The sequence below is a fragment of the Castor canadensis genome, chromosome 10 (assembly GCF_047511655.1).
Source record: "Castor canadensis chromosome 10, mCasCan1.hap1v2, whole genome shotgun sequence".
Taxonomy (NCBI): Eukaryota; Metazoa; Chordata; class Mammalia; order Rodentia; family Castoridae; genus Castor; species Castor canadensis.
Window position 1 is genome coordinate 82,721,434 of NC_133395.1, and position 214,930 is coordinate 82,936,363.

At 38.2% G+C, this 214,930-nt stretch overlaps 1 protein-coding gene, 1 non-coding gene and 1 pseudogene across 3 annotated transcripts; 1 reads left to right on the top strand and 2 right to left on the bottom strand.

Annotated features, from left to right (window-relative positions):
• Positions 1–37,839: 37,839 nt before the first annotated feature.
• Positions 37,840–37,973, bottom strand: LOC141413239 (small nucleolar RNA SNORA40). Its single transcript, XR_012438037.1, has one exon. It is a non-coding gene; the product is annotated as a small nucleolar RNA SNORA40 (small nucleolar RNA).
• Positions 37,974–40,294: 2,321 nt separating this feature from the next.
• On the bottom strand, positions 40,295–41,559 carry LOC141411330 (large ribosomal subunit protein mL46 pseudogene; annotated as a pseudogene).
• A 33,850-nt stretch (positions 41,560–75,409) lies between these two features.
• On the top strand, positions 75,410–206,393 carry Micu2 (mitochondrial calcium uptake 2). 2 transcript variants are annotated; one of them, XM_020167675.2, is made up of 12 exons: positions 75,410–75,645; positions 120,170–120,308; positions 148,507–148,538; positions 148,638–148,713; positions 160,355–160,402; positions 161,907–161,989; positions 174,092–174,157; positions 192,345–192,442; positions 195,525–195,696; positions 204,030–204,138; positions 204,553–204,710; positions 205,640–206,393. In XM_020167675.2, the coding sequence occupies exons 1-12, from the start codon at positions 75,439–75,441 to the stop codon at positions 205,742–205,744; spliced, it is 1,293 nt and encodes a 430-aa protein (XP_020023264.2). In that variant the 5' UTR covers positions 75,410–75,438; the 3' UTR covers positions 205,745–206,393. The 2 variants fall into 2 exon arrangements, with proteins under 2 accessions (XP_020023264.2, XP_073899800.1); XM_074043699.1 differs by having other exon boundaries at positions 204,556–204,710.
• Positions 206,394–214,930: the final 8,537 nt, after the last annotated feature.

Consider the following 214,930-nt stretch of genomic DNA (forward strand, 5'->3'; position numbering starts at 1 on the left):
CCAACCCCTGCCTCTTTCCTTGTGTGGTGTGGATATGCTCACCATGGGCTCCAGTGAGTTACTGTGAAGATCTGTTTAGATACAGGTTTGTAAACATGGCCTGTAAGGTATACCACAGTGAATCTCATTAATTTATACAATTAATGTGTTAATAATTATAATAATAAAAAGAAATAAGTTGCATTCAAACTTAATCCAATTTCATTTTTTACTGTAAATGAATTTTTGTACTGAAAATTTCATAAGTCTTTAGGTAGCATTCACATAATTTGTTTTGCAAAGAAAAGACAAAAATCCAGGCATGGTGGGACATGCCTGTAATTCCAACTACTGGGAAAGGGAGGAGAATCTTAGTCCTCTGCATCTGCAAAAGCATGAGACCATTTCTAAAAACAAAACTAAAGCACAAAGGTCTGGGAGCGTGGCTCAAGTGGTAGAGCACTTGCCCAGTAAGCTCAAGGCCCTGAGTTCAAACCTCAGTACTGAAAAAATAATAATAATAAATTAGTTTAAAATAATAATAATTTAAAAGACAAAGAGAAAATCTTTTGTTAAAAAAAAGTATGGGGGGAGGAAACCTTAGCTGCAGAGGAACAAAGGTAAGACAATCACATCAGACTTCTCTTCAAAAAGCCATGCGAGCAAGAAGAGAGTGGAATGAAATATTTAAAGGGCTGAAAGAAAAAATTACAATTACAATAATAGAATAGGTTAGTTCAGAGACAAGGTAAAACAAATGGCTCTTAAACATTAGTAAATATGCTCAACTCCACGCATAATAAAATAAATGCAAAATACAACTTTGCCAACATACCATTTTTAGCCTTAAATTTAACAAATATTAAAAAGTTATATGAAACACTGTGTGCAGGCTGGGGTATAGCTTAATAAAGCACTTTCCTAGTATGCACAAGGCTGTGGGTTCAATTCCCAGCACCTCGAAACAAAAAACAAAACCCACAGTCTGTGTTAAGACTTGGTAAGAGTTAGTACTTAGGCCTAGATGGAAATAAATGACAAGGAATGGTGCACAGATCAGGCATGCTCGTGCAGACTGGGAGAGGCTACCATGGCACTGCCTTTGTGAAGAGCATGTCCATAGAGTCTGCTAAAATGTCAAATGCACAGGCCCTTCGATGCAGCAGTCTTTCTTCTAGGAGTTTATCTTCTGTGTCTGCACACATGTGCAAACTCACACTTACCGAATATTCTATACTGCAGTTCTCGTTGCATTAGCAAAAGATTGGAAACAGCCTATATAGCCACCAGCAGTGACTAGTTAAGCAAATTGTTGTCATTCATAAAATAGAATCTTGTGCAGTTTATTCAAAGAAAAAAATGGGGAAGCTCTTTTGGATACTCACATGGAATAACATCCAAAGAATATTGTTATGAAACAATTAAAACCAGTCCATATAAGATGCCACTTTTTATTGCCTAGGGAAATCCTTTATGTTCACAAATATACATGTACTCATGTATTGAAATGCTGCACCATACCCCATAAAGTACAACGACTGTCTCAATTAAAATACATGCACAGTAACAAAAAAAATTAAAAAGAGAGAATCCACAGGTTGTACACTAAAGTTACTTTACTTTTCAAACACAACAAATGCTGGATAGTGTTTAAAACACTCATGAAAAGCCCGTCTGGAATTTTAGTAACTCCCATTAGAATAGCCTTTGATCCTTCCCCAATGCTTTCTGTTAATTATCCTTTTCCAAGACTGTTCCTCTGCTCCTACTTCTCCCCAACTTAACCCTAATTTCTTCTCAGATCTGCCTGTCGTCTCTTCTTCCTTTGTTTCCAACACTGCTTTTTGTTCTCTTCCTTAACAAGGATGCTGGATTTCTTAAGGCATCTGTCTACTTCAACTCCCCTAGGTCCTCTGCTGTCAGTGGTTCAATGGATAGTTAAATGTAAGTCACAGTTTTTGTAATAAGTAAGTGTGACCTGCAAACATAAGACATAAGGACCACAGAAAATCTGTGGAAGCATAAGTTAACTTAAAATGGATAAATTATCATGAGAGGTGTGGCTTAAATTCATAGAAGTCATATATTAAGTATGTTGAAGGAGTGAAAAAGGAAAATGGTGAGGAGAAAATTATTAAGGAGGTACAAACGTTTAACTCCTGTTATCTCTCTGCCAACAAAAAATTTGAACTTTCGTTAAATAATTGCTTTTCTAATTAGATCAGAATTTCTTAGGAGAAAATACCAGAAAATTTTGTTAAGCACATGCTTTGTATAAGACACTGTGCTAGAGTTTGTTTGGAACAGATGTCCACATACAACATGGTTCTGAATCTCATCTCTTATTTTCATATGGCCTGTTTTCATTTATGTTTGCTCTTCCCTTTATTTTCTCCTGCATTTCTCTGTTTTTCATCTGGAATAATTTTTCTTCTCTGTGTTTTTTTTTTCTTTTGGTGTAGCCTACTGGCCAAAAAATCCCTCAATTTTTGTTTTCTGAAATGTGTTCATTTCACCTTTTAGTGATACTTAAACTACTCATATAATTCCTGGTTGGAAATTGACTTAGTCCATTTTCCACTACTCTAACAAAACACTACAGCCTGGGAAAATCATAGACAATAGGCTCATGGCTCTGGAAGCCAAGAAGTCCATTCTCTGGCACCAAGCAAGGGCCTTCATGCTGCATGGTAACACAGAAAAGCACAAGCAAGCACACCAGAGAGAGAAAAACTGGACTGGCAAAGTGGCTCAAGTGGTAGAGCGCCTGCTTAGCAAGGATGAAGCCCTGAGTTCAAAGCCCAGTACTACCAAAAGAAAAACAGAGAGAGAGGCCAAATTCCCCCCTTCTACACTGCATCCTCTCCCACAATAACTAACTCACTCCAGTGACAACAGCCTTAATCAGTTTATGAGGGTGGTGCTTCATGACCTAGCCATCTTTAAATGTCCCATCCCTCAGCATTGTCACAATGGCAATTAAATTATAACATGAATTTTGGAGGAGACATTGGAGTCACAGTAATACATACTTTATTTTACCATGTCAAAGTTGTCATTTTTCTCTCTTTTAGATTCTGTAATTTCTATAACAAATCACCTATAAATTTTGTTGGTGGTATTATTCGGGTAATGGCTTTTATCTCTGGATGCTTTTAAGGGCTTTTGATTTTTTTAGCAGTTAATATGTTGCCCCTAGATATAATTTTCTGTGTGTTTATTCTGTGAAGTATTTGCTGGTCTTCTACAATTATGTTCTCCAGTTTGGGAAATTGTTAGTCATGTTTTTGAATTGATTCTTACCTAGTCTCACTCTTTTCTTTTTCTAAGACTACAATTGTGGGTATGTAAGACCTTTTTCTCCTATTAGACTTTTCCATCTGTATTTCCTATCAACTTCTCTTCTAAGTCACCAATCCTACTTTCTACTGTGTCTATTCCTCTGTTTCTTCGCTAAACTCTGAACTTCAGATAGTGACTTTTGTAATCCTGCACTGTCCATGTGATTTTTTAAGTATATTTCCATCCTCTCGGGGGATTTTCCATTATGTTCACTTGTTCCCCACCTCCTCTCTTGAACATTATTTTAACATTCCTATCTACTGCTCCCCATAGTTTTATCACATGGTCTACTTTTGGTGGTTGGTTGTTGTTTGCCTTTTGCAGTTGCAGTAGTTATCATATGCTAGATACTGGGTAGAAACTCAACATCAAAAAAGAAAGAAAAGCAGTAAGCAGATTGTAAGGTTCTGGTTACATTTAAAAACCCAGCTGGCTTCCCTCTATGGAAGAATTAGTAATATTTACTACATTTGCACAAGTGTACTCTGAGAGTGTCTAGACAACCTTTGTCTCTAAAGGAAGTACTTACAAGGAATAATGCTATCTGCACTTGCAATATAATTCTATTTTACATTTAATACTCTGAAACAAACAATAACAACAACAAAAAAAACGCTGATTTTCAGGGCCAGGCATAGTGGCACGCAACTGTAATCCCAGCTACTCAAAAGACAGAAATAAGAAGATCAAGGTTTGAGGACTCTGGGAAAGGTTAGGGGAGACCCTTATCTGAAAATGAATTAAAAGCAAAAGGACTGGGTGGGGGTGAGGTTGGCATTGGTAGAGAACTTGCCTAGCAAGCTCAAAGCCCTGGGTTCAATTCTCAGTACTGCAAAAAAAAAAATGAATTGTGTTGGGATTAGGTTGTAACTTTAGGAGGACTCAGTGGACTTGCTTTTCCCTGTCCCTTTGGCACAGCCTTCCCAGGCTTTTGATGGAGTGCCAAGTGGGTGTAAGTCTCCTCATTTTGAAAGATTGTGGGAAATCCATCTCCACCCCTCAGAGGGTCAGACCAGCTCTCCAGCCTCCTGGCCTGACAGAGCTTCAAAACCTGGAAAAGGTCTTAGAGGGGAAAACAGCCATGTGCAGAAGGAGGTTTTGTCCCCTACAGGCTTTCTGTTTCTTAAGTACATGGCCTCTGGGTGGTTTCATTTGCCTTTACATATTGTCAGACTCACTCCCAAGAGCTCAGCAAATATTGTGGGAAATCCAGTCCTGAGTTTGAAACACCCAAAGTTTCTGGTTCATCACACTAGCCCTTGTTGTATAAGGCTTTCCTAGCATAATTTTCCCCAGAAGGACCCTCTGCCATACTAAGCCCCATCCTCACCTTATGCCCAGAATCAACAAACGTCCTCAGGACCAGAAACAACCATCAAAACCATCAACTTACTCTGGAACAGTTTTCTCCTGTCTGTAATTTTGTTTGTCTAGAATTGTTTCTTCCTCATCTCTCTGATATTTCCAAAAATCCAATTTTTGTAATTACTCCATTTTTTCCTAGGTGCTACAGTGGATCTACTGGCCTGCCTGGACCAGCTACATTGTATGCAAATATAGGATTTTATTTGTGAAAGTGGGAAACTTATTACATCACAGATTCTACCTTATATTTCACTATTTTTCATTGAATTTATTTTAAATGATACATAAAGATACAAAATTGTACATATTAATAACAAAACTATACATGTATACTTTATGTAATGTTTAAATAGGTCTACCTCTTCAAACATTCATCATTTCTTTTTGTTTTGCTATGTGGGTTTTTTTTGGGGGGAGGAGGAAGGAGTTGAAACAGAGTCAGTCTCACTATGTAACCTAGGCTGGTCTCAAACTTGTGATCCTCCTGCCTCAGCTTCTTGAGAGCTGGGATTACATATGTGTGCCACCACACCCAGCTGTCATCATTTCTTTGTACTAAACATTTTCAAAGCCCTTGTGACTGAAGCTGTACGGCACTTGTCTAGTATGCACGAAGCCCTGGGTTCTATCCCCAGAACCGCCAGGGGAAAAATGCTTTCAAAATCCTTCTTTGTGGCTTTTTGAAATGTAGAGTGTACCATTGTTATCTGTAGTCACCCTTCTGTGTATCTTCACAGAGCTCTGTCGTTTTTAAAGTTCTGAAGTGTTCACTCTCTTGGTTGGACCTGTCCTTGCATCTGCAGTGTATCAGTAAACTAGAGCCCCTGAGTCAGACTTGAATCCCTGACATCACCACACCAATCCCTGACATGACCGTCCCTCCCTGGGAAACGCCAGAAGAGCTTCTCTGGATTCTTCTGAGACCTAGCTTGTTTACCCTCTCTCTTATTTAAAGACATAACAATAAATAAGAGATTATTCACCAAACCAAACAATACAGTCTTCAACAGACTTGCACTGAAGTTGACATTGAATGTTACTACTGAACCAACTTTTAAGATTTAAATAAAGGTGAGTTTACAACATTTATGAAGTAATCACTATAGGCACCATTTTCTACTAAGCTGCTGCCTAGAGAAAATACAAAATTATAAGTAATAAAAGGCTATATCACAGTAAAATTGAACCTTAAATGAACCTCTTGGCACATCAACTCTATGAGTTATGCTGCTATATAAACTCTAGGTAGCTCTCCATCTTCCCAGCATTGCAGTACCAGACAGCTTTACCAAGTTGATCTTCCAAAGAAGAGATCGCACAGCATCTTTAAATATCTTCTTCTAGAGGGCTTATTTATAATTCAACAAAACCCATTTTGCTGAGGAAGAGTAGATGCCATCCAGCTGAGCTGGCCTTTGGTATAGTAGTCAGCAGAACATATGTGGTACCCACTGAAGGAGATCCAGGAAGACCTTGCACCCAAAACTTCTCCCCTAACCTTAACATAATGTAAAGGAAAAAAAATCAAAGGATTTAGAAAGTGAATCTTATTCAAGAACTATCCAGACCAGAAGACACAGTATGCTGCATTGTATTTAAGAATTTGCTTAGGAATCATTGAACAGCCTGGGCTCAAAGGAAAATAGGAAAACATGGTCATTCCCAGTATGCCACATCACGGTATACCATTACTACTGGTGTGACATCTGTATGTGCAATATGCAGGAACCACTTGAAATCTAGGAAGAGAAACCATGTTTAAAAATGATGACAACAGCCTGGCAGAGGTGACACATGTCTGTAATCTCAGTATTATCAGCACTCAGGAGGCTGAGGCAGGAGGACTGCAAGTGTAAGGATAGCCTGTGCTACACAGCCAGGCCCTGTTGAAAGAAAAGGAAGGAAGGAAGGAAGGAAAGAAGGAGGGAGGAAGGGAGGGAGGGAGGGAGAATATCATGTAAAATACACAAAAAGAGACAGGAAGCAATATAAAGCATATTCTTCAGAAGAACTCCTATCTGGCAAACTGGAAAGGCTCTTTAGTAGCACCAAAACCAGGGCTGGGAGTGTGGCTCAATGGCAAAGTACTTGCTTAGCATGCTCAAAGCCCTGAATTCAAGCCCCAGCACCACAAAATATAAATTAGGTAGCCCCAGGGCCAACAGTCTCATCTGTACAGTGGGGATGACAATAACATTTTTCACAAGTTTATTTTGAGGGTAAGAAAAGATAGACCATTTAAAATGCATGGTCCACGCAAGGTAGCAGGATATAAAATCAACATAGAAAAATCATTAGCATTTCTATACACTAACAATGAGCAAACGGAAAAAGAATGTATGAAAACAATTCCATTTACAATAGCCTCAAAAAAAATCAAATACCTAGGTGTAAACCTAACAAAAGATGTGAAAGACCTCTACAAGGAAAACTATACACTTCTGAAGAAAGAGATTGAGGAAGACTATAGAAAGTGGAGAGATCTCCCATGCTCATGGATTGGTAGAATCAACATAGTAAAAATGTCAATACTCCAAAAAGTAATCTACATGTTTATTGCAATTCCCATCAAAATTCCAATGACATTCATTAAAGAGATTGAAAAATCTACCATTAAATTTATATGGAAACACAAGAGGCCACGAATAGCCAAGGCAATACTCAGTCAAAAGAACAATGCAGGAGGTATCACAATACCTGACTTCAAACTATATTACAAAGCAATAACAATAAAAACAGCATGGTACTGGCACAAAAACAGACATGAAGACCAGTGGAACAGAATAGAGAACCCAGATATGAACCCACACAACTATAACCAACTTGTCTTTGACAAAGGAGCTAAAAATATACGATGGAGAAATAGCAGCCTCTTCAACAAAAACTGCTGGGAAAACTGGTTAGCAGTCTGCAAAAAAACTGAAATTAGATCCATGTATATCACCCTATACCAATATTAACTCAAAATGGATCAAGGATCTTAATATCAGACCCCAAACTCTAAAGTTGGTACAGGAAAGAGTAGGAAATACTCTGGAGTTAGTAGGTATAGGTAAGAACTTTCTCAATGAAACCCCAGCAGCACAGCAACTAAGAGATAGCATAGATAAATGGGACCTCATAAAGCTAAAAAGCTTCTGTTCATCAAAAGAAATGGTCTCTAAACTGAAAAGAACACCCACAGAGTGGGAGAAAATATTTGCCAGCTATACGTCAAACAAAGGACTGATAACCAGAATATATAGGGAACTTAAAAAACTAAATTCTCCCAAAACTATTTTTCCTTTTTTTTTTTTTTTCCGGTGCTGGGGACCAAACTCAGGGCCTTGCACTTGCCAGGCAAGCGCTCTTCCACTGAGCTAAATCCCCAACCCCTGCTCCCAAAACTAATGAACCAATAAAGAAATGGGCAAGTGAACTAAACAGAACTTTCTCAAAAGAAGAAATTCAAATGGCCAGAAAACACATGAAAAAATGCTCACCATCTCTAGCAATAAAGGAAATGCAAGTTAAAACCACGCTAAGATTCCACCTCACCCCTGTTAGAATAGCCATCATCAGCAACACCACCAACAACAGGTGTTGGCGAGGATGCGGGGAAAAAGGAACCCTCTTACACTGTTGGTGGGAATGTAGACTAGTACAACCACTCTGGAAAAAAATTTGGAGGCTTCTTAAAAAGCTGGACATCGATCTACCATTTGATCCAGCAATACCACTCTTGGGGATATACCCAAAAGACTGTGACACAGGTTACTCCTGAGGCACCTGCACACCCATGTTTATTGCGGCACTATTCACAATAGCCAAGTTATGGAAACAGCCAAGATGCCCCACCACTGACAAATGGATTAAGAAAATGTGGTATCTATACACAATGGAATTTTATGCTGCCATGAAGAAGAACGAAATGTTATCTTTCGCTGGTAAATGGATGGAATTGGAGAACATCATTCTGAGTGAGGTTAGCCTGGCCCAAAAGACCAAAAATCCTATGTTCTCTCTATGATCTAATGTGGACATTAGATCAAGGGCAAACACAACAAGGGGATTGGACTATGAGCACATGATAAAAGCGAGAGCACACAAGAGAGGGGTGAGGATAGGTAAGACACCTAAAAAATTAGCTAGCATTTGTTGCCCTTAACGCAGAGAAACTAAAGCAGATACCTTAAAAGCAACTGAGGCCAATAGGAAAAGGGGAACAGGAACTAGAGAAAAGGTTAGATCAAAAAGAATTAACCTAGAAGGTAACACCCATGCACAGGAAATCAATGTGAGTCAATGCCCTGTATAGCTATCCTTATCTCAACCAGCAAAAACCCTTGTTCCTTCCTATTATTGCTTATACTCTCTCTACAACAAAATTAGAGATAAGGGCAAAATACTTTCTGCTGGGTATTGAGGGGGTGGGGGGAAGAGGGAGGGGGCGGAGTGGGTGGTAAGGGAGGGGGTGGGGGCAGGGGGGAGAAATGACCCAAGCCTTGTATGCACATATGAATAATAAAAGAAAAAAATAAATAAAAAATAAAAATAAAAAAATAAAATGCATGGTCCTCAAAATAGACTCAATAAAGGAATAATTTTTAATGAGCATAAATTTTGCCTAAACAATAAAGCTGTTTCCAACAGAAAAAGAGAGAAAGAGAGAGAGAGAGAGAGAGAGAGAGAGAGAGAGAGAAGGATGTCTTTGAAGACTAAGTAATAACAAGAAGGATATCAGGGAAAACAATTTAAATACAGTATGAATATCACTATTCAAACCCACATATGCATGGGGTAGGGATTCAGAAGAGAAATCTGGAGGAAAAGGCCAAAATTCTGGCCCTTGTTATGTTAGGATCACAGACTTATTGGCCTTTTTGTCCTCTACTTACCAGATTCGGTAGTGTGAGTTTATAACTTATTTAATGAAAAATTCTTAATTTTGAAAGCTACATGATGACAGCTTATAATAAATTGCCTACTTCCTAGCAGAAACATTCAATATATTGTTTTATATCTTCCAGATCTGTTCCCAATGATCACTAACAATGATTTCATTCAATTCATCATTTACTGAAAGCCATGTTCCAAACCCCAGGAGGAAACAAAATTAATGAGGTGGGGTCCTGTCCTCATTATGACCCAAATGATGACAATGGATGAGCTCCCCCATTGTAGATTAGTTTGAGCATGAAGGATTCCACCAAGGGCATGGGGAAAGAGGGACAGTGAGGAAGGAGGGTGGGGAATGTGAGCGAGGGGAGACAGAGAGAGATTTAGTACCAGATTGGCTTATTCTGTTGTCGGGCCTCCAGGCTGGTAACTCAGGGACAGGAGCTAGCCCTGTTCCTCTTCTTCCTCAGAGAAGGCTCAGTTCTGGTTTTAATGCCTTTTGTAAGAGCTTGGATCTGGAATGTGCCCCAAAGGCTTGGTCCCTAGCTGGTGACATTATTAGAAGATGGTGGAAACTTTGGGAAGTGAGGCCTAATTGGAGGAAGTAGGTGATGAGGGTCCTCGAAGGGTATATTAGGACTGGGCCCCTTCCCCTCACTCTCTCAGCTTCCTGGATCTCTGAGGTAAGCAGCTTCTTCTTCACTGTAGGCTCCTGCCATGATGTTCTGCCTCATTACAGGTCCAGAAACAATGGGGTCACATGACTGTGAACTGAAACCACTGAAATCGTGAACCAAAATCAATCTTTCCTACTTGAAGTTGTTTAGCTCAGGTATTTTGCACAGCTAGGGAAAGCTGACTTATTGACTGAATCCCACAAAGATTATCTAAAATAATTTCCCTTACTTAAAGTCAACTGATGGTAGCTACTTATCACAGCTACCTAGACAAGCATTTGATTAGATTACTGGGGGCTGTGCTTTGGCAGATAGATACAGTAAACTCAGCCCCCCAGTTGCTCAACATTTTTCTTCATTTTCTCCCACTTCTTGGTTTATTTAAAGCCACTAGTGTCTCAGACCCCACCAAATACAGTCCTCTCATAAAGCAGGACACCCTTGTTTATGCCTGCCTTCCTTCCAAAGGCCATCCTGACACAATGCTCCATCATTAAAAAAATAAAACCACTCACTAGAAAACGCAATAACAAGTGCGGACAGTATTTCTGTGATGAGCAGGGTTTTCTTTTAAACCATGCTAGACAGGCATTAGTCTTCTAATGTCAATAACATAGCCAGTGGTAGAGTACTTGCCTGACATGTGCAAGGCCCTGAGTTTGATATCCAGCACCACAAAAAAAGTCAATGAAAAGCAAAATTTGCTTCCTATTGCCCATAATGTCAAATATAGGGAGACAAAGCTGTGATTCCCACACTGTAGACTCCAAATACTTTGTGATTGCTACCCGTTACAAACCTTCATTTTATTGGGCAATCTCTTACTTAGTTACTTACAATCCCTTACTAATTTACACAACTTGCATTATTCATGCCATACGTAGGTAAACCAGTCATTCTTAACCAGGGTGAGTTTAATCCCAGAGGAATTTAGGTAACATCTGGAGGCATGTTTGATTGTCACAATTGGGGTCACTCCCAGGGTTGATATTAAACACCCTACAACACATAGGACAAGCCCCACAACAAAGAGTTATTCAATCCAGCAGGTGTGGTGGGGCACTTCTATAATTCCAGCAGTCAGGAGGCTGAGGCCGGAGGATTGTGAGTTCAAGGTTGGCCTAGGCTACATAGCAAGAGTCTGTCAAAAAAAATTATCCAATCAAATATCTAGACTGAGACACTCCAGTCTAGATCATATGATCATACTAGTATGCCTTCTGTCCTAAATTTTAATCCAATTCCTTAAAAACTAGATCTATGAAGAAAGTAATAAAAATAAAGATTGAAAATACAGTGAAAAACCATGGGATTTCTTTCATTGCTCAATGTATTAATCAAAGTTCTCCATAGTGGGACTGGTGGAGTGGCTCAAGTGGTAGAGCAACTACCTAGCAAGTGTGAGGCCCTGAGTTCAAACCACCGTAGGGCAGAAAAAAAAAATATTCTTGACAGAAACAGAATCAATAGGAGATATATCTATATATATGTAAAGAGGTATATAGATAGATGTGCAAAGATATCAATATCTACATACTCGTAGAGAGAAAAGAGACTTGCTATGAGAAGGTGACTGACAGTCATGAGGGCTGGCAAATCTAAAAATCTGCAGAGCCAGTGACCAGTGAAGGCAGAAGCTGCTGCAGATCCAGGAAGAGCCCATGTCCCAATCCAAAGACCATAGAGCAGGAGAGTTCCCTCTTACTCTGGGAAGGATCAGTCTTTCGCTCTACTTAGGCCTTCTGCTGAGGATAAGGCCCGCCCACATAAGGGCGTGTAATCTGCTTAACTCAGTCGATAGATCTAAATGTTAATTTCACCCAGAAATACCCAGAATAATGTTTGACCATATATCTAAGCACTTCATGAACCACTCAAATTGACATATAAAATTAAGAATCACACCCCTGTCCAGAAAAGAGAAGAAAAATTAGAAATTAATGTTCAATAACAGGGAATTAGTTGAGTGTACTAAGTCAGACACACAGTGACAGACAATGAATTATTATTTTTTAGTATGGTAGAAGAGCAGTTAGTGTCACAGAAAGGTTTCTTAAGTACTCTTGACCAGAGCTCTGAAATCATACACATGAATTCTTACAGAATTTTGAGATATAACTCATCCCAGCCCAGAAACCAGAACCACTAAGTCCTCTGAGGTCCTCCCTTGCCAGAGCCATGAAACAGAATCATGTGGTTGAAGGGAGACTTCACGATGGTACTATCCAAAGGCCCCTAAGAGAAATGTAAGGAAAAATAAAGCAGAGTTGGGGCTGTAGCTCAGTGGTAGAGTATGTGCTTCCCATGCATAAGGCCCTGGGTTTGAACTCCAGCATGGCAAAAAACAAAATACAAAAATCAATGTAGTCTTGTGAAATTTATCAATCCCAAATATAACATATCCTTTAAAAGAAGAAGGAAAAATAAAGTAGTGATTTAGGTTTATCTTAAATTATCAATAGGCACTTTAAAAATAATAAACAAACAGCAAACTAGCATTTGATGCTTATGGAGAAAATACAAACCTATTTCACTCTTGCTATTCTTGCTGGAAGTTGAGATTGCATAGAAGAGACTGACTGACACTCTTCCAAGTATTGTTCCCATGAAAGGGAACCTCAGGAGGAGGTCTGGGTCCTGGCTATACCTCACAATTATGTGTAGAGTTACATAAAATACAGTTACTTGGGACCGGTTTCATATTCACTGTTAGAATTTCCCTCCCCTTCTAGGTCTAAAATTTTTTATAATTTACATGGGTTTATTAATAAATTCTTAGTTATGGGAAACATCAGAGAAAATATATTTGCCCCACACTATAGTTTTATCAAATTCAGATCTGCTTGATTATCCTCTCAAATGCACCATGCATCAATTTGATAGCATCATTCTTTTTTCCCAAGGTCAGAAACTATACACTGTCTTTAAGGACTCCAAGCCATTCACTGATATCAAATACACCCTAACGGTTCAAAGGTTTCCTTCTTTAAATGCACAAAGTAACCCCTATGAAGAATGAACATGAATGAGGACCATCCATCACTGGGGACAGAACTGACCACAAGTCTACAGAACCCAGACAACCACATTAAAATTGTCATCCAAAGTGACCAGAGCCATGGCATAACCTTTGAGTCCTGTGTTTACCTCAAGACTACATTTATAAGTACAAAATTCAAAGAAAGTGCCAACCTCTCTGTAAGTCATTTGAGAGGTGACTAGTGGAAAAGCACTTTTCCCTATAGGGATGATCAGTGATTGGGTTGTTTTTTATTTTTAAAAACTGTTCTGAGGATGTCTAACAAAGTATTTCCGTAATGAGAATAAAATGAATTTAACACTGATTCGATTTTCCAGCATGCCATAGAGGGGAGAATACATGGGACTTCTCCTTTTCTCAATGTGCCCTGGTTTTGTGGGTTTTCTTGACTCACCCCTTTTCCCCAAAGCATTTTCACAGCCATAGGTACATTTAAAGATGATGAAGGCCACTGCCATCATCAAGACCAGGAGGAAGCCGCTAACATAAAATTGTACTTACACTTTTGACTTCTCTTATTTAGACATGCCTAGAGAAAAAAGAAGAAAAAAATTGTATCCAACAGGAAAATTGTGATTTTAAAAAAAAGCTGGGGGTACGGCTCAGTGGTAAGAGTGCTTGTCTTAGCGTGCACAAGGCCCTGGGTTCTATCCTCAGCACCACCACCAAAAAAAAAAAAAAAAAAAAAAGAAGCCTACAACTTCAATTTCTGGTGTGATGTTTTCATAACTACTTCTCTCTCTAAAATTAAGTTTGGGATCAAACAAAATCTTACTAAAGTTATTTCTTGAGTTAATTGCCAACAAGTAAAAGTCACGTTGATTGTTAACTTGATGGATGTCTGGGACCAGGCTTTCAGAACCTAGCTGTGAATTTACAATGTACATCGTGTACCTGTCTACCAACAATGCTTGAGCATTTAAATGCCACCTCACTAGACGGGAACACTCGGCTACTAATGACAAAAATACACTTCTTGTACCACGTGGTGAGTGTGGACTGCCCCAAAGGCTAAGAAAATGCTGGTTCTCATTTCCAGGGTGTGCTCACTGATTAGGGATCTGTCTCTCTTGCTGTGAGTTGTGAGGCCAGTACAAATTCTGACAGAAGCATTTGAGAAGAATGCCCATAAAACACATGAAGGTCCTTCGGTGACAGGGACCACATAAACACGAACGCTGACACAATGGCAGTATCCCTTCCGCAGCAATCTGCATAATCAAAATGTTTTTCTTTAGTTTTTTGGAAAAATCAGTAACTGAAAGACATCTCTATGGGAAAGGTGGGTGAGTTGATCAAAGGACCCTCCTTTCCACCATAACTGGATGCCAAATAAAGGTGCTGCTCTTAAATTACCGCCAGTGACAAGGAGTTCTAGAACTTTCCTGGAATTCACCTAGGATTCTTATTTTAAAATGCACATTCCGCAACACAAAGATGACTACAGTTCACAGCAACTTACATATTTTATAATGAACTAGAAAAGAGGCGTTCAAGGATTCCAATATAAAGAAATGGTCAGTGTGCGAAGTGATGTTTGTGCTAATTATCCAGATTTGATCAGTACATATCTGTGACATATGTGTACAGCTGCTCCTTTAAATGGAAAGAAATTATACATATTGATGGGTGGTACATGACATCCATGTGTAAACATGTGCAACTATGTGTCCATTGAAAATTCTAAAGCTATTAAAAAACACTAAGAAATTACATAAAGGTTCCAGTTCCACATGTCTGGGGAGGGGCAGACATCCAGATTTGTATGTATCGTACCCAAATTTCTCTGATTTGGAGAATAGGTGAGAAGACTGCCACACGTGGTAGCCTTCGACTTGTTTCACCTGTCCTGATTCTTGCTGTTTGATTGGCCTTCTCTTGCCTTCTTAAGCACTGAGTTTGCAAACTTGGCTGAACTTGGGATTTGGCTGGGAGCCCAGCCCCACCCTCAAAGATTCCATGCAAATTGGTCCAAAGCCAGCTCACTTCTGTGCATTTTTGTAAAGCTCCCCAGTAGTCCTAGCATACTCAGCTGCTTTCATCACATATTCACCAGCACCTCAGGAAACTGTCATGGTGCCAATGGCTGGGACCCCAACTCCAGGGCACAACTATGTCAGGGAGATTAAGAACTTTCACATCAAGCAGAAAGCGGTCCCTGTGAACCAAAGCTTGCCCCTCCTTGACACAATCCCAGGGAGGTTCTTATTCCCCACCAAAAGAAATCCAAGCCAACGAAATGAGAACTTTCAGCATGGAAATACTGGAGAGGGTCCGGCCCCCTCGTGAGAGATGTTCTGCTTTAACTAGCCAACAATAAATAGCTAATAAATTCAGAAATACTAAGAAAATTGATACATATTTAATATGTTTATTTATATAGCTATTCTTGGTTATTAAATCAGAACAGTTTTTATAATGGAAAGGGAGCCTTTTCCCGTAATCTACCTGGATATGAACATAATATGTAAGGCATTGCAAAAGCAGTACAGGCTTGTTGTAGAATGTTCCAACAATTCACAAGCGTCAGAAACAAAAAAAGCAAGCTCTCACAGCACAGCACTCACACCAGACCTTTGTCTAAGAACTGACAGATAGCAGGACATTGGTGGCTCACGCCTGTAATCCTAGCTACTCAGGAGGCAGAGATCAGGAGGATCGCAGTTAGGGTCTCAAAAATACTCAACACAGAATAAAAGAGGGGGTTTGGCAGAGTGGCCCAAGTGGTAGAGCACCTTCCTAGCAAACGTGAGGCTCTGAGTTCAAACCCCAGTACCACCAAAAAAAAAGAAGTGACATACATATACATAAGGTTGATCTTTTGTTGCTGTTGTTTTGTTTCTTTGGGACAGGGTCTCCCTATGTAGCCTAGACTGACCTCAAACTCAGGATCCTCCTACCTCAGCCTCCCAACTGTTGAAGGTTGTTCCTTTAAATGAGAATGAATTGTATGCATTGACAAGCTCCTGCACCCTGGATGTCCTTCTGTGTCCAACAGGCAGACAGGCCTCATTTTTGTTCTTGGCCGCTTCCTTTTACACAGAGCTAATGTACTGTAATTTAGCAGTTTTCTCCTAGAACTTGATGCCTGGGTTGCCAACATCTTTTTCCTCCTCTAGCCAATGCCACATGAATATCCTTTAAAACTGAACACAATCCCCTCCTGAAATCAGCACCCCTCTTTGCTCAACTTCATATAATGGAGCACCAAGAAGCCAAGAGATCTGCCCTGGAATTAACCTGAAAGAACTGCCCAAAATGGTGGCTCCTTCAGCAAAGCTGTTGCCCTTGCAATTCTTCCTCAGGAGCCTTCTCTTGCTCGATTATACTATTCACTCCAGATAAAGAAACATGGATTAAGCTACTGCCCAGTACTCAGCCCAGTACAAGAAGCCAGGGATCCAATACTGCAGGGGACACAGTCCCAGCCCTCAAGGAACTCACCATAATGCTGTATGTCAAGTGCCAACCCAGTAACAAACAGTGCAAAGGAGGACCAAGGTGGGTGGAACAGCCTTAAATCCTGATATGAACCTGTGCTTAGACCTTTGCTAATTTTGCCCACCCCCACCAACCAACTTAGCTGCTATCTCAGCTCCTGCCTAACTTGCAAGAGATGAAATCACTCTAAGAACATTTCAAACACTTCTCCTCTGGAAGATACATTATACATATTGACAAAAATAAATTAAAAATATGTATTACACACTCATGTACATTCTGTTCATGTGTACATACATCACACTTAGAAGCGAAGAACCAGCCATGTGAATGGATGTTACATTACTCATTACCTCAAATGGAAAAAAAAATTTCCCTCTGTGTAAGCCCATTGGCTTACAAGTTAGACACAACATATTCACTGGATACACGGGACTATGTATGGTTTACTACTCTATGTGTATCTCTCTAAGACAACGATTCGTTATTTATCTTCAATAAGTTTATAGTTGTTTCAAGTTTTAAAGATAAATAAAGCTTAAAGATTCTTCACGAGTATGATGGCCAATTTTATGTGTTGACTGGGCCGTGAAGTGCCAGATATTTGGTCTGACATTATTTCTGGGCGTGTTTCAAGAATGTTTCTGGATGAGATGAGCATTTTAATTGGGGCGCTGAGTACAGCAGTGTGTCCTCCCTAATGTGAGTGGTGGGCTTCATCCGATCTGTTCTGGGCCTGAATACTATAAAAAGCCAAAAAAGAATTTTCTCTGCCTGCCTGTCTGAGTTGGACATTGGTCTTCTGCCTCAGAACTCGAAGGCAAAGACCATCAACTCTCCTGGTTCTCAAGCCTTCAGACTCAAATTGGAACTACACCATTCACTGTCCTAGGTGGGTCTCCAGCTTGCCACCTGCCTCCATAATTTGTTGCAGTAAGTATACATATATGTGCTTATACATGTGTCCATGCATATATGTATATACATGAGGGTTGGCATCCAAAATTCAAAATGCTCCAAAATCTGAAACTTTTTTAGCTCCCAAGGGAAATTCCACACCATGGAACTTTATCACATGCACAAAATTATTTAAGATATTATTGACAATTATCTTCAAGGTGTTTGGATAAACTATATGTGAAACAAATTAATTTTGTGTTTACACTTTGGTTCCATTCCCAAGATAGCTCATGTATACAAAATATTCCAAAATCACATTTCTGTCTCTCTGCAGATGCCAGACCTGGCCAGTTTCAGGGAAGACCATGTGTAATTTCTCGTTTTTCCTTCTATTGACATCACATTTAGTTCTCTGCCATCCTGCCACAAGTTTGAGCTCAGGTTTCTTTGAATGTATTTGGCTTGGTTTATTTCATATTGTCCTCAAGTGGAAATGGTCCCCAAGATAACAATTCTTCATAGATTTGGACACCCGCAGTAAGTCTCATTTCAACTGTGTCTTCCCAAGCAAAGTGACACTGATTTCCTTACTTCATTTTCATTTTCCTCAGCTTTCAACTTTATACTATATTTCAGATTTCCCATATAACTTTCTTTCTGTTCAAGAGGATGTGCTCCCCAATATGATGGAAGTGTGAGTGTTGCCACGAAGGCCCCTTTGTCCTGTTCACCGATACATTCAAGTTTCGAGAAGTAGGGCTGTTCCATATTAAGTGCTCAATAAAGACTTGTTGACTGACTGACTGAATGTATGTGCTGGTCTCACCCGTCAATGTTCCAGGTGTCATTATCTGACAAATGAACTGATTAAGGATATGTGACAGCCAGACAGGGGTGGCTCACACCCATAATCCCAGCTACTTAGGAGGCTGAGATCAGGAGGATTGAGGTTGGAGGCCACCCTAGGCAAATGCTGCACAAGACCCCATCTACACAATAACCATAGCAAAATGAGTAAGAGGTGTGGCTCAAGCAGTAGTATGCCTACTTTGCAAGCATAAAGCCATGAGTTCAAGCCCCAGTCCCACAAAAAAAAAAAAGTTATGTGTCAAAAACTTCATGGCGCTTGCAAAGGTTATTGGGATACTTGACTGGTCCTTATAGTCACCTGCTTAAATGCAAAGGGGGAACTTGGAACTTATAAGTTCTGTAGAATAATATGTGTGACTACTTTCCCATTTTTTCTCTCTCACTCAAGGTATTTTGTACTCATGAGCCTTGATGTGACAGCAACAACTCAGCCTTCAACCATGTTTTTATTTCTGTGTTCTAAAAGGTGGCGCGACGCCGAGTCCCAGCTGTGCCACTATTGATCAAGAAGCAGACTATTCGGCCTTACAGGTCAATGAACATGTAGTCCTGGATCAGAGACCAATTTTTGAATAAAGGCTAATGCTAACATTTTTATTTTCCTCTGTAAGTGATTCTCTTCTGTTAGACTTTTGTTATAGAGCACTGTGATTTCTAGAATATCCTTGGCTTGGGAAAGCTGGGGTAGATAGACTCTCAGATAAGATAAGCGTTAACTCTTCCACTGTTCCTTTCTACAAGGTAGGTTTGCCATTGTTCCTTAGATTACGCAAAAAAGAGAGAAAAACCTGAAGGAGGAATCTGAGCAACCATGAAGGCTCCATTAGACCTTGGCAGAGGCCCAAAGAGACCACCAAGCATGCTCATAAATGTGCAGTGTCTAATAAAAATGTGATGATTATTACTATTACGCATTTATTGAGCAGCAAAAATGCACTAAATTAAAAAATGTATGCACTCTGCTTTTCATATCTCCTGATGGGTGTGGAGAGACTGCTGGTTGGTTGTTGGCCCACTAGTTGGTACACTGTCCTCTGGCCTGGAGGCTGCCAAGGGTCACCATCCTGCACACATGCTTCAGGTTTGCCCATCTCACCCCACAACTCACACTGGTCCCAGTCAACTGTGGGCCAAATCCAGTGCCTGGGTTGAGTCAGTGTGGGATAAGAATATGCTTACCACAAGTCATTGACTTGTTTTCTATTTCTCCAAAAGAAAGGACTCATTTGCAGCCTCAAAGTGAGGAATTGGCTTCTTAACCCAAAGATCACCCACAAAGGTGATTCAGCCTCCCGTATCTCCTTGTGATTTTCAAATTACCAAGGCAGCCAAATATCCAGGTATGCAAACTCCCATTCTGTTCGGAAAGCAGCAACAAAAATTAGTTCCATGGAGAATTTTAGAACTCCCCCAACAACTATTATTTTACAAGCACTTTACCAACTCTTAGGCAAAGAGTCTTTAAAATATAGCAAATATTTAATGGATAGGAAACCACAAGTCATATTTCAAACCAGAAATGGGTGTTTTGTGAACCGCTCTCTATCTCCATTTTCTGCAATGGAAAGAGTAAAAGACAGCTGGTAGAAAACTCTTCTCTTAAATTAAAGGCGAGAGCTGCTGCTCTCCTTTGCACCTCCTCTTTAAAGCGACACCCTGAAATGCCTCAAGCCAAAACAGAGGGCGAAATGCACAGGACCCAACTTGCTGGGTGTTCTTACCCCAGCACACCTAAGGCCAGCTGCTGAAAAGGTAGCCTCCCTTTCTGCACCTACAATTATTTTTATACACAAATAATATATGTTAAATTGGTCATCTGTGAGCTGAATTCAGTGCTGGCTCATTTTGACCAAATAAGGGATCCTTTTCCAGTGAAATTATATTTTACAAGCAATTTCTGTGTCTGCATGCTATGGCTGAGACAAACACTTAACCCTAAAATTGACAGCAGGGGCTCTCTTTAAAACTCAGGGCAACAGAGCTCCGGTGTGGCTCAGTGGTAAAGTGCTTGCTTGGGACACACAAGGGCCTGGGTCTTGTGAAGACAGAAAAACAAACTTAGAACACTAAATGTGTTTGTGATCTGCTCCATCCTTCATCCTCACTTTTCTAATATGATAAATCAACAGTCAGCAAGACCGCCAAGCCAGTGAGGCATCTAGGATGTAGATTAGGAGGCCCTCCCTATCAGGGGCTATCTGGTGGCAGGCAGGCCCCAGTCAGGAAGTCCCCACACAATTTGAATGTGGGCTACCTCCCTGTCACCTGAGTCCATGTCCTTCAGGGTTCCAATCAGTGTGGCCATGCATAGACAAGGCTGGGCACTAGAACACAGGAAGTAATCCAAGACATGTCTGCATGGGTCACCATGAGCCTTCCTGTCACTTAAACATATGGGGCATATGATACTGGCAGTGCCTGCAGTATCACACATGTCTTGAAACCATGATGGCAAACTGCTTTGACTATTTTAACATTTAAATTTTTGAAGTAGCACGTAACTACGTATTTCTGGGGTACGTTTTAATACATGCATACAATGTTTTGAGTTGGGGGTTTTGCTTTTTTTATTGCTTGTTTGTTTATTTTGCGCTGCTGAGGATGGACCAGAGCCTGGTGCACACAAGGTACCAGTGGTACCAAGTGGTAGGGCAAGAGCCCTACCACTGAGTCACATCCCCAGCTCCAGGAATTCTTTTGAAATCACATTGCGCAGCTCTCACTGCTGGATTGCACCCCTCCTGTGGATTGCCATGGCAAGAACCCGCTCTGGGGTTTGTCCCTAGGTGTCCTCCTGAAGTGTCCACAGTATGTAAATGTGGAAATGAAGGGTTGCTCTGGGCTCTGCTGGATGCGTGTTCTGTGGAGCCCCTGGATGAGAGGACACGTGGAGACATTGGCACACTTTTCACTTCTGTTCCAACTTGTTTTCTGCAGACAGAAACAGTTCATGTTGCCCTGAGTATCTCTTGGCACCCTTGGGAGCCCCCCACCTCTGCAAGTCAGGAACCCCACTTGCAGCCAAGCACACTGCAGCTGCTGGCTGGGGGACACTGTGGCCAGCCTGTCACTGCTCAATGACATTAGTCTCTAGCTGATGCACACGGGTTTAACTGAAAAGGCCATTCTGTAACTGTTGCCATCAGTGCCAGGGCCGTGACATCAGGCAGTGGCCTGAAGCTTTCCTGGAGGCCCAGTTCACTCACGTGGAAGAGCAGGCGCTGCCAGCTCCCAGCTCCAGCCCATTAGGGGGACGCAGCTCGTTAGGGCCCAGCCCTCTCAACACCAATTACCCCTGGATAATGGCCAGGGAACAGGGTACACTGGGACTTCCAGGCTCTGCCACCACCACTCTCATTCATGACCTCTATTGGTCACAGCCACAGAAACAAACAAACCTGACCCTCAAGTCATCTACACAACCAGCCCTGTGATGCACAGCCCAGTTCATTTCACAGCTGCATGTTTTTAGACTTTGAGAGGAAATCTTAAGCATAGCAAAGTAACATAGAAAGTTGTTTTGTTTCATATTTTTCCAACTCCTCTTTATAGTGAGGAAAGAGATTGTGGCAACCAGGCAAGACAAAACCATTATCTCAGAAAAGTTTATGTCTGTAATCTTTGCAGAATTGAAACCCTGACCAGCATGTCCCTCTCCCCTTGTCATGCTCATTGGGGAGCAAAAATGTTGTAGGGGATGAAGAAAGGAAATTTCCCAGAAAGGCAGAAAATATCAAAATTCTCTAAAAATGGCCTTAATGTGCCGACATACTGAACCCACAGGCCTTACAGAGCCCTGGGTGGCAGGGGCTGACTTGAGAATTTTCACCCAATGCCCTTAAAGCTTCACGTCTATGATCTTGCTCTTTTTCTGCCTAGTTCATTCTCTCTCTACTTTGCAATTTCATGCAAAGTTCAGAAGTCAGTTTTTCTTCAGTTTCCAGGTTTCTTCACCCACTCTTACCTGTGGCATGTGTCCCCCACATTATCACACACCAGATCCACTTCTGGGACAGACTGCCCCTTTCTGCCTTCTGGGTACACCTGAAAAGGTGCCAGGTTATGCCTGTGTGAACTTGTTCGTAGAGATGTCTCCATGGAGCTGTAAGAAAATGTATCACTCAATTGTTTCGTGACTTTACAAGAATCAACCAGTTGTTTGCTGTGTTATGTAAAAAGTCTTTCAAATATGCAGAGGCATATTTTGGAGACAGTTATTTTACTGACAGATCTTGTTCATAGGCACTAATGAAGAAGATATTTTTACAGATAATCCAAACAGCTAATATAGTATAAGAATGCTGTTAGCAAAAACATAGCCCATGTTTTTTCAATGTCAAAATCCCGAAGTAAAAACTTATAACTGTTTGGTATGTAATAGGACTGCAAAACTACATGAAATAAGCTCCATAAATGGCAAAACATAAGTCACTCTTCTGTTTAATTTGTGGCAGGATGAAAATATAAATTGTTGCCGCCAGATAGAAAATAAAAATAAGGAATATAGGTGCCCTCTTGTGGACAAATCCAGAACTACCTCTTCCAAATTTCCACCTTTCTGCAAATCAATGTCCCAAACACTGTGCGCCTTTCTAAGGCCAGCCACCCTCTTGATTGTTGCTCAGGTGAGTATTTGTCCTGCTAAACAAGAATTTAATAGTCCCCTTCACTATGAAAGCAGAGGACACAGCTTTTAATTTCAAGTTCTTGGGTTAACTCACCAGACCCACCTACAAGTTACTATTGTCCTGCGTATTCCCTGAGGCTCTTGTACCTAGTGCTTCCCCTGCAGGGACCTCAGACAAAGCCTAGGACCACTCTGAGCTATCTTTGGGTCCTGCCCCTCTCAGGACATACAAAACTCATCATAGCCTTATCACTACACATCTAATATACTAGTCCTTCCCTTTTTACAAACACAGTGCATGAATTTTGTCTTCACTCCATGCAAAGAAGACCTGCAATGAATAAGTTTTGCAACCGTTACCCTCACAGCAATAGTAGTGCTATTCCTATGTTTTGAAAACGTGCTAGGGAGAGAACATTTTTGTGGCATTTGTTAGGATGGGGTTGAATTGCTTCACTGCCTCTCTGTAAGGACAGAGACCATCTCCTCACAACTGCACAGCTTCTGCCGAGCAGGGGGTGCTTCACAACGAGGTATTGCACAACAAATCCCATGTCCACATGCAAATTTGCCTTGCTAGGTGTCAACGTGCACCTGGAGATAGCAACCAGCAAGAGTCCCCCTTGGCCAGCTGTAGGGGAGGGCAAAGGTCACCTTGGAGGCTGCAGTATGGCACAATTGCCTAATGCAGCCTCACCCAAACTTGAGTGAACTTCAGACTCTCCTGGAGAGCTTGTTAAATGCAGGTTTCGGGGACCCACCCTGGAGTCTGTGATTCAGCGGGTCTGGCTGGAGCCCAAGAATTCACATCTTACCAAGTTTCCAAGTGACGCCAATGCTGTTGGTCTGAGGACCCAACTTTGGGAGCGACCTTGTAATGAAAAGAATGATTCCGTTCTCTCCCTGATGGCAGAGTAGAACCCCTGGAGACTGCAAAGATTTGGGTTGTCCAGACCACACCCAGAACAACTGAAATCAGAAAGTCTGTGGGTGAAACTCAGGTAGCAGTAATTTTTAAACCTCCCCAAGCAGAAGGCTTAGTAGGCAAAAAGGTTTTACCAAAGTCTAGTGCCCTATGCCTGACTCCATGTCAGCTACAGAAACAGACACTAATAATGAATCTCTTGACTACAAAGACTTTCTGTCCATGACCTAATGTGAGCTTCAAACAATCCTGAGAAAAGGAAAATCCAAAAAACTTAACTTGGTTTTAGAACAGGGAAGTCAAGGACAAAACATGGTGGCTCAAATCTGTAACTCCAGCTACCTGGGAGATAGAGCTTGAGAGAATCAGGTTCAAGACCAGCCTTGGCAAAAGTTAACAAGACCTCCATCTCAACAAACAAACCAGCTATAGTGGTGCATGTCTGCAATCCCAACAATGTGGGAGGTACAGGTAGGAGAATCTTGGTCCCAAGCTGACCCAGGAAAAGTAACACCGTATTTGAAAAACAACCTAAAGCAAAAAGGGCTGGAGGCACAGGACAAGTGGTAAAGCACTTTCCTGGCAAGTGCAAGGCTGTGAGTTCAAATCCCAGTACCATCAGAGCAAGGGGGAGGGGAGAGAAAGAATGAGAAAGAGAGAAGAGAGCGAGAGAGAGGTCTTGACCTCGTAGAAATGGAATTTTCTACTGTACGAAGTGGAGACTGTGCATGCAGACTCAACGTCCAAATGAGGTAGTACTTACAGACCATGGCAGGCCTGCTCAGAAGAGGCGCCTTGTAAACATTGCTAACCAGTCTTCCCTAGGACTTCTGCTGTCAGGTATTGTCCTTTCTACTATCCCAGAATTGAGCAACCACTGGAAATGACAGGTCCCCACATTAGTCATGTCAATGACACTTCTGGGAGCAGAGTTGGGGCTTATTCCATGGTGCATTGCTGCCCTTACCATAGACAGCATCAAATCCTAGATGATAACACCCAGCAGGGTTGGTTTAACAAACGGCTTGCAGAGGAGCAGCGTCAACACTGAATAGGTTGACACAGAGGTGCACACCAGCCCCCATCAGATTGGTGACAACAGGCTACAGAATTGATCTCCTTCTCCTTTCCAATAGACTATATGAGAGCTAAACATTTCCTAAAGACATTTCCAGGTACACATAGAGCATTTATTTTTATAACAATTTTTTGATGGGATTAAGGTTTGAACTCAGAACTTCACACTTGCAAAGCAAGCACTCTACTGCTTGAGCCACACCTCCAAGTCCATTTTGCTCTATTTACTTTGGAAACGGGGTCTTAAGAACTATTTGCCTGGGCTGGCCTTGAACCTTGATCATCTCAATCTCAGCCTCCCAAGTAGCTAGGATTTCAGGTGTGAGCAACCAGCACCAGCTTATATCACTATTTTTCATTCTCAAGCAAAATCCTCTAGTCATCTTCAATTTAGAGAAACTGGATGGATATCACACAAGAATTATCAATAAAAAGGAAAAAATAAAATATGAAAAAAATTAATAAAGACAGGTAAGGAAAAAAGTATTGGAGGTAGAAAATGTCACTTTGTGATGATTTGGTAAGAAATTATCAAGACTTGATCATTAATAATCCAACATGGTAGGTTATCTTCTTACTAGTCTGTCTTACAGAAAGATAAATTTTTGTAGCCTAATAACAAGTTGTTGTTAAATAATAAAGGTAAAAATCTTTATCTAGAAGAAAGTACTTAACCAGGACTCGGTAGATCAGAGTTCTATGGCTGGCAGTCCAACACAAAACCTTCAAGTCTCTGGGTTCATTTTATTTCCTTTGTAAAATCAGAGTTAGTAAGTCAATTCAAAGATTTCTTTCAAATCTAAAATTATTTAATTTCTTTCAGAAAGGAATTGAGTTGAAATAGAAATTTCAGGGCTGGGGGAGTAGCTCAAATGGTAGAGCACCTGCCTAACAAGCACAAGGCCCTGAGTGAAAAAGCCAATACCACCAAGAAGAAAAAGGAAATTTCAAATTTTATGTTATTCCACTGAAAATTCATCAGTTGGGGGTTCAACTTTTTTTTTTTTTTTTCTCTTTTGGTTTAGCTCTTTGAAAGACCCAATGACTTCTACTGTGACAGGCAGCACAATACTGAATTCAGAGGAAAAATTGGGGGTGAGGTGCGGCTCAGTTCTAGAATGCCTGTCTCATTATGTAAGGCCCTGGGTTTGACCCCCAGCATTGTTTAAAAAACAAACAAACAAAAAAACGTGGACTGTCAAGTTTGGGCCACTCACCTAAGTTCTCTGAGCCTCAATCCCCAGTAGTTAAGAATGGTAACTGCCTCCTACGTTGTTGGGAAGGTTAATACATGTAGATGCTAAAGTACCAGTGCTGCCAGGTAGGTGGCACTTACTATTATTATTATTCACTATTATTATGAGATACTTAAGTGCTAACCAAAAATACTTCGGTTTTATTGTTGATCAGTTTGTCAGACATTTGCAAAACCTCATACCAAAATTTATTATGGGAAAGATTTTTAAATTCTGAGAAAAATTTGAATAGTCATTCAAAAACAAATTAACTTCTGGAGATTCAATCATTCACATTGTTGCATATAATGAATAATCAGGTCTTTCTCTCTTGCCATTAGTACAAATATTAGAATAATAATACCTAGTCCTCTATTCAGTAGCATCTCTTCTTCCAAAGAGACTGATGTATTTCTCAAAAGTATTTTCGTAACTATCTTGGCTAGAGGAAATAATCCCAGTTAAAATAGGATGTGTTTTGTAGGAAACAATAATTATAATGTAGTTTTACAATCTTCAACTTCATTGAGGGGAAAAATGATATACACTCTGTCATCTTCAATATTATTTTTAAAAGCATCACATTTTAAGATAGGCTTTCCTATTAATTATTATTATTAACAATAATAATACTAATTATGATCATTAGCCCTTGGCAGCTGCTCAGACAAAGAAACTAGAGACTCAATAAGCTTCTCCAAGTTTAGCATTTTCATGCAACATGTAATTTTAAAATCCTGAAAATAGATTTAAACACTAGTAATTCTATATTTGTTTCCTTAATAGTGTTGTGATGTAAGAGGTTTCCTTCCTATTGAACTTGTTTCAGCCAGCTGCATACATAGCAATTATTCAGACTTCTGTAACTCACATGAGACATAGAGACAGAGCTCTAATAAACCTTCCAAAGGTCTGGAGTAAAATATATCAATTAATGTGAATCTTGACATATTTTAAAATGCTTCTTCATGCAGCTATTTCACAGTCTAGAAAAAATTGTCTATAAAGCCTCCATATTGTAACATCATGGAAAAAAAGAAGCAACAAAATTAATCATTTTAAAAAGAATTTACAAGAACTAATTCCACTAATAACACACATCCTAAAACTTCTGGAGTTAATAATTCACCTGAGTACTATTATGGATATTTACCAGAGATGAGACTTCAAAGCACAGCACAAACACCTTGTAAAAGTTTCCAAACATCACTTATCTTTCCCAATCCTTTTTGACCCATGTTTTTCAAATACCTTCCTTTAAATTCATATGCACTGCTCTGCACTGTCTCTACCTAAACTTATGTCCACTGTACTCCATTTCACTAATTGTAAAGACTAAATAGGTAGTATCTCCTTATTCCTTAAAGTTCATAAAAATTAGCCAATTAGGGTTTTTTTTTAATCAAAGTAGGCTTTGTAACATCTATTGGTTCTCAAATTCTAATGTAACCTAAGAAAGACATGGAACTTCTTATCCATCAGAATAACAGGTAAGATAGTCTTTAAGATCCCCACATGAATTCTGTTAAATACAATTTTTGCTTCACTGCTGCACTTGCATTGGGCTTACAGTAATTAAGAAGTGGTGAGTATCACTGGGGCTCACCAATACCTACTTATCCTTCCTTCTTGGGTATATGGAAGACTGTACTTCCCAGCTGTCTTTCAGCTGGGGAAGTCACATGACTATTTCTGGAGAGTTAAGAACAAGCAAGATGACAAGGGTCACTCTTGAGTTAACAAAATGAAGATTTCACATTTTATCATCTGCATTCTCTCTAACCTTCTGCTATGAAGACAGAAGACTTGCATTAAGACAGTGGAACCACAAGAATGAAGTAACTTAGCCAGCTTAGCCATAGCACAGAACAAGTACACTGTAGATGCATTCAGGTACTCTGGTATCAGAGTATGGATTGGGAGTTCAACTTCACTATTTAAAACATTGAGATTTTTTTGGAATCATTTAGTACTACAACACAGCTTATCCTAATCTAATTGATTCCGAATGGAAACCTACAAGGAGGAAAAAAGGGCAATAAATTGGCAGCATTGCTCCAGAGGTAAATGTTAATATTAAGTTAACCATGACCAAGGGAGAGGGGTTGAATTAAGATGCAAAGATTTCACCAGGACTCATCAAGAGTCCAAAGAGGGCTGGTGGAGTAGCTCAAGTGGTAGAACATCTGCTAAGCAAGTTCAAACCCCAGTACCACCAAAAATTTTAAAAAGAAAAGAGTCCAAAGACAGCCCCAGCTTCCAGCAGAAGTGTATATGTTCAATTTATGTCTCTAGGCTTTCTCATATGTTAGGATCAACCAAATATGAGCCTTCAAAAATTCACTAAATGAAAAACACACCATGAGTAAGTCATCAGTTACAACAAAAGAATTAGACACTCTAAAATTTCAGATATTTAAATTGTCACCTGAAGGCTACAAAATACTTATGCATAATATTTAGGTGGATGCTCAAAAAATACCAAGCAGTAGAAAATCATCAAAAATAAAACATTTATAATTTATAGATGAAAAGAAAGAATTTTTTTAAATGAGCTAAACAGCAGAAAACATAGCTAAAGGAAAAATCAGCAAATTGGAGGGCTGATCTAAGGAACTTATTCAGAATGCTGCATAAAGAGAGAAGAAAGTAGAAATTTTGAAAGAGGTATTAATAAATATAGGAGAATGGAAAGTAAAATAAATAGGATAGAAAGGAGATAAGGGCTGAGAAGATAATTTTCCAGAACTCCAGACATTCATTCACAGATATTGAAAGCAGCACATTGATTAGACAAGAAACTATTTTTAATTGTGTTTTATGAAGAATTTACTTGATCCACAGTGAGGAGACAGCTCAGATTATCATTCTGCTGGATCAGAAGTTCCTAGGTCATCCTTTACTGCACTAAGATTTCAGAACCAGTTTTGATTTTTCTTAAGGAACTTATTTGGCTTTTTTGTGAGATTTAAGGAATAAGGAGACTCTACTTAGTTGCATTTGTCCAAGAACACATTGAAACATTTGTATTAAACTACTGTTCACAGCAGATAAAAAAGACTATCTTGAAAGCAAAATGGTACATCACTAAGAACCAGGAATTGGATTGCAACATCTCAGAAACAACAATGGAAGCAAAAGAGCCTGTCAGACATATTTAAAATTCTGAGAGTCGGTAATTATCAACCTAGAATTATGTGTCCAGAAAAAAATTATCTTCTGAGAAAGACTTTTAAATAAAGAGATGTCCTGGTGAATTAAAAATTGAGAGTGGATGAGAAAAGAGTCTTAGAAGGAGTATCATAGATGTGGGAAGGAATGGAGTAAATGGTTCATTCAAACTGTAGGAAAACCTAAAGAAACACTTTGTTTGGGGGGAGTCAGGAGCAATGTCTGATTTGTAAAGACAAGAAAAATATATATATATAATAATGAATAAATATAGAAATAAAATATAGAATAATGAAAAATAAAGAACATATGAGCTGGGAGAAAAAACCCAGCCAAAGTGTTCTAAGAATTTGAATTGTTCCTAAAGGGACTACACAGCTAACTAGAAATGCCAAAAAGAAATATTTCAGGGATGTGAGGGCGATCTGCCTGCGACATCTGTCACCCCATTGATCGCCAGGGTTGATTTGGCTGATCTGGCTGGCTAGGCGGGTGTCCCCTTCCTCCCTCACCGCTCCATGTGCGTCCCTCCCGAAGCTGCGCGCTCGGTCGAAGAGGACGACCATGCCCGATAGAGGAGGACCGTTCTTCGGTCAAGGGTATACGAGTAGCTGCGCTCCCCTGCTAGAACCTCCAAACAAGCTCTCAAGAAGTATTTCAGGCACAAAAATAAAATACAACAATTTCTAACCAGCAGACAATGAAAACATAAATTAAATTTTTTTCTTAATCAATATTTTAAAGGCAAAAGAGAAGGGAGAGGAAATGGTACAAAAATCTAGACAAATGAAAAGCACAAAGTAAAATTATTAAAACAATTTTAAATATATCCATAATTATAATAAAAGTAGATCAATTCAGCAACACATCAAAAAGATTATTCACCACGACCAGGTAGGCTTCATCCCAGGGATGCAGGGGTGGTTCAACATACGAAGATCAATAAACGTAATAAACCACATTAACAGAAGCAAAGACAAAAACCACTTGATCATCTCAATAGATGCAGAAAAAGCCTTTGATAAGATCCAACATCATTTCATGATAAAAGCCCTAAGAAAACTAGGAATAGAAGGAAAGTTCCTCAACATTATAAAAGCTATAGATGACAAACCTACAGCCAGCATTATACTTAACGGAGAAAAATTAAAACCATTCCCTCTAAAATCAGGAACCAGACAAGGATGCCCACTATCTCCACTCCTATTCAACATAGTACTGGAATTCCTAGCCAGAGCAATTAGGCAAGAAGAAGGAATAAAAGGAATACAAATAGGTAAAGAAACTGTCAAAATATCCCTATTTGCAGACGACATGATCCTATACCTTAAAGACCCAAAAAACTCTACTCAGAAGCTTCTAGACATCATCAATAGCTATAGCAAGGTAGCAGGATATAAAATCAACATAGAAAAATCATTAGCATTTCTATACACTAACAATGAGCAAACGGAAAAAGAATGTATGAAAACAATTCCATTTACAATAGCCTCAAACAAAATCAAATACCTAGGTGTAAACCTAACAAAAGATGTGAAAGACCTCTACAAGGAAAACTATACACTTCTGAAGAAAGAGATTGAGGAAGACTATAGAAAGTGGAGAGATCTCCCATGCTCATGGATTGGTAGAATCAACATAGTAAAAATGTCGATACTCCCAAAAGTAATCTACATGTTTAATGCAATTCCCATCAAAATTCCAATGACATTCATTAAAGAGATTGAAAAATCTACTGTTAAATTTATATGGAAACACAAGAGGCCACGAATAGCCAAGGCAATACTCAGTCAAAAGAACAATGCAGGAGGTATCACAATACCTGACTTCAAACTATATTACAAAGCAATAACAATAAAAACAGCATGGTACTGGCACAAAAACAGACATGAAGACCAGTGGAACAGAATAGAGGACCCAGATATGAACCCACACAACTATAACCAACTTGTCTTTGACAAAGGAGCTAAAAATATACTATGGAGAAGTAGCAGCCTCTTCAACAAAAACTGCTGGGAAAACTGATTAGCAGTCTGCAAAAAACTGAAACTAGATCCATGTATATCACCCTATACCAAGATTAACTCAAAATGGATCAAGGATCTTAATATCAGACCCCAAACTCTTAAGTTGATACAAGAAAGAGTAGGAAATACTCTGGAGTTAGTAGGTATAGGTAAGAACTTTCTCAAGGAAACCCCAGCAGCATAGCAACTAAGAGATAGCATAGATAAATGGGACCTCATAAAACTAAAAAGCTTCTGTTCATCAAAAGAAATGGTCTCTAAACTGAAGAGAACACCCACAGAGTGGGAGAAAATATTTGCCAAGTATACATCAGACAAAGGACTGATAACCAGAATATACAGGGAATGTAAAAAATTAAATTCTTCCAAAACTAATGAACCAATAAAGAAATGGGCAAGTGAACTAAACAGAACTTTCTCAAAAGAAGAAATACAAATGGCCAGAAAACACATGAAAAAATGCTCACCATCTCTAGCAATAAAGGAAATGCAAATTAAAACCACACTAAGATTCCACCTCACCCCTGTTAGAATAGCCATCATCAGCAACACCACCAACAACAGGTGTTGGCGAGGATGCGGGGAAAAAGGAACCCTCTTACACTGTTGGTGGGAATGTAGACTAGTACAATCACTCTGGAAAAAAATTTGGAGGCTACTTAAAAAGCTGGACATTGATCTACCATTTGATCCAGCAATACCACTCTTGGGGATTTACCCAAAAGACTGTTACTCCAGAGGCACCTGCACATCCATGTTTATTGCGGCACTATTCACAATAGCCAAGTTATGGAAACAGCCAAGATGCCCCAGCACTGACGAATGGATTAAGAAAATGTGGTATCTATACACAATGGAATTTTATGCAGCCATGAAGAAGAACGAAATGTTATCATTCGCTGGTAAATGGATGGAATTGGCGAACATCATTCTGAGTGAGGTTAGCCTGGCTCAAAAAACCAAAAATCATATGTTCTCCCTCATATGTGGACATTAGATCAAGGGCAAACACAACAAGGGGATTGGAATATGAGCACATGATAAAAGCGAGAGCACACAAGGGAGGGGTGAGGATAGGTAAGACACCTAAAAAACTAGCTAGCATTTGTTGCCCTTAACGCAGAGAAACTAAAGCAGATACCTTAAAGCAACTGAGGCCAATAGGAAAAGGGGACCAGGAACTAGAGAAAAGGTTAGATCAAAAAGAATTAACCTAGAAGGTAACACCCACGCACAGGAAATCAATGTGAGTCAATGCCCTGTATAGCTATCCTTATCTCAACCAGCAAAAACCCTTGTTCCTTCCTATTATTGCTTATACTCTCTCTACAACAAAATTAGAAATAAGGGCAAAATAGTTTCTGCTGGGTATTGAGGGGGGGGAGAGGGAGGGGGCGGAGTGGGTGGTAAGGGAGGGGGTGGGGGCAGGGGGGAGAAATGAACTAAGCCTTGTATGCACATATGAATAATAAAAGAAAAATTAAAAATAAATAAATAAATAAATAAATAAAATTGCATACAAAAAGAATAAAAAAAATAAATAACCATGTTCCAGTTATAGAAGACATGACAATCTGCATTATCTTCTCTCCTTTCTGACTAACCCAAGTAATAATGATAATAATAAATAATAATAAAAGTTTGGGGATGTCCAGCAGCAGGTGAGAAGTCACAGTAAAGTTCTGGAGAAAGCAATAGGAATAGAGTGGCAGAAAATGCACAGGCAAGGAACTACACTTGAAGATAAGAAGACTGATGAAGTTCTCCCAACAGAACCTCTGTAGGATCACAATCAACCTAAGATGGGTTGGTATCAGATGACAGGGGATTCAATGGGGGAAAAGAAAACAGAGAAAATACAGCAGAAAACACAAGAGAGTAATTTGGGCTCAAACACCTTAGGCTCTATGAAGGAAGATAGACAGACAGAGATACAAATGAAGATGATAATTATCAAAGTCACTCAAGCAGGTTGATTAGGGATGTTGGGAAAGAGTTCACAGAAGAAGTGGAATTTGACCCAGACCTTAGAGTCAGCATAGGTTATATGAGTACTGGGTGTTTCTTAAAGTTATTTTTGAATTCTTACTCTTCCACAGAATTTTGTATCATTGATGAGGTTTGATTTGGTTTTGGTACTGGAGTTTGAACTCAGGGCCTTGCACTAGCTAGCAAAGGTGCTCTACCACTTGAGTCACTCCGCCAGCCCTTTTTGCTTTAGTTATTCTTCAAGTAGGGTCTCAAACTTATGCCTAGGCTAGCCGGGACCCCATTCTCCTGTGTACATATCTCACTCAGATGGGAAGACAAGCGTATCCCACCACACTTGGATTTTTACTGGTTAAGTTGGATCTTTTGATCTTTTTGTACAGGCTGGCACTGAACACAATCCTTCTGATCTTCTTCTCCAAAATAGCTAGGAGTATTGTCATGAACCACTGCACTGGCCATTGATGAGTTGTTAAAGGTAGATGACAAAGTCTACTGAATTACTAAGGGGAATTACTAATTTTAGGTACTTGATTTACAAAATAGAATTTCATATATATTCATAGCTTTAGTAGGCAAACAGAAGAAGAAAACAAAAGAAACATTTATCAGCAACATACATTCAAATTGTATATAATATATACATATATATTCTAAAAGGAATGTATTTTCACTCTACAGACTATGAAACCCATAAACACCTGAGCCATACTGTACACCCTGTAGATATTTGGCATTAGGAAAGATTCAAAATGTCAACTTATAACTAGAAGGGGAAATTTTAAAAATCATCTTAAAACAATAATAGAATACTTAACTGCAACTTGGGTGTTTATTTTCCTTTAAGTCTTGTTCTAAATCATATACCATTCTTAAATGCAAGGTCATAGAACATCAAAGGAATATTTAAAATATTCCATCCCTTATATTTTACAAATAAGGTAAAGGAGACCGAGAGGTGTTAAATTAGCCCATTAATTGCTGCACTCTTTGTTTAATAAAGATTTTGGTTGAAAGATAACAGTAACGATTCAATTTTATAAGCAGGTATTAAATTAAACTTGGCTTATTTAGAAAGAAGCCTTTGTTTGATTATAGTTGGCACCAATCTGAGAACAAACACCAAATTGCAATGCTCCTGAAGTGGAATTTAATAAAAGTAAATTGTCGTGTGTGCTAGCTTTGCAAATGCAAACTGTGAGTACAAACATCTTATGATAATTACAGTCCTTTCTTCATCTCCATGGTCTTTTTTCCTCCCCAGAAGACATTTTCTTAGACATGTATGTGATCATCTCACTTTTTGTATTTTTTAGGAAGTAATAAGCAGAAAGTACACAGTGCCTTTTATTGAAGTTCAAATGCCTAAGGCATCGAATTGTCCCATTACTGATCGTCTCTTCCTCTTATTCCCCACACCTACAGCATCTCTTCTACCAGGGTTGAAGTAGGCTGTACAGTACAATCTTGGTGCCCTCCATTTTTCAGAATTTATTTTGAGAAGTTAGATAGATTTTCTGGTTAGACACGCTACCAACAGAGCTACCTCATGTACTTAGGCATTTAAGTTCATGCTCCAGAACAATCCCTGGTCTGTGTGGCTCCCCAGCATTTCTGTGCTCATCAGAAGTGAGTTCCCGGATCTTGACTATCTCAGGTTTCCCTCCCACCCCATAACATTTCTGTTTCTCAGCTCAATATGGATGAGATGCTTGTGTGCTAGCACCATCTATGGTTGAAAAAGCAGATGGGCATGTGACACTCATAGGACTACAAATTTGACTACTGTTGCTTGATGACTATCAAATGATACAATCAAAATTTTTTAGATTTCTTTCTTTTTCTCACATTTTATGAGAATATATTAGTTGTACAAAGGGGTTTCGTTATGATGTTTCCATATATGCATTGTACTTTGATCAAATTTCTTTCCACCCTCTGCCCCCTTCTTAAAACAATTTCAACAGGGTTCATTGCTCTATTTCATACACGTGGATAATTTACTTTTGACCATGAGAGTGGACACCCTTGGTCATTCCTAACTTTAGAAGAAATAGTTTTAGGTTTTCCTCATTTAGGACAATGTTGGCTATAGACTTATCATATATAGCCCTTACTATGAGAAATGTTCCTTATATTCCTAGTTTCTTTCTTTCTTTCTTTCTTTCTTTTTTTTTTTTTTTTTTTTTGGTGATGGTACAGGGATTGAAATCGGGGTCTTGCAGTTACCACACAAATGTTCTACCACTCAAGCCACACCCCCAGTCCTATTCCTAGTTTCTTCAAGATTTTTTGCCATGAAGTTTTTTGTCAAAGGTTTTTTCTGCATTTATTGAGATGATGATTTTTGTCCTTTATTTAGTTTATGTACTGTGTTACATTAATTGATTTATATATACTGAAACACTCTTACGTTCCTGGCATGAAAGCAACTTGGTCATTTTTTTTTTATATTTTTAATATATTCTTGAATTCAGTTTGTGAGAATTTTTGCAACTATGTTCAAGGAAACTGGTCTGTAATTTTTTTTGTCATGTCTTTTTCTGGTTTTAGTATCAGGTTAATAATGGCTTCATAGAATAAGTTTGGTAGTATTTCTTCACTTTCTATTTTATGAAACACTTTGAGGAGCATTGGTGTTAGTTATTATTTAAAGGTCTGGTAGAAATCCATGGAAGTTTGAGCTCAGGGCTTCACGCTTGCTAACCAGGCACTTTACCACCTGAGTCATTGTGCCAGCCCATGCTGAGAAACTCTTCACTACTGCTTCAATCTCATAATTTGTTATACATCTATTCAGGTAGTTTATATGCTCTCGGTTCAATTTAGCAGGTCATTATGTATCTGGAAATTTATTTATTTCTTCTAGAGTTTCATCCAGTCTGTTAAAATACAGGTTTTAAAGTATTCCCTGTTGATTTCTCTGGTATTTGTTGTGATCCCCTTTCCTATCTCTAATCCTATTAATGTGCATCCTTTCCCTCTTTTTTTTGGTTAATTTGGCTAAAGGTCTGTCAACCTTGTTTATCTTTTCAAAGAACCAACTCTGTTTCATCGGTTCTTTGTATTACTCTTTAAGTCTCCAGTTCTTTCATTTTCACCCTGATCTTTATTATTTCTTCCTGTCTATTGCTTTTAGATTTGTTTTGTTCTTTTTTTCTAAGGGTTTGAAAAATATCATTAGGTTACTTACTTGAAATTTCTCTGCTTTTTTAATGTAGACCCTCATGGCTATAAACTTTCCTTTTAATACTGTCTTTGCTGCATCACAAAGTCTCTTTTGTTGTGTTTTCACCTTTATTTGCTTCTGAGAATTTTTTTATTTCCTTTCTTATTTCTTCAAATAAAAAATTTTTCTCCATTCAAAAGTGAGTTGTTGGCTGGTGGAGTAGCTCAAGTGGTAGAGCACCTGCTTACAAGCATGAGGCCCCAAGTCAAGCCCCAGCACCACCAAAAAAAAAAAAAAAAAAAAAAAAAATGAGTTGGTCAGTCTCCATGTATTCAAATAGTTTCTGTTGTTACTGATTTTTAGTTTTATTCCATTGTAATCTGATGAAATATAGGAAGTTATTTCAACTTTCTTGTATTTTTTAAGACTTGCATTTATCCTAAAATATTATCTATTTTGGAGAAACTTTCGTGGACAGCCAAGAATGTGTGTTCTGCGGCTGTTGAGTGGAATATTCTGTAGATGTGCATTAAGTCAATTTGATGTATAGCATCAATTAACTGTAAAGTTTCCCTGTTGATTTTTTTTTTGTCTGTATGACCTATCTCTTGGTGAAAGTGAGGTATTAAATTCATCCACCATTATTGATTTGTGGTCTATCTGAGCTTTTATGTCTGGTAGTTTTTTTGTATGAATGCTGATGGTCAGTGTATGTAAGTTTACAATAGTTAATATTCATATGGATAAAGGAAACAATCTGTTTCCTTTATCCATATGAATAGACTTTCTTTGCCTCTTCCAACTAATTTTGGTTTAGAGTATACTTTGTCAGATATGAGGATGGTTACTCCTCCTCCTTGGGGGCTGTATTTGCTTTTTTGTTAGTGAGATGTGTTTTTTTTTTTTAGGCAACAAATAGTTGGATCTTATTTTAGTTTTTTTGTTTTGTTTTATTTTTAATCCTATCTACCAGCCTGTCTCTTCTGGCTGGAGAATTGAGATCATTAACACTCAGAATTACTATTGAAAAGTATATAGTAATTCCTGCCTTTTTTTAGTGTTTGGTTCTTTCCTACTCTTTATTTGCTAATCTACACATTTGGTGAGATTTTTTTCTCTTTTTTCATCATATTCCTTCATATATATATATATATATCAAAACACATACTGTACAATGAGTTCTGGGTTGCAAAGGAGGATTTATTTTTTGCACCTGCCTATAAATCTGATGAGATTTATTTATCCCCATATTTTCAAGGCTGTGTTTATCTTCACCTTCTGTGTATAGAATTCTTGTGCAGTGTTGATTTAGGGATCATTAAGTTTTTGTTTATCATAGAAGGTTTTTATTTCTTCTTCGATTACAGCTTTGCTGGGTACAGTAATCTATGTTGACAGTTATTTTCTTTCAGCGCTTAAAATATATCATTCCATGATCTCCTTAATTTTAAGGTTTCTGTTGAGAAATCTTCTATTATTCTGATGGGTTTGCAGGTTTAAATAGTCTTTCTTTGTTCTCTGTACTTAATGTTTTAACTATAATATGACATGGGAAGTTCTATTATGGTCTTACCTGTTTACAGACTTAAAGACCTCCTTACCTGGATGGGCATCTCTTTCACAGGATTTAGGAAGTCATCTGCTATTACTTTCTTCAATATGTTTTCTATACCTGTAGCTTGCACTTCTTCTCCTTCCTCAATGCCCATGACTCACAGGCATGGTTTTCTAATTCATAGTTCTTACATTTCTGTTTCTACTTCTTCATTATTTTTTATCTTCATCTGATTTTCTATTACATCTACCTTGCCTTCAAACCCTGATAGTCTGTCTTTCATTGAATCCAATCTGTTGAAGGGGATTTCAACTGGATTTTTAAATTTGATATATAGAACTTTTCATTTTCAGAATTTCTATTTTATTTTTTCAGGGTTTCTACATCTTTATTGAATTCTCTTCTCATGTCTTTTATTGTCTTAGTTCATTAAGCTCTTATTTGTATCTTGAGTTCATTTAGCTGCTTGTTTTCTCTTTGAATGCATGTAGCTGTGTTTATTCTTTTTGATTTTGTTAATTTTATATATGTCCTCTTTCATTCTGATGATCATTCTTGTCACCATTCGAGTTCAATATCTGAGATTTCATCCACTTCACTATTATTCAGATTCTTTGTTGTGTGATTGCTGACTTTTAGGGGTCATGCCTTGTTTTTCATATTTCTTGTGTTTCTGCATTGAGATTTGCCCATCTGAATTTAAGTCATTGGTTGGAGGTTTTAATCATCAAAAATCTTTCAGTAGAATTATTCTGTATGTTCTGGCAGGACTGGGTAGTAGCAAGGTTGGTGTGTCATTTCTCACCATTGGCCTGGTATAACCTGGGGTATAACCCAACAAAAACAAATTCACCAATTGAATACCAACCTAGATATTTACATGAAGTTAAAAAAATTGGCAACATCATCTATATTACCAATCACGTTATATATGAAATGGACTAGTGTTCTTATTTAGTACAGTAAGGGGCAGAAAAAAATTATTCGTGTAGGAGTTAAAAATTTGATAGGAAAAATAAGGGAGGCTGAGGGAAGAAATAAGGAAAACCAAAGATGGGGGAAGTGTGTGGACTGAAAGCAAACAAAATAATAGTGTTCAGGAACATAGTTCAATTATTGCGGACCAGAGGCAGCTGCTGGAGTGAGGCAAGGTAGGTCCTATGAGTTAGCAGTAATTCCCAGGGGTTGGGCTGCCCTTTCAGGGTTCTGGTAGAGGAGGGGTGCTTCTAGACATGTGAAGTAGCAGCTGGGGTGGACAAGTCTCTGACAGCACTCTGTCAAGTGCTCCCATTCTAGAAGTCCACACTTTGCCCTGCACAGGGGATCCAGTGGCAGCTCCAGCTTGTCCACAAACAGCTTCCCCCTTTTCTGCCTAGGCCCCCATTTTAATGTTTTATTTGCAAAGTGAGGAGCAAGTACCCTTTGTTACTTCTATATATACATACACTGCTGGATTGGGTGGTGAATTTAAGGCTATAGTCAGCCAACGTGCTTGCTCCCATGCCCTCCCTTTGTCTTGGGCCAGAGACGCAGTTGCCAAGTGGCTTCACACCAGACCAGAGCCAGGTGTGGAGCCTTTGGTCAGTCTGCTTTGCCAAAAGTCTCTTGTGGGCAGTTGTATTTATACATACACACTGAGCTAGGTGGTGCTTTTAGGGTTGTAGCCAGTTATAGGAAAGTCCATCCAGCTTTCTCGCTCCTGCACTCACCTTTTGCCCCAGGTGGAGGAACACAGTCGCCAGGTCTTTACTTCAGCCTGGTACCAGCTTATACTTAGTCCTCTGTGTAATGTTTTGCTTGCATGATCCTTCTGGTCAGAAACAAAATTAAACAAAACCCAAAAAAACTGGGCTGGAATGGTCAAGGGATGGAACAGATACAGTTCTGTTTCCCAGGAGGTGGTTCTGAGCTCAGCCTGCAAGTAATTCTCTTTGCTTCTTCTTTTTTTTTTTTTAAACTGAACTTGTTTATTTTGCATGACTGTTTCAAAACAAGAATAACATGATTCTTTTTTAAATATAAAACACTTTTAAAAAGAAAGGGAGAGAGGCAAAGAAGTCATTATTTCCTAGGCTAAATTAAAACACTTTCATACCAAATGGAAAGGAAAAGAAGAACAAAATGGAAAAGGGCTAAGACCCTATACAGAACCAGGTTTTTCTCATGGACCTACAGGCTTCACAGAACTCAAGGTTTAGGTCAATTTGCTTCCTTCTGTTCTTTCTTCTTGGGACCAGTAAGCCAGTTAACTCACTATAAAGTAATGTGGTTCTCTGCCCCTTAAAAGATGGCTCTCTCTTCACTGGGAGAAGTTCTCAAAGGGCGAGTCAGCTGAGCCCTGCACAATGACAGACTTATTTAATTTTCAGAACATAGCTGCTTGATACTCCCTGCAAGTGGCGGGCAATCACAGGATGCCTTGAGGCTCTAACCCTGGCTTGTCTGAACATCATCCACCGGTAGTCCTGTTCATCAGAGGTCCAGAAGAAATTTCCTAACCTGAGCCAGGTATTTTGGTTTCAAATAGTCCCCCAGATCATCCTTACTGACCCAAACATGATGGCCCTTCTTCCCGGCCTGGGAAAAGTCTCCACTTAGTAGCACTGCTTTGTAGAAGGATACTTTGGCCCCGAGGTTACTCTCTGTCGGACATTGCTTGGGGAAACTTAAACTTGTAGTGGCCACAAGGTGCATTTCCTAGGAACTTGGCTTCCATATTGTTTTCTGAGATTGTGGCCAGGATTCGCTCAGCTGTCCCTCGAAGGGTCTCTCCAGGCTGCCACTCTACCTGGGGCAAAAGCCAAACATCCTGGTCTCCAAGCTTCTGTCTGACTAACAGGACAAGGTTCCTGTCTAGCTTCCGATTCAATGAGGTTCGGTCATTTTGTTTATCCGCTTCTGTTATGCGATCTCCAGGTTTGAACTGTAGGAATTTCTGCTCTCACATTATCTTCCAAATCTTGCACAAGGAATATATCCTGTTCGTCTTGCTCATCATCACAGAGGTCAGCTTTCTTCTTTGCCATTCGCTGGGCTTCATCCAGAGCACGGAGTTCGTGGTCTGAATACAGGCTTTTCTCTATCTCAATCTGCTGTAAAAGAGCCGCCACCTCTTCCTGCAATGGGGTCAGAGGCGTGGAGATTAGCGGTGGCCGCTGCAGAGGAGACCCGCGGCTTGAAGGTGCGGCCTCGAGGCCAGGCTGCGAGAACACAAGCGACCACCGCAGAGCCTCCCGAGCTGCCACCAGCCCCCGGCCACCCCTAACAGAGCTCGCCTCGCGGGCGTCGCCATCTTTTTTCTCTTTGCTTCTTTTATAAGTCTAAAGTTTGGTATCTTTTATTTTCTCTAGCTGCTGTCTGATGCCCTCCCTTTGCTTACTAACTTGCCTGTCTTTTCCTGAAGCAATGTACCTGAGGTTTCCTGGTTCATGGAGACTCAAGAATGTGGTGCGTGTCTGCAATCCTCCGTCTTCCTCCAATTTTATTTTCAATCTATTACACAAGCACTACTGTAGAAGAAGACCTTAAGTAGTTGTACTTTATCTTTGTTTTTATTTAGGACTTACGAACTATTTTCAGTTTTGCCATAGTCCATTGAGCTAATTTTATAAGAGTGAGTATAAACACATATTCCAACCACAAAAAAGGGATTGAAATTCAAAATTAAAAAAACAGCAAGTTAAATAATAAAATCTACCACAAATATATAGACAAATTGTTAGTGTTGCAGCTGACTCAAAAATTGAAGGAAGTAGGCTGCAGGCATGGTTCAAATGGTAGAGTACCTGCCCAGCAAACATGAGGTCTTGAGTTCAAATCCTAGTACCAACCCAAAAAAGTAAATATCTTATGCACATGTGGAAATATTACATTGCACTCTATTAATACACACAATTTATGATTTTATGGATTAGTTAAAATATTTTTTAATTTAAGGGATTTTATATTGATACCAAGTCTTTAACTATTATGACATAAAAATACTTTGATAAGTTTTCCATTTAAACTCCATGAACTGACTTGAAATAAAAATTTAAAGACTTCTTTTTAAAAAAACTTTTTGTCATAGTGCTTTTTTGAAATTCAAACAAAACATAACATCCCTTTTTGTTCTCCACATGCAGATATTGAGTTTTAAGTGTTTAGACTATAAGAATCATGGGGAAAGATGAGATACACTATATTTACAATTTCCATGAACCGTTCAACTTTGACCTTTTCAACTTTGGATTCCAAAAGGATCAATACCAGAGACCCAGAACCAGCCACTCACTGCACAGTTCCTACCGGTAATGAACTCTTAATCTTGGTAGCAACATCAAGAGCTCACACAGTCTTAGCATGTCTTTTAGGCCATCTTCCACCCAAATTAAGGATGCCTTTTGAAATATCCTCAACAAATCCACAATTATATTTTTCTTAGACATATACAGGTTAAAGGTATGCAGCCTCCAAAGAAAGCCCATTCCTTCATCCTCAAAATAAATAAAGCTAGAAACACCTTCCCCTTGACTAGAAGTTCTCCAGAACTACTGGCAAACTTATTTCCCAACTCCTTGGCTGCCTCTTTGACCTGACCATCCCATCCAAATAAGATTACAATATTTTTATGTAATTACAACTTACAACCTTCCAATGATCCCATTATAAAAGATAACCCCACCCCCAAGACTTCTTTCAAGCAGGGCACCAGTGGCTCATGTCTATAATCTTAGTTCCTTGGGAAGTTGAAATCAAGAGTATTGAGGTTTGAGGCTAGCCCAGGAGAATAGTTCATAAGACCCCATCTTCAAAATAATCAGAGCAAAATGGACTGTAGGTGTGACTACGTGGTAGATTGCCTGCTTTGCAAGTGTGAAACCCTGAGTTCTAATCCTAGTCCCACCAAAAACAGACTTCTTTCAATCAACAAATATTATTGTCCCTAGGATCCATGAGGGATTGCTTCCAGGATACCCCCCCAAACCTGTGGATGCTCACAACCCTTATAAAAAATGGCATAAGATTTACATAGAACCTACATACCCTTCTCTATACTTGAATTATCTCTAGATGACTTATACCTCAAACAATGTCAATAGTTGTCATACTGTATTATTTAAGGCATAATGAAAGGGGGAAGGAAGTCTGCACATGTTCAGTACAGACACATGTTAAGGATCATCCCATCTGCTGCCTGGAAGGACCATGTGTCAGAGTAATGCTCTTTCTTTTCGTGTTAAACAGTGAGCTCTCTGTGCAGTGCTGCTCCCCTAACTGCTGAGATTACAGCTAAAATCAATGTCCTGTGTGTATATGGACATGCGTAAAGATCTGAGAGGACTCAGCTGGGGTGTAGCTCAGTGCCTAGATGTTATGCAAGCACTTTATCACTGAACTTGTTTTTTTAAAACAGGGTCTCATTACAGACCTCCAGCTGGAATTTTAATCCTCCTGCTTCAGCCTGGGAGTGCTGGGATTGCAGTCATGTACCACCTCTCCCAGCCACAAACAAATTTTTTCAAGTATTTTTGATCCATGGGTATGGAACCCACTGATGGAGATAACTGACTGTAGTTCTTTAAATTGAGCCCTGAGGGTGGTATAAGCTCCTGTCCCTAGAATCCTTAAGTGTTTTCTTAACCTATTACTGTTTTTCTTTTTTGAATATGTTTTCTTCTTTTGACACAGTCACATTTAGTAAATGATAATGCATTTCTTTCTGTTTTTCCAATTAAGATACAGTCCTTCTAAATGTGGATAATAAAGTATTTCTATAGTATAAAAAGGCTTAGACATCCCTTCCACTATCAAATTCATGCTTTAGTCAATAGTCTTAATCATCAAACTCAAGAACTCAGGCCTAAATTCCAAGTATGCATTTTGCTACCTGCTGGACTTCCCTGCATCAGTGTTTCAAAAGCACATCCCATACCATAAGACTCTCCTCTTCGCCCTGGCTCTTGTTCCTGCATCCTCTTAGACTTCCCTTACCTTTGTCATGGAAATGTCAGGATTCCAATTACTCCAGCTTCTTCCTCATCTTCAACCTCCTCTCAGCTGCCAGGTTTTTTATTTCACCTCTTCCTTGAGCTTTGAATTCTCCTGTCCTAGACATCCTCTCTTCCTGTCCTTAGTCAGGTCATTATTTCCTGACCCTTGGACCATTTTGATAACTTTCAAACTAAACTTCTGGTTCAACAATTAGAAATGTTGATGATTGCCCACTAAATATAGAATGAAGGAGGCTGGGGGTGTGGTTCAAGAGGTAGAGCACTTACCTAGCATACACAAGGCCTTAGGTTCAATCCCCAGCACTGCAAAAATATATATATAGAAAGACAGAGAATGAAGTCCAAATACACCAACCTAGAATTCAAAGCAAACCCCTTTACTCTTAGATTCTTAAGCTTCTTTTCAACCTTATTTTCCACTACACTTCCCTTGGATCATACTTCCAGGTACTGATATTCTCCCAAAATATGTCCTGCTATGTTTAACCTCAACAGTTTTGTTCAACCTGGATGGTAAGTTCTTCCAAGGATGGCTAATACTTGATATATTTGTCATTCTTTTTTTTCCCCACTATTTTTGTTTATTATTGTTGTGAGGGGTGGGGGAACACTAGCATTTACAAAGGTTCTTACAATGTACCAAACATATCATACTTAAATTCACCCCCTCCAGTGCTCTCTTTCATCCCCTCTCCCCTGATTCCTGGAACAGTTTCAACAGGCATCATTTTTGCACTTACATACATGTGTACAAATTATTTGCACTGTATTCATCTTCCTACTCCTTTCCCCACCACCTACCCCTTCCCACCAGTGCCAATCCCTCCCACCAGGGCAGAACCTGTTCCCCCCTCTCTGATTTTGAAGAAGAAAAAGCATAAACGATAATAAGAGAAACATTGCTTTTTTGCTAGTTTGAAATAAATATAGCTATACATGTAGATTCCTTATGTTGTTTCTATGCATATATGTATTACAACCCCAATTGGCTCATCTCAACCAGTCCTCTTCACTTCTCCCTAGTCTCCTTCCCATGGTGGCCTCAGCCAGCTTAAGATTTCTGTATTCATTCCTGTACAGTGAGCACATCAACCACATTCAAGCTTTTGGTTTCCTTCCCTTGCACTATCCCTCCCGTGAGCAGCCTTCCCTTAGTGTGACCCTTGTCCCACAATATTGCTACATTTGTTTTAGGTCTATAATCCAAATATGAGGGAAAATGTGGCTTTTTGCCTTCTGAGCCTGAATAACTTCACTTAAGATGATGTTCTCCAGTTCTCCAGTTCCATCCATTTACCTGCAAATGACAAAATTTCATCCCTCTTTATGGCTGAGTAAAATTCCATTGTGTATAAATACCACATTTTCTTAATCCATTCATCAGTTGTAGGGCATCCTGGCTGTTTCCATAGCTTGGCTATTGTGAATAGCGCTGCAATAAACATAGGTGTACAGATGTCTTTGTAGTAACCTGACTCACATTCCATTGGGTATATCCCCAGGAGTGGGATTGCTGGATCATATGGCAGATCTATGTTTAGATTTTTAAGAAGCCTCCATATTGTTTTCCAGAGTGGTTGTACTAGCTTACATTCCTACCAACATCCTCACCAACATTTGTTGTTGGTGGTGTTCTTGATGGTAGCTATTCTAACAGGATTGAAGTGGAATCTGTGATTTGCATTTCCATTATGGCCAGGGATGGTGAGCATTTTTTCATGTGTTTTTTAACCATTTGGATTTCTTCCTTTGAAAAAGTTCTGTTCAGTTCATTTGCACATTTCTTTATTGGGTCATTGATTTTTTTGGGAGCTTAGTTTTTTGAGCTCCCTGTATATTCTGGTTATCAGTCCCTTGTCTGATGTATAGCTAGCAAAGATTTTCTTCCATTCTTTGGGTGGCCTCTTCAATTTAGGACCATTTCTTTTGTTGTGCAGAAGCATTTTAATTTCATATAATACCATTTGTCAATCCTTCTTCTTAGTTGTTGAGCCACTTGTGTTCTACTGAGGAAGTCCTTGCCTGTGCCAATTGCTTCCAGCATATTCCCTAATGTTTCCTGTACTAGCTTCAAGGTTTCAGGTCTGATATTAAAGTCTTTAATCCACTTGGAGTTGATACTTGTACAGGGTGACAAATACGGATCTAGTTTCAGTTTTCTGGAGGCAGATATCCACTTTTCCCAGTAACATTTGTTGAAGAGGCTGTCTTTTCTCCATTGTATGTTTTTGGCACCTTTGTCAAAAATTAGGGGGGCATAGCTGCATGGTTTCATATCTGTGTCCTCCATTCTGTTCCTCTGGTCTTCGTATCTGTTTTTGTGCCAGTACCATGTCGTTTTTATTGCTAAGGCTCTGAAGTATAGTTTGAAGTTGGGTTATGTGATACCTCCAGCATTGCTCTTTTTGGTCAGAATTGCCTTGGCTATTCGTGGTCTTTTGTGTTTCCAAATGAACTTTAGGATTGATTTTTTAATCTTTGTGATGAATGTCATTGTGGTTTTGATGGGAACTGTGTTGAACATATGGATTACTTATGGTAGTACAGCCATTTTTACTATGTTGATTCTGCCAACTCATGAGCATGGGAGATCTTTCCACTTTCTGTAATTGTCTTTGATTTCTTTCTTCAGTGGTTTATAGTTCTCCTTGTAGAGCTCATTCACATACTTTGTTAAGTTTATTCCTAGGTATTTGATTTTTTTTTGAGGCTATTGTAAATGGAATTATTTTCCTATATTCTTTCTCAATCTGTTCATTGTTGGTGTATAGAAAAGATACTGATTTTTCTAAGTTGATTTCTGTATCCTGCTACTTTGCTGAAGCTGTTTATGTGTCTAGGAGCTTTGAAGTGAAGTTTTTTGGGTCTTTTAGGTATAAGATCATGTCATCTGTGAGTAGGGATAGTTTGACTACTTCTTTACCTATTTGTATTACTTTTATTTCTCTTTCCTGTTTTATTGCTCTATCTAGGAATTGCAAAGCTATGGTGAATAGGAGTGGGGAGAGTTGGCACCTTGTCTCATTCCTGACTTTAGGGGAAATGGTTTCAGTTTTTCCCCATTAAATATGATGTTGGCTATAGGTTTGTCATATACAGCCTTTATAATGTTGAGGTACATTCCTTCTATTCCTAGTTTCATCAGAGCTTTTACCATAAATGGTGTTGAAACTTATCAAAGGCTTTTTCATGGGGAGAAGAAGAAGGCAAGGAAACTTCATTCCTCAAAAGAACAACAATTCAATAGAGGATTTAGTGGGAAATGAAGAAAATGAATACCCAGTTCTTGACCCCAACAGAATAAGGATAAATATCACTAATGAGCTCAACAATGTCCACAAAAAAAAATCTCTCAAAGAGGAAATCATGGATGAGCTCATTGAAATACGTATGGAGAAGTTACAAGAGATAGTTAAACAGAATATACAGAATGATCTCAAGCAATATCAAGACACCACAAATAAAAAACTTAAGAATACACAGAAACAACTAAGTGAACTCAGAGAGGACTTCAACAAACACCAAAGTGAAACAAAGGAGACTATTAAAAACAAAAAAGAGATATGTGAAATAAAGAAGACAACACAAAATATGAAAGAGGAGTTGAACAAAGATTTGGAAAACCTCAGAAAAAAAGAACCAAACAGAAATCCTGGAAATTAAAAGTCCCTGAAATCAAATAAAAAATACCATGAAAGGCCACTCCAGCAGATTAAAACAAGTGGAAAACAGAATGTCAGGCCTTAAAGATAAAATAGATATTAAACAAACAAACAAAAAAAAATAACACCTGAAGAACTCTTAGACAAAAGACCCAAAAGCTGTAAAAGGAATATGCAAGAATTCAATGACCAAACCTGACAATCATGGGCATCAAAGAAGGAGAAGTGTGAGCCAAAAGGATACATAATACAGTCAACAAAATAATAGCAGAGAATTTCCCAAATCTTGAGAAAGGGTTGTCCATTCAGGTACAGGAAGCCTCCAGGACACCAAACAGACTTGCCCAAAATAGAACCTCTCTGTGGCATATTATCATTGAAACAATGAGCACAGAAAACAGGAACGAATGTTGAAGGCTATAAGAGAAAAATGAAACATGTAAAAGTAAACCCAGGTGGGGGGAGAAATGACCCAAACATTGTATGCACATATGAATAAATGAAGAAAAATTGCTAGACATGCAATAAAAGTAAAAAATTTTTAAAAAGTAAACTGATCAAAATAACAGATTTCTCAACAGAAACCTCAAAAGCAATAAGGGCATGGAGTAAGGTATTTTGAGCACTGTAAGGAAAACATTTTCAGCCCTAAGATACTGTACCCAGCAAAACCATCATTCAAAATTGATGGAGGAATAAATCTTCCATGGTAAAAAGAAACTAAAATAACATATGACCAAAAAGCCACCACCACAGAAGATTCTACAAGGAATTCTACACATGGAAGAAAAAAACAAACAAAACCACAAGAGGACAGGAAGTATTAAACCACAGAAGAAAAGACAAGTAATCAGAGAGTAGAATTGAATCAGCTGCACACACTCAAATCCTTAAACAATAAAAACAAATAAATGGCAGGAATCACCAAACACCTATCAATATTATTGGACTCAATGTCCAATATGTTATTGGACTCAACTCCCCCATCAAAAGACATTGTTTGGCAACCTGGATTAAAAAAGATCTGACAATCTGTTGTTTAAAAGAGACTCACCTTATTGACAGAAATAAACACTGGCTTAGGGCAAAAGGCTGGAAGAAAATTTACCAAGCTAATGGCCCCCAAAAACAGGCAGAGTATCAATACTTATATCAGACAAAGTGGACTTCAAACTTACATTAGTCAAAAGAGACAAAGAAGGTAACTTCATATTAATAAAAGGAGCAATACATAAAGAGGAAATAATAATTATCAACTTACATGCACCCAGTATCAGTGTATTCAATGCCATTAAACATGTACTAAAGGACTTAACATCACATATAGACTCCAACACAGTGGTAGAGGGAGACTTTAATATCCCTCTATCACCAACAGATAGGACATTCAGACAAAAAAATCAATAAAGAAATCCTACAACTAAATGACACCATAGATCAAATGGACTTGACAGATGTCTACAAAACATTCCACCATACAACAGCTCAATATATGTTCTTCTCAACAGCCCATGGAACTTTCTCCAAAATAGGCCATATCTTAGGGAACAAAGCAAGTCTCAACAAATCTAAGAAAACTGAAATAACCCCTTGCATACTATCTGATCACAATGCATGAAACTAGAACTCAACAACAAAAGCAGCAGCAGAAAATATGCAAACAATTGGAGGTTGAACAAAACACTGCTCAATGATTATTGGATTATAGAAAAAAGAAGTGAGGAAGTCAAAAAGTCCCTGAAATTTAATGAAAATGAAAACACAACCTATCAGAACGTATGGGACACAGCAAAGACAGTCAAGAGGAAAGTTTATAGCCATGAGTGCATATATTAAAAACAGAAAGATCTCAAATAAACAACCTAATGCTCTTGAACTTCTAGAAAAACAAGAAAAAACTAAACTCAGAATAAGAAAGGGAGAAATAATAAAAATAAGGGCCAAAATCAATGAAATAGAGACCAAAAAAAAAAAAATACAAAGAATCAACAAAACAAATAGCTGGTTCTTTGAAAGAACAAGCAAGATTGACAAACCCCTGGCAAATCTGACTAAAGTGAAGAGGGAAAAGACACAAATTAGTAAAATCAGAAACAGGAAAGGGGAGATAACAACAAACACCAAGGAAATCCAGGGAATCATCAGATACTATTTTGAGAACCTATATTCCAATAAATTGGAAAATCTAGAAGAAATGGAAAATTTTCTAGGTACATATGAACATCTGAAACTAAACCAAGAGAATATTAATCACCTAAACAGATTATAACACACAATGATATTGAAACAGCAATAAAGAGTCTCCCAAAAAAGTAAAATCCAGAACCTGACAGATTCTCCACTGAACTCCATAAGACCTTTAAAGAAGAGCTAATACCAACATTCCTTAAATTTTTCCATGAAATAAAAAGAGAAGGAACACTGCCTAAATCATTTTATGAAACCAGTATTACACTCATCCCAAAACTGGACAAGGACATCCAAAAAGGAGAACTATAGCCAAATCTTCTTAATGAATATTGATGCAGAAATCCTCAATAAAATAATGGCAACACAAACCAACAACATATAGGAAAGACCATACACCATGACCAAGTCAGCTTCATCCCAGGGATGCAGGGATATTTCAAAATATAAAAATCATTGAATGTAATATAGCATGTTAACAGAAGCAAAGACAAAAAACACTTGTCATTTGTGAATTACTAACACAAACTATCCCATGTCTTGTAAGAATACTCCAGTCATAATTAATCCTCCCTCTCGCAATCACTCCCTGAATTTTTGCACCTCTTCTGCAGCATTTACCCTATTTTACCTTGTATCAGTTATTTATATGTGAGTCTTTCTCCTAGTAAACTGCAAAATTCTTAAACTTAGAGACTGTGTCCTATTCATTTCCATATCTTTTTCATATTCTAGCAAAATTCTTTGCTCACAGTGGGTACTTTTAGAAATATTTGAGCTAGGATATTTTTGTCATTGAAATCAGAGCAGATTAACCCACCACCTGAGGGAACCCTGTAGGAAATGCTAAGAGAAGATTTCTTCCCTGTTTTCTTCATTTGTTTTTATGAGTCTACATTGATAATGATATATTGTACATCCTACTATGTGTTACAGAAATGAATAAGACAGGATGGAGGATTTGAGGAAATTGGCTCAAGTAAAACTCAGTTGACATCAGGCAGAAACGATTTTACAAACCTGTTCCTCAGTTAGGCCTAAGAATGCTACATGGGAGTTGCTCTGTTTATAAACAATGGAATTTCACAAAGCACCAATAATCTAAGGCCAATACACCAATGTCCTTTGATCACATATTCCTTCCTTACATTGGGGGCACAAAAAATGAAGATGACAGAGAGATGGAATGGGAAATGGAAGGAGGGCAGAGAAAAGAAGCAAATGGATGGAAAGAGTGGTTCAAGAAAATAAAAGGCACAAGAAGCAACTTCAAAGGACTAGAAGTCATTTATTAACTTGTAGGTGTCCAGCGTGTGCCACACTCACCCTGCGCCCCACGTTGTCTTTGATCTTCCTCGCAGCTCAACCCATCTGCTGCTTGGAAGAGATGGAAGGACCAAAGGTCAGAGTGATGCTATTTCTTCTCGTGTTAAACCACAGTCTCTCTCTGCAGTCCTGCTTCCTTAGGCTGGAATCACAGCTAAAATCAATGACCTGCATGTATCTGTGCATGTGTACAGATTTGAGGAGACTTGGCTGGGGCAAAGCTCAGTGGTAGAGTGTTTGACTAGAACATACAAGGCTTTGGGTTTCAGCCTCAGAGCTGAAAAAAAAATCAGAGGAGACTTTTGTGAGTTGAATTGTGTCTTCCAAAAACATGTGTCCAAGTCATGACTCCTGATATCAGTGAATGTGGCCTCCTAAGAAAATGTGTCAGATGGCATCAAGTTTGTAGATATAATAGGTTAAGATGAGATCATACTGGATTGAAGTGGACCCTAATCCAGTGACTGGTATCTTCATAAGAAAAAGGAGGAGATTTGGACATAGATGCACACACACACAAGACAGTCATGTGACAGAAATAAGTGACACAGTGGCAAGCCAAGGAAGGTCAAGGACTACCAGTCACCACCAGGAGTTAGAAGAGGCAAGGAAGGATTCCTCCTTATAGCCTCTCTGCTGATACTTTAATTTCAGACTTCTGACCTCCACAGCTTTGAGGGAACATACTTCTGTTGTTTTAAGTCACCCAGTTTGCAGTCATTTGTACAGTAGCCTGGATACTGAGGGAACTGAGGATGTTGGGTATTCAGAGATCTTAGACCCAAGAAGAGAACTATAAATGCCTCCTGAGGAAGAAGGTAATCCATTTGGCCCTGCTCACTAAGCAATGTGGTTTGCTCTACTTAGAAAATATTTTGTAATATTAAACTCTAGCCAGGCAATTTCATTTTATTAACGTTTGAAATCTCAACTAGAACAAAGAATCTGTCACTAAAGAGAAGAAAGTAGAAGAGTCAGCCAATACTTGGCATCCAGTAGGTGTTTAATAAATACTGGTTGAATGGAAATAGAATTATCAGAAAATGTCACAAGACATAAAAGCAGAATTTCTGTTCCTGATCCCCAGAGGATGGAGCTTTCAGTGGTCCAAGCTGAGTAACTCAAGAGCATGTCTGCCACCAGGGAGCCACAAAATTCAAGAGTAGTACCTAACATAAAATGTATATGAAGCAACATACTGTGGCATTGCAGAAAGCACTATTTGCACAGGTAAATACAGTGCTTTCCTAAGTGGTGGGTTCTAGGATGAATCTGTGGGGTAATAATAATGTGCAGTCATTACTCATAAAAATGTTGTGGTAGAAAGAATTGACTATGATGTGAACAAATAGTGTTTCATCTTTCTTTCTATGTCCCCACACTTTACTTCTTCAGCATCTGTATTACTTCTTGACAAAGAGAGGGTATGTATTATTAGAAGGCTCTGTCCAAGATGCTGGAACATTCATTCTCCCTCACTGGCAGTACCTGAGAATCTCCTCTTTCCTGGTGTCCAAAGACCTGACCACCCTCTCCACCTGCCCATCCTATTTCCCTCCCATGCAGTTTAACTCCTGTCCTCAAAGCACTCACTGTCTACTTGATGACTTCTAGCAACCACTGGAATCAAACTTTCACTCCCTCTGTGACCCTTGAATGGCACCATCCAATGGAACTTGTGGAATAATGGATGTGCTCTGAATCTGTGCTGTCCACTTGTAGGCACTACATATATGTATTACCGAGCACTGAATGCAACCACAGACCTTGACTTAAACGTTTTACCTAATTTTAATTAAACTTAAATAGCTACAAGTGGCTGGTGCCTACTTTATTGTACCACACAGTTTTGGACTATTTTTATGGAAACTTCAGTCTATTTTATTACTTCCTTCTCCTATCTGCTTCTTACCTCCTGACTAAGATGTGACCAGAGACTGCCATAGGCTCCATCCAATGGGTACAGTCTATCCATTGGCCCTGAAATCTGCAGCCTCTTCCACGGAATGAAGACATTTCCTGCCTCTACTTTGCCTGTGGAGTGACAAATATTTGGGGAACTAATTAAGTCACAAAGAAACCCACTATCCATCCATTTGGGTAATCCATTACTGAAAGGAATTTTAGCTCAAGAATGAATTAACCTGTCTTCACGTGGAATTTTTAGCTGATATTTCCAGTGACCTATAATGTCAGCCTGTCAGCATTTAGAGACTCTTGGGAGCTTCCTAGAAATGAAATTTCTACCATGTCCCTAGAGAACCTGAACTTGCATTTGACTGGGCTACCAAGGACATGTGTTTGCTCACTACAGTATTGAAAGGCACTGGTCTAAACTGTTCAGAATTGACTAAAAAGATAGTAGGCATTATATTTTATAGGACATTTAAATTATTTGTAGAAAGCTCACCAATTAGCATTTAACTATAACTTAAATTTGAGAAGTAGTGTATTGCTGGGGAAAGAGCTAAATTGGGACTAGAAAAAAAATCTAAATTTTCAAGTTTGCCTCTTCCCATTACGTATTGATATAACTTTGGGCAAGGCATTAATTTTGTTTCAATTATTTGTTGTTTTAAAATTGCTATTCATTTAAATATATAAAACGAGAGTTTTCTATTAGTTTTCCCAAACTAGGGTCCACCCTTCTTTAGAATTTCACAAAAAAGTGATGGTAAGACTTCTAATTTTTTCTCTATAATTCTAACATTGAAATTATCCATTTTAACCATGATAAGGTTAGCCAGAATTTTCTCTTTAGCTACCACATCTTCATGGCTTCCCCACATTAAACTCAAGAGTTAAGCTCTCTCAGACATAGAAATTCTCTTATAACTTCCGGGATTGCTATGGATTTAACTATCTTGATTGTAAATGAACCTAAATCCTTCATCTTCAAGCTGTTGTTTGAGCCTGAGTCTTCCTAGTCAGGGCAGATAAGAGACAGCAAATCACCCTTTTCTGAAAAGAGCCTTTATATAAACTTTAGGGGGATTAATTGTCAGTTAGCTCTAGGCAAGACCCTCCAGGAATGGTAAACAGGCTTCCTGCAAGGAGATGTAATGGAAGAGGGAAGTAGAAGTTGACAAAAAATAAAGGTGACCCACTTCACAGTATTGCCTAAGGTCAAAGGCCTTTGCAGTCAAAGACAGAAAAGAAGATGGATAGTTTTTCCTTTGCTTACATTTTTATTCAGCTTCTTTGGGCAGGAGAGAAGGTTGGGCTCTACTATGAATGTAAAGCCTTATTTATTTATTTATTTATTTAATTTCAATGCTGAGGGTGGAAACCAGGGCTTCACTCTGGGTGCTGTACTGAAGAGCTGCACCCCAAACTCCTGTCCTTTCCTTTCTTCTTGACATTAGTGATTTCATACAGTCACTATTTTGTAAAAATCAAAATCAGATCTGTCTCCACTAAGGATACCTAGAAATTTTCCAGTTCCTCAATGTTCTTGGGACTTAGTAAAAACTGTATTTAAATACCACACTGCATCTCAGAGAGAGTGTGATTTTCCTTTAAAAGTTTGTTCCCACGTCCCCTACTTACACCACACACACTTTCAAGTATAATGAAAGCTCTACCTGAGGAGGCAGCAAATCTGGCTCTAATTACAAGGGAGAAAACACTTTACCCAAGGAAACATATTATTTGGTTGTAGCACAAATATGAAATCCATGAAAGGTGGTAACAAGATATAATTTGTGTTCCCGTTTTTTATTTACTAAACAAGCTGTTAGAAGAAAAATTGTTTTAATAGGAACTTACTGTATTCTCATATGTGTTTAATGTTTTATATCCTGACCACGGTGGAGCCTGTAAAAGAACTTCAAATTCCCATGTCAAGTGGAGCACGAAGATTTGGTTTCATTTGCTTTGTTGAGAAATATGCCCCCAAAACCAATTCTCACTTTACTCCCTTCTAGCTCCAACAGCTGCAGAATAGATTAGAAAATGTATTTAACCCAATCTGAAATTTAGAATTTTGATCTCTGAAGAAAGTATTTTGGAAAAGTCTCATGCATGCTAGAAAAAAGGATTTAAAAGCCCTCAATAAGGCTTCAGAAAGTGAGAAGCACTGTGTAATTTTAACAAAGGGCCACTTTCTTTGTCCCACCCCCAAGAATGCTTCAGAGCTATAATACACATCTATTACTCTATATGCAGTATTATACATAGATAAGTAGTGCTTTTTCACAAACTTCACACCCTTATGGGCTCATCATATGACTGTAAACCAAAAGAAACCTTACAGCAACAAATTCAAGTGAACATTTATTTTTTCACATATAAGCAAATGTTATGCGTGTGGATATGTGGTCTGTTTTCTGACTATGCACCCATAGTAACCAGACTTTCAAACCCAACATGTCTTTCTGAAGTCATAGTCATCTGAGTTATTGGCTAAGAAGAGCCCAGATCATAGTGACTTTTCCAAACCAGCCCCAGGGGAGCATCCTGGGTCCCCAGGGAAGTATGCAAATGTTCTAGCTGGCAGGGCCTTGTGTCTGGACCAGTAGCCTGTAAGGTGCATTGCTGTCTTCAGACAGGGCCAATGCCATGACTTATCTGCCCTTACAGCAAGAAGCAATTCATCACTGCCATCATCTCTGAAAGAATCACAACACAGTGCACAGTATCTATTTCTCTGCAGCTGTGGTAATTTTGCTGTTTACACTAGGAAAAAAAAAGAAAAATCTACATCAATAAAATCATTTTACTTCACTAAAAGATTTTCAGTGTAATTTGTTAACACATAACAATGTTCCATTACCAGTGTTAACAGCCCACTGTTGGTTGAGATGGGGATCTCAATAACTTTTTGCCTGGGCTGTTGGCCTCCAACCACAATTTTCCCAGGCTCCCCTTCCAGAGTAGCTGGACAATTTAGAAAGCAGTTCATCTCTGTATTTTTTAATGTGTTTATGTCAGCATCTTTAACAAAAATTTGAGACATTTAAAACAGCATTTTAAAACGGATTTATTTTTTAGTAAGAAAATAGTGACACAAGAAAATAAAGGTAAGAAGTCAGAATAAGGTACAGACAGTCTGATTTAAGATAGTTTGGTCTAGGATTTTTCTACTATACAGGATATATTTATTCTACAGGAGGAGATTCATAGTGACATTTCCAATTAGGCTTATATTGTAATTAGTTACATCACCCCATCATCTCGTCCTCTCAACCCTCTCCCTGCCCCACGTAAAGCAATTGCAAGAGGTTTCTTTGTTCTACTTCATACAGGTATATGAAGTCCATCCACCACATACCCTCACCTTCACCTCCTTCCTTCACCTGCCCCCTCCCACTATTTGGAATTTTTTATTTGTATTATTTCCGATACTTTCTTCTGATGCTGAGCAGTTCTGAGTCAGTTCAGGATCACCAGGGATGCCACCAATGCCACAGCGTGCTGTGCTGCTGAGCTGTGAAGTCTGCAGGCAGGTGTATTCAGTGCAGTCACAATAGTTCCACTTATGATGAGCTAGCTCTTCAGGACCTAACTCCATCTTAAGTTAGGAGCAACTGTACATTATAAAGTTTACCCAGCTACTAGCCATGAGCCACAGAGCTGGCCCTGAGGAGAACACAATCCGTTATAAAATGAAGAGTGTCCATGAGGAAGGGAAGACATACACAGGTGAGAAATCTTTCATTATTACTACAACCGAGAGCGATTTCCTCTCTGGATTCTCCTTAGGGGATACAATATGACTAAATGAGCTGCAACCTCCACCACAGTCTTTTTAACAATATGATATTTATTGAGTTCCATTTTGCTTTCAACAACTGCAGCGTAATGTTAATTCAAGACAGTAAATAATTGAAAGCTAAACTGGAGAGTTTAGGTAGGATATATGAATAGATACCTGGTGTAATAGTTAGGGTATTCATGCCAGCGGCTATAACAACCAACCACAAAGTCTCAGACAGAAAAATCGGTGAAATCTAGATGGTGGTTCTCCTCTGCAGCTGTTCTCCAACAGTTGCTTCCCCTCTAGCTCTTGTCCTCTGGCACACATGGCTTCCAAGGTCACTGCAGCAGATGAAGAGGTAGATGTGGAACAAAGCACACTGGACTGAGGATGGACTCAAGCCAACTCTTCTCACACACCATTGGCCAGTACATGGTGACATGCCACTCCTCACTGCAAGGGAAGCTGGAAGACATCACCTGCGTGTACCTCAGAAGGGGAAAGCAAGATGGGACTTGATGGACTTTATCATCGTCTGTGCCACAGTTGACAATGCTGGGCTGAGCAGATGGAGGGTGACCCACTATGTACTAGTCCTGCAGCTCTTAAAGGGGAGTGGGTCACTAAGATTCCACCTCACCCCTGTTAGAATAGCCATCATTAGCAACACCACTAACAACAGGTGTTGGTGAGGATGTGGAGAAAAAGGAACCTTCTTACACTATTGGTGGGAATGTAAACTAGTACAACCACTCTGGAAAAAAATATGGAGGCTACTCAAAAAGCTAAACATTGATCTACCATTTGATCCAGCAATACCACTCTTGGGGATATACCCAAAAGACTGTGACACAGGCTACTCCAGAGGCACCTGCACACCCATGTTTATTGCAGCACTATTCACAATCGTCAAGTTATGGAAACAGCCAAGATGCCCCACTAATGACAAATAGATTAAGAAAATGTGGTATCTATACACAATGGAATTTTATGCAGCCATGAAGAAGACTGAAATGTTTCATTCACTGGTAAATAGATGGAATTGGAGAACATCATTCTGAGTGAGGTTAGCCTGGCTCAAAAGACCAAAAATCATATGTTCTCCCTCATACGCGGACATTAGATCAAGGGTGAACACAACAAGGGGATTGAACTTTGATCACAAGATAAAAGCGAGAGCACACAAGGGAGGGGTGAGGATAAGTAAGACACCTAAAAAATTAGCTAGCATTTGTTGCCCTCAATGCAGAGAAACTAAAGCAGATACCTTAAAAGCAACTGAGGCCAATAGGAAAAGGGGACCAGGAACTAGAGAAAAGGTTAGATCAAGAAGAATTAACCTAGAAGGTAACATACATGCACAGGAAATTAATGTGAGTCAACTCCCTGTATAGCTATCCTTATCTCAACTAGCAAAAACCCTTATTCCTTCCTATTATTGCCTATACTCTTTCTTCAACAAAATTAGAGATAAGGGCAAAATAGTTTCTGCCTGTTATCGAGGGAGTGGGGGAAGAAGGAGGGGGCGGAGTGGGTGGTAAGGGAAGGGGTGGGGGCAGGGGGGAGAAATGACCCAAGCCTTGTATGCACATATGAATAATAAAAAAATAAAAATAAAAAAAAGGGGGGGAGTGGGTGTTCTGCAAAGAATAAACTACATGATAAGGGAACAAAATATTAAAACTTTTTCTGTATGGCTATATTTTAATCAAACAGAAAGAAAGAAAGAATAATATCCCCCAGGTAACATGGCCTCATGTCACAACAGGTAAGGTGTTCTGAGAAAACTGAGTTCTATGACCCAAAGGAGTTGTATGAGGAATTGCCACTTCTGCAAGTCAAGTAGGTGAATTTTCTGGGTACAATATCCAGTGTTAATGAAAACTAGCCTGGCAAAATGACAGATAACAAACTTTGAAACAGTCCTGCAAAAGTGCTGCAGACAGAAGATGACACTAAAATACAAAATAAGCCAGGTGTGGAGGTGCATGCCTGTATTCCCAGCACTCAGGAGGCTGAGCCAGGAGGAATCTGAATTTGAAGCCACCTTAGGCTCTGTAGTGAGTTTGAGGCCAGCCTAGGCTACAAAGTGAGACCCTCTCTCTAAAACTTGAGAAACAAAATCTACATGTCGCTGATTTTCCTAGTGTTAAGAAACAGACTTGGTAGTTGCCTGTTAACAGCAGCTAGAGTGAATAACCTAAGTAATACACTGCTTACTTATTAATATACCCTATCTAAATTCTCCAGTATAGCTCTCAATTATTTACTGTCTCTCATTGCCATTACTCTGAAGTTGTACAGCAAAATGAAGCTCATTATTAAAGAATTAACTTGTTAATTAAGATACACATAATAAAATAAAATCCCAAAATTTTTGTGAGCAAGGAAAAAATAGTAGGGTTCACACTTCATTCTCTTTATCATAAGATAAAGACAACTATCTTATCAAAGTTGATAAAAAAGATAATTCTCAAGAGGGTTATTTGAAAACTGAGTTTATATCCACTGTCATAAATAATGAACCTAATCCTAAATGTATACTGTGCCTCAAGATATTAGCTATTATTGGAATAGAGTCATGACAAGGATTCAAAATAAGTTATCAGATCACAAAGACAAGCCTCTACAATTAAATGTTTTCCACAATAGTCAATCCAGTCCTTTACAAAATTCTACTCAAGATAAGTGTTCACAAGCTCCTTTTGAAATGTGTCATAAATCACAAAGATAAAAGCTGCAAACCTTTGTTTTTCCTGTCATACTAAAAAGCAATAAAGATAATCTGTTTACTCATTCTTTCAATCATTTAAGAAGTAGCTATTGAATACCTACTGTGGGCTGGGCGTTGCTCTAGGCAACAGAAATTCAGGGTCACTATTTTTTGGCAAAATTCACTGCTCTCAGGAGTTCAAGTGCAGTGGCTCTCAAATGGGTCTGATTCTGTCCCTGGGGGCCATTGGCAACACCAGGAGATATTTTTGCTTTGCACAGCTCGGGAATGGTGAGCTTGGGGCTTGGAGTGTGTTACTATGGACATCTAGTATCCAGTAGAAAGAAGCTGGGGATTCTGCTAAGCACCCTGCAATGGACAGCCACTCACAAATAGAAAAGAAAGAACAGGATTATCTAGCCCAAAGTGTCACTGTCAGTAGTGCTGAGTAAGAACACATCAATGCTTAATTTTATAAGAACAAGATAAAAATGTATTGTGAAATCTTTACTATAGTCTGAATGAGATGGAATGAATCCCACAGTAGTTCTAGTCAATTCATGACAAAGCAAACAACTGTCCCATGACTCACTGACTTTCTTTTACAAAACAAGTGGCTTATATATGTTGTCTATTTCTACAAGCAACTATTAGTGACACAGTAAAAGAAATGGTCTCTAAACTGAAGAGAACACCCAGAGAGTGGACGAAAATACTTGCCAGCTACACATCAAAGGACTGATAACCAGAATATATAGGGAACTTAAAAAACTAAATTCTCCCAAAATTAATGAACCAATAAAGAAATGGGCAAGTGAACTAAACAGGACTTTCTCAAAAGAAGAAATTCAAATGGCCAAAGAAACCATGAAAAAGTGCTCACCATCTCTAGCCATAAAGGAAATGCAAATCAAAACCACACTAAGATTCCACCTCACCCATTAGAATAGCCATCATTAAAAACACCACCACCAACAGGTGTTGGTGAGGATGTGGGGAAAAAAGAGCCCTCTTACACTGCTGGTGGGAATGCAAGATAGTGTACCCACTCTAGAAAACAATATGGAGGGTTCTTAAAAATCTAAACATAGATCTGCCATATGACCCAGCAATCCCACTCCTAGGGATATACCCAAAGGAATGTGACTCAGGAATGTACTCCAGAGGCACCTGCACACCCAGGTTTATTGCAGCACTATTCACAATAGCCAAGTTCTGGAAACAGCCAAGATGTCCAACTACTGACGAATGGATTAAGAAAATGTGGTATTACATGGAAACACACAATGTCACAATGAAACTCCCTTTACAACTATTATATGCTAATAAAAATGTTAAAAATTTAAAAAAAAAAAAAGAGAAAATGTGGTATTTATACACAATGGAATTCTACTCAGCCGTGAAGAAGAATGAAATCTTATCATTGGAAAGTAAATGGATGGAACTGGAGAACATCATTCTGAGCAAGGTTAGCCAGGCTCAGAAGACCAAAAATCACATGTTCTCCCTCATTTGCAGACTTTAGATCTAGGGCAAATACAGCAGTGTAGTTGGTCTTGGGGCACATGATAAGGGAAGAAGCGCACACGGGAGGTATGTTAGGTAAGAAACACAAAACATGATGTCTCCACTGCAGAGGAACTAATACAGAAACTGTATAGCAACAGAAGTCAATATGAGAAGGGGATCAGGAACGAGAGAAATGGTTAGTTAGACATGAATCAACTTGGGTTGTAACACATTTGTACATAGAAGCAATGCTAGGAATCTCTCTGTATAGCTATCCTTATCTCAACTACCAAAAACGCTTTGTCTTTCTTATCATTGCTTATACTCTCTCTTCAACAAAATTAGAGATAAGGGCAGAACAAATTCTGCCTGGAAGTGGGGGGGGGGGAGGAGGGAGGGGGCAGAGGGAGAGGGGAGAAATGGCCCAAACAATGTATGCACATATGAATAAACGAATAAAAAAAGTGTTGAAAAAACCTGTTAGTGACATACTTATTAAAAAAAAAAATACTGACTCTGTCTCCTCAAGGCAAAGCAGACTGAAGGCTGAGGTACTGATAATCACCATCACAATGTAGCTTACAGAAAGGTGACACAGGCAGCTTGAATTCAGTCCATTTCACCACAACCTCTGCCATGACCACAGCGACACATTACAATCAGCTGCAGCTTTTGGATGTTGCTGGCCGAGGAGAGATGAGTATGCATTGCTAGGTGCAGACCTACCTACCCTTTGAGTTCCTGAAGACTACCAGTGTCACTGAGCTCCCATCCTCCTAGCCAGATCTCTAGCATCTCTTGTCACCTTGTGATCATGTCTGTTTCTGTAAGAACCAGTGAATGATAACCATACCAGAGTATTTTTGGTTTTTAGCACAAACTCAGGACAACCCAGTCAACTGGAGAGAGAAGCTTCTACAGGAACTGAGATACCTCTGCCAGGGACCAGAGTCCTACCCTGCTGGGCTCTGTCAGACACATCACCTCTGGGCAGTGGCTGTGTTGCCACATGGTCACACAGTGTGGAATCCTAAAGATCAGGGAGAAAGGAATGAACAATGAAATTGAAATGCTTAAATTTTCTTTTTAAGCAACAGTAAAAAATATCAAAGCTTTTGCCCTTAACTTTGTGACAGTCTTTTGCACAGTCAAGGATAGCTGATGACACTCTGGATGTCCTGATGCCCATGAATGTACTTTAAATTTTCTGCTGAAATATTGGAATCAGAGAACATTTGATTCATTTTTTATTTTTGTTGGTGGTGTTTGGTTCCTGTCCCCTCCCTTTCTCTTACTCACCTGTGTGTGCCACCTTCCCCAACTTTTTTCTGCCCACCATCTTTGATTGGCCTAAGATGTACATTTTACAGTGGAAAGAGAGCAAAGAAATATTTTTTTGGTGGGCTATCCAGAATTTTGGAGATATTATAGCTGACTTGAAAATATTCAAATTCTGCTGGTGTATACAATCTGTTCTATAAATGTGTTTTCACAAAAATCTTTTTTTCAACTTCAAAAATTGTGCTCACTTGTTTTTGTAAGTGTGCTTCTTTTATGACAGACCTCTCACCCTGAAATGTGGAGTTGTTACATATTACTTGCACAACAAATTTTCAATCTTTGCTTTGGTGTCCCCCTAACTTCCTAGTATGTTTTGCAATTTGTACTTTTGTTTCCTAAGTGAGGTGTTATGTATCAATTGGGTTACAAGTGGTATTAAGTGATACAAAAGCAAGGGCTGGGGTGTGGCTCAAGTGGTAGAGTGCTTGCCAAGACCTTGAGTTCAAACTCCTATACCACCTGGTCCATAATGTTTAAGGTTGCAGAAAAGATTTTTTTCCTGAAAGAAAAAAAAATACAAAACCAAAAAAATAGTCAATGTATGAGTTTTCTGAGTCTTCATCTTTTAAAAATACATGATGAAATACACACAATAAGATTACATGAATCTGGAGTTTATCAACAAAGTCTGGTAATCAACATAAAAAGAGAAGACAGAAGTGAAAGAAGATTGTCATGAGTTGGTAATTGTGGAAGTCAGGTTAGAAGTGTAGCAAAGTGACATCTTAGTTTTACTAATTTTGTCAATAGTTAGATTTTCTCATAATAAAAAGCTGAAAAGACACAGTATCATTATTTCAGTACTTCAGCTAATAATACAGTCACTAATTTCTTGACCTATGACTGTAATTCAGAATTAATGTCTACATTAACAGAACATTATATAAGACTTTTGTATCTCTGTCTCGGAAAACTTAAATTAAAAATTTCCAAGTAATCACCACATACCTATCAGTACTAACACTTAATGTTAATGGACTTAATTCCCCCATCAAAAGGCACCATTTGACAAACTGGATTAAAAAGGAAGATCCAACAACTAATTACTTACAGAAGACCCATCTCACTGACAGAAATAAGCATAGGCTTAGGATGAAAGGCTGAAAGAAGATTTACCAAGCCAATGGCCCCCGAAAACAGGCAGGAGTAGTAATACTTATCTCTGACAAAGTAGACTTCAAATCTACATTGATCAAATGAGATAAAGAAGGACATTCCATACTAATAAAAGGGGAAATAGACCAAAAGGAAATAACAATTATCAACCTATATGCACCCAATGTCAACGCACCCAATTTCATCAAACATACCCTGAAGGACCTAAAAGCTTATATTAACTTCAACACAGTGGTCATGGGAGACTTTAACATCCCATTATCATCAATAGATAGGTCATCCAAACAAAAAACCAATGAAGAAATCCTAGATCTAAAATATACCATAGATCAAATGGACCTTGTTGATGTCTACAGAACATTTCATCCAACTTCTACACAATATACATTCTTCTCAGCAGCCCACGGAACCTTCTCCAAAATAGATCATATCCTAGGGCACAAAGCAAGCCTCAGCAAATATAAGAAAATAGAAATTATACCATGCATTCTATCTGATCACAATGCAATAAAACTAGAACTCAACAACAAAAATAAAGACAAAAAACATGCAAACAGCTGGAAACTGAATAACTCATTGCTTAATGAACAGTGGGTCATTGATGAAATAAAAGAGGAAATTAAAAAGTTCCTAGAAGTCAATGAAAATGAAAACACAACCTACCAGAACCTATGGGACACAGCAAAGGCAGTCCTGAGAGGAAAGTTTAGAGCCATGAGTGCATATATTTAAAAGATTGAAAGATCCCAAATCAATGACCTAATGATACATCTCAAACTCCTAGAAAAACAAGAACAAGCAAATCCCAAAATAAATAGGAGAGAAATAATAAAAATAAGAGCTGAAATCAATGAAATAGAAACCAAAAAAACCATACAAAGAATTAATGAAACAAAAAGTTGGTTCTTTGAAAAAATAAACAAGATCAACAGACCCCTGGCAAACCTGATTAAAATGAGAGAAAAAAAACCCAAATTAGTAGAATCAGGAATGCACAAGAAGAGATAACAACAAACATCATGAAGTCCAGGAAATCATCAGAGACTACTTCGAGAATCTATATTCAAATAAATTTGAAAATCTTAAAGAAATGGACAGATTTCTAGATACATATGATCATCCAAAACTGAACCAAGAGGATATTAATCACCTGAATAGATCTATAACACAAAATGAAATTGAAGCAGCAATCAAGAATCTTCCCAAAAAGAGAAGTCCAGGACCTGATGGATTCTCTGAATTCTATCAGACTTTTAAAGAAGAATTGATACCAACCTTCTGTAAACTGTTCCACAAAATAGAAAGGGAAGGAAAACTGCCAAACACATTTTATGAAGCCAGTATTACACTTATCCCAAAACCAGGCAAAGACACCTACAAAAAGAAGAACTATAGGCCAATCTCCTTAAAGAACACTGATGCAAAAGCCCTCAATAAAATAAATGGCAAACCAATTCAACAACACATCAAAAAGATTATTCACCACAACCAAGTAGGCTTCATCCCAGGAATGCAGGGTGGTTCAACATACAAAAATCAATAAATGTAATAAACCACATAAACAGAAGCAAAGACAAAAACCACTTGATCATCTCAATAGATGCAGAAAAAGTCTTTGATAAGATCCAACAATATTTCATGATAAAAGCTCTAAGAAAACTAGGAATAGAAGGAAAGTACCTCAACATTATAAAAGCTATATATGACAAACCTACAGCCAGCATTATACTTAATGGAGAAAAACTGAAACCATTCCCTCTAAAATCAGGAACTAGACAAGGATGCCCACTATCTCCACTCCTATTCAACATAGTACTGGAATTCATAACTAGAGCAATTAGGCAAGAAGAAGAGATAAAAGGAATACAAATAGGTAAAGAAACTGTCAAAATATCCCTATTTGCAGATGATATGATCTTATACTTTAAAGTCCCAAAAAACTCTACTCAAAACCAAGGTAGCAGGATATAAAATCAACATAGAAAAATCATTAGCATTTCTATACACTAACAATGAACAAACTGAGAAAGAATATATGAAAACAATTCCATTTACAATAGCCTAAAAAAAAATCAAATACCTAGGTGTAAACCTAACAAAGGATGTGAAAGACCTCTACAAGGAAAACTATAAACTTCTGAAGAAAGAGATTGAGGAAGAGTATAGAAAGTGGAGAGATTTCCCATGCTCATGGATTAGTAGAATCAACATAGTAAAAATGTCTATACTCCCAAAAGCAACCTACATGTTTAATGCAATTCCCATCAAAATTCCAATGAAATTCATCAAAGAGATTGAAAAATGTACTGTTAAATTTATATGGAAACACAAGAGGCCACGAATAGCCAAGGCAATACTCAGTCAAAAGAACAATGCTGGAGGTATCACAATACCCAACTTCAAACTATATTACAAAGCAATAACAATGAAAACAGCATGGTACTGGCACAAAAACAGACATGAAGACCAGTGGAACAGAATAGAGGACCCAGATATGAAGCCACACAACTATAACCAACTTGTCTTTGACAAAGGAGCTAAAAATATACGATGGAGAAAAGACAGCCTCTTCAACAAAAACTGCTGGGAAAACTGGTTAGCAGTCTGCAAAAAACTGAAACTAGATCCATGTGTATCACCCTATACCAATATTAACTCAAAATGGATCAAGTATTTTAATAACAGACCGACCCCAAACTCTAAAGTTGGTACAGGAAAGAGTAGGAAATACTCTGGAATTATAGGTATAGGCAAGAACTTTCTCAATGGAACCCCAGCAGGACAGCAACTAAGAGATAGCATAGATAAATGGGACTTCATAAAACTAAAAAGCTTCTGCTCAACAAAAGAAATGGTCTCTAAACTGAAGAGAACACCCACAGAGTGGGAGAAAATATTTGCCAGCTACACATCAGACAAAGGACTGATAACCAGAATATATAGGGAACTTAAAAAACTAAATTCTCCCAAAATTAATGAACCAATAAAGAAATGGGCAAGTGAACTAAACAGAACTTTCTCAAAAGAAGAATTTCAAACAGCCAAAAAACACATGAAAAAATGCTCACCATCTCTAGCCATAATGGAAATGCAAAATCAAAACTACACTAAGATTCCACCTCACCCCTCTTAGAATAGCCATAATTAGAAACACCACTAACAACAGGTGTTGGCGAGGATGCAGGGGAAAAAGGAACCCTCATACACTGCTGGTGGGAATGTAAACTAGTACAACCACTCTGAAAAAACATTTGGAGGCTTCGTAAAAATCTAAACATTGATCTACCATATGATCCAGCAATACCGCTCTTGGGGATATACCCAAAAGAATGTGACACAGGTTACTCCAGAAGCATCTGCACACCTATGTTTATTGCGGCACTATTCACAACAGCCAAGTTATAGAAATAGCCAAGATGCCCCACCACTGACGAATGGATTAAGAAAATGTGGTATTTATACACAATGAAATTTTATGCTGCCATGAAGAAGAACAAAATGTTATCATTCGCTGGTAAATGGATGGAATTGGAGAACATCATTCTGAGTGAGGTTAGCCTGGCCCAAAAGACCAAAAATCATATGTTCTCCCTCATATGCGGACATTAGATCAAGGGCAAACACAACAAGAGGATTGGACTTTGATCACATGATAAAGCGAGAGCACACAAGGGAGGTGTGAGGTTAGGTAAGACACCTAAAAAACTAGATAGCAATTGTTGCCCTCTACACAGAGAAACTAAAGCAGATATTTTAAAGCAACTGAGGCCAATAGGATAAGTGGACCAAGAACTGGAGAAAAGGTTAGTTCAAGAAGAATTAACCTAGAAGGTAACACACACGCACAGGAAATTAATGTGAGTCAACTCCCTGAATAGCTATCCTCATCTCAACTAGCAAAAACCCTTGGTCCTTCCTATTATTGCTTATACTCTCTCTTCAACAAAATTAGAGATAAGGGCAAAATAGTTTCTGCCAGGTAGCGAGGGGTAAGGTGGTGTAAGAGAGGGGGCGGTGGTGAAGGGGAGAGAAATGACCCAAACATTGTATGCACATATGAATAAAATAAAAATTAAAAAAAAAATTTCCAAGTAATCTGGGTGTAGTAAGTCAAGGCTGTAATCCTACCTATCAGGAAGTGTGATTCAAGACCAGTCCCTGGGGGAAAAAACTTGGTGAGACACTCACCTCCCAATTTCAACCAATAACTGGGGATGTAGAACACGCCTTTCATCTCAGCTATGCAGGGGAAGCATAAATAGGAAGATCGTGGTCCAGGCCAGCTCAGGCATAAGTAGAAAACTTATTTCAAAAATAACCAAAGCAGAAAGGGCTGGTAGTGGCTCAAATGGTAGAGCACCTGCCTAGCAAATGCAAGGACCTGAGTTCAATCCCTGGTATTGCCAAAAAAAGTTTAACTGAACTCAAAAAAGCCAATTTGATCTCAGTGGTCTCACTAAAATAGTGCTGACATACTTAGAGCGAGCAGAATGCTCATTACGCCTTTAACGATAAAATTTAAATTTTACTTTGTGAAAAGAATTTCATCTTTGTATCAAAGTCTTTACTATGTAGTTTTAAGAATTTAGTTGTAAATGTGAAGGATTACACATTTAATAAATAAATATAAAAACATAAAATGCATAAAAACACATTTAGAAAATAAACAGCAAACATATGTAAATGGAAATATACTACAAACTTTAAAAAATCTCAGCTCTGGGGGCACAATCATTGTATCAGGCCACTGCCTAGGCCTCGGCCCCCAGAGGGAATTTAGTCTTACTTCTCTTGCATCTCCAAGGCATGGTACCATGCCTGACATACTTCACACTCAATACAGTTTGTGAAATGAAAAAAAAAAAAAAGGCACTTTGGAGTGGTAGAGAATAAGAATTTTAGAACTGGAAAAATAAACTAAAACCAGTCTCCTCATTTTCCAACAAGGAGACGGAGGGCCTATGAAGTTTAAATCACACCGCTAATGGATATACGATGAAAGAAATGTTTTAGGAAGACTGAGCTGACATCCATCTATGAAATGCTTCGGAGAAGAAAAAGACTGGAAGCAAAGGCATGTGTTAAGAGACGCTTACAATCATCACAGCAAGAGGTAATGAGAGCATAAACCGGGATGATGAGAAAGGAATGAGAACCAGAGGAGGATTTGAAAGACACAGAAAAGGCTCCTCTGGGCAGTGCTGTCTTGCTGTCAGTGAGACTTCATCTTGACCTATTTCTACACATGCTGGTATCAATCATGATCCCCAGATATTTTTAACCATGGCCCCAAATTGCAGAAAAAGACATAATTAGCAATTCTTTTGACTCATCTAGGGCCTCTGAGAGTGATTCATACCCTCTGCTACACAATTATCCACCATAAATATAGCTCAACTCTAAGTATGCCAAGCAAAGTTTCTTTATAATGTCCATTCATGTGCTGATTGCTCCGTTAATACAGGACTGAGTCCCAGCTCTCTAACTTACTTTTGAGAGTCCCCCATACTTCTCCACCTCCACAAAGATAACCAATCTTAATGCACATTCTTCTGTAATATAGCAGTCAACAGTCTTGCAGAATCAGATCACAATTTTTGTCTCTTCCCCACACATTCCTAGAGCAAAGAAGCACAGGAATTCATAACTTCTTTTAAGATGGCTTGGAAATACAACAGGCAATTGTCTTCAAAAGAAGAATCAGTTGATCTTTTTGCTCCAGACCAGCACTCTACAGGGAGTTACAGTGCTGCTTGTCAGGAGGGCAGAAGATAATTTAGAGAAACCCACTGATAGTGGGTGAGAGAGGCCAGGATAAAGTCAGGACAGACAAAAGCCAAAACTGGGGTGGCATGTCAGAGACGCAAACATCAGTCACAAAGACATGAGTAGGGATGCAGAAAAGAAGGCCTAAATAGCCCAAGGTCACATGTGCAAAGGGACTGACAACTATCCCATATAGTTATGTGCCACATAAGGACATTTCAGTCAATGACAGTTACGTATACAATAGTGGTCCTATAAGATTATCCTGAACTGAAAAATTCTTACTGCCATAGTGTTATTACTGCCAACTGATGTAGGCAACATGTTATTCACATGCTGCTGCTGGTGATGCTGATGCAAACAAACCTACTTCTCTGCCCATAATATAAAAAAAAGGTACAACACATACAATCATGTACGATATGGGATATCTGATAATGATTAGGAACAATGGTGGTACTGGCTTATATATTTACTATATTATACTTTTCGTTGTTATTTTAGAGTGTATTCTACTTGTTTTTTTTTTAGTTTACTGTAAACAGTATGCTGTTTGGCTGACAGAAGCCTCATAATCTCGTGTTCACCCATCTCTTGGCAGCATCATCTTCTCTTGTGCTTGATTTAATCTCATATTGCTTTGCTCATCATGGCCCTAGGAGCAACAGGTCACACCATATATACCAGGTACAGCCCAGGTGTGTAGTACTGCATGATGTTCATACAGCAAAATCACCTAACAATGTATTTCTCAGAATGTGACTCCTTTTTAAGTAGTACATGACAGTATATACCATGGAAATCATTGCACAGTCCCCCTGGCCACCAAGTCACTCCAGACCAGCCCCAAACCAGCCCTTCTGCTCCAAGCATTGTTACCTGGTTCTACCCATACTCTCAGCCCCACTCCTCCTCCTGTCTTGGAGAGCCTCCCTCAGACTCCACCAGCATTCACATGAAGTTTCCTCTTTCCTGCATACTTTTCTCCCAATCCACACACCCTCCTCACTCCATGTAGTTCAATAGTTAAAGACTATCTGGCATTGTTTTGAAATTCAGGCCTACTCTCTCCAGTGAAAATAAAGTTCCTTGTGAGCAGTTTTTTTTTTATGCTGTATCGTTTTTGTTCCACCGCCAGAGAAAAGAGTACAAAGTAAGTGGATTAAGAATGGTATTTTGAAACTATTCGTGTTCCCATTCTGTTTTTCTCTTATTACCATTTAAAACAGACTAGGTGTTCTAGCTGGTGAAGCAGCTGTTCCTTATTTGGGGACTGGTTTATAAACTGCATGGTTGAAAATACATCCCAGTCCAGGGCTCTCTCTACAGCTGGTGATGAAGAAATGAACAAAGCCAAAGCCCAAAAAAACCAATATAGTCAATGTTCTGACACAAATGTCACAGTTGCCAGGAAAGAGTCATACTTAGAATGGCTTAGCCAGCTAGAGTTTTGTTCTATTGTAAGAGTTTGTTTCTTCTGCAAAAGAAAAGTTTGAATACATTAAATCTTAAGTGAGAGTCCTAGAGGCCTGGGCACATAACATGAAAACAAACAAAATTGATTACAAAGCATAGTTTTCCAAGTAAGTTCAAAGATTTTCAGCAAAAGACACTAATTTAAAATGAAGCTTTGTCTTGAAAAATAAATGGCACCAAAGGAACAATATATTTCCGTGTGTGTTTGATGGCCCGAACTTGGAAATGAGTGCCCTACAGTTTCATTTGTGCCATATATCTATTCACTTATTCATATTCTCATTCTTTGGATGTCTAATATATGCTGGGCACTATTCTTACTACGTGCTTGGACAACAAAGAAAAATAAGATATCCTTACTCACAAGGATGTCAAACTGTAGAAGAAATCAAATGTTTTTAAATATGCCAAATGATCTAATAGGAGTATGCACCAATCTTGGGCTTGGGGCCATGACTGGTAATAGATCCTGGTCTCATTAAATGGATAGAGGAACTGTGTGGATTAGAAAGTTTGAAGCAGATGGGTAAAGACTGTAGATTCTGGAAAATGAGAATTAATTACAAGACATCCACAGAGCCCAAACATGTTCTAGAAACTCTACAATCACCAGGGACAGAAATAAGACAGATGCCAACAATCCAGAAAAGCAGGATATATGCCAAGAGCTATCAAAATTAGCAGAGGTGAAAACAGACTAGAGGTCCATACAATCAGGCGAGATACTGAAAAAGTAGGAAGGATAAGACAGGAGTGCTAAGACAGGCTTGTGATCTGGACACATGGACATTCAGTCAAGCTGGTTTGTGATCACAGAGCATGAGTAAGCCAAGTCTCGAAGAAGTTTAATTCACATCTGTCATGAGCCCACCATGTGTCAGGCATCTGGCTAGTCATTTAATAGAAATTGTATCATTTAATCTCTCCACCGCAAGCCATAAGAGAGTCGTTTATAAATGCGAAAATTGAGATTCAGATTAAGTACCTGGACCCAGATCACAGTGATCATCTCCCAAATCACCAATGATGCTTACAGATCAGAAAATTGAGACTCAGATTAAACAACTTGCCCTCAATGACCATCCTGGTAGAGAGAGTATTCAAAGCTTCACTTCTGTCTTATAAATTGGTGCACAGAGAGTCAAGTCCACTTCCTTCCTTCCTGGGAAGGCACATTGAAAGTGGTTGCAGCAGCTGGGGTGAAGTGAAGCAATGCTGAATGCAGATTAATTCAGAGCAGCTGGCAAAGAGGAAGGCAAAAAGGACTAAGGGTGGATAATAACAAAATGATCCAGAGAACTTGCATGAAGTGGTCAAATTATATTTGGAATGGTAGCTTTTTGTTGTTGTTGCTTTTATCTTCCAACCTGTTAAGATGGTAGTGATGACACAATCAGGAGACTTACCACCTTGGACTTGGGCTCCAAGTTACTCAGTGTCTACCAAAGTTTCTAATAGATGGGGATATTTCAGAGGCAGAACAAGGAGCGAATTAGATTTATACAGGAAAGAATGGAAAATCAGAGGCTACAAAATGAATCCAAATACCTATCGCAGGTAAACCATTTCTATCACCAAAAGACCAACCAGGACCGAGGTATTGTTGCATATCTGCATTAGGGAAAATAAACGGGTCCCTGGTGAAAGGGACATAGAGTAGGTGTGCTACTGCACCAAATGCCAGATCAAAACAGTAGTGTCATGTATGTTTTGTTGCAATTAAAAATAAATTTTACATGAGGCCCTGAGTTCAAACCCTAGTACCACAAGTGGTACTTCAATTTGAGCCATTCCACCAGCCCTATTTTTGTGATGGGTTTTTTTCAAGATAGGGTCTCATGAACTATTTGCCTGGGCTGTCTTAGAATCACCATCCTCCTGATCTCTGCTTCCTGAGTAGCTAGGATTACAGGAGTAAGCCTGAGCCACCAGCGCTAGCTCAAAAATTGTTTTTAAAGTGTGCTTAGCTACAAAGGTGAGAAATGTAAGAGAACAATCACCTTTCTTCTCAAGTAAGGGTAATTTACCAGAACCTAGGTAAGCTGATTGATGTTACTTGAAAAGAGCTTGTGAGAGTATTTGTAACTTATTTAAGTTTCTGAATGGCATGGTATGAATGCTGTTTTAAGACTTTTGTGTCTGGCAATACTGGGGTTTGTATCAGGGCTTCGCTCTTGCATAAGCAGGCACTCTATCACTTGAGCCACACATCCAGACCTTTTTGCTCTCGTTATTTTTGAGATAGGGTCTCACTTTTTGCCCAGCCTGGGCTGAGCCACAATGCTCCTATTTTACATTTTTCTTCATAACTGGGACGACAGGCATGCACCACTGTGCCCAGTTCTTTTCCCCATAAGATGGGGGTCTCGCAAACTTTTTTTTGCCTGGTCTGGCCTGGAACCACAATCCTCTGGATTTCAGCACTGTGAGAGAGTAGCTTGGGATAACAGGCAAGCGCCACCATGCCCACAATTGGTTGAGCTGGATTATCATGAACTTTTTGCCCAACCTGGCCTAGGACCTCGATCCTCCCAATCTCAGCATCTCAGGTAGCTAGGATTATAGGTGTGAGCCACTAGCACCCAGATAAGACATTCTTTTTAAAAATGATCTTAACTTTTATTCATTTAATGGTGCAACTTCAAAATATTTAAAACCAAACTGACAAACTAAAATGAAAGACAATCTATAATTATAATTAAAGAGTTTAACAAACCATCTGCTAGGAGAAAGTTCTCCAAAGACAAGACCAGGTGCGTAATTTGTGCAACCCAGTACAAAATGACAAAAGCATTAAACCAAGCATTGGCTAAGCCTGGTGCACCTGTACAGCCAGTCTGACCCATGGGTCTCTTGTGCTTCTGTACGTCTTATAAGCAGAGGGAGGAGGTGACTCTTTCAAGAGCTACAGCAAGACAAAGATGTTTGCTGTACAGTATGATAAAAAATAATATATTCCCCACAACAAATGTTGGACAGGTTTGCTTGTAGCCCCTTATAAAATGATGGGATTCTCTAAGCTAAGGCATACATGGTTGTGAAACAAGTCCAATGCATGTGCAGAATTGATCTAGGTTCACCCTTGTCTCTCTTTTAGGACTTGAGGGCTCTGGAAACCACCCATCTACTGTTTCCTGAGTAATAAATTTCTTTGCCCCATGTCCTCTGCCAGCATTTCTTAGTGGACTGAATTGTGCCCTCTTCCCTCAAACTTACATGTTGAAGTCTTAATACCCAAGTGACTATATCTGGATACAGGGCCTTTTAAAGGAGTAAATAAGGTTAAATGAAGTAGTAGGCTGATGTTCTAACAAGGATACACACACACACACACACACACACACACACACACAAGGAAAGAGTACGGAAAGAGTACATGTTCAGAGAGAAGTCCATGTGAGGCATGACAAAAAGGAGGCATCTGTGAGTTAGGAAGAGAGGTCTCTCTGCAACTAACTCTACCAACACAGTGAGCTGGGACTTCTAGCCTCCATAACCATGAAAACATAATTTTCTATTGTCTAAGACACCTAGTCCGTGTTATTCCGTTTTTGCAGCCTTAGCAGATTGCTACAGTATTAATGAAACTGTGGCAGGCTACCTTGTTATTACAAGTAGAATTAAAATTCCAGTCCTTTCACAGCTCTTGACATCTCAATAGCTGATAAGCATACTAAAAAGTCAGTAAGAGTATAAAAGATTTGAACAAAACAATAGGGTTTTTTATTGTTTGTTTTGGTTAGTACTGTGATTTAAACTCAGTGCCTCCTGCTTGCTAGGTAGGTGCTCCACCACTTGAGCCACTCCTCCATTACTAAAAAAATTTTATAAGCAGGCTTGTGGAGTTTAGAACAAATACAGTGTTGTGGAAAATGCAGTTTTCCAGTTTCACCCCCACCTACTCGATGGCTAGGATTCTACTATTACGATCACGCCCATGGTTGATTAGAACTAACGTCCCGTGATGTCAGAGGTACCTTTCCTCCCCAGCTCCCACAGCACCACCAAACCCTGGATTCTGCTCAGACCCTTGATTGGGTCAAGGTGCCAGGGTTCCTGGTCATTAATCACTGACTACTTAATGGAAGTTCCTGGGATCGTTTTAGTCAGTAGGAGCCACTCTCTTGCCCTTCTTGTATTCGGGAGGCCTGTAAAATTTGTTTTGAACCTTTTCCCGCTCATCCATCCCCACTGCAGCGGAAGACGACCGCTACGGCGCAGGTGACCTTCCATCGCTCCGGGCATCGCCTGGGCAACCGCACCCAGCACGCACGCCCAGAAGGCGAGGCCGGGGGAAGGAGGGGGAGGGGTACTCAAATCTCGCGAGATCTGGGCCTCACTGAGGTTCTCAGATCGCGAGAGGTGTTGTGGCGCTTCCGCAAAGATGGCGGCGGCGGGGAGAAGCGCTCGCCTGGCAGCCTGGGGAGGAACACTACGGCGTGGGTTCGCAGCCAGCCGACGAGCCGTGCCGAACCCGGGCCCTTTGGCAGCTGCTGTGGCTGGTGTGGCCCTGGCAGGAACAGGAGCAGCCTGGCTTCACGGCCGCGTGAACGTTGCTCCGCGCGAGGGCAGCCTCACCGTCTTAGCACAGGTATGGGACGCGCCCTTTCCGCGAGTCCTCCCAGGCTCCGCCCTCCTCGGACGCCCCTGGGCGGGAGGGGTAGGAGACTGGGGAAAACCCGACAGGTGGAACGCGCCCCTTTCAGGCTGCGGCTCCCGTCGGACCTTGGGGCCAGGGATCCAGCCCCACTGCGAGAACCCGCGGAAACGGAGGCCGCGGGACCGGGTCGCCCTGTGTTGCTTTAGGATTTGCGGTCGCGCCGCGCCTCTCCCTATCTGGCTGGGAAAGTGGGGTGCTGGATGTGCACGTCCCAGACCCCATCTGGACATACCTCTTTAACCCTTATAATTAAAAGTTTTACAAGGCGCTTCTTTGAATAGTTTGGTGGAGTTAGCCTAAATGTCAACCATAAAAATTTACCAGTTGGTAATTTTCAGATTTTATTATTGCATGATTATAAACCCAAAGTCCTTAGCAGAAAACATTTCTCGTAAAACCTCCCTTTGTTAAGTGTCCCCTACTTCAAGGTAAGTAATATTACCATGTAATGATAGCATTGGAAAGTGTGACAGTACGACTTACAAAATATTGTGTAGAAATTGTAGTGTTTGTGAGTTTTCTGGAAATTAAAAGCCGTGTTTTATTTTTCCTTATTTGCTAGGTTTGCATTATACCTTTCTGTTGAAAAACTGAAGGAACATTCAAATACAAAAAAAAAAAAAGAGGGAAAGCAGTCTTTGTGAATTAAAATTAAGTATTGGCAAATGATTTATTTGTGTTAAATGAATATGCCACATAGATAATACATGCAGTAACGCCACCCATCCTCACACCATTTCTGATTACAGATGGGAGAATCTGTTACTGTTTCCTAGCATCTTTGTTAATCTTGTGTCAACCAGTTCATTGTTTCTTTGCTTATATTCTCTGTCAACCTCTTACTATTTAGGACTTTGGGTTAATCTTACCCACAGTATTGTTGGGGGAATCTCAAGCTGAGATATGGGACACTGAGGCACTTTAGCAGGAAGCAGCATGCTGGCACAAACTCAGTGTAGTGTCCAAAGGCTGAGCCCCAAGTACGAAGGGGTCTCACCTCATATACCCTTGCAAGCAGGTTACAGAAGCAAAAAACAAAGCTCAACCCACATATAGTTGCATGTGACTTCATTGGCTATTTCATTCCCTTAGTGCTATGTGACCTTCATGTTTCAGTTCCTTAAGTTTTATCTCTGCTATGACATCCCTTCCCCCTGCTACATTATCAGAACACAAATTTGTCTGTTTCTTTTCTGGTCCTCCTGCCTGCTACATCAAATCACTCCACACAGTATACCTTTCTTCAGACACCATTTCTGGATCAATCTGCCTTGAATAAAATCTACTGCCCCTCTCCCCACACACACTGGGAATTAAATCTAGACCCTCCCACATGCTAAGCAAATGCTCTACCACTGACTTACATGCCCAGCCCTCCACATTTTTAAATTTGTCCTTCAACTGCTCCTGTAGTCACATTCAGACCTGTCCATACTTGATACCTCCCAACCAAAGTGATTTAGTGTTCCTAAAACATGAGTTGCAATCCCACCCATTCCCCACCCCCCTTACAATTTGTAGACCCAGATTTCACTTCATCTCATTGGTTTTATTTTGTTCTCACCCACCCACTTCTAGCCTGTTTTCATTTTAAATTCCAGACTCCACCCTAAAATTTTCACCTCATACAGTATTTTGGATTCTTTCTCCAATACTCATCTCCCTTTCTCCTGCAACTTTGTAACTTTCAGCCTAGCTAAAGGAATATTTCCTAAGGTTTGTTGAGCAGCATTTGCTTGATCTGCTCATTGGACCAATTTAAGACAGTGGTTCTCATCCTTTCATGGTCACAGTGAACACTGCCTATTGACAACAGTGGCTGAGGGGTATTCAGTAGAACTATACCTCAGAAACACTCCCTCTACCTCGCTGATGGATGTCTTTCCCTAGTGGGTGTGGGTGTGGGGTGTCAGTACTCCACCACCACTACCTTCTGAGCAGGTGTGCATAGCTGAGAATTTCTTTCTTTTTTGGGGGAGAGGGGGAGTACTAGGGTTTGAACTCAGGGCCTCACACTTCCTAGCTAGGCACTCTTACCACTTGAGCCACTCCTTCAGCCCTGTTTTGTGTTGGATATTTTCAAGATAGGATCCTGTGAACTATTTGCCCAGGCTGGCTTCAAACCATGCTCTACTTGATGTCTGCCTCCAAAGTAGCTAGGATTACAGGGATGAACCACTGGCACCTGAGAATTTTGATTTGTGATTAAAAATTATTTTATTTTATTTATTTATTTAGCATAGTAGTAGCAGTTTTGAGAGAGAGAGTGAATGAATGTAGGATGGTACACTCCCAGAGGTAGAGGGGAGTGGGCTCTGAGCAAGGTGGCTTAAGAGTAGTACCTATAGCTCAAGAATCATTTTTTAATGTGGTGGTACTGGGGTTTGAACTTGCTAGGTAGGTGCTCTACCACTTGGGCCACTCTGCTAGACTCCCCCCCCCCACAAAATCATCTCTTGATACAATTTTATTGTTTGTTTTTGGGGGGAGATGGAAGATTCAGGGCTTGAGCCACAACTCCAGTCCTCTTGATACAATTTTATTTTGTCCATTAGTATAGCTATAATATTTAGTATCACATATAATTGTATAATACTGATAATAATGCACTGTGATTTTCCCAGTAAAAATGATAAGTTTGTATTAATAGAGTCCTACACTTCTGGTCCTATTGTGATCCACAACTTGCAGGTGAAAGGTTCGATCAGGAATTGAAGGTCATGAAACAACAGATCAGTAGACTCTCCTTTCTTTCCCATTACAAAATCCTACTATGCACCAGGCTGTTTGCAAGGATTGGGCACAAAGAAAGGCAGTTTAATGGAAGGGCAATTTGAGTATAGTGTGCAAGCGCTGTGGTAGTCATAGGCTCTAGGTGCTGTGTAAATAAGTGCACTGCAAGAGCACTTAACACAGTCTCTGTTTCTTGAGGGACTGATGTGGGAACGGGCACACCCTGGATGATTAGGAATTGCTGGGCAGAAATGAAGTGTTACAACAGAGGGAATAGCTTGTCAGAGGTCTGGAAGAGTCTGAGTCAGCAGAACTTGAGCTGCAGGAGGGTGTAAGTAGTGTCTGGGAATCAGATCATTAAGTCACCTTGACAGGAATTTTTATCTTAAGAACAGTAGGGTGCCATTGCAGGGCCTGCTGGACAACTCTTACCCCCCTTACCCAATTCAGGCATATAATGCAACTTAGATAATGATTATATTTTTTGACCTATAATTTAAAGTTCTTTTAAATTATGAATGTAGGCAATAAACTGCAGCAGAATGTTACAGTAACATTGTCAACGATACTTGGGTCATATGCTTTCCTGTTACAGTTGTTACAGATTATCTCACAAAGTCTCACCTCCTTGAAATTACTTTAAACCTGCCACCTTATCCTGCTGTATAACGTAGGTTTTGTCCTTTTGAGAGGTCAAGACTTTAGGAAAATGAGTGAATTGAAAACTGCAGTTACAAAGCTAGTAGAGTAATTTAAATGGTTAAATCAGTGGATGAATTCAAAAGACATTTAAAGATAAACCTGTAAGGAGTCTGAGTTTCAGAAGTTTTATGTAAAATGTAATTGTTTTAAAAATACATAGTGATTACAACTGGACAACAAAATATTGGCTCCAGCAAAGAAATTATTACTGGAGCTTGCTTTAGAGCTCACCAGCAATCAGCTACTTCTGTATAAACTGCTTCTTCTAAAACTTCAAAAATTGGAGTATTACTCCCATTACAGTATTACTGTATTTGATTAAGGTATGGTAAAATCAAATCAGAAATGATAACTCTAAAAAGTAGCTTTTTAATCTTGATAAATTGAGAAATAATATAAAAAGTTATTTTGCTGGGTGCTGTGGTACACATCTGTAATCCCAGCTCTTGGAAGGCCAAGAAAGGAAGATAGTAAGTTGGAGGCCAGCCAGAGCTACAGAATAAAACTGTCTCAAAAAACCAAAAAGTTATTTCAGTAAGGAAGGAATTGAGTTGGGAGTTAGAAAGTTAAAATGGCAGAATAATTCAAAATAATTTTTTCCTTGCTGGAGTTTCAATAATAAAGTGTTACAGTATTGCTGTGTTTTGTTGTTGCATACTGGAAGTACTATATTAATAAACCAAAACTGATGAAAACAAGGATATCTACATATCCTTAATAAGAGAGTCCTCAACAGCATGCACATTAAAAGTAGAGCCTTTCTGAACTAGTGGTATTACATAAGTCATGTAAATAGGGCTGAAAACTAGGGGGAAAATGTAAAGTAAAAACAGAAAAGCTAAAGTAAAATTCAGTATAGTTCATTTTCAATGGCAATGATAATGTTTTATTTTGTTCTTAATTCATTTGTTAATTAAATGAGTATTCCTCAAATTCTTCTATTTTTAGCCTTAATTTTTTTCAAATTATGTTTTAATAGTGGATATGGTAAGTTTCCCTGACTTCATGACAGTTTTTGCTTGCTTGCTTTTCAACAAAAATTTTGTTCACTACTGCTTAAAAGTAAAATTATTTGGCATAACTTAGTCTATAATGCTGTATTCTTTTAGTCTAAATAAAGGAAGAGGTTAGGATTTCTTATTATGCAAATTCGTTGTACTTGAATCTCTTTAATAGGTTTATTTACATTTGTATTTACAAATCCTTAAGATTTTTTGCTGTCATTTGGTCAGGTTTTTCTTTTCTTTCATAGCACCTGTCACTTTTTGCAATTTTATTTGCTTATTTCTTTTGTCTTTCCTATTAGCCTGGCTGCTTGCCTTTTTCATCTCTGTATTTTGGTGCCTACAGTAATTGCTGGCACATGTTTAGCCAACAAGTAAGTGAATGAACTGAACTGCATTACTTATCAAAGTGACTTTGTTTGGTATAGCTGGAATTTGTAGAACAGCTAATATATAGCAGTGATTAGAATCAGCTAAGTAACTGTCCTAAATATACTCAGTTATACACTTGGAACTATAGAGACATGCCATGCCACATTCCCAATAGAAACATAAATAAATAAGAGACTGTCCCCTTTTCTGCTATATCCCAAGGGCCTACTATGTCTGGTACTTAAAAGGTACAGTAAATATTTATTGAATGGGTAAATAAGTTGATGAAATCTTAATTTTAGTAATAGTCATATTGTTGCTCAAAACTTTAAAGGTGGGTCTCTCACCTGTTACTCCATATGAGGTTGAATTTTTAATAAATATTAACATTAATCATTTTTATATAGCATTCTTTTGTCCTTAGTTATCACATTAAAAATATCAAATACTAATGTTAGAATTTAAATAAAATCAATTTTATTTTCCCTTCAAGTATGGAGATGCTTCAACTGGTATACCACAGACCAATTAAAGTACTTTTAAATTTGGAAAATAGTCCTTAATTTAACAAAAACTATTAACACTGTTTACATCAGCTGAAAACATAACATTATCTGTATCTTAACAATTTGCTAAAGTCATGTTTGGGAGAGAAGGGGTTTGGTTTATATATTGTGATGTGTTAAGGTAGCGGGTAAGCCCTGTAGAACCTGAATATTGCCAACTCAAGCTTCAGAGATTTTGAAGCTCTTAAGGAAATGTGGAAGCAAGTGGGTAGTGGAATGGATTGGAAGAAGAGGGAAGGGCAGGATTAGAAAGGCAGCTCTGTAATCTTAATGGTCTCCCCCAATTTCCAGCCCATCTTTTCATAGTCTAGTCAATTCACAAGTGCTTGGACAGAGGTATACAAGGCTCCCAAGGTTTAAGCAGAGGTGGCACTGAATGAAAGGTATGCCAGAGAGAGGAAAAGTGTAAGTTCCCATTGTTGTACAATTTTTGGCAACGTTTCTGGAAAGGTTTTGAGCATTCAGAGTGTAAAGTTAAAAGGTAACATTGATCTTGGATCTGATTAGGAGACAGAAATCAGTAATTTGAGGTTAATTATAAAAACTTATTTAATAAAAGGTAATTGACTATGAAACAAGTGGAAGAGGACTCTTGAGTCCAGAAGTAGCAGATGCCAAAAAGTAAAGCAACCACTCCAAGAGTCCAAGGGAGAATGAACAGTGAAGGAAGTGAAGACTTGGAACCTCTAAAGCTGAGACTTAGCCTCTTTGAAGCAGGCACAGGTACCACAGGAATATAAAGTCTATCATTAGTGAAGAAACTTGCCATGTGGTCAGGCCTCAGCTAGTCTGTAGTGGGAGTCTGGAAAGGTGACTAGACTGAAACTGGTCTTCTGGGTGAGGGAATGTGTCCTGAGGGCCTGGCCACAATTACTGCAGAAGTGGCTCCCTGGAGCAGCACATAATCTGCTACTTGGTGGATTGTGCATGGCTAAAGGGCCCCTCTGGAGCTGCTGTGGAAGCTGCTCAGTAGACATGTTTGGAAAGAGTGCTGTTCTGAAGGTGCAGCCAAAGTCACTGTGTCTGCCCATTGAAAGTGTCTATGAGAACCTTTGAGCTCCAGCTCTGAATAAAATAAGGCAGACTAGAACCCAGAAGGAAAACGTACCCATTTGTCTCTGTTGTCTTGCAGTGTCACTGTAGTGCCCTCTGTTGACAGAGGCTAAAGTCGTAGCTGGCAAAGAGTTTACAAAGTGCAGCTCCAGTATCACAAAGCAAAGGGAAGACTACATTGATAAGTGGTATAAAGTTCAAGAGAGTTTCACCCAGATCTCAAGGACAGGGAAACCCTAGCTGACTGTAACAAAGGATAGGAGGTAAAATTTTTCATGTTTGCATTATATGCAATACTGAGGATAGGCAGCCACTTGGTTTCTGAGGTTATCGTAATCAAGGGTTTAGTTTTGTTGTGGTTCTGGAGATTCCAGGGCTTTGCATGTGCCAAACAAGCATTCTACCACTGAGCTACAACCACAGCCTCAAAAAATTTTTTAAAACTCAATAAATTAGCTTATCTTTTTTTTCTAACACTGAACTTAAAGTCTGACACTTAGAAGGTGCTTATTAAATGTTTATTGGGTAGATATTTCCATGGTTTGAAAAAAGTAGACCCCGCCCCTATTGGCAAAGACAAATGGCAAGTTCTTGGTCTTCAGGAAGGAAGAATTCAGGGGCATACTTTGGAGGAGTCTTAACAGAGCAAAGCACATGTAATAGTGAAAGTACAACCACAGAGATTAGGGGCTGGCATCTTCACCGAGTAGTGAATTGCCTTGCACCCCTGGGTCTTAGGCATTTTTAGGGATAGGGTGCAATGACTGTGCTAAGGATATGTACATAATTGTGGGAACTTCTAAGAAATGGAAGGGCATTTCTAAGAACCAGGGAATAGGGAGTGGTTTACCTAAAGAGATGTCCTCAGAGCCAATGTGGCGATTTGAGGGGAAGTGCATACATAGAACGTCAACTGTAATGTATAAATGAATCCTGTAGCTAACTTTTAGGGCTGGGAAAATCCCTGTTAGGGGACTACCAAGAATTAGCCTCAGCTGTTGCAACAGGACAGTGGTGGAGCAGAATGTTTGGCAAATTGTACCCAGATATAGTGCTATACCTGTTCTTTGACTCCTTCAGATTTATTGTTCCCTTTCTGCCTTCCTATCTGCCCATCTCATGTCATCCCCATTGGAGATTTTTGTCTGGTACTATTTATCTTTTCTCCTTATAAAATTTCCTTATAAATTGGTATAGAAATTGAGGTTTAGCATATTTAATTGTATGTTATAAATTATTTTAATTGAACTTTGAATAATGAAAAGGGTTATAAGACATTTATTAGCTTTCCATTGCTATGACAAAATACTAAAAATAAACAACTTAAAGAAGGAAAGGTTTGTTTTCACTCATAGTTTCACAGGAATCAGTCCATTATTGCTTGGCCATATTGCTTTGGACCTATGGCTGTTTTGTGCCCATGTGGCTGTGCAGTACATCATTGTGGGAGCATGTGGCAAAGGAGGCTGCTCATGGTGGCCAGGAAACAGACAGAAAGGACCAGGACCCCAATATCCTCTTCTAGGGCACCCACCAGTGACCTAACTTCCTTCCATTGGGCCTCACTTAAAGGTTTCACTACCTCTCCATAGTTCCACAGACTCATGACCAAACCTTTAACACATGGGCTTTTGGTGGACTTTGACAACATAAACTAAAGCAACATTGATGAAATTGTAATTTTCATACTTAGGAGACAGATACCATTAAGAATGTCAGGGAAGTCAGTGAGTTCAGCGTGATGGCTGATTTTATATATAAAATTCATTAGGCTGTGGTGCCCAATTGTATGTCGTCACCAGTCTAGATACAATTCTGAGGGTACTTTTTTAGGTTAATGTTTAAGTCAGTTAAATTTAATTAAAGCAGATTTTCTTCCATAAAGTGGGTGGGCCTCATCCAATCATTGGAAGGTCTTAACAGCAAAGATTAAGATTTTCCCAGGAAGGAGGAAATTGCCTCCAGACTACAACACAGAACCCTGCCTGAATTCCCAGCCCTCCTACTCGACCCTGCTCATTTTAGAGTCAAGACTGCAGCATCAGTTCTTAACCAGATTTTAGCCTGCCTTACAAATTTTGGACTTCCCAATCCCCACAATTACATGAGTCAATTCCTTAACTATCTTTCTCCCTTTTATCCCCTCCCCTTCCATTGTCCGTACCATGTATCTTCCATTGGGCTCAAAGGGAAGGCTGAGAGAAGATACCTAATTATTGGGTCCGTTTCTTTGGAGAGCCCTGACTAATGTAGATACTGGTACTAGGAAGTGGTGTACCACTATGACAAATATCTGAAAAATTGGAAGTAGCTTTGAAATTTGGTAAATGGGTAAAGGCTGAAAGAGTTTTGAGGTATGCAATTTTAAAAAGTCTATATTTTTGCCTACATTGTCTATGGATTATGAATAAGCCGCAGATGGAAACAAGAAATGTTACTGGAAATTGGAGGAAAGACAGTTCTTGTTATAAACAGGTAGAGAGTTTGGCTGAATTGTTTTCTGTTGTTCTGTAGAAAATATAACCATGAGTGATAAAATTGGCTATTTAACAGGGGAAGTTTCTAAAAAAAGTATTGAAGGCATGGACTGTTTTGTTTTTTTTTTTTTCCTGTCTGCACATAGTAGAATGTGAACTGGAAGAGAGATTAAAGAATTGTTACAAAAGACACAAGAAACAGACTGAAAACTGTTGAATAATACAGGTAGGGGGAAAAGGGTGAGGAAGAATAGTGGAAGGGTTTAGAATGATTTAAGTATACTATATTTACAGATAAAATATCAAGGCAAAATCTCCATTGAACAATGAACAGACAAACAATGAAGGATAAGAATGTAAAACAGGTCATGTTAAGGGGAGGCACTAGTGGGAGGGGGAGGGCAAAGGAGGTTAAATATGGTTGATGTACTTTCTAGTCAAATATAAATATGCAACACTGAAACCTGTTGAAGTCACTTTTAGGGAATGGGGTAGATGGGAGAATAATGGAGGGATGAATCAATTCAGGATATAATATGTATACATATGGAAATGTAACAACGAAATGTTAAAAAATGCAACTACATAAAAAAATTGTTACATAAAAAGAAACCAGGAATTTTGAAGATCTGGAAATTCTTGGCCTACACATTATTAAAAAGAGGACATGTGCTCTTCAGAGAACACTAAGGGCATGTTTGGACAGCTCTTTATTTAAGAGATTAAATTTGTTGACTTACGGATTCAGTCAACCATCTCAGTAGAAATCCTGCCACCTTAAATTGATGGGGACAGAGCAGGGATGAAATGAAAGACTGTCAGTCTTCTGGGATTCTGCAGGCCAGTACAGCTAGCTAGCTATAATCTTTCAAGAAAAGGAAGAGTAACCTTGAGAGCAGGCCACCACCCTGTTGGACCCAGAGGACAGAGCATGGAGGCACAGAGGATTACCAAGCCTTAAAATATAATAGAATTTGCCCTTCTAGGTTTCAGACTTGTGATTGAAACTTGTAACTCCTTTTTATCTTTCCAGTTTTTCCTTTTTGAAATGGAACGTCTTTTCTATACATGCTTCACCATTGTAGTTTGGAAGCAGTAAATTTGTTGTTTGGTTTCACATATTGACAGAGGGAATAGAATTTCATCCATAGTTGATTTAAACATTTGGGTGAGATTTAGGGCTCAGAGTTAACGCTGGAACAATTAAGACTTTGAAACTATTGAGATGGCATTGAATGTATTTTGCATGTGAGAAAGACATGAATTTGGAAGGAGACAGGGGGTTAACTGTCAAGAGTTTAATTGTGCCTCCACCCCTCAGAATTCACTATTGAAATCTTAACCCCATTACCTCAGACTGTGACCTTATTTGGAAATACTGCAGATGTTTTAGTTAAGGTGAGGTTATACTAGAGTATTTTGGGCCCCTCCCTGATCCAATATTCCTGGTGTCCTTATAAAAAGGGAATTTAGAGATGTACACACAGGGAAAATACCATGTAAAGATAGGAATTATGCTGCCATAAGCCAATGAATGGCTGGAAGCTAGGTCTTTCAGAGGGAATAGGGCCTGAGGGTGCCTTGGTCTTGTACATCTAGTCTCTAGAACTGTGATTTAACTGTTGTTGAACCACCCAGCTTGTGGTACTTTGATGTGGCAACCCTAATAAACTAACACAGTCAGTGTTTGGTATTAGATCTTAGAGCTCTCTGGTTTCTAGTTCTGCCTTCTACTAAAGGGGTTTCTCAAAATACAGAATAAAATCAAATGGACAGCCTTTAAGAGATCCATTCTTTGTACCTGTTTTATATGTGTGTGTGTGTGTGTGTTATACAATGCTAAAACTTGAAAACAGTCTGAGGATAGCAGACTTAAAAGTTCAACATAAATCAGGTATTATAATGCTTTTGAACTTTCCAAGAGAACTTATTTTTAATGAGAAAATATGGTAAATTACCAATACAAAACCATTGCATTTCAGAAAATATGTACCTTAAAAATCATATTTTACAAAACTTACACTTTCATACTTTATGAAAATGTAGTTCAATTTGGGAGAATCTCCTAAGAGAAAAGATACCATGTAAATTAAGGTATGTTATTTTCTGAGTAAATAAAATTTTTTTCTTGTGTAATCATGATTGTGCTTTAGTTGTCAAGTCTAGTTTTAATAATTTCTCATCTACTCTTTATTGGCATTTTATATTTTCATCTCTTGATGTTTTAATATTTCCTGCTTTTATTTAGGTAAAAAGAAAAAAAAATCACTTTTAAGGTGGATATGTATACCTTTTAGGCTGTGTGGTGAAATGTCTTACATAGGAACATATCTGAGAAGTAAAATGTGCTAGTGTGGGTTCTTCTATTTAGATCCCCCATGGTAACTTTTATGGCAGTATTGCTGAACTGAAATTTTTGCCTCTTAATCACTTCTCATCTTTGATTATGCTTGAACAATAAAGTGATTTTAAGGCAGACTCAGCAATATTAGATGATCTCTTAGAAAAGCATTAGGTCTCTCACAGACTTTCTAATGTTTTCATTTCAGAACGGTCTAGTTTTTCATGTTTATAATTTTAAATTTTTTGACATCCACAGTGACTTTCAGTTTCTATTGTTCCCAATTCCCGCTACTCAGCCCTCTCTAGAGAGGGTCTCTTTCTAAATGTCCTAATTATATCCATGGAGATACTCTCCACAGAGCCTCGAGCTAGCACTCTATCACTTGAGGCACTCCCCCAGTCTTTTTGCAATTTTAGCTTGATTTTGAGGATAGGGTCTCCAGCTAATCTTGCTTGGATTGGCCTCAGATCTTGATCCTCCTATCTCTGCCTCCTGAGTATCTGGGACTATAGGCATGTGCCATAAAACCTGGCTTGTTTTTGAGATAGGGCTTCACTAGCCCCTAATCACCATCCTCCTGTCTCTGCCTCTCAGATAGCACCAGGCCCAGCCTCAGAAACTATTTATATTGTGGTCCATTACATTTTCCTAAGTGTTTAAATATTATTTGTTAAAATGCCAAATAACTAAAAACTTCTTTTAATGTTTTTTATTTTTTACCTTAACTCACAGAAGCAAAAGTTGGACATATTAATGGGGATACCATGCAGTGTTCAGTTAAGTATACACTATATAATGTTTAAACCAGCATTTATCACCTCAAGCATCATTTCTTTGTGGTGAACACTTTCACAGTCCTTTCTTCTAGTTTTTGTGACATATATAGCATATAATCATTATTTATTGTCACTGTACTGTGCAATAATACCCCAGAACTTCTTTTTCTCATCTAACCATAACTTAGTACCCATTTATCAATGTTTTTCCAGTTCCTCCCTACCCCCTATTGTCTTTGGGCTTTGGTAACCGCCATTTACTCTCAACTTCTTTGAGACCAACTTTAAAAAATCATTTTTAAAGTGTATTTAATAAGAATATACTAACATCTCTATACTGACATTTTCATCCATTCTTGGCTTCCAGGATGCCCCTCCACCCCCACACACACATTTTAACATATTTCAAATCTAGATATGTTTTACAGTAAATCAGTGGTGTTTTACAGTCCCTTTTGGCAAGGTGTCAGGCATGACTTAGTTGTCATTGCCCAAGAATGTGAGAATGCAGTCACGCGTTCTTCACTTAATTGACAAAATACTTCATGGGGATAGAAGTAGCTCTCAAAGAAACATAACAGGAACACTGGGCTTCCCTCAGGTCAGAAAGAGATTTCCCCAGGGCCCAGGAGAAAGAAAAGTGGAACATGCCATGAATGGTCAAGAAAAGATGCTCTTTTGTCACTGAAATCATGGTAAGGGTAAACTGACATAGTATAAGAACCACTAAGTGATATTAGAGTCTTTCCAAATAGTTATGAAGTCTTGCTTAACAGCATTAAGTCTTCTTACCTTTTACTTGTTTTTATAACCTGCTTGTAATTTGGATTTGAGGCTTTTGTCAAGGAACAAAATTTGGCAGAATATCATATTCCAGTTACTGTTTCACATCATGAAGTTTGACATTTTAGATTAATTTTTATATAATTTCTTCTTGAAATTTATTATAAATGAATTTGACATTAATAAATTTGAGTTAGATGTCTTCATGTTGGGAGAAAGCAAACTGCCTCTGAATCATTCAGTTCTGAGTCTGGCGTTATTTAATTATCAAAAAAGAAAGTCAAGCAAAGTGCCAGTAGCTCACATCTATAATCCTAGCTACTTAGGACACAAAGATCAGGAGGATCACAGTTCAAAGCCAGCCAGGATCAAATAGTTCACAAGACCCTATCTTGAAAATAGTCAACCCAAAAAAAAGAACTGGCAGAGTGGCTCAAGTGGTAGAGTGCCTGCCTACCATGGTGTGAGGCCCAGAGTTCAAACCCCAGTATTGCCAAAAAAAGAAAGAAAGTCAAGCTAGGTGTGGTGATACATGTCTATAATCCCATCACTCAAGAAACTGAGGCAGAAGATTCTTGAGTTCCAGGCCATCCTGGACTACATGGTTAGACCCTGTCTCAAAGAGAAGGAATGGAGGGGAGGGAGGAAGTCAGGATCCAGGAATCACTGAAATTCCAACTATTTTAAGCACATTGATTATTAGTATCTTATAGTTTACTGCCAATGCTTTTGTTAGTCAGTTTTTTATTGCCGTGGAAGCATACCTGAGGAAAACAAAGTAAAGGAGAAAGTTTTTATTTTGGCTCAGTTTCAGAGGTTTCCATCCACAGTTGGCTGGCTCTGTTGCTATGGGCCTGTCGTGAGGCAGAGCATCATGGCATTGGGAACATGTAAGAGAAGAAGCTGCTCAAAAGAATGTGGAGAGTGCGAGGCAAAGTGTCTGTGGACAAGGTTTCCCCTTCAAAGGCACACCCCCACTTGACCTAATTCCTTCTACTAGGCCCTTTCTCCTAATAGCCCAGTCAGCTATGAATTCATTAAAGTATTAACCCATGGATGAAGTTAGTGCCCTCCTGATCCAGTTACCTCCACTTGGACCAGGCTTTCAACACAAGCCTTTTGGGGAGACACTTTCTATCTAAACCATAACAGTACATACACATAACTGCTTATTTTCTGTTCATTATTTTGCTAACAATACTTACAACAGTCCTTGATTCATAGTAGATACTCAATGAAAGATTGTTAAATGAATGAGTAGAAAGGGTGCCTAGCTAAAGCTTTGCTTAAAATGGCTAAATGCAGTTCAAAATTAATGTGCCTTTCCACCAAACCTCAGTCCATCTGTGTAGTTCTTATGCATGTTTGCAGCTTTAAAGCATTTTCACATGTCACTGAATAGTGGCTACTTTGTAAAATGTCGCTTAACTTAGAATTTTTTGGTGTTTCCTCATGATTTAAGCATCTTTGTCAGGAATACCATGAAACCATTCTATGGTTTTTTTTTTTTTTCAATAAATCATATCAGGAGATATACAATGTAGATTTCTATGGTAATATTTACTCTTCTCATGTGGAAAAGTAGTATCTTGCAGGTTTTTTCACTGTAAAGTTAAAAAGTATTTTATAACCATTAATTAATAAGTGTTTTATGCAGTGAAATTTTGAGGCTTCATCTGGCTTTCTCTTCTCTCTGTTTTTTGTCCATTCATTCATATGTCTTTGGACTCGTAGACTCTTATTTTACCCAAAGAGTTCCCATCTGTTTCCACCACAGCTAATTTTAATATTTGATCTCTTCCATGGATCCAGTTTTCTAAAAGCTATGCCTTGGACATGCCCTGTCCTGCTCTTCTTGTCCCTGGCAAGGGAGAAAAAGAAGAGGGAGGGGATGCAGCCAGCTCTTGATTAGCTGAGCTCTGAAAAAAGAGCTTTGTTGGCTTACGTAGCACAAAATAACAGGTAATTTGACTGGGATACAGTAAATCATAATTTCCAAAATATCAAACACTGGGAAAAAGGGAAGAAGATGCCTGCTAGAGCAGCTTCTAGAAGACAAAAGTAAATACCATTCTTACCAATGTTGATGCTGTCATTTCCCTTCTACAGTGTTTGAATGTTTATTTATGCTGACCTTGGTACTGGAAATATTTGAGGTGGCTTGGGAAAATTCTACTGAGAAGTTACAGGATTTTTTTTTTTTTTTTTTTTTTTTGCAGTATTGGGGCTTGAACCCAGGGCCTAAAACTTGCTGGCACGTGTTCTTCTACTTGAGCCATGTCCCTAACCCTTTTGTTTATATTTTGTTTTTGAAAAAGGATCTTACTACCTTTGCCAAGGGTAGCCTTAAACTCAGGATCCATCTGCCTCTGACTCCACCTCCCAAATTGCTGGGTACACCACACTAAGCTGCAAGCTACAGTTTTTAATTGGAGAGAAAAATGGGAAAATGAGAGTAATAAATATAGGTCATAAAGATGATTAAAATGCATGTGTAAGATTGTGTTTTACACTTAAAGTAGGTCATAAATTTTATTTTAAACTTAGCAAGTTCAGAAGGGAATAAACCATGTTTCTAGTATACCAGTTGGTGAACATGCTTTGTAGTAGCCATTGCTCAGAGCATGACTGGTAATGTGAATAAGACTTGGGGGGAGGAAGGGCGGGTGATACAGTGGGAAGGGGGAGGATATGGGGAGAGGGTATAGGAGAGTGAATATAGAGCAAATACTATGTACCCATGTATATAAGTGGAAAACAATGATACTTGTTGAAACTATTCCAGGAATGGGGAGGAGGGGCAATGAAGGAGAATGATGGAGGGGTGATTTCAAGGATGATATATTTGGTACAGTGTAAGAACTTTTGTAAATGCCACAGTGTACCCCCACCCAGCACTACAATAAAAAATAAGAAACAAAAAGACAGTATTTTCTTCTGTTTCATAAAGAGGAGACTGGACTGTAGCAGCCTTACAATAAATATAGCAGAAAGTTTCATGTGGCGGTTTATCTGTCAAAGTAGGACTGTTGTGTAACCAAAAAGTATTAGCAAAATGATGTGGGCAGCATCACCATATGTTGATGAGAAAACATCAGGAACAAAGGAGTGCTCACTTTTGTCCATTACCAAGAAGGTAAAATGCAAAATTGAGTTTTGGTTATGGTGGTAAGAGGAGTTTCCATATAGAATGGCAACAAAAGTGTAATTGGAACATTTTGAGGAGAGATTATGAAAGAAGCAAAGAGAGTGAGTAGAGATGCTTCTTTCTATAAGTGTTGCTGTAAAGGGTATTTAAGTCATAAATAAATTGCGTTTATTTTAAGATAAGATATAATAAATGATGTTTGAATGCTGATAAAGTGATATAAGGAGACAAAAATTATTACAGACTGGGGGGACAAATAATTACAGGACTTATTCTTTGATAAAGGAGGTATTATGGAGGCCACAAGTAGAAAGGTTGGATTTTCTTAGCAACAAGGATACTTTCTCCATTGTAAGAGTGAAAGCAGAGGGTATAGTTGACCCTGGAAGCTGGCTGTCAACCAATTCCACACAGTCCTCTAATAAAAAAATAATAATGAAGTAGAATCAGAAATGTGGGCCATGTCAAAAGAGAGTAACCCCTAAAATTAGGGGATGGGGAAAAGGTAGACAGTTCATGAGCTCAGATACTGTTGTTAGAATGAATAGAGGTCCAAAAGCAACAGACTTCTAATGGCTTTCTTTTGGTGAGTCAGCTAATTGGGGTTTTTTAATGTTTCTATAAAGTATCAGTTATTTTTTTCAAAAATCTTGGTATTATGAGTTTAATACAAATAATGTATTTGGGCATTACATTTAAAATTTTTTTTGGTAAATAAATGATTCAAACCAGAATATGCCAACTAAAAATGCATTTGCATATTAACTATAAGAAATTACCTTGACATGTTCACACCACTAAACCAAAATATAATTAAAAGGATGGAAACAAAAAACAAAACAAAACATTTAATTCTAAAATAGAGAATACCAAAGATAGTTTAGTTTTCTTTGTTATTAAGTTCATTTTCACATTTTGTGAATCTGACTAAAACAGATGGTCACAAATTTTAGATAAAAGCAAGGAAAGTAGCATTGTGTTTCAGTAGTCAAATAGAAATGTGTTCACTTAGCCTGGGGGTAGAGCACCTGTCTAGCAAGAGTGAGGCTTGAGTTCAAACCCCATACTTAAAAAAAAAAGTACTGACCTAGAAATGTGTTTACTTAGAAAGTTAACTTGCAAGTAGTATTAGATATAGAACTTTCTATTGTGCATCAGTGACTATTTTAAAACCAAATAATATTAATAAGATACAGTTTTAAGTTTGCTGTAGGAGTCCCCAAACAATTTAGAGATTTAAATGGCATTGCTTTAATTCAAATTGCTTATATCTACGGTATTACTTTTACAAAAATGGGGGGGAAAGACACTCACATATTAGCAGTGGGTAAGACCGGAACTTACTGGAATGTACTCCTAGTGTACTTGTGTGCTGTGCATCGAGTTTAATGATAGTACATTTAAAACTGGTATGCCAAGGGCAGTAAACTTTATAGCAACATGCAGAAGTTTAATAGCTATGAGGCATGGTAAGCTCCGTAAAGCAAGAATGCAAACATTTTTTTTCCTTTTTCACTTCATTGCCTCAAGTAAAAATGCGGAAACAGATGAGTGATGACAAAGCTTTTGATGTTAATAAACCCTAATGGAAGTCGAAAATCAAAGTGTGTAAATGGCTAGATTAGGAAAAGGAAGACGACAACATTATACCTTGTAATTAGATGTACTTTGTGTTTTTTGGCAGAGCTATTTGTCTTGCATGAATAAGAGGCTGTCTTATTTCTTGTGTAGTAGGGCAGTACTTAATATAGCCTACGTACATCTTTGTAGTCACTTTACTGGGGCCATGAGGGAAAAAAAGCAAATTTTAATATAAATACAGAAGAGTATTTTAATCCTTCATTTCGCAATTATATTTGCTTAATTGAACCCAAATAAAAAGTTGTTACTATTGTCACTGGGAACTTGGGAGCTTTTTGAATTACAGCAGTGCACTGACATATCCTAAACCACTAATAGTGGGAGTATGTGAATGGAAGTTACATTCATACTATAAATGGGTAAATATTTGGTGAATAAACAGCAAATATATTCTGCTAATAACCTACTTTCTGTGAATAAAATTATTACATGTTTTTGGATTACAATATTTCAATGTAAAACTATATTCAATCTTTTTTTTTTCCTACGGCCTGGTCTATATAAAAATTTTTCATTGACAGCTGTGAAAGTTCCATGAATGTGTGATATGTAAAGTAAAAGTTGTGATTACTGTTAATTAAGAAATAAGGCCTTATAACATCTTAAATTTCTCAAAATATATATTATATTCTTCATGTGTTATATACTAGAAACTTCATACCTGAAAAAGCCAGGCATCTTTGTCTTCAGTCTCTTGTCACTTAGCTGGTATATACCCTGGAAATACAAACCACTTTTAAACTTTGAAATCACAGGCATTTTCCCACAAATTACTCTAGATAACCTAAAGCAAAATATGAAGAATTTACTATATCTACTGTTTGGGATTTTTTTTCTCATTCTCTAATATGTAGAGTAGGAGATTATACACAATTAAAAGCTATAAGTGGCTTAATTTCACTGTTTTTGCTTGTATGGTATAAATGCCTAAAGATAAATCACAAAATTGAGTGTTTTAAAAACAAACTCTTCTTCAGTTTAATTTGGTCATAACTATCCAATCAAGAACTAACTTAATTCAGAAGCAGATCTGTAGTAAGGCTTCACTGCTTCTGTTCAAGCCCACAGTCCTGGGGATTTTCTGGAATGCTTGGAATTGCTCCAGGACTGAAGTCCAGGTCAAGATACTGCTATTTGGCAGTGTAGTGCTCTATTGTATGTAGCTTCAGTAGGTGCCACAGACATGGAGCCGTGACACCCGTACTGTGATGGAAAAGCAACAAACAGCTGAGCACTTCCTAAGACTCATCCAATTATCAGATGATAACTGACCTACATATGTTGGTAGTAGTTATTTCTCTCAAATACACTAAGGTACTTTAATGGCAATCCAGAAAAGAATGATACTAAGGAAGAATTGGGGTTTGACCTTGAAACTACTGCAATAAAAAGAGGGCAATCAGTAGTAAAATATGTTCCAGAGATATACTTTTCAAAAACTCGTAACTAACTAATCATGTTTTACCAGTGATTGAAGCTTGGTTTATTTATTTAAAACTACAACTTTTTTGTCTTTGATTTAGAACTCACCATGTGCCATCATGCCTGGCAGCCTTTTTTTTTTCTTATTGAAATGTTTGTATATTATGAAAATTTAGAGGGAACGTCAACCAGAAATAAGTAAAAACCATCTGCCTCCTATCATAACTTGGCTAGTTAACTGTCAGACTTGGGGTGTTATATCTTGAGTAGAATGGTTTCTTTTAAAAACTCATTTAAAGCTGGGCCTAGTGGCTCATGCCTGTAATTCTACCACTTGGGAGACTGATGTAGGAGGATTGAGTTCAGACCAACCTGAGCTATATGACAATATCCTGCCTTAAAAAAAACAAAACTTAGGACTGATAGAGTGGTTTAAACAATAGAGTGCCTGCTTAGCAAGTGTGAGGCCCTGAGTTCAAATTCTAGTACTACCCAAAAAAATTAAGAAAAAAATTTGTAAGACATTAGGAACCAGGAAGGGACATCAAAAGTTTCTCTGTCTGTCTCTCTGTCTCTCTCTCTCTCTTTCTCTCTCCCCTCCCTCCCCTTTCTTTGACCTCTCCCCTATCTCCTTTCTTCCCTCTCCTCTCTCTCCTTTCTGTCTTCAGCACTGAGGTTTGGCCTCAGGGCCTTCTGCTTGAGCCACGCACTGAGCCACTTATCCTCATACTGTATGACTTTCCTTCCAATGTTCACAACCCCTGAAATCATATGGGAAACATACGCACTTTTTTAGAGAAAGGACACCTAACATTCTCAGGTTTGCAACTATTCAAAGATCAAGAAAACTGTCAAAAATGAATCGAGATCCTATTCTTAGTGTATTAATTATTGTTCTTTCACATTATAGAAATACAGCTTTTAACTCTTAACACTAAGAATAATTACAGTAGTTTCAGATGGCATCAGTATAGTGAACGTGAGTTGTACAGGCCCTTTCAGAGACTGTCCCTTGTTCCTGTATCCTTTTTTGATTATGCCACTGTATTGTGCCTAACTTTTGGACAGTATACCTTCAGATCAGGTAATTTATGATGTTTGCCTCTTACCCTTCACCAGTTCTGTCTGGTCTGACTACACATTCTCTGTTCTACCCAAGGTGCATTCTATTAGTCCTGTTTTACTAGCTTGTTCTGTTTATACCCTTATAAATGTAACAGATCCCTTTGTCTATTACCACCAAGCTTCATCATCCAAAGGAACTTCTTCAAGGTTCTTGTAGTCACCTCTAGTCTGTGAGCTGGGCAATTCATGTCCTCACAGCCTAAGTTGTCTACCTATAAATCATAGGAACATTAGTAATACTGGTAAATATATATAATATAAATATTATATACAGTACTGGTACAATATATTAATACTTATGTAAAGTTTTATAAAAAGTGTAAAGAGACTGTCCAAACAATAGCTTATAAATATTTAGAAACTAACTTTAAACAAAATGACAAGATTCATCCAAGCTTTCAAACATTCAGAATTACTCTTTGGTGCTTCACTAGCAATTCAGATTTGGAGCATTGAGTTACTTGAGCCAGTACTACAAAGACAGAACTTTATAGGCTCTGTGTCATTTAGGCTACAAGTTCCATTCCATTCTCTTCCCAAAATCTAACTTGGATTACTCTCTTGACTGTAAAGACCATAGAAGCAGCTTCCCTAAATTTTAAGAGAAAGATCATCCAAATGCTAGCTCTGTCCATGCCTATCCTTAAAGTATGTATATGACAACTTATAAAACTGTATTTTCACTGGTTTTGGTTGTCCATATTAGATTTTTTAATTTTCAGGCATCAAAATAAAGATTTTTCTTTTAGCATATACCCAAAGAGCATAGAACTCCCTGCTGCCAGGGCACATGTTACCAGCTTTCCTAATTTGGAATGTGATTTATTGGCACTGTTTTACACTGCTGTTTTCTGTACTTAGGTTAAGGTGAAGACCTCACATTTCCTTATGTTACATTGGCTATTGTAAAAGACATAGAAGGGCAGAGACAGAGCTGAAGGCGAAGATGACTCTGGATACTAGTAGTGGTAGCAGGCAAGTTAAAGTGGGAAATTGTTTCACTTAGTTAGCAGTTGATTTGTTTTAATTGTGCTTGGTGTACCTTAAATCAGAGTAATAATAATAAACCTGCTTGGTTTTTCAGGGATTATACAGCAAGTTCTGTTACAAAGTTTTTTAAATCTTCATCGTTAAAGTATCTTTAGAAGTTGTTATTTAACAACTGGATATCTTATAAAATACATTGAAAAGAATAAAATAAAAACAGAAAGGGAGTTTTGGCAAATCCTTGCCAGGTCTTAAATGACTTGCTCTGCATTTATACATAGCAGATAAAAGCAGAGGTCTGCTTGAACAAGAAATTAATTTGCTAAAATATAATCCTTCTGTGTAATACTTTTTGTATTGTGCATCTATATTGTGTAATCTATGTATTACTTTATTTACTAGTGGTTTAATTTATAAATCAACAATATGAATAACACATCTTTGTACCTTTGCTAGTATACTGCCTGTTTTAGTAAAATGGTTGGCTTATCTTCTGCTCATTTCCTGACAATGTATTTTAATAGCAAAAATTTGTCTTAGAAGTATTGAATTTCAGTCTGTCAGTGGCTCCAAGGTGAAGCTGGAAAAAATCCATTAAAACCTAAACTATGGTAGAAGGCCTGAAATCTATCAGATCATTCATTCGCATTTACAGGAGACTGTGAAACAGCTGGTGTAATCCAGTTTCAGAGCATTCTGTTTCTGAGAGATTCCATGGTTTCTATGTTATGCAAAAAATAAGGCAGTACCCTTTGGTACAGTTAACACAACCACCACCTGTCAATGGCTTTGCTGCTTTCCCATTATTATGAAGTCATGTTAAAAACCTTGCGGAAACAAAGGGTCACGTGTATACTTCTTTAGTAAAATTGCATGTGGCAGAGCACACACCTAGGAATCTAAAGATGTCTTAATAAGTTAATAAGGTTTCAAATATATAAGCATTAAAATCAAACTTGTACGTATTAGTTTTAAAGCTAGAATCTATTTTTTAAAAAATTTTTTAATATCACAGTTTGAGTTTGGAATTGATTCCCATTCATAAAGATCCATTTATTCATGAATCAGAAAGATATTCATGAGTAGAAAGATATTTTCTGTTCTTGAGTAATTCAGTGTAGTGAGGAACAGACCATTCTAGTACCAGGTTACTGGAAGTTTGATAAAAATTTACTCAAAGGTTGGCAGGCTCAAGTGGTAGAGAACCTGCTTAGCATGCTTGAGGCCCTGAGTTCAAACTCTGTACTGCCAAAAAAAAAAAAAGAATTTACTCAGGTTCTGGAGATTCATAAAGGGGATGCCTAATTCAAATGAGTACTCTAGGAAGGACTCCTAGAGGAAGTAAATACCAAAACTAACTTAACAAATCAGTTAGCCAAATGATTGCAGGGGCTAGAGACAATTAAGTGAAGTTTTTTCATTACAGTCAGAAGCAAGTAAGTGGTTCTGTCTCTTAGAAAGGTTTGCCAGAACTGCTTACAGGTAGCCAAGTGAATCCTGAAGCTAAAAACATCCCAACAATTCAGATCAGTTTTAGGAAAATCATGTCGGCAAGGATCAAAACTAAGGCTGACATTTTAAATTAGTATATACTATCAATGGAATATTAGAAAAGAAATAGTTTTTGTTTTTAATAAGAAATTGCAAACCTGCCTCTGCATTCGAGCTTTCATTATCCTTCTGTTTACCTGAAGTTTTAAAAATTTTTGTTATGTTTTTGTTTTATGCAGTCACCATACACTGCAGGGTTTTTTATTCTTATTGTTGTGCTGGGGTGCATTGTGACATTTACCAAAGTTCTTACAATATATCATAGATTAATTCAACCCCTCCATTATTCTCCTTTATCCCTCCCTCCTTATACTGCAGGTTTTTAAAAAACTATTTCAGTCTTTAAGCAAATTTTGTGTGGGATTATGGTGTGGGGCTTGAGGGATTATGGTAGAGGAGCAAACTGCCATCAGCATTCAACCACAAGGTTTAAAAAGCCATCCTCACTGCATGTGTTTTAAGCTGAGGAAGCAAATGGAGGTGAAAGCCATTTGCTGGGGACTGGGATATAGCAGTGTGAGTGGACCCAGAGAATATGGGAGCATGGGGAAGAGCGTGGCAAAATAATCTGTTAATGAATCACTTTCCTTCTGTGGTCCCAAACTATGAAGTTCGTATAGCTCCACATTGCAGCTGTTCTCAGAAAGTTATAGGAGCAAGGAGAGAGGAATCCTTTAATCCACCCCTTCTTTACTTCACATCATATATTGCAGGATACAATATCCTAAATGTTGTTATCCCTAGTGGTAGCCTCTGTTTATGATTCAGCCCTCTGATAGCAGCGCTTTCCGTAGGCTTCCTTAAAGTTCTCGGTTTCCAGGAGATCTTTTTGCGTGGGAACGTAAGGCTCCTGAAATTAGATCATAACTTCTATGAAAGGAGTTCCTTGTTGCTGCTGTGCATCTCCTCAGCCGCCCAAACAGATACCATGATCCACATAAATTTACTGGTACAAGACCTGCTATTAGTTTTCTGTTTAAATTTAATCATATAATGTTGAAAGTTATTAGTCTGATGCTTTTCTCGTTGTGAAAGGTAAAAAAATCAAAATGTTGCGATTAATAAATAACATGGAAATTTTTGAAATTTGTCCTTGTGGGACATTCTCAGTTGCTAAGTGCTGCTTGCTCCTTTCCTAGATCTATTCTCATACCTTCTGTAATGCCTCTCCATTAGGAAGTGAATGCCCTTCATCCATTTTTATCTCTGCATGGTGCTTGGTCAAAGGAGATACATGTTGTCTATTAAATAAGTTGATATAAAGAATTCACAAAGTAGTATTTGCCTTCTCTTGTGTAACGAAATAAGCTAATGTGAGTCAGCCACATCTTAAGAAAAGCATTACTTTTTGCAGCGAATAGTACTGATGATACTTTGGGGGGTGTTGAAAGTTTATGGTTCTAGGGGTTTTTGTTGTTGTTTGTTTTGTACTCAAGTTGGAACCTGATTTAAACTTTTCGCTTAGACCATAAAATATATGTAGTTATGATGTACCTCCTGGAAGACAGTGATGGAGGAATAGAAAGTTAATATTCTGCTAAACAATATAGTTAGGAAACAGAAAGCAGTTACTAACAGAGATGATACTTGTTTCTTTATTCATCAGCATCTCCTGTCAGTGGCTACTCTTCTCTAGACAGAAATCTGAGGCGGTTTTAAAAATAGCATATAAAAGTGTATGCCATTTCATTTTAGCATGCTCATCTAAGAAAAGCCACCCTCGCATTTCCAACCTTGGAAAGAAATAGAGAATAGACCAGCACTAGATCAGACAGCATCAAGAAGTCAGAGGAGTTTCCAGAGTTGCCAGGTTTTCCAGGACTTACTTTCATCTCCTTACCTAGTTTTCTTGTCATTTTGTAGAATATCATGAGGCATAGCTTATGCAGTGAGTATTTTAAATTTAGTCTGGCAGCATTTTGTTTCATGTTATGAAATCCCCTCTGGGTCAGAATAAAGTAGAAAAGTTATGTCTAAATGAGTAAAAATTTCCAGTCATAAAGTTTTCTTTAGAGGAAAAGATATCCTTTCAGTCACAAGACAGAACATTCAAAGACAACAAAGCAGTTGTATTTCATCATTATTACAAATTCCAAAATAAAGGCTCCAAGTATGTAAAATCTTACTATATTTTGTCTATTGCAATGTATATGTATTGGACATTTTGAAAGCTGTAACATTGCAACAAAGGTCCCTTCCCTCCCCCCCATTCCAACCGCACTTTCTTCTTGAGAAATGCAGAGACCAAAGAATGTTCAACAAAGAACAGAGAACTAACGTTCCAATTTGTCACTTCATGGATAAAAACTAGAGACAGAATGGTGAAGCACCTGTTGCTTTAAAGGCAATAAACTAGTGAAATGTTTTAACAGAAGTCATCAGCTTTCAAAGATCTCTTTTATCCAGTTCACATCACTCACTGCTCTTAATTCCTTTGTCACATTTTTTACTGCATTACAAGTAATCCTTGAAATCCATGGAGCATTTTATATATAACTAGAACCATGTGGATGGTTCTCACATACTCAGTGTGGCTTCAAATCCCAACATTTCTTCCATTCCTCCTGTTTAGTGTCAGATGCGGATTTGAGAAGAAATCTTCGTAGTAATAGTAGGAATTTGTCCCCCACTCCCCACTTTCCAGCAAGGAAGGCTGTGAAGGCAGTCTCTGTAGGTTTTAGGATAACAGCCACCAGCAGGCCCTAAGCAGCCCTTTGATCTCAGCCCTGCATTCCTGTACCCTTCCTCTCTTCCTGCCGAGCTAGTTCTTCAGGCAGCTGCTTCTCATGCCAGTCCATCGGTTATTTATATGTAACTGTATACACTGGCCAACAGAGCAGATTTGTAGAAGTATCTTTCAAAATCTCGTTCAGATAAAGGTTAAGATTAATAGTGCTTATTCCATTCCTTTGGGAATAGTTCTGTTTAACTACAAGAAGCAGGTTGGAGTGAGGAGGGGCAAAACAGTTCTCTCCGGTCTTTCAGGCTAAGTGAGTTCAATGCCCAATTCCTTTTTCTACCTTTATTTCTACATATACCATACAAGGGCACTGTGACTTCTAAGAATAGTCTTCCAGATAAGCTCTTTCTAAGCCTCTGCTATGTCTTTTTGTTGGGTTTGGGTTGGGGGTTTTTTTAGTTTATTCATTCTTTTCTGATATTACCTCCATTAAAAAAAAAAAAAAGTTTTTAAAAGGTAGAATCCAGCCTTAGGGTATCATACGTCAAAACTTATTTGGAAAGACTAAAATTGCCCCATCTCCTGTGATGTCTCCAAGGAGTATTTAAACCTAGAGTGCATGCATATAAGGTATGATATTAGCAAATTAATAGATGCTCACCTTGCTTTTTCTCTTCCTCTCTGAGCATAGCATTTGCTCATATATTGATTCTTTATTGTGTGTCACACATACATGGAATGTTCTTTTCCCTCATTGCTTTTCTTTGTGCTTTGCTTCTGCCTTCTGTATGATTTTTTTATAGTCTGTATATTTTCAGATATTCCATATATTGTCTGCAGTATTGATTCTACTCTTTCATACTTTCTTAAATGTTTTTAAGTTTTATGATAGTATTTTTCTCTGTTCTTTTCTTTAGCTTGGCCAGCTCCCATTTCAAATATTTCTCTTGACTTACATCCTATCTTTACTCTCTGATGTTAAAAGTCTGTTGTCCCTTAATTTTTATAATTTTTTTTTTCATTTTCTTTCTGAATATGATTTTTATTGTTACTTGTTTGCTATTGCTCTTGCCTTCATTTTTCCCACAAAATTTTTGCCTGGGCCCGACATTAGGTTTTAAATAGACATTCTTAGTCCATTTGCCAAAAATATGCATATATACCCTGATTCCTTCCATCTTGCTCTAAGTACTCTTTTTATCTTTCCATTAAAATGGTAGCCAAAAAGGAGAATTTAATAATCATATCAACTGGTCAGTCATTCAGCTGCTGAATGATATGAGAGCTGGGCTGTTTATGGTTGGGAACATTCTTCTTGCAAGTTCTTCCTGTTCTATGAAGTTGGGGGTTATCCCATTCCATAGGGGTGAACGTTCAACTTCACTTTGTTCCCACATTTTGGGGTGACTTCCAATTAGGGAAATATCTCTCGATTCATAGATTTTAGGTTGTTATGGGCATGAATACAGTATTTTCCTCTGCCCAACCAGGCTGTCACTTGCTGATGCTGATCCCATCTTTGATAGGACATGGGAGGAAAAGTACTAGAAACTTTAAGTAGGACATTCTGCACTTTTCTCTGGCTTGTCTAACCCCTTTAGCCCACAGATTAGAAATAGGTAGCTCTTCCTCAGTGTACTTACTGCCAGTTGTTCAACAGTTATGATTACTACAGGATGAGGGGCTTCTGTGCATGGCAGCCCTAACAGTGATGTTGCTCCAGTTTCACCTTCTTTTTCATATACCACACTGTGCTCTCTGAAAGAAGAAAATGTTTTTTAATCTAGGTGTTGTCTTATAGTTGGATTTTCTAGAACAAGCTTAAATTTTAAACTTCTAGTGTGGCTGCTTAGTTCTTTTTGGTTTGGATTTTTGTCAGGTTAGGAGAGAGTCAGAGAAGTTTTAAGAACTTTTATTTACTCTCATAAATTTGCAGGTTTTTTAAAATGACCTTTTGATTTAATTAAGAATTAACTCACTTCAGGAAGATACATTTTGTTTTCTTTCTTTTTTTTTTTTTTTTTGACAAAACTCATAGAGAAAGGATCTTCCCAGATTTTATTGCCAAGTGGATTCTAATATAAATTGAGAGTAAAATCCAAAATCCAGAGGGAAGAAAAAGAAACTTAAAACTTAGTTTATTCAGCAGACCCTGAAATGCCTAGAGATTCCAGCTTCCTCCAGTGCTGATAAATTCTCAGTAACCTTAAGACAGTCCTTGGTACTTAGAAGGATTTTAGACATGAGCAGCAATGTTTTTACTGAAATTTATACCCAAAATAAATTCCTTAAAATTGTGATTTGCCTTATGATCTTTGTAAGCAATGATTTAACCCTAGGAGATAGTAGTCACATTTTTCTTGGCATCCTGAAATCCCCAAGTCTGTGTGTCAACACACCGAATTCTTTTTCATACAGAAAAAGAATGACTGTGAAGCCTCATTGTGGCTAAGAAAGAACTGGTGGTGAGCTCTTTTAAAAAGTGGGTGTTGAGGGCTGGGGGCATGGCTTGTGGTTGAGCAGCTGCCTAGTTCAAACCCTAGTATCTCCAAAAAAAAAAAAAAATGTGTATGTTGACATTATTGGAAAGATGAAAGCATTTTCACCTTGTGTTTTAATTTTATTTGACATGTAACAGTATTTATGACAATGCCAAAATACGTCCTTGTATTTTTCTAAAAGACAGTCTGTTTTCACTCACAGCTCTAATCATTTTCAGTTTATGTAAACATGGCCCTGATATTTTTCTATAACATACATTTTACAAAGTACTTTGAATGTCAGTAAATCAGACATTAATGCTGACTTTGTACATCACCAGTGGAGTATGAAGTATGCCATGTCGATGAATCTCAGATAACTAAAATTACCCTTGTAAGCAAGAAAACATTCTTTTCTTATGAAAGAGTTACATTAAAAACTGTTAAACTGTATTCACATTTTCCTACATTTTGAACAGAATATTCTCTGCTAACATAATTAGTTTCTCAGTGAGTGAAGATCATCCCCATGAGTACACATAGGGGCCATTGGTTGGTTTGGTAACCTTGATTGGTGCAGACCATTGCAACCAGATCTGTTTTGTATTTTCTCCCTACCTGCCACACTGTTAGGCTGTTAGATCTCCTTTCTGCTGTTAATATACTTGACTCTAGCATTTACATTTTCCAGAGCAAAATCTGCATTTTATTAAAGACATTTGGAGAGATCCATTCAAAAATAGGTTGTACAGGGGAAAATTAACTGTACCATGCTAATAATGAAGGTTACCATGGAATGGATATGTGTGTAATATTTACAGAAGAAGTAGAAATTTTACAGAAGTTTAAAATGGAGTATATGCCAGAAAAAAATTGATAAGCTGTACCAGCACATGGTACAAAGAGTTATAGAAACACTTTATAATGGTTCACACTTAGCTTGTGAGAAAATGTTCATCACTTTTTTCTTTTTTTTTTGGTGGCACTAGGGTTTGAACTAAGGGCTTCACACTTTCTAGGCCTTGTGTCTTCCTGAATACCCCCTTTAAATTTACTAGAGATTGAAGAAGTTCTGAATATTTGTCCTGGTGTATACAGAATAACTACCTAACTGCAGAATAGTACAAAGCAATTCTTGGAGATAGGAATTGGGGGCAACTATTTGGTTTGTTTCTGCTAATCAGTGTAAGCCTGTAGTAAGAATTTACATCTTCCTGTCACTGCCTCATCATATCATTCCTCCAGCCTGACTCAGTTTGTGACCAGTGAGAAAACAGAGGGTTTTAATTTTATTTGACATGTAATGATAGCATGGCTCAAGCTGTAGAACACCTACCTAGCAAACACCAAACAAAAGGAATATAAAGAGTGAACGTGGTGAGATAGATTGGCAACTCTACATTGCTAATTTTGCAATTAGCAAATTTGGGAAAATCAGAGTCATTACACAGAACTTAAAAATTCTTCGGAAGAAAAGCTTTATTTTTTTCTCTCCATGAAACTGCAGTTTGAACCTGAACCATTCAATACCTCTGGCAGTAAATACCTTAATCCCACAACAGGGATAAAAGTCAAGACAGCTACCTTTTTTGTTCCTGGGTTTCTTTTTTATTGTTATCTAATGTTTTATTAGTATATTAGTGGTACAGGGCGGGGGTGGGGGGTGCTCATTGTGACACTCACAAAGGCACCTTGGTTAGATTAATCCCTCATCCCTTCTCCCCCTACCACTTGTACCCACCTCCTAATACACCTGTTTTACATTCCTGTCCTTCATTTTTTAAGTGCACATTCATTGTTCAAAGGGATTTCACCATGGTTTTTTCCCCTCTGAACATAGTGCACTTTAATCAGTTTTAACCCCCTCTCTGTTCCTTTCCCTTACTTGATTAGACCTGACACGGAGCATTAGGACAAGCTTGTTTACACCTGAAATGAATCATCCCGTCTTTTGGGAAGTAAAATCTCCAAAGGAAGCCCTGAGGGATTCTCAGCAGTTTATCAGAACAGAGGGCTTGGAGGACCAGATAAAGCCTCTCTTCTCCCTGATGCTCTGTGTGGAAAAAGTAGAGAACAAGGCAACCTTAATCAGCATACAGCATGGAGATCAATTTCAGATTACCAAAGAGGAGCAAATATGACTCAAGAAGCAGTTGAGGATTCAAGAGCTTACTTTTGTGGAAAGCAAAGGGCCTTTGAAGTGAAACTAGTTTCACTGCCACAGTTTTGCTGGCCACACACATTCTGGCAAATCAGGAGACAACCCTCCCTTACATTTGGAAGCAAACATTTGATGACTGAAAATACCAGGCAGGTCATGATCATGTTTAATAGCTGACAGAAAGGTTGATAGGGCCTGGAGAGGAGAAAAATGGAATGAGGACCAGACCTAACTTAGCTGATGAATTAACAGAGCACTGTGGGAAATGAAGACTCACATCACACCTCATTCAGACAGAAGTCGTCCATCTTGTATAGTACATTCAGTCTTCCATCAACAGAAAAATAATTACATGGGGCAGCAGACCCAGAGTTTCTTAGCTGCCTGATCTCTCTCACATGTGCGCATACAGACATGAGAGAGCTCATTTTCTTGCATGACTTCTTTTTGGTTTTCTGAGAGTCTTTTTTTTTTTTCCATTTTTCTTTTATTATTCATATGTGCATACAAGGCTTGGTTCATTTCTCCCCCCTGCCCCCACCCCCTCCCTTACCACCCACTCCACCCCCTCCCGCTCCACCCCCTCAATACCCAGCAGAAACTATTTTGCCCTTATCTCTAATTTTGTTGTAGAGAGAGTATAAGCAATAATAGGAAGGAACAAGGGTTTTTGCTGGTTGAGATAAGGATAGCTATACAGGGCATTGACTCACATTGATTTCCTGTGCGTGGGTGTTACCTTCTAGGTTAATTCTTTTTGATCTAACCTTTTCTCTAGCTCCTGGTCCCCTTTTCCTATTGGCCTCAGTTGCTTTAAGGTATCTGCTTTAGTTTCTCTGCATTAAGGGCAACAAATGCTAGCTAGTTTTTTAGGTGTCTTACCTATCCTCACCCCTCCCTTGTGTGCTCTCGCTTTTATCATGTGCTCATAGTCCAATCCCCTTGTTGTGTTTGCCCTTGATCTAATGTCCACATATGAGGGAGAACATACGATTTTTGGTCTTTTGGGCCAGGCTAACCTCACTCAGAATGATGTTCTCCAATTCCATCCATTTACCAGCGAATGATAACATTTCGTTCTTCTTCATGGCTGCATAAAATTCCATTGTGTATAGATACCACATTTTCTTAATCCATTCGTCAGTGGTGGGGCATCTTGGCTGTTTCCATAACTTGGCTATTGTGAATAGTGCCGCAATAAACATGGATGTGCAGGTGCCTCTGGAGTAACAGTCTTTTGGGTATATCCCCAAGAGTGGTATTGCTGGATCAAATGGTAGATCGATGTCCAGCTTTTTAAGTAGCCTCCAAATTTTTTTCCAGAGTGGTTGTACTAGTCTACATTCCCACCAACAGTGTAAGAGGGTTCCTTTTTCCCCGCATCCTCGCCAACACCTGTTGTTGGTGGTGTTGCTGATGATGGCTATTCTAACAGGGGTGAGGTGGAATCTTAGCGTGGTTTTAATTTGCATTTCCTTTATTGCTAGAGATGGTGAGCATCTGTTTAGTTCATGTGCCCATTTCTTTATTGGTTCATTAGTTTTGGAAGAATTTAATTTTTTAAGTTCCCTGTATATTCTGGTTATCAGTCCTTTGTCTGACGTATAGCTGGCAAATATTTTCTCCCACTCTGTGGGTGTTCTCTTCAGTTTAGAGACCATTTCTTTTGATGAACAGAAGCTTTTTAGTTTTATGAGGTCCCATTTATCTATGCTATCTCTTAGTTGCTGTGCTGCTGGGGTTTCATTGAGAAAGTTCTTACCTATACCTACTAACTCCAGAGTATTTCCTACTCTTTCTTGTATCAACTTAAGAGTTTGGGGTCTGATATTAAGATCCTTGATCCATTTTGAGTTAATCTTGGTATAGGGTGATATACATGGATCTAGTTTCAGTTTTTTGCAGACTGCTAACCAGTTTTCCCAGCAGTTTTTGTTGAAGAGGCTGCTATTTCTCCATCGTATATTTTTAGCTCCTTTATCAAAGATAAGTTGCTCATAGTTGTGTGGCTTCATATCTGGATCCTCTATTCTGTTCCACTGGTCTTCATGTCTGTTTTTGTGCCAGTACCATGCTGTTTTTATTGTTATTGCTTTGTAATATAGTTTGAAGTCAGGTATTGTGATACCTCCTGCATTGTTCTTTTGACTGAGTATTGCCTTGGCTATTCATGGCCTCTTGTGTTTCCATATAAATTTCACAGTAGATTTTTCAATCTCTTTAATGAATGTCATTGGAATTTTGATAGGAATTGCATTAAACATGTAGATTACTTTGGGGAGTATCGACATTTTTACTATGTTGATTCTACCAATCCACGAGCATGGGAGATCTCTCCACTTTCTATAGTCTTCCTCAGTCTCTTTCTTCAGAAGTGTATAGTTTTCCTTGTAGAGGTCTTTCACATCTTTTGTTAGGTTTACACCTAGGTATTTGATTTTTTTTGAGGCTATTGTAAATGGAATTGTTTTCATACATTCTTTTTCCGTTTGCTCATTGTTAGTGTATAGAAATGCTAATGATTTTTCTATGTTGATTTTATATCCTGCTACCTTGCTATAGCTATTGATGATGTCTAGAAGCTTCTGAGTAGAGTTTTTTGGGTCTTTAAGGTATAGGATCATGTCGTCTGCAAATAGGGATATTTTGACAGTTTCTTTACCTATTTGTATTCCTTTTATTCCTTCTTCTTGCCTAATTGCTCTGGCTAGGAATTCCAGTACTATGTTGAATAGGAGTGGAGATAGTGGGCATCCTTGTCTGGTTCCTGATTTTAGAGGGAATGGTTTTAATTTTTCTCCATTAAGTATAATGCTGGCTGTAGGTTTGTCATATATAGCTTTTATAATGTTGAGGAACTTTCCTTCTATTCCTAGTTTTCTTAGAGTTTTAATCATGAAATGATGTTGGATCTTATCAAAGGCTTTTTCTGCATCTATTGAGATGATCAAGTGGTTTTTGTCTTTGCTTCTGTTAATGTGGTTTATTACGTTTATTGATTTTCGTATGTTGAACCACCCCTGCATCCCTGGGATGAAGCCTACCTGGTCGTGGTGAATAATCTTTTTGATGTGTTGCTGAATTCGATTTGCCATTATTTTGTTGAGGATTTTTGCATCAATGTTCATTAAGGAGATTGGCCTATAGTTCTCCTTTGTGGAGGTGTCTTTGCCTGGTTTTGGGATAAGTGGGATACTGGCTTCATAAAATGTGTTTGGCAGTTTTCCTTCCCTTTCTATTTCATGGAACAGTTTAAGGAGGGTTGGTATCAGTTCTTCTTTAAAGGTCTGATAGAATTCAGCAGAGAATCCATCAGGTCCTGGACTTTTCTTTTTGGGGAGACTCTTGATTGCTGCTTCAATTTCATTTTGTGTTATAGGTCTATTCAGGTGATTAATTTCCTCTTGGTTCAGTTTTGGATGATCATATGTATCTAGAAATCTGTCCATTTCTTTTAGATTTTCAAATTTATTTGAATATAGGTTCTCAAAGTAGTCTCTGATGATTTCCTGGACTTCCATGGTGTTTGTTGTTATCTCCCCTTTTGCATTCCTAATTCTACTAATTTGGGTTTTTTCTCTCCTCATTTTAGTCAGGTTTGCCAGGGGTCTGTCGATCTTGTTTATTTTTTCAAAGAACCAACTTTTTGTTTCATTAATTCTTTGTATGGTTTTTTTGGTTTCTCTTTCGTTGATTTCAGCTCTTATTTTTATTATTTCTCTCCTTCTATTTGTTTTGGGATTTGCTTGTTCTTGTTTTTCTAGGAGTTTGAGATGTATCATTAGGTCATTGATTTGGGATCTTTCAATCTTTTTAATATATGCACTCATGGCTATAAACTTTCCTCTCAAGACTGCCTTAGCTGTGTCCCATAGGTTCTGGTAGGTTGTGTTTTCATTTTCATTGACTTCTAGGAACTTTTTAATTTCCTCTTTTATTGCATCGATGATCCATTCTTCATTAAGTAATGAGTTATTTAGTTTCCAGCTGTTTGCATGTTTTTTGTCTTTACTTTTGTTGTTGAGTTCTACTTTTACTGCATTGTGGTCAGATAGTATGCATGGTATTATTTCTATTTTCTTATATTTGCTGAGGCTTGCTTTGTGCCCTAGGATATGATCTATTTTGGAGAAGGTTCCATGGGCTGCTGAGAAGAATGTATATTGTGTAGAGGTTGGATGAAATGTTCTGTAGACATCTACTAGGTCCACTTGATCTATTGCATATTTTAGATCTTGGATTTCTTTATTGAGTTTTTGTTTGGATGACCTATCTATTGATGATAATGGAGTGTTAAAGTCTCCCACAACCACTGTGTTGGCATATATATATGCTTTTAGGTCTTTCAGGGTATGTTTGATGAAATTGGGTGCGTTGACATTGGGTGCATACAGGTTGATGATTATTATTTCCTTTTGGTCTATTTCCCCTTTTATTAGTATGGAATGTCCTTCTTTATCTCGTTTGATCAATGTAGGTTTGAAGTCTACTTTGTCAGAGATAAGTATTGCTACTCCTGCTTGTTTTCGGGGGCCATTGGCTTGGTAAATCTTCTTCCAGCCTTTCATCCTAAGCATATGCTTATTTCTGTCGGTGAGATGAGTCTCCTGTAAGCAACAAATTGTTGGATCTTCTTTTTTAATCCATTTTGTCAAACGGTGTCTTTTGATGGGTGAATTAATAAGTCCATTAACATTAAGTGTTAGTACTGATAGGTATGTGGTGATTCCTGCCATTTAGTTATCTTAGTTGTTTGAAGGTTTGATTGTGTGTACCTAACTTGATGTTACTCTCTACTGTCTTGCTTTTTCTTATCCTGTGGTTTGGTGCTGCCTGCCTTTTCATGGTTAAGTTGGGTGTCACTTTCTGTGTGCAGGATCCCTTGCAGAATCTTTTGTAATGGTGGCTTTGTGGTCACATATTGTTTTAGTTTCTGCTTATCATGGAAGACTTTTATTGCTCCATCTATTTTGAATGATAGCTTTTCTGGGTAGAGTATCCTGGGGTTGAAGTTATTTTCATTCAGTGCCCGGAAGATCTCACCCCACGCTCTTCTTGCTTTTAATGTTTCTGTTGAGAAGTCTGCTGTTATTTTGATGGGTTTACCTTTGTATGTTACTTGTTTTTTCTCTCTTACAGCCTTCAATATTCTTTCCTTACTTTCTGAACTTGTTGTTTTAATGATGATATGTCGTGGAGTAGTTCTATTTTGATCTGGTCTGTTTGGTGTCCTGGAGGCCTCTTGCATTTGTATGGGAATATCTTTCTCTAGATTTGGGAACTTTTCCCTTGTTATTTTGTTGAATATATTACGCATTCCCTTCGCTTGCACCTCTTCTCCTTCTTCGATGCCCATGATTCTCAAGTTTGGTCTTTTGATGGAGTCAGTGAGTTCTTGCATTTTCTTTTCACAGGTCTTGAGTTGTTTAATTAATAGTTCTTCAGTTTTTCCTTTAATTACCATTTCATCTTCAAGTTCTGAGATTCTGTCTTCTGTTTGTTCTATTCTGCTGGATTGGCCTTCCGTTTTGTTTTGCAGTTCTGTTTCGTTCTTTTTTCTGAGGTTTTCCATATCCTGGCTGTTTTCTTCTTTATTGTTGTCTATTTTTGTCCTGAGTTCATTTATCCATTTATTCATTGTGTTCTCTCTTTCACTTTGGTGTTTATACAGTGCTTCTATGGTTTCCTTTATTTCTTCTTTTGCTTTTTCAAATTCTCTATTTTTATTGTCTTGGAATTTCTTGAGTGTCTCCTGTACATTTTGGTTGACCCTATCCAGTATCATCTCTATAAAATTCTCATTGAGTACCTGTAGTATGTCTTCTTTTAAATTATTCTTGTGGGCTTCATTGGGTCCTTTGGCATAGTTTATCTTCATTTTGTTGGAGTCTGGATCTGAGTTTCTGTTCTCTTCATTCCCCTCTGGTTCCTGTAGTAATTTTTTGCTGTGGGGAAACTGGTTTCCTTGTTTTTTCTGTCTTCCTGTCATTGTCCTTGGTGTTGTTACTGTCCCTGTACTGTGTGTAATTAAGTATTTTCTAGCTTGTAATAATAACAATGGTAATATTGGGAATGGAAGAGTGAGCTGAGATGGAAAGCAAGAAGTTAAAGAAAAGGGGAAAACAAATATACAGACAAGAGGGAGAAAGCAGAACAAGGTATCAGACAAGAGAGTTTCAAAGGTATAAACAGGGAGTGTTAGTGTACTAATCGACAGTAAGCTGAACAGACAATAGAGAGACAGAGAGAGGATTGAAAATCAAAGATAAAAAAATAAAAAATAAGTATATGAAAGTAATATCTATATATAAAAATGAATTAAAATAAAATGGAAAATAGAAAATTAAAAAAAAAAAAAAAAAGCAAAAAACTTCCAAGTTTATATGCAATGCAATTTCAGTCTTAATAATTTGGATGTCCGTCTCAATCTCCAGTCCTGGAGTTGGTGCCTCAGATGTTGTTCTGTAGTTGTCTCATCAAAGGGGATGCATAAAGTAGAACAAAACTACACTCACACACACACAGAAGAAAAAAAAAAAAAAGCCCCACCAAGTGTCCCCAGTTCAAATGCAATACAGTTTCAGTAAGTTTTTCGGCTTGCAGGTGTAATTCGGTTGTTCTCTCATCAAAGGTAGGGAGAAAAAGAAAAAAAAGCGTCTGGAGGCAGTTCTGAGAGTGGTATCTGCAACTGTGGCTTGCCTGCCTGCTGCTCTCAGCCTGTAGCTGGCGGCGTTATTTATGCCGATCTCTGGGGTGAGCTTAGCGCTCACCTGGCCCCACAGGCTTTGTTTGCTCAGAGTTCTCCTGTGCGGCCTCTGCCACAGGCTTTCCCCTTTCCAAGCACTGGGAAAGGTGACACTGCCCCGCGTTGTCAGGCCTGCGTGTTTATTTACAGTTCACGTGGGAAGTGGGTCTTCCCTCCTCTCACAAGTGTCCCCGCTCCTGGTTGCTGGCGCGTCCCGCTCCCGCCAGAGCCTCTCCGGCCCGCCCGGCTCGTTTATTTACAGTCACGGGAAGGATTCCCTTCCCCCAATCTTCAGCGCTCAGGGCGCCCCACCCTCTTTCCAGCGTGTCTTAACTGTTCTTATTGCTCAGTACTCAGTTTCTCTTTTTTTCCCGGGTGGAGGTCAGTCTGTCCAGGGGGCTATGCTGCTCTGGCCCAGGCTTGTCTGTGGGGAACCGCGGTACCGCGAAGCTCACCTGGTCCGCGTCTTCCCAAGCCGTATGGGCGCCGGCCACTGGCGGCCCCGGGGGCCTCCTCGGTTCTCCGTTTAACGTGAAGTGGAGATTCTCTGCACGGGTGGAGATGTGGAGGGGTCAAAGTTATGCCTTTTCTCGGTGATTATGCCTGCAAAGTGTGTCTCCAGCATCCCTCCAAGATTTCACTATAGGAGGGTCGATTTCTGCTTCCTCCCTCTAGCCGCCATCTTGGAATTTGCCTCTGAGAGGCTTGCCATGTAGCCCAGGCTGGCCTTGAACTTGTAATCCTCCTGCCTCAAACTTCTGAGTGCTAGGATGACAGGCATGCACCGCCACCTGGCTTAAGTCTGAATTTTTTAATCAGCTGAACCAGACCTCAACATAGCCTGTATTTCAACTAATAAGCAAAAGGAAGAAATCATAACTACTTACAGATTTGCTTATTTGATTTTTATTTTGCTAAGCTAGCCTTTTAATTCTTAGGGGAACATCTTCTTGTGAGATTCTTTCCCTGGGGATCTATGACAGGATACACAGAATATTTGTACTGCCTTTTTAATATCCCCTTCAAACAAATCAGAATTATTTTTAGACCATACATAAGTTTTCTCTGCCTGTACCCTTTGTTGGTAATGAACAGACTGAGGCAAGGAAATCTTTCACTCTTTTCTGGCTTGTTCACAAAAATGAGAGTCTATAGCTCTTGGTATTCACATGGATCTCAGTATCCCACTAGAATGTAGGAAATAATGAACTTACAGATCTTTCTAGAAAAATATGTTCTGGCCAGAAGAGAATAAGCATTTTTAATTTAATGTTTTTAATATGCTAGAGTTTTAAAATTAACCAAGTTTATTAAATTGATATGTAGGTTAAGAGTAAGTCCTGAATTATGTTTTTTCTTTATTTCCATTATAGGCTCTTGTGAATTACGTATATGGTAGCTAGCTGTTGTATAAATTAACAAAGGGAAATGTCAAAGTCCATGATGATCTTTGCAGTGCTCTACTCTTCTCCTCTGTCCATTTTTTGCCATGTGTCCCTAACATCCTCTACCCTGTGAACTTGGTTGTACAGATCTCAGAATTAAGCTTAGCATAGTTTGTTCTACTGTTGCTCCCTGTCTTGAAAACTCCTACTCATCCCTTGAAATCGAGTTCAAATCTCCTTTAGAGCTTTTGTTAACATTGTGATGATCGCAGTGGTAATAGCTTACCTTCTGGAGCGCTTAATTAATGTGCTGGACATTATGTTACGGGTTTTATGAATTATGTCATTTTTAAAAATACCTTTAGCGAGATATTATTACCTTCTCCATTTGTAGTCAACTGAAAGGTAATGTAGCATTTCAAGTGACAGAACTAGAATTAAAATCTAGTTCACTTATTTTTCATGTCAGCTGAGTTGCAGAGACTCTGGTCCAAGGTTGCATACCTAGTAAGTGATGAAACTGGTATTTGATCTCAGAGCTGGAACTCTTACCTGTTTATTTGCTGGCAAATTCTCTCCTTGGTAAGTTCCCTAAGGTTGATACCTCCACTAGAACAATAACACATAAGAGATTCTTAAATGTCTAGGAATGCATTAACGAACATTTCTTCCTGTAAGTTACGGTACTAAACTACGCATTCATATTTACATTATTTTTCTCAGAAATAACTTTGATATCTTGACATTTGGTATACCTCCTGACCCTCTCCATCCAAACTGATATTCTAACTGTACTTACCCAAGTCTACAAGCCATTTTCTTTGCCTAGCTTAGTTTACCAAGTCCATCCTACTATAAATGTGCCATGGTGAGAGAGAGAAGTCAGAGATGCGGGAAAAGGAAATCAGTATTCAAACATATGTTTAGTTCAGAGAATATGAAAGCAGTAATAACAAGACAAAAACTGCCTGAAACCATTTGAGGGAAATAGGGAGAAAAACAGGAAGAGAGAGAAGTTCGCTCATATGATCAGGAAAAACATACAAATGAAAGGGAGGTAAGGAAAAAATTGAAAAGAACAGAATAGGAAATAGTTTACATTTCCCACCAAAGCCTTGTTGTGAACTATACTTTTCATTGTTTAAGGTAATGGAAAATAATTTGGCATGTGTCATCCTGTGCTACAGATTAGCAGCTTTTGGACATTAACCACTTGTTGCTAACCAAGCATGGTATGGTACTCAAAAGATCTGACTCTGGTCCCTTGCACAGAGTTACTAATAGAACTAGATGCTCTCTAGATCCCTTTTAACGCCTGAAATTCTGTGTTGTGAATTCAGTTACACTCCCACTGTGTACAAGGTATACATCTGCTAAATGCTTCACATAGTAGTAAACAAAGATGAAATGTATGCTTCAAAGATTTACAGTCTAGCTGAAAATTAGAAACAAACAACTTGGTTTATATTACAAGGCAATTCTGGAAATGATAAAGCATCTTTTTTTTTTCTCTTAGGAATAGTATCATAGTTTCTGCTTTCTTGACCTTAAAACCATCCACTAAGTCTGAAATTAGATCAAAATTGTTATGAAAATGAAGTAAAGCAAGATAAACCTGAAAGATAAAGGATTAAGACTGCCAGTAGCAAATTAATCTTCCATATTATATGAATAAACGTATAATACAAGTTGATTATACTAGGGATTCTTTAAAATGTACTTTTAAAGCTGGGGGCATGACTCAAGTGGTAGAGCACCTTCTAACAAGCACTAGGCTCTGAGTTCAAACCCCAGTGCCACAAAAAAAATTAATTTTTTTACATTTTAAAACTTTTAAAGTTCCACTACTGTTTAATAAAGATGACCTAAATAAAGCTGTGTTGATTCATCAGCTTGGAATTGGAAAGACTTACAGTTTCAGAGCAACACTTTTTTTCCCCTCTGTCTAAATTATGTTATAGCAAAGACACATATTTAGCATTCTTTGTGGGAAATGGACATTTAGCCAAGGGCCTAAAGAATGGCTAATTCTAGTCCTGCTCTTTGTAATTTGTTCTCTAGAATCTAGCTTAAATCCTGCTCTTTAATGAAATCTTTCTCAACTACCATCCATACTGCTTTTTCTATTCTCCTAACTTATATAAGTCTTACAGTAGCTAGTATATGAAAGTGATTGAGACTGTAGGACTGATAACCATGCTGCCTGTGCTGTCCCTCATCATGTTAATCTAGGCAAGCTGGTTAACATTAACAAACCTAAATTTCTTCTTTTGTAAAACAAGGATGGTAAAACCATGCCTACTGTTAGAGGCATTGTGATGATTGGTGGGGACATGTATGTAAAGACGCTAGTTAGTGCCCTGCCTTGCAATTACTACATGTGTGATAAACATTAGCTATTTTTACTAGTATGTATTACTATACAGTTGTCCTGTTGGTTCATATGTGTTACCACCCTTCCTAAAATGTTCTGAAGTTAGTAGATGTTCAGTTAAGTATTTGTCTCATAGAGGATGAGGGTTAGGAAGAAGAGAAAGAGTAGTAAAAACAATTGATAACTTGGGAACATCCACTGTATATTTTATGAGGGAAATGATAGGAATAGAATTGACTGTAGGGTGACCTCCAAGGATAGCTGTGTACTAAGTATGCAGAGTGTGAGAGGCAGTGGAGAGGATTGGTGACAAGGATTAAGAGACATTATTAAGAGCTGGGGGTGTAGCTCCAGTGGTAGAGTGCTTGCCTACCAATCAGCGTGAGGCCTCCAGGTTCAATTCCCACTATCACCAAAGGAAAATAGAAAAGAAAAGAAAAACAGATGGTAATGAGAGTTTAAAGGTTTTGAAATAGTAAAATAGGTTTATTTATGCCAGGGAGTAGCAAACATTAAGAGTTACCAGTCCAAATTGAATTGAGAGGGTTTGGTAGAAGAGTTGTTAGAAGGTTTTATATCACATCCTCTGCTTGTAGAGTCATGGGTGTGGGACAGAATTAGAGGTAGTTTGTGTGGAAGTGGCCTTCTGCAAGTCTGTGAAAACTTCAAGCTCAGAAATTATCCAGTGAAAGGGTTCCTTGGTTTCACTTTCTCCACGTCTCATTAGAGAGGGTATTTAACCAAAATTGAAAGGGTTGGCAAATGATCCAGTCAGCCATCCTGTTCAATAAAATGGGACTTCCCTGAATAATTGATTCTTCTCAAACTCTTCAGAAATGTTATCCGTGCAAGTTACAGACACATACAGGCATATAGAAGAGAATAACCTGAGGTAGAGGAATGTTTAGGATCTAGCCTTCTAGAAGAAAAAGGATTTCTTTGAAAATAGTTTCTGTGTCTTTCTGTAAGAGAATGGGCAGTTTGAGTTTTTACTCCCTGTAAAGCTGGATATTAGTTAAGATCAGGAAAGAGTATGATTGTGACAAGGTAAAAGACAGAAGGTGACATGAAAACCAGACAAGAGGGTAGGGGTGTGGCTTAAGCAGTAGAACATCTGCCTGGCAAGTGCAAAGTCCTGAATTGAAACTCCAGTGTTCCTGTTACTACTGCTGTCTTAATTCTTTTGTGGCAAGATGCAAAATGTAGTAAAAGTTATTCTAAAGTTTATTTGGAAGGTAATACATTTTCAACCAACTGAAAGTGGGTCGTCTCTAGGGTAAGAATGATAATATTAGTCTTTGGGGCTTGAGGGCAGGGATTGTTTTGTTTAATTTTATTAATGTTTGGTGGTACTGGGTGTGAACTTAATGGTTTCACATTTTATTGCGATTGCCCATGAAAAATTCCTACCTTTGGGTCCAGTCTCCAGGGCTGAGGTCATGGTCATGGTAAGCATGCTAGGCTAGGGGAGATGTACAAATGATTATTGGATCCCCCTGACCCTGGGGTATGGGTTAAGAGCCTGGGTCTTTGCAAAGTTAAAAGATCTATTGTTCCATGTACTGTTTGTTGTTGACCCACCTTTTATTAAGTTTAGATGGTGGGAGACTCAAAAACATCTTGTGACATCCCATAACCTTGGTAGGTTATTTTGATCTTAACTGAGTCTGGTCACCTATGAGTTGGAAAATTTTAATGACAATGTTTTCCTCTCAGAAACCTTGTAATCTCTTCTTCCAGTCCTGGAAGTTTCCCTTTGCCTATCTCTTCCTCATGTCTAACTACCTATGACTAGTGCTGCCAAAAAAACCCCACAAACCAGATAAGACATAGAGTTAGTGACCCCTCTTGTTATGAGACAAATAGAGGAGGGAATAAGTGAGTATTTGGCCCCTTTAGTTGATTGAGGTTTAGAAAGAAGAATTTGCTTATTTATGCAAAAAGGATTAAGTTGTCACCTCGTTACAAAAAGGTATACTTTTAACAATCATAACAACTTCAATATTAGGAATTATATTTTAAAAGTCAGTATTTGTTTCAGATTTGAGAATATCCTTTTTCTGTGTAGATTGTTAATCTCTAAATAAAACACCATATTAACAGTCTAAGAAATATAAAAATTCAGCTAACAATGTATATGCCCATGTTCACGTCTTTCAGTTCTTCTAAACCAAAAGAAACCTGTTAGTGACTTTGAATTTGGAAGGGTTTAAGCAACTAGAATTCATATTTTTCCCAATTTAATATAAGTAGCGGTCCCTGAAATTGCGTGTGTGTCAGGGTAAATCATAGGATTAGTGATAAGTGTGAGAAGTAGGGAATGTGTCCAGAAAGGATGTATGGTCCAAGTGAGCAGTACCTCAGGAAAGCATTCTGGGGTAAAGTCTGATACTGGATTGCACAGATGATATATACTTGTTTCGTGGTTCCTGCATTGGCATCAGTTGGTGTTTATTAGCTGCTGTGTCATCGTTCTCCTGTCTGCTCAGTCACAGGCCCAGTCATGTGTAGGAGGATAGTATGGTACTTAAGAGACTGAAACCCTTGAGTGGGATGTGAAGCAAGATAGGCAGGACAAGATGACAGAGAAATCTGAAAATAAGCCGGAGTCAGGAACTAAAACTAAAAGAAATCATTAAAGATTTTGTAACAGTGGTTACTCCATTGGGTGTTGTCCCTGGTAGGGTCACTTTTATTTCCCCCCTCTTTGCCCAGCATTCTAGATTCTAAAGAGGAGCCACACCTAAATTAGAAAGATAATCTTTCTTTTAGAGCATCAAAAGTTAATTTTTTTAAGAAGATACATGCATCCATCACCCCTTTCTTACAGATATTAAGTGAGTTACAATCTCCTTAGATGAGTAATGGACCCCAGAATAGAAGGTGGGCCTGGCGAAGTAACTCTCTGTCCAGAAAGGGATGCTCATGCCCGTGTGACTAAACCTACTATGTGAGTGAGCTTTGTTTTCCTTGTTAAACTCCTTGAAGTGCTTTTCATCATGCGTTTCAAGGACCTTAGTTCTGCTGGATGATTGGGAAGTTGGTAGAGAATTCTCCTCATTCCACATACCCTTCTGGTGAAGGACACACATGACTTTTTAGCCTGACTGCTTTCTTTACTATATCGGTCTCCCTATCTACTATAGAATCTATTGTCAGACTTACTGTGAGGGTTAACTAAATAACCTATGGAAGGTGCTGAATTAGTACAGTGTTAGCACATAGTAAATGCTCAGTGAAAAGTTAGCAATTAGCAGTTGGTCAGGATTTAGGTCTTATTGCCTCTCATATAGACTCTTATACTATTTTATCTGTGTTCTTTTAGCACTTTCTACTCATGGCTTCTCACTTATATTTCTGAAAGTGGAGCTGTTTATCAGTTGTAATATATTTTATCCTTATGAAAGCCCAATTTCTGTTACCTGCCTGTCTTCTGATCATATCTTCTGCCACTTGTCTTTCCTCAGTCTGGTGACACTGGCCATCCTGCTGTTCCTTAGCACACCATCTTATTGCCACCTCAGAACTTTTGCTTGGAATGTTCTTCCTCCAGAGAGCCCCATGACTCAACTAACTCCACTCCATTTAGTTTCTTTAAAGGTCACCCTTCACACTGACTTTCCTTGACCTTTATCACTTTCTTATCCTGTTTTATATTTGTGTTGCATTTCTCAGAATATTGCATTATTTTACACATTTATTCAGTAATTGTCATTCTCCCATTCTGGAGTGTAACTTTCCTCAGATTAGTCTTATTCACGGCAATAGCCAGCGCCTAAAACAGTGTAAAGTAGGCACTTAGTAAATATTTGTTAAATAAGTGACTTAAAACCTTGGGGGTTGTCAGACCTAAACATAAAACTTACTTTTTAAAGATTATTCTAGAAGTAGCTGAGTTTGGAAATAATATTGAAAAATCTTAAATTGTGATTTCTTTTTCTTTTAGAGAAATGACTGTGGACCCAGAGAGAAATTTTCTCTTCGTAAACAGCGGTTCATGCAGTTTTCTTCACTGGAACATGAAGGAGAATATTATATGACCCCACGAGACTTCCTTTTTTCAGTAATGTTTGAGCAATTGGAACGTGAGTTCAGTTTTTTTAAGTTAAAATATCAACTAAGGTGACCCCTTCTATAATCCCAGCACTTGGAAGGCAGAGGCAGGAGGATTGTGAGTTGTGGGCCAGCCTGGGCTACCTAAAGGTAGCCCATGTCTCAAATAAACCAAAAAAAAAAAAAAAAAAAAAAATCAAACTTTAAACCTGGCAATATTCTTCATCATCATTCCTATCCTCACAGCAAAAATTAAATTTTAAAAAGTTAAAAAACTGAAAATCAACATTTAATTTTCACCGTTCTTTGTATCATGCATTTATTATTTAGACTTTTCATTCCTTGTGACACAAGTGCAAACTTTTATGTGTATCTGTCTTAGAAATTGTTGTTTTGGAACCAGAGTGGTAGCAAACAGCTATAATCCTAGCTACTCAAGATCAAAGATAAAGAAGATCTTGGTTTGAGGTCAGCCCTAGCAAGACCCTATCTCAAAAACAAGCTGGTTGTGGTAGCACACACCTGTGGTCCCAGCTACTTGGGAGGTAGATCGTGGTCCAAAGGCAGGCAGAAGTTTGAGACTGTACCTGAAAAACAAAGTAAAAAAATCAGAAGGTCTGAGATGTGGCTCAAGTTGTAGGAAGCCTTCTGTTAAGTCTCGAGTACTGCCAAAAAAATTAACAGTTGTTTCATATATGGGTTTTCTAAAAAGTAGGTAACGTTTTAAATGGCACTAAATATATTATTAATAATCATTTGTCAAGGATGTTGGGTTTTGGTGGTATTGATGTTTTAAGTTGGACAAAAAAAGGGGGGGACTAGATTAGTTGGGAGAGCCATTAATGAAGTCATATATCACAAGTAGGAAATTCTGAAAAATATGAAAAACAAAAATGCATAAACTATAATTCCATAATTTTATTTCATAAAGTTAACTTGGAAGTCCTCGGTTTTATGGCCTAAACTAGTCCCTTTCTTTTTTTTTTAAATGTCCTGCCCTCCCTCTAGTCCCTTTCACTTCACAGAGAATAGGTTTGTGCACATATTTCAGAAGTAGTCTATGAACTTCTTGTCTTCCTGGAACTTTCCAACATACTGGAGTCCTCCCCATAAATCACTATGAATGCAGCAGCTGAACTGAGTGAGAGTATGGTAAGCAGTCAGAAGGATGGTTTGAAGGAAGAAGGCTGAGATGCCTTGGGAAGACATGGTAAATACTGGGGAGTGACTTGAAAAAAGAAACAAGCGAATGATCATAGTATACCCTAGGGACACTAAGTACACCAGTCACTGCAACCACAGGGTTACTTTGAGCAGTAGTAGAGATCGAACTGAAAAACAGTAAGGACCAGATTATACAGAAGATTTAGCCAAGCAACAAAGGAATGTGTCTTTGGCAGGAATGAGTGGGCATCCATCTTGAATCAAAGAGGGAACAAAGAAGGTTTGTGAACAGGAAAATAAGGTAGTAAAAATATGTTTAAATTATTTTAATACAGCTTCTTTGGAGGACACTTTGGTAGTGTGTATCAAAAACTTTGAAAATATTGACCTACATTGATGCAATAAGTTCACCTAGCAAATAATGAAAGAGGTGCAAAAAGATTTCTTTTAGAAGTAGTTTAACCTCTCTGACACATAACTCCTGTCCTCAAAGCAAAGAAGAAAAAAAAAAAATGAAAATGAGCAACTCCTTAGATCCATCAGAGAACTGAGGTCATCAGGCACATTAGCTTGAAAACTGGAGACAAACAGAATCAGAACTCATCTAGAGCAGAGATCACCAGAACCTACCACTGGAGCCAGTGTCACAGATATTTAAAGGATGGGATCCCTGAGTGGCTGCTAGACTCTTAGTGTGGACTAGCTTGAAGACTCAGTCTTAGCCCACTCACTTTTGTATGAATATGAATTTCCCAAAAATACCTAGAGGTGTCATAGTTAAGCTACAGAGAGCTAAAGGAAAAGAAAAAGTCTTGAAAGAAGCTGTGGCCTGGGGCAGAGGGTGGGAGTGGGGCACTTTACCTATAGAGGAATAAGAATAAGAATTATATCAAGCTTCTTCGTACTTCTCATAAGTTATGTAAGTAAAAAGAGGTGGGATCAAATATATAAATTTTTGAAAGAAAAATCCACATCCTAGAATTCTATATTCAGTGAAATTATCCTTCAGAAGTGAAGGATAAATAAAGACTTTCTCAGACAATTAAAAACTGAGGAAATTTGTTACCAGTACAATCTGCTTTATAATAAATATCAGATGAAATTCCAGAGAAAAGGAAGATGATAGAGATTGGGAAGTCAGATTTTCATGAAGAAAGGAAGAGAATTCGAGAAAGAATGCATAAAGATAAGATTAACTTACTTATCATACTCTTGACAGTTCTAACAGACGGCAGTTCATTCAGAGTAATAGTAGAACAAAATATTGAATGATCAAATCTTACGGATAAGTGAAATTGACAGCAGTGTTACAAGGGAAAGGTTGGGAATGCTCTATTCTGGGGCTTTTGAGATACCCATGAGCATTCTAGTATTTGAAAGTGGACTTTGGTCATAAATGTGTATTATAAGCTTCAGGGAAAACACTAAAAAACTTTTGAAGACACAGAATCCACATGCTAAGGGAGTAGAAAAAAATCAAGTTATGTTATTTGTTCAGTAAAATCAGAAGGCAGGTAGAGTAGAAGACAAAAACAAACTGAAAACAAGGGCGATGGATATGAAACTGTTATAAATATGGTAGATGTTATTCCATCTATATTAATAATTACTTTAGACACCAGTTAAAAGACAGATTTTTTTTTATGCTTGTTCTCTGTAAGAAACCACTTTAAAAGTAAAGGGATGGAGAAAGATATACCATAATAGCAATAATCAAAAGAAAACTAGAAGGCTGGAGACAGTTCCTTAGCTTGGAATCCCAGCTACTCGGGGAGGTGAAGATTGGGAAGATTGCAGTTCCAGAAAAGCCCAAGTAAAAAGTTAGTAAGACCCTATCTCAACAGAACAAGACAGGTGTGTAATTCCAGCAATGCAGGAGGTATAGGTGGGGGCTCATGGTCTAAGGCCCAGGCAAAAAAGCACCAGACCTTATCTGAAAAAATAACTAAAGCAAAAAGGACTGGATTTGTGACAGAGCACCTGCCTAGTAGCATGTGTAAGGCCCTGAGTTCTACCCCAGTACCAACAACAAAAAAAAAAAAAAACAGCTGGAATAGCTACATTGGTCTCAGACAAACCATATTTCAGAGCAAGCGAAATTATCAGGGATGTACTTTAGAAGGGTCAGTTCTCTAAAAGGATATAACAATTCTTAATTTGTATACACCTAACAATAAGAGCATCAAAAGCTGATAGAACTATAAGGAGAAACAAACATATATGTTGTTGGAGACTTCAAAAGCCTCCATCCTCTGACAGGTCCAGCAGGCAGAAAATCAAGAAGGGTATAGCTGAACAGAACAGCACCCTCATTTAACTGGACTATTGACATTACAGGATATCCATACAACAGTAGCAGAATATACATTCTTAAGCTAACCTGGAACCACTCACCAAGATAGAACAGATATGAGATCATAAAACACATCTAAAAAAATCTGTAAGAAAAGAAATCATGGAAAGTATGGCATCTGGTCACAATAGAATTAAACTAAAAATCAGTAACAGGTAGTTGAAAGATCTCAAAATATTTTTGAAGATTAAGCAGTGTACTTCTAAATAACACATAAGTCAAAGAAATCTCAAAAGAAATTTTAAGATATTTTGAGCTAAATGAAAATGAAGTACAACCTGTCAAAATTTGTGGGATATAGTAAAAGAGCTAAGAGGAAAATTAATATCATTACATATATTAGAAAAAGAAAATTTGAAATCAGTAAGTTTTTACTTTAACAAACTCAAACACAAGAAGAGTAAATTAAGTTTTAAAATTAACAAAAGAAAAGAAATAATATGATTAGCATAGAAACCAAATAAATTGGAAAGGAAAGTTAGTAGACAAAAATCAATGAAACCAAAAACTGATTCTTTGGACACATCAGTAAAGTTGGTAAACCTTTAGCCAAGGTAAGGGTGGGGAGATAAATATTATATGGTTTCATTCTGTAAGAAATCTGTTTTTTAAAAAGAATAAATTATTTTAAAACTTGGCCATTTTCTGAATAAATAACCTTTAGAAGATTGCAGATTCCTTATAGGAAAAATTGTTCTTATATTTAAAGAAAATACCTTAAGGGATCCATATAGTCATGAAAAGAAATACCCTTTGGATATGGCCAACATTGTAGAGAATTAGAATGGATGAGTTGTTTTTTCTACGTAACAAAGAAGTAGGAATTTTGGAGCTTATCATCTGACATCTTCAGAGAAGCCTTGGATCTCTATAAGAGAACCCTAAGAAGGAACAGTCTAGAGCATTGAATGAAAAATTTTAAATCTTATAGGACCAACCAGAATTAAGTTGATATGATACAGTTGATAGAGCAGGATATGTAGCTAACTAGAGAGTCTAAACCTTGTTATAAGCACTCAAATTGAAAATCTTTACAAAACATTCTTGACTACCCAGCTTGACAATTCTGGAAGCTTAAGTGGACCTGTAAGCCCCATTTTGTAAATCCTTGTCTAGAGATTGAGGGTGGTTCCAATGATAACCTTAGTACAGTGGTGAGTGCACTGTGTGTTTGTATTTTTTGGTCTGCTGATTTGCATGGTTATATGGAAAATATTTTCCCTACCAGGTAATAAGCTTTATAAAATTATAGTAATTAAGATCAAGTGCACAGGGTTAGACAAATTGATCAGTGGAACAGAAAAAAGAATCCAGAAGCACACAGGCATAAATAGAGGTGGCAAATGTAAAAGTAAATCAGTGGGGAAAAAAGGACTATTCAGTAAATGATACTAGCACAGTTTGACATTAGTATGGAAAAAAGTAGTGCTTGAAAAGTTTTGAAAGAGAATTTAAAATCTCTTGGGCTACAGAAACATTTCTTAAATAAAACACAAAAAACAAACATAAAAGAATGATAAAACTCAATCATACTAAAATTTAGAAATTCTGTCTACCAGAAGTTGCTTTAGAGGATTTATAAAGACAGGCTAAAAACTAGCAAAGTTTATTTACAATACATATAATTGATGAGAGTTAATATTCATATACAGAACTACAATAAGAAAAGATAAACAAATGAAAAGTTAGGAATGTACCATCTCAAGATACGCCAAATGACATGTTGATTATTTCAAGGTGACTTCACTTTGAAGAATTGTAACTTCAGAATGGGCCATTTGGCCTGTCTTTTCCTAACATGAAGCAAGCCATAAAGATTCTTTCAGGAGAGAAGTTCTTCACAAACCAAGGCCAGAAAGTAGCCTGATAACCAGACAGGCAATTGGGGTAATTCATTGCAGCCCCCAATTAACAAATTCTTTGAAGTAACCCTTATCTTCTACTGGTTTCAGCACTCCCTATATATCTCTTAATGACATCCCTAGAATTTATCTTAGTCCAGAGATCCATTTGCCTGTCATTCCTTCACAAATTTATTGTTCTTTGTCTAAAAAGCGTAAAATTCTTTTCCTTAATCAGTTCCTAGATCCAGCCAGAGCCCTCATAAGGGCCTAGTGGTGGAACGCTTGCCTAGCATGGGTAAGGTCCTGGATTGATCCCCAGAACCACTACTAAACCCAAAAACAAAGAGCCCACATAAGAACTCAGTAGGGGTAGAAGGAATCCGTATTGTTCCCCCCCTCCCTTTTCTCTGTGTGTGTGTGTGTGTGTATCCCCTGCATAACTCAATAAAAAATGGACAGGAGAAATAAATATAGGCATTTACAGAGGAGGAAAACACAGAAGAAAAATAAACATAATTACCCTTATTAGTAATTACAATAAGATAGCATTTTACACCCATTAGATTGGTAGCAATCAAGTGTTAACAAAAGTTGAACGGGGTGTAAATCATCAAGAACCTTCATCCAGTCTTGGTTGGAAATATAAACTGAAGCTACTACTTTGGAAGACAATTTGGAACTGCCTTATAAGGTTTCATAGTAACATAACTTTAACCTGCACTCCTATTCCAAGGCACATATACTATATACTCAACAGGACCACTTGCCTGTGTGCAATGAGATATATGTATAAGAATGCTTGTAGCAGCAGTGTTAGGTTAGCAAGAAAGCTGGAGACAACCCAAATGCCAATTAGTAAGAAGATAAGTTTGGAGGGTTTTTTTTTGCACTCACACTATGGAATTTTTTCAGTCACTGTGCTCCCTTAATACTCAGTAGCCTACAGTACAGTACATTATGTTACATTCATAGATAGATGGGTTGTTTCAATGTTTTTCATTCTCTAACATTTTCTTTCTCCTGTGTCCCATAGTCCTTTCAGACAGACTTACTATACAGTTTTGTTCTCTCTCACTATATGGATGTGTGTGTGTATATAGATAAGATCATATATGTATCCATGTATACATTTCATGTATAGGTCTAGCTTCCACATATGAGAGAAAACTTGTGATCTTTGACTTTTTGAGCCTAGCTTACTTCGCTTGACATGGAAGTTCTCCAGTTCCATCCAATTACCTGCAAACAATTTCATTATTCTTTATGGCTGAATAAAACTCCATTATGTATATACACTACATTTTCTTAATCCATTCATCAGTCATGGGGCATCTGGACTGCTTCCAAAGCTTGGCTGTTGTAAATAGTACTGCAGTAAACATGGGTGTGCATGTGGTTCTGTCATATCCTGGAATATATTCTTTTGGATATATGTCCAGGAGTGGCATCACTGGATCATATGGTAGTTCTATTTTAGTGTTTTGAGGGAACCTCCATACTGCTTTCCATAGTAGTTGCACTAGTTTATATTCCCACCAACAGTGTGGGAGTGTTCCTTTTTCCCCACATCCTCACCAGTATTTGTTGTTTGTGTTATTGATGATAGCCATTCTGATTGGCGTAAGGTAGAATCTCAGTGTAGTCTTGATTTGCATTTCCTTTATGGACAAAGAAGTTGAGTATTTCTTCATATGTTTCTTGGCCATTTGTACTTCTTTTGAGAGTTGTCTGTTCCATTCATTTGCCCATTTACTTAGTAGGGTTTTGATTCTTTGAGAGGTCAGGTTTTTGAGCTCCCTGTATATTCTGGTTATTAATCCTTTGTCAGATGTACAGCTGGCAAAGATTTTCTCCCATTCTGTGGACTGTCTTTTCTGTGGACTGTTTCCTTTGCTATGCTGAAGCTTTTTAGTTTGATGAAGTCCCATTTGTCAGTTCTTTCTCTTAATTGCTGAGTTATTAGAGTTCTGTTCATAAATTTATTACTTATGCCTATGTGGTCCAGTGTGTTCCCTATTTTTTTGCTGGATTAATTTCACCGTTTCAGATATACATTTAGATCTTTGATCCATTTTTAATTGATGCTAGTACAAGGTAAGAGACTGGGATCTAGTTGCAGTTTTCTGCAGGTGGAAATCCAGATTTCCTAGCACCATTTGTTGAAGAGGCTATCTTTTCTCCAATGCATATCGTAGGCACCTTTGTTGAAAATCAGATGGCTATAGTTGTGTGGGTTTTTGTCGAGGTCTTCTGTTCTATCCATTGGTCTTCATGTCTGTTTTTGTGCTAGTACCATGCTGTTTTTATTACTGTGATTCTGTGTTATAGTTTGAAGTCAGCGTTCCTCTTTTGGCTCAAGATTGCTTTGGCTCTTCGAGTCTTTCGTGCTTCCATATGAACTTTAAGATTGATTTTTCTATTTCGGTGAAGAACATCATTGGAATTTTGATAGAGATTACACTGAACATAAGGTAATATGTTTTTTACAATATTTCTTCTGATCCATGAGCATAGGATATCCTTCCATCTTCTGAGGTCTTCATTGATTTCTTTCTTTAGTAACTTGTGGGTTTCATTGTATAGGTTGGTCACCTCCTTTGTTAAATTTATTCCTAGGTATTTTAATTTTTTGAAGCTATTCACAACCTGGAATAAAAGTGAAAAAACTTGATGAGCATGATTTCCATCATGGCAGTGTGAGGAGCTATGTAGATCTGCCCACTGAAACTGATGAGAACATCATTTAAAATCTCTGAGAATGTGAGGTTATACAGCAAATAAAGAAACATCTGAGCCGTGCACTGGTGGCTCATGCCTGTAATCCTAGCTATTTGCAAGGCTGAGATCAGGAGGATTAAGGTTCAAGGCCATCTCAGGCAAAGAGTTCATGAGACCCCCATCTCCAAAATAACCAGAGTAAAATGAACTCGGAGTGTGGTTCAAGTGGTAGAGCGCCTGCTTTGCAAGCATTAAGCCCTGCATTCAAACCCCAGTCCCATCACAAAAAAAAAAAAAAAAAAAAGATCTGTTCAAGAAAATCTACCAAGATTGTATAAGAAAAGGGAGAGTCCATGGTACTTGAAGTAAGACTGACCCCCTCCTACCTCCCCCTCCCAGATCAGTGAAATGGAAACTCATTCCAGACTGCTATAGCCAGGGACACAGTGTTTCTCCTCAACGCTAATAAGAGCACTTGCTCCCAAGAGGAACAGTGCTTTAGCATTTCTCTTCCTGTTCCAGCTGCTTGTCCATAAGACTAAGTTCTGTGAAGTGCAGCCGAGAGGTGGGAGCTCCCTTCTTCCATCCAGCCCTAACTTATAGAACAGAGACTGTGCCTTGGGCTGAGGGGCTACCGAGAATATTGAGGCCCAGATTGCCCTCGTCTCAGCTTGTAAGGCAATGTTTCCACACTGAGAAAAGGAAGTTAAGGAGACCCGAGGTTACTGCCACACACTAAAGTGGGGTCATCAGTCAGAAAGAAGTGCACTGTGTCCCTACTTTCAGCACCAAAGCTCTGGCCTCAGAGATTTGGGGGAGGGGAGGTGAGCAGCAGTTAAAACAGCTACTAATCTCAAAGAAAGTGACTTCCTTTTCAAGAGAAAATGGAGAAATTCAAGCCTAAAGGCACTCTGAAATATAAGTGCAGGTTAACTGAACATGGTGGTACACATCTGTAATCCCAGCAGCACTCGGGTGACAGAGGCAAGAGGATAATGAGTCAGAGGCCAGCCTAGGCTACATAGCAAGACCCTAAAAAATGGGTGTATGTGGTGAAAGGTAGTTGGGAGGACATTGGTAGATTCAATTAAGATGGCTACTTTGTAGAAGAGCAATAGGGAAAGGGACAACTGTGAGAATGCTTCCTGAGGTTATAGCAGATATTAAACATCTGCCATGGAAATTCTTCCTTCAGAAGAACCCAAGTTTGAGTAGATTATCTCTTGAGCAGTTTGTGTCCCAGGGCATTCATGAAAACAATAGGGCAATCATCTGCAGTCAGTGGAGTGGTCAGGAAAGGAGACCTGGAGAGCTGCCCTAACCTCTCTGGGGAGCAACAGAAGAGGCTTAACACAGCTGAGAGGTTGTGAGAGAGATAGTCATCACTAAAGCAGTCCTACCAAGTACTAAACAAACCAATAATCAAATGTTAAGAACAAGCCGCAAGAGAAGGGGGAAACCAGTACCCAAATTTGCTATATTATCTAAAATACCAGTTTTCAACAAAAATGTACAAGGCGTGCAATGAAACAAGAAAATATGGCCCCATTGGACAAAGGCTGACAACTGAAACTGTTTGTGACTGCAGCCAGATACAGATTTAGCAGAAAAAGACTTCAGAATAGCCATTATAAATAAGTTCAAAAAATTAAAGTAAGCCATGATTAAAGATTATAGCCACCGCTTTTATTATTCATTGGAATGCAATTAAACTATCAAGGCATTTGGCCTAATCAAGAATTCAGTAATTTTGCAGGTCAAATAATGCATCCTTTATGCATATGATGTTCTTCATCTTCATTTTTCATCATGGATAAGAGGAATAATCTTAGTTGCATTCCTTCGGATCATGATTAATAACAAAACAAGGAAAAACAAGGCCAACCCACTGACCCGTGATCTCCATGTGTATGCAGAAAGATACAAAACAATCTTAAGATTTATTAGATTTTTAAACTAACTTTTACCTGGTGTTTATCTTTTTGGCCTTCTGGCAAATAATACCCTTTATTAATAGCAATTGATGAGACTTTATATAAACCATCTCTCCACAGCAGTGTCTGTCACTTTGTCACTGTAATAATTCCTTGCAGATCTTTTCCATTTGTCCCTCTTGTAGAACATAGCCTGCTGAGGAAATCACAAGATTGTGCAAATTGGAACCATTAAATTCATCATTTAAAACTTCACCTAGATTCTCCACATCATTTACTTATCAGTTAGCTTTCTTTCATCCTTTATCAGTTCTTCCTAACTTTAGCTGCTTTTTTCAACGCTTTTGTTTTATCACATCCTTCCTTCACTTTTTATGATGTGATTTCACCTATTTTAACTGAGCAAAGAAGGCCATGAGTCAAGGAATTCTTCAGCTCCCTCTCTACTTATAACCTGTATAACCTTCTCACCCTTTTATTTTTTTTTAATTTTTATTGTTTTATTATTCATATGTGCATACAATACTTGGGTCATTTCTCCCCCCTGCCCCCACCCCCTCCCTCACCACCCACTCCACACCCCCCCTTCCCCCCACCCCCTCAATACCCAGCAGAAACTATTTTGCCCTTATCTCTAATTTTGTTGAAGAAAGAGTATAAGCAATAATAGGAAGGAACAAGGGTTTTTGCTGGTTGAGATAAGGATAGCTATACAGGGAGTTGACTCACATTAATTTCCTGTGCATGTGTGTTACCTTCTAGGTTAATTCTTCTTGATCTAACCTTTGCTGTAGTTCCTGGTCCCCTTCTCCTGTTGGCCTCAGTTGCTTTTAAGGTATCTGCTTTAGTTTCTCTGCATTGAGGGCAACAAATGCTATCTAGTTTTTTAGGTGTCTTACCTATCCTCACCCCTCCCTTGTGTGCTCTCACTTTTATCATGTGTTCAAAGTCCAGTCCCCTTGTTGTGTTTGCCCTTGATCTAATGTCCGCATATGAGGGAGAACATACGATTTTTGGTCTTTTGGGCCAGGCTAACCTCACTCAGAATGATGTTCTCCAATTCCATCCATTTACCGGGGAATGATAACATTTCGTTCTTCTTCATGGATGCATAAAATTCCATTGTGTATAGATACCACATTTTCTTGATCCATTCGTCAGTAGTGGGGCATCTTGGCTGTTTCCATAACTTGACGATTGTGAATAGTGCTGCAATAAACATGGGTGTGCAGGTGCCTCTGGAGTAGCCTGTGTCACAGTCTTTTGGGTATATCCCCAAGAGTGGTATTGCTGGATCAAATGGTAGATCAATGTTTAGCTTTTTAAGTAGCCTCCAAATTTTTTTTCCAGAGTGGTTGTACTAGTTTACATTCCCACCAACAATGTAAGAGGGTTCCTTTTTCCCCCACATCCTCACCAACACCTGTTGTTACTGGTGTTGCTAATGATAGCTATTCTAACAGGGGTGAGGTGGAATCTTAGTGCTTCTCACCCTTTTAAATGGAAGTGGTCTACCTCACCTGGCTGTGGCTGATGCCCCCACTCTCTCTGGTACAGTCATTCTTTTTCTCTTCTGTCTCATTCTTTGAAACCTACAATTAGTCCCATGTTTTAGCTGTCTTGAAAAATTCTCAGACATTAGGAATGTAAATTTAAGTCTTCAGAGTAAAAGTATTATTTAAAGCTAAGATACTTCAAGAGATCTTGAAAGTGAGTTTAGATGGAAAAGACATGAAGTCAAAGGAGTGAGCCCTGAGGTATGCCAGCACTTCCAAGCTGAAGAGATGAGAACCCAGAGGAAAGTGAAATGAACAAGCTACAAAGGTCAGAAAACAGGATGTCTTGAAGGTCCAGCAAAAGGAGGTGTTTCAAGGAGGAAGGAATAATTAATTAGGAAAAGTACTTTTGAAGATGAAGAAAGATGGGCACTAAGAATTCACCATTGGATCTGGCAACATAAGGGTGTCTGTGTTCATTTCAGTGATGTGAAGGCAAGAGCCTAACTGGAATAAGTTAAAGGGAAAAAAATGGGAAATAGAAGATGGAATAAAACAAAAAGTAGACACTTGATTGCATAAAGGGAAGCAGAGAGGTGAAGCAGTAGATGGAGGTATAAGTGTGAAGAGGGGATAGCATTGTTGTTACTAGGGGAATTATTAGCAGATGAGAGGGGGAGACCTGACCATGTAAGAAGAAGAGGGAACATTCATAGGACAAAGGCCTGGAAAGAGGACGGGAAGGGTGGGAGAGCACAGCAGAAGGTTGGATTAGCCAGGAGCTTGAAGAGTTCCTCCATGACAGCAGAGAAAATGATGTCTGGGGGAGTGTGTGGAGCTATTTATCATCTTGGATTTTCTCAGTGAATTAGGAAGCAGTCATCAGCTGAAGTAAGCAGGGGAACATATTAGAGGTAAGAAATAGGCTTCCAGAACAGTAAGAATTGATGAATTCAGAAGTATAATGTGATTGCCAATAACCTTATTAAAGTCCTACTTGTTTTTTTGTAGTGCTTGGGATCAAACTCAGGGCCTTGTAGAATAGACACTGTACCACTGAGCTACATCCCCAGCCCTCAGTTTTTTTTGAGGCATCATATCACTATATAGCCCAGGCTGACCTTGAACTCGTGGTCCTCCTGCCTCAAGTCCTAAGTGCTGGAATTACAGACTTGTACCACTGTGCTCAGCTTAATTATGAATATTAAATATACCTTTCAGCATAACTGTGACTATTTTTCTCTACCATGTTCAGCTGTACAAGTAGACTAGGCAGAGAGTTGGATCTAATCAGGGCTAGAGTTAGCCAAGAGTCTCTGACAAAGTGAAAAAGAGGTGAGGAAGCTGCCATGTATAAAGGTAACAATTGTAATGGTGGTTGACCATGAATGTTAGGTTAGGTGGGAAGTTATGATATGAGCAAGTAAGTAAGTCAAGTCCATCAGAGGACCCAGTGGCATCAAAGGACCGTTAGAGGTAGCCTACATAAATGAGGGAGAAAGAACAATGGGCATTGTTAAATAATATAGTTAAGAGAACAGGTCCTGTCTCCACTACTTATTTGTGTGTCACAGTTAGTTTATCTAAGCCTTTCAAGTCCAGGTTTCCACATCAGTGAAATGAGAGTGCTGAAAGTACCTTCCACAAAGTACTATAAAGATTCAGTAATAAGGCCAGGTATGGTGGCTCATACCTACAATCCCATTTACTCAGAACGCAGATATTAGAAGGATGGAGATTCAAGGCCAACCTGGGCAAAGAGTTGTAGAGACCCCATCTCAATAAGTAGGTATGGTGGTACATGCCTGTCATCCTAGCTACATCTCCAGAGGCAATAGGTAGGAGGATCATTGTCTGAGCACTACCGTAGGCAAAAATTACAAGACTCTGTCTAAAAATAACTAAACCAGAGGACTGGCTTGAGCAGTAGGGTGTCTCCCTGGCAAGTACAGAACCCTGAGTTCAAACCCTGGTACTGCCAAAAAAAATGAAGTGAAGCATTAGGGCCTGGCACATAGGAAGCTCTGAAGTTTTAGCTATGTTTATATAATTTTACTTGTATTAAAAGAAAATGCAAAGGTACCAGTATTTGTTATAAGTGATTTGGGGAGTGTTTTTAATTCTTTTCTATGTCTTTTCAAGATTTTACAATGAACGTTATTCCCATATTGGTAAGATACGCCCCCCAGGAGTATTTTTAAGTATAACTCAGCCTGTTTTAATGGTTATAAATGGAAAAGAAAAAAGCTAAAGATTATTTATTTATTTATTTATTTTTGGAAATCAAAAGTATATGGACAGAATGACACAGTAGATTTTGCCTTAACTGTTTTCAAAGGTAGAGCAAGCAGATACTTGTGGCTCCTGTGTGTGCAATAAACCTTACCATCAAAACTGATAATGATGTTTAAGGGAAAACTGAGACAGTGCTAACCATACTCTCTAAAAAGTACTCAACTTGTCAGGCTATGATTTTAGCTTACATTCTTTTAACATTTTTCCCCACAACCAGAACCGCTTTCATAATAAAAATCTCCTAACAGTAAGATCACAGCTTAAACCTCCATTTATTTTAAACCCCTTAATTTAAACTAACCACTTGTAAGCAAAAATGAATTACAGAACAGGTATCACTGAGTATCTGGGTTCAGTCCTCAGTTTAAAAAAAAAAGTTAGATTAAGAAGTAACACTTTTTGAGGAACACTGGTAATAATTCTTCTTTAAAGGCTGGTAGAATTTGGCAGTGAATCCAGCAGGTCCTGGGCTTTTCTTTGTGGGGAGATTCTATTGCTGTTTCAGTCTCATTGCTTGTTATGGATCAGTTTAAGTGTTTTACATCTTCTTGGTTCAGTTTTGGTACATCATACACTTCTAGAAATTTGTCCATTTCTTCTAGATTTTCTGGTTTATTTGAATATAGGTTTTCATGATCCTGTGTATTTTATTGGTATTTGTTGTAATCGTCCCTGTTTCTTCTCTAATTATGTTAATTTGAATCTTTTCTCTCCTCCTTTAGGTCAGATTGGCTAAGGGTTTATCAGTCTAACTTTTCAAAGAACCAACTTTTTATTTCATTGATCCTTTAGGGTTTTTTTAGTCTCCCATTTCATTAATTTCTGCCCTTTTTTATTTTTGTTTTTTTTTTTATTTTTTTTCTTTATTCATATGTGCATACAATGTTTGCGTCATTTCTCCCCCCTTGCCCCCACCCTCTCCATTACCTACCCCACCCCCTCCCTCTTCTCCCCACCCCCTTGCTACCAGGCAGAAGCTATTTTGCCCTTATCTCTAATTTTGTTGAAGAGAGAGTATAAGCAATAATAGGAAGGAATAAGGGTTTTTGCTAGTTGAGATAAGGATAGCTATACAGGGAGTTGACTCGTATTACTTTCCTGTACATGTGTGTTACCTTCTAAAGTAATTCTTCTCGAACTAACCTTTTCTCTAGTTCCTGGTCCCCTTCTCCTATTGGCCTCTATCACTTTAAAGTATCTGCATTAGTTTCTCTGCATTGAGGGCAACAAATGCTATCTAGTTTTTTGGGTGTCTTACCTATCCTCATACCTCCCTTGTGTGCTCTCACTTTTATCATGTGCTCAAAGTCCAATCCCCTTGTTGTGTTTACCCTTGATCTAATGTCCACATATGAGGGAGAACATACGATTTTTGGTCTTTTGGGCCAGGCTAACCTCACTCAGAATGATGTTCTCCAATTTCATCCATTTACTTACGAATGATAAGATTTCATTCTTCATGGCTGCATAAAATTCCATTGTGTATAAATACCACATTTTCTTAATCCATTCGTCACTAGTGGGGCATCTTGGCTGTTTCCATAACTTGGCTATTGTGAATAGTGCTGCAATAAACATGGGTGTGCAGGTGCCTTGGGAGTAACCTGTGTCACATTCTTTTGGGTATATCTTCAAGAGTGGTATTGCTGAATCATATGGTAGATCTATGTTTAGATCTTTAAGAAGCCTCCAAATTTTTTTCCAGAGTGGTTGTACTAGTTTGCATTCCCACCAGCAGTGTAAAAGGGTTCCTTTTTCCCCACATCCTCACCAACACCTGTTGTTAGTGGTGTTACTAATGATGGCTATTCTAACAGGGGTGAGGTGAAATCTTAGTGTGGTTTTAATTTGCATTTCCTTTATGGCTAGAGATGGTGAGCATTTTTTCATGTGTTTTTTGGCCATCTGAATTTCTTCTTTTGAGAAAGTTCTATTTAGTTCACTTGCCCATTTCTTTCTTGGTTCATTAATTTTGGAAGAATTTAGATTTTTGAGTTCCCTATATATTCTGGTTTATCAGTCCTTTATCTGATGTGTAGCTGACAAATACTTTCTCCCACTCTGTGGGTGGTCTCTTCTGTTTAGAGACCATTTCTTTTGATGAGCAGAAGCTTTTTAGTTTTATGAAGTCCCATTTATCTATGCTATCTCTTAGTTGCTGTGCTGCTGGGGTTCCATTGAGAAAGTTCTTGCCTATACCTATTAGTTCCAGAGTATTTCCTACTCTTTCCTGTACCGACTTTAGAGTTTGGGGTCTGATATTAAGATCCTTGATCCATTTTGAGTTAATATTGGTATATGGTGATATACTTGGATCTAGTTTCAGTTTTTTTGCAGACCGCTAACCAGTTTTCCCAGCAGTTTTTGTTGAAGAGGCTGTCTTTTCTCCATTGTATATTTTTAGCGCCTTTGTCAAAGACAAGTTGGTTATAGTTGTATGGCTTCATATCTTGGTCCTCTGTTCTGTTCCAGTGGCCTTCATGTCTGCTTTTGTGCCAGTACCATGCTATTTTTATTACTATTGCTTTGTAATATAGTTTGCAGTTGGGTATTGTGATACCTCCAGCATTGTTCTTTTGACTGAGTATTGCCTTGGCTATTTGTGGCCTCTTGTGTTTCCAAATAAATTTAATGGTTGATTTTTCAATCTCTTTGATGAATGTCATTGGGATTTTGATGGGAATTGCATTAAAAATAGATTGCTTTTGGGAGTATAAACATTTTTACTATGTTGATTCTACCAATCCATGAGCATGGGAGATCTCTCCACTTTCTATAGTCTTCCTCAATCTCTTTCTTCAGAAGTTTATAGTTTTCCTTGTAGAGGTCTTTCACATCCTTTGTTAAGTTTACACCTAGGTATTTGATTTTTTTAAGACTATTGTAAATGGAATTGTTTTCATATATTCTTTCTCAGTTTGTTCATTATTAGTGTATAGAAATGCTAATGATTTTTCTATGTTGATTTTATATCCTGCTACCTTGCTATAGCTGTTGACGGTGTCTAGGAGCTTTTGAGAAGAGTTTTTTGTGTCTTTAAGATATAGGATCATATTGTCTGCAAATAGGGATATTTTGACAGTTTCTTTACCTATTTGTATTCCTTTTATTCCTTCTTCTTGCCTAATTGCTCTGGCTAGGAATTCCAGTACTGTGTGGAATAGGAGTGGAGATAGTGGGCATCCTTGTCTCGTTCCTGATTTTAGAGGGAATGGTTTCAGTTTTTCACCATTAAGTGTAATGCTGGCTGTAGGTTTGTCATATATAACTTTTATAATGTTGAGGTACTTTCCTTCTATTCCTAGTTTTCTTAGAGCTTTTATCATGAAGTAGTGTTGGATCTTGTCGAAGGCTTTTTCTGCATCTATCAAGATGATCAAGTGGTTTTTGTCTTTGCTTCTATTATTGTGCTGTATTACCTTTATAGATTTGCATATGTTGAACCACTCCTGTTTTCCTGGGATGAAGCCTTCCTGGTCATGGTGAATGATCTTTTTGATGTATTGTTGAATTCGGTTTGCCATTATTTTATTGAGGATTTTTTCTGCCCTATTTTTTACTGTTTCTTTCCATCTGCTTATTTTCAGTTTGGCTTGTTTTTGTTTTTCTAGGAGCTTGGGGTAAATCACTTGGCTGTTTTATTTGAGAGCACTGTGATTTTTTTCTTTTTTTTATGTAGGCAGTCATAGCCATAAACCTTCCCCTTAGCACTGCCTTTGCTGTATCACTTAGGTTCTGGTAGGTTGTGTTTTCATTCTCCTTAGATTCTAGGAACTTTGATTTTTCCCCACCCCCTTTTCTCTTTAGTGATCCACTGGTCATTCAACAACTGCTGTTCAAGCTTCATGTGTTTGAATACTTTGTTTCTTTTGATATTGAACTCTAGTTTAGTTTCATTATGATCTGGAGAATACACAGAGTCATTTCAATTTTTGTATATTTAAATTATATGACTTACTTTATGTCCTAAAATTTGGTCTGTTTTGGAGAAAGTTCCATGTGCTGCTGAGAAGAATATGTACTGTGCATCTGCTAAATAAAATACTCTGTAGATGTCTGTTAAGTACATTTGGTCTGTAGTGTCATTTATTTAATTCTCAGGTTTCTATGTTTATTTTTTTGTTTAGATGACCTATCCATAGTGTAGTATTGAAGTGTTTTGTTAAGTGCACCAACATTTGGCACATACATGTTAGCAATTACTATTTTCTATTCATGGATTGTTCCCTTATTTAATATTAAGTGACCTTTTTTGTCTTTTCTGGCTAATTTTGGTTTATTGTTTGCTTTTTCAGATGAGCATAGTTACTCCTACCTGCTTCCGGAGTCCATTTGCTCAGAAGATATATTTCTACCCTTTCATCCTATGCCAACGTCTTTCTTTGTTGGTGAGATGTGTTTCTTATAGGCAACAAATGGTTGGGTCTTTTTAATCCAATTTACCAGTCTGTGTCTTTTGATTACAGAATTGAGATCATTAACATTCAGTGTTAATGGTGTGTAGTATTTCCTGTCATTTTTTTTGTTTTGCAGTGTTTAGTATTTTCCTATTTCTTCTTTGCTAATCTACTTTCCTAGTAGGATTTGTTCTTTCCTGAATTTTCTTGCTTGCATTTATCTTTCCCTTCTGTGTGTAGGACTTCTTTAAGTATCTTCTGCAGTTTGGTGCGCAGTAATCCCTTTAGTATTTGCTTGTCATGAGGGGTGTTTATTTCTCCTTCAAATGTGAATAATAGTTTTGCTGGATAATCTCCATTGACATTTTCTTTCTTTCAGTGCTTGTAATATATCATTCCATCCCCTCTTTGCATGCATAGTTGTGTTGAGAAATCTTATTCTCAAAAAAAGAAAGAAAGAAAAGAAAAAAAGGGTCTGGTGGAGTGGCTCGAATGGCAAGAGCACCTGCCTAGCATGCATGAGGCCCTGAGTTTGAACTCCAGTGCTATAGAAAAAAAAAAAAATCCAGAAATCTGTGATTCTGTTGATTTTCCTAAATGTGTAGCTTGTCATTTCTTTCTGGCAGATTTCAGTATTCTTTCTTTGGTGAACAGGTTGTCTATGCCTTTAGTTTTATGTTTTTAAAACCCTGTATTGTTCAGCAGTTTCAAGTGCATTTTAACAGTCCCAGTTTTGGAAACATTATATACATGTAGATGTGATAATGCTTGTATTTGTATTAGGGTCTGTCTTCCACATATGACCTTTGTCTTTCTGAACCTAGTTTACTTTAATTAACGTAATGTTCTCCGGTTCTATCCATTCACTGTAAATGACAAAATTTCATTCTATTTTATGGTTGAATGATTTTCCATTGTATATGTCTATATATTTATATGTCACATTTTCTTAATCCATTTATCAGTTGTAGGGCATCTGGGCTACTTCCATAGCTTGGCTCTTGTGGCAGTAAACATGGGTGTGCAGGTGTCTTTATTGTACCCTGACTTACGTTGTCCAGGAGTGGTATTGCTGGTTATATGATAGTTTTATTTTTAGTTTTTTGAGAAGCCTCCATACTTCTTTCCTTAGTGATTATACTAATTTTCATTCCCACAAGGGTTCTTTTTTCCCCACATCTTCACCAACATTTGTTTTTGTGTTCTTGATGATAGCCATTCTAACAAGAGTGAGGTGGAATCTTACTCTGGTTTTGATTTGCGTTCCCTTTATTATGCCTTTAGTTTGTATGTCTTCTTTTCTACATCCATGATTCATAGGTTTTATCTTTTGATAGTTTCCCAGAGGTTCTGCACGTTTCAGTTGTATTTTCTTCATTTTTTTAAATTATCTTTGACTAATTGATCTTATTCCTCCACTTTATCTTCAACTCCTGATTTTCTTCAACTTGTTCTATTTACCAGAGTTTCAACTGAGTTTTTTTTTTCTTCTTTTTTTTTTCCTTTTATTATTTATATGTGCATACAAGGCTTGGTTCATTTCTCCCCCCTGCCCCCACCCCCTCCCTTACCACCCACTCCGCCCCCTCCCTCTCCCCCCCACCCCCTCAATACCCAGCAGAAACTATTTTGCCCTTATTTCTAATTTTGTTGTAGAGAGAGTATAAGCAATAATAGGAAGGAACAAGGGTTTTTGCTGGTTGAGATAAGGATAGCTATACAGGACATTAACTCACATTGATTTCCTGTGCGTGGGTGTTACCTTCTAGGTTAATTCTTTTTGATCTAACCTTTTCTCTAGCTCCTGGTCCCCTTTTCCTATTGGCCTCAGTTGCTTTTAAGGTAGCTGCTTTAGTTTCTCTGCGTTAAGGGCAACAAATGCTAGCTAATTTTTTAGGTGTCTTACCTGTCCTCACCCCTTCCTTGTGTCCTCTCGCTTTTATCATGTGCTCATAGTCCAATCCCATTGTTGTGTTTGCCCTTGATCTAATGTCCACATATGAGGGAGAACATACGATTTTTGTTCTTTTGGGCCAGGCTAACCTCACTCAGAATGATGTTCTCCAATTCCATCCATTTACCAGCGAATGATAACATTTCGTTCTTCTTCATGGCTGCATAAAATTCCATTTGGATTATTGAGTTTTTTATTTCCAATATTTCAATTTGATTTTTTTTGTCAAGATTTCTAAGTTTTTATTGAATTTGTCTTTCATACCCTGCACTGTCTTTATTTCATTCAGTGCTATGTTGTAATTTTCTTTGAGCTTCAGTTAATTGTTCATTCGTATCCTCTTCAAATTCATTTAGGTGCTTATATATCTGTTCTTTAATTTAACTGATCATTCTTGTCATTTTTTAATTGTTTGAAATTTCTTTCTCTTCACTATTGTTTAAGTCCTTTTTTGTGTAGTTGTTAGATTTTGAAAAAGACCTCTTACCTTGTTTCTTAATGTTATTTATGTTTCTTTGTTGGGATTTTCATTTGGGGCCATTGTTTTAGAAGGTTCCAATCTCCTGTGTCCCTTTAGTTGGGGCCTGGGCTGGCCTCACACTTGCCATCCTCCTACTTCTGTCTCCATGTGTGCCACCATGCCCATGCCCAGCTGTTTATTTCTTCATGATAGCCATTCTTACCAGGGTGAGGTGGAATCTCAATTTAGGTTTGGTATTGTAATTCCCTAATGGCTAAAGATGTTAAACATTTTTTCATCTATTTATTGACTAGTTTTACTTCTTTTGAAAAGTGTCTGTTGAGTTCATTTGCCATTTGTTGATTGGTTTATTTGTTCTTTTGGTGTTTAATTTTTTAAGTTCTTTATATATTCTGGATCGTCATCCTTCAGATGAGTAGCTGGCAAAGGTTTCTCTTATTTTGTGAACTCTATTGTTTCCTTTGCTGCACAGAGGATAATTTGATATTATCCTGTTTGTCAAGTCTTGCTATTGTTTCCCAAGTTATTGGAGTCCTATTCAGAAAGTCATTACCTCTGCCTACATCTTGATCTGTTTTCCTTATGTTTGCTTCTAGTAGTTTCAGTGTTTCAGGTCTTACATTAAGGCCTTTGATCCATTTTGAGTTGATTGTTTTTATACAGGGTGAGACATGGGGATCTGTTACTTCTTTTCTTATTACTGTTAAATTAATTAAAAGAAAATGTACTTTTGGAATGAGAGGAAGGGCCAACCCACATTTAGATTCAACTCAGGCTCTCGACTCATTTTTTCTAATCTATTTTATAAGTATAACTTTTTTTGTTTGGGGTTTTTTTGCTTTTTAAGACGGGGTCTCTCTGTGTTCTTCATGCTAGTCTTGAACTTATGTTCCTGCTCCTTCTGTTGGAATTACAGATGTGTAGTACAACCATGCCCAGCTACTAAACTTATTTCTAATTAACTCATAACAATAGCTCAGAACTTGCCAGTTTTCCATCTACTATTTGAATTTCTCCTCTTGTAGCTTCTCTGAAGCATTTTAAGTTTTTAGTACTTTTAGTTTAATACAAAGACATAAGCTTTGGCTTTAGACTCACCTCCTTTTGCCAGCTGTATGATCCAGTACAAGGTATTGTCTTCTGTAAGTCTCAGTTTCAATTGAAATAAGAACAGCATATATCTCATAGGAGTATTTTAGGATTAGATGAGATAATTTTATATATAAAATGCTTGAACATATCTAACCACATAGCTTGTGCTCAGTGAGCCTTAGCAGTCTTACTAATCTTAATACATTGTATTGCTCTGAGCTAAAACCTGTTTAAAATTGAGATGTAATTCTTATGCCACAAAGTTCATTTTAAAGTATGCAGGTCAATGATTTTTAGTATATTCAGAAGGTCATGCAACCATAGCAGTCACTTCCAATCTTCCCTCTTTGTAGCAACCACAAATCTGTCTGAATTTGCTTGTTTGAAGTACTTCGTGTCTGTATAGTCATGGTATTTGTCTTTTTGGGTCTAGTGTCTTTCACTTAGCAATAATCTCAAGGTACAGCATGTTGTTTCATGTGTTGTTACTTTGTGGTTTGTGGGGGGTTTTTTTTGGGGGGGTGGGACTGGGGTTTGAACTCAGAGCTTTGAGCTTGCAAAGCAGGAACTCTACCATTTCAGCCACACCTCCAGTCCATTTTGCTGTTTATTTTGGAAATGGAGGTCTCACAGTTTACCTGGGCTGGCTTCAAATCATGATCCTCCTTATCTCAGCATCCCAAGTAACTAAGATTACAGGTGTGAGCCACCATTGTCTAGCTACTTCATGTTTTTAATGACTAAATAGCAGTGCATTGCATTGATACATACCATAGTTTGCTTATTCATCAGTTGATCATTGCTTCTACATTTTGGCTACCATGGACAGTGCTTCTCTGATCATTCATGTGTAAGTTTTTATGTGAAAATATGTTTTCTCTGTCTTTAAGGTAGGGTCTCAAACTCATGATCCTCCTGCCTCAGTCTCCTGAGAGATGGGATTATAGGCATGCGCCACCAAATCCAGCTATGTTTTCACTTCTCTTGGGCATATACCTCATAGTAGAATACTGGGTCATATAACACTCTATGTTTAATTTTTTGAAGAACTACCAAACTGTTTTCCACAGAAGCAGGATCACATTACATTCCCACCAGCAGTGTATAAGGGTTTTACTTTTGCCATATTCTTCCCAAAACTTGTTACTTTGTGGGGTTTTTGTCATTATGATAGCCATCCTAAGGGTGTCAAGTGTTATTTTTTTATTGGCTTGGTCTGCATTTTCCAAATGACTGATAATGTTGCATCTCTCTCCCTATGTTTGTTGACCATAGGGAATGGTCTGCATATCCTTTCCCTTTTTTAATGCTTTTGTATTTCTAATATTGAGTTGTGAGACTGTTTCTTTTCTTTTTGAATACTAGAACTTTATTAGATACATGATTTAGAAATATTTTCCCATTCTGTGGGTTGTCTTCGCTGTTGTTTTTTTTTTTTTTTACAGTGTCCTTTGATGCACAAAACACTTTTAAAATTTTTATTACATCCAGTATATCTATTTTTTCCCCCCTCTGGTTCCTTATATTTTAGGTGTCATAGCTAAGAAACTGTTTCTAAGTCAAAATTTTAGCTGTTCTTATCTCCACACTAGAAAAGCTTACAATTCAAATAAGCTTTTTACATTGGCTACAGTTTGTGCTCGCTACCAATATAGTAGTTGTGTTTGAGTAGTGTTCTTTGCTGTCTTACTTACTCATTTTGTGGACACCTCAGGCACAGAGCCCTAGTTGATATAATGCAATGGAATTTGAAGTTGTTTGAATTTCATGTAGTTTCAAATTTATGCCTCAAATTTCTTGTGTTTAAATACCAATCCTTGACAAAGTTAAAAGTACTGACAAGGGTGAGATAAAACTGGATACCTCTTAGGTTGTGGTAGGAATGTGAAATGGTACAACTACATTGGAAAACAGTTTGGCAGAACACCTCAAAATGCTGAACATAGACCTAGCAATTCTAGTCCTAGGTGTATGTCAAAGAGAATAGAAACATATGTCCACGCAAAAACTTGCACATAAATGTTCATAGCAGCATTATTCAGAGTAGCGAAAAAGTAACTAAAATATCCACCAGTGAATGAATAGATGAAAACTGTGCTATATCCATATAATGGAATATTATTCCAACATTTAAAAAATGCATGAATCTTCAGAACATTGTGCTAAGTGAAAGAAGCTAGGGGAAAAGGCCATGTAGTATGGTTCCATTTATAAGATACGTCTAAAATAGTCAAATCCAACAGACAAAAAGTAGATGAACAGTTTCATAGGAGTGGTGGAAGAGAAAAGAGTAGTGGCTGCTAAGGAATTTTTCTTTCTTTGAGAGGTAATGAAAATATCCTGAATTAATTGTAATAATGGTTACACAGTTCTGAATATATTAAAAACCATTGAGCTATATGCTTAAATGGATAAATGTTATGGGTTATGAAATATATTGCAATAAAGCTATAAAAAATACCTATCTGTGTTCCCAATTGAAAGTATTTTTAAATTATCATACTTTAGGAAAGAGTAAATGAAGAATAACACTAAAATAATAAAAACATGATTCTTCCTATGCTTTTCTAGTATCAGAGAACTCATTGTTCTAAGCAGATAGGAAAAACAAAATATTCATCTAGTGCAGTTCAGGCAGGAACACAAACTAATGTATATGCCATCTGGTTTTTATATATTCAAAAGTCTTAAAAACATGTTGATGATAAATTCATTTTACAAAAAAATCAGCTATGTAGGCCTCCAAGGACTCTATGAAGTCTCATACTCTCCTCCCAATTGATCAGAAAATCAGTACCTAGGTTCCCATTACCATTTCTAAGGAACTACAGGAGTCTTAAACCTGTTTTTCTGAAAAATCTTTTTGAGAAAACAAACCTTGCCATGACAGTAGCATGGTCTAACTCCTTTTGCCCATTTGCTTTATGTGTAAGATGAAGACAACAACTTATATAAAAGGCCAGGATCCAGATAAGAAGATATCATGGAATTGTTTCTAAGTTTTTAATTCAGGTTCAACAAATACTTAAGTGCTAAGTACTGATCTACATAAAAGTAAGACAGATACGAAGTCTGCCTCAGTGGGTTTTATAATTTATTTCCTACCTGTAATTCTGATATTATTCAATTATTATTACTCAGTTATTCAATTTTTATTGTATGGCATTCATGTGATACTGAATTTTTTGGCTTAACTGCTTGGCAGCTAGATTTGTAGCGGCAAGGAACCAAGCATTACCTTCTTTCCTCATTCAGTTTCAAGTAGGAGGATTTTTTTTTTTAAGCACAAAGATTTTTGAAAGACCAAAAACAAATCTAGCTATTAGGTATAAGACCCTTTGGGGCTTCTTATTTCTAAGAAACCATTTTGCCCCTTCAAATTCTCAGTCCTCTTCTACCTTCAAAATAGCAGCTATTTCCCAACATGTGCTTTCTGAGCAGGGTGCAAGGATTAATGTTTTTAAAAAACTGATGAAAATTACCTTAATTGTCTCAAAAATAAAGGACACACAGTAATGAAAAATTGGCAACATGACTTTAAGAAAAGCACTAATCATATGTGAATAAATGAATAAAAAATTTTAAAGTATTAATGAGGCATATGAAGTATAATCAATTTCTTTTAAGTTATTGTTTTGAACTTTAAGTAAAAACATCAAAACTGGGCTGGGTGCCAGTGGCTCACACTTGTAATCCTAGCTACTTAGGGGGCAGAGATCAGGAGAATCACAGTTCAAAGTCAGCCATTGCAAACAATTCGAGAGACCCTTCTCTCTAAAGAACCCATCACAAAAAAGGGCTAGTGTAGTGGCTCAAGGTATAGGAACTGAGCTCAAACCCCAGTACCACAAAAAAATAAAACTGGACTGTGGGTGTGGTTTAAGTGGTAGAGTGCCTGCCTAGGAGCATGAGGCCCTGATTTCAATCCCTAGGGATTACCACCCCCCACAAAAAAAAAACTATACCCATAATAGTATGCGTAATTAACAAGCTCTGTTATGGCATATATCCAAAAGCAGGAGATATGCCAGTTGGAGGCCTGCCTAGACTGCACAGTAGACCCTGTCTTATAAAAGTTAAAATACATATATTATAGTTTTCTGGAGTTTGTTATCAGTATTATATTACTACATAATTTTACATACACATTCACACAGACAATTAGATTTGTAAATTAAACAGTACCTTTTACCTATCTGATGATAGACAAATGATAGCATCTAATATTGGAATCTAGAGAATTAGAGTCGTCATTGGCTGACATGTAGTAGTTAATCAGTGAATAAAACTTATCCCCAAATAGTATACCTAAGGATGTTTCTAAAATCCATATATTCATATTTACAACTGAGTTTTCAACTAATATGCAAATAAAATTTTGATAGTTTACAAAAAATAATAGAATTTGTACCCAGTGGATTAATAGCCTGAATTAAGCAGCCCAAACTACTGAAAAGGAACATCTAAAGGCACTCTTTTTTTTAATGTGTCAGCTGAGTTTTCACAGACTGGCATATAATTTTACTAAAGGGATTAATATCTCAATAGATAGATTGAGAACAAGAAGTAAAGTTTGTAATGTACTTATGTAAGAGAGAAAAGTAAAACATTTAGTATGTAAAATGTCTTGAAGCTGTTAATCAGCGTAAGTCCCAAAAAGAAATAATGTGATTGCTTTAGAGTTATAGTGGGTAAGAGGGAAATTATGTAGGCAGTAAGGAGGATAGCTTAAAAACCTTAATTTTATTTTTTTTTCTTTTCTTTTTTTCTTTTATTATTCATATGTGCATACAAGGCTTGGTTCATTTCTCCCCCCTGCCCCCACCCCCTCCCTTACCACCCACTCCACCCCCTCCCTCTCCCCCCCACCCCCTCAATACCCAGCAGAAACTATTTTGCCCTTATTTTTGATTTTGTTGAAGAGAGAGTATAAGCAATAACAGGAAGGAACAAGGGTTTTTGCTGGTTGAGATAAGGATAGCTATACAGGACATTAACTCACATTGATTTCCTGTGTGTGGGTGTTACCTTCTAGGTTAATTCTTTTTGATCTAACCTTTTCTCTAGTTCCTGGTCCCCTTTTCCTATTGGCCTCAGTTGCTTTTAAGGTATCTGCTTTGGTTTCTCTGCATTAAGGGCAACAAATGCTAGCTAATTTTTTAGGTGTCTTACCTATCCTCACCCCTCCCTTGTGTGCTCTCGCTTTTATCATGTGCTCATAGTCCAATCCCCTTGTTGTGTTTGCCCTTGATCTAATGTCCACATATGAGGGAGAACATACGATTTTTGTTCTTTTGGGCCAGGCTAACCTCACTCAGAATGATGTTCTCCAATTCCATCCATTTACCAGCAAATGATAACATTTTGTTCTTCTTCATGGCTGCATAAAATTCCATTGTGTATAGATACCACATTTTCTTAATCCATTCGTCAGTGGTGGGGCATCTTGGCTGTTTCCATAACTTGGCTATTGTGAATAGCACTGCAATAAACATGGATGTGCAGGTGCCTCTGGAGTAACCTGTGTCACAGTCTTTTGGGTATATCCCCAAGAGTAAAAACCTTAATTTTAAATCTCTGTTATTTAGTAGAAAATTATGAAAAGTACCATCACCTCTGATGGACAATCATTCTGACTAGCCTTTCACATTTAATGGGAAAATTACAAGGTTAAGAGGACTTTTCCAGGGGTCTAAGGTAGAAAGGAAAATAGAGGGTATGAACCAAAAAATACACGTATATACGGAAATGTCACAATGAAAACTGTATACATATCTTAAACAAACAAAAATGTCTTTTTCAAAAATGAACAGGAAGGTAAAACAGGTCCTGTCTGGGGGTTGGTACCGGTGGGATCGGGGCGGATATAGGAAAGGATATAGAAGGATGAATGTGGTGGAAATATTATGTACTAATGTATGAAAGTGAAAAATTGAGACCTGTGAAATGAGATCTGTTGAAACTATTCCAGGAATTGGGGGAGAAGGGGAATAAAGGAGAATGATGGAGGGAGTGAATTTAACTATGATATGGTGTAAGAACTTTTATAAATGCCACAATTTATCCCCAGTACAGTAACATGATAATAAAAATTTTTAATGATAAAAAGGACTTTTCCAGGGTTCAAAAAATGGTAACTTTCTAAAGCATGCATGTAACTTTTTTTTTGTCAGCAAAAGCAAAAAAGAGACTGATTTTAATAATGATATGAAGTAAGAAATCATGTGTGCCACATGACCTGGGCATGGGTATGAAGCAGATAACTAAGATAAGTCAAAGATGTTATTAGGTTTCTTACGTATAAAATTGAGTGAAGTAGAAAACTGATCTTGTTTTAAAAATGCATCTTTGTGTTTAGACTTAGAATTCTTTGGCACATGATTTAACTTAAGGATTATTAACTAAAATTGCAAAGTTGTTTGTCTTATAAATGATTCTCTTCCTTAGTGCAGGCTGGATTTTACCTAGTAATAATGTAAACAATGTTTCTTCTTTGCTTCAGGTAAAACTTCAGTCAAGAAGCTAGCAAAAAAGGTAAGCAACTTGTGGGGTTTTTTGTCTGATTGTTTTGGGTAAGATAGAAAATGAACTTGTATAAGTTAAACTGAAAGATCTTGATTTGTGTATTCAAAGGATATCGAAGATGTACTGGCAGGAATCCAATCAGCTAGTTTCGGATCAACTTTTTTTAGAGACCTTGGTGATAAAGGTAATTATTTGTTGTTAAATTTCATTTCTAGTTACATCTTATATTTAACTGAAGTATTATTAGGGAATTAAGCTGTGAGATTTGTACTATGTTAATAGGTGTTTCTAAAACACACTAAAATATCCATTAAATAAGAAATAACTGTCTCAAATTCTTTGAACAATTAAAGATAAATTATTAAAACAATCAGCGTTGATTAAAATTTAGAGATGGAATAAGGAAGAGTAAGAAGATGATGAGACATAAATCTAAAGAAAGAATGTGAGAAAGCCACTGAGAGAATCCAGAGTAGCAGCAATGTGTAAGGGAATAAATGGCGATGAAGTACCTGTGAAGGAAACGAATGGGGCAGAATGACTGGAGTAGAGGAAAACCAGGAGAATGGGATCTCAGAAGCCAAGAGGAGAACATGGTAAAGGAAGGAGTTATCAAATATGTAAAAATCAAGTAAACCAGGAAGTTGAAGTAAGCTAGATCCATTAGGTTTGGCAATAGGAAGTGCTTGACCGTTAAGCAAGTACATATCAATGAGGGGATGGTATCTGAAGCCACACTGCAGGGCTTTGAAGTGGGTGGGAGCAGGAGAAAATTAAGTGCAGATCACTTGAAAGACCAGAGCATGAGTAGAGGAGTTAGAGGGCAGAAGCTGGAGTAGAGCAGAAGGCTAGAAGAATATTGGTTTAGTTTTCCTGGGGAGATTGGAGCATACTTCCTCTTGATGAGAGGGAAGGTTGGGAAATGTAAGAGAAAGAAAAGGAAGTATAAATAGGACAAAGCCCTGGAGAGGAGTTGTCTTTGAAAGTCAGGTGGGAGGACCAGCATGCCACTGGTTGTATAGCCTTTCCCATTGCATCAGGAGGAAAGGTTGATGAGATGGGTATGTTGTGGAGATGTTTGCAAATTAGTGGCAAAAAGTTGAGGCACATGTTTTGGGGTTGATTGATTGATTTTTTTTTTTAAATATAAAGTAGAGGTGGTAGGGCTGAACTTTATGGAGAAAGGAGAAGGTCTGAAGAAGCTTCTGTGGCAAGGAAAGAACTGAACTTGAACAGAGAAACAAGTGGATAGAAGAGTAATGGACTGGGAAGTTAGAAATATTGACAATGAGTCATTTTAACTAATGAGCCATGGGATCTAAGGATAACAGGGGAAAGTGTAAAATAGGAAGAGAGGTGAAAAGAAGAAAGTAAGCAGGACACAAGTGGCTCATACCTGTAATCCTAGCTGCTTGGGAGGCTGAGATCAGGGGGATTGCAGTTTGAGGGCAGCCTAGGCAAATAGTTCACAAGACGCCATTTCCAAAATAACAAGAACAAATGGGCTGGCCGTATGTCTCAAGAGGTAAGAACTTCCACTTTGTAAACACAAAGCCCTGAGTTCAAATACCAATCCCACAAAAAAAAAAAATTAGGTAAGTCAAGGGAGAAAACTACCAGTGAAGCTGAAACACAGGTGTAGTGGGACAAAAAATGGAAAAAGAGCAAGTGGTTTTGAAAAATAATCATTTGGAAATCCTCAAAAGTTTTCTCAGTGGTAGAACACTTAGCTAGCATGTATGATGCCCTGAATTCTATCCCTCACTCCACAAAATGCATAAATAAATAAGTAAATACTCCATACTGAAGTTGGTATTGATCAGTCACTGCTTATTAATAAGTACCAGTTTCTGCTCATCCCTTAGTGCCCTGGAATTTAATGGATTACATAGTATTTAATTATATTCTACAAGCATTAGTTACTTATACTAAACTAAATATCTTTATACTGTGCCACCCACCCATCAACAGATTCCTTTCTGTATAGCACCAGAATATCCTTTTTGTATAAGGGGAACTTACTGGAATGTAGTCTGGCATGTAATGATTAAGAGCATGTGTTTTGGAATCAATAGACCCAAATTCAAATTTTCGCTCGTTTTATGACCTGGAGAAATTACTTAATCTCTTTTATCCTCATTTCCTCACCTTTAGAACAAGATAGTAATGCCCTCCTCACAGGATTGTTGAAAGAATTTAATAAAATAAGATTTTTTAAATGTTTGTCGTATCTAGTGCATAACCCTAAAAAATGTGATTAAGAACATGGACTTTAAACCTACTTTGGCTTCCCAACTTTGTTAGCTGTGTGACCACAAGCACCCTAGTTTTCTTACTATGTGTCTGCACATTATAAATTTATAATTGGAATTTTACAATTTCTGTGTGTTTTGTAAGATTTAATATTTTCTGGACTATAGCCCTTTAATAATGATTTTGTAAATTAAAATAAATAGTACCTTTTAAATCATAGTTAATAAAAGATTTGGTAAGGCTTTACTCTAGGAAATTATTACTAATTTGGTACTTCATAGTAGATTTTAAGTATGGTATTTAAATTCAAAATACCAATGTTTTATCAAATCTATGGCTTCAGGGTATCTTTTCATCATGCATACTTTTCTTGGTGTTTTGATATTTTTAATAAAGATGTTTTATCAGTTGTGAAAAGCTTAGTAATGTCTACAGCTCTACATTCATTTATTTTATAATTATTTGATTTTTTTTTCCTGAAGTAAGGAAGGGTAGGGAGAGGTCTATAATAATTTTGGCCCAATGGTAGGGTATTAGAACAGAGTAGGTTAGTTTTTTTTTTTTTATATATATATAAGGCGCTATATATAAATGTAATAGGATTTTAGAAATTCTATTTAAAGTTGTTTTCAAGGAAACACATAAAGTAAAAACTGGAAAGAGAAAGTTTAAACCATTTTAAGGAAAAAACACTTGAGACAAGAGATTGATCTGTGCTATTTACAAGAAAAGACCTATTTCAAGGCTTAGAAATACACTTTACTCTGGAAAAAAAAAATGCTGGGCTGAGAATGTAGCTCAGAAGTAGAGTACCTTCTTCTCATAGCCAAGGCTCTGGGTTCCATCCCCAGCACCACTGAAAAAGAAAAATGCCTATGAGCCTTGACCGTAACTTTGCACAGTGCTGGTAGTGTTTTAAATGCCACTGTCACCTCTGTATGGAACACCATCTGTGCTTCCACTCACCCATTCAGCCACTTTCCTCTCACAGCTACCTGCGCTATGAATGCCATGTCTGAAACCACTGCAGTTCTCCCTCTCTGGTGCTTTGCATCTTGTTATACGATCCTGTCTGACTTCTCATTTTTGCTAATTAAAGCATAAATTCTCCAAGAGGAAAATTTTAAGCAGTCGGTTTAGTGTGTTGCCTAAACACTCTAGCACATAACAGACTCCCGTCTAAAATTAGCTAAATGGCCTGTTTCTGTGAGTCCCTCAAGTATTCTTACTGTTATTTTGTTCTGTTGTTCAATGTGGGGCATTGAACACAGGGCCTAGTTTTGCTATGAGATTTTTAGTTAGCCTTTCTGTATATTGAAAGTATGACGAATACATGGGTTTTTTTAAACTATTTTCCAATTAAAACTTTCTGTAATTTATATTAGTTTTCATTCCTAGGATTGATACTGTTTTATCAATGAAATTATCAATAAGCCAGGCACCAGTGACTCATGCCTGTAAACCTAGCTACTCTGGAGACAAGGAGGATTGTGGTTCAAAACCAGCCCCTGGCAAATAGTTCACAAGACCCTATCTCAAAAAAAAAAACCATGACAAAAAAAGAGCTGGCACAGTGACTCAAGCAGTAAGAGTGCCTTCCTAGCAGTCATGAGGCCCTGAGTTCAAACCCCAGTCCCGCCAAAAAAAAAAAAAAAAATCACATTTATCAATAAAATTAATCTATTTAGCAGTAAATGCTTTAGTAAATTTTAGAAATAGTACAACTGTTATTAATGTCTAAACAAAAATGCGATATTATCATCTAGTTTTAATTTTTTCATCAAAACACTTTTGAACTCCTTCCTTCCTCTCTAGACAGGTGCTCTACCACTTGAGCCACACACATCCCATCCCCTTTGAACTATTTCTAAGTTACAGAAGAAGAAAGTTCTGCCTCCTAGTAAACAGCATTTTATCAGCTTAATATTTGGCTTACTTGTACATAGAATATAGATTTTCCTAAACAGATGTTATTTAAAGTGGGATTATTCATTCTGTTGCCATATTTCATGTTTTTACAGTTATTTCAAAGTATGTTACCTATGCTATGCTACCTGCAGGTACATAACCTGCAGTCACTTAATTAAAGAAAATAAATCTGATTGTGGCAGTTTTGAACACAAAACATCATTTCTTTTTCATGGCACTGCCCTTCTATTGATTACAAGAATGTATATCTAAAATAACATACTCTGTACTCAGAACCATATAGATAGTTATTAAATTAGAGAAAATCTTTCTAACAAGATGCCTGCTCATACATTTTCTTCATTGGATAGTTCTCTCTCCCTGTTTTTGTTTGTTTTGTTTTTTGTTTTGTTTGTGGCACTGGGGTTTGAACTCAGGGCCTCTAGGCAAGCTTTCTTACTGCTTGAGTCACTCTGCTATCCCTTTTTTGTGATGGGCTTTTCCGAGATAGGGTCTCTCAAAATATTTGCCTAGGGCTAGCTTCGAATTGTGATCCTCCTGACCTCTGCCTCCCAAGTAGCCAGAACTGCAGGTGTGAGCTAGCAGTGTCCAGCTCCCCCTGTTCCTTACATAGCAGGAGGGTTATATATATTCTGAGAATGAGCAGAAGCTTTAACCATACATTTCTAGGATTTCTTGAAGAAGAATTAAAATACAGTATTTAGTCTAGATAATTGGAAGGGGGTCTTAATGGTGAACTATTAGAAAAATAGACAGAAAATGGAAGAAGCCCATAGCAGGAAGTTAGTTAGCTAGCCATTCAGTGAATTCCTTTGTTTTCCTTGGCCAAAGTTCGTAAGGAAATTTGTATGAGAAAAAGATGAGAACGATGATGATAAGAGGGTTTGGGGACAGGAGACTGAGAGGAAATAGAAGCAATAAGTGACTTCAAGGTTCGATAATTCAGAGAGCATTCATTTCAGAGTCAGAAGCTAAGGAATAAAAATACACAACTTACCTTTTTACCATTCAGACAGGAGTATATCTTTTAAAAAAAACCAGCCTCCATTAATAAAGGACTGACAGAGAAATGAGAACTAGGAGATACAGCTTAGTGATTTCAAGAAAAGTAAGCAATTAATGGGGAAGGTGAGGTAGGACAGCAGAAGTGCCTAATTAGGAAGTTAGAAGTACTCTGAGAGGGCAGAGGGGGAACTGCTCTCACCATTCACGCAAATGCTGTCTTGCGTTCTCTTCTTCACCCCACTCTGATAGGCCACAACCCTGCTTTTCACCTTCATCATCCCTTCAGTGCATCTATATTGCCACAGTCTAGCTGAGAGAAGAGTCTCCCTAAGGATGGGAAGGTGTCACAGTCTAAACAGATGGAGGGAGCCTCACAATTTTCTTATGACCCTTGATTTATAAGCTTCTTTAATTCCTACTTCATCTGTAGTATGGGAATGCTAATATCTGCTTCAGGGTTAAAGTAGGAATGACCAGTGTAAAACATCTGTCATAGTGCCTAGATGAAGCATCAGTGAAAGATTTCTTTTAGTTACTGGTACTGAGGAAACCCATGTGCCCCAAGTTGTCTTGGTCTCTCTAAAAGCACACTGTCCAGATTCTCTTTGAGTCTCTTCCTGTCATTGACTCTCCTCCTCCTCCTACCTGTTAGACGTTGGTACTTTCTAGAAATCTGGCCTTCACCCGCTGCTCTTCTTCAGCCTTTAGTTTAATTTAGTGTGTTTGGGGTGACTCCCACATCTCCTTCACTGTCTGTAGCCCAGGCCACTCTCCTGAGGCTGGAACATCTGTTATACCAGCTGCCAGACACCTACTTTTGGGTCTGTCAGTTGCCTTGGATTTAGCATATCCCAAACATCATCTTTCCCTAAGCCAGCTCATTCTATTCTTTTTTTATTCTTCCTTTTGGAGAAACTGAGGTTTAAATTCAGGGCCTTCGACTTGCTAGGCAAGTGCTCTACCACTTGAGCCACCTCCAACCCTTTTTGATTTAGGTCATTTTTCAGAAAAGGTATGGTATTTGCCTGGGGTCAGCCTTGGACCATAATCCTTTTACTTCCACCTCCTGTGTAGTTGAGATTACAGGTGTTGCAGCATATACCTGGCTTGTTTTGTTGAGATGAGGGTCTTACTAACTTTTTGCCTGGACTGGCCTCAAATCATGACCCTCCTCCCAATCTCTGCTTCCCAAATAGCTGGGATTAGAAGTATGAGCCACTACGCTCTCTACTCTTGGTCTCATTTCATAGTAACACTCCTCACCTACTTTCCCCAGACTCGGGAAGTACGTTGGAATTCTTTCTCTGTCTCTTTGCCCCTGCCATCCTTCATAGGCAGTTAAAACTAAATCTTTGCAGTTTTGTGTCCTAAAATTTTGTTAAATTCATCCTTTCTTCTTCCTACCTTTGGAGAAGTAATAGGAAACAGATCAAATGCCTTTGCCCCTTAATAAGTAAAATCTAGCCTTCTAGGGTTGTAGGCGTGGCTCATTGATAGAGTGCCTGTGTAGCTTGTGCCAAGCCCAGGTTCCACCCCTAGCACTACAGAAGAAGGAGGGGCAGAGGGAGGGATGCAGCTTGCTTAATTGAGTGTAGAAGCCCATTATGGCCTGGGCCCTGCCAGTCTTGCCTTCTCCTCACAGCACTGTGTCTGTTCTGGCTTTGTGCTTCGCAGTTGCCTCACTGTCCTGTGCTGTTCTCTCTCATCTTCTCTCTAAGCCACCTTCCTCCAGCTTTCTGCTGGATTGCAGAATTAGGCTGGGTCTCTTTTCCATGGGCCATTCTTGACTTCCTCCCTCCCTGTACTATTATTATTATGTGTGAGTGTCAGCAACTCTTTAGTAAATTGCTGTTCGTATGTCACTTGCTGACCTCTTCCTCCGGGACTGTAAGCTCCCTCATGAGGAAAAAACTGTGCTTTTCCTCCTGAACTCCTAAAATCTAAGCACATGTGTGGCACATGGCTTGTGCTCAAAATTGTTTTGATTAAAAAAAAAATGAAACAGGGTAACAGTATTATTAAATTATGAGGAAGCCCCACACAGTAGAAGTGCTAAGACTTTTGTACTCTTGGCAGTGATACTGACTCTGATCTGATAGTGGCTAGTACTGTAGGAAAAATTTTGAGGAAACACTTAAGTTACTTTTTAGTTTTCCTCTGAAACACAAGTTGAAATATGCATTTCTAACTTAAAGGAAAAAGACATTTTATAATGTATGCTCAGTACATCCTTGAGGCTGGTGTTATATTGACAATCAGTTCAGTATAAAAATATATAATAATTTTAACTTATAGTCTACTTTATAATAATTTTTGGTGGATGAATTTTTAAAAAAAGAATTGACTAATTGACTTTTATTGGGAGACTCAACAGGTACACTTTATTTAGATATACTTCACTGTTGATACTAATAAAGTCATGTGAAGAAAATATAAAACAGCTACTTTTAGAACAATTTAAGATATTTCATTTTACTACATATAAGAACTATCAAAAATTTTTCCTATATCATAACTAGCAAAAGATAGTGCTGGGAGTGGTGGCTCACACTGTAATCCCAGCTCAGGAAGTGGATGTTGGTAGAATCGAGGTTCATAGCCAGCCCAAGTGAAAAGTTGCTGAGACTCCATCTTAGCAAATAAGCTAGGTATAGTGGTGCATGCCTTTGATCCCAGCCAAGTGGGGTCCTCCTACAGGTAGACAGGTTACAGTCTGAGGCAGTCCCAAGCAAAAATATAAGACCCTATCTGAAAAATAACTAAAGCAAAAAGGTCTATGAACATGACTCAAGTGGTAAGGGCCTGCCTAGCAAGAGGGAGGCTCTGAGTTCAAACTTCTTTACTACAAAAAAAGGTAGTCAATTCTTTTTTTAAAAATTCATCCACCAAAAATTATTATAAAGTAAACTATAAGTTAAAATTATTATATATTTTTATACTGAACTGATTGTCAATATAACACCAGCCTCAAGGATGTATTGAGCATACATTATAAAATGTGTTTTAAGATACAACTAGATTTTTGTGATGGATGGGATAATTCAGCCTCTTAGGGAAACAGGGTCCTCAAAATTCTATTTAGTAACAGACCATGTTTTAGTATGACTCCAACTTAAAAGATTTCCAGAAGCAGCATAGTAACAACTTACTGTTCTAGTGGCTTTTAGAGATTCTTTAACAAATTTGTAATTATAAAGCATTTAAAATATTTCCATTTGGCATGCAGTTTTAAAACATTGCTATTTATTTTACAACTAAATGTAACAAATATTTATTAAACTGTTTTCTTCTGTAAGTATTCTAATTTTCCCTAAAAGCATTTTCAGAGGCAGATGCCTAGAATACTGTTGTAGAACTATCTTGCTTATTTATAATCTGTCTTAAATGTGTAAGGTGTTATTTTTATACTTTCTCAACTCTGTTTAAGCTTTTTAGTTAAACCAGTTTTCAAAGAAAGACATTGGAATTTTTCCTTTCTGTAAAGGATATTTGCCTGTGTTCAAAGAAAAGTGAAGTCTTTTGGCACCAAGCCCAGTACAGTCCAGCAGTTTCACCACTTTGCCATATCCCTTTGAAAATTAGAAAAATGCCATCCTCCACTGTTTTGAGGCTGCTGAGGGATGAAATACTTTGATCCTTCAACTAACATTAGAGCATTTCTCCCAGGTAGAAGATGATACACTTAATTTAGTCTTCCTTTATATAAACATTGAGTAGTTTTAAGAAAAAAATATCTGAAGGCTTACTGTTGACTTTTTAGTACTGAAGAGTACACCTTCTCCAAAATAAAAACAAAAGATGGTCATATAACAAGATGTAAGTCATTAAAAACATTGAAAATGTATACCTGAAGGTTATGAAAAACAGGTCACACTAAGGGGAAATCACTTATGGGAGAGGGTAGGTAAAGGAAGGAAGTTAAGGAAGGTGAATATGGTTATGTACTTTCTATACAAGAATGAACATAGAATTTTTAAACCTGTTGAAATCACCCCAAGATGGTCACTAAAGTAGAAATGAGAAAAATAGAAGGGATGAACATGGAGGATCACTTGAGCCCAGGAGTTTGAGACCAGCCTGGAAAACATAGCAAGACTTAAAGGGAGGAAGAGAGAAGAAAAAGGGAGGGAAGAAAGAAGGAAGTTAGTTTAGAATTGATTCCTCTAAACACCTATGATCATCTAAACTCTGGACATTATTTCACATTTTGTAAACTCTTTGTTTACTCTCCCAATCAGTATCTCTCAGGGTAATTGGCATTTTTGTAAACAATTTTTTTTCATCTCCTGGTAGAGGTATAAAACAACATCTATGAAGAATTCTTGTCAAAATCAAACTTGAATCCCACCACACCTCTGGATCCAAGTATCAGGTGATGGGAAATAAAGAAGTTAGAAAACTGTAAAATGATACCATGGACATAGAGTCATCCAGAAACTATATAGAACAAGAAGTCACCTTCTTCAACAATTACGTTGAAGGGTGGGGACAAAAAAGACAAGTGAGAACCTATATCTTAGAAGAAATTTAAACAAAGGAAACAAAATAAAAGGTAAATTGACTTCGTCAAAATTAAGATGTTTTGTGAATCCCAGAACACTGTCAAGAGAGTAAAAAGGAGCCCACCAAATGATAGAAAATATTTTCAAATCACTCATATAAAAGGTTCGTATCCAAAAACTAAAGAACTCAACAACAAACCAATTTAAAATGTGCAAAGGATTTGAATCAACATTTCTCAGAAGTTATACAATGGTTGATAAGTACATGAAAAGATGGTCAACATTAATAATCACTAGGGAAATTAAATCAAAACCACAATGAGATATCAGATCACACCCATTACAGCAACTGTTGTTTAAAACAGAAACAGAAGAGAACAAGTGTTGAGGACACGGAGATATTTGGGAGCCTTGTTCATCACTGATGGGAATATAAACTCAGCTGCTGTGGAAAAAGAATGGTGATTCCTCAAAAACTTAAACATTGAATTAGCACGTGGCCAAGCAGCTCCATTTCTGGGTACTTAGCCAAGAGAAGTGAAAACAGGGCCTCACACAGGTATTTGTACACCACTGTTCATAACCTCATTATTCTCAAGAGCCACAGGTGAAAATAACAAATACTCGTCCACAAGTGAACAGACACACAAGTACTGTGTGCACATAGTAGAATATTATTCAGCCTTTAAAAGTCTAACATGTGCCACAATTTCTATAAACCCTAAAGACATTATGCTAAGTGAAATAGCCTGTCACCAGAAGACACATATTGTGTGATATTACTTGTGTGAGGTACCTGGAGTAGACAAATTCATAGAGACAGGAAGTGGAATAGAAGTCACAGGGACCGGAGACTGGGGCAATGATGAGTTAGTGTTTGGTGTGTACAGCATTTCAGTCTGGGATAACGGTTGTGCAGTCCTGTGAGATTACTTAATGCCACTGACCTGTATGGTTAAAATAATAAATTTTATGTTACTGTATTTTACCACAGTTTAGAAAACAGTTGACTTGGGAGACTTATCCAGCAAGAACAGTGGAAAGTTCTTTGGATCCTCTTTGAGCACTTTTAAAAGTGTTATTCTACTGAATTTTAAATTTGCTTCAGTTGAGATGTTATGAATAGTAAAATTTGAATAGAAACCACATAGAGTAATATACAAATCAGACCTCTAGTGATAGCCAGCATCAATTTTCCCCATTAAAAAAAGTCAGTGTTCTCCAGAGAAACAGCACCCAGTAAGAGATACATAGTTTTATCATGAAAAATTAGTCATATAGTCTCCAGTTTGCAGAGGGCCAGGAAAGCCCAGGTGTGTGTTCAGTTTAAACTCAAAGGTCTAAGAACCAGAGCTGATGGTAGTATAAATCCCATCCCATCTGGGGATAGGAGAAGATGAACTGTCCCAGCAGGCAAAAGAAAGGGAAGAGGGTAGCTGGATTCCTCCTTCCTCTGCTTTTTGTTGGACAGACTGGATGATGCCCACACATTGGAGAAGGCAGCCTACTCTGAGTCTGTCAGTTCATATGCTAATCTCGACTGGAAACTCCCTCATAAACACAACTAAAAATAAAGTTCAGTCTCCGCACTCCTTGGCCCAGTCAGGCTGACACTTAAACTGTCACACCTTCTTTACCTAGTAATAGTGTCTTGATAAACATTGTCTTTTTAAGTATTAAAACAGTACTTCAACTGTTACAAAATTTTTTTCACTGTACCAAAGAGAAGTAATTTAAAGTTTAAAAAAATGTGTCTTTTTTTTAAAACTTAGGTGAAGTTTCACTGTTAATATCTCTATGTGGCAATATTCCAAGCTCAAACTCAAAGCCTCACACTTGCTAGGCAAGACTTTACTACTTGAGGTACGCCCCAAGCCCTTTGAGCTTTAGTTATTTTTCAGACAGTCTTCTGTTTTTGCCCAGGTCATCCTAGGTCACAATAGTTTTTTTACACTTTCTGCATAGCGGGACCACAAGATGGGGGTCTCCCTAACTTTTTGCCCAGGCTGTCCTCCAACTGCAATCCTCCCAGTCTCCTCTCCTGAATAGCTGAGATTATAACCATGAACCACCTGCCTGGCTTACTTGTAAACCATCTAAAATGTATTTTCTGATATGTTTTATTTTCTTTTTCAGGGCTCATTTCATATACTGAGTATCTTTTCTTGCTTACAATCCTCACTAGTAAGTATTCCATAATTTTTTTTTACAATAATGTGGAATTCTCTATTACCAAACAGGATTTGTGAAGTTTGGCATTTATGTCTTTGTCATTAAAAATATTGTTACCTTAATTTCTATATCTACAAAATAATAATATTGAGTTAGAGAATCCCTTTAAGTCTCTTCTACTTCGCACACATCATGGCACCCCATAACTTTGTTTCCTGAGTAGAAGGAATTTTTGTTTAATTGTTGTTGATGAGAACAATAATAATAGTGAGCCTTCACTCAGGGATATTAAAAAATTCTCATCTGGCATACACAGTCCTTACCTATTCTCTTCAAAGCATGAAGGTCATGGGAAAGAAGAAAAGCCTGAGAAATTTCCACAGATGATGACACCAAGTAGGTAGAGTACCTGAATGCCACATGTATTTTGTATTTGATCCTAAAATACAGAAAAGGCAGTATTAGTGAAAAAATAGGAAATCCAAATAGTCTGTAGTTTAGTTCATAATTCTGTACCAAGGCAGGGTGGGGCTCAAATGGTAGAGCACCTGGCTAGCAAGCGTGAGGCCCTGAGCTCAAGCCTCAGTACTGCCAAAAAAGAAGACATGATGCTATACCAGCGTTAATTTCTCAGTCTTGATAACTATACTGTGGATATATAAACCTTAAATTAGAGGGAAGCTTGGTAAAGAGTCTGGTGATACTACTGTCTTTACAACATTTTTGTACATGTAAATGTTGACAAAATAAAAAGGTTAAATTATTCTGATCTGGTGCTGGTGGCTCATGCCTATAATCCTGGCTACTCAGAAGGCAGAGGTCAGTAAGAGTGCAGTTTAAAGCCAGCCCCAGGCAAATAGTTCTCAAGACCCTATCCCAAAAAAAACCCATCACAAAAAAGGGCTGAGTGACTCAAGCCATAAGGGCGCCTGCCTAGCAAGTGTGAGGCCCTGACTGCAAACCTCAGGGCCATCCAAAAAAAAAAAAAGAACAACAAAAACCTCCTATTCAGAAAGGGAAAGAAAAAGTAACAATTACTGTGAAAATAACCAAAGTTTATTACAAGAAGAGCCCCTAGTAGAATGAGATAAGTTCTCAAGTTGATTTTGCATAGGAGGGCAAAGCTGCAGCCCCATGGAAAAGTGCTAGAGAAGGCGGGGCAAAGCCGTAACACCACACACCCACCTTTGAAAATAGGTGAAAGAGAAAGCATTGCTTCTGTGTTAGGCACTTACTCATAGCTTCTGGTGGCTTGTTTCTTTCTTTTGGTGGAACTGGGGCTTGAACTCAGGGGCTACACCTTGAGCTACTTCACCAACCCTATTTTGTGATGGGTTTTTTCAAGATAGAGTCTTGCTAACCATTTGCCTTGGCTGGCTTTGAACCATAATCTTCCTGATTAGAGGTGTGAGCCACCAGCACCATGCTGGCTTGTTTCAAATTTGAAGATCTGACTGCAATTAAGTTGCATTTTACCGACCTTTAAATAGTTACTCATTTTTTCACTTCATTGCAGAACCCCACACTGGGTTTCATGTGGCTTTTAAAATGTTGGATGCAGATGGTAATGAGAGGATTGAGAAAAAGGAGTTTGTCAAGGTAAGTAGATGCTAGTTATTTTAGGTTTATCATAAAACACCTGATGCTTGTACAATCATTTTACATTTCCATAAAAATTTGATTGTATACGAAATATCAATAAACCATTTGAACATTTAAAAATATCACATTCTCAAAAATAATCTTGATGAAACTAAAGAGTAAACAGAGCCTAAGATTTTGAAAGGAGAAATAAGCTTCGGCATCTACATTTTTTAGGGTTTTATTTTTGTGAATTCAGTAAATATCAAAACAGTAAAAAAGGTTTCATAGAATATATATGCCTTGAAGAATATGTGGTAAAGACATTGTATATTTTTCTTAGACCAAAAAATGAAGAGTAATAATAGAAACTTAAGACTTCATGAAGAACAAGGAAAACACAAAAAGCTACAAAAATAAATTAGTACAACATTTCTGGGAATTAGCTAAAATCAGTATTTGAAAAGCTAGAGATATGTTTGACGTATTTAAACATGATATTTCTGAAGACATAGCTCTAGAACACCTGACTAGTAAATTCTACTCTGTTTTAAAAAAGTTAGTAGTAATAGCAAAAAAAAAAAAGAAAAAAACCATCAGTGCAAATGTTGTGTATGTGCCAGTTAGACTTAAATGTTTTAATCTGTTGTCCTATATGGAGAAAAGAAAACATGAATAAATACATAGCACAGTGTTTTTAGCACATACTACCTATCATTGATAATTACATATGTGAATGACAAAAGTACAAATATAAATGCCTAATTTATGGGTTTTTTTTAAAATGCCTTTGAGAGCCTAGCACCATCAGTTCACACCTGTAATCCCAGCTACTAGGGAGTTGGAGATCAAGAGGATCTTGATTCAAGGCCCAGGCAAAATGTGAAGACCCCACCTAAAAAATATCTAAAAGCAAAAAAGGGCTAGAGGTATGGTTCAAGTGGTAGAACATGTGGCTGGCAAGCATAAGGACCTGAGTTCAAACCCCAGTACCATCATCAAAAAAAAAAAAAAAAATCCCTTTGAGATGTGAAGAAAATGGAATTCTCTTACATGGCTGATGGGAATGAAATAGTACATTGCAGAACAAAGTCAGCAGCTGCTTTCAAAGTTACATAGATGCTCCATATGTGACCTTGTAATTCCATTCCTAGATATTTAGGCAAAGAAAAAGCATTCACCCAGGACCTGTATATTAATATTCATAGCAGCTTTATAGCCCAACTTAGAAACAACCAAAATGTGTGTCAACACATGACTGGAAAAGCAAATGGTATCCAAACAATAGAATACTATTCAGCAATATAAAGGAACAAATACGCACAACAACATGGATGAATCCAAGTGAAAGAAAAAGTACATACTGTATGACTGCATTTATATGAAATTCTAGAAAGGAGGCATCTGTAATCTGTACTAAAAGAAACAGACCCTTTTGTTGCCTGGCCCCAGGGGTCCAGCTGGAGTAAGAAATTCACCGAGGAGATTGTGGGGATGGGGTGGAGAGTTTGCTAGAGTATTGGAAATATTTCAGGTCTTAGAGTGTTTACATGGGTGTACAAATTTATCAAACTTACAGATCATACACTTTCACTTTATTTATTTATTTTGCAGTGCTGCTGCTCAAACCCAGGGCCTTGCACCTGCTAGGTGCAAGCACTCTACTCTTTTTACTTTTTTTTTTTATTATTACTGCTAGAATCCTTCAGATCATTTATGTGGCTCCATTTATTTCTATTGGCCAGCACTGCTCTGGACTCTTTGAGACTATAAACTAAAAATTTCATATAGATTTTATTGCATGCCCATGATGAAAATTATTTCAAATGCTAAAAAAAGGTTTTTCTTGCTGCTGAGTTTGCAGCTTAAGTAAGAAAGCTGGAGGATTCCAGAAGATTGACGTTGCCTTTGGATAGATGAGGTTACACTGTATTGTTCAGGAAAAAAAAGGTAGTAATCTTACAGATTCATTTGCTGAAAGTGGTAGATGTTAAATTTAATAGGAAGGCATACAGAAAACTGTTCTGTTTTACTGTGGGAGGAATATTTGAATGTTTCATGTATTCAAAAATACAAGAAATATGGGCTTGTAGCCGGGCACCTGTGGTTCACACCTGTAATTCTAGCTACTTGGGAGGCTGAGAGTGGAAAGATTGTGGTTCAAGGCCAGCCTGGACAAAAAGTTCAGGGGACCCTATCTCAACAGATAAAACAAACTGGATGTGGCAGCACATCCCTGTTGTCCCAGCAATGGCAGGAAACGTAAAATAGGAGAATTGTAGTCCAAACTGGCCTGGACAAAAAAGCACAACCCTATCTCTAAAATAACCAAAGCAAACAAGAATTTCAGATAGTCTTGGCTCTTACTCAGGACCCCAGGTTAAAAAATATATATGTATATGCACACACATACTCAGAAAGCAAAGAAGAAGCTAGGTAAGGAAGCACATATCTATAATCCCAGCTGAGGTATGAGGATCATGAGTTTGAGGCCAACCTGGCTGCTTGGCTAGTTCAAGCCCAGCCTGGGCTAAATATTGAAACTTTGTCTCAAAAAAAAAATAGAAAAGGAATATACCAGGCAGTCATCATAAGTTTATCTTTGAATCCAATTCCATTCAGTCAAGGAAAGCAGAAAAAAACAGTATTGCTCCATTTGGCAAGAACAGTGATTAAATAGCATGATTTATGGTCCTTTGGGGAAATTAATATAACACCATTCTAAGCAGTTATGAAAGCATTGCCGTCATCATGCAACTCAACTAAACTGTGAACCTCTGTTCACAGCCAAGAGGTGAGGCCTCAATTGTTATGGGGTCAGTGGACTTTAATCTTCCAAGAGCCATCTCTTGCTGCAGTGTGGAAGATGAATTAAATAAGGAGAGATTTGTAGGCTGTAACTAAAAAGTAAAAACCACAGTCAAACAATTATGAAAGTAAAGGGGAGGCTATTAGGGATCTGGAAGGGAGGAGAAAGAAGGGAGAGATAAAAAAGGGCAACAGAGTGGGCGAATATGGTCAAAGTGTATTATATGCATGTATAGAGATGTCATAATGAAACCCCTTGCTTTTTACAGTTAGATACACTACTAACAAAAAGGGGGAAGGGAGAAATACGTAATAGTCTCTAGACCCTGACCCAGTTAGATTGGAGGGATGAGGGGAAAGGAGAAGGCAGTGCTGACTGCTGTTTCCAGCCTCTCTGAATAGGAATGAGAGTAGTACTCATTGATCAAAGAGAAGACTGTTTGAGAATTATTTATGACTGTTATGTATGTCATATTTGTAGCCTCCTATAAAATTAGTAGTATCCCTATTTTATATATAACAAAATTGGTATGTAGTCAATATTGCAGCCATGATTTGAATCCAACTCCATCCAATTTCAGATCCCTGCTCTTTCCTCAATGTCTGCCTGCTTCATTTGAAAGAGAATTCAGAGGAAGGCCAGATTGAGAAAGATGTTGATTCTGAGCTTAGAAATTTTGAGCTTGATAAACTGGTAGGACATCCCTGTAGAGACAGACACAAATAGCAGCTGTCTGGAGATCCATCAAGAATGCAGGTAGAATTAAGGAACATCTTCAAAGAGGAGGTAGTTAAGTCATAAGAGTATATGACCTCAAGGGGGGAGAATGTAGTACAAAAAGGGGTAAGATGGGAGGACTCTTAGAGAAGAGTTTCATTTAGAGGTCAAGATGAGGTTGAGACACCAAGGAATGAAACTGACAAGGAGCAGAGTACTAGAACATCAAGAAAACCCAGATATTTTGAAAAGAAGGGGGCAACAAGAGGGAGTGTCTTATACCAAACTCCAAAAAGTGGTCAAGCCAGTTGCGATGGTGCATGCCTATCATCCCAGCTACTTGGGAGGCCTAAATAGGAAGATTGTGGTACAGGCCAGCCCTGGCAAAAATGCAAGACCCTATTTGAAAAAATAACTAAAATCAAAAAAGGGCTGGAGGCATGCCTCAAGTGGTAGAGTGCCTGCCTGTAAGGCCTTGAATTCAAACCTCAGTACTCTTCCTGTTCCCCAAAAAAAAAGAAATGGAGCAAAAGGCTGAAAAATAGGAGTTACAAAATTAATAACAGTGCATTAAAAAAATACTCTTAATGATTAAACAAGGAAAATAATTTACGTTGAACTTTAGAAAGAAAAGGTGTTTTTACAAGTAGAACTTAAAGTACCAATGCCATAGGTCATAGATAAGATTACTCTAGCTACTTCATTCTCCCTCAAGGACAAGAAACAGATAGATTTGTAGCTATTATTATTATTCAAGTAGAGAATAGCTCATATGTAAAGGCCATGAAACACAAAGATGAGGTTCTTTTAGGTTAATTAAGCTATTCGTGTCTGCCCTCAGGCCTGGGCAAATTTTCTAAGAGTCACTAGGCCTAAGGAGCCAATCCTGCTTCTCTGTAGTAGTGAAGTTGGAGGTAGTTTCATAAAGTGGACTTACTCTAGACTAGTGGTATTACTGTCATACTTAAGTTTTGGTGCATTTTAGTAGTGTTTGGTGGAGATGTGAGGCCAGAACACAAAGCCTGTAGGTAAAGGAAGTACTAAATGCAAATCCGAAAAACAGGCAAGAGAGAACAGGCATGTTATTGTTTCTGTTTTCACACTACGGCTCTGTGCCTTGTGTAAGAACAGTCTTTACTCCTGATATAATTGCACATACTTTATTTTTTCAAATACATTTGTTCACTTAATAGTTTCATATGCTGAATTTATGGAACAGTTTCTGACTGGCTTCTCCTTTAAAAACTTGGAAAGTTCTTAATTAGCTAATGAATTAATAAAAGAATATGTTGGGATGCATCACTGATTTTTTTAAGTTTGAGGTTATAAAAGTCACTCTTATAAGACTCTAAAAGGTTCTTTGGGAGCTGGGCACAACAGTGCATACCTAAAACCCAAGCTACTTGGGGGTCAGAGATCAGGAAGATTATGATTCAAGGCCAGCCCAGGCATAAAGTCAGCAAGACTCCACCTCAACCAATAAGCTGGGACGGGCTGTGTAGCTGTGCTGCACAGGAGGTACAAGTGGGATTGTGGTCCAGGCAAAAATGGGAGACCCTATTTGAAAAATAAAGCTAAAAGGACTGGGGACTTAGCTCAAATGGTAGAGGCCTGCCTGGCAAGTGCAGTGTCCTGAGTTTAAACCCCTGTACTGCCAAAGAAGAGAAAAGGGTTCTTTGTGTTGATCATAGAAATGAAACTTATGAAGCGTGATATAACCTATAAAGCATGATATATATGTCAGTTTTCTAAAAAAATCAGCATTTAGAAAAAGAAAGCTATGTTTATGTTAATTATTTTGAATAATTATTTCCATGGTGGTACTTGTGTTAATTAATCTAAATATGTGGTATCTTATATTTGAAATGTTCTTAAAAGAACAAAACAATTCTTTTTCAGATCAGAAAAGCATATATATGTAAAGTCTTATGAAAATGTCCTAAAATACAGATTGCCTCAGTTTGTTACATTTGTGTTTTGTGGGACATTAATGTTTTATTAACATCCAAATCTAAAAACTGTATTAGTAAGTGTATTGTTTACTTCTTTATGCCAAGAACTAGTGAAATAGCAGCCATCTATGTGAGCTGTACTCTGTCAGGTGATAATAAACAATGCCAACAGTGATCAAAGCCAGTAATAGTTAATCCATTTACTCTTCACCTTGATAGATGGTACATCTGCTTATTTGGGATAAGTGCCAAGGTTTTAATGCAGCTTCTCTAAGCAACAGATTAATGACAAGTCTGTTTACTGATACAAATTGCTCTTTAGGTGGTCCTTTTATTTCACATTGTTTTCATACTGGTAGAAAGGACTATATCCTAAATATAGTAGTGTTACAATTCTATCTTGCTAAATATACCTGCTTCAGTTATTACTAAATAAAAACAAAAGCTTTCAGTAGAATTTATTCTTCTTGAGTTTATAATTGTATTCTTGTTTCAAGAGTTTAAACTTTCCTGACCCTGAAGGGGAAAATAAGTTAAATCTACTCTACATACTTCATTTGCAGCCTGAAATTGAAAATATCAGTCAATATAAATTTAAATAATCAATTTAGCAGAACTTTTTTTTTAGTCATTTAGAATTTCTGTCTTAACAGGTACCTATCCTCATCTCTGACTTGTTTCTACCGTTTTTAAATGCTTGCACTTCCATCTATCCCAGTGTGCTTCCTCCACTCCTTTGGTAGCTTTCAGTCATTCAGATCCTGACCCAAATACCATCTCTTCAAAGAAAAGTAGCTGGAATAAGCCTATCTGACAATAACCTCTCTCCTACATTCTTTCTATCCTGTTACCCTGCTTTATTTTATTTTGGTCATAGCACTTGACATCTGAAGCTACTTGTTCTTTATCTCTAGCTCATAAGAATGTAAGTTCAATGAAAGCAAGGGCACTGTCTGTCTTTCACCACCAGTTTGCCCAGTACCCACAACAGCATAACCATTTTAGAAAGTATCTTAAGTGACAAGGGAGACCATTTGGCCTAAGTCTCCATGTTGAGGTTCATGTTTTTTTCAACTGGAGAGGTTAGTACATAACTGAATACACAGTGTTACAACCTTCAGAGTGCACCAGAACTTACTGGGATCTTCTCCTTGAGTTCAAACTAAAAAGTTTCAGATAAAACTGAAGTGACAAAAGATTTACCTGGCACAAAACATACTTAGGTAGACTTCAGGACAGACCCTTGCTATTCTAAGTTCCACACTATGTTGGAATAAGCCTCTTAAAAAATTCTCATTTCAGTCAACTAATCCTATTTGCTTTTGGTTTTATTTGTTTTGTAACTTTTTGAAAATAAAGCTATGTGAAGATCATAACAATATTAAATGCCATAATTAAAAGAACAGTAATTTTTAAATTTTCTATGCAAATTTATTGATATCTGTTCTATTTTTAAATGTTTATTTTGAATTTTTATTACTTATATGATAAAATTTGTTTAAAAATCATAAAATGATCTGGCAAAAAAGAAGGAACCCATATTACCAAAATGAGGAACTGAAGGAAATACTGCAAAGCTCTACAGACAGCAAAAGGATGAAAATGGAGTGTTGTGGAAAACTATATGTGTCTGTGAGTTTGACAGTTCAGTTGAAATGGACTAATGCCTTAAAAAATTAACAAGAGATGAGACTAATCTGACTAGCCTTTTGTCAAAGTAATTGAATTTATTATCCAAAACCTTCCCACAAAGAAGTGTTCACGTCCACGTAGGTTTCACTGGTAAAACCTATCATGCACTTAAGAAAGGGGTAATGCCAGATTTCCACAAATTCTTTCAGAAAATGCAAGAGAAAGAAACACTTCTTCCATGTTATAAGATCAACGTATTCCTAATAACTAAAGTTGGCAATGACTTAATAAGAAAAATAAGCTATAGTCCTGTTTTCCTCCTGCACAAAAGTATAAAAGTACTTAAGTAGACAGAGCAAATCAAGCACTGTATAAAATAATACATCTTTAACCAAGTGAGATTAATCCAAGGAGTATTAATTGAGCTTAACGGTTGAGAAGTCTATCAGTAGAGTCCATCATATTAACATAATGAAGAAGCCAGTATGATGTTTGTTGTCACACAAAGCAGTCAACAAAATAAACCATTTCATGATAAAACTCAGCAAAACAGGAATAGAACTTCCTCAGTCTGACAAAGAGCATTTACAAAAAATTTAAAGGGATCTGGGAGTGTAGCTCAAGTAGATTACATGCTGAGCATGCATAAGCCCCTGAGTTCAATCCCTAACACCAAAAAAAGTAAGTAAAGGAGAAATTCTAAATGCCTTCACTAAAGATTAGGAACAAGGCAAAGATAACTGTTTTAACCTGTTCTGTTCAGTATTACCCTGGAGTTCTAGTGATAGCAACAATTCAAGGAGGGGAAAAAAACTGAGGCCAATAGGAAAAGGGGAACAGGTACTAGAGAAAAGGTTAGTTCAAGAAGAATTAACCTAGAAGGTAACCAATGTGAGTCAACGCCCTGTATAGCTGTCTTTATCTCAACCAGCAAAAACCCTTGTTCCTTCCTATTTTTGCTTATACTCTCTCTACAACAAAATTAGAAATAAGGGCAAAATAGTTTCTGCTGGGTATTGAGGGGGTGGGGGAGAGGGAGGGGGCAGAGTGGGTGGTAAGGGAGGGGGTGGGGGCAGGGGGGAGAAATGAACCAAGCCTTGTATGCACATATGAATAATAAAAGAAAAAGGGAAAAAAAAGAAAAAAAAAATAAATAAATAATCAAATTATTTAGTAAAAAAAAAGAAAAGGAAGGAAAAATAAAAACTGACTTTATCACAGCTAACATGATTTTATGTAGGAAATCCTAAGGAACTAACAAAAAAAAGCAATGACAACTAAAACAATAAATGAATTTAGAAAGAACTCAGGATAGGAGATCAATTATAATATATGTATTACATAGTATATAGAGATATATATACACACATATTAGTAGTAAACAGAAAAATTAAAATCCGTTAAGGGATTTGGGAGTGTAAGATGTCAGTACTTCCCAAATAAGGGTCAACTTTCCTAAGCAAAATCTGAGCAGCAATAGAAATTGGCAAGCTGATTTTAAGGCTTTTAAAGCAGAATACCTAAAACAAGTCAGCCTTCAGAAGCAGGAACAGTGCTAGACAACTCACACACACTGGCTGTCAGGACTTAATATAAAGCTGTAGTAATGACAGAAAATGATACTGACCTAAGGACGGTACATCAGTGGAAGTTGATCAGTGGGAGAAAACAGAGTCCTTTCTTCATGGTCATTGGATCTTTGGTAAAGGCACCAAATCAGTAAATGTGGAAAGAAAAAACTTTGCTTTTTGTTTTAACAAATGTCACTAGAACAACTAAATATATAGATGGGGAAAAAATAAATATACACAAATATATATTTGGGGTGGATGATTAGGTCTTGACATAGAAGCTAAAACCATTAAACTTCATGGGGGAAATAAGAGTATCTTCAGAATCTAGAATAGGCATAGTTTTTTGTTTTCTTTTCTGCAGTTTTGGAACTGGAACCCAGAGCCTCCCACATGCTAGGCAAAGCCACATCCCCAGCCCAAGGCAGCGTTTTTTAGGACACAGAAAGCAATAACTATAAAAGAAAAAAAGATAAATTAATCTTCACCAAAATTAATAACTTCTGCTCAAAGACACCATTAAAAAAATGAATTGGGCTAGGTGTATTGGTGATGTTTATAAGACCAGCCGTCAGGAGGCTGAGGCTAGAGGATCTGGAGTAGAAGCCAGCCTGAGTTACAGAGTGAGACCCTGACTCAGAAAAAGGAAAGGAAATGGAAGGAGTAGACAAGGTATAGATTAGGAGAAAATATTTTCCAAGTACTTATCTCACAAAAGACTTGTGTCCAGAATATATAAAGAACTCCTACAGCTGAATAGTTTTAATGTTTTTAATGAACAAAATACTACAGCAGACACTTTACAAGAGAAAATAGCCAGATAAACACTTAAAAATTGATCATCAGGCAAGTGCAGGTTAAAACACATGGTTATATACACTATACATCCCAACAGAATAGCTAAAATTATTACGGAGACTGATCACAAGAAATCTTGACAAGGATATGAAGGAACACAGTTTGCATTGGGGAAAAAAAAAGTTTGTTAGTTTTTAAAAAGTTAAACAGATATATAACTATTACCCTGATAGGAATTTAGCCAAGAAAAATTTAAACCTAAGCCCACAAAATTGAATTGTATAAGAATGGTTATGGCAGTTTGATTCACAGTATAGCTAAAACATGGAGAAAAGCAGACATCTGTTAGTAGGTAAATGAGGAAATAGAGGTATAATCATGCAGTGCGATGCAACTCAACAGATGGAAACAAGCTTTTCCTGTGCAAACCACATGTGTGAATTTCAGGGCCACATGCTGTGTGAAAGAAGACAGACACAAAAAAAATACCTAGTATATGATTCTATTTACTTGACTTTGTAAACTAAGATGAAACTAATTCAGATAGAAAAGTATCAGAGCTGCCTCCATGGAATTGCCAGGAGAAAGGATTGACTGGAAGAGGCACAGAGAAGCTACCAAAATTGGATGGCTGAAGAGCTATAAACAATAACTAAGAGGAACAGTGAGTCAAAGTGTAGGTGAATTGTGTCATAATCATGACTCGGCTTCACTGATTATGGGCTGGTTTATTACAGAGTTCTGTTCAGTTTATGTTTGAAATTTTGCGTAATAAAAAATAAAAGGGAGCAGTAAGCAAAAGGATAAATGTTTGATTTATCGGGCCTGCCATTTGGTTTTCAACCTAAAGATGAAACAAATACAAGGCTTTTCAACTTTTACCCTAAACTAAGTAGGGAAGGGTCATTGAAAACTGGGTGAGAGATGTCAAGGACTAAAAATAAGCCATTTGTCATTAGCAACACCACCAACAACAGGTGTTGGCGAGGATGCGGGGGAAAAGGAACCCTCATACACTGTTGGTGGGAATGTAGACTAGTACAACCACTCTGGAAAAAAAATTTGGAGGCTACTTAAAAAGCTAGACATCGATCTACCATTTGATCCAGCAATACCACTCTTGGGGATATACCCAAAAGAATGTGACACAGGTTACTCCAGAAGCACCTGCACACCCATGTTTATTGCGGCATTATTCACAATAGCCAAGTTATGGAAACAGCCAAGATGCCCCACCACTGAAGAATGGATTAAGAAAATGTGGTATCTATACACAATGGAATTTTATGCAGCCATGAAGAAGAACGAAATGTTATCATTCGCTGGTAAATGGATGGAATTGGAGAACATCATTCTGAGTGAGGTTAGCCTGGCCCAAAAGACCAAAAATCATATGTTCTCCCTCATATGTGGACATTAGATCAAGGGCAAACACAACAAGGGGATTGGACTTTGACCACATGATAAAAGCGAGAGCACACAAGGGAGGGGTGAGGATAGGTAAGACACCTAAAAAAATTAGCTAGCATTTGTTGCCCTTAACGCAGAGAAACTAAAGCAGATACCTTAAAAGCAACTGAGGCCAATAGGAAAAGGGGACCAGGAACTAGAGAAAAGGGTAGATCAAAAAGAATTAACCTAGAAGGTAACACCCACGCACAGGAAATTAATGTGAGTCAACTCCCTGTATAGCTATCCTTATCTCAACCAGCAAAAACCCTTGTTCCTTCCTATTATTGCTTATACTCTCTCTACAACAAAATTAGAAATAAGGGCAAAATAGTTTCTGCTGGGAATTGAGGGGGTTGGGGGGAGAGGGAGGGGGCAGAGTGGGTGGTAAGGGAGAGGGTGGGGGCAGGGGGGAGAAATGACCCAAGCCTTGTATGCACATATGAATAATAAAATAAAATAAAAGATAAGCCATTTGCCTAAAACGAGTATTATAGAAGTAACTAGATTTGGAATCTAATTTGTTAAAAACTGTTAACAAATTACCTAGGTAAAAATGGATGAAGATTTGTCTCCTACTTGATCTATTTAATCCATACTTTGGGATTTTGTGTGTGTCTGACTTCTTAATCCATTTTTTTTTAATTTGCTTTCCATATGAAGATTGGTATAAATGACTTTGAAAGGTAGGTTTTTTTTTTTTTTATGTACTCCAAGGGACTCTTAATAGTTTTATACTTAATAGAAATGTAAGCATTTTAGTGCTTTATAAATACATAAAAGAAGGAAGAACATGTATATGTATAATATAAATAGCTTTTTAAAAGCCATGCACTTGAACATGTGGCCATAACTATCAATGATATAAAAAAATTTTGAATAAAAATTCTTCTGAAAGAAAGACAAGGTAATCATGAATTTTTATAGAGACTGCTGCCTTTAGAACATATCTATTAAGTAAAAAGTATTATTATAATTTTTTTAAAAATTATAATAATAGTGTTAATTCCTTTATTTTCTCCATTGATTCTTACATGATCTCAGCAAAGTGGATAATGGGCAAAAAGTATTTAAGTTAGTATTTAACAGATAACTAATATATACTTAATAGTAACAATTTAGCAACTATTTTTAGATTTTTTTGAAAACTCCAATAGACATGCATGTAATCTCATGTTTGCACTCTTTTCAGCTGCAGAAGATCATAAGTAAACAAGATGACTTCAAGACAGTGGGCACTAACAAAACAGAAAATCAGGTATGTACACATAAACTAAACATTTCCAAACAAGTGATGTTTATGATGGCTGCTCTCTTCTGTTCAAACAAATAAATTGTTCAGATTTATCAATAACTTAATATTTTAAGCTGGGCATGGTGGTCCATGCCTGTAATCATGGCTACTCGGGAGGCAGAGATAGGTAGATCTGATTCAAAGCCAGCCCTGGACAAACAGTTCTTGAGACTCTATCTCGAAAATACACAACACAAAAAAAGGCTGATGAAGTGGCTCAAGTGGTAGAGCACCTGCCTAGCAAATGTGAGATCCTGTGTTCAAGCCCAGGCACCACCAAAAAAATTTTTAAAAATTTAAAAAAATTAAATAGATGTGTTGTATTCACGTGGTCCTACCCTCAAAAGGTGCACAACACTATGTAGATAGGGCAGAATTTTTCCCACCTTGTTCCTCATTTCTCCTTCCTAGACTGTGAGAGCTGTGTTTCTTGTGTACTCTTCCAGAGGTATTTTATGCAACCAGAAACACATATGTTAGTAAGTTAATAAATATATTTACATATTGTTTTTCTTTTATTCCAAGTAGTAGTATACTGTACATTGTCCCATGTTTCTTTTTTCACTTACTATATCTGAATATCTCATCCTTTTTAATGGTTCCAGAGCACTATATTGTATGGATGTATTATTTCTGTAATCAGTTCCTTTTTCAAAGACATTTAATATGTATCTTTTCATATTATGAATAATACTGCTATGGATAATCCTATTATTGCACCACTTTATACCTATGTAAATATATTTAGGGATAGCAGCCCAGAAATTCATTTGCTGGATTAAAAGTTAGGACTATTTCTAAGGTCATTGACAGACTTTGATAAATATTGACCATTAACACCCACGCACAGGAAATCAATGAGAGTCAATGCCCTGTATAGCTATCCTTATCTCAACCAGCAAAAACCCTTGTTCCTTCCTATTATTGCTTATACTCTCTCTACAACAAAATTAGAAATAAGGGCAAAATAGTTTCTGCTGGGTATTGAGGGGGTGGGGGGGAGACGGAGGGGGTGGAGTGGGTGGTAAAGGAGGGGGTGGGGGCAGGGGGGAGAAATGAACCAAGCCTTGTATGCACATATGAATAATAAAAGAAAAATAAATAAATAAATAAATATTGACCATTATCTTCTATAAAATGCAAACTTGCTTTCATTCCCACCTGTAACGTATATGGAATATATTTTCAACTGACAATCTTCAAATTAATTGCAATTCTACCTCAGGTTTTTCCATGAGATTTTCTTAAATTTCCAAATCATTTCATATTTTAAGGCAAATCTACTTTAAAACTTGCAAGTTATTAAAAATCACAGTTCTGTTTTTTGACATTTTTATTCCCTTTGAGTAATCCTGAACTGTACTTGTTTGTCTCGCGTGCAAGCCCTTAAATGCTATTTGCTTTTCCTAGATGTACGTATCCTATATATCTCCTTCTCATGATATCATGTATGTCCTCAGTCATGATACCTTATCACATGATGTTCAGTCATGATACCTTATCACATGTTGTTTGTTTGTATCCTTCTCTACAATGAAAGCATTATGCACCTCCTTAAGGTCATGTAATGTTAGGGAGCAGTCCATAGACCACCTTCATTTCTGACACTGACAACTCCAAGTATTAAGAGAACTCACTGAAAATTAGATTCATGGGTGCCATTTATTAGTGATTAGATTAAAATCAGTCTAAGGAGCTGAATTCCAGATAGTTCTACAAGCAAAGGTCCCAGTTGTTCTCTCCAGGTAGAGACAAGGACAGTTTTGATTTTCCAAGCAATACTCTTTAATAATATCCTGGAGTACTGACAAGTGGGGAAGCCTACCCAAGCCTTGATGCCAGAGATTTTACTGGGGTCAGCCATATAAATCTTTTTGGCTGCCCCTGTGCCTAATCCTAAAACTCTTAACCTAGATCCCTACTCTGAAGTCTCATGATTAGACTGTGTAGAATAGCCCAAGAGCCCCAGGTAAACAAAGATTCTCTTGTCTAGCCTCTGTAGGAATAAGATTTTTTTTTGTGAGACTGGGATTTGAACTCAGGGCTTCAGTGCTTGCTAAACAGGTGCTACTGCCTAAGCTAAACCTCCAGTCCATTTTATTCTGGTTATTTGGAGATGGGGGGTTCTCACAAACTATTTGTCCAGGCTGGCCTTAAACTGTGATCCTCCAGATGTCAGCCTCCCAAGTAGCTAGGATTACAGGCATAATCCTCCAGTCCCCAGTGGATAAGGTTAATTTTTTATTATACATGCCCTAATAAAACAGCAGACATACACTACATGCTCAGTTAATGGTTTTCAATGAATGTATAGATATATTTTACTATTGACCTATTGCTGGTTATTACGATTTTTTCTTGCAGTGGCACAGTGGTAGAGGTAGAGAATGTACTTAGCATGTACAGGGCCCTAGGTTAAATCCCTAGCGTCCCCAAAAATTGTTTCCAAATATTTGCCATTAGAAGTCATGCTGTATTAAATGTCTAAGCTAGGAATGCTGGTGGATACCTGTAGTGTCTTGGGAGAATCACTTGAGCTCTCAAGTTTGAGGCCAGCCTTGGCAGCATGTCAGGAAGGAAGGGAGAGAGGGAGATAGGGAGGGAGGGAGGGAGGGAGGGAGGGAGGAAATACTTGGTAAAATGAATTAATTATTATCTAAACATTTAAATTTTAGGGTCGATTTCTAGAAGTGAGATTCTTGGTTCAAAAGACACGAATATTTCTAAGGCTTTCAGTAACTATTCACAGATGTTTTCTGGAAAGGGTATTGGAATTTACAGTCCCACCAGGATTGAATAACCATGCCTGTCTGTCAGGTCTCTCCAGGATTGGTCTCTTTGTTTTGCTTATTTTTAATCTGCATCAATTTGATAGGAAGAGAAGGTATCTGTGTAGAGCAGGCTGTGCCCAGCCCTGAGCTACTCCATTTTGAGGACAAATGCTAAGGCACAGTGATTTCACATCTTGCTAGTGCAAGTACACAACCACCATCTGTCCACTTGTTCCTAGGTCTGTTGATGTTTTGTTTGTTCATACGGTTGTAATTTGGTATATAGTTGTCCTAGATGTTTGTGGTCTGTTCACTGTTCTAGTGTTAAATGTGAAAAAAAATGCTGTCTTATTGTGGATCAGGATTTGGAAGTCATTTTATCATGTTACTTTGTGTTATTCAGATAGTTTTGAAAAGTTTATGGGTTTACAGTGCTGTGGTGTGGTTCGATTGGTAGAGTACCTGCCTAGCAAGCATGAGGCCCTGAATTTAAACTCCAGTACCACAAAAATAAATAAATGTTTGCAATATATCAAGTATGTTCTGGTAACCTGCTATGCATAAGTGAATGAAGAGTTTTAGATGTTGTGGTGCACCTGTGTTGGTTTGTTTGTTTGTTTGTTTTGCTGTGACAAGCCTGACAAATACTCTACCACTGAGCTATACCACTAGGTGAAGTAGAGCTTCATTGCTGGTCCCTCAAACAGTGTCATATGTGTACCTGTCTGGTTATATATATATATTGCTAGGACTATTAATTTCATTGTGTTCCTAATTGCTTGATCTAGGTCTGTCAATTTTAAGTTATCCTCAGATTTTGTTGGGTTGCAGTAAGGGTTTGTTAGTCTCCAGCTTACTCCTGTCCAGTCCTATAGTGATGGCGATACTGTATTGTTGATTCCGAGTTCATGTCCTAGTGAAGTTGATGATTGAAGATGCTGGACCAGGAGTTAAGAGTAAAGCAAGCACAAAGTTTATTGAAAGGATAGCAAACCACGCTGCCAGGTGAGACTTAGTGAAAGAGCTAAGCCAAACAATAGCTGAAATCTAGAAGATGATATAGGGCACTAACTGGCTTAGGTCCAACTAGCCTACCTTGGAACTATATTGGTGATTGGTTAGTGCCAAGTCAGCTTCTCACTGAGCTTGGCCACCCGTCCATCCCTTCCTTATGGAACTGAGCATTCCAAGAATGTCTGGTCAGCTCATCCTGGCCTTGGGGCCCACCACCCACATTGTGCAACTGCATCTTGTTATTTTGGTTAGAGACTTGTTATTTCTGTGAGAAACCTGTTCTCTCTCACATCCTTTTAACATGTCTGTTTTTAAAGTGCTTTCTCATCCAAAATGGAGTCACCTCTATCATTGCTCCCCTTACAGCACTCTGAGTGATTGGTTGTAAATCTTAGGAGCTCATGGTGTAGATTTGGGTTTTCTGCTAAAAAGGAGAGTTGATTCATTTCAGAGCCATTTAGAGCTATGTTGTAGTATATGCTCCTCCATCTTACACATGCATAGTCAGTCAACATCTATGGCTTGTTTTGGTGTGAAGTCTGTCCTAAGTTTTTACTGTTCTGCTCTGGTATATTCTCTTTCGTCTGGTATGTTTTGAGACCTTCCTTGTCCATGGTAATAATCTGTTGCTGTTTTTTTTCTAATTGTTTATTGGTCATGTCCCATAGATTCTCTCCAAGGATTGTTAAAAAATCTCTTGGGTACTTGGGATGGGGTCTCATGGGTACAGAGGGTTGTTCATTATGTTATTGATCAATATGTTACGTGGCTTTTCTAAGTATTTTAGGTGCTAATTATTTGCCTTTGTGTCTGTCCTGATCTACTTACGAAAGATGAGTTTTAGACTCAAGGCCCAAACTCTTGGGATTCCACATGCCAGGAGGTCTGTTCACTCACCCTATATGCCAAATAAAGAGGCATGGTGACAGCAGAGAAAGGTTTGTTACACAGCTCAGGACATGCTGTAGGAAGAGGCAGGGTGAGCACTCAACCCATCTTCAGCCATTTTCAAGGTACAAACATGAGCTATAGGTGTAAACAAACAAAGGTATGAATAGTTAAGCAGTTCCAGTCACAGGTGTGATCTGGTTGATCATTATTGCAGTCCTTGTTCTGCGAGAGGTTCCAGAGTTGTAATCTGGAGTCATTTTCAACTGCCTGGTGTTCCATCCCAAGGAGGGTCTACTGTTGGGAGTAGTTTTGGTCCCTTCTCGTGAAGATGTTATCAGTTCTGTCTTTCCTGGAAGCCCAGGTGATTACAAAGAGAATGTCTCAGAGCAAAGACAGATACAAAGTAGAGGACAGATGCCAGGCTTTCCTCTGCTTTTAGTTAATTCATGGGCCCAAGTAAGAAATCAGTGCTTTTCAGCAAAAGCAGTTTGAACACCTCTTAACACTTGTGACCGGCTTTTTAAAATACTGCAGGTACCTTTTTTCTTGGTGTTCTGTATATTAATGGTTTACATTCTTAGGATCCTTTAAATCTAATTTTGTAAGTTCTGAGACTGCTATTGGTGTTTTTCTTCTAACTTCCTGCTCTGTGAGTGTCATGGATCCCTGAAGGTGAGCACCATTTTAGGGCATCTTTCTTTGGTTACTCTGTTCCTCAAGCTTCTTCTCAGACCTGACATTTTCAATTTAGTTTTCTTGCTCACTTGAATCATTTTCTTAATTTAACTCTATAGTCCTCCTTACATACAAATAATCTATTTGTGACTTGGTTTTCTTTCTTTCTGCAGCCTTGTATTTCTTTTGCTAACCAGTTTCTAATGAAATAAAACCCTTCGTGATATAGGCTAATTGACTTCCCATATCTCTAACCCTAAGCCCTTGATGTGCACAGACTGGTGATGTTCCCTTCTGCCGGCATCCAGGTTGGATATCACTACAAATGGCTGTGTACCATGGCATAAGCCAGGCCTTGGGTTGACAAAGTGAGCATTAATTCCCTGTTCATGATTCTAGGACATGCCAAAATTTGGGCATATCTGCAAATGGCTTAATTTTTTTGAAATTTTTTTGTATATTTTCAATTATTTGAAATTCACTGGATTCCTTCTTTAATGTATAGAAGAATCCTTCAGCTATGTTATTGCCATGCGTGAGCAATGCCATTAACAAAGACTGACACATTTGTATCTTTCCACAGTGTCAGAATTTATTAAATATTGATAAATCCATAAGCTACGTCAGTTTCATCATCTCTGTTCCACCAAGTACTCCTGGTTTCACTTGGAGTCTAGCTATCATAAATTCCTTATTCCATTCCAATATTAATAACTAATATCTGTAACACTCAAATCACATACCGCAGCTCAGACAGTTGTATTAGGTTACATAGAGTAAAGAGGCAAAGGGATTTAGTAAGGCAATTCAGGAGTCAAAGCAGAGTCCACAGAGAGTCCAGTACAAATGCAGAGAGTCATTGCAGGTGGTCAGGCATTGGGATTAGGAATCCTGGCAGAGCTGTCAGGGAAGGGTCCAGACAGTGGTTTCAAGATGGGAGGTCTCCCCACAGGGACAGTTGGCAGTTCTGAGCCGAAGCTCAAGGCCAGGACTGAGTTGTGTCACCTTCCTATGTCTTGGACAGAGGCCGTGAGCTGTACACCAGTGACAGGCCAGGGTACCATCCCCCACCCACCTTCAGTCTATTGAAAATTCGTCCTAATCAACTTTACTGTCACTTTCACTAAAAGACAAAAAGGAATATTAAGCTAATATCTGTCAAAATCTAAAATCATTTTCATGATACTTTTTGTCTATAATATTTTGGTATAGATTTTTAATGTAGTCCCATTTTTTGTCTTAATTTACCCACATCAAAATGATTTATAAAATACTAACCTATATTATCATCTGGTTTACTTCTGGTTTTACTTGCTTACTTTAAGTTTTTTTGTCCTTTTTCCCCCTCTGTGTCCACTACTCCCATTTGACCAGGCCACTATCATTTCTTTTGAGTGACCACAGTAACCTCCTGATGGATCGCCCACATCCACTCTGTCTTCTAATTCATTTTCACAAAGTAACCAAGGTGATTTAAGCACAAATATGATGTAACTATTACTTAAAGGTAAGAAAATAAATAATAAAATAAATTTCAATAGCATGAAAAAATTTTTCTCAGTTTCCTGTTAAAATTTAAAAAATAAAAAAATCCCTATAAACCTGGGTCATCCAGTCCCAACCCTCCTACAGCCTCTTGCTGTATATACCACTTTCTCTGTAGCAGAGCATAATAGTTAAGAACTCAGACTCAGCAGCCTAAATGCCTAGGTTCTAATGTGGCTTACATCATTTAGTGACTATGTGACACTGGGACACACCTCTCAACCAGTTCACCTCATTGGGAAATTCAGGCGATTAAATGAGTTAGTACATTTCAGTCTTGTAGAACTGTGCTTAACAACCCAAGTAATATAAGAATTTGCTATTATACTTACTGTTGGTTTCTCCACCCCAGCCATAGGATGCCATGCTCTCTTCACCTTCAAGCCTTCATACATACTCTGTTTGTAATGTTTATTCCCACTTCTTTCTTAGTTAACTTCTGTTCAGACTTCCAGTCAGTCTAAATGGCATTTCTCAGGGAAACCTTGCTTGTCTTTCTAAGTGAGTCATGTTACATGCTTCTTCAGCTACCTGTACTTTTCTTGCTGTGATATTGTGTATATGCGTGCGTGTGTGCACAGGTGTGCTGGAGATGAACCCAGAATATCATGTTATGCTAAGCATGCCCTCTACTATGGAGCTACACCCCCAACCCTACATGATCACTGTTTTCAGTAACTCATTAGATGATCAACTACTCCATGGGATAGAGACCTACAAGTCTGCAGGGCCTAATGAAGCGCCTAGGACAGAATGGGCATCTACTGCATCCTTATTAAATCGACTGACTGCTGGGTTTGTGTCCCATTTCTTATTTCAAAATAAATTCCAGGTGAATCAGAGATTTAAATGTCAAAAATGAAACTATGGGGCAGGCGCTGATGGCTCATGCCTATAATCCTAGCTACCTGGTAGGCAGTGGTCAGGAGGATCATGGTTCAAAGCTGACCTAAGCAGATAGTTCACGAGACCCTATCTTGAAAATACAAAACCATTGAAGTACTTTAGGAAACTAACATTTTTATATTACTGAGGTAGGTAAATGTTTTTATATTATTTTATATTATTGAAGTAGGTAATATAGTTCTACTCCAAAAAGCATCTAGGAAAATTCTGGTAGATATTTAATAATATCTCAGTAGAAAAATACTCAAAAGACATGAAGAAACAGAAGAAATACAATGCCCCCAGTAAACATGAGTAAAAGAAACACAACTTGAAATAGTAGTGATTTTTAATATTTGTTTTCCTACCAGATTGGCAAAAGTAAAAGATTATCTTCTGTAGACAGCTGAGCATGTTGGCACACACCTGTACTCCCACCACATGGGAGCTGAGGCAGGAGAATTGCAAGTTTAAGGCCAGCATGGGTCATATAATTAGACCCTGTCTCAAAAAGACAAAAAACTCTTTTTTAAAAAGCATCTTTCTCTAAGGTTAAAGTGAGTGAACACTTTTTTTTTTAATGGTTCTTTACTTAGGATTTGTCTAACAAAATTTAAGTGCTAATGCCATTTGATTCATTAATTTTACTTCTAGGAATTTATAAGTACAAAAAGAAAAAATACAGTATTTCTTAGTATGTATTACTTATAGTGATATGCAAGGATGGTTAACCATTGCATAAATCAGTAAATGTAATACAGCATATAAACAGAATCAAGGACAAAATAAGGGGTAATTTTGCTATATATTACCCAAACTGCTAGCATCATGACATCAGTGGACTGTATTAAATTATATGTGCTTAATATAATACCTTAATCAGCCATGAAAGTCTATACAAAAAGATGTTCTCCAAAACAATATAGAAGCCAGGTGCAGTGGTACATGACTGTAATCCCAGCCACTTGGGAGTCTGAGGCAGGAGAATTGTGGCTTCTAGCCCAAACTGGGCTACATAGCAAAACCCTTTCTCAGAAAAAGAAATAATAAATAAAAATTTAAAAAACAGAATTACTGTAGGTAAATCAAAATTAAATCCTAAAGTAATATACAAGTAACCAAAAGGCAGGCAGGCAAAGGAAAACAAAAATAATCAAAAATTTATAAATGACAGACTTAAACCCTAATATATGAATAATTACATTAGTTGTAAGTAGTCTTAACTATGCCAATTAAAATACAGAGATGACAGGAGATTAAAAGATACAGCCCAACCATATTTTACAATTAATTCACTTCAAATGTAAAAATTAAGACATCTTGAAAACAAAATGATGCAAAGACATACGTCATGCATACATTAATAAAATAAAAAAGCAGGAGTGCCTATCTTATATCACATAAAATTAACTTCAGAGCAAAGCACCTAACCAGAGACATTATATAATGATGAAAGCCTGACTCAACAAGACAAAATAACAAATTCTAATTGTGTATATAAAACCAAACAACAAGCTTTAGAAAATAAGTGTCACCAAAACTGACAGAACTGAAAGGAGACAGACAAATGTCCAGTATAACTGGAGATCCTAACATTTCTTTCAGCAGTTGACAGAAAAGCTAGACAAAATCAGCAAGGACATGAAGCTCAGCACCACCAACCGTCTGACATTAGAACACCCCTCCCCACTTGGTTAGCATGTATAAGACTGCACACACACCAAAAAAATAACAACATTCCACCTGGGCCTGGAGGTCTGGCCCAAGCAGTACAGCACCTGCATAGCAAGCATAGAGCCCTAACTGCAAATCTCAGGAAAACCAACCAACAAAAACACCCAAGCACAGAATGTGCCTCTAGAGTATACACCAGGACACCACATCCCAGTCCATACAGCAAACCTCATGAAATTTAAAAGAATTCAAATACAGAATGTGTTCTTTCACCATGAAGAATTAAACTAGAAGTCAGTAATAGAAAGACAACAAAAAGCTCTCCAAATACTTGGAAAATAAACAACACTTAAATAATCCATAGGTCAGAGGCAGCCTTAAGGCAAACCAAATACATTTAACTGAATGAAAATGAATATGCAACTTAATAAAAATTTGGGGATACAGTCAAAGCACTTCTAAGAGGAAAATTTATGGCATGAAATGCTCATATTAGAAAATAGGAAATTTCTCAGGCTGGTGGAGCGGCTCAAGTGGTAGAGCGCCTCACACCTAGCAAGTGTGAGGCCCAGAGTTCAAACTCCAGTACTGCCAAAAAAAAATCTGAATAGAAAATAGGAAATTTCTCTGCCAGGCATGGTGGTACAACATCTGTAACCCCAGCAACTTGGGAGGTGAAGATGATAGGATTACAGTCCAGGACCAGCATGAAGCTCTGAGTTCAAACTCCAACCTACCAATTAAAAAAAAACATGGGAATGGGGGGCATTCAACTTGGTAAAGAACATCTGTTCAAAACCTACTTTAGCAAACATACTTGATGATGAAAGACTGAATGCTTGTTCTCTAAGACCAAGAACAAGGCAAGGATGTCCACGCTCAGCTCTTATGCAGCATACTTCTGAATGTTCTAGCCACTGTAATCAGGCAGGACAAGGAGATAAAAGGCCTACTGATTGGAAAGTAAGAAATAAAATAGCCCTTATTGTAGATGACATTGTCTCTATAGAAGATCTCAACCCATGCTAGAAATTAAATGTATAAAAATCACATTTGTATATACAAGTAATAAGTAACTGGACACCAAAATTTTAAATACAATAATATAACCTCAAGAAGTCATGAAATCTCTTCAATAAGTGTTGCTAGTACAACTGGATATCCATATGCAAAAGAATAAATTTGGATGACTATCTCACACCACATATAAAAATTAATTCAAATGGATCAGAGACCAAAATATAAGAGCTAAAACTATAGAATTCCTAGAAGAAGCTATAGGAGGAAGGTTCATGACATTGGATGTGGCAATGCTTTTTTATTAGATACGACACTAAAAATACAAACAACAGCAGAAAGATACACACATTGGCCTTAATCATAATTTAAGTTTTCTTCACCAAATGATACTATCAAGAGAATACCAAGACCACTTATAGAATGAAAGAAGATACCTGCAAGTCATATATCTGTTAAGAGTTTAGTATCAGAATATATAAAGAACTTTTGCTAGCTAGTCATCTGATAAAGAATTAATAATCCAGAATGTACAAAGGGCTCAAAAAATTAAACACTATGGCTAGAGGCTTGGCTTAAGCAGTAGAGTACTTTGTGCTGCCTTGGAAACACAAAGCCTTGAGCTGAAACCTCAGTTCTGAAAAAAAAAAAATCCAATTTATGAATGGGCAAATAAGCAGGCAGTTGTCAGAAGAAGTACAAATGGCTGATAAATACGTGAAGAAATCATTCAACATCCTTAGCCATAAAGGAAATGCAAATGAAAACTACATCTCACCACAGCCAAATTGGCAGTCATCAAGAAAACAAACAATAACAAATGCTGGTGAGGATGTGGTAGGGGAAAGGAACCCTCATACACTGTTGGTGGGAATGTAAACTAGTACAACCCTGTGGAAATCAGTATATGTTCCTTGAAAACTAAAATTAGATCTTTATTATGGCTCTGCTATACCACTCGGGTATATATCTGAAGGAGTGCAAATCCACATACAAGAGAGATACCTGCGTACCCATGTTTACTGCAAAATGTTCACAATAGCCAAGTTGTGGAATCAGCTTAGGCACCCAACAGCTGATGAGAGGATAAACAAATGTGGTATATATACAACATTGAGAATTTTCAGCCAAAAAAAAAGAATAAAATTACGTCATTTGTATGTATATATATATGCAAGTACATTTACATACATATGTGTATATTATATATAACATACATGAAGGTAGCACAGTGAAACCTACCAAATGCTGTTTGCAAAAAGTAGGAGAGGAGGGAGAGCTAGGGAATATAATAAAGGAGGTGAACTTGTTCAAAGTATGCTGTACACATATACAGTATTATCACAGACCCTCCTGTACTATTAACATATGCTCATTTAAAAAAAAAAAAAGAACTCTTTGCTGGGCTTAGGACTTGAGCAGACATTTCTCCAAAGAAGATATATGAACAACCAACGAACACCTGAAAAGATTATCAGCATCATTAGTCAGTAGGGCAATGTAAGTTAAAGCATAAGTGAGATATTGTAGCATACCCATCCAAATCACTCAAATTTTGAAGTGCTGACAGCACCACATATTCCAAGGATGTAGAGAAACTAGGGCACTCCTCCACTGCCAGTAGGAATATAAAATGATACTGCCACTCTGGAAGGCAGTAATTGCACTTCTGGGCTTCTGTCCCAGGGAAGTAAAACCTGTGTTGTTACATCTGTATATAACCATACATGAGTGTTTTCTAGCAGTTGTATGTGAAACAACCCAAATGTCCTTCAACAGGTGAGTGATTAAACTATGGTAATCTGTATCATGAAGTATTACTCTGCAATAAAAAAACAGGCTGAACGAATTGCCAAAGGAATATGCTGAACAAAAGTAACAGCAATACTAAATGTTACATATTGAATGATTCCACTTTTACAACATTTTTGAAATAAGAAAATTATCGGTATGGATTGTTGATTAGTAGTTGCCAGAGGTTAAAGAGAGGATGGAAGCAGCAAGTGGATATGGCAATGTGAGGGATCCTCGTAATAAGGAAGTATTTTCTCTATTGACTGTCAGGTTGTGATATTGTACTATAGTTTGGCACGATGCCACCACAGGAGGAACTAAGTAAAGGGTATGGGGGATTTTTTGTTGTATTATTACTTACAGTTACATGTGACTCCCTAGTTATCTCAGTTTAAAAAAAAAAAAACAAAACACAGGAGATATGCATTTGTTCCTTGGGTTATGTGTTCCTCTGCACCTTTTACCTAATTTGTTCTTTTGTTTCTTGCTACATTGCCTTTGCTGTCATGCTATACCTTTTCTTATTCTCATATTCTATCCAGACTTTCTCTTTGCCCTAGTAGAGCATGAATGAGATTCTCCTTGATACCTTTCCCACCTTAACTAATTTATCTTTTTTCCCCTGGCCTGCAGGTGTTATATTTTGATCCCTTTTTCTGTAGACTGAAGGGATAGAGAACAAAGGAGAAGTGAGTTCCTGATAGGAGAAGGAAGAAAGGGAATTGCCTGTAAGGAAAACATGGCATGACAAACTCTCAAGGGCACTGTACCAAGAAATAGAAAAAGAACAATGTAGCCCCTTACTGGGGAACTAGATTCTGTTCTGTTTTCCTATAAAATGTCCTAGACCAAGCTGGGCACCAGTGGCTCACACATGTAATCCTGGCTACTCAGGAGGATTACAGTTCGAAGCCAGCCCTGGCCAAATAGTCTGAAAGACCCTATCTCAAAAAAAAAAGCTCTTGGCTCTCTGCTCTCTCCCTCTCCCACCGGGCAATAAAGAATCTCTTGGCCAGATCACTCCTGTCCACGTGGTCACTTTTGGTGCCTATATTTCCTTACATTTGGTACCATGACTTGGGGTGGGTTTCCCCACTAATCCTGGTGGGACCTCCATTCCGACTCGCCCCACGACCACCCTGAGGACATGACTGGCCAGGACTCATCCTCCTGATCACCCTCACTTGCATCCAACACCAGACATTCTTTGGTGAGTCCACATACCCTTCTCGGGCTCCCTTTGTGGTCTCTCCCTTCTGTATCTCCAGGGTTTCCAAACACTCCCCCTGTTTGGCTATCTCTGGGTGGCTCAGGTGGCAGAAGGATTCCCTCAGTTGTCGGGCTTGGATCCATTTTGTCATGGGTCTCAGAGACCCCTCATCAAAAAGCCTGGGCCCAGGTGACCCATAGCCCTCGGCCATTCGGCCCAGCATGCCACTAGAACTCGATGACAATTGAGTTTTGCGGGCATTGTGCTGTTGTCGGGTATTTGTGCTGCGCAAGGACTCTCCACAGTACATAATATCCTCCTCTCCCATTATGGGACCAGGTCCCACACAATGGGTACCTCTACATCCTCTTTGCCATCTGACTCCCCATTGAGATGCCTCCTCAATTATTTAGACACCTTGGGTTTGACCCCAGATGTAAAACCAAAAAATTTAATCCACTTTTGCACTCAAATCTGGCCCACTTATCCTTTAGACAACCAAAATCACTGGCCCCTTTTCAGGTCTTTAAATCCCAACCTTTTACAGGACATACAACTACTGTGAGCAATCGGGACAATGGGGAGAGCTTCCATTATGTCCAAGCCTTTTCATACCTCCATCTAAATCTGGCTCTCTGACTTCAAATCCTCCCTCTGTACTCTCTGTTCCCCTGCACAGATTCTATCAGCCTGTAAACCAGTTTCTAAATCAGCCAATTCCTCTCCAAACCTCCTCCTTCCCCACATAAGCAGACTTCTTGCACTGCTTACCATACCTATCTCCTCCTATCTTCCTGAAAAACTTTCCCTGTCATGGAGTTAAGCAAGCCACTCCTTGCCAATTCTGACCTTAAGGCGATTCCAGCTCTGAGAGAGCTCATGCTTTATTTGGTGACCAGAGAGTGGAGGTTTCATTTTGCTGAAAGCCTGCAAGTACCAATCAATGGGAGCAACTTGGAGGCACAGGTGATGGCTAATCCCTTAAGTGTGTGTCATGCCTCCAGGCTCTGCCTTCCCCTCCCTTACCTAAGATGTCAGCACACCTTTCTGCCTCCTCCATGGTCTCACCACATGTCCTCTGTCTCTGTCTGCCTTCCCCTCCCTGGGCTTACTGAGACCCTGCCTCCCATGAAAAACCTGTAGCATGGTACCTTATGACTTAAGCTATTCCAACTAGTTTGCCAGGCCTCTCAGTCTAAAGTAACTTTAAATCAGCCACTTTACAAAAGCGCTTACAAAAACCTGCAGCTGCCACGCTCATGCTCCAACTCCGCCCCCACAAGGGGAGGAGGGAAAGCAAACAGGCGCACCTGTGCACAGGATGCCAGCTTCTGGACACAAAGCGCCTGCCATAGCTAAGAAAATCCATAGAGAGGACCCAACAAATCCTGGGCCGCCAGCCACATGTGGCAATCGCTGCAGCCCACCGCCACTTCCCCTAGAAGTGCAGAGTACACAGGAAGGGTGGGGCAACAGGCTGCAGGATCAGGCCTAGGCAGTCAGGGTCATTTGTCCCAGGTGTGTGTGGAGGGAGTGGAGCCTTGCACAAGTCCTGCTCCTAGCCCCACCTCACACCTCAGGGCATCAGACCCAGACCTTGTAAGTCAATTGTTAGTTCAAGGTTATAGTTCCAGAAATAACTAAATAGACATTACTGTGGTCTCTGAATTTCTCATTTAGAATTTTCTATACCTTTGGCCTCAGCATAAATTTTTCCCTCCAAATATTAACACTAGTTGTCCCGTATGTCACTGTTATTGGCCTAAAATGCCCTCTCAGTGCCCTTCTCTAACTTTACAAATGATTTCTTTGTTAAAAAGGTAGTGTTTTATTAAAGAGGCTGCCTGCTGTTAGCTAAAAGACAGGACCCTAACGTTTTGTTCTTTCTAGATGGGACCTGCATCTTCCAGTCTTCTGGCTGGTAGATGTTAAAAGCTTTGTACTGAGGCCTGGCCTCAGTATGCCTTGGGTGACCAAGAGAAGTGGCCTTCACAGGGGTCCTTAAATTATAGTACCATACTCCAATTAGACCTTTTCTATAAAAGTAAAAAAAAAAAAAAGTAAACTGAGGTCCCCTATACAAATTTCTCTCATTAGAAAAGCAATGGGTTCTGGCCCAGGCCACTCAGGTTGGAAATGATTATAAGGCTCAAGCAGTAGTGTGCTGCTTTACAAGCAGAAAGTCCTGAGTTCAAGCCCAGTACAGCCAAAGTAAAAAATAATAATAATAATAATATTTGGGGCTGAGGAAGTGGCTCAATGGGAGAATGTCTGCCCAGCACGTGCAAAGCCCTGCGTTCAATTCCCCAGCATTACTAAAAAAAACAAATAAAAAATGGTAAAGAAGATAAGTGGCATTAATGTCACTTCAGCCATCTCATAGTGGAAAAACGTAGTTTAACCTAGACCAGATCCCTCATTCTTCAAGTGAGGAAACTGAGGCCCAGAACAATTCAGAGATTTGTTCTCCAGAGTGTCAGGTGTCAATGTAAAATAACAATTTTACTTTACAGCAACACCCTATCAGAAAGCATACCACGGTGGACTCAGAGTCACAGGTGAGAGAGGTTCTCCTCAAAGATAAATTCCTAACAGTCAGTCCCAGATATTCGTAAAAAACTCATACTGTGACTGAAGGGAAAAGTCATTGAACCAAGTAACACAGCAGCCACGTCTGTATTTGTGGCTACGTCTGTATGTCTGGGACCTTACTAACAGGAGAGAAAAAGATAAGAGACACCATGGCCTCATTGCTGCTCTCAGAGAGGGCCCCACCCGACTGGGGCTGTATCCTGAACCTGCTGTCATGGTGGACAGGAGGGGCACTTCTGCAGAGAATGCTTAAGGGGGCACAGCCCGGGAGACAGCCCTGCCCCCAACTGGGACCCTGCCCTCTGCAAGGGTAACCACTGGAGGTCTAAGTGCCCCTGTCACCAGATGGAAGACGAGGTGCCACCTTCTATGTATTGATGGGTCCCAGCCTCCTGGCCACACTCCACTTCTTGGCATCAATGTTGAGGAGCCATAATGGCAGAAAAACAAAAGGCCATTTTCTTCCTAGACAGTGGAGCCTGTTTCTCTTCTTTTACCTTTTTCTCCTGGTCCCCGGTCCAATGACAAAAGTTATCGTTTGGGGCAAATCTGGCCAGCCCTTAGAAAGCTAGTTTACCTGGCCTCTGGCCTGCTCTTGGAGAGACCTCCTCTTCTGTCACTCTTTCCTATAGTACCTAAAACTCCAGTGTCCCTGCTGGGATGGGATTTACTATCTCAATTAAAAGCTCAAATTCTCCTCCCCCCAGGCAGCTATCTCTGCTGCCACCTCCTTCAGGAACAAAGAGATTCCACAGTGTGGACTGATGAGATGAGTGTAGGGTGAGCCAGGATGGCCCTCCCTATTCAAATAAAACTCAAAAATTCCTCACAGTTTCCACACCTAAAACAATATTCCCTCAAGCCTGAGGGACTATCATAAATTCCTTAAAACAACAAGGGCTACTAGTTAGTCCTCCAGCCCCTACAATAAATTTAAAATTCTTATAAAAGTTAATTTTAAAATACGAGTTACAAAGTAAACAACTGGAAAGGATATAGATAGGTAAAAAATGTATTTTTTGAGAAGTTAAAGAAAAAAGGAATGGGTTTTTGGATGAGAAGGGATTTTGTAAAGAAGGATTTGTCCTAAAGATTGTTTCAAATAGGAAGGATAAGGACAAACCATCAAAGGGTTTAATATGTTGTATGCAGGTCTGAGTAAGTTTTAAAAGTGTATAATAAAAAACTTCGATGTGTGATAAAGATAAAGTTGAATATAATCTAAGAGTTGCCTAAAAGATTTTTAGGGTCATGTCAAACTAAAATCAAATCCTCTATATCTTAATATTGTTCTGCTCTGAGTAACATCTACAAAAAAGATTTTATTAAAGAAATTATTTGTATTTTCTGCTGATCTTGTCAAGCTTTAAGTACTACTAAATCAGAGTTCATTTACATATTTGCTTATTTGTCTTAAATGACCACCTTGTAACAGTGTTATGTTATACTTTATCATTTAAAAGGTTAAAAGTGTCAATTTATATAAAATAATGAGCTAAAGCTCTCTTTTATCCAAGAGTGTTATATTTAAATCCTGACAGTCCCTGCCTCCCACAGGTCACCTACCTAGGTGTGGCCTTAAAGGGACAGACTCACTCCCTGAGTCATAAATGCATCAACCCAATCTTCCGTTTCCCAACCCCCATAAAAAAAAAAATCACAATAAAAGGACTGGTGGCTCAAGGTATAGCCCTGAGTTCAAACCCTAGTACTAGAGTGGGGGGGGAAAAGTATCTCACCCTGTGGGCTTCTCATTATTTCCTTGATTTAATATGATGCCTTGGGAGGTTAGAAGCCCTTGACACTCTTTCCTCACACTCCTCAAGTCCCACCAAAGCAATGTATAAAGCTTCAGGATGGAGGGGGTTCCATGACCTTCTCAGGGCTTTCTTCTCACATTAATCTGTTTATCATTAAATTGAAGGTTTTAAGCCAGGCTCCATCACTCTTTTCCATCTTTTTCATCTTTTTCTTTCCTACAAGAATCATTTCTGGATATTGTTGTTTCTGGAGTTCCAGTCTACAGGTCCCATTTTTGTCTTTTTGAATAGTGATTTGAAATTAGTATGTACTTTTTTTATAGGAACCAATAATGAAAGAACCTGAAGTTAACACAACTCTTCAAATGTACTTCTTTGGAAAAGGGGGAGAAAGAAAACTTCATTATAAAGAATTTCGAAGGTAAGTTAAATATATTTATTTAAGGAAATTTTACAAGTAAGAAACTGGGCTAGCTCAAGTGGTAGAGTGCCTGGCTAGCAAGCAAAAGGCCCTGAGTACCTCCAAAAAGAAGCAAAGAAAGAAAAGAAATTGAACATATTCATTTCCCAGAACTTCAGACTATAAAATAAATAGTATTTCTATATCTATTTGGTATTTATATCTTACTCTGCTCAAAATATTCTAACTGAACATGAAAAGTAGTATCTGCTTTATAGAATACAATAATTCTGTTTAGTAACTTGATAGTTGCAATTAAGAGACATGCCCTTAGTGCCAGTTTGTTCTTAATGCAAAACAAACAAGCCCAATTTAAAACAAGGAACATTAATTATATCCATGACTCTTGGTCAGTTGGGTGCAGTTTTCCTGATGGGGTCAAGGACTAGCTGATCTTGACTGGACTTACTCATGTGTTGAAGACTGCTGATGGGGTAGCTGGGAGGTAGCTGTTCTATGATGTTCTCAGGTGGGAAACTCAGATCTGCTCTCTGTAGTCTCTGATTTTCTAGCACAAGGATTGCCAAACTTTCTCTACAGAGGCCAAATGATAAATACAGTGTGTGTCACAACTACGCAAGTCTACTGCTGTAGTGTGAAAACAGCTGTAAATAGTACATTAACAGACATGTCCATGTTCCAGTGAAGCTTTATGCTAACATTAATTTTAAGCAACTTCCCTGAACTAATTTCTTTATCCGTATGGGGGGAATAAATAATACATACACTATATGATTATTGCTTACCTTCCTCCAATGAGTTAACTCCATACAAAACATGTGCCTCCCTGTGCCACTCTACCAACCAACATCTTAAAAACATCAGAAAGCAGTACAGAATGCTAGCAAAAACACGAAGACGAAGAAGACCTGTACCTCATTCAGCTCAGTGCAGTTAAGTGAAGATTTATTGAGTGTATACTATGTGAAGATTGAGTGTATAATACATTAGGCCGTGTCTCAAACACCAGGCATAGTCCCTTCTGGTGACTAAACATGCAAAACATTTAAGTGTGTTGTAGTCAGTGCTTTCATAGATTAAGAGGTAGTAACTCAGCATATCCTGTGTTGAAGGTTGGAAGTAGATGATGGAGGAAGACCCAGTTGGAGGTGTAGACCATGAATTTATGCAGGTTAAACTAATATGTACAGTTACTGTATGGTTTTCTTCAAGCCACACATGAAAAAGGCCATCAGTATCCCAAGGCTGCTGAGGATGTGAGCAAGAAAGTCGCTAAGAGTAGAGTCTGGGCTTGAGTAGAGTTGAAAACAAGGAGGATGTCGTACAATATCCATAGCATCATGGCAGTTTTCTATGTATCTTACATTCTTACAAGGTGACATAGGAATTCTTCCCCTTTTATAACTGGTGCAGTGACTGTATCACATCATCAGTCAACTCCATTCAGAAACAGGACGTTACCCTTGATTCCTTTCTCACTCCAAGTTGGGTCACCAAATGCCATCCATTCCCTTCTCATGAGTAATCTCTTGGATTCTTCCACTTCTGTCTGTCCCCACTGCCACCACCTTACTCCACTCGCCACTACCTCTCCTCCAGGAATACAGCAGCCTCTTACAGGGCTCCTTCATCCTGCCACATCTCAAGACTACCTTATTCCCATCAATGAAGATAAAGGAAGACAAAAAGAACTACTAGCTGTCTTTATACCAGATTTTCTACTTCCTAATGCACTGTACATTCTTTCACAAGTAACGCATTCAGCAATCTAAGAATCAATGAATGTCATCATAGTACAATAAAATTCAGTAAAACAAAAGCAAAGGATGTCAGTAAAATATATTGTCGATTCATCAGTCCACACCTGAAATACTTTTAATTTTAGACAAAATTCTGCTTTGGCCCAGAAAGAAACATGGCATTGAAAAATCTATACATCTAGCGCATTCAGAAAATGTTGTCAATGACAGACTGTTTTACCTGCCACATAGAAGCCTAACATCAAACTCCTTCATTTTAAAGTTTATAGGAAGAATGGAAAACCTAAAGCAAGTATTTTTTTCAATATTGACAACTTTTCTCCTACTGAACTGGAATGAACCTCTTTTTATCACTTGGTATCATTATATGTTATATCACAATTTTTTTTTTTTTAGTGGTTCTGGGGTTTGAACTCAGGGCCTCATACTTGCTAGACAGGTGCTTTACCACTTGAGCTACTCCTCCAGTCTGTTATATCACAATTTAAACGGGAATATAAACATATAACAGATAGTACAGGTCTTTCAACATGTGGGAACATGAATAAAGAGATCTGTCATACATTAAAACTTGTGGAGATCATAATATTTTCCACATGACTTAGATTATAAATAAATCAAGTGCAACATTTCTGAGTTCTTGTACAAAGAAAATAAAGTTTAATCTGATATCCTTTCAACTCACCTTTCCCAGGAAGCTACTGGTGACAGTTTGATCAAAGTGCCATGTTGTTTTTAAGAAGGGAGTGTTGGGTCATATAAATATGTGTTATTATCCAAAAGATTACAGGTGTTTTAGGGGTAGATCTAAGCAATTGATTGAATCAGCTAATTTTGGTGTCTAAAAAAATCTTAAGAGCTATTAATTGTGATTAATATTCTAAAATCAGGATGATTATTAATGTTTTTATAGTGGGAAAAATTGCTTTCTATGAAACTCTGTGGGGGTTTTTTTCTTCCTCCTTTGGCAATACTGGGGTTTGAACCAAAGGTCTCACACTTGTTGGGCTTTATCCCCTAAGCCACTCCACCAGTCATGGAAATTTACTTTCACGGCTTTATCAAAATGTAGTTCTTAACAGCTAAAATCTGCACAAACAAATTGAGTATGGAAGTCACAGACCTGAATCATGTATTGATTGGTCTTAATCAACTTCTGTACTTTTTCTTTCCCACAGTCCTTTCCCTAACACTAATGCTTCATTCTGCTTACCATATCAAGTAAATAGTAAAATGGGTAATAGTTAAGTGTTTTGCAATTCCACTTACAATACTAAGAGTCAGTGCCACTAGTTATTTCAATTTTATGTTTTGATATTTAGATTTGTGGAAAATTTACAGACAGAAGTCCAAGAAATGGAATTCCTTCAGTTTTCTAAAGGTTTGAATTTCATGAGAAAAGAAGACTTTGCAGAATGGCTACTTTTTTTCACTAATGCTGAAAATAAAGACATTTATTGGAAAAATGTGAGAGAGAAGTTGTCAGCAGGAGAGGTTGGTATACCCTTTTTTTAATGCATGTGATAAAGATGAAGTTAGACATTTTATATAATTAGGTAAAGAACTTCTAAACCTACCAAAACTGTGTTGTTCTTCCTTATTGAGGTATGAAATCAAGTCAAGGGATTTTTCCACATGCTGTTTTCCTGTCAGTTAACTATTGCCTAAGACAGAATCAGTACAGCAACTGTAAGTTTGCAGTTCTACTAGAGTCAGCAGTAAAATAAGAATGCACTACCACTACTGTTACCGACCATTCTTCTGCAAATCTCAGCCAGTAGAAACGAACAAGATGTCTTGAACAGATAGAAAAATTTGAAAGCAATTGTTGTATTTATTTACATAAGATATAATTGTATGCCTAGAGAACTCAAGAGACTCCAGCTAAAAAACCATTAGAAACGATAAGAGTTCCATAAAGTGCCATTTGAAATGCTATATAAGTACCTGTTCTATGTATACATTTCAAATTAGAAAATGTAAATGTGTGTGCATGTGAGCAAGAGATGAAATGATCACCAAACTAATGAGTAATGCATAGTAGTGAGATCAAGTGATTTTTGTTTCCTTACTTTATAAATTTTATGTGTTGTTCCAAAACCATTTTTAGAATGGGCTGTATTTTTATATAATTTTTTAAATTATTTTCTAATGTGAAAGAAAAGATAAAATATAATTTATAATTGCAATAGAAATATATGCCAAGTACAAATAAATGTACTCAAGCTATCTTCCAGTGTTCTGCCTGCATCTGTCATGCATGTAGCCTTGCCAGACTCTGAGGCAGGGCTGTACACCCCAGTGACCTTAAAGGAGGAGTCCTTGAGAACAGTGCTGTGGATTAAGTTGAAGTAGCTGCAACTGATTATGGCCAGATAGTTCTTTGTTCTGCTAGGCTTAGTGATGGGAGCTGCCCCAGGATGTACTGAGTTCATGGGTGCAGAGATGGAGGCACTTGAATTGAAAAAAGTCAAGATGAACTGAAGAAAATGAGTCCTTCTGCAAAGGAAATGGAAGATGGGGAAGGTGACATGTCAGAAGATAAGGACAATGGCAGTAGAGATGAGGTTGTCATCCCTCAGAGGAATGTCAGGAAGGATACAACTGCTGCAGAAAAGAAAATAGGAGAAAAGTCTCAAGTTCCCATGTTTGCTGAAGAAGTGTTGTCATCAAGCAGGAAGGAAACCATGGGAGCCAAGAAGGCAAAGGACAGAAGGCAGCTGCCAAGCTTGGAGACCATGAAGACTTTGAAGATAAAAACTGTGGGTTGAAAAAACACATGAAAAAATGCTCACCATCTCTAGCAATAAAGGAAATGCAAATTAAAACCACGCTAAGATTCCTCCTCACCCCTGTTAGAACAGCCATCATCAGCAACACCACCAACAACAGGTGTTGGCGAGGATGCGGGGAAAAAGGAACCCTCTTACACTGTTGGTGGGAATGTAGACTAGTACAACCACTCTGGAAAAAAATTTGGAGGCCACTTAAAAAGCTAGACATCGATCTACCATTTGATCCAGCAATACCACTCTTGGGGATATACCCAAAAGACTGTGACACAGGTTACTCCAGAGGCACCTGCACACCCATGTTTACTGCGGCACTGTTCACAATAGCCAAGTTATGGAAACAGCCAAGATGCCCCACCACTGACGAATGGATTAAGAAAATGTATCTATACACAATGGAATTTTATGCAGCCATGAAGAAGAACGAAATGTTATCATTCGCTGGTAAATGGATGGAATTGGAGAACATCATTCTGAGTGAGGTTAGCCTGGCCCAAAAGACCAAAAATCTATGTTCTCCCTCATATGTGGACATTAGATCAAGGGCAAACACAACAATGGGATTGGACTATGAGCACATGATAAAAGCAAGAGCACACAAGGGAGGGGTGAGGATAGGTAAGACACCTAAAAAACTAGCTAGCATTTGTTGCCCTTAACGCAGAGAAACTAAAGCAGATACCTTAAAAGCAACTGAGGCCAATAGGAAAAGGGGAACAGGTACTAGAGAAAAGGTTAGATCAAAAAGAATTAACCTAGAAGGTAACACCCACGCACAGGAAATCAATGTGAGTCAATGCCCTGTATAGCTATTCTTATCTCAACCAGCAAAAACCCTTGTCCCTTCCTGTTACTGCTTATACTCTCTCTACAACAAAATTAGAAATAAGGGCAAAATAGTTTCTGCTGGGTATTGAGGGGTGGCGAGAGGGAGAGGGCAGAGTGGGTGGTAAGGGAGGAGGTGGGGGCAGGGGGGAGAAATGACCCAAGCCTTGTATGCACATATGAATAATAAAAGAAAAAGGAAAAAAAAAACAAAAAAACTGTGGGTTGGAGCAGGGTAAAGATCAAAATGTCAAAGAACTTTTGATCAAGAACCTACCTGACAGTCTCTCAACAAGAATTGAAAGTGTTGGAAACACTTTTCACATCAGAATAGTGAGCAAGGATAGCGTGAGTGAAGGAGCTTCCTATATTGAATTCAAGTCACAAGGCCATGCAGAGAGAGCCTTCAGTGTGAAGCAGGGAATGGGGAATGGAGGATCAGAGATTGATGGGCTTGCAATCATTCTGGACCATATTAGAAAGAAAAGCAAAGGCTGAGAAGGAACCAGAGCAAGAAAGCCATACTTTTCAAGAAAGATGGGAGAGAGCTTACATCTTTTTGGAGATAAAGAATGTGTTCCTATATGCCTAGTATACAAACAAAGTCTCTGTTGAAAGAATACAACCTACAGTACCATTATGAAGCAAACCATAGCAGGAATCATGATGGATATACTGAAAAGATGCATAATGACTGAAAAAAAAAAAGATTAAAATTTCAACATGATTTGCTTCTAAATGTGAATAGATAATACTGCTATAAAATATAGTTGTGTATTTAGTGAAAAAATTGCCTGTACATATTGGAAGTTTGGATTTTGTATTTTTGGTTTGGTTTGGTTTTAGAGGTACTGGAGGTTGAACTCAAGGCCTTGTGCTTGCTAGTCAGGCATTCTACCACTTGAGCCACATCTTCAGCCCTTTTTGTTTTCTTTGGTTACTCTTTTTTCTCCTCTTTGGTTATTTTTGTGATTGGGTCTCTCTTTATGCCCAGGCCAGCCTGGACCTTGATCCTCCTATTTGTGTTTTCCACATAGCTGGGATGACAGGTATGTGCTACCACACCCAGATTTTGTTGGTTAAGATGGAGTTTCCCAACTTTTTTTTGCTAGGGCTGGCCTTGTAAACCACAGTCTCCCTGACTTTGCCTCCCAAGTAGCTAAGATTACAGGCTTGAACCACCATGCCAGGCAAAGAATGTCTTTTCAGGGTAGCAGAAATTATGAACACAGACAAATATTTGGAAATATAAGAGTAACTGGTAATAATTGTTGCTCAGCATGTTGACAGTTCAAGAAGTTGCAGAAGGGAAATCGTTGTAGTTTTCTCCATTGGAGCTCATGACAGCACTGTTATCAATAATGCCCCAGTTAGTTGTGATTATTTATGGTGTTATTTTTGATGTTACTGCAGAACTTTTTAGTATGGTAACTGTGACAGGCATGGCATCAGGAGTTGATTTATTACATGTTGAGAAAAGTTTTTAAAAGCTTAATGTAGATTGGTCAAAATTAATGTTAGCCCAGATGGCAAGTTTACCATGGTTGGTGTTTAGCAACTTATTACAAGACTGAAATCCAACATGACAAGGCCTTGTAGAGACTCAGAACTCAAGTCTATACATGGGTGCCATTTCCAGGAATTGCCCTGTTCTAAAAAGTTACAAGTGGATCATGTTATGGACTTAGTGGTTCACAGTTACAGAGCTGCATTCCCATGACTGGCACCATTGAAAATTCTGTGCTTTGTTCAGAGATCAGTTGCACAGTGTGAAGTCCTGTTCTGCTACATGGAAATTAAGTGGCCGAGTTGTGGTGTCACTGCGTAAGCAGGTTTTAAAGCAGTGGGAGAAATGAACGTGTTCATGTCTTCCCAAGGGAGCCCTGTACCTCAGCTCACTAGCAGAGATTGGGTCAGACTTAGACTTTGTGATCAACATCACAACCCATCTAAACACATTGGAGAGTTCTCTGCAAGGATTCCACAAGAAGTTACACAGATGCATGATTCAGTTCACTCTTTCCTAGCAAAATTGTGTCTTTGGAAAACTCATTTGACAGGAGCGATCTGGCCCATCTCCCTACACTGAAATTAGTTTCAGAAAATGAAAGTGATGGCCTGAGCTTAAACCTATTACTTGAATTTATTAAAAAGTTGAAGACTGAGTTCCAGAAAAGGTTCTCTGATTTCAGAATTTATGAAAATGAACTAATATTGCTTAATTCACCTTTCTCAATAAATGTTAATCATGTAAGTGAAGAGCTAAAATGGAGGCTATTGAATTGCAGTGCTACACTATCCTGAAAAACAAATACAAGCCGGGCACCACTATCTCACACCTGTAATCCTACCTAGTTAGGAGGCAGAAATCAGGAGGATTAGAGTTTGAAGCCAGCCTGAACAAATAGTTTGCAAGACCCTATCTCAAGAAAACCTATGACAATAAAGGGCTGGCACAGTGGCTCAAGGGGTAAGAGCGCCTGCCTAGCAAGCATGAAGCCCTGAGTTCAAACCCCAGTGCCACCAAAAAAAAAGCAATATGACAACGTTGAAATCCCAGAATTCCACAAATATCATGGGAATGGTTACTGTAAATATAAAATCTGATGTGTACAAGTACTTATGTTTGTGAGCAGCTATTTTCTGTAATGAAATAAAATAAAACTAAATATTGCTCCCAGTTAGATTTAAAGATGAATTCTCTACTGCCTTTTACTACAAGATTCACAATCTGACATTGTTTGACACATTTTGGGCATAAGAAAAGGATTTCAGATTTCAAATATGAGGAGTAATAAATGAAACTTCTAATATTTCTGTTTTCAAGTTATATTTCTGGTGTCATATTTGGCATCTTATATGTTTGTTATACCTTACACCACATAAGGTAAAGTCAGATTATACTCCAAAAGACAGAGCTAAGGAAGGAAAGAGGGAAGAAGAGACTGAAGGGAGGGATGGAGGGAAGGAGAAAGAAATTTACTAAAGCCTGTAAATCTAGCTACTTAGGAGGCAGAGATTGAAAGGATCATGGTTTCAGGCCAGCTGGGGCAAAAAGTTTATGAGACCCTATCCCAACCAATGGTCAGGCATGATGGTGTGTGCCTATCACCTCAGCTATGCAGGGAATCACAAATAAGGTTATAGTCTGGGACAGCTTAGGTATAAAGTGAGACCCTACCTCAAAAATAACCACCTTCAAAGGGGCTGGCATTGTTGCTCAAGTGGTAGAGTACCTGCCTAGCATGAGGCCCTGAGTTCAATCTCCAATACTGCCAAAAAAACTGATGAAAAAAAATGTAAAATAAAAGAATGTCAAGATAGGAAAGTGTATTATCAAACCTTGGTAACTAAAACAGTTTGATATTGAATTGGACAGATCAGTTAAGCAAGAATGCAAAGACCAGAAATAGACTCAAATGCATGTGGAAATTTAGTATATGTAAAATAGCATTTCAAATTTGTTCAGTAAAAAGGTGGATTATTAATGAATGGCATTAACAAAATAAAGTGGTCATCTGATGCTGAAAGTGGAGTAAATCTGTAAAACAAATTCCAAATGCATCATCTTTAAGAAAAATGAACCTGAAGAAGTATAGAAACATCTTGGAAGCAGTGTAGCATCTTAGAGTAGGATAAATACAGATATAGGTATTTTAAAGCGAAATTCAGCTTTCAAGAAAAATTAAATTCAGCTTTCAAGAAAAATTAAATTTAACAATGAGAATGTTGGCATCGCATGTTACAGACCAGCTTCCTTAATTTATAATGGAATCTGTTTAAAAAATTCATGAATATCAAAAACTTTGATGGTCTAAGATTTTTCTCTGTGTAATACATAAGATTTTGAAAATCAGTGAGTTAGTAACTGTAAAGTATCTGGGAGTCTATTTTTAAGATAACTTGCATGATTTCATGTATCCTTACAGAAGATATAAGGTGATTGGACCAGAGACAAAAAAGAAAAGCTTTATTATCCATAGCATAGCCACAGTCACAGCATAAGCACCATATTTTGTTAGTATTTCCTTGCCTCCCAAGTCCCTTGAGGGTGCTGATGAGAGGCTCAAATGAGTACTCTGCACAGTAGATTCCTATCCCAGTAAGCAAAGCAGAATCCTTGATAGGGGAAGGAAGACAGAACTCAGCCTGGGTTACAGAGGAGGCACTGTATTCATTGTACTGGACAGTAAGCAAAGGTGTCCCCTGCTCCAAAGAACAATACTGTCTGCTTTTAAGATTGTTCACTTACATCCTTGGAAAGATGGACTGGAACAAAAAAGGCAATTGGTGCCTCTGTTTGAAAGATGTACAGAAACATGAGACTCATCAAGAATTGTCTCCCAGCAAGAAGTCACCCCACAGCCCCATTTCCTGGGGAAAGGACAAAGAGGACACAAAAAATAAATCACAGATGAGTAATAAACTAGTGAAAGTGCCTAACCTTATTCGTGAAAACACAAATCAAACATTGATGAGATACCATTGTTCATCTGTCAAAAAAAGCGAATGTCAAAGATTGCACCCATCACCTGCTTTGAGGTGATGATACAGAGCAACAGCTACTAACTGATCTGTGCTGATAAACATGCTATTACAAAACTAGAGCAAAATGCAGAAGTGTATGAAGATGTTCCCACTGTAAAACAAGGAAAGAGTGTATGTGTGTATACACATGTATTTCTATATGAGTAGACTTTCCAGAAGGATATACCAGGTATCAGAGCTTTACCTCTGGGAGGGAACTGGGGATCAGAAGAGGAAAGAAGGCTTTTCATTATCCTTTGCACTGTTGGAATTTTTCCATGTGTATATACTCTTAGACTGAAAGAAGTGCAGAATGGGTAGGTGGGGCAACAGCTCAAACATCAGCACAGGGTTTATTGTGGAGAAATGGTCCTGTAGAGGGGGTCCTCAGCAAGAGGCCTGAAGCCCACAGCCACTTACAGACTGGGGGTGGATAAAGGAGAAGTCCAGGAGGTCACTAGGCAGGAAAATCCTCAATGGCCCTCTGACCCTTAAGGGCAGGCCATTTCTTCTAGACCAGATGGGCAGTTTCTAGTAAGTGGCTTAATTAAGGTGGATGTCTGTTTTCTTTAGGGCTGGGTGGAGTTTCCAGTTAGTCACCTTCAAGGTGTTCACCCTAGCATATACTTCTTTACAAAACTTAATTAAAAAAAAACAAAACTTCTATAAATTCCGAAAAGCTGAATGCAGTGAAATTTGAATAAGACCACACATTTACAGAGGGCATGATCTTAAAGGTCTCTACAAAGAAAAACTCCTTTTCAGGCAGGGAAGAATTTCTCTCAAATTAAGAATTTTCACACTTTAATAGAGAACTAGCTTTTTTACTTCTTTGTTTTCAGATGATGCATTTTTTTGTTTTTTGGTTTTTTTTGATTGTACTGGGTGTACATTGTGACATTTGAAAAGTTCTTACAATATATCATAGTTGAACTCACCCCCTTTTTTATTTTAAGTGCATAGATACTAAAGTCAGATGGACCAGGGTTCCAATCCTGATTATAAACCTTGAGCAAATTACTTACCCCTGAAGAATTACTTGCCTAAGATTCAGGCTGAGATCATACACATAGTAAATGGCAAAATGATCACACTAAGAAAAAGTGGAGCACTCAACACAGTATATTAGTCTCCTCAAACTGCCAAAACAAAGTAGCACAAACTGGACACGTTAAACAGCAGAAATTTCCTCACTGCCCTGGAGGTGGAAAGTTCATGGTGAAGGTGGCAATAAGGCTATTTTCTCATGAAACCTCTCAGCTACATGCCTCTGGGGGTGGGGCACTCATGTGTCTTGCCAGTCTTAGCCAGTTAGGGCCACTTCTGTGACTTTATTCGATCTTCATTACCTACTTACAAGGGGGAGGGTGTATGGCTTCAAAATTGGAATTAAGAGGGAATGCAATTCATCTGTAACTCAGGACCACTCCAAGGTCTTCATTGTACAACCCCAAGAGTCCAGTATACACCGCCATACACAGTGACCCTGCTAGTTATTCTCATGCTTCTTCCTAAGCTCTAAAATCTGGTACTCTATTATTACACTGTGTCTTCAACTTTTTAATAGACCTGCTTAGAAAGATCTAAGTTCATGAGCTTTATGACAGAAAACTCCATTACAGTCATAAGATTTTTTTTTTTTAGCATTTATAACTTATAGTAAAACCCCTTTACTTTTATTAGAGCATTAGTTTGGATGAGTTCAAGTCATTCTGCCATTTTACAACACACTTGGAAGATTTTGCTATCGCCATGCAAATGTTTAACTTAGCTCATCGCCCTGTGAGACTGGGTAAGTGACATGAATCATTAAATTTTCATCCTCTATAAGCAACTTCATTCTGTTCTTCAACTAGATGATACCAATCAAAGAGCCATTTATCAGTAAAATAATTGGCCTTTTAATTCAATGTGGTTATTCTAGATTTACAGTATTAACACAAACAACACTAATGATTGCTTTTTTGCTTTTATTTTCTCATTTTCCTAATTACTTAAATATGTGGTTAATGCCTTGATTAAATTAAAATATCTTCTTACTTACATGGCATTTCTCAAGTAAATTTACACTTCAAATGTATTTGTGGGTATTTTTTGTGTTTTCCTAAACAAAAATGTAGATTTGTTTCTGTAATAACAATGTAGGCTAATTCCACTTATTCCATTCCATCTAGTTGATGATTTGTTTTATGTTACTTTTTTTTAGCAGAGTTTAAGAGAGCCGTGAAGGTAGCAACTGGACAAGATCTCTCAAACAACATTCTGGACACTGTTTTCAAGATCTTTGATTTGGATGGTGATGAATGCCTTAGTCATGGAGAGTTTCTTGGAGTGTTAAAAAACAGGATGCATCGAGGTTTATGGGTAACAGATCTTGAATTTTTAAAAAATCTAACATGTTATTAGCAGTGTGTTAAACCTAGAGTTTGGGGCAGATATACATTCTTAAAGGGAATTTTAATCATTTAAAAAGAGGCTGAGCACTGGTGGCTCATGTCTATAATCCTAGTTACTCAAGAGGCACAGATCAGGAGGATTGTGGTTCCAGGCCAGTCCTGAGGAAATAGTTACTAGTACCACAAAAAAAAAAGATTATGGAGGTATAAGTGACACACTGAAATATCTTTTGTATAAAATGAGATGTAACATTTTTCTTTGCTACTTTAACCTGAATCTAATAGAAACCCCTGTCTAGAAATCATAGTCTAGGATTTATTTGCCTTTGGGCTCTGTAGTTAAATAAATCCTAGTTCTACAATTTATTAACTGCTGATCTTGCAAAACCACTTAATTTTTCTAAGCCCCAGATTCCTCATCTGTATAATGAGAGAACTAATAGAATCTACCAGAAATAGTTATTAAGAGAATTATGTATAAAATACGCAGTATCTAAGACACATAAAGTAAATGTTAGCTCTTAACCTTTATTCACTTAAATTCACACAGTGGTCAAATCAAAGTCAGAATTTTGTTAAGATTAGAACCTCCTAGACGCACTCTCATGAAAGCCTGTAACAGGAAAACTAGGGTACTTACTTAAGCTGAAAGAAAGGATAGAGGATGGTAGTGTGACCTCTTGTTCATGAAGGCAGGCTATTTAATCATTTGCAGCTGAGGAAGTGAGTTGTTTCCTCCCATCCGATAATTTTCATTAGCAAACACGTTTAACGACATAATCTGCTCTCTATTTTTTTTTTCAGGAGTATAGGAAGACAAATAGTAACATAAAGTACACATGAAGCCATGTTTAGCCGTGAAGAAAATGACCCTTAATTTTTACTTTTGATTAACAGGTACCACAACAACAGAATATACAAGAATACTGGAAATGTGTGAAAAAAGAAAGCATTAAAGGAGTAAAAGAAGTCTGGAAACAAGCTGGAAGAAGCTTTTTTTAAAAAGATAGGACATAGGGCTGGGGATGTAGCTAAGTGGTTGAGTATTTCCCTACCATGCATGAGGTTCTGAGTTTGATCCCCAGTACTGGAGGAGAAAAAAAAAGTAAAAAGATAGCATGGCAATTACATTGCTCCAGATGTCACAATTTGAGGTGGTTTTTTTCATGCTTTCTGCTTTTCCTCTTAAGACGTCATTGATTTCCTGTGTAATATAAAGATACACCATATATTTGTTTTCTAATTGAATAATTTCTTAATGTTAGTTTTCATTAAAGAACTTCATAAAAAGAAAATATATTCCTTTACAAAAGCAGATACTGGATCATGTCAGAGGGCCTGTATTTGAAGTATGTTTTGTGCTTTGGGAATATGGAAAGCTCGTTATTCACTGATGTCTTGGACACAGAGCAGATATGCTTTCTGGAAGAGTAAGCAAGTACTTTTGGAAAAGTCCTTGGTTCATAGGCTGGGATCATTTCCAGGATTGTGATGTTCCTGGCAGAGTAAGTGATGTTAAAGACTGACTGCAGATTTCTCTCCTCTGTGTCAGCTCATAAATTTCTTGTGTTTTATTCCAGTTAGCTTAGCTGTGTATTAGTTGTCAGTATCTTCCCTGGAAGCAGAATAAAGTATTTACATATATACAAAAGTACTTGAGGGCTTTTTTTTAATTTTACATTTTTTTTTTACAACTACATTTTTTAATGGAAATACTTTCATCCTTTTTCAGCCTCATTAGTTATATTCTTAAAAGCTAGTGTAGGTCTGGGGTGTAGAATGCTTGCCTACCATGCTGGTAGATGCCTTGGCTTCTATCGCCAGCACTGAAAGAACTGTGTAGTTGGGAAATTTTTGATCATAAGATCTGAATATCAGGATATATTGGGTTGTGAAAAATGTTTAAAAATAACTAAACATTAATTGGCACTTAAGTATAAAATATTACTATAAAATGATATTTTTTAAAGAGAAAATGGTCAATAAAATTAAAGACATGCCTCTCAAATAAGAAAATTGAAACTATTTAAAGTCAGTCCTACTCCCTTAGAGAATGAGCTGATTCCAATACCATGGCAGCGAAAGTTCAAGATGAGCCTGGAGCATCTTGTGCCTATCACCAAGGATAGGGTCACTGGATGATTGGGAGACAGATAGACAAAGCCAACTTGAAGGGAAGGGCTGCCCCTGTCTGGTGGGGGAGTTTGAGCATCTAAGAAGTTAATAGCAGTACTAGCTAGTAAAATAAGAGCTCCCAGCTTACAACGAAAGTGAATTCATATGCTAATGGTACAAGAGAAAGCAATCATTCTTGGAGTTGTGAAGGGTCGGCCTTGAGCTATTTATCTGCTAACTTGCCCAGAGAGTGCTCCCTCACAGTGTAATGTTGGAGATTGACAAGTTGCAAAAGCGTTTGTCCAGTCACACAAATATTTTCCTGTTGAGTCGAAAATGTAAGTTTTCTCTAATTCGTTGTTTTAGAACTACAACAGACCCTCAGTATCAACAGGGTTGTGGTTCTAAGATCTCCGTTGAGGATAAACTGCACATGCTCAGGTCATATTACCTGAGTTATAGAATGCACATGCAGGAAGTTAAATTGTTCTTGAAATATCTCTTGATTTTTTACCTCACTTGGTCAAAACTGCATTAATAAATCTGTGAATAAGGCAGGCTTACTGTAATTATAAAATAACCTTTTTTTGTGGTACTAGAATTTGAACTCAGGGCTTGCATTTGCCACGCAGGTGCTCTACCACTTGAGCTACAGCCCCAGTTCTTTTTGGCTTTAATTATTTTTCAAATACTGTCTCATGTTTTTGCCCAGGTTATCCTCAGACCACAGTCCTACCTCTACCTCCCATGTAGCTGGGATTACATGCACAGCAATTACTCATTTTTTCCTTCTCATAAAACCAAACCAAGAGAAAAGATAGACAAGTCTTCTGTCATTTCCTTTGTTAGCCACAAAAATACTCTCCTTACCTGCCCTTTCAGATGTCCATAAGAGTAAGAACTGGGGGAATAAAGACCCAAAACTTGGAAGGGTTCTCATGTCTTCAGTCTCAACTTTATTTTTCTAATAGACTATTAGAAAAGAGTGATAAGTGATAAGGAAACCCAGAGAAAGATTAAAGCTGGGAAAAGAACCAAAGACGAGTAAAGCTCTTTCCCTTAGCTGGGGCCCCTGCATCCAGCACTCCCTACTTGCCTGCTGCTGCTTTTCTCAGTATAAAAACCTCAACCACCCTGAGCTTGGGGCCTGCGCCATTTTGGAGATATTCAGGTGCTGGCCGGCTAGTGTAGTAAACCTTCCTTTCCTTCAGCCACTGGGTTTGAGTTTTATTCTCGCTGGTCAGTCTCATACTGTCTATAACGTCTTCTGCAACAAAAGGACTGGGGGCATGGCTCAAGTGGTAGAGTGCCTGCCTATCTTTTAGGCAGACCATCTTATTGTTACACTCTCCGATGTGCAGAGTTTAAAAAGCAACGATAAAGGAATATGTAATTTATGACAGCTGGCCAAGCACTTAAAATTTGAGGTAAACTAGAATTATTTTCAGCAATCACAAACTACATTTTATCTCACTAACTGAACTTATTCATCCATTTAAAAAGTTTTTATTGTGAAGGGTTTTTTTGAGATAGGATCTCATGAGCTATTTGCCTGGGCTGCCTTCAAACTGCTATCCTCCTGATCTCTGCCTCCTGAGCAGCTAGGATTACAGGCATGAGCCACTGGAGACCAGTTGAAGAAGCCGTTAAGACAGCATTTTCAAGCCTGAATTTTGGCCCCATTTGGATACTTCTATGCGAACATACTTGAGAAATGATAGGTAAATTACATATCAGGGCTAAGGTCGTTAAGAGCCTCAGAGGAGTAACTGTCTCCCTAATTTGACATTAAGTTTAGTAGACTTTACAATCACATTGCCAGTCATATAGACACATTTAAAAAAAAAAAAAAACATGATTGAAGTGACAAGCCTTAATGTAGCCTCAAGAAGATGACAGAACAATGCTCCAAAGGGGGCAGAAACAGCAGTAGTTTTCCAGCTACAGGTGACAATCCTAGCATTAGCTTTTAGAAAGCACAACTGAGTTTATTACACTCCAGGCACAGTATGTATTTCTTCCCCTCTTAAACTTTAGAAAACCAGATCAGAAGGCAGTCATTTGGAATTAGTCTATTATGAAAAGTTACTCAAGTCTTCATGAGAATTCCCAGGGCTGGGGATGTAGTTCGTGGGCAGAGTGTGTACTTAGCATGTGTGAAGGTCTGGGTTCAAACCCAGGCACGGGGGGACAGTCCCCAGCCTGTAGAAAGCCTACCAGTCCCCATAACAAGAGGGAGTTACACCGTCCACTCTTCTTCCAAATAGTGGCAAAGGTTCATTGTTGTGAATAAACTCAGCTTTCATTACCGGGTATGGAGAGTAATTTATCAACACCTGTTTTTAAGCTCTTCAAAGAACATAAAATTTGAAAAATTTATCTGATGCATCCTGATTCTCAAAAAAAACCAAAATGCCTTAGTTTCCATGTGGCTAAAAAAAAATGGGTGTTAGTATTTATATAGACTTCTAACCTGACCCTCCTTAGGATACCAAGCTTTTCTAGTCATGGTAAAGGTCTCGTGCTAACTAACCTCTTCTTTGGCATTTGTAAAACCACTAGCAGGAGCAAAACCATTTGCAGTGAGCAAATGGGGACGAATTTCTGATGATAAACTAACCCTGGTCCACTATTAGCACTGTGGTTTAATTGTATTAATCAAGCCCCAGTTGCTGTGGGTAAGAGACAGAGGGTGGCGTGACAAGGGGACTGAGGGCAGTTACATATGTCATAAAGAGACTAAGATATACAGTGAAGATCTAATTTGTTAACATGCTGTATTTGAGGTTTGGAAACCATGGGTAACAGCTATAAAATAATACACTTTTTTTTTTTAAACCATCCTGGCGGTTTGAATTTGAGGCCTCATGCTTGCTAGGCTGACACTCTACTGATTGAGCACTCCACCAGCCTTTCCTATGTTGGTTATTTTTGAGATGGGGTCTCACTTTATGCCTGGGCTGGCCTGGACTGCCATCCTCCTACTTGTGCTTCTCCACATGGCTGGGATGATGGGTGCATGCCACCACACCCAGCCATTGGTTGGGATGGGGTTCATAAATTTCTTGTGGGGCTAGCCTCAAACTGTGATCCTCCCAATTAGCTATAATTACAAGCTTGGGCCACCATGCCTGACGTAAGACACCAACCTTTACAATATTTGAGTAACTGTAATTGTAGAGTTTTCTGGTATGACCCAACTTTCATTATAAATGGACACTTTATTGAATATTAAATTATCAGTAAGGTAAAAGAAGCAAATACATTTATAGTGACCAATTAAAAATGGAAATTAGATAAGAATTTGGTGAAATTATTCATTGTTTCCAGTTCCATCTTTCTCCTAAGAGAGCTCAAAAAACAGGCCTCTGGAAAACTGTATTCATCATCTACATAAAAACGGCATGTGCTAGTATGTGGATGTCTTTCCTTCAAGGACAAATAGGTTATAGATGCTCACTTTCATGTGCAGTAGTTTTGAAACATTCCAAAGCACTTTAAAGGAAGTATACAAACCTAGAAAAAATGCACTTTGTTGTGAAAATTGATTTAGTTTCATAAAAGTTAAGACTTGGATGTACTCAAAAGTCAATATCACCTTTGTATTGATGAATATAGAGCAGATCCAATTTACAGAATATTACCAACCAATCGGCAAAGTTAACTATACTCTTGGCAAACAGTGATTTATGACATTTCTCCAAAACTAACATAGGTCCAAGTTCAACAGTAAAAAGGAAAAAAGTCACCAGCAGTTGCTACTTTATAGCTCAAGAAACTTAACAGAATTTGGTTCTGTTTCAGAGCATGAATTGCTTTTCAGATGAAAAACCTGGGTGGTGGGGGTTTGTTTTGGGGGGTGGGGGTAAAACTCAGGGCAGAAAACAGGAGTGACAAGAGGTACATTTCTCTGGTCAGACACTCAAGTGAGAAGGTAATAATTCTGAGAAGTTCTCAAGTGGACACCGTTGTGCTCATCCTCTAAGAGATGAGGAAGTGGCAGAAGTTTCTGCGAGATGGAGAAACAGGGACACTTCTCCAGGAAGTCAGGACCAGCCAGTGCAGCTTGAAAGTGGCTCTTTTCTGATGATAGAACTTAAAAGTATCTTGTTACATTATCACATGTGGCAACGCCATACAACCTTGAGTCCCATGCTGTTGAGCTGGTAAATTTCTCTCACCAGTGTGCAAAACACATCTTCAACACCCTGTCTATTCTTGACTGAAGTTTCAGTAAATAGAATACCATAACTCTTGGCCTGTTTCATGTCAACTGTTCTTGTTGGGAATCATACTTGTTTGCTAGTAGCACTGTAGGTACATCATTTGAATCTTTATTTGCATAATATGCTCCCTATAGAGGTTAATATCAACAAACGATTTGCTATTAAGGCAAGTAGGCAGAGGAAACCTTTACCTGTCCTCATGGATTGGTCTCTCATAGCACTGTTTTACCATCTGTTACCTACCACCTGCTTTCAGTAAGAATCCATTCATTCACAAAGTGGTTCTAGATTGGTTAGTCAATAACTTTTCCCAACATCACCTTCTCCAACCACCACCATCAGTTTGTGCCCGGTCTCTTTTTTTTTTTTTTTGTGGTACTGGGATTTGAGCTCAGGGTATATGCCTTGAGTCATTCCACAGCTCTTTTTTTTTGTGATGGGTTTTTCAAGATAGGGTCTCTTGAACCATTTGCCTGGGCTGGCTTCAAACCTTGATCCTCCTGAGTAGCTAGAATTACAGGCATAAGCCACCAGCACCCAGTTTGTACCTAATTATTTAACACCAGCAAGAACCTCAAGGTCTGCTGCCCCTACTTCAAACAGATTTAGGACCTCAGACAGGAAAAATATTCTGGGTTCTGGAGACCACAGAACCGTCATGAACAGCCCCCACCAGGGAGCAGCACTTCTGGTCCCCTCTCATGTTTCTTGCTCTGTCTCAGTGTTTCATCATACCAGTGAAAGCAGGAAGTGTAAAATAGAATTGCAGGTCAGGCCTGCCTGGGCAAAAAGCAAGACCCCATTTCCAAAATACAGCAAAAAGGCTGGAGGTATGGCTTAAATGTAGAGAACCTGCCTCACAAATGCAAAATAATGAGTTTAAACCTCAGTACCACCAAAAAAATAAACATATTTCAAACTCTAGTGAAGACTTCTGGGGTCTGGGCTCCTAAGCCCCAGTCTCACACAGTTCCCACTATACTTGTAGCTTCTCCTCCCAAGTCCAAGTTGAGGTGTGCATAGGCGGCAATCCTTTCCCAACCTGTGCTGCTCCTCCCTCGCAAAAGTGCTCTGGCCCCCACAATTTTTTAGAAGCAGCTGTGGCTGTTACCAATGTGTGGGTTTTATTTTGGAGGGTCTGCAGCCTGCTGTTTCTTACTGGTTTCTCTGCATGAAACAGCAGTTGTGCCATGTCGGGACTTCTGGGCTTATGGTGGAGTTTATACACCAGGTACACCACAAGGGATTCTGGGCCCTCTGTCGATCCATACTGCCCTTGGTTAACTGAGGCTCGTGGGGTATTGATTCTTTCCAGTTCTGCAGGGAATCAGGTATGAGATTTGCTATTCCATAGGTGTGTCCCCATGGAAGAATGTGGGTGATGTCACTCCACTGCCACCTTGCCATGTCTCCATTTCAAAGGCTTCTAATCCACATGGTTAGGTAGTAGATAGTCACAGCAATAACCCCACTTTTCTGGTTCCAATTTTCTGTGTTATTCAAAATTTTCCAGTTCTTTGAAAAAAATACCTGACATAAGAAACTCAAAGGAGAAAAGATTTATTTTGGCTCATGGTTTCAGAGGTTTCTGGCAAGGAAGCATGGCAGAGCAAAGCAACTCACATCATGGTAGCCAGAGATCAGAGAGGGAATGCCTCCTCTAGCTTTGCTCCTTCTTTACCCCTTTGATTCCATCTGGGCCCCCAGCCAACAGGATAGTGTCCTCCACATTTGGGCCATGTCTTCCAGCTTCGTTAATCCTCTCTGGAAAGGCCTTACAGACCTACTCAGAGATATCAAGAATATCCTTATCAAAGAGACCACCACAGGCCAATTCCCATCATTTTCCATCCTCTTGTTCTAGTTTTCTTCACCTAAAAATATGTAATTTAAATTATTTGGTGGTTGATTTATTCGATTAGAACCTAATTCCATGAGAACAGGTAATTTCTTAATTCACCATCTTCTTGAAACTTCAAACACCTGGCACATAATGGATGTCCAGTAAATATTTTTTATATCCAGACATTTTTTATTATTGACATTTATCAAAGTTCTTACAATATGTCATAGTTGAATTCACCCCCTAGTAAATATTTTTGAAGTACTGAATAAATAAAATGAATTAGATCTTTGGGTCAGTCATGAAAGAAGCCACAGGAACAAGCAATGCAATGCTCATCCAAGAATTTTTGCAGAGAAAGGGAGTCAGCCGTAGCATGAAGCAGTCTCCTTTCATGGCAGAGCTATTAAAAGATGGGCACAGTAGGTTACCAGGACTTGTCACTTTAAACCCTCTAACCCATTCTTCTTAGTGCTCCTTGTTCTGGTCATCTACTTTCCATATCATCTGCTCACAGGGAAAGAATGCTCCTCAGAAGTCCAACCTCTTCTGACGATGCTGTCTCCTGCTGTGGGCTTCCCCCATGTGTATCCGTAAGGAATACCGCAATAGAAAGCCATCTTGAGCTACATTAGACCAAAAAGAAGAGCTATCTAAAAGATCTAGAGATGTGTCATGACACCAAGCCTGGTGAAATCTAGGGAGCAGCTGGGATGTAGGAAAATTCCAGCCAGGAACATCAACACAGTCCTTATGCCTTCCTCTACTTCCGTCTGTGTAGCAATTTCATTCTTTTTCATTGCAAGTATGGCAGTGAAGGTCTAGCTCTGCTCTCCTGAAAGAAAAAACTTCCTGGGAAAGATGCTGTGTGGCTGATTCATCTGAGCTAGGCTCTATCCAGATCAATCCACAGTGGCCAGGAGGGTGGGGTCTATAAGAACAGGGCAGGGGAGGAGAGACATACCAAAGGGGTATTATTCCCAGAAAAAGGCAAAGGTGCTGGGTAGACACAGTTCTTACTCTCCAAAGTCAAATTCTGTAGGTTAAGACTAGTTTAGGAGTTTTGGGAAGGCACAGGAAAAGGTACACTCAAGGACAGGTAGAGGATCAGGGTTAAAATCACAAACAGTTTTCAGGAAAACTTGCACGAAGTTGGCTGCCTTGGGATTGGGAGTGTACCTCAGTGGTAGAGGCACTGTTTTCAACTAGGAGAGGAGGGAAAGAGAATTTAAGTGAAATTTGGCTGCTTGGCCAAAATTAGCTATTTTTTTGCCAATACATTTGAAAACGTGCAATAAATTAAGTATTGCTATAGTTTGGATCTGGAATGTTCTTCCAAAGTCATCTGTGGATTGACTGTTCCCAGTCTGTGTTGCTGTTGGGAGGTGGTGAAACTTTGAATTTTTAGGAAGGTAGGCCCTACTGGAAGGAAGTTCAGTCATAGGAGAAGTGCCTTTGGGAGGAGAAATATTGGAAACCCCCCCCTTCCTCCCCGTCCGTCCTTCTTTCTTCTTCCTGGCCCTCATGAGGTGATGTCGCTTCCTGCGACATCTGCTGTCATCATGATGTTCTGTGTCACCACATGCCCAAAGCAATCGGGCTTGCAACTATGGGCTGAAATCCATGAGCCAAAACAAACCACCTCTCCTTTCAAGTTCATTGTCTTGAGTATTTTGTCACAGTACTGCAAGACAATGTAAAAGATTTTAATTTGCATATTTTATTTTTCTCTGCTCTAAGGGAATGTTTTAGACATTTATTATGGTCCAGTGGTTAGACTAGGGATTTGGGTGGGCAGAGCAGAGGCAGCAAGACTCTTAGCTGTTAGCCTTTTGAATCCTGGGCTTTCCCTTTCTTAGCCCAAAAGTGCCCCCACATTCCTGTCGTCCCTCTGCTGATGTGATATATAAGCAGGGGACAAGAGGAAAGGAGGAAGGGCAATGGTACCCTGCAATGAATGCCTTGGGCAGTTCTCCAGATTACAACATCAGCACCACCAGCAAA

Bases quoted from the DNA above. Each gene is read 5' to 3' on its own strand.
- Micu2 (XM_020167675.2), top strand. From the start codon at position 75,439: ATGGCGGCGGCGGGGAGAAGCGCTCGCCTGGCAGCCTGGGGAGGAACA. The intron at 148,539-148,637 runs GTAAGCAACTTG...GTGTATTCAAAG, and splicing joins TCAAGAAGCTAGCAAAAAAG to GATATCGAAGATGTACTGGC. The intron at 192,443-195,524 runs GTAAGTTAAATA...TTTGATATTTAG, and splicing joins CATTATAAAGAATTTCGAAG to ATTTGTGGAAAATTTACAGA.